Consider the following 257,704-nt stretch of genomic DNA (forward strand, 5'->3'; position numbering starts at 1 on the left):
ACGTGGTGAAATATGGAGGCAATTGTTGCCACTTCCATCAGTTGCAAGCTACGTACTGTCATTAGTTTTCTGCGAGCAGAAGTAACATCTGGAGTCGTGATCGAACTATGGGCTGTGTATAGTTTACAGTAATAATGTAACGAGAGATGATTCTGTGAGAAAATTGTACAGAGAAGTTGCCAAACTAATGTGCACAAGGAAAGAAGAGGGGGGCCACATTTCATTGTGAGTCTTAAACTTGTTGAAAAAGTTGAAATTGCTGTTCAGTATAAATGCTGCTTCACAATTACTGTACTTAATGAAAATTTTCATCAAATTTCAAGGTCCACTCTATAGAATTCTTACAGCGAGATTGGGTTTTCATAAGTACTGTGCACACTGGGTACTGAAACAACTTACAGATGCCCACAAAATGAAAGGTATGTGAGCAGTGTTGACTTTTCTTCAGCCGTACCAGAAAAAAGGAGTAAATTTCGTGACAGTATTGTTACTGAGACGAGACTTGGATTCAGTTCATCAATATTGAAACAGCAGAGTAGACCAACAGGAGTTGCACATATCTCTGAACAAGCTCAAAAAATCAATTCAAACAAAATAATTGTAGGTACTGTGTTTTTAGATCATAAAGGATTTATAAATATTTTTATAAATTTGTCATAATTTTTTTCCAGCGGATATACCAGCTACGCCATTTGGACTTGGTTCTTTAGGAGGCCTAGTTGGTTTAGAAAACCTTGGGCTAGGTTCAGCAAATTTTATGGAATTACAACAAAGGATGCAGCGTGAATTGCTTACCAATCCTGAAATGTTACGACAAGTTATGGAGAATCCATTAGTTCAACAGTTAATGAACGATCCTAATAATATGAGACAGTTGATTTTGGCTAATCCACAGATGCAAGAGTTAATTGAGGTATTGTTTAAAGTGTATATTGTTTTATTAAATTTTTATATTAGGAAATATAACAAACATTTTTTGCATGTCTGCCAAATAGTAATTATGAAACTGCATAAAATACTCTTTTTTTTAATGTGATGATCAGATACACATTGTATTTTAGTATGATACTATGATTATCTGCACAGTATTTGAAATATTAAAATTATTAGTTCAGTATTATTTTTTAATTTATTGTGCTTATTCTGTGAATTTAAAATTCATGCCGGTGTGTATGTGGGCTACAAAATATAGTTGTAATAAATTTTTTTAAATACAATTAAGTGTTCGAACAGTGATAAAACTGGTCAGGCTTTTCAATGATGTACATGTGAATTTGCATGATGCAGTACGATATAGATTTGTGATGATCTATTTGATGCATGTTGTTGAACAATGGTCACAATTTCATCCCTTTCTTTATTTTTTTCAATATATTCTCATATATTTTCAATGAGCTTGTAATGGAGGACCATGTCATAAATGTTAGCCAGGTTAAAAGTCTTATCTTGTTCATCCTTGTTTTATTTGCTGAGCCAAGTTCAGTATTTTCCATTCTTAAAGTTTCCTTTGGTATAAGATCTTCACTGATATTTAAACTTTTACTTTTATAGCCACGTGCATTTGAGTAATAGTATCAAAACTACATTTCTGATCTTAAAATTCTAAGAAGTATAATTGACTGATAAAAATTTTTTTCATGTTAAGAGAAGTTAAAATGAATGGAATCATTGAAAATGAGTGTAAACTGCTCAATTTGTAAATTGGTTAAAAAGTATTTGTGTTTTTCTTTTTGTATATCATCAATTTGTAGTAAATAATCAATTATAGTTGTGCAATTTTAGAAAACATATTGACATTAATAACTAGAGTTTACTATGAGTGTTTCAGCAATGTTTCCTAATATTATTCTTTACTGAGTTCTCGACACTAAATTTTGCAGTGTGTAAGTCTATCTAGATTTGGGAGATTTTTAAAATAGTTATAACAGTAATAGTGCATTAAAGTTTTTTTTTAGTTATTGTATTCCACGGTGTATAAATTTTTTTAGGCTTTCGTAAAAGAAGTTTTTCAAGTATACTGAATATTACTTGCCTGTAATTTGTATTGTATTTGTTTTCAGCGACATCCAGAAATTAATCACATGTTAAATAATCCGGATTTATTACGCCAGACTATGGAAGTTGCTAGAAATCCATCCATGTTGCAAGAGTTAATGCGTTCACAGGATAGAGCTATGTCTAATTTGGAATCTATACCAGGTAACTAAGAGCTTTTCTTATATTTCATTGATTTATCTGTTGATTTGGTTGTGTATTAATGAGGCAAAACTACAAAAAAAACAGGGAACAAGAGCAAAGAAAGGGTGAGTTTTTTATATCTTTTACTGGTTAATTGCTATATAATGATAATGTGATTCAAGTAATAACATTTTTTATGATTTTTAGTTAATATAATTTGTATTGGTGGTGTGTTTGTGTATGTGTGTGTGTGTGTGTGTGTGTGTGTGTGTGTGTGTGTGTGTGTATACACGCGTGTGTGTAACACATTTTTTGTGAAAAAACATTCATTGTGACAAAAAATACTTGTCTGCATTGGGAGCAAATGACATGATGCTTAAAATTCTGCAACTACATTCCACAGCAACCTTATTTGTTGTGTACATGGTCTCCTGAAGTTAAATGTTTATTCGTAAAAATCAAGAAATAGAGCAATGTATGTAATAATTTCTGTATTTTTGGAATAGAGCTCTTGTGTGCAACCAGTTTACTAAGCCAGGGTGAAATTTTGTAAAACAGATTCTTATACTGCTGATGTCTATAATGAGTTTTAAATTTGTGAACTTGTATAGTGATTTCAAATTTAGTAAATATGTTACAATGAAAATTACATTGTTTTAAGTCATCAGATGTTATTGAAAATATTCAGGCTTTTTGGCTTAGTTGAAAAAATTAAGTTATTTATATTAAGAGATGTATTTATTTTTTCATCAGAGTTGTTGCCTTAGCACATGTGTAAAAATTTTGTTACTTAAACGTAAAATTAAACTTTGATGTCAGACAAAAATGTATGTTTGATTTAAAAGTGAAAATAAATATAATCGGTCGTAAATAAGTAAAAATCACATTAATTTAATTGTCCAAGAGTATTTTAATTTAGTTGTTTTAACTTTAAATAAATTCTTTAGTCTACCATTTTAGCAGTTGTGTGCCATTGATTTTTAGTTGAATTATGATTATTAAATATTTAATTAATTATTTCTGAATTATGTGTAACTGTTACAAGTACACATTTTTAATTAAAAAAAAAAAAAACTGATTATGTTACCAAATCTATATGTTATCTTATAGTTTTAATTTCCATATTTTCATCTTATTCCTCACAAACATGAATTTTTGTAATTATTCATCTTACTTCTTTTCTACTACTGGTGCTGCTCTTTAAAAAATTATTTTATTTCATGAAACAAATAGCAATAATTTATTTTCTTTCAGTATATACCATATTTTAATTACCTCCAGTCCTTATTGTTGTTCCTTGTTATTACCCTTCTGGGCGGCCTTCTCTTTTTAATTATTGCTTTGATCTTTTGCCAGTATAATAAAAAGAGCACAAATCTGATTATCTTGCAAACTTAATTTTATAATATTATGAATACCATGAATCCTGATGTTACAATTTGTACGGATGGCTCTAGAAATGTTAATTCTGTGGTTGGTAACAGAACATACATGTTTGGCCTTCCCACAATCAGTATGCCAATATTCACAAGGTGTAGAAATTGGGAGGTGGCATGGTAAAAGAGACTTAATGTATATCAACAGAATTTGAGAATAATCTTGCAGAAAAAAAAAATAGATCGGACAAAAATTAAACCAGTGCCTATTAGTAATTATAACAAGTATATGTTCAGTATTGATCACCAAAATCAATTGTTATCTTACTACCCATGTGCCAAACAATTGGCTAGTATAAAAAAGTAGCGTTTAATATGATTGGTATGATGATGCAAAATGCATTCAAACTTTACTGCAAAACAGGAAATTTGAAAATACCATATCATGATTTCCGATTGGTAGTTATAGGAGAACTCTTGCCATAGAATGCTAAAATCGGAAGTCCCAGCTGTTCAAGAAATGTACTAAATGGGCAGATAGGAAGCAAGTTAGAAAGGCCAAACTCTAACTTACTCCTTATCTTACTATTGCAAAAGATACTGCTTTTGTGCAAAAAAATAAAATAAACGTAAAGATATTATGTTCTATTGCAAGGCCTGTAAAGATTTTCCTGGATTGTGTTTTGAATGGTTCCTTGGATTTTGTTTTGAATGTTTCAAACCATATACAAACTTTTTACAAAATTAAAAATATACATATAAAAAACACATTTTCATATTAAGGCATTTCTGTTCACTTAGATTATTCTATTAGTTTTTCTTTGTGAGTTTAGTTTTTGATTCGTTACTTTCATAAGAACGGCTAAATTAATTTTTTATTTTTCTTTGTAATCTGTTTGTTATAAGGATATATATATGAATAAATAATAAAAGTAATTGTTTATGTATATATATATATATATATATATATATATATATATATATATATTTTATTTGTTTTGCATAACAGTATTCCATTGTTTGTTTCTGTAAAATAATTATACTAAAAATAAAAGTGTTTATTTTATGTGCAGATAGGTCATAGTAACAAATGAAAACGTAAATAAGCTTTGACTAGTCATAATGAAAATAATAATAAGCAGAAATGCGGTAATAATAAAAAATAAGTTGTATCGCCAACAGAATCTTCTAAACGACTGATTCCACATGTTTGACAACTGGCACTGTACATACACTTAGCAATCACCAGCCCGCAGACGTATCATATGTGTTATTTTGTTATTTTATTTTAAACAAAGTGAATATATATATTTTTTTTTTACATTAATATACTTACTACCCATAAATAAATTATATTAAAAAAATAACAGTTTGGATTTTTTAATGATTTCATATTATTCAAACCAGTACTGAAATTGTTAACTTTCTATAAATGCAAAAACATGGAAAAACTTCTGTTTAGTATAAACAGTATAAAAATTTCAGTAGATAATTATACACACATACACTGTAGAATAAAAAGTAAAAGATTATTATTATTCTTAAAATTAGTCAAATAATAATATAAAAAACACAATATATTTTCTTGAAGTATAAATCAGAAGATGTATAAATTAACGTGGTTTAGTTTTAAAACTTAAGTTAATGCTGAATTTGAAGCATCATATTCATAATTGAAAAGTCATAAAAATTGAATTTGTGGTCATTTTAAGTCATTTATTCACATACATGTGGATTGATATTGTAGCACGTGCAATTTACAAAGAAAAAAATTTACTTTGTAAGAGATATTTTGGCTTAAAAATTGTTTGAACAATATCACATTATATTAATGACAAAGGAAAGTTGGAGAACATTTAGTCATGCATTCTCAGGTCTTTTCACAATTGAATGAAGATGTCTTAATAATGAAATTATTTTTGTATGTGTAAAGCAGATTTTTATTTGTCTGTGCGAAGGAAATAACCACAAAATACAATCAGATTTAAAGGGCTCATACATGGTGCTGTATTTGATGTACATTATTACAGAAGCTGTAAATTTTTGTTTGTCTTTCTTGTGTCTTAATATTCGTATGTGAATTGATTATAAGATAATGGGGTTTTTCATCACATAAACTTGATTGAAGTTTATAAAAATGAATGTAGCATGAAAATTTTTTTTTTTGTATATGAAATATGCCTTGCCTTACAGGTATTCAAACCCAGAAGTACGTACATATAATTTAAACACAACCTAGGAGATTTGGTTATAATAATCATCGGATGATAGCTAAAGGAAGTAAGCCTATGAAAAATTTCTGATGAAATTTTCTAGCTGCTGAAAAAAATGATGTAGCTATCATTTGTCAGTATGTGCAATTGAGACTCCTGCTTAGTAGGGCCAGAAAAAACGAAGTCCACAAAGTTCACTATTAGGAGATGTATCTAGAAATTTTTATGGTTATTGACAGTGATAGATGACATCGGTCTAGAAGTCCACTAATACAAAGCCGAAAGAACATTTACCATTTATTTGTGATTGCTGACATTACTAACTTGAAAAATGAATGACTTAAAAATTTACAGCCATAAAGTCCCCTTTCATCATTAAATTACCGTCTGGTTGTTTCTTAACATGTAAAATAGGGACTATACTTAACAGGATAAGAACTGATGAGTTAGAATGTATCTTCTTATTCTGTCCTGAAACATGGTAGTCACATCATCTTGGTGTGATTTGTAAAGACAGTAGCTGGACCATCACTTACGTAATTCAGGAATCCATTCGTAGAACCTATAAAGAGAATCTCAATGACTCAACTTAGTCATAAGTTAAATATATATAACATTTTGGTAATAATTTTATTTGATATCTTAATATGTCCAGTTACATTCCTAACATGAAGGATACTTATAAATGTTTTCTGTTTAAATTATTTGTCAAATGAAATTATTATTATTTATTATTTTTAATTATTATTATTATTATTTTTGAAATTATTTGTATTGCTGTCTTTTGATATTCTGTATTTCTTGTGGTTTTTATTTTTATTGAACTTTTCACTTCGTTTTGGAAAGTCTGTATTAAGATGGTATTCGCTAAATAAATAACTAATAATGAAAGTGATGGGATGTTTTTTTATGCATTTATATTATTAAAAAAAAATCATAAATTAAGTTATGTTTTAATTTCAATATTTATAAAAGAATGTTTCCAAAAATTCCATTAAATTTTGCTCCATAATCCTGGTCTGAACAGTGTATTTTGTGATAATTATCTGAGCCTGTGTTTTGTCTGAAGTCTCAATGTGCATTCTGAAGTTATTGCTTTTTTTTTTTTTTTTTTTTTTTTTTTTTTTTTTTTTTTTTTTTTTAATAGTTAGAAATCATAATTCTTATCATCAGCTTGGTATTTGAATCATTATTGTCGGACATGTTACATTTGAGTGTGATAATTTAGGAGCTAAATGTTAATGTTGAAAGTTTGAAAGTAAACCATTGAACACCACATTACCTATTACCTATTTTAACTAAATCAAATTTGATTGCCTAAAATCAGAAAGCAATAATTTAAACTAAATTTTATCGTTTGAATTTAAAAAAAGATCACAGTTGAGAAAATTTAGTTCTGAAAAATTCTGATTTAAGGGAAAATTTGTAAACAAATAGCTGCCTGTACCGTGTTATCTTGGACTGAAATAAATGAGAAACTTATATCTGGAATTTGTTGCCCCCTTGTGCATTCCATATAAATCATATAATTATTTCAGTGTATGTTCAGTACATATGTATAAGGAAGCAGCCTTATTGTAGATAAGTTATTTTTAATGTGTGTGATAATAACTGTGTTATTTCAGTTGAAACTGTGCTTTTAAAATTATTTATATATCATGTAAAAAATTATATTTTCATTTTAAAAAGTATTAATTTAATTTAATGAACAGATTTTATAAGTCTTAATATATTTTCTTAAAAGAACATTTTGAATATCTACAGTCTCCTTTTTTAATCTCAAGGATTTGAACATCTTCCAAATAACTTTTCTTTTTTTTTTACTTATCCCTGATGATGAAGTTTATTTTGAAAGAAAAATGCTTCAAAAATTAAAATATTCCACTTATTCCCTTTAATTGGGAACGGGGTTCTACCTAGGACTAGGTAGAATACCATATAAATGCCTCTTGCTGATAACCTTCCTGTGCCTAAAAATTCAAGAGCTTCTTTTTAGTTGAACTATGATAAACTGCTTTTTCACTATTAGACTTTATAATCATATTATGGGTATCCCAAAGGGGGTAAAGTCAATTCAATGTATTGGTGGGATATTTACTAATTAGTGGTATATCACTCTAAAAGGAATAGGCATTTTAAACAGTGAAGGAATTTTTCTATTCTTTCATTAATGATTTTATTCTCTAATAATTTATTTTTGTTGATTCCAGGTAAATATTTTTATTTAAGGTATGGATTATTAAGTCACATCCCAAATGAGTTTGAATCAGAGATTGTAGGTGGGATTGACATAATTTTTATGTAGCCTTTGTCATAAAAACAAAATGTGAAGGAGTTTTCAGATCAGTTTGTTAGTTCCTGCTGGTACCACAGTTAGACTATCTTACCATTTACGCTATAATATGAATATTAAAAAATGTATATAAATTACTCGCACATGAAGAATAAATTCTCATTTATATTTTCCCCGTTATATAGCATATACTTTTATACTGATTACTATTATTATGTTTTTAATTTTAAATTGATTGAATGTGATATTTTTTAGGGGGTTATAATGCTTTGCAGAGGATGTACAGGGATATTCAAGAACCAATGTTTAATGCCGCTTCTGAACAGCTTGGACGGAATCCATATGCTGTTAATGAAAACAGCTCAGCAGGTGGTGTGTAAATTATTATCAGTCTAAAAATACTTACACATACTTGAGTATTCAGATCCCGTTCCAGTTCCAGGTACTCCCATACTTCCACGTACTTGAATGTTCAGATCTTGTTCCAGTTCCAGGTACTCCCAAGTCAAGGTTTATACTAGGCCTTTCAGTCTTCTATCCTCTTTCTGACTCCTTTTTAAATTATGCTTTTGTGTTCTGGTCTTTTTTTTGTTATATATAAATATTTCTTTCATCTTTCTATTAGGTGGAGGGTGGTGTCTTCTAAAATCACTGTTGGTAACCTTTCATTGATATGAACATAAATTGGCATTGCAAAGAACATTCAATATCTTTTATTTCTCACCTTTTCATTTTCAACTTCCTATTTGTTTAAATTACTTCTTATCATGTCTGTTTACATTTTTATTATTGCTCTGAGGATTCTCCCCTCCCTATAGTGTAAATTACTATTTATTTTTCTGATTATTATACACATACTGATATTGGATAATTTCTGATTATGTTTATTCTCATTTTTCTTATTGCTCTGAGGATCCCCCTCCCTACATTTTTCATTATCTTTAATTTGTCTGATTAATATATACATACTGGTATGCAAAATCTGTTTTTATAAACTATCATTTCTATTTAAAATGTGTGGATGCATAAACAAATTTCCTCTCATTTATACTTTCATTATCATTTCTCTGGCTATTTTCACAGATCTTACTCTGTATGTATGAAAATTAACCACATTTAGAGACTTCCCAACAAAAAAAAAAAGAGCCATGTTTACTTAACTATCAGTTCTCGAAAATATTACCTTTAAATAAGCTTTATTATAACCACATCCTTCATCATTATCCGAAGCATCAAGCTAAATCTGTACATCTTCTGCTTTCTTTCGATATCAGCCATAAAAATCATTGCATTCTCCTTCTTTCCTTTTACTTCTATTATATCTCCTTTCCTTATCTTTAATCTATCTGTCTTATCCTGGCCTATTCTGTATAAAAATGTGGAGTCCTCACTTAACATGTGTGCCCAAGTTGTTTTTGACATTATGAATTATCATTACTTATTTTACTTTTGTGTGTATATATATATATTCTTGGATTTTTTTTACCTGACAAAATTGTATCTACTTCAGTGGATAACATAATATTTGATTTGGATCTATAAATTTATAACTTTTTCCAATGACAATAATGTCTACTTCAGTTTTATCAGTATTAAATAATTGAATTTTCAATTGAATGCTAAGTAAAAAGAAATTATACTAATTTGATATTAGATTCTAATTTAAAGGGCCATGCTTGTTTCTTCATAAAAGATGGTATTTATCAAGAAAGCTTAAAAGAGGTTGAGTTAATAATAGTAAATATTGGCAATGAAATCAGACAAAAATATATGTTACATTATAGTTAATATATGTTAAGTATGATTGAAGCACGATGATAAAATCACATTATTATTAGTAAGTTTTGTTTGTATTATGCTGCAAGGTGTTGTTATCTATGGTATTAAATTCCATAATGTATTGACATTTTCTATATTCTTGTCCATGACAATCAGTGATAAAATTAATTTGAAATTGAACTTTTATAATGACACACCAATCCAAATCATGTATCAAAATGTTTTTATAAAAAAAATGTGTAGAGTTGTGCAACTTGCTTAATTGCAAGAGTTAGCGGGTGCTTTGCCTTCAAAAGACTACTACAACATGGTAAATTGTATCTTCCCAACAACTTGACCAATTGTAACCAAAATTAAATTGCATCGATGAGGGCCTGCACTGAGAAATCGTTATACAAGATTTAATAAAAATTCCTCTTAATCTGAAGATATAAAGTGGAACAATAACTATGAAAAAAGAAAAAAAAAACGTTAATCTTATTGTGCCCTAGCTTTGAATGAAATTACCCAAATATTTAACCAAAGTTACATATTAATGTGATTGAATCACCTAATTAATATAGAAATGTGGCTTTGAAACCAGAAACAAAAAAAAAAATAAATAAATAAAGATGTTTTTACCATTTATGATGGTTTGAGTAAGAAAGTTTCTTTAGCTGAGGGATATCTAAGATACTCTGTAATTTTCCACATAATTTATGTGAAAAATTTGAGTAAAATTTTAAAATTCGGACCCAAAGTTAAACAGTATCATTGACCTGTGTTCAGGAATTGCGGTGTTAAATTTCTTCCTAATCAGTCCCCAGTCTATGGACATCAAACATACAGGCATCCGACCAGGATTGTGAAATGTCAAGCTGTACAAAAACCCTGACATGTGAAATGTGAGCCTATAAGCATGTACTTTCCCTTATACAATATACTGGACACAGTATAACTATAAAGCTAGGAAAGTAAAACTTATTAAAAAATATTTTTAGCTATCTTTGTGACCACCTCAGGGACTAGCATCTTGTGATGTTGGTAGTGTTTTTTCAGACATGTATTAAATATATGATTGAAAAGTATGTGCGATTTGAATTGAAAATGTTCATTAGTAAAAACCATTACACCACTATACTAAATCTATAGACGTGGTTGAAATCATAAACACTCTTTATCTTATATTTAATATGTATGCTTGATAAAAAAATCACTGGCAGCAAAAGTTGATGTCAGTATGAAACAGAGAACTGACCGATGAGGATGGTCGCAAAGACAAATGAGAACTTTTTAAAGTAAGTTTTATTAAAAACATTTTACTATATAATTTTATTTGGTGTGTGGTTAAAAAAGTTTTTAATTAAAAAAAATCATGTTTTTATTTATCAGTACTACAAAAGTATTCAGTTTTCCAAAATAATTTTTTTTTTTTTTATTGAATACAATTATCTACCTTTCTTAGTCTGTCTTAACTAAATCACACGTTGACATATTTTGGATATATTTAATTTTCAAAACTCATACTTGCTCTTCTCCTTTGTAACACTTTATAGCGTTATGTCGCACCCTTTACTCCACTCAAATCATATATATTACCTGGCTAGTCTTTTTTCTTGTTCTTTGTTATCTATCGGTTACACTTCATCCATTTATTTTATAAATAATTTTCCTGTTCTGAGCAAATTAAGATTCTTAAATAAAATATCCACTTGATTATTAACTAATATGTTCATTTATAATCTTTTTCCACTATTTCTTAATTTAAAAATTTCTAAATTTTCTATAATATTCAGTCTTCTTCCTTTTATATAATTGTGAATCTGTTTCATCAAGTCCTACATTTCCAATGGGGTATGTCTAACTATACAACACATTTAATAAAGAAGGACATACATTGAAAATGGAAGACTCAAAACCAATTCAAAATTATACAAAAGAAAAAAAGATTTAATATTTTGGAAAATATAGAAGTTTCTAAATTACAAAATGGTGGGAAAAGGATTATAAATAAACGATTAATAATCACGTGGATTTTTTATTTAAGAATCTTAATTTGCTGAAAACAAGAAATAGATAATTATAAAATAAATGGATGGAGTGTAACCAATAGATAACAAAGAACAAGAAGAAAGACCAACCTGATAATGCATATGATTTGTGTAGGGTAAAGGGCCTGAGCTAACTTCTATAAAGCCTTACAAGAGAGAAGAAGTGAGAGTATGAGTTTTGAAAATGGAATATATCTGAAATGTGTGAACATGTGATGATTTAGTTATTATGAAGCTAAGAAAGGTAGATAAATATGTATTCTGTATAAAAATTATGACAATCTTAGCAGAAAATGTATATATTTTAACTTTAATTTGAATGTTGTTACTGTAATAGAAAATTTTGCTAAAACTTTCAGCAAAATACAAAAGGACATACTCATTCATATTAAACTTGTTTTGAATAAATTGTACTAAAAAATAGAGAAATTCTGCTGTATATTATGGACCATGACTCCTGACTGATCAGTAAGCACTACTCTGTACATGGTATAGGTAATCATCCTCTACTCCATCACAATTTTTACTACAGTGGCATCTATTGATGCTACTATAGAGCTATAAAGCCACAACATCCTGCTCACCCATTGTCATGTCGCACAGTGGAGCTGCTTTTTTCGCTGTTAATATTTTTATTCAAAATATGCTTAGTGTTTGTGGAAGTGTAATTTTTTTTGTAGCTAACATGTGGCTACAGTTGAACGTAATTGGGTTTCCTGTGTACCTCAGAAAATGACAGTCTTATTATTACGTTCAAAATTTGCATTGTTAAAACTCACTGGGAAGTGCTGGATTTAGAGATTGGGATTATATCTTATAATTATACTTCTGGTATATTTGTACACCTGACTTATAAATGCATACCAAAAACAAGATTTAAATATGTCGTGAAATATGAAAAATATGAAACATGTTTTTGAATTAAGGAGGCTGTTTGGATTAAAAACAAATTTTTTTGTTTTGCATTTTTTTAAACTTTTCTGCCATTGATTTAAATTAATTACTTTATGTTTCAGTTCATTGTTTTCAAACCTGTACAGTGCAAGCAATTGTTTTAAATGGAGAAAAAGTAATAACAGCTAGGTGCGAAATTTGGATAACTTGATGTAGTGTGCGTTTGAATCATTTTTGTTGCATTTAAAGTCTATTGTTGTGCAGAAACAAAACTCCACTGAACAACTTCTTTCTTTTATTCTCAATAGCGCATCAAAGTTTTTTTTAAAGAATTCACTGTAGCTTATCAAGATTAATACAGTACTTCCATAATCAAGCTTCTCAGTTAGCATGTCTTTATTGTCAAAAAAAAAAATCAGTGGTCAGAACATTTTCGCCTAAACCTTTTGGGCTTCTGAAATGATGAATGCAAACACTGCATCTATTGCTGCCGTGTTTAAATGTTACCATTTTTTTGTTGAAGTCTTATCACTGGTTACATGTGATTAACATATTCATTTGCTTCATTTTAAGTTAAGTGTTACAAATTCATTTGAGCTGTAGCAGGAAGTTTTTCATTATGCATCTATTAACATTTTTGCCATTGACCTAATGTACAACATTCTGTAACCCAGTTTTTCTTTTAAAACTTTGTAAATCGCTGACCACGAAACAGTTAGAAATTCATATGATAATTATGAAACAGTAAATCTTCTAAATTTACAAAAATTTTGTTTACTCGTTAAGTAAGCAGTTACCCAGCTGCATAATCTAAAACAATTACAGAAAACTAATGCTCTTTTTGCTAAGCATTCCATATGCCTTTTCAAAACAAATATCATTATTAAACTTCAAATTTACAATAACATTTGATCCATAATTATTGAAAATTTTTTTGTGGCTATCGGCTGCAGATTTTTTTTTTGTTACTGTCGAATTATACTTCACAAGAATGTTGATTTTAATGGTCAATTCAGTTAGGCTATGCAAGGGCTATCCGTTTCTAAAGTACAGTTCGTCTGAACTTTTAAAGTTTAACTGCTTAATTGAAATGATACTAAGAAATTTATACATTGAACCCCCCATTGTTGGTCTTAAGAACTTTAAAGTAGTGTGTAACAACTATTGATGATGGCAAAGTTATGCAGTTATCTTATTATACTGGCTTAACATGTTTTTGTCTGTTGTAAATGCTTAGAATTGCTGTAATAATTGGGAACTGTTACTTAAACATTATTTTTTATTGATAAACTTTATACAATTTTTTGTTATAAAATAAGTGCACTAACAAAATGTGATATCTTAAAAGTTCAGAGATAGTAGGATTCTAGGGTCATAAATATTACATTATATAATAAAGCCAAATATTAAAAAAAACATCAGTTCAAATTAGTCAACATTGTCCAAAAATTAACATATTACAATGGAACTTAATATTTAGAATAATGAATCAAACTTTTATAATAAAAGCTATTACAACTTTGTACAGGCATGCCCCCTTTGCTGGCAATTCACTGCTCCCAATGTGTTGTTTTTTTAATACATTTTTGAGGATGGAGTGCAGTTGTTGAATTGTATTTCCCTAATCTTGTTTATGGTTTGAAAACTACGCTCTTTCAATATTACCTTCAGTTTGAGAAAAAAATCTGCTGGGGCCAAGTCTGCAGAGTAGGATGGATGAGGTAAAATGGTTGTCTCATATTTTGCCAGATAATGGCTATTAAGGAGTGACATATGAGTTGGCATGTTGTTATGATAGAACATTCAACCCTGATTTTCCCATAGTATAGCTCTTCTTCTGCATATAGCATCCCTTAAATTCATGAAACTTCTATGTAGAACTCGTAATCATAACTCAATCATGTCATTACTCATTGCGTACAAATCTTAATCCTATTATTAACTCTTAATTCATAATCGACCAAACCTTAAGTCAAAAAATAAACAACTTCATGTTTGTTTGACTCATGCTGACTTTTATTTTGGTTAGGGTGATTCTTTCCTCACTCACCGCATCAATTTCATCTTTTTTCACATTGCTATCATAAATGTCTCATCTCCAGTTATAATGTCTTTCAAAGACTTTTCATTGGTATTAGCAATCTCAAGAAAGTCTTCACTAATGTTAATGAAATTCTCTTTCTGATCATCAGTCAACAAAGACAGCATAAACACAAATTTTATGTATGCAATGAATGATAAATTTTTCTGTTAAAATTTTACGGTATGATTCTACGTTTGTGCCTACTTCCTCTGCAAATTCTCAGTTTAAGTGGTGATCTTCACTTACAGCTTAAGTATTGTCACATTTCATTGAGGTGGAAGGTCGTCCAGGTTTGGAATCATTCATCCGTTGATGCTCTGCCCCCTTTAAAATGATAGAATATTCATACCATTCCGCATTCCAATCTGCTGATACAGTCTTTTCCAAACCCTTGCTAAACCAATTTAGTTTGAAGCAAAATTTAACACAAAAACATTATTTTCATGATTTTTTTTCTTGTTGCGACTAAGTGAATTCTTGAATTTCTGTATGTGTACTTTGAATGCTTTCTGTTAATTTTTTTTCTGATTTGAAATGTACTCTGCAGATGAAAAATAAGTATTCTACACATCGTAATAGATGAATAAAAACAAACTGTTGTAAAATAAATCTTGTTGATTATTAAATATTGAAAGTGTTAATTTCATCAATAAATTGTTATAATTTAAGCATTTTTTTACTAGTAATTTATTTACCTATTTTTACCAATAATCAATAGTATTTATTAAATTTTTTAGAGAATAATTCTAATATGTTACCTTGCTAATAAAGACATATTGTATATTATCCGTCTTATTTTCATTAAAATACATTTGTACTTTGCCTAATATTTAAAAAAAGAATTTTTTTGTTTGTTTTATGATTAAGGTTTGTTAATATTTATTTACAGATATTGCAAATCCTCAACAAGGGCAGGAAAATCGAGAACCATTACCTAATCCCTGGTCAGCATCTAACCCTAATCCAGCAGGCAGATCCGGTACTACTGATAGTGCTGCTACAAATGATACCTGCAACCGCACGGCTTCAACACCGGGTACTGGAGGCGGTCGTCCTCCCAGCGGCATATTCAGCTCACCGGCGATGCAAAGTTTGATGCAACAGATGGTTGAAAGTCCTCAACTAATTCAAAACATGTTACAAGCACCTTACACACAATCTATGATAAGAGCGATGGCTGCAGATCCTCAAATGGCTAATAATGTTTTGTCTACAAACCCTCTCCTTGCTGCTAATCCTGAATTACAGGTAAATTGTTTTTTACTTATTGAACTGTTAAAATCTAAATAAAGTTATTGATTATTTATAATTGTTCTAGATGTGTAGTTAGTTTCATGGTTCTTGCTAATTAATAATTGTTATCTCTCTTTTCATACATTTTTTAAGTTGTTAAACATTTGTTTGAAGTTCTTTAAAGGTTGGAGGAGCTCCTTCTCTCTAAAAAGATAATACCATTTTAAATTAAACTACATTATTTTCAATATAAAAATTTATACTTCTCATCTGATAGCGTGCTTAAGCCAGTAACCAGTGTCACAGGGTTAGCATTTCTCATTCAACATTGTAAACCACACCTTGATTTCAATGTACTTGTATCTATTAATTTCTCCTTATTGGTTCTTTTTTGCCTTAAAATTATAAATAAAATGTTTGCAAACATTATACTTATCTAGCTTTTTTAAATAAGTTACAAGTAGAGAGATAAATTCTTTTAACCGATTAGATCATGATAATGTATTAGTGTACGTACAAAACTATCTGTTTTACATTATCATTGTAAGTGTCAAAAAATTTTGCTCCTGTCAGTCCACTTTATTTCCTAAATAACCTCCCTCTAATAATTTGGATAATGTTTGTTTTAATCTAAAAATTAAATTCCTCAACTTTAGGGTGTCCTCTAAGGAATGCACGATTTGTATTGCAGTTTGTTGTCATGGAGTGTTACATAAAAAATGAGTCCATTACTATGAAAACATATTATAAGTAAAGAGAATGTGGTTGCTATGTGGAATTTTTGGATGATAAAGTTCATCCAGTTTATCATTAGTTCAATGACAGAATAAAAAACTTGCAGAAACAGGCTTGATTGTGGGTGTTGTCACCCATGAGTCCTTGTTACTTGCTTGTACAAAATAAAGGAAGTATTGTGGTCACAAAAATTTCGGTTTTCAAATTTCAGTGGAAATATCCATTTTGACTAGTTTCAGTGCGACTACTACATATGTATGTATGCATCTCATATAACTCGAAAATGATTAGCTGTAGGATGTTGAAATTTTGAGTTTAGGACTGTTGTAACATCTAGTTTTGCATCTCTCCTTCATTACAATCAACTGAACCAAAAGTGTCCAAAAAAATCTGGATTTTGGACTTTTTCTTAACTGTAGTAAGCCCTTATTGAGAACTTTACAACGATATATCGTAGTGGTACTTATTTTCATTGGTTCCAGAGTTATAGCCAAATAAAATTTTAATTAATGAAATATTTGGATCTTGGGGGGAAAGGCACATTGGTTCGAATCAGACTTTATCTCCTTGTTTTTTTTACTTTTTTTCTTTTAATTTAAATATATTGATTTATTACTAATTATTAACCTCTCATCGTAAAAATATTTTTACGATGAATAATAATTCAATAACAAAAAAAAATATGAAAAAATATCAGAATTTTTTAATAAAATAAAATTTTATACACTTTTCATTTAAAAAAAAAAGAGTAAATGTAATTTAATAGGCGTACAAGGAAGTCATGTTGTTGTCCACATCAGATTTTGTTAATTGATATTTTGAAAATATCATTATTGTTAAACAAAATATTGATGTGAATGTAGAGAAGGTTGTTTGCTCATAATTTTCCTATCTGAGAAACAGAACACAGACAATTCTCAAAAAAAGATTTAGATAGTTCAAACACCTCATATGGAGATCATTAAAAATTCAACTGTCACAAGATTCAAGACAACGGACTGTTTGAAGTACTGAGAATTTGATAAATGATAGATGATAATCAAGTGAATGGCAATTTTTCTAAGAAATTATCTTAAGCGACAGACACTGCATTATCTTCAATCATCGTTGTGATCAGTTGTAAATTGCTGGAGTTGTATCAACTTGTGTAGTCATTTGGATGCAGTCACTTGATTCAGCTAAGAGCAGGATAGACCCTGATCATAACCTTCTGTGAGCCCAGGACCTTTTAACGCAGACAAAACCATATTGTTTTCAATATTTGAAGCACAGATGGTTGATAGGTTTGATTTTTGCTCACAAATCAAACCTATCAAGTCCAATAATTTTGAGTGCAAGTCCAATAATGATTTACTACATACTTTAGAATATATAATATAGTGAAAAAAACCTGCGCGCTACAAATATAACTTCATTTAAGTGGGACATATGTATTGACAAATTACTCTGTCTGTCTTTAATGTAAGACAAACAACTTTAAGAATTAAATGAAATATTGAATAAGTTGGTTGTAATTGTTAATGTAGGCAACCATATATAATGTATAAGCTTTAAAATTATGAGAAATATAACAGCATTTTTATTGTTATGTATAATTAGATAATGGAGTATAGATTTTAATACTAGTAAATAAAAAATGATAAAGCTTATATATTAAAAAAAAATTCACTAGCTTGACAATTTTCTATTTCAAATAGTGATTTGTGTTTGTAATTATCTTCCAGCTATCTCTAGTATAAATCATGAAATTGCATTTGTTACTGTGGTGTTACTATTCAGTTTCCATATAATTGTAAAATAAAAAATTAAACCAAAATGTACTCTTTTATAGATTTTCCTAATGAAATAATTATAAAATGCAAATTTCATACCTGAAAATCAGAAACAAAAGTGTTTGAACATATAAATGATACAAAACTTACAAAAATAGCAAGATGTCTTTCTGTTGGAGAAGTAAATTGCTTTGTGGGCTGATGAAACATTTAAAAAGTATTAGTAAAAAATCATTTAAAAGAATATGCAATGAAATGTTATCAACTGAATATGATATGAATAAAACTTCGGCTGACTTCACTTTTATTCTCGCCTTGAATTAGGCTTAAAATTGCTTTAACAAATAGTCTTAGTATCTTTAATATTATATCCACTGACTAAAGTCGTAGTTCTGTGATGTTTTTTCTTGTAAAGCAAAGAATAAATTGTATTTCATGTTTATTATAGAATCTTTCATTATACTAGACCAGTCTGTATACTAACATGTAACATGTCTAATATTAATGAGTATTGCCATTCAGATATTTTATGAATTCAGTAATCCTGTCGTGAATTCTTTCTTAGCATTACTATTTTATTTTTTTTTTATTTTTATGCAGAACCAGTTCCAGACTATGTTGCCTCAGTTCCTTCAACAGATGCAAAATCCAGAAATTCAAAATATGATGACGAATCCTGAGGCTCTTGGTGCTCTTATGCAAATACAGCAGGGCTTGGAACAGTTGCAGAATTCTGCACCAGGGCTTGTTAATTCGTGAGTGTGATAAAATATGTTTTGTTATTAATTTATTGTGTTTTTATCATTTTTATTATATGAGGTATGATAAAAAAATAAAGAGAATTTTTTAATTCTGTGCACAATTTATTTTCGATTGAATTTAACTTTTTCTGGTGCAATACTAGTTCCGTCTGTAATGTGTATCTATATCTTCAGCGATATTAGACACAAAAACTACTGAGTAATAGGAAGTATTTTATTATGAATGGTGATGTATTTTGTTTGGCAGAAGAAAGGACTATATTAAGTTTTGGGTTCAAAATAGAATAAAGTATAGTGAAGCATTGAAGATGTTAGAAAAGGCTTTTATGAGTGATACAAATGGTTTCAAGAAGATTAAGACAGCAAAAGGGTTGGACATACTGACATATCAACACCAATGAAAATAAAGGATATTGTATTCAATAATTGTCAAATCAGTATTTGACTATTTTAGAGAAGCTGCTGAAGATATGGTAAATTTGTGTGGCTGTAAAATAGTTTTGGCTGACATTTTTGGTATGAAACAAGCAGCCGCAAAATTTCCTCCAAACTTGAGTTTTCAGTAAAAGCAACATCACAAAAACTTGCAGAACAATCATTAGCTGACATCGCTGATGATGGCTCAAAATTACTCAAATTCACCTGTCGTAATAGGTAACAAAATGTGGATGTACAGTTATGGTATTCAAACAAAGGGGCCAATCATCCTGATCGAAGCTTCCTGAAGAACAAAGTCAAAAAAATCATGTACATAGTTCAATTGAATATTAAGATCTTACTGCTTTTTTTTTACAATAGCAATGTAAATTATGAATTCTTATCAAAGGTTACACAGTCAACAAATGGGGTATTACTAAGCAGTTGTATGTCATTTATATGTTGGAATCCAAAGAAAATTGTCACAAATGTGGGCAAACAATTCCATGTTAATGCACCAGCTCACACTTCATTATTAATGGATCGTTATCTAGCTTAATTTAACATCATAATGATGATGTAACCTCCATATTCTCTATATGCAACACCCTTAGGTTTTTTGTTGTTCTCATTGATTAAGAGAACTTTAAAAAGACAATGTTTTGTGATAAATGAAATTATAAAAAAATAGTTTCATAAGTGAACATAAGGCTTTACCAAAAAACACTTCCCACTAATGTTTTAAAGATTGGAAGAGACTGGCATAAGTTTGTCATATCTCTGGGAGACTAGTTTGAAGGTGATGATACCAATATAAAAGATTAAGTAAGTAATAAATACTTTTTGATAAAAATAAAATTCTCATTGTTTTTTAATCATACCTCATATGTGATCAATTGTATATACATAATTGTAATGTTGAATCATGAATTAATCTTAATCGTTATAATTACACAATCTGTCTTTATGAAATATTGTAATAGTTTGACTTTGCTCTTTTTTTTTATTCTAAAATTTGTTATATGTGTTAAGTTAGTTATGCAGTTTCATTAAATTACTACTTTTATAAATTAAGGGATGAGCAGTACACAAAAATTTTAATTTTATCCCAGATAAAATGTTTTAAGCTCCCATCAGTAATTTTAATAGAAGGAGCTGTCTTCAAGAACAAACAATCAAATCTGTGTAGGTTTAAAAACTTATTTCATTACAGTCATACATACAGTAAGAGTCACATATTAATAGTGACAGGAAAATAAAAATGTTAATTCTGATTTTATTTATAACATCAATTTTCCAGTAGCATGGATGTATTTATTCAGTAGCAGTAGAATAAATTTATTCTGTGTGGACTTCTATTTTGCAGCAGCATTGAACAACAAATAGTGATGCTAAAAGCCTTTGTTAGTGATAAAAATAAATGAAATTGACAATAAAGAAATTTTAGTGAAAATAAAACCTGTCGAGATTTTTTTTGTGTGAATGAATTTTATTTTTATTGTTCTTTGTATACACTTTCATAATTTGCAAACAGAAAAAAATGTTTTTTTTCTTAATAAATAACTCTGATGATTAACCATTGTTTATTCAAGAAGCTCATTTTTTGTAATAAGATAACTATATTAAATAGTAAGTTTATTGCATGTTCATCAACAAAATATTATTTATAAGCATGTTAAATATTATTACGACAAATAATACTTAGAAAAAAGATTTTTGTGCTTGAATGAGTTAAAAAAAATTTTTGTTTGAAATTTATTGTTTCAGGAAGTTTCTGCAATACTTAATAGACATATTCCTCTCTTCAAAACAAAGAAAAAAGTTCATATGTAGTTTTTTAAACTCTTTGTTTTTGAGTCACAGTAATAAAAAATTTCATCCAGGTTTTTGTTTTAAAGGTCAACCTATATTAAATTCTGTACTAAAATTATATGGATACAAATTATTGAACAAAATTAATGGTTGAAAAATGACTTTCAGAAGTGTTAGTATATTTAACAGAACATTCTCTGACGAGACGTATCCAGATTCTGGGTCATAAGAAGCGATTTGTGATAACTAGTGATTTGTGTACTGAAACCTGGTAAAGGTAAATCTTGCCCATATCGCTGAGTCAATAGAAATTTTAACCTTGAAAAAATTTACTGCAGCCAATAAATTATTGGAATGGGTTTGGAAAAGTATGTAAAATAAAAGTGTGCTCTAGTGGACATGAGCAAATAACTATTTAATTTGTGTATTAACAAATTAAGGAAAAAGTTTTAATTTTTCACCAATAGCAGTTTTATTTTTTATCATATATAAAAATAAAAAGCATCAGTATATAGCTGAGGAAATTTTTCATAAAAAAACTCCTGGTTTTCTATGTGTAACTTTTTTCTATGAGCAAAACTGTATTCCTATTAGAGATAATTAAAAAATTCAAAAAGGTATGAATTCATAAGATCAAAGGCTGTATATTTTCTCTCAAGGCTATGAAATTTTTGAAGCATTTTTAATTTCTGATTGCCTGTTTATCCAGATCTACTGTGAAAATTTGCAAGTCGTTGATAAAACGCCTGTAACAATAAACAAATCACAAAAACTGGAAAAGTTGATAACAGCGTTATGTTCTTGAGCTTACTACGTACTTATTCCATAAGGGGTATCTCTGTATCTTAATCGCGTTGTTTTGAATTATCATGTCTGTTTTCTCAAGAGGATGGTTCATGATGAGTAGCAAAGTGAATGGAATACTACCATTAACAATAAATTTTGTCCAGTTTAAAATCACTGTGTCACCGTGGAGCTCCTTGTGTAGGAATAATCATCTAGAGGAGGTTATTGCTTGCCATTTGCATATAGGGCACACTAGGCTCTCTCTTGGATATCTGACAATTGCACCATTGGATATCTGACAGTTGCACCAGTTTGTACTTGCTGCAACTGCCAACCAACTGTACACCACATCCTTGTGGATTGTGTCTTTTATGTGGCATTGTGTCGCAAGTTTAAACTAGGGGCTAACATGCAAAATATACTAGGGAATAATGAAATGAATGTTATCTTACGTTTTACGATTTCTTAGGACCGTCCGTTTACATTCAATTATTTGAAATTTCTGTACTGTGTTTTAGCTGTTTGTAACCAATTTTAATTTTTAATATTTATTTGTTTAAAATATTAATATTGTGTCTAGGCACTGACAATGACACTTCATTATGCGACCAGAAAAAAGGATTGTAAAATCAGATAAAAGGTTTACCACAGTCTAATTTTGTTATTGTCAATAACCAAATTAAATTTAAAGACAACATTTTTGGAAAATTTAATTCTTATAATTCAGTGTTAAATAAAATTGAGGTCAATACAACCTTTAATTAATGATTTTTGTATACATAAATTATTGTTCTTACTGGTTCATTCTGTTAATGATTTAAACATTAACAAAAGAAAAATCCAGCATGAATTCTCAATGATTTCATCACTGAATTATTTCCAGTATGTAGAGTTATTTAAAGATACTCTTAGAAAACTGAGAGAAAGTGGGCCATTTTTAATAGTAACCATTAACAGATATTGTCTGTGATATAGAGAAGGTCTTTCAACAATTACACAAAGATTTCTACACATTGCAAATTCTCCACTTTAGGTATATAGAGAATATTACACTGTGAAGTTGTTCTCTCCCTATCTTACGTTACATGCATTTAGAAGATTGTAATTACAATCAGGAATAAATTTCATCAAATAGTTATTAGAAAACAGTGCATTAGCCGTGAAATTGTTCCACTATGTTGAAGTAACATTTATATGCATCTAATGATATTTACAAGTGAAGGCATTCCTTACAGAGTTTGAATGAAACTTGAAAAATCATTTTTCTCATAATTATTTTACATTTAATGTAAGGAGAACCTAATTTATATGAGTTCAGCACAAAGTGTTTAAAAAATTAACCTGTGACCTGTTTTGAAATGGAATACAGACCATTAATATTAGGTAAATTAATGTTCCTAGTGGTTAAAAATTGTACTAAAAATAATAATTAATTCAGTATAAAATAGAAGAAAGATTTTTTTATTAATTTGTAGTGCAACATTTCTTAGAATTTGTTATGTTTTTAGATGTTTTCAATAAAAATGGATTTTTTAGTGGTTTTTATTGACTTAAATCGCATCAATTCTCTCAGAATTAAATTTTCTGTAAATTTGTGTTAAACTTTAGTTTAATTAATTGAAATTTACAAAAATTATATTATGCCATAACTAAAAAGCATTTTGACTCCTATTTTTAGGTTTTACAACAATTTTCTAGAAACTACTAGAGATACAGTTCTCAGATTGAATATAGATCAAATAGTTTTGCTTAATAAATTGTATATGTTGAGCTTTAACATAAGCCTTATTTTACTTGTAGAGCGAGATCTGGATGAAGTCTACCACTTATTGTAACTTTAAAACAAAGCACTTTCAAAATTATGTTTGTATAAACCTTTTCTCTTTGTGTGAATATTTTTCATCGGTTATCTCATTTCTACATAAAAACTTTTAACAATTTTATTATTAAAAGTATTCCTTCAGATAAATTTGTGAAAGAAAATACATGTAATATGAGTGTTTGTTCCTCATAGAACATGTGTTCTTCAGTTATATAAGCAAATGTTTTATTATACAAGTATTTTCTAGGAAATAAATGTAAATAAGTAAAAAAAATAACATCTTAATTTATTATGTGTCATCCAGGTTTGGCTTGGGCCCAGTACCAAATTTGTCAGTTCCAACTGCTGGTGTAACACCGCCTACTACTACCAGTGCCCAAACGAACACTACTACAAACACAACTAACACATCCTCGACTACAACTCCTCCGCAACCCGGTTCAGGTGCAGCACAACCGGATCATTTTTCACAATTCTTGGCAAGACTGGTCAGTGAATTACCTACCTAAAAAAAATGTATTTAAAAGTTTGTCTCTCATTTCCATATTATTTGAAATTACTATGAAGGGGTTTGACTAAATGATTTTATTGTACACTTTATTTTCTTTTAGGTAATTGAAGAAATAGTTTTCTGAAGGAAATACAAAATGTCTACTGGTATTTTTAGGAGAAAGGCAGATAACAGATCAAATGATGTGTGTGTGTGTGTGTGTGTGTGTGTGTGTGTGTGTAACACTTGTCAGATATATAATTGATTGTAAAATAGAGTGAGCATATCATTCTACTAAATAGTAATGAGTGAAATTTAAGTTTTGAAGTTAAAAATTACTCCTGTGGAATTCAAGGAATTAAGACACTAACTAACAACACTCATACTTATTGTCAATTATTGAAGTATGAATTGTTTCATTTCAATGCTTGTTTATAACAGATAAACACCAGTGTGCTACTTTGTTCATACATATTTATATGGTAACCGATGTAAATACTCATAATGCAAACAGCTATCAGCCCTCTGGTCTGAAACATAGGAGCATTATTTAATAACAATTATTAGATTGATTTTATATGAGGAAGTTGGCTGCAGGAATGAAAAAAAAAATAACTGTATGAAGTATTAACTTCATGAAGTAGATGTGGTTCGGTCAATAAAAATAAAACATTCAATACGTACATACCACGTAGATTAAGTTCTATAAAAAAAATTAGAAACCTTTATATTTTTATCGTGATATTTAATGTTAAACATTTTTTTAATTTGTATTCTTTTAAAAGAAAACTCGCACTTGGGAAAGAAATTCTTTTAAAGATTATTTTTTAAATAATTTTTCATTATTGTAGATCAGTACATCCGATCAGAGAAGTTTTAATGGCAAGTATTATTGCTGATGGTGGTTGACAGAACTTCTTAAATAATAGTGGGCGAACTCTCCCAAACTTCCTTTTGTGATTTCTGGGCCACAACCAACTAGACAAAAGCTTGGGGTGGCTGTTGAAAATGTGAAATTATTGTACTTTATATGAAAGTTAATTTTTAGTAGGAATAGAAGAGAAATAAATGCCCAAACTTCCAGAAAAATTCCCGTTTTGGAAATATAATATGCTAGATTAAATTTTATTCTTATCGATAATCTAGAAACTCAGATCTTTTGCATCTAGGTTTACTTTTGGCTGACACTTCTGGTAATGACAAGTATTAAGTAAGTATTAATATTGATATGAAAATAAAAATATCCGTTACTAGTATTTTTAAGTTATTAAAGACAGTTTTTTATCGCTGTAAAATTTGAAAAAAAATTAAAATTCAGCTTAAGAGAAAGTTGAAGCATACCAAATTGGTCTTCAGTAAAAAATGGGTGATAAGAATTGATCCAATGTTTACTGAAATATTGAGGTTTCAAAATTTGAAAAATTAGAATAAAAATCAAACACAGAGGATTGTTTATAGATATATATAATCATATCACTTCGGAAAATTAAATGAATCTTTCTTCTTTTCTTCTCCAGTACAAAAATATTAAAATTCTAAAAATTTAATTGCACAGTGAGAGCGAGTACACAACCTTACAAGAAAGTGAAAAGTTGAGTTTTGAAAATCAGTCCATAGGTTGAGGAGTTATAAAAGCTTTAAACATTTTAATAGAAAAAAAGGACTGATATTGTACTTAATTTTTATTGTAATAGAAATAACGTTGACCTATATAATATTCCATTAAAGTTTAAAATATTGAAATAAAATTAAAACAGACGTTGAATTATAAAAAATAATAAAAGGGACGATCAGCCAGAATAAAAGATCTAAAAATAAATAAGATAAAATTATATCGGCATTTTTGTTGCACGCAAAACAGGAGTAGGAACTTTTAAAAATAAAATTCCTGTTTTCAAAACTTAAGAAAATTATTTATATATGTGATAATGTATGTATTCCTTTGTATTGTAATTTGAAAAATTTGTATCATTTAATTAATTCCTAGTAGAAATCTCAAAAATATCGTATGTTTTTAATAAACTTCAAAATTCTTACATTTGTATTTAGTTTCTGTGGACTTTATTCATACCATTATTTTACTCTGAATAAAATGTTCGACAAGTTTTGTTTAAAACTTATTAGTTTATTGCTATTTAAGAAATGACACCTAACATAATATAGTTGTTCTTCAACTTCAATCTTTTTGCCTTTTACCCCAGATTTCTGAAAAACTACTGAAAATACATTTATGCAACTATTCTTTCCATTTTCAGATCAGATTTCACATAAAACCACTTAATTTGGGCCCTAAGAATTAATCTGGCTTAATTTTACCAAAGGGGCAGAAATCTGTGCGAAATGTTTTGCCAGCTGACACTGTATTAAAGTTTTTCCAAACTTATGTTGATATGAACTTTCTTATTTATTTTCACCAATAGAATATGTCCTGAAATTATTACATTCTTTGTGGATCGCCATGTGTGTATAAGGGTGGGGTGAAAAAATCCAAGCCTCACACAAGATGGTGTTAGTGCACAACTTTCAATGGCATTGGATGATTCCATTCTTCATTAGCGTACTGTGAGTTTCAAGTTGCTGTGTTTTTAGTTTAGTATTTACAGTTCATCATCGAAAAAGTGTTTCAGTTCGTTTGGAACGTGGAAAAAGTGAAAATTTGTACAGTGAGTAAATAATTTTTTTCTGAAAGGCTTAAGTACAAAGGAAATGAAAGAAGAGCTTGATTCAATATTGGGAAACTTCTCCATCAAATACAACCGTTAAATACTGGGTCGCAGTTTAAAAAGGGTCGAACTCACACTAGCGATGAATTATGCAGTGAAGGCCCTTATGAAATGACGATTATGCCAGAAATTATAGAAAAAGTGTATAAAATCGTTTTGGCAGATTGGTGAACGACAGTGAATGAGTTAGCACAGTCTGTAGACATGTCAACAGTATGCGTGTGCAATATTTTGCTCGAACATTTGGCCATGAACAAGCTTTGTGCTAGAAGGGTGCCACATACGCTCATTCCCAACAAAAAACAATGCCGAAAAATATTTCAAGTGATTGTCTCAGGCTCTTTTGGCGCAATTCATAGGAGTTTTTACATCAATTTGTTATGTCTGATGAGACTTGAATTCAACACTACACTCTTGAGACAAAACAGTGAGTTGAAAAAGGTCAATCTGCTCCAAAAAAAAGCAAAAACAACTTTTTGCTCCAAAAAGTTATGGCAATTTGGCAATTGTTTTTTGGGATGCACATGGAATAATTTTTATTGATTATCTTAAAAAGGGTGAAACAATAAATGGTGAATATTACGCAACCTGACTGCAGGATCTCAGCAATGAGATTAAGAAGAAACTACCGCATTTGGAACAAAAAAAGTCCTTTTCCATTAAGACGATGCTCCAGCTCGCACTCCATCATTGCAACGGTAAACATCAACGAAGTGTGGTTCAAATTGCTTCAACAACATCCATATTTACCTGATCTGGCTTCCAGTGATTATCACTTGTTTCCTAATCTAAAAAAATTGCTTGGAGGGAAGAGATTTTTGTCCAATAATGAAATTATTGCCACCATAGATTGTAATTTTAAAGAGTTGGATAAATCGATGTACCAAACTGGTATAAGCACTCTTGTGGAACAGTGAGCTAAGGTATAAACCTTAATGGTGACTATTTTGAAAAATTAATCAACATTTTCCCAGAAAGATGTTATTTTCTTATTCAGCCCGGATATTTTTCACCCTGCCCTTGTATATAAATTGAAATTTTCCTGGCTCATGATGATACTTAGGGTGATGTTTTCATTGTTGCACACTGATTGCAACACTTTTTGGGTGTATATTCCTTAGCAGTATTTAATTCATGAGAATGTATGTATATTCTGAACAGACCTCATATGTGTGTGTGTGTGTGTGTGTGTGTGTGTTCCTTTAAATAGCCTGTTATAAAAAATTTACAATTTTGCATGTGATTTTGGTTCCAGCAAAGTTCTCTGTTCCTTTCAATTCAACAACTTGCTGTACTTTTAATAATTTCACTCTACATAATGTGTTAAATCCCTCTCCTAATTTTAAAATTACAAAATTTATCTAGATAATAGAAAATTATACATGTTGATTCATAACATCTAAATTGTTAATTGTCATAGTGTTGTTGAATACATGACAGACAAAATACCATCTGCATTAACAACTGCACAAACTAATCTCTTTTGACTGAAGATTTTTCTGTTCCAACACAATGGGATCATAATAAATAATACTGTACAATTGTGCCTACTTATCATACTGATGTAATTAAAAGTGAACTCAACTGATAACATTAATGAAGTTAAAAAAGGATTCATTTCATTTATCAGATTGTCTTTAAGAAATTGATGAACAACTAAGCTTTTTGTGAGGGGTCTTTCAAATTTAGCACAAAAAATTGACAGATTGTGGTGGTGACATTGATTTTCTTTTTTTTTAATTTTTCAAGCGCCATTTGTTTTCAGTAGTTTATGAAAAATCATTGTGGTGCACTTACTGCATGCCTCAACGACTTTGACAAATCATAAAAATTTATTATTGAAGTATGGAATCTGCTACAACTATGTATCATACACTTTGTGATATTTATGGTGTGCATAATTGACCAAACAAAAGCAATTCATTCGAAAAATTTTAAGAGAATTTTCTCTACTTGATGTTGAAACGCCAATTTAAAAGAAATGCATGGAGTCAAGAGAATACTGCTGCTGTAATTGCAAGTGTTTGTGAAAATCAAAATTTATCTATTTCACATTGTTCACAAGAATTGTTTTCTCCTAAAAATTTAAGCCATGGGACCATTCTATGCATAGACAATTTGCTGACTGGATTCTAGAGCAGCCCAAAATGGATCCAAATTTTCATCAAAAACAGTTTTCTTTTCAGATGTGGCTCATTTTTGGATTAGTAAACAAGCAACTTGCCATATTTTAGATGATTCCAATCCAAAAATGATTCGACAGCGACCATTGCATTCAAAATAAGTCACTGTTTGGTGTGAATTGTGGGTTGGTGGCATCATTGGGCCATTTGTTTTTTTCAAAAATGTGCAAGGAGATGCTGTTATTCTAAATGGTGAACACTATCAAGTTATGGTTTCTGATTTTTTGTTTGCAAATTTGGAAACTTTTTTTGTTTGAATGAGATTTTTTTTAACAGGATGGTGTTACATGCCACACAGCTCCTAAAACAATTCAGTTAATGCATCAAAAGTTTGGTGATTCAATAATTTCACAAAATTGTAATCGTCAGTTGGCCACCAAGATCATGTCCATTTGACTCCTTAGACGTTTTTCTCTTGGGGATTGTGTTAACTCACATTATGCTAAGTCTGTTGCAAAAAACCACTAACGATTGATTGGCGATTTAAAACAAATATTCAATGCGTTAATAGTAAAATTCAAGCTGATTTGTATAAAAAGAGTCACACAAAATTTTATTGATAATTTGGATCTGTCAAGCAAAGCTGTAGAAGCCATATGAATGATACTGTTTTTCGAACATAATGTAATGTTGAAAGCTTCAAAATAAAAAAAAAATTTGTGGTTGATATTACACATGCTATTTGTTTTATTGCAATTTTAGTTTTTGCACTAAAAATGAAAGACACTTTAGAAGTGCTAATGTTGTATATCTTTATAATTCTCTATGAAGATTTTGTTATACTGTTGTTAAGTACTCTTTTCTTCGATGATAATAACATAAATCACTTCAAGAGTGGTAAATATGCTTTACCATGAATATAAAACAAGGAAAATGGTACATAGTGTTGTAATACATTATATAGATAGTGTCAGAGATGGATAGGTACACTGCTCCACAGATAAAAAAAAGGAACTACTTCAGCATTTGCCTGAAAGGATCAAGGGAAACCATGGTAAAAACCTAGTTCATAACAGCATCACAAAATGTACAATTAATTGTAAAATAAAAAATGTCATCTGAATAAAATTCTCATTAATTATTTAAAATATAAACAATGAAGTAATGTTAAGATACAAGGGTTATTTTTTTTTCAAGGTCTGATTGGTCACGAAATTAAAACCACAGCGAAATAAAAAATTTTTTATTTGTAACAAGTACTTACATATTTACACTATTTCTCTACATGGTCGCCACTCCGATTTAGACATTTCTCGTATCCTGATACCAACTTTCCAATACCCTCGTCATAGAATGGAGCCGCCTGTGTTTACAGCCATGTTTATACGCTGGTCTGCAGGTCGATGTCTGTGCCAAAATATTGTCCTCCTAGCCAGCGTTTCATGTGAGCAAAGAGGTGAAAATCAGATGGAGCCAAGTCCAGGCTGTATGGTGGGTGATCAAACAATTTCCAACAAAAACGCTCCAGGAGCTTTTTTGTTATAGCTGCAGTATGCGGCCGAGCATTGTCATGTAGAAAGACAATGCGTGATGACAACATTCCTCTCAGCTTATTCTGAATTGACGTTGAAGAGTCACGCAGTATGAGGCTGCAGTGATGGTCGTGTAATGTTCCATGAATTCCACCAAAAGAACTCCATTTCGGTCTCTGAACACAGTAGCCATACACTTTCTGTTGGAGAAGGTTTGCTTGAACTTCTTTGGTTTACTGGGAGAATGAGAATGCATCCACTCTTTGGATTGTTCTTTTGTTTCTTCAGTTTCAAAAAGGACCCGCGTCTCGTCCTCTGTGACAATTTTGTTCAAAAAAATCTTCTCCTTCATTGTGGTAGCGCTGGAGAAACGTTAGGGAGGCGTCCATTCTCATTATTTTGTGATGGTCGGACAGCATCTTGGGAACCAATCTCGCACACAGTTTGCGGTACTGAAGTCTTTCACTCACAATGGTGTAGAGAGCTGACCTTGAAATTTCAGGAAACTAATCACTCGATACAGAAATTGTGAACCGACGATTTTCTCAAATTGCCTCATCCACTCGCTCAATGAGATCATTGGTTGACACTCGCTTCCTTCCTTGACTGCCTGCCTCATGAACATCTGTATGTTCTACAGAACTTTAAAGCATGTCCTGCGTCCTGCATCATTGTCACACTTTGCTGTCACTCATTGAAGTTTCACCGTACACATTACTTATTCGTCGATTAATTTCAGCCGCATTAACCCCTCAGCCTGAAGAAATCGAATTACCGCATGCACTTCACACTTGGCGGGAGATGCTATTGTTGTAGACATGTTTACGTGCTAGCTGCGTGTTCAGAACTAAACGAAGTGACGCGGCGTGATTGAAGGCCATCCTAGAGAAGCTGCGCAACACATATGCGCAAAGGTTCATCCGATTTTTGCGTGGGTTTCTATTTCGCGACCAATCAGACCTTGAAAAAAAATAACCCTCGTACATACATAATGCTAAATGTAAAAAAAATAATTACAAAATAATTTACAATCCAGATGTAACGAAAATTATTTAAGCACATATTTATATATACATTAAATAGAGATGCAGAAAATTCAGGGGATTTTTTTTAATTTTTGAAAATCATTGGCAGAATAATATTCTTTTTCATTTAAGAAAATTTTTTAATTTTATTTTAAATGAATTGGTGGGAAGATTTTTTTTAATATTATGATAAATTTAATAAAAATAGCAACCATTATTTTAGCCGAAGCATTTTCTGGAGTCACAGTTCTGTTATCCAGATTGATGAAGTAGATATTATGTTTTAAGAATAAGTAACTGTTCTTTTTATCAAAGATTTGCATATTCATAAATCTAAATAAGGGTCTACAAGACTCTTATGGGTATAGTATAGTTTTGTATGTTGAAAACTTGTTCTGTCATTTTTAGGGACCCCTAAAAAATATATTTTAGACATAAATATACAAAAGCATGATAAATATTTAATAATGATGACAAGTTTAGCATTTATTAAAATATGTTGAAGCACGTTACATGCCTACTGATATATTTTATCGGGCTACAGTCTTCAGGAAAATTCTTCACTTTTTAGTCACTCAAATAAATCATATTTTGTAAAGATGCTTTAATGCAAATTAAAAAAATTACAGGTTAATAATAAATACTTTTCCTTTATTTTTTTGTTTTTTATAAAACAGCTGATAAGCAAGCTGCTAGACAGCTGCAAACTTAGTCACAAAAATGAAAACATGACATACTAATGATCAAAACAGATAATTACAGGCAATTAATATTTGAAACTTGCGAGTTTTGTTTTGAAAGGTTACAGTTTTGTTCGTACGTACTTGTAGTTTTGCATTATGTTTTTTATGACTTGTACTCTAGTAAAATTTCAGCAAAATTTCTAGTAAAATCTTTAAATAAAGTATCTGGCCAATCAGAGGAGCGAATTTCTTTGCAATATATTACGTGTGACATATAGTAGAATAATATATATGAAAAATTAGTTAAGTAGTTTGGTATTAGCGGTTAGTCAACAGTTGGCATTTCTGTATGGAGTTAAGCAATATTTTGGGTTTTGTATTGCAGGATTTAAATTTATGTAGTTATAATTAAGGCACATTTTTATGATAATTATATTTATTTTTTCAGTTAGCAAATACTGGTAATCCAGCTGCAAATAATCAACCACCAGAAGAGAGATATAGGTCTCAGCTGGAACAGTTAACTGCCATGGGTTTCCTTAACAGAGAAGCTAATTTACAAGGTAAGGGTGAATGACGATAGAAGTAGAAAATTTCTTTTCATTTCTTCATTTTTCAAAGTTTGTCACTTTTTTAGTTTGTCAAATAAACGTTTTCATGAGAGGAGTGCTTATTTTAGTTTTTTTATTACATTAATTAATATTAATTTGATTTCCACTTTGAGAATTCTTATTAAAAAAATATTAAACTGATAAGCATTTACTTAAATATGTATATAAAAACCCATGTAGGCGGTGCAGCATTTTTGCAACACTACAAATTAATAATCTTTTGAAAATAAATAGAGGTTTTATTCATCAGTACATAATAATCAGTTTCTAAGTATCAGTCTACACAATTTATACTTATCGCCATCAGATAATAATCTAATAGCCCATTTTTGTATTAAAAACTCGTACAATTGTTTGATGGTACTTCAAGAGAGGACATTATTTTTTTAGATGGGACTAAACATAATAAATATTTATTAAGAAAGACAAGCTTAGCGTTTTATTATTAGGGTGCTTTAAAGCAAAACAGTACTGTTTGATTCTGTTAAAAACAAAATCCATGAGAATTTATCATCTAATAACACACCCTGAAATTTGGCTCTGTAGATAATAAAAATACTATTGTTGTTGTTAATGAGAATTCTATCCTCACGATCAGCATTGTTACGTCTACTTGAGAAGCAGAATGCAATGGTTTTATTCATAATTGATTTCAAACTATCCAGTGAATAATTTTTTGAATTGCAATAAAATTTTCAATTCATTTTAAATAATTACTTTCAGATATAGCTACAGTTGTCGTCTGAAAAAAGAGTTAAAATGAATGACTAGAATATTTTGAGTCATGTCATTAATAAACATTTCTTTGAGGCACTTGAAGTGAGGACCTAAATTTTACATGTATATTCTTTTCAAAAGATGCATATTCAACTACTTGTTTATCGGTCGGTAAGGTATGATTTTAACCAGTTGTAAGCAGTTTCAAAAAATGTGGAATAAATCGAATGCTTTAATGAGATCACAAAAAAATTTAAAGTTGAATCTTTTTGTTATTTATGCTATTTAAAATATTTTCCTAAAACTATGCTGAAAGTTTGTTAATATGTTAATTTTTTAAAGAAATGTTATTAAAAGTTTATTAGTCATAATTTTTTCAAATATTAAAAAAAAAATATTGACAGCAATGAAATCAGCCAGTAATTTTTTATCTTAAGTGTCAAATGTTTCTTAAGCAGAATAACAACAGAAGTCTTAATCCTAAGACAGATAGGAAATACTAAGTTGTTGAAAGATTCATTAATAGAATTTTCAAATAATAAATTTCTAGATAATAGCCTTTTAAAATACTGGCAGGAATTTCATCAATATCCACAGAATATTTATTCTTTATTTAAAATACAATTTTTATATCCTGCGAATCAACAAAGAATAAAAATATTGATTCATCAAGAAAACCATTTCAATCTTTGACATGGATTCAATAGTTTTTGAAATACTGGAATGGAAATTTATTAAATTTTACTACCTGAATAAGGGAGGAGGCATATCAGAAGAGTTGTTTAATATATTCTGGTGAAGTTAGTTCCAAATCTGCTTTTATTTTTGATAAGTGCCCACATAGATTTAGGTTTATTGTTTGAATTAGAATATTAAACTGTCATAATGTAAACATTTAGCAGTAGGAGTAACCATAATGGAGATAGATGTTGTGTGTCAAAATAATTTTGGAAGTTATCAGCCAAATTAATTTTACTTATTTCACAAGATTTCTTTGCAAGTTAGATTTTACAATTCTTTTAGTAATCCACTCACATTTTTTATTATGTTTAAATTGTTCCTGTTTTTTTTACTAAAGGACAAGCTAAAAAGGTCTTTTATAATTGCAGAAGTATAGATTCTGTGCTTCAGCTGTAACCGTTTTCTATTTCACTTCTGATCACACACAATCTATGCATGGTGCTTTACTTAAAGTGGCTATTGTTAGGATCTACAAAAGTACAAGATATAAAATAATCTGAAATGGGAACCACTCTTTTTATGCTTCCAAATAATCATACCAAATTGGTACTTTATAGTCTCAAAACACTGTTAGCATCACTTTATTGGCTGATGTAGATTTTGAATTTTTGCTTGGTGAGCAATCAAACATTTTTCTATTCCGTACTCTGATGATTGGATTCTGTCTCAAAATGATGAATTTAAGTTTTCTTTCAAGTTGCAGGCCATTCTAAATAAAAGCATTACCTTCTGTTAAAAACCATCATTTAAGTTCCATAAAAATCTGAATTTGGCTGCCTTGTTGATTATACAAGTAACCTCAGAAGTCAAGCTGTTGATTATACAAGTCAGCCACCTCAGAACCTACCTTGAAAATGGGTTTTGTGCTAATCCAGTTTTCATGGATAATGGAACAGACAGTGTATTTGGTAATTTTCACTGTATTTGATTTACACTATAAATTTCTCAAATTTTTATATGTCTTCCTTACAAATAGGATCATTTATGCAATTTTGAAAAGCGTCAGACAAAACTTTCTCTAGTCTTCACTACATTGAAAATCAAAAACACTTGTTTCGCCTGATTTAAATCTTTCAATCCACTTATAAAAATTTTCATGGTTAGTATAGAGTAGGGCCTCCCTTAATTGAGGTGACCGGCCGCCGTGGACAAGTAGCATATCGGCCTTTCATCTGATGGTTGTGGGTTAGAATCCTGTTCAGGCATAGCATCTTTTCACTGTGCTATAAATCATTCATTAAATCCATAATTAGAATTGGGTACAAAAAGTCTGAAGTACAGTAAAACTAAAAAAAAATTAACCTAAATGTTTACTCCATGTACTGTGCACTCCATGTCCATGAATTTTATTATTACTTATTACTGAAGATTATTCATTTGTTATGCTGAATTACTATTGCATAGTAACTAGTATTGCATATTTACAGTACGTGACAGTAAAGCAGAACAATAAGTTCTTTTTAGTTTCTGTTATCTACTATACACGTAAAGATTGGCCTGCATTTTGTGAGAATGTACCAGCTGTATTGTAATAAAGTGCAGTAGCTGTAGTGTTATGTTGTTTACTTAGTGTATTGTGGTTATGTTATAATGTTGTAATTGTTTTTAATACTATTGTGTTGTAATGGCTAGTTGTAGCGAAGATGTTACTAATACAAAATGTAAATGGATGGTAGTGTCAATGGACAAAAAATTAGAAGCAATTAAAAGATGAAATTCTGAAGAAGTGATTAAAAAAATTATAAGTTTGGTGTCCAGTATGTGGCCTTATTTTGCAAGAAAAGACTATTCAACTTAAAAAATTGAATGGTCCAGAAACATTTTTCGCCAATAAAGGCTGGCAGGAGAAATTTAGAAATTGTCACAGCATAAGATAATTAGCCATATCAGGGGGGAAATTATCTGCCGATACTGGTATTACTGCTAATTTTATTTGCTGCTCTTGTTCAATCAGAAATCTGCAGCCAGAACAAGTATATACACAAATCAAAAGTATTAAATTTTAGAATACTGCCATCGAAAACATTAGGATCAAGGGAAGAAGCTTCTGCACCCGGCTTTAAAATTAGTAAAGAGCGAATAACTGTTTTCTGACAACAAAGTAGCTCTTCTTGTGATCAGCAAATCTGCTAAGCCTAGGTCAATAAAAGATTTAAAATTAATTCATTGCCTGTTAACTACGCTAACCAAAAATTGGCATGGATGACTGCAGACATTTTTGAGAATTGGTGTAACCACAGTTTTGTCCAGCACGTGAAAAATTATCTACAAATAAAGAAATTATCACAAAAAGTAGTTCTGTTGTTGTACAATGTGCCCTGCTCTCCATCTGAAGATATTCTAATTTTGGGGAACATTAAAACAATTGTTTTTCTGCCAAATGTGACACCCATTTGTCAGCTATGGTATCACAGTGTCATAGCAGTAATAAAAATCCATTATAAATGAAATATCTCATATTCTAGCATCAGAGCTTCAAGTTATGCCTGCATTAAGGGCATTGACCACATAAAACATGTAATTTACATGTTGGCAGAATCATGGAATTCAATCGTGGGGGGGGGGGATCAAACAATAATCAATAAATCATTTACAAAAATGTGGCCAGAAATTTGACAGGTTAACAATCAGAAAGTTTTGTGTACTTTTCTCTCGAATAAGGAGTTTTGTGATTTATTAGAAAATATACCAGGATGTGAAAATGTCAAGAAGGAAAATGAAGTTCAAGACTGATTTGAATCTGATTCAAGGGAACAAACATTTAAAATTTATGATGATGATAAGATTGTGAAAGAGAGATTGTGACAGAGAGGTTAATAAAATCTCCAGTGATGAAGACAAACCAGTTGATGAAATGGAAAAAAAATTGGCCATAATGAAGGGAATATTTCTCACAAAATCGGTCCAATATTTAGAACAACGAAACAATGTTCTGTTCCTTGACCTAATGGTAGTACGAAACTGGCATGATTGCACTGCTATGGACTGTGTTACTCGGTTAAGACAAAAGAAGGTGACAGACTTTTTCATTAAAAAATCAAAGTTAAGTTTATTCGAGTGTGATTAGTGACTATTGATTTAATTATTTTTAATTTGTGGCCTATTCTGCTACCAATTCGATATTAATATGGTTTGTTTCCCGAATTCAAGAATGAAACTTAACATCTCTTATTAATTGCAGATTCTGTTATCTGAACTGGCAACACCCTCAATTACTTCGTTTAAGAGAGATCCTAATGTACTTTTTACCATCCTAAAGTGAATTTCAGCTGGTTTTCCTCTTGAAATAAAAATCAAAATCTTATCAGAGCTTACTGTTCTTCCACAGTCCGTGTTTCAAGCGGAGGCAATATTTTGAAATAAACAAAAGAGTTAATAATAATGAAAATTTCAAACTATTTTCTGTCATAGGAGCCAACTTGACCACAGTTTTAGTTTTAAATAGTATTTCCACTACTGCCATTTGTCTCTTTAATCATTCAATAATTATTACTGAATGACCCTTGTATCACCCCAGAAATGAAAAGTCCTTGGTTAGGCTTTGTTTTCTGTTTAATGTGATGGTTAATTTCTGGTTTAATACGATGGAAGCATAATGGTAATAATAGTACTTATATTTATTGGTTTCCATTCTGTAGTTTTGATAATTTTTCAATCTGTCCTTAAGGGATATAGCTCTGACCTTACTTGTAGGTAGTATATTATGTTTTAATTATAGGCATTAAGCAACTTTGTCATGAGATTGTTCAGTGTGCTAGTTGACTATTGCTAATTCACATGTACTATTGACAGTGTGCTAATTTTAATTTGTTATTTTTAGTTTTAGAATTGATACTAATAATTTTATTTATTATCAAATTATGGAACTGACTCCAGGTCCCTATTGCCCATAAACTAGCCAGAGCGATTGATGATCGATGTATGTAATTGATGTACAAGGTTTGTTTTAAAACTTTTTTTGGATAGGACAATAGTCTCCTATCCCCACTCACTCTAATGATAGCGCCTTGGTTTCCGCATTATAGTCATAAATTTTAGACTCATCTATTTTAATGTTTTTTCAAAATGTTTTCATTGGCATCTGTACAGTCAGAAAGGTTAACATGTTAACCCGAAGACCGTCACTAATGTTAACATGATCCTAATCATTGGTCGACAAATATGGGACAATTGTTGCGAAGATGCGACGGATGTTAAAAATTGTACTGCATGATTCTGTGGTTATGCCTGCGTCCTCAGCAGTCTTCAATTAAGCTGTTCATAGTGCTGCAACATGCTCATACCGTCTTCCCCAAGATCTTATTGAAGCATTTTATTGAAGTGTCTGAAAGTTTTACCAAATGCGATGCAAAATTTTAACACAGACATGTCGTTCTTCAAGAGCTTTTATTTTTACTGTGTTAAAAATTCAACGAGAGATCAGTAATGTGTTTACTCAAAACATTATAGCTCAAAAACTAACAACAGTTGCGTGACACAAACACATTATGTTTTCAGAAGTTGTCCCTAGTCAGCACCACTTGTTCGAACATGTTCTATGCACCAGTTGGCATTCAGTTATAAAATTTTGTAATTTTTTCAGTACACCTCATATGTATTCACCGCTTGAATACCCCATATAATGTAAATAAATGTAAAACTATCACACAACATTTCTAATGAAAGTTGTGTTTATTCTGTTTCAGCTTTGATTGCAACTTTTGGTGATATCAATGCGGCGGTAGAGAGGCTTCTTGCCAACGGACAGATGACTCAAAGCTAACATTCCCCCATTAGAATTATTTTCTCTTACTACTATTACTATTATTACTACTACTTTAATTCTGGACCCTGCAAAAAATGTCTCCACCACATAATCTGTTGTTCGATTAAATAATTACTGAGTATACATAACGTCTATGTATAACTATTTCCTACCTGCAACCCCTCAACTCGCTCTGACAAATGATAACTTCAGTTATGTTTGTAATATTTTTGTTAATAATATTTTCATTAAATAAATAATCTGTTTATCAGTTTAGAACGTTTCAATTTCTGTTTGAAACAAAATAAATAAAAAAACATGAAACGTTAAGCTTCTGTGTTTTAATAGTTCTCTAGTCTAGATTTAACCGGTGTTATAAATTTTATCTGTATGATGGCTCAACACTATAGTAAGAAGACAACTCTATATTAATCACAACTACAGTCTCTACACCGCTCAGAATTTATAATTTAATATTACTGTGCACCCATTTTTGTTTAACAAAATTATTACTCTTTATTATATTTTTTTAATATAAATTATAAATATATTAATTTAAACTTGTGCTTCTTTTGTATTGGTATTATAAGATTCATTTGTTAATATATAAATCATATATATTATAGCGAACAGTATGTTAATATATATAAATAATTCTATCAGTGTATAAAATTTTATTTTTCATTATTGTGGCGTTGTAGTATAAATGATGTTACAAAGAATAATATATTTGATAATATAATGGTAATAATTGAATGTATACATGGAATAAAAAAATATATAATATATATATATAAATATTTCTTTTCATTTTATCCGATGATGTGCTTTCATTATGAAAAGATGTTTAAAAATTGCAAAACTTTATGGATATTTAGTGATAATTTTTTCTTATTAGATTTGGGCATGGAGTTTTTAAGAATTTCACTGTAATAAATAAAAGAATAGGGCCAAATTTTATTTGTGTATTGTTTTTATTTTAAATGATTATCTAATTAATTGCGGTCTGATGTATAAGCAATTAATAAAGTGTTGAAATTGTAATATATAGTAATAATATAGCATATTATTTAATATATTTATATATGTTAAATAAAATTTCATTGTTATGTTTACTTATAGGATATTCAAATTACTGTTTCTTTTTTTGGTTTTTTTTTTTTTTGTTAAAAATGTATTATTTGTAATTGTATTTTGGAATGAGTAAATGGTTTATTGTATTTATGATTGTACAGATTCTTATTGCTAAAAAAAAAAAAATGTTACCATTCCCGGCCAGTTAGATTTTTGTGTACATAATATAAAAAATATATACCTGCTGTTCATAAAGTATAGTATGGCAGCCTTTATTAACATTCTGACATTAAACATAAAAAACTCATAACGACCTTTTTTCAGTATGAGAACGTTGCAGTCTAAGATCCCAGATTTCCCTGTGGAGAGTAAGTCAAAAATTTGAAAGAGTGGGGTTGTGACCCATAATTTAAAGAACATTGACAAAATAGTTTTGACGTAAAAAAAAAAATTCAGCTATAATAAAAATCCAACCAAAATGACAGTTATTTAATATTTTTCAAGTTTTCAAAAGCAGCCTATTTACTTCCAAAGAAGTGGCTTGTACCAAAAAATGATCATTTTTTGTTAGCATTTGTTGATTGTTATTTTTGTAATGTTTCATTGTGGAGTATTTATTTAAGAGATCCTTTAGACCAGTTTTTGAACTGGCTGTGAAAAAATTACGGTAAGCTTTAGCCTGAATATTCTTAAATCAAAATTTTTATATTTCACCGCCCTTTAAAATTATATCATAGTCTACTCTTTACGTTTAAAAGTTTTGAGTTAAGGTCATGAGTGTTTGGGATGCGGTAGATTCATACCAAAATAATAGATCATTTCAAGGTAGGAGCATTTGCTTAATTTAATTTTTCTCTTTAACATTGAAAAATTATTTAAGGGTTGCTACATGTTGCAAACACTGTGTATAAGTGATGCTCCTATACTGTTGCTCAGCAACAGTATATTATATATCATTCAGGACATTAATAGAAGCAAAAATGTTCCTATGAAGATATATCTAAAAACTCTCATTTTTAATTACAACATTCTAGCAAAAAAATATTCACTGTGATTTCTGCTTGATTGAAGCCTTATTGAGATTCTTGACCCAAACTGAAATCACGAATTGTATGGTTTTATTATTTTTTGACCCAAATAATGGAATAAAATATGTTCCAGAACTGCTTTATCTCTATTAATTTTTAAAAAATTGTTACTAATCACAAAAATATTTGAATTGAAAATTATTTTAAATATGCCATAAAATAACTTTATTTAAAGTATACATAAAACAAATATAAATTCAATCAAAATTTGTAAATTCTGAGAAAATTGTTATGAAGTTAACGTTAATGAATACAAGTTACAGGAATTCAATTTTAATTCAGATCAAAATGTGGCAAAAGTGTTAAAATTTTGCCAATAGTTAGTATTTATTAGGTAGATATTTTTGTTCTGTTTTAAATTATGTCTGCATTACAAACTGGTACTAAAATATCTTGTATACACATTATAATGATATAGGTAACAATTTGTTCATCATGTACTCATTTATGAAATGTTTAAATGATTACTTTCTGTTGCTTGCAGTTTGAGATTTTATATATATATAGCATTGTGTTTTTCTTCTATAATAGCATTTCTTACAAAACATTACAGACTGTTTCTAAAATGGTGTGCTAGGTATACTTTTTCAGATTCTAAAACAATAAAATTTAACATTACATAATATATAATTCAGTTTATATTAATTTTTCACTTTTGAATAATTTTACACAGCAACTATTCTGCTGATTATGTTAATGTAAAAATGAAGCTTCTTTCAACACGAATAGTGTTCAAAACTATCACAACCAGCATATCTGGAGCGATGAGAATCCTTATGGCACCTTCCAAAGTAGCCATTCCAAAGGGCAGGTATTTTTAATGACTATCTTTTGGGTTTTGTCATTCTACCAAATCATTTAAATAAAGAAAATTATCTTGCTCATTTGCCGAAAATCTTCCACATTTTTTGGAACCTCTACAATGAAGAGGAAATATGTGGTTTCACCACGATGGAGCTCCACCACATTTCACTCAGTTGGTATTAGATTTCCTGCATCAAACTTTGCATGAAAAAATTGATAGGCTGCGGCGGGCCAGTGCCCTGGCCTGCCCAATCACTTGACTTAAACCCTCTTGACTTCTATATGTGAGGCCATTTGAAGCATATTGTTTGTTCAACTCCAATACTCAATGTTGATGATTTTCAACAAAGGATCCAAAATGGATATCAAGAAATTAAGAATACTCTGTAAATTGTTCAACGTCTAAGACAGTCTCAGAAAAACACTGGAGACTTGTGTAATCTCTAATAGTGGACAGTTTGAACATCTCTTATAACTTTTAACAATTGTTAACTGTTTATTTAAAAAAAGTATACCTAATGTCTATAACAATTAGCTTAAGATTATCACAGGTAGTTTTATTTTTTTAATTATTAGGTTTATTATTGTGAGAAATTGTAACTTATATTTATGGAGATGTCTCTATATCTCCATAAATATAAGTTACTAGAAAAATAAAAATTGCCACAATTTTATAATCTGCGAAGGTACTGATTTTTTTGATAATTTTGTTACAAAGACGTTAACAAAATATTAATGTGATTCTGCTATCTGAACTTGAGATATAAATTTTTATATAAAAATAACAAAATGGCTGACAGGGGTAGAACAAAGGAGAAATTGCAGCTTTTTCTAAAGATATTTTTGGGTTCAGTTTTACAAGTAGAATACGAAAAAGTATAGCCAGCCCACCATTTTAGAAACACTATATAATATCAGTTTTGATTCCAGCATACTTTTCTTTACAGGTTCAAACATTTTACGATTTGATGTTCTTTCATCTGGATATTTTTAATTTTCTTTTTGAATTGTACTATTATTAATTTACTTATCATAAATTAACAACACATTCAACTCGCCAAATGTGTACATATTTGTGGTTTCTCCCACTATAAATCGTAGTAGATTAAACTGTTTTTTAAATTAATTTAACATAGCCACACAAACCATGCATCGAACTTAATTGTTGATCAGCAATTATTGTCTCAACTTATGAAATATAGAATTTCTCAGATTTTCTCAGAAACTTATATTTGTTTTCTATTGACTCATCACTTTTCTCAGAATTAAATTCTGTAATAAGATTTTGTTTATACAGTTAAACAAAGGTAACTTAGGACATCCTAAAAAAAAGGTATTTATTTTAAGTCCAGTTTCTTGGAAACTACTGGAGATAAAGTATAAAAAGTTTTATTCAATTTTTCAGGTTAAAGAACTTATAAAACCACCAAATTTGCCCCTTAGTTTTGGTCGCAAGAATATCAGTATGGCTTCATTTTATCCTTGAAACAAAAATCAGAATGAAATATTTCACTCTCTGTAACTTGAAAACAAAACATATCCTGATATATATTTTTAGGGAGAAATTTTTGTTCCTTTTACAATTCTTACATCAATTGATGAATTATATATAAGAGAAAGCTGAAATTTTCATGTAGCTTGGAAAAATATGTATCTATTTATGAAAATTGGACATGCTTTTTTTTTAAAGAAGATTGCTTTTGGTTAAAGACCAAAGTGTTTGAATAGAAATGAATTACACTTTATTGCAACTGTGATTTAGTTCCTTCTCTGAATTTTTAAAATAGTTTTATTAACTTTCTACACAAGAAGGATAGGCTGACAACTTGACAGCACAATCTTAACTCGTATATGGGGGCTACCTGTACTTACACTGGGGGGGGGGGACCCATATATGAATGTGACCAGCTATTTGTCTTCACATAGTTACATATAAATTGCAAGAGATGGCAGGAGATGTTCTTTCAATCATTTTGAGATGGGAATTCCTGATCAATGTGATTGGGAACCATTTTACTGGAGTTATCAGATGAGCTCAATGACTGTGCTTAAGTAATAAGATATGTGCATTATTTTTTTCATGATTTTTGCTCATTTTTAAGTAATTTGTTTAGAAACTGTTCCTTACAAAACTTTTCACAAAATTTTTGAGGCAAAAATTCAGAATGAAATGAATAAAAATATTTATTATTATTATAATAATAAAACCATATTATACTATTCCCTGCCTAGGTGCACTACTTCTTCAAAATTGCTATTGTTATAGTATCACCATCTATGTTACTACTTTTACTATTATTATTCAATGCCTTTTACATGAAAAGAACTTATGTAAAACAAACAAAATCGTTACCTATAGTTTGCAAATTCTAGTGCGCTCAGTGAGACTTGTGCCATCTTCATATAAGTTTTTTCTCATGAGATAATTTAACAGTGTTCTTAGCCAGATTAGGGACAGAATTCAGCAAAAAACACAAGGTATATGTTGCTTTTATGCATGAATGCCTAGTTACTTTAAATAGTTTTTGTATGAACTTTTTTTTTGAAATTATCTTCCGCCCACAGCCACGCGCGAAAGGATTAATCTATTGTTGGCCTAATTTAGGTTGTATAACAATCCCAGAAATGATGCATCTCATATTGTGCTATAGTTCTCATTGAGAAATTCTTCCCATTTTGTAACTTATGTATTTCAAATAGTCTATAGCTAAAAATACTGTACAGGTTTATTTATTTTACAGCATTGTCTTGTGACAAGGAATTATGCAGTGGTGGAGTACAACCTGACTTTCACTGATTAAGTTACTATTATTTTTTAACCTGTGATTCAGATACAGTGTAGTTAATGTACAGAGCATTTCATAATGTTCTTAGGAGTTACAAAAATTCAGTACAAAAAAAAGTATTTCACTTACTTAAATGAAAGTTGTAAGAGATGATGTAGGGACTCAAACAGTTTTGATTAAAATCTATAAGTGTTCAATATGTGCTCCTCTGGTGACACGGCACACATCAACACCAAAGTCTTGCTCTTGCCAAACTAGTTCTAACATGTAATTTTCAATAGGTTGATTGCATTGATTATGCGATCCTTTAGCTCAGCGATATTGTGCGGCATTGGTGGGATAAACACATCTTTCATGTAACCCCAGAGAAAGAAATCACATGACGTGAGGTCTGGTGATCTTGGTGGCCACAGCATAATGTGTTGATCTTCTTCAGACGTGCATGTCCTATCCAGCACCAAGGTAATGTTGTGTTATGGTACTGTCGAACCTCGTTATGAAAACGGGCAGGATAACCATCTTGCTGGAAAATGAAGTCGTTGAGTAGCTGAGGTATAAGCCATAATTGTAACATGTCCGGGTATATCATGCCGGTGTTGTTTCCATAAAAAAGAACGGCCCATACACTGCCTCATGAGAGATCACACAAAAACATTTGCTTTTGGAGAATCCCAAATGTGTTCCACATAAGTATGTGGGTTTTCAGTTCCCCAAACTTGCACGTTATGACGGTTTAGTTTGCCGCTAATATGGAAAGTAGCTTCATCGCTGAAAATTATCTTGTTTAGAAAACTTTCATCTAACAACACCTTTTCCTGTAACTGTAAACAAAAATCGAGCCTACGTGTTTTATCTCCATCAGAAAGACACTGGATTAATTGAAGATTGTACGGCTTGCATAATGAATGTTTACGGAGAACTCTCCACACTGTTGTTTTCGGAATTACAGTTAATTTTCGCTTGCACAAGCAACCAGTTTCACTGAATTTTTTATACCATGCACAAATTGAATTGTCACTTGGTGGCTCTTTATGAAATTTCAACCGAAACGCACGTTGCACAGAAATTACTAACTTTGACAAGTGAAATTCTAACACACAAAACGACTTCTCGCTTCCCGTGGCTGCCATTTTCTCTACTGTCGACGCCTAGCGAGCAAATGGTTTATTAACTGCCTAGTATATGTGGAAAAAACTATTTGAAGTACTCTTTCGTACATTACTTGTTTCATTCTTAATGAGTGAAATAGTTTTTTGTTAATGAATTTTCGAACTCCGAAGAACATTATGAAGCACCTGTATTTTGTGTATCACTGTAGTACAATATTTTATGGCTTGTAAATGTAAAATTTTTTCTGTTGAAGATAAAATTATTTGAGCATTAGAAGAGGGAAATATGCAAGTTGATATTTGCTAAAATCTTAATTTGGCTATCTCTGAAGTAGGAACGGTTCAAAATGGAGAAAAATGACTGAAGATTCACCCTGAGGGAGACAGCAATTTAAAAAAATTCTACTACTGTATTTATTGTTTACTATTGAAAAACTATTTTAATGGTTAAAAATAAATAAAATTATGCAAAATTTAAAAAAATGTAGAATGTAAACTTAGCAAGGATATTTCAAGAAATTACTGAACTGACAATAAGTATTTAAAACATACCAATATACATGCATTATTTTAAATGAGACATTAAGTTTAAATTGTTTAATTTAAGAGCATAATATAGTTAAAAATCACTATATTTAAACTGTCCTCTCTTATTTATTATACTTTTCAGTAATCATTACTTTTTTTTTAATGAACTGAAGTAACTTATAATTTTTGATTCCTTGATCAGTAATAATCAATCCTCTCCAGATGGATTTTTTATATTCATTACTTGCTACTGCAAGCTGTAGTCGGTACAATGGAATCTAAAATATGAGGTGGGATCAAAATATATTTGGTTCCACGACTTATCTCCTTCAAAGAAGATCTCTTCTGATGTAATACACTTATCCCAGCAATGTTTTCATTGTTGAAAGCATTTTTAGTGAACACCACTAAGTCTTGACACATTTCTTTTGATCTCTTCTTTGTCTTCAAATCTCCTTCCTTTAGATCTAATTTGTAATTTAAAGCTTCAGAAAGAGCCAAAAATTGCAGGGAGCTGTGTCTATAAGTAAGGAGACTGGTGAAGTTGTTCGATGTATTTTGCCAGGAATCTCCGGATGAGTTGATACATTGTCATGATAAAATTTTGTAGTTGTCATTTTCCCAAAGTTGGAGTCTGTTGTGTCAAACAGCATCTTTTCACTAACATAAAACAGCTATGTAATACTCTTTATTGATAGTTTTCGTTAAGGAGCATACTCATAATGAACCATACCTTGATCATCAAAAAACATAATTATGACCTTAACAATTGCCTGGTTTACTTCATTTTCATGCTCTGTAAATTGTTTATTCAGTGATCATTCATCACCAATCGTCAAACTTCCTTGATTTTTTAAGGAGTTTTGCTGGTTTAAGGTATGGCAAAGGAGTCATCAATTCCTACAGAAATTTGGTAATTTTGGGAACTGTGATACCATTCTAATTTCTGGCTGTTTCTTCAGTAACTGTTTTGAGCAAAGTAACACTGAAACATGTGTTTTATTGTTCATCTGTAATCAGATCCCAAGCTTTTTGAAGCATTCAAATGGCCCAGTACAGGTAAAATGTTATTTCATCACGAGATGAAGGTGCAATTTTTCCAATCATGGCAGCATCATTCCTAAACACCTGTAGTGCTGGCAGGTAAAAAGAAAACTTAATTTGTGTGAATTCTTGATTACCTAGATATGTTGTATAGTTATACTCTAGTAAAAGAATTTTTTTATTTCACTATAACATTATTGTATTTCTTCTTTGAAGATGATGATAACTGTTGTTATAAACAGCATATTGTTTTAATATTTACTTCACAAGTAATAACTTATTTACCTATTACTAATAACTACTATTGTTCAGTACCCATTGTAGTGGCACAAACTACAGTTACTATTTTTTTGGTAATTTTGCACCTTTATCATATTTAAACTTTATCTTTAATAATTTCTAATCTGGCAGCATTTAAAAAAGAACCCATTTCATTAACATTAAAAATGTGTTGCCTATTATATATTCTAGGTCACTTTTCAAGTATGTTACATGTTAAGGTAGCTGATGTAGATAAGCTTGAAAACTTTTTCAATAAAATTCAACCTTATTTCACAAATGACCTTGCATGATTATGGCTTAACCGTGACCTTGGCAATGAAAGACAAGAAAATGGTGAGAGTGAAGTCTATAAAACTAAATTCACCTACCGCAAGCACATGCAACTCCCTCCGGGGAAGGGAGTGCACTGCATCCTCCAATAACTAGGATCACATAGGCACTAGCTCCAACAGAGAGAAAGATGCAAATACATGTTAGTCTTCCACGGATAGCCTGAGTAATGATATTTCAAATCGATCTGTAAGGATCAGAATGCAATCCACAATTGTTTTAATCTACGGACAAAAATGCCTTATATTGCTTGCCATGCCTTTTATTTACATCTAAAACCAAGAAATTATTTTTTTTCTTGGATATAAAAACAAACATTTGAACCTAAATATTTATGTTCATGAGAATTCATTGTTAGACATAAACAACTCCACCATATGGAGACTATTAGAAAAGGTGGTTTAATTGATGATGCTTTTCAAATCGTATTAAATAACAAGATTAAAAAGTCAAGACATATTTATGTTGACCATTAATTTGAAATGCATTTTATCGTGGAATAGTTTTAAATCTCATACAGTTTGTGAGCAAATTTGATATCACCTTGAAAAAACTGCTGGATTCCCATAATAAACATCATAACTATTTATCACAGAAAATTCAAAATGAACTTAATCTTTTAGCTTCAAAGGTACTCGGTGAAATAAAAGGAATTCAGCAGGCAAAGTATTGTATATAATTTCAGATAGCACCCCAGATATTTCATACAAAGCTCAATTAACAGAAATTTTACAATATGTTAAGTATTCCAATGGGAAATAAACAGTGGAAGAAAGATTCGTAAATTTTATAAACACAATAAAGAACAATGGAAAAGGAATTGCAACTGAAATTAAGAAAAAACGGATCGAACATGAGATTCAAATCGAAACTATTTGTGGCCAGAGCTAAGACAATGAAATGTCTGGCAACTGTAAAGGAGTGCAAGCTGTAATAAAAAATAACTCGCTTGTGAAATATATCACATGTTGTTCATGCAGTATAAATTTTGTTGGTGTGCATTCGACAGATTGCAGAAGAGTTCTATTTTTCAACTGGGAAAGGCTTAATTTTATCACAGATAGAAGAAAAAGAAAATCCACTCTTGGCAGCATACCCAGAAATAGACAAAAATAAGTTCATAAATGAACTGAAATGTTTTAAATACCAAATAAAAATAAAATCCTTTTCATATGGAGTGCTATGAATGAATGGGATTTAGAAGAATCATATTCAAGTATAGTACAAGCTAACTCCTACTTCTAACAATGTCGAAGCAACAACTACGGCCAAAACAAGTTTTAGCAAATTAAGAATAATCAAAAATTATTTGAGATCTACAAGTAATCAAGATCATTCTTCAGCAGTTTTGGATTATAATCTGAACAAACAAGCTAAATATCGTTTAAAGTTGATTATGTACTGCAACTCTACTGGATATTTGGTCAGTTCCATCCCTTACACTAAGAAAGAAGTGGACAACCTAAAGCCATTTTTTTTTATGGAGAAGTTAGGTCAGAAACTATCCATGGCAGTAACAAAAATATTACAGTAGATAACTGGTTTAGCTCTGCACCACTTTTCAACGATATGCTCAGTAAATATAAGTTAACAATGGTTGGAACATTGTGAAAAAACTAACCTCAAATTCCAGCAGAAATGTTACAATCCAAACCACCCGAAACAACAATGTTTGCTTCTGATAGAGAACTGACTATGGTACCTTTTGCACTAAAGTAAAATGATAACGTAATCCTTCTGTCCCAAACATGTACCAGGGTTATTCCATGGAAAAGAATTCTAAACTAGAGGTCTCCACTATTACAATCAAATTAAAGGTGGAGTTGATTTATTGGACCAAATGTGCCTTTTTTATGGGATGCTGAACAGTTCTTGTCTGAATGCACACATAATCTACAAGAACAATATGTTTATGCCTGTACAAACTTCACAACCCAAAGTGGAATTTATTTTTACCCGCGCAGAAGATCTAATGAGACCTGATTTGTTCAATGATTAGAGATGCCTACATTCTGAAGAGGAATCCGCCTTGCCATAGTGGAACAACTCCAAGTGCCAATGCACCTAGAAGCAGATAATCAGAGGGCCGGAAGGTGCTTGATCTGTCTGCAATGCAAGGACACGAAAACACCTAAGTGTGCGTGTGGTGAGTGTAAGATGTTTCTATGCAAAAGCCATACCATATCAGTTTGTGCCGATTGTAGAGATGAAAATTGGTAAAATAACCATAAAAAGTAATACATTACAAAAGTTACAAAAATGTAAATTTTTAACATAAAAAAAAAATGTAAATTTTTCAATATTTTTTCTTTACTATAAGATTTTAAAGTGAACTGTAAAATAAATGTTAAATAACTTTAAGCTAACAAAACTAGTTTTTATATTTATTTCAATAAATATTGGTTTCTAATACATAAATCAATATTTAATTCTTGGGCATCCAGTAGCCCAGGGTACAGTTAGTGTAATAAGAAAATAAGTGTAGGATTCCAGGGTTAAACACACTTTCAGTAAAATTAGAAATTTTACGATGCCATATTGGTATTTTAGAAAGAACAGTCGGGAAGAGGCATATTTATGATAGAAACTAAGGCTGGCTACATTAAGACATCTAGATTTATTTAATTTGGTGGTAGAAGATGTACATAGTATAAAAACTCTAAATAAAGATATCTGGAATGTATTGGAGCCCAGAATATATGATGTAATATATTAGTATTAAACAGAATGGAATGGAGAACAGCAACAGACCTTCCAAATGACTGGAAACAAAAATAAAAGAGAGAAAACATATTTTATAGACGTATGAGTTTAAAAGTAAATATAAGTATGATTATAATTAATTATCAATTAAACTGAATAAGTTATAAAAGAACTATTTACAGCATGAACGAAACACATATAAGTCCTTTACAAATTTATGTGAAAAAGAAACAAACCAGTAGATTAATCATTTTTACCCATGTGGTGAGAAAATTAATAAAATTACAGGAATTTTGATCTCTGAAAAAAGTTAATTTAAAATAATTAAATTTACAGTTCCTCAATAAATTTATAAATATATGGCAATACTAATTGTAAAATAAATATATATTTAATATCTTGGAAGTAAATTAATAAAGTAAAAATGTTAAATAATTACATAGTTAAAACAAATAATATTTGAATTAATAAGTGCAAAAATAATCGCAGTAAAAATAAAAAAAAATATTATTAAAAAAAAGATATAGTGAGGCATTTTGAAGTTCACAGCATAACGCATCATAATTAAAAAATTTGGAACAGCTAAAAAATTAAATTCTGATTTGAAACTTGTATAAAATGGAAAATATCTTTTTATTTTATTAAAAAAAAATCTATTTTTAAGATGAGCCCAATTCATGTACATATGAAGATCATATACCAAATTAGTCACCCACTCTTTATTTGAAGACACCTTTTCTCAACATTTAGCAAAGAATTATTTTTATTATAATACATACAATGATTAGTAACCATTCTCAACTTTTTGAGAACAAAATGTTGAACAACATTTTCAATTTTTTGAGATATAAATTATTCTCTCTCTCTCTCACACACACACACTGGGTTAAAAAGTCACAACTCAAGAAACAGCTAAATATGTTCTGAATTTTAAAGCTTTTCAAGTAAAAGTTTTTGTTGATTGTAGTACGCTAAAATTCATGAATATTATTTAGAGAAAAAAGTGTTGATAATGAAAATCATAGGAAGAACTACTCTACAAATGCATAATGTAGTTCATTTCAGTAGTTTTCATAGAATACCTTAAATGAAAGTTTCAGAAAATAATCTGGTTAAAAAATGTTTTTATCTCTTGTTTGAACTGTTCAATTTTCAGTATGACTTGCGTCCATGCTTTTCATCCATAAGAACACCCTTAATGATTATCCTGTTATTTTGAATATAGCTCTATAGCTTCTTCAGCATTTTAAAATAAACTTCTGATAATATTATGGTTCTAGGTTTTTTAAATTCTGTCTCTAAATTCCCTTGTTGTCCCAAATCACTGTAACTATATCATTTTATTTATTTTTTTTCATGCCACTAATCTAAATTTATCTTGTCGTGTAATGAATGTCCACGACTTTAAAGATGTTGCTTGATCTCTTCTACACTCATTTGTTTCCTAGAAAAAAAATCCCTGAGAAAAAATAATTTTCAAAATTTGTATAGTTGTCAATTTAGTAACCATAACCAATATTTTGAAAGAATTTATCAGTCAGTGTTATATTTCTCTCTATTTATTTATGTATCCACCCGCTTGGAATTTTTGACACTGATCTTTCAGTGCTGTTATTCATAATTACTTTAAAAGCAATATAATCATTAATGGGTTTCTGTGTCCCTCTACATGCAAAAGTAATCGCATCGCATACTTCACAAGTCTGTAGTACAATGACTGTTTTTAATTTTCAGTGATCACTACTTATAACCAGTCAACAGAATGAATGACAGATAAGGGTGTATAGAAATTAAATATTGTTGATTACTGATTTATAGAGATTATTGATGATTACTGATATAAATGCAATATGTAATTATGGTAACCAGTTTATATTTAAAACAGCCAATTAAAAATATTGGAACAGCCAGTTTTGGAATAGCCTTAGTGTTTTTTCTCCAGTATTTCTATATGGTTAATAATAATTCTAAAAATTGTGTTTAATAAGTACTATGATAATATTTAATGAATAGAAATGATTTTCTCAAAATGAATGAGGTCCTAGCACGAATTCATGGTAATTAATTTCTTCATATTGCATCGTTCAACTACATTATTAATTGAAATATTACCTTTGTTTCTATTCACTTATTATCTGGTACTATTATTTTAGTAAGAGCACTTTGACTTATTGCAAAATTTTTTTATATTTTTTAACACTTCCATAAACTGTGAAAAAAAAACACCTTATTTAAGTATTCAATAAATATATGAATAAAACATATATAAAAACCTCATAATACACCATCTACATAATGAATAAAATTAATTAAATTTATTCATAAATGGAAATATACCATACCATATGAAAAATGGCTTAACACACTATTATATGTTAATCAAAATTTAAATAAAAAACATGAACACAATAATAGCATCACCTATTAATTAAATCATAAAATTGATAAAAAAAAGTTCTAAATTTAATAAAGAAAACAAAAAATCTCTGACAAAAAGCCTCATACAAATAACCAGAAGGATTACTTTTTCAAACAATTTGGAATCGAATAATAAAAAAATATAATTCTAAATCCCATTACCCCCTTGCCATCTAACTAAACTCTTTTGGCCACAAAGAAATAAATATTTCAAGTCATAATATAATAAGTGATAAAATTTTATTAACATTAATCTTAAAAGTCAATTCCTTCTTTTTTGACAAATCACAAGTCATATAAAATGGTTTCCCGTGCTCAGCTTATAGAGCTTCACCAACACTACATTACTGAGGCAAGTTCAGCAACATTTTATTATAATACTGAGGCAAGAATGAACAAAATTAAAAAATAATGTAATGAACACATATCAGTTAAAAATCAATTATTCAAATGAAAAAAATTCACCAACTTGAATCATAATTATGCCCTTCTGAACCTCACATTATAACTGAAAAAAAACAAACAAATGGCTATTATTCGTAATAAGCTTAAAAATGATCCAGTGATAGTGTTTTGAAAAATGTCCCAACAGATTTTTGTACATACTGAAGATGATTAGCAGAGGGCTAAAACTTCATTCCTTTTGTGTAAAATTACTACAGTAAAAGTGGTTTACTAACTCTAAAAAAAATAAATAATTTTATCAAACTCATAATTTAGAGAATTAATCTCAGTTCATACTAAACATAATATGGAAAAAAGGTGTAATATGTAAAGATCAAATAAATAAGTTTGGCTTAAGCAGGATTAGTTGTATATTAAATCATGTTTTATAATATGGAAGGGGTACTGTTTTAATGCAGTACTTGCGTTATCGTCTTTTTTTTGGTCCTATCAGAGTGGTTGCGTTAACACTTTCAGCGCCACAGTTGAAGCATATACAATAAATCATATCTAATAACTATGGAGTTTCTTAAAGAAAAAATGGAAAGGTAGAAGGTTAGTAGTGTAGAAATGGGGAATGACGTCACGAATTCAAGGTGGCTGCGGTCGCCCATCTTGAATTGTGACCGTAGTGAGGCCGTAGCCCGTTACTGGCATATTGGAATTTCCCTTTTTTCCCTGTGAGAATTTTCCTTTTCCCTTAGAGGGATATTTGAAAAACACACATATTCACACACACACAGTAATAGGGAAATGGAGATACTAGCGCCAAATCCAAGATGGCGGACGGTCGCCATCTTGAGATTGTGACGTCATTGGCTCCGTAGTCCGTCACCGCCATATTGGAATATCCCTGTGGAAATTTCCCTTTTCCCTTAGCGGGAAAAGGGAAGATTAGCTTAGGGATAGAGCGCTTCTCGGCCTCTGGCCCCGTGCTGTATAACTTGTGTTTTGCAACCGGTGCGTTAAACTTGATTTTGCAAGTACAGCGTTCTACGTTCTCGTCGTCGGGGCTGACAACGATCAGCAGCGGTTAGTCAACCTACGTTGCTGTGGAGTTCAGACGAAGCGGCGGCGTAGTGTGTTGCAGGAGTGCTGCTGTCGGCTAAACAAAGACGTTTCCTTTGATACAACGTGTCCCCGTATTCGTAGTTGGTGAGGCCAGAATATTTTTTTTGATCTCTGGCAGGTTCGAGAAGCGGTTTCCGCTCCCAGCTAGCCGGTGGAAGGAGCTCTTATCTTTTGACTCTTCGACTGGGCTGCCGAACAGACGGTCCGTCAGGGTGTGAGAGGTTTGACGCTCACCTTAGTTTCGTGGTAGGTGATAGGTTCGTGCAAGCTGTGTGTGTAGTGTCTGACGCCACAGCTGGTGTAGTACTATTCTTGTTCAGCGATGGAGCAACCCGGGGGAGGTTGTTTGGATGACTTGGTCGGAATGGCCAAGGACCTGGTCTCCGGTGACCCCTTCTTGCCTAGGAGGTCACTCGGCAGGTCGCCGCCGAGGCTCCGATCTTCCGAGAAGGAAGTCACGAAAGCCCCTTGGGTTGTGAAGCGTCCGAGTGCTGCGGTATTACAGAACACCCTGCTGGATACTGAGGTTGCGAGTTGTGCGGTGAAGGCGAAAGCCGGACCCGTGCAGCGAGGAACGGGCAATGAGGGGTGCGCCAAATCGGAAGCACGACGCCCTACGAAGTCAGGGAAGACGGAAAGCGGAGACGCTAATTCTGTTCCTGTGCCTAAGGCTCCAGAGGGGAAGCCTGTCGAAAGACAGGTGACCTCGGGGGCTGGAAGTATAGGACGGATTGAGGAGATGCGGGCCGAGTGGTCTAAAATCTCCTCTAAAAAGGAGTCACGAGTCGCTCTAGAGTTGTGCCAGTTGGTAGACTCCTATCTGAGCGAGTGTACATTAATGGCTTTTAAGTGCGAAGGCCTCCAGGGTGCAAACCTTGCATTGGACTCAGTCGTTAGTCGACTATCCGGCAAGGTAGACCAGGTTGTGGAGGGAGTTCGGAGCTTCAAACCCGTAACGGGTGAATCTTTGGGCGAACTCCACAAGTCTATTAAGAGAGTGGAGGAGAAGGTGAAAAAACCTATCTCCTTCGCCTCGGTAACTGCCGCGCCTGCGCCTAAGCGGGTAGGTCCGCCGCCGCCAGCACAGGCGCCGGCCAAAATTAAGCGGGCCACTGTAAAAGTGGTCCCGATAAAACCTGGTCAGGGGGCTTCGTCGGCTATGACGGAGCTAACCCTCAAAAAGATCCAGGACCCGCGGAAAGAAAAGTTCCAAATTTCCCAGGTCACGAAAACCAGGGATCACGGTGTAGTCCTGGAGGTCGTTAATGAGCGGCAGGCTAAACAACTGCTGGAGGCCGAAGTTCTTGTGAAGATCGGGCTGAAGGCTCAGCTGCTGGCCGAGCGAAAGCCTCAGATATTGGTGTATGATATGCCAAGGGCAACACAGGTAGAGGAGCCCGAAATCCTCAAAGCGATACACGGTCAAAATCCTACGTTGGATATGACTGTCGAGGACTTCCTCCGGGAAACCAAGATGATTCGGCAGTTGGGGAGAAAGGAATCCCCAAAGAGTCACTGGGTACTCGAGACCTCGCCAAAGATCCGGCAGGTCTTAGTGGCCAGTGGGAGATTGTTCTTTGGGTGGACGGCCTGTAGAGTTGTCGACCATGTTCAAGTAGCCCGATGTTTTAAATGTCAGGGATTTGGGCACACCGCTCTCCGATGCAGATCGCTGAAGGAAATGTGTGGCCACTGTGCCGCTCCGGGGCACAGGGCAACCAACTGCCCTGTCAAATCGTCGCCACCGAACTGTGCCGCCTGCTCCCAGGTGAAAGGCAGCAATGCTGGACACCGGGTAGGGGGTTGGCTATGTAAGACGTACGATAGAGCACGGGCTCGAGCTGTAAACAACACAGCTTATGGCGACGCTTGAATGGTCAGAAGCCCTTGGGGACATCTCTCACTTCGAACGCTTTCGCCTGGGGCAGATTAATCTGCATCATTCCCGGGCAGCCACGAGCGAGGCCATGAGGCTCCTTGAGGATTACTTGAGGATTTTACTCCTTGAGGATTAGGAGCCATGAGGCTCCTTGAGGTCCAGGAGCCGTAAACGGTCGCGGGTAGGGTGGTCGGCTTCCATGGGGTGAAGGTTATTCATTCTTGTGGGGGACGGCCGCTCTCTGCGGTCGTGGTAAGCTCTGATAATTTGGGTGTATTCTGGATGCCCCAGTGGTCTGATGAGCGATTCACCGTCATGCGAATCACGAGGGGTACGCTCGATGTCGTACTCGTGTCGGGATACATCCAGCTTGGATGGAGTATTGATGACTTGCTGGCGAAGTTGGGCGGGATTCTGGACGGTCTCCCGGGCACCAGAGTGATTGTGTAATCAGCTGAGTTCGAGTTCATAACTACCTAGGTGTTTTGTTTGATGAGGAGTTTCTGTTTAGCAACCACATTAGGCAAGTAGCGGCGGACGCCGTCTCTGTGATGCACAAGCTTAGGAGGATAGCTCGAAAGGATTACGGACTGTCGGGCCGTCATTTGTACATGGTGTACCGAGGTGTCTTCGAAAGTGTCTTACGCGGCGTCCGTTTGGACGCATAGGTTGGAAAGAAATCGAGCACTTATTAAAAATTTAAGGAGTGCCCAGCGCAGAGCCTTAATTATATGAACTGGTGTTTTTAAAACAACATCCTACGAGGCTACCACCGTATTGGGAAAGGCTCTCCTAATCGATTTAGTGGTGAAAGTTTTCGGGCAGCCATATGGAGATTGCGAAGAGGCCGGAAGGCCGAGGTATTTGGGATACGGTTTTAGGCCGGACCAGTACCGGAACGGAACGGTGATCTCAATGCACCGGATTTAAATTTCGTTGCCCATCTTCCGCCTGCGGATGAGGCTGCAAAGCCTCGCAATGGAAGCATAGCAGCTGGAATGGGACACCACGACTAAGGGAAGATCCCTGTACGGGATCTGGGGGATGGTAAACCTCGAGTTTGTTTTTAAGGGCAACGGGTGTCCAGGTGCTCACCAACCACGTTAATTTGAAACAATATCTCTTTCGGTTCCGCCTGGCAGCTGATAAGCTGTGCGTCTGCGGGGAGGTTCAGTCAAATGAACATCTAATGTTTGACTGCCCTGATCTTGGGAGGGCAAGAGACCGTGCCACCCTGGAACTTAGAGGTCAAGAGGAAAATTGGCGATTCACAAGCAGCAAGTCGGTGTAGCGAGAGCCGCATTGTCGGACCGTGTGAGAGTTCCTTGATGCGGTTACTACGTTCAACCGACATCAGTAGTTTACTTAAGGGAAATAATCCTACCGCATTGCTGTCGGAAGCTAACCTAGAGATATATATGGCTGACCACCAGCTAATTAAGGCTTCAAGCGCTTTAATATGGTGGACAGGTACTTGCTGGCATTCAGCGACCTAGGCGTGGCAGCGAATTGCTGTCTAGACGAAGTAAATTTTAATTTATGGATTTCATATGTATATTTTTAGTAGTAAACGGGGTGTGCCTACGCATTTTCGTAAATATATGACAAGTGAGCGGTAGGGACACGTAAGCCGGTGGTGTATACACCGCGCTTAGTCCGCTCACACTGTTGGATAAGTTCCTGGAGTTATCTATGACACTGGTCGCTAAACTAAACTCTTTCGTGGCTCAGTAGCCGTTTGTGGCACATGCATTCAGTTTTATGCTTTAGGGCGACCGAACGGGGTTGTGGCAGGGGAAATGCCAAGCAAACCAAAGGCTCTGAATGTCATTAATTCAAGTACCGAAATATTTGCAGTGATTCGTGTAGTGCTCTCTAAGCCTTAAACACTTTTATTCCAGACATCCTATCATCATCGAAATCTACTACGCAATCGCTGAGAGTTGAACCATTGCAACACACAGGTGAGTTTCTGCTAGATCCCTAGCCACAAGGTTATTCCGGGTAATGAACGTGCAGATTCCGCTGCTAAAGACGCATGTAGTCAACCATTCTTCACTACCCGTGTTACTACATCTGTTATGAATTGTGTAAAAATAACACTTCGTGCAAAGTGGAAAGATTGCCACTTTGCCACATGACTAGTTTGCCACAGTAGACAACAAACTTCGTCATATCATAGATACTGTGTTGCCATGGATTCCTTTTACAGGAAAATTCGCCGAGAGGAAATGGTCCCCTCTCGATTGCAGATAGGACATACGAGAGCTAGTCACGGTTCAGCGGAAAGTGCACCACTATGCATAAGATGCGACTGCCGTTTAGCTGTGCGCCACGTCCTTGTGGATTGCATGTGTTACGCGGTCTAACATTGTAAATTTAAATTCCCCAAGAACATTCGTCGAATCCTAGCAATGACAAAGAGGTTTAAAGCCGGGTGTCGTCATTTCTGCAACGGATCAGTTTAGTGCATAGAATTTGAGATTGTTTTTATTTTTATTTTTTTAATTTTGTTTTTCTTTAGTGTTCTGTTATCCGGGAAGGGGCTCATACACTCCTCTCGCATTTGTTGAATTTTGTTTTATTTGAATTTTAATTTCTCTTATTATTCATACTGTGATTTTAGCTGTAAATTTTTTGTGGTTTTTTGTTTTTTTATTAGTTGTAAGTTTTGGTTTTTGTTTTTAAATATTGCAGTTTTATAATATGTTTTAGTTTCTTTTTGTTGTTTTTTTTTAATGTTATTTTAGCTGTTTGTTTCCTTTTTTAGTTATCATGCAGTTATCTTTTTTTTGTTATCCGTTATTCCCTTTTTTCTCTTTTATTTATTTTACTCCCGGCTCTAATAACGCGAAAGCGTTTTCCTCTCCAAAAAAAAAAACATCGTTCCGTGACCCACCTCGCTCCCGGCCAGACACATCAGCCACCGCTCTCTCTGTGGAGGTCAATGAGCTCTTACTATCGGCCCGCAGCTTCTTCTCATTCTCTATTACCGTGGGAGAGAGCCGCATCCGCCGAAGGCTTCTAAAATGTTTTGAATTTAATTCAATAAACATTGATAATAAAGGATTATTCTGAATTACATATCAAAATCCTTAATTGTTACACTGATAAACATAATTTTTGTTTCCTAACATGCGATACATAATTTTAATCCGTTTTCTGATGCTGAAAACAAATATGAACTTAGAATCTTTCTATCGCCCACCATTTTTGAAAATTTTTAAATTTTAATTAAAGGATTTTCTTCATTTTTCAACGTGTAGTTAGCATTTTAAGCTCCTATATTGTATTTTGTTAGCTCTTTTTTTATTATTTAACTTTGTTAACGTAATTTGTAAGCTATAAATAAACAATACTAGACAAAGAATTAAATCATATCATACTTACATATTATGACATATCTAATACCGAAGAATGAGCCTTCATGGACAACATTAATCATGTCTGTGCAGGTCAAAACATGTAGCTGAAAACACAGCTGTTTTGTTTGTATTAAGAACTGGATTTAGGAATAAATTTATTTTGTTCAGTCTTACTGCTGACTTAAGTTTGTTAACAGTGCAGTGTCATAATGCCTTGAAATTGTTAAATGATGCGAATGCGTTTTGTTTTGTATGTGGTGACTACCATAAAATCAAATAGAAAAAACATTACACCTTTAAAAAAGCATATCATTTGTACTTTCAGTGTAAAATTGGTGATCAGGATAAGATGTGGGCTCCTCATATAGTATGCACTAATTATTCTGTATATTTAAGAGGACGGCTGAAAGGTACATGGAAGGCTTTGCCATTTGGTGTACCTGTGGTTTGGTGTGAACCAAAGGATCATGTAACCGATTGTTACTTTTTTTTAATAAGTGTGTGTGGAATTTCTAAAAAATCTAAACATACTGTAAAATATCCTTCATTGCAATCTGCAATGAGGCCTGTATCTCACAGTGAAATTATTTCAATTCCTGAGCCTCCTGAGAGTGTATGTTTCAAAAGTAGCGATGAAGAATAAGGCAGTACTGAAGAAGACAACAATGATTTTGATTATAAATTATCTTCCAATAAGCCACATCTTATATCACAAGGTGAATTAAATGACTTGGTTAGGGATTTAAATTTATCAAAAAATCAAGCTGAACTGTTGGGATCAAGACTGCAAGGTTGGAATTTACTTTAAAAAAATACAAAAATTTAGGGCTTTCAAAGATTACAAAAAGAATTTTCTCTCTACTTTATTGATGAAAATAATTTGTTTTATTCCACAAATATTGATGAGCTTATGTTGCACTTAGGACAAGTTCATAAACCTGAGGACTGGCACCTTTTCATAGATTCGTCCAAGTGTAGTTTAAAAGTGGTTCAACTACACAACGGTAACAAATATTCTTCGATACTAATCACTTATGATATTAATTTGAAAGAGACATATGATGTGATAAAAAACGTTATTGAAAAAATAAATTATAAAACACATAGCCTGAACATATGTGGTAATTTGAAAGTTATAGCTATTCTGATAGGCATGCAGTTACGCTATACTAAGTACATGTGTTTTCTTTGCAAATGGGACAGCTGAGCTAGGGATAAACATTATATTACCAAAGAGTGGAAGAAACGAGACAATTTAACTCCAAATGGTAAAATATTATTCATGAGCCCGTAGTTGAAGCCAAAAAAGTATTTCTATCCTCTCTCCATATCAATAATGACTAATGAAAAATGTTGTAAAAGCAATGAAAATGAGGATAGTCCCAGATTTTTGTATATCAGACAGAAATTTCTGAATGTAAGAGAAGGAAAAATTAAAGAAGGAATATTTGTTGGTCCTCAAATAAAAGAGTTGGTCAAAGATGATGTATTAAACTTAATGTTAAATAATATAGAAAGTGCAAGTTGGGCTTTACTTAAAGATGTTTGCAAAAAGTTTCTTGGCAAACAAAAATCCAACAATTACCACAATATTGTTAATCAACTTCTTACTTCATTCAGAGATGTGGGATGTAATATGTTTTTGAAAACACATTTCCTCCACTCACATCTGGATTTTTTCCCGGAAAACCTCAGAGACGTAAGTGACAAACATGATGAACGTTTCCACCAAGACATTTTGGTGATGGAAAGCCGCTAAAAAGGGAAATGGAATACTAACATGCTAGCTGATTACCCTTGGACATTAATTCAGGATGTGCCTGAGGCTTTTTATAAAAGAAAAGCATCAGCGAAATCATTCTAACACAGGTATGGCCATGCAAAATTATAAATTTTACAGATTTTAACTATATTTTTCCTTAATTTTTTTAGAAGCATAATTTATTTAAAACTAAGTGTGATAGGAAAATTTCAGTTACAGATTTATAATGTATGCAAAAAAGCAAATCAAGAAATGGTATCACATTTAGAGGAACATTAAACAATTTTTTTTTGTCTATTAGTGTTATTTAAAGTTTCAAATTCTACTTTAGTGATTATCTTAAATATTCCAGATTTCTGGTCTTTTGTGGAAAATTTATTTTCATGATTCATATTATGAAAAATATGTACAGAGAAAGATCACGATATATGATTTTGGGAATCATTCTACTGTAGTCCAATGTGTGATTTGAAGAATTTCTATAATGCTGAACAACAGCAAGGAGTACAACCACACTGTTACTTAATTACATTAATGTTCTCAAACAAACTATGTTATTAATTTTAACATTTTTAGAAATAATTCTGCAGTATAGAACCAGAGACATCACATGGACTTATGATGCCAAGATATCTGTCTGAATATTCATATCAGAAACAATGAATTCCTATTGTATTTACAAGGGTCATTAATTAAAAGAGAAATGAGTGTAGAAAAATTATTATTTACTCAATACCAGTGAAACTACTGCTACTTTTCAACATAATTTCCTGTCAAGGGACAGTTTCCCTTGATCCATCCAGGTAAATGCTGGGGCAGTTTCTTTGTTATTCAAGGAGTAAAATATCTACCCTTCATGACATGATCTATTAATGTGAACCAGTCAGAATAAAAAATGTATTTATTTTATTCATAAAATGTTACAAATGTAAATTGTAACATGTAAATTTAAATGAATTAAGTGATAATTTCTTTATTCTGTTATGCATCAAGAGAAATATGTCACTTGCTTGTAAAAATACAAAGTACACTTCAAAGCTAAACATTTCATAAGAACATTCTATTTCAAACTAATGCCAATTACACAATTTTCATTTATTAACATGACCAAAATTAACTAGTAATGTTATCAAAAAATATCCAAAAATAGAATCAATAATTATGATCTTTGAATTAATATCTCAGGCTAATACATTTTAATATTTTCATTAAAAATAAAAGCAATAAAAATAAAAATTATATTTAAATCTGACAGATAAAATTATATTAACAAAATATCCCCTAAATACTAAAACTACAAAAGTACAGAAACAAAACAGTGATATACATGCAGTGCATAGTGTTAAATACAATACCTGTTCAGCTTGTTATTGGAGGTGGAATGTGACATCTGGACCCCAGAGAACCTGGCTGAACCAGCCAGGACACACAGGTAGTCAAGTGTAAGCAGTTTGAGGTTTGCAATGCAGCCCTTTGATGGATTAAGTATAAGTAAACAAATTAATAAATAAAAGCTTCATACAGATTAGCTTAAATGTTAATCGCATGAAAAAATATACATGATTTTATGTATATATATATATATATATATATATACATAAAATGTCACAATGATTTTATGACTTTTTAAGTAATAAAAGTCTGTTATTTCTCTATATGAAACTTTTATTTTAATGAATAATGCGTAAAAGTTAAAAGAAGAGTTTTAATGAAATTAGAATTAACACTTACAGAGCTTAGGATATTAAAATTAAAAATAAAATAAAATCACTCCATAATTTATTAGAATTCATAAATGTAATGCTAATAAGATTTATAGAGATTCAGATATTTTTATCCACTAACAGGTAATGGTAGAAAATTCCTGGCAATGTTGCTGGAAGCAAAGTTCTTACTATTTTCACAACCTTTAATAGGTGTGATCATCACACATTAGAAAAACAAATGAAACATGTATTTTTCAGTTAAAAAAATGATACTGTTTTTTAAATAATTAATTGAACAAGTAGACTTCTCCATTTATTAGAAGTATTAACTGACAGACAATAGGTCTCATATTTTATTTCTGGTAAGAGACAAGAACCCTATTTTTATTTTATAACGTATTCTGTAATTATAACATATTCTCATTTTATAAAGTAATTCAAAAGTTTAAAAAAATAAGAGGATTTCCTTGAATTTAAGGATATGAAAATTATTACATTGAAATTATGCATACATAACCATTTGTAAGAATATTTTTCTTTCCATAATACTCTTAAATATTTAGAAAAATAAAAAATAATAAATCTTATTACTTCAATATATTTTACATATTATTGTCAATATTTTTAATTTTGAGTTTTTTGGTACTCTACTTTCGTAAATCACATATCTTAGTTTATAATAAAAATATTAAAACATTTTTAATATTAATTAACAATTCTATAATAGTATAATACTAAAAAAAATTAAGTTTTATATTAATTAACAATTCTATAATAGTATAATACTAAAAAAAAATTAAGTTTTATATTAATTTACCATAAATGTACACGCTCTTTTAAATAGGTAGAAAATAATGAAACTGTGTGTAGTAAATTCCTTGCTGAGGTGAATGTCTAAATCTTTCAACTGAATAAAACATTTATTTTCCTTATTATATATGTTATGAGGTCCAACCCAAAAGTTTCCAAAATATAATACTAAACACAATCACATCATTTTTGGAATTTATTTGTCATAGTTACCTTCAAAGTAGTTCTTTGGAAGCTCAGATTCCATTCGGCACTTCTACCACAAACATAATGAATCCTGAAAGTGTACAGCACTGCCTAAAATTCCCCTTGAATCTCCTCAATCATGTCAAATCTTTGCCCCTTCAACTTGATTTTTAATATAAAGAGAGAAAGCAGTTACACAGAGCCATCAGGTGGATGAGTAAGTAACATCCAGGTTGCTTATTGCTAAAAACTACTGTACAATAAAAGTGATATGTAGTATCATATTGTTGTGGTGAAGAACCCAATCACCAATTCTCTGGCCATTTCCTTGTCATATTCTCCTTTGTCCCTTTATGATAGCACAACAAAATTTTCTGTTAATCATTTAATGAAATAGTACAAACTCCTTCCTTATGGATAATACCATCAGTATCAAAGAAACAGATCAATAATAATTTGATGTTATTCTAGATTTGATGGCCTTAATTTGGATGAGATGAAATGTAATATTCCAATAAATGCTTAATTTGGGGTCATATCTTAAGTAGTTATTAACTTTCCTCCAGTTCAGAAGAGAAAGTAGGGGGTTGTTCTGCCTCATTAAGCAAGTAGGGGTTCCTGGTTTCAATGAACTGTGTGAGACCAGCACCACTGGGGTCAGTGAGTGATGAACCCCAGGTGGAAGACTTGGCGTTAGCGTCCAGAGCAACCAGCAGTATATATGTCATTTGGTGAACTACGCTGATAGAAGGTGTGCAGACAAGCACCTGGTGCATCTTGACGACAGTGCATCGACAGAGCGAGTTGAAGAAGGGTTGTGTCCCAGAGAGGAGGTTGGCGGGGCCGCCTACAGCAACTGTTGTTGTGAAGGCAGAGGAGGGAAAGTTCTATGCAGATCTCCTCCGGACGGTCAAGGATAATGTGTCACCGGGTGCGACTGGAATCCTATTGGCTCATAAGGGATGACCTCCACATTCAGGTGCCAGCTGAGGAGGAATCAGCAGGGGAGAAGAGAAGACTTAGTCCCGGTTGGGAATCCCTTTGAAGGTACCTCATTTGAGGGAACGCAATGCAATTGAAAACCATAGTTTCGGTGGGGGATTCCTCACTTGAGGCCAGGCATTGGAAGACCATAGTCAGGTAAGGGGGTCCCTTCTATGGTTCCCTTATTTGAGGCGTGACACAAAATCTGAGTCCTGGTTGCTTGAGTAGGGGTGTTGGGAATGGCTTCACTGGGCTCAGTGTTGCTGTCTGGGTGGCTTAAGGTGATGGCACTTCCTGGAGCTGTAGTTATGCTAAATGCAGGTTCGGCTCTGGGAAGCAGGGTAAAAAAGCTTCTTTTTTTTTTTCCCCTACTTCCCCGGGTTGGGTTCCATTCAAGTATGCGCAGCCCGGGAAAGTGTCCTTTAAACTCAAAGGAGGCCTCCCCACCCGCCGGCTGTACGTCCGGCACAGCAGGTCAGCCTCCCCGGTTGGATCTTTTGTTTTAATGTGCCTGCCTCAAGCCCCCCCGACAGAGAACCAGGCCCGACAAAGCCGTCCCTAGCCCCCGCGGAGGGAACCGGGTCTCGGTCTTTTCATTACCCAGTTGTTATGATCCCCAAACGAAGGAATGATCTTCTCCTCATAGCTGCTTGCCTTAACGAAAATATTAAACTACTAAGTTACCACGGGGCCTCAATGGCCTCTTAAAAGGGCTACATCATCTTTAGCCTTTAGCACTATCTTGGCAAACTACTCCATTTTGTTCCAGTTTTCAGTGGATCGCAGGAGAAAAAGAAGCAGATTCTCCGGATTTAATTCTTGCAGCCCTGCATGTCGTCTATGTATAGTTCATCTATTACAGTGGAACAGAGTATGTTCGGCAGTATCCGAATCCTGGCAGAACATGCAAATAGGTGCTGGTCTTCTACCGAATCGATGTAAATAATATTCGAAGCTACCATGCCCAGAAAGTAATTGAGTAAGATAATAACCAACCTCCCCATGTCCTCTATCAAGCCACAGCCCAAGTCGGGTATCAGTCTCCTGGTCCAGGTAGCTTTAGTGGAAAGATTCCATCTGTCCTGCCATATGCGCCTGATGTTGGCTTGGGCTTCTTGTTTTGGCATGCCACGATACCTAAGTGATCGCTTTTTAACTAAGAGGTCGATAGGGGGAACCGATGATAATACACAAGCCGCATCGTAAGAGATGGTGCGGTATGCAGAAGTGATGTTTATAACAGCTTGCCTATGCAGAGTTCTAAGTCTTACAACATTTCTTGCAACACAAAGTGCTATTTCCCATATAGCTGCAGCATACAATAATGCAGAGGTTAAAATTGAGGCAATGACCCGCCGCCTAGATGCACATGGAGCTTCATGTCCAGCCAACAATCTTGTTAAAGCCTTTGCGGTATTCTCGACCTCTTTACATTTCTGTGCGAGATGAGGTCTAAACTTTAGAGCTGGGTCTATAATGACACCAAGATATTTTGTTACTGCCACATGGTCTAGTCTGCGATCGCCCACGCGGAGATTTAGGTCTCTGAGTCGCCTTCTTCCACCCAGAAAAATATAGTGACATTTATCTAAAGACAAAGATGGTTCTCGGTCCGAGAGCCAGTTATTAACCAATATTAGCACTTTATTACCGGTAACTTCAAGGTCACGTTCAGTTTTGGCTTCAATTAATATAGCCAAATCATCGGCATAAGCAACTATTTCCGAGCCTTCAGGTAATCTCAGTCTGAGTATTCCATCAATTACTATTAGCCAAAGCAAGGGGCCTAACACAGACCCCTGCGGCACTCCTCCATGAAGCTGATATCTAAATTTACCTTCGAGCGCCTCGACCAAAGTCCACCTACCAGTCAGATATTCTCGTACTTGTCTTTTGATATAGGGATCTGTTTGTCCGTGAGAGCTGCCATAATCGTATCCCACCGGACCGATCCAAAGGCATTTTTGATATCTAATAGAATAATCAACGGGATTCTTCTGGTACGCCACATACCAGATCTGACAGACAATACCCAGTTGGTAATTTTATCCAGAGCTTGCAGCGTGGATCTATGTTTCCTGAACCCAAATTGGTTATCATGAAGCCCGTCTTTGGACTCTAATTCTTGGATAAGTCTGTTCGCTACCAAGCGCTCGGCAACCTTTCCCATATTATTGATGAGACTCAATGGCCGATAGCTAATGATTTCTTGATTGCCGGACTTCTTAGGCAGGAAAACAGTCCGTGACTCCTTCCAGCATGCGGGGAAAGTCTTGTTTTGTACTCCATAATTGGCCACGTCAGTGATTTCCCAGGGGATTATCTTCATTAATCCTTTGAGGAGGGCAGCCGGGATTCCATCCGGACCCGGACTTTTTTTATCCTTCAGACCAGAAACGGCAATAGCGACCTCGTTTTGTGTAAAGCGTTTAGCTTCACAGTCTATTATCTCCGTATGTCCCTCGTCTTGAACAGGGAAGAGGCTATGAAGATGCAGTCTGGCCGTTTCTGTAACTGGGACAGGCAAGCGGCGACCTAGTCTCTTCATTACTATTTTGTATGCCCGTCCCCACGGGTCTGAATCCAAGTCAGTACACAGCTGTTTCCAACAGTTTCTTTTACTAGTCTTTATTAGATGATTTAAAGTACGCCTAGCTTGGACAAATCTTTCCTTCGCCTGGTCATATGGCTCACCGCCAGCGGGCCGCAGCCTTTGCTTTTTCCTACGCCAAAATTGTAACACTCTTCGCTGATCTGCAATTTCAGACGTCCACCAGTATACTGGGTGACGACCCCCTCCAAACTGCGGGACTCTATACAGTTCTGTAATAATTGATTCTTGAAGGACTTGCGGCGTTACTATTCTTCCATCAAATAGGGTCCTGGCAATCTTGTTAACCACCACCTCAACTTGTCTTGGACTAAATCTAAATCGTGCAGTGGCTGATGTTGATGGTCTTGCGCCTTCCATAACAAGCAAAGTTGCTAGGTGATCGCTTCCGGTTTCAGATTCAAGAACGCTCCAACTAAAGACGGAAGGATTCCATCTGCCGTCCACCAGCGTAAAATCCAGCACTGATCTATAGCCTCTTGCCTCGTAGGTTTAAGTGCAATCATTCAGGTCATCATCATGTCAATGAAGATTCGTCCCCTTGCATTGGTATAAGAGCTGCCAGTTAAAATGGACTTACAATTAAAGTCGCCTAAGAGTATAGGTCTACTAGGTGCCCGCTGTATGACTCGCTGCAAATCGTTGATGTACTGCGCAAAGTCCCCGATATTAATGTTTGGACTTACGTAACCGGCTATAAGGACAAAGTCCGGGAGTGCTACTGCCAGAATTCCCTCACCTCTATGAAGTAGGTGCCAGCCAAGACGGCCGGAGACATTACTGATAGCAACATCCCCAACCGCATCAGCCCACCAATCACCTCTGGCCGCCGTCTCAGGTTGGGCTCTGTGGTGACTATAAAGTCAACCTCAAGATCGTTCGCAGTCTCCCCCACCAGATCGTGGGAAAGAATGCTCCTGTTGGCGTTAGATAGTATTATTTTAGCCACTATTTTAGGCCACATTGCACTCCTCCCGTGCAATGGTCCGTGCCGTTGCAGTCAAGGCATTTAGTGGCCTCCTTGCAGTCTCTTATCACATGGCCTTTCTGACCGCAGTTGTAACAAAGGGTTGACCTATCCGGGCCCTTACATACCGTACTCGTGTGATCAGCGGCCCAGCATCTTTGACACGTCATATTATCAGTCCTGATATAAGCCTGGCAGTGAACCCAGCTGACCTTAATTCTACTGGAAATTAACTTAGTTGCAGCCCTCTGATTGGTTATTACTGTCGCATTTCGAGTATTTCCATAAGCCTGCCATGATGAGGTAATTCTGAAAGACTCAAGTGTCTCCAATAACAGCCGTAATAGCCTCCCTTAATTTTTGCGCTGTGGTACTCTCTTCCATGTCTTTAACGTGTACCACTGCGCGTCGGTCGCCCTTAGTTCGAAAATCCACTTGAAGGTCAGAATCCCTGTCTCTCAATGTTGCGGTAAACTGAGCCGCATCTTTAGCATCTTTAATTCTGACTTCCAAGTCTTCATTTCTACCCTTGCGAAGGGACAGGATTTCCCCTGCCTCGTCTTTAAAGATCTTATCCTTTACAGTCCGGAGTAGATCAGCATACGACTTGCCCTGTGACCGGACAACCACCACTTTGCTGCCCTCCACAGTAGGTGTTGATCGCCGAGCAGAAGCAGATCTAGAACGCGTCCTACTCTCTTCAGTCTTTTTCGGCGCTACCATCAATGCAGGCGTCTCACTAGTCCTGAACAGATAGATAACCATCTTCTTAATCATGACACCAATAGGACCACTTGGCAGAACGAACGCCGCATTAGGGGCTTAGTAAGATCTTCTTGACCGCGCCTAGTATACACCCAGCAGCAGCCCTGTCGCCCTCTGTCGAGTCGTAGAAAACAGTATACTTATTGGTCTGAGTATCGTATTCGTCATCCATAATGACAGAAGTGTCTACAGCTATCATTCCAGGCTTCTTGCCCTCTGCCATTGCCCTTTTGGACTTGATGATATCAATAAATTGACAGGTATCTGTAACACCCTCTGCAGGCAAGGTAATTAATTTGGCTTTAGACATTGTCCAGGCAGACCATCTCTTAGCGGTCATATCCAGAAGTTCCTCATCAGTTAGTTCAAGACTTAATATGTCTTACTGATCTGCACCAGGGGGGCATATCAGTCTGTGTATATTGCGAACTGGTCTCTGGAGAAGTCGTAGTCTCCTGCAGATGTTTTAAAGCAGTGTATACTTCTCTTAATTCTTTACTATGGTCATACATATAATTTAACATGTTTTTTTCCAGATGTTGTTTGTAACGCATCATCGCTTGTCCTAGTCGATGAGTAACCTCCTTTAAGCCACCAGTATAGACCACTTCTTCAGAGGAGGGTTGTCTAATTCGTTTTTTTACCCTTGGGATCAGTCGGTTTCAGCGGCGGAAGGCCTGAGGATCCCTGTCCACCAGCATAACTTTGTTCTGTTTTATCCGCCATGGATGATAAATAAACTCAACATCTATGTAGCAGTTGTGTTCTCCAAGTAATTCCCTTTAATTTGATACCCCACACGTAGGGTAGCCAAAAATAAAGGGGGGTCAATGGTCCCCCAAAATCTAAAAAAAATTAGGGGGGTTAATCAATCGGGAATGACCCAATTCGTATAGATCCTGAACGGTTTTGATCCAGGACCAACAGGGCGGTCAAAAAAAAGGGGGGTCAAAACGGTCCCCCAAAATAAAAAAAAAATAAGGGGGGTCAATCGATAGGGAATGACCCAATTCGTATAGATTCTGAACAGTTTTGGTCTACGACCAACGGGTAACAAGATATGGACGTTTAAAGTTATATGAAGTTAAAAGTCTGTAAACGCTTAGAAAAAATTCAGTATACCTACTGTTATTAGTGAAAATTTTCCAAGTCCTTATTTACGTTAAATACCGTGACGTCACTCTCCTGTATTAATTTGCACAAAATGTCCACTATAAAAAACAGAAATAACTCAGTTGTCCGTTGTCTAATTTTCACAAAATTTTAAACACTTATTTGTATATCCATCCTCGATGTGAATCCAAAATTTACGTTTTAAAAAAATAAAAAACAAAAAAGTTTTTTAAAAAATTTAAAAAACTTAGTAATCCGTTAACCAAAAATTCTATTTTTTCTTTAGACTTGTCCAGTAGTCCAATCACAATGTTAAACAGCACTTTCCTGATAGATAAAGCCGAAAAAACCCGATCAAAAAGCAAAAAAACAGCAGAGCGAAAATAGCACGTCTTAACAGTCTGAGTTCTCCCACTCAACTAGGGTAAAAAAGCTGTTCAAAAACTCTCTATTATGACTTATTCTCTGGCGTGATTGTTGTAAATTTGTTCAGTATTACCAGGTTTCTTGAATGGTGTATGCAACAAAGGTGTAATAATATAACCACTGTCTTCCAGCAAGCAAACACTACCATCAAATTTTGAAATAGCATGTAATGTTTTGCTTTGCTGCATCTCCAAATTCTGCTAATAGGGGTGCTGCCTGGCCATGAACCATCTACACTAGTATTTCTTCCTTTTGCATTGTAAGTCATCTCAATGTTCATACTCACTCACTACTGTAGATTTATATAGCAGTCGCCAAACTGCACTGGTTTTTTTAATTTCAACATGGATGCAGTCTGCTGTACTAATGACACATGAAATCTTAAACTTGACACTCTCCTGTTGTTTAGCTGCATTAAACTGACTTTGAGTACATGGAAAAGTAAACCAGTCACATGCTTTCTCATTAATCCTGTCCAAAACAAAATAAAATGTTTTGTAGATCGACGCACTCCAAAATCTTCATTCACTCGTAATTGAAATCCTGGGTCGGACAGGTAACGCAAAAATATTTTCATTTTTTGTTGCAATATTAATGCACCTCCCCCTTTTCTTGTTGAATTCTGGTAAAAATGTTCTGCCCAGATTCTCAACTGATTCTTTTTCAAATCTAACAAGTTCTTTATTCCTATAAGAGCTTAACACCATCTCTCCTAGTATTTTTTTTTTTTCAGAACTTAGATTCTTAAAACAGTCATGACAAAAAAAAGTGCTGTTGTTTAAGGTTGATCAGATGCTGCAATACAAATGAACCAGCATTTACTTATAGATTTCAGTAAACAGTAATGTTTATTCACTCAATTTCAGTAATTACTTACATAAAATCAGTAACTGTGTGTGGTTCTCACAAATATTTATAAATATTTACAAGTAAAACAAATACTGAATATGTAAATAGAACACTAAATACTTGGAATTTATTCACCTACCTCAGCTATTTACTTGAAAAAGAGCAAGTAAAAGTAATTACTCATTTTTATTCACATTAGCCATTGTATGGATAGAAAATACTTTTCTAAAGAAGCAAAACCATTTTCTGATAATGGATATTTTCAATTCATTTTTTATTTATTTATTATTTAGGATATGTGAAGTAATTTTTTATTTTTTTTTAATTATTCTAACTGGGAAATTAAAATATAAAAATATATATTCTTCATCTGAGAAATATAAAAAAATCAAGCTTGTTGTAAAAGGGTCTCTTGTGTATTAAGAGAATCATTGTAACTCAAGCACTACTAATGCAAACAAACAAGCCAAACTAATATTAATTTCACTGTGGGATGTGGGGGCACAACGAGAGGCTTACTTTGTAGACATTCGCTGTTCTATGGTGGCAGTACACAGGGCCACACTTCATTATCATCTCTTGTTCTACTGACAGCAGTTTCCTTACAACAGTGCTTTCTCCATCTATTTCTGTCCTAAGCCTTCTTTTCTCTTTCGATCCCTTGAAGTACCAATCTTTATTTATAAACTTCATCCTTCTTCTTACTTGCTTTAATCTGTTTCCTACCCTGTTTCTTTTTCTTTTATGCATTTCCTGCACAGTTATTCTTTCTTCTTTAATCCTGTTCATTACTTTAATACTTCCTCATTCCTCACTTTATCCACCCATGTTACTTTCTTCTCTCCCTCTTCCTCATTATTCACTTCTATATAACAAGATATTCCATATTAATAGCATTTGGCTAACATCTTACTTAAACTTAAGTCCAGACTTTTACTACGCATTAATTTCCTCTTCTTACTGAGCGCTTACTTTGCCTTCTTTTGTTTCCATCATGCTCTTCCAGTCTTCTGTCACCATAAACCCCAAATATCTGTAACTTTTTTAACCTTTTCTGTTATTCCTTTACATGTCCTTACCACTAAATCCTCTTTATTGTCTACCTGCAATGCTTTAGTTTTTCCTATGTTTATTTTCATTCCTTTCTCCAGGAAGGATTGCTAACTATCTTTAAAAAGCATATATGACATTAGCTAAAGTTACGATATTAACAAACCTCATGCATCTTATTTTTTCCTCCTAGACTTATTCCTTCTTCTCTTTCTTTTAATATATTCCTTATCATATCTTCAATGTAAATATAGAAGTGTCTGTGAGAAGTAGAATCCTAGCCTAACACCTTGATCTAGACCTAACTTACCCAGTTGGTCATATTCTTACTTTCATTGCTGCTGTTTTTCTCATGTGAAATTCTTTTATTAACCTCTACCTTTCTATTTTTTCTTTAAGAAACTCCATAGTTATTAGATATGCTTCAACTGTAGCACTGAAAGTGTTAACGCAACCACTCTGATGGGACAAAAAAAAAGATAATAACACAAGTATTGCATTAAAACAGTACTCCCTCCATATTATAAAACACGATTTAATAACAAATCCTGCTTAATCCAAACTCATTTATTTGTTCTTTACATATTACACCTTTTTTTCCATATTATATTTAGTATGAAATGAGATTAATTCCCTAAATTATGAGTTTGATAAAATTATTTATTTTATTTAGAGTTAGTAAACCACTTTTACTGTAGTAATTTTACACAAAAGTAATGAAGTTTTAGCCCTCTGCTACTCATTTTCAGTATGTACAATAATCTTTTGGGACATTTTTCAAAACACTTTATTTTCAAGCTCATTACAAATTATAGCCATCTGTGTTTGTTTTTTTTTCAGTTATAATGTGAGGTTCAGAAGGAGCATAATTATGGTTCAGGTTGGTGAATTGTTTTTATTTGAATTATTAATTTTCAACTGACATGTGTTCATTACATTATTTTGATTTTGTTCATTCTTGCCTCAGTATTATAATAAAGTGTTGCTGAACTTGCCTCGTTTAGTCGCCTGTATTGTTTGTAAGTCGAAAAATGAAATAAAAATAATAATTACGTGCAAAAATAATAATGTTTTGGAAAACAATATTTCAAAAGATTTCAGTATGTGTTGTCACAACCTCGTAGATTCGTTGGGGTAAGTATACGAAAATTTGGAAAAAGATTAATAATTCAATTGGAGAGTTTATTACTGTTATTTAAATTTTTTCAGTGGACAAACTTTTACTCCATATCTAAAATGTACAACTGGTAATCCGATGATTTTCAATTTATACCAAACCGCTTTCGGATTTAACGCTGGCGCCACAAGTTTCTTTTGTCTATCATTGTCTATATTTGTGGATCCATCTCAAAATAATACAACAAATTATTTAATTTTAGGGGTGTAAATTCTTATACTGTTGAACCATTCGATCTCTTGATTATTATTACTCAACCATGTTATGGATATTATTTAGTTCTAATTTTTCGATTTTTTTTTTCAATGTATCAATAGGATGGTATAAAGTACGTGAACATATCCTAAATTTTGCTATAAGGCCGAGTTAAAGTTTACATTGCAATTATTATATTTTATTCAGGAAAAAATTGTGTTAGTCATTTGGTAGGTGGTGTTTGATAACAAGAAAAATAAAAAAGGAATTTTTTATTTCTGGTAATGCGTTGGTTAACCTGTAAAGAATTCAAAGATGGCAGAAGTGAATTTGTCGTAGCGTAGGATCGTGTGACGTTGTGGATTAGAAGTGTAGTTATTTGTTTACTGTTGTGTTTGAAATTATTAACATTTTGGTTATCGAGGGTAATTAATGATTCAAGACCATACTTATGAATGTTATCTAGTGAGTTGAATTTTTATAGATTTATATTATTATTATTGAAGTATTACGTATTTTACTTGGTTTATTACAGGTCAGATGCATTGGAAAGTCGAAATTTTGTCGAGTAGTCTTGTTGGTTAGAAAGCGTAATAGTTTTTTATCACATCACTGTAACTTTCTACAGGTACCATCATATCTTTTTTTTGTTTATTTATCATTAGTCTCTTTTTAATGTACAGAAATTTGTTAGTGTTTATTTTTAATTCAGCATTTTCATTTTTTTCAAATTAGAAGTAGCTTTTTAAAGTTACTTCCATCTTCATGGTTTATATCTAAGAGTATCTAATTTTTTGTATACATGTACATGATTATAATTATTTACCTAAATGTAATTTCAGTATTAAATATTGAAATTACATTTAACATTCTTTAATTTGTGTGCTTTCTAGTTTGTTTTGAAACGTATCAAGAAATTTGTTCATAGTTATGCATTTTATGTTTGTAATTAACTTTGTGTGCAAAATATACTTCTTTGTTAAACTTATACAAATTAAACAAGTCGCAGCTGTTTCTACAGTTTTTCATTGAAATTGTGAGAAATGTAGGCTTCAACCAAGTCCATATTACTGGTTGTTCCTTGTACTAAATTATACAGTTGGTGTATGCATTACAATGGAGAAATTTTAAATAAATAGGATTCTAGTTGTTACATGTGGAAGTAATACATAGTTAATAAATGTGTGCTTAATTTGATGTAATGCTTAAGCAGTGTATTAATTCATTAATTATTCTTTTACTTTTATGGTACCAATTCAATCACTTTATTCTATATTCTTATTTTTAGTTGATGCTTCCAAGATGTTCTACGTGTTGTAGAACTATCAGGATATAGTGTAATTGTTCACTTTTACTTTGCATTTGTAGAGCTTGGTCAGAGACTTTCTGTTCGTACCAAGCCCTAATAATTTTAAGTTATTTAAATTATGTACAGGTTTTTAACGCTGTGGTGTGTTCATTACGTTGCTATTTCATAATGTTTCAAAACTAAAACAATTTCAGTTTTCTTAACTATTATTTATTATAAAATTATTTGTTTACAAAATGTAAATCAATTCATGTACTTAATTTATTTATTTTATGACTTGTTTATACAACATCAGTTGTATTTTTATAATTTCATTTTTGAAAAACCTTACTTTAAAATAGATGTGAACTTGGAAAAGGAATATTGTCAATTGTCTTAATTGGGGATAATGTATTTATCCCAAATTAATACCAAAATCATAAATTCTTCGTAACAGTTTTCTTTTTACATGTTTTAGGTATGTTTATTAATTTTTGCATTTATAAATGTTTTTTATAGGTCCACAAAATATTTTATAAGGCACTTGTTGATATTGCATACTTTTTCTACCCTAAATGAATTGGTATAAGTGTTAATGAGTTGGCTGGCAGTTATAACTTTTGTTAAGTTATGCTAAGAAATGTAGTCATTTGTTCAGCAGGTGATTTAAAATTACTTTAGAGTTTGATATTTGTCTGTGCATGTTTATATGTCTCTTATTCTGCATATATATATATATATATATATATATACATTCAAATATAAAAAAACAGTATGATAGAATGAAACAAAAATCTGGAAGAAGGAATGGTTATATTCATGTCTGGTTCTCAGTTACTAGACGGAAAGCTTTCCAAATAGTTTGAGTGGTTACTTTTTCTTAGATCAGGGCCCACTGTAGCATACTGAGTTTCTGGTGCACATTAAAAATTAAACCCGTATTAAGATTTTTGTAGCTGACCCGACAGTTTAGTGCATAGTGGGTAGATTACATAAATAAATAATTTATTGGGATCTATGCGTAATTATATAATATACAGTTCATCTCAAGAGTGGTCTGGTTCCATTTGAATGAAAAGAGCTGTTTTGATGTTGTTTTGAAGGTTCAGCATAACACGCCATCCTTTGAAAAGCAACTTATTCATTAAAAAAAAAATTTATCTTGTTTTCTGATCGGTACATATTAATAAATTAAAAAATCATAAGATAAAATATGGAACTTTCTCAGCATTTTTCTGGATGGATTAAGGGAATTTTGGTAAAACCCTTGATTAAAGCATTTACAATTTATTGTAAAGTATAGATGTGATTGAAGTACATATTAATAATTTAAAATATAAACACGTGAATAATGTTAAAGTAAATAGATGAAAATATTAAATGTTCTTATGTGGAGTCGGTCATTCAAAGTCATTCACAGTCAGCCAGTCAGTAGCTCAGGTGGAGTTAAAAAATGCTCTAGCAAGGTTGCTCAGTGGAACCAAATGGGATCTCAGGGTTGATGTAGTTACAGTTGTAACTTTGGCAATTTGCCTATCTATGCATACAATTTTAGTAAACTAGTTATAATGTAGAAAGTATTTTCTTATATTATAATTATTAACCGACTTGAAAGGTGGTTCTAAAGTTGTATCATACTTGTATAGATGTATTTTCTTCTCGATAACATCTTAGCGTGCACCAAATTGAACGAACATTTTTTTAAATGTTAAAGGATGACTTCCCTGGTGGTCTCTTTCTATTGTTGAATGATTATTGGGCCGTAGAAAAAAGTACTGGTTAAAAACCACCTTTATGCCAGATGGCTAATGTATTTGCTCTTGAACTTACCAGTCTGCTGTCTATAAATATATATATATAAAGGTTGTGTAAGGAACAAGAATCATATTTGCACTATATAATTAAATAAGACAGTGTATAATATAACCCATAAAAATAATAGGTAAGTTGTATCTGCATGTTCCCAGAAGAACAGCACAGGTATATTTTTTTTTTAAAATGAGGTAAGATTAAGATTTACCTATTATGGGGGTGTTCGTTTACATGGCACTTTTAAATAGCACTTTTAAAGTAAAAGCAATGTTATACATGTCATAGGCGAATTGAAAAAATCAGGCTTATTGTAAAGATCCTATGACATTTTGCAATGCGCCTGGTAAATTGGAAAATTAAATAGCAATTTCTAAAAAGCCTGATATTTTTCAGGCGTATGGTATTGAGCCTACATAACTAGGCTAATTAGAAGATGTGCACTTGTTTGCTCATTAAAGAGAAATAGAGTCCAGTATAAGCATTATTGCTTATAATTATTAATATAATCTAATCAAACTTATGCTTGCTTCGCTTGCTAACCTTGACTAGCGAGTGTAGGTTAAGATTAGTTAGGTTATATTTATAATTTCTCTGCAAATACCACCAAATACCCACTAATTAAATAATGTGCAGACAATTGCACATTTTCTAATTAGCTTAATGTTGTATATATATATTTTTTAAAATCAATTCTTTTAAGAATCATATTCTTCTGTAGTATATACAGATTTATTTATTTTATTAGATCAACCGAAGTACAGAATAAATAAAGTAGGATGACTTATATCATGCATTTATTTATATTATTTAAAATTTAAAACCTTTAATCTTTTTATTTTAAGAATTTAAACTTTTATTCAGTTAAATTTAAAACAAAATTTAAAAATACAAAAAAAATAAATTAAAATTAACATTAAAAATCAAATAGTAACAATTTTTACATATGTAAAAATATGACGTTAAGGTAGGATGACTTACCTTTCCACTATATGTGCCGGAGTGTTTTCGTGATTTACTTGCATCATCACTGCATTACATATTCATCTCAAATTACATTACATGCTTCATAAAATACAATAACATATCATGCATTTTTTTAATCAAATTAAAATTAAAAATCAAAAATTCAAATTAAAATCAAATAAATATAATTTTAAGTAAAGCAATTATGCATGTTGTCAATTTAACTGAGCTTAGTCTTTTTTTTGTCTTGTCATTTGATGCAGCTCTCCAAGATTTCCTAGCTAGTGCCAGTCGTTTCACTTCAGATCCTACTTCCCTAACAATTTATTTTACATATTCCAAATGTTGTCTGCCTGCACAATTTTTCCCTTCTACCTGTCCCTCCAATATTAAAGCGACTATTCCAGGATGTCTTAATATGTGGCCTATAAGTCTGTCTCTTCTTTTAACTATAGTTTTCCAAATGCTTCTTTCTTCATCAGTTTATTGCAACAACTCTTCTTCTGTAATTTTATCCACCCATCTGATTTTTAACATTCTCCTATAGCACCTCATTTCAAAAGGTTCTAATCTTTTCTTCTCAGGTACTGCATTCGCTCAAGTTTCACTTCCATATAAAGCTACGCTCCAAACATATACTTTCAAAAATCTTTTCGTGATGTTTAAATTAAGTTTTGATGTATACAAATTATATTTCGGAATGAAGGCTCGTTTTGCCTGTGCTGTTCAGCATTTTATATCGCTCCTGCTACGTTCATCTTTAGTAATTCTACTTCGAGAATAACAAAATTCTTCTACCTCTGTAATATTCTCTCTTTCAATTTTTATATTCAGCAGTTCATCTACATTATTTCTACTACTACATTTCATTAGTTTTGTTTTGTTCTTGTTTATTTTCATGCAGTAGTTTTTGCGTAGGAGTTCCTCCATGCCGTTCATTGTTTCTTCTAAGTCTTTTTTACTCTCAAATAGAATTACTATATCATCAGCAAATAATAGCATCTAGTTGCTATATTGATTGTACTACTTATCTACTTTACTATATTGATTGAACTACTTATCTACTTTAGTATATTGATTGAAATATATTAATTATACATCACTATCAAAATAGGTGGTGGTGCCATCTACTGCAGCTTTCAAAATAATGTCATCCTCATATTCTGTCTGAAGGTTGATCATATTAAATTTATTTTTATGTATAAATAAATGCAGATGTGCAGTAAATAACATAAGTGCATGATATGTTATTGTATTTTATGAAGCTAGTAATGTAATTTGAGATGAATATGTAATGCAGTGATGATGCAAGTAAATCGCGAAAACCCTCCTGCATGGGATAAGGTAAGTAATCCTACTTTATTTATTCTGTGTTTTGGTTGATCTAATAAAATATATATATATAATATAGATAAAATTGTGTAATTGACATCAAAATAATAATTATAATTAATAATATAATTGTATATTTTGGTGCCGTTCTCCAATAAATTTTAATAGATTCTAAAACAGTTGGTAGGCATTTTAGTGGTTTGTTAAAGAATTAAATAAAGAATAAATAGAACATACCTTTTTATAATACATATTTTATTTCTGAAATAGTGGAATAGATTTTAATAAAATATATTTAATGATATAATATACTCTACAAACATTTGAATAATGCAATAGTACAAAAGTCAGTAAACTTCTTTTAAAATCAAAAGTACTGATTGATATATTGTTAATCGTGTGAGATTGCTTAATTGTGTTAAGAGTAATGGAAAAAAATGATCCTGTTTTGTGTCAAGAGAACATTGTTTTTTCATACAAGAAGTTTGCTTTGTAGGTCTGCCCTTTGATGAAGTTAAGAAACGAAAAAGAGTAAAATTTAAAAAGTGAACCTGTAAACAAAACTTTTTTAAAAAATTGTACGGAAAAGAAAAAAAAATTTCCACCATGTCCCCATCCCCAATACACTGTTAGAAACTTGTGAAACCAGTGCCAAATTCAAAAAAGTTTTGTAATCTATACCTTGTACAGTTGTACCATTTTTGTAACCATATCTTGTACAATTTTGTAATCTGTATCTGTTATACGCTTAATTCATTTAAAATTTGGTGCTGCCTTCCAAAAAATATCTTTCAGTGATTATTTTAAGAACATAGAAAAATTATTTTTTCCTGTAATTTTTTTAAATTTATTTTGTTGGAATCTTCAATTTCAAAAATAAATTGTTCAGTTACGTAAATATAATGGTTATTAATTACATAATAAAGGATTAAAAGTGTCAGAATTTGGATGATTTTTGTTAAGATTACATAGTCCATTTTAACATCAACGGGGTAATGTTTCTGCTAGCAGTTTCTATTTTATCTGTATTTACTTAATTTGTTCTTCTAATCACATACAGTTACAGAGTGATTTTTTAGTCCTGGTGTTACCCAATTTTAAATGTAATTTAAGAAAGGGAAATTTCGATGGAATTAAAATATGTATTTGTTACTTACAAAAGAGATTTAATAAAAAGCTATTACTTACATAATTGTTAAAGAATATGTTCAAAATGCCCACCCCTTGCGGTTATACACGCACGGACTCTTTTCAGCATATTAGCAGAAACCTTTTTAAAAGTTGCATTGGAAATATTCGTGATTAAGTCTGTAATATTTACTTTAAGTTCATCAATAGTGTGAGGATTGTTTTTGAAGGCCTCGGACTTAACATAGCCGCACAAAAAGTAGTCAGGAGATGTGAGTTCTGGGAGCCTTGGAGGTCATAAGCCCTTGCTTATTAGTCGATCATCAAAGAACTCTTGCAGAAAATCCACGGTTTCTCGAGACGTGTGGCATGTAGCGCCGTCTTGCTGAAACCAGAAATATAGTTCTTGAGGTTCCAGGAGGGACACAAATTGGTGCACAATATTCCTGTATTCTTCACCATTTACTATCTGTTCGAAGAATATGGGTCCGACTATACGATGACTAGATATATCGAACACCACACACCAATTTTTTCAGGATGCAAAGAGATGTCTTGTTAAGCGTTAGGGTTTTCAACCGCCCAAATTCGACAGTTTTGACTGTTCACATAACCATCGAGGTGGACCTAAGCTTCATCTCTAAAGAACACTGTTTAAAAATTTGATTCCGTTATCTTTTACGACAGACTTAAACCAACGGCAATATTGCAATCGCTTGCTTAAATATGGAGGCTGAAGCTCTTGGACTAATCGTACGCGATACGGATACAATTTCAATATTTTTGCAGCTTTCTGAACACTCGAATATGACAAACCGACTTTGCGTGGAAAGTTTTCGTAAAATTTTCCGTGGAGAATTGAACAATTTTGTTTTCACATTCTCTAAAACGTCATCTGTCAAGCGAGTCCGTCGACTACTACGTTTTCATTCGCAAACACTACTTGTCTCTCGAAATCGGTTTGCTAGCCTAGAAATTGACACTTTCTCTGGCGGAGGAACACCAACAAATTTAATTTGAAATGATTCTTTTACACTCGCGTACGATTTCGTAGCAAAATATTGTTCAAGAATGAAAACTCGTTCTATGGTAAAAGACATTCTGTTCGTAACACGACCGGAAACGGCACTAAAGTTTATACAGCTCAAGGAGAATCAACTCACACTGCCGTATCTATACCGGTTGAGTAGAGCTACCAAAACAAAATTTCCCTATCTTAAAAAAAAAAATTACCAGACATTAACAATTGGGTAACAGGGCTAAAAAATCACTCTGTATAATCCTTATGGAAGAGGTATACGATCATTGGGTGTATAAGCGGTGCCATGTACGTGTGTAGAAAAGAGAAGTGAACTAAGTTTCAATGCAAGGCAAAACGTCTTATATAAAAGGTTGTGTTTTTAAAGACATTCTTCTTTCTAAAGATTTATCGGGCGAATTTTGACGATTGTGTTCGATTACCTTTTATTATACCTTGTTAGAAATTCATAAAGTTGTTTTTCTAAGAAAACTCCTGGGAAAACTGGAAAAAATATTTTTAATAACTTAACCGTTAAGGATATTAAACCTTTTTTAATTGATGCCTTGTCATAGAAAATTCTACTTTTTTGTCAAAACTGGTTCCCCGTTATGAAATCCTTTCCTCTTCAAATCGGTAAAACTTATTAGTTTCAAAAAATACAACCTTACCTACCGTGAAAAATTTGATCAAATAGGTTGACATAAGGAATTAGATAATGTGTGTATCATAGAAATTCCATAAGTAGCTGGGCTCAGTGTTTGATTTGTACCGTTTAGTTTGTGTTGAGTATCGGCAGATCTCAACAATCTTCAGTGGTTTGTGTATGTCGAACAGATATCGGATGAACAAAATTTTTAATGCGATTAACCGTAAAAATGTTGATATCGGTTATGATTTCGTATGACATTGTAAGCACGCTATTTATCACACACTACGGTTATTCCTCGATCTATTTGATCATGAATAATCGGCATAAGCTATTACGGGTACAGTATGGAACCATAAATAGGTAACTTTTTTGTATTTCACCAAACTTCCGTTGGTTAACCAACTGAAATTTTTTTTTTTTTGTAAATTCATCCATCTTGATGACTTCAGTCGAACTTCTAATACTCATAGGAGATGCTAACAATTTAGCTGCGCTTCTTTTTTTTTATCGATCCAAAGATCGGCTAGGATCGCAAACCGATCGAGTCAATCGATGCGGAGTTCACCGCATCGAATGACTGCTTTCCATTTCATGTTTTCATAAAAGTTGCGATAACATCATTAATTATATGCTCTGTATATATTGGATTCTTGGTCTTCCTCTCGGTCGCTTCCCCTCGATGTAGACTTCTTCTATTTTAGTTTTTACGATTCACTTGTGGCACGCGTAGTACGACAAATAGATTCATCCGTTCCTTTCTTTCTGATAATTTTCCAATCGTTTCTTTCCTCTTCTATTCTGGTAAGAACTTCCGGGTCTTTTTTGTTTTTCCTCCACAATGTTTTTTTTTATTTTACTTAACCTATTAGGTATTAGTACGTAATTGCTTATATTATAATTATATGTTTATAAATATAATATAACCAAACTTAACCTATGCTTGCTTTGCTCGCTAACCTTGACTAGCAAGGGCAGGTTAAGTTTGTTTAGATTATATTTATAATTTCTCTGCAAATACCTCCAAATACCATATAGTTTTAATTATAACATGGGCAATTACTAATACGTAACGTAAAAAAAAAAACCATTGTGGGGATAAACAAAAAACACTCGAACCTCCTTATTTATGCTAACCCTGTTGATCCGTGGTACTTTCAAAACTTTCTGATAGCACTGCAACTCGAATGCGTGTAGCCTTCTGTGCTGTAACGTTCCTTTTGCCCAGGCCCCGCAGCTATTTAATGCTTATAGTCTATTATAATGCGTACATAGGTCTTGAGGTACCTTTAACTTGTTGCCAAATTAATTATTTAGCGGTCAGTACATTCCGCTTTCTTTCTTGAACGATGCTTCTTACATTATCTCCTATTTCTTTGTTTATTTTACTGCATATTCTTTGACTTGTAACCTCTCTCCATTTAGTAGTACTTTACATTACACTATCAAATTTTACTGCCCGTCATAACTTTAGTTTTGATCGCATTTATCTTTAGACTATATTCTTTGCTCAGAAATTCTTACATTGTTTGCATCGAATATCTTAACTCCCGGTTCGTTTCAATAATGATAGCGATGTTATCTGCAAATCGCGGCGTATTCTTTCTGCTACGGCTACTATAAATTTAACCGATCGATCGTAAACTTTGGCGAATATAATGAAGGGAAAGATCGGATCCCTGTTTTTCTGAACTTTTGTTTCTCCAAATCTAGATACACAAACCGTGCATAAACAGCCGTCCCGGTGTACAATCTCATTGCAATTGAAATCAAGTTTTCTTTAACAGAGTTTAATGGCTTTTCAATTCGAAGAAGCACATATATATAAATCTTGATCGTTATAAGCATGAATTTGAAAGAGATTCCACATCGACATAACATATGCGTTTAAACAATTTCTTTTTGAGTAATACAGCTTGTATAGATGTTTCCTTGGGGGGAATGATTAATGGATACAAGAAAAGTATCTTAAGATCCATAAAGTTTATCACAGACTTAAATTGCTCATGCCTGATTATTTTCCTTCTCCTTTATAAAATTAAATGCCCTTTAAATTGTACGCTTATATATTTTGCCTCGTCGATCAATCCCCATCGTTTCAGCCTAGGATTTCATAATTCTAGTTGAACTGAAGCCAGCTTACAATACATTCATTAGTCTTTCTTTTTACTTCTGGTAACAGAAATGTTTTCGCTGCAGTGATATGTAAGTCTAACCAGGGGGCTGCAGTTGGCGCTGGATTTCAGGTCAGCCACTATTTGTAGTTTTTCGCTTCGTGTTCGAAGTATATTTTCAGTGGTTTTTTCGGTATTAATTATAATAAAAATGGTGTTAAATTACGCGTGTGTGAGTGCTTAACACCTGTGCGAGTGCGTTTTTAAAAATAATTATCGGTAGTGAAGTTATAAGCAAAACTGTGAATATCTGTGAAAAACACGCGGTGAGCCGTAGTATTAACCTCTTTTAAATAGTATTCTAGTGTTTAATTTTAGGATAACTGCGAAGAAAACAGTTATTTACGTGAAAAATTAACGTTTGAAATAATATTAACCAGGGGGTTCCGTCCCCTGGACCCTCGACACGTTCGTATCCTCATGTTTTGTGAGAATATTAAATATTTTACAGATATTCATTAAAGAAAAAAAGATTAGTAATTTTACTTAATTATATTTCTGTTGACATAGTGACAGAAATGTAATGAAGTAAAAGGATTAATACATTTACATGTATGTCATTTACATTATATGTATGTCATGAGCATGGTGGTTCTATACTTTATTTTTATAAAATTTCAAAAAACTTATGTCTACAATAGTTTTTTAACAAAATATAAAAAATAATAAGTATAATAAATGTCAGTGTAAACAACGTACTGTTTATAGTACACAACACAATTTATTATACAGTTGTTAGTTCAGTTTTTTCTACTAGATGGTAGCGCTTCATTCAAAATAAAAATGTGACCACATGCAGCTAACAAACCAACGCACCGTGCTTAAGCTTTAAGACAATGCAAATCACTTCTTTTTAGAATGTTATTTTCTTAACTAAAGAAACGCAGTTTGCTAAAAAAATTTCAGATTTTTATACAAGGAATTCTTTCAATGTATGTGACTGATCAGTAAACAAAAAATAATAAAAAACCAACCCCCCCCCCCCAAAAGAAATTGTATAAAACTATGAGCCGTAAAATTTATAAACGCATTATACGGGATGTATGTCTCTTTTCTTGGAGGATTGTCATCCTGGAAATGCATTCGCATGCATTTTAAAGCAAAAAATTTGCGGACAACAGTTTCCTAGAGCCCTTCCTTTTTCATTCGATGTGCCACCGTTGAGATCTTGTAAATAAGGAAAGCTATGAAGAACTTTTCGGTGTGGAAATTACGCTCAATTTTTGAGTGCTTTTATAGTATCCTTTCGGCATGTTTTAAACGATCTGTCGTTTTCCAATATGGTGGCAAACTTCATTTTTTGAAATGGGAATCCCCAATTTTATAACATTTTCAGATATAGCACTTTATTCCAAAGATATTTTTATTTATAAACATTTTTCTTCAAACGCAACCGTTCACTAGTTTTATCTCATTTGCTATGGTATCCATATTATTAGTTTGATAAAATAGACAGATTATTTTCATAAATTGAAATAAAAACATAACTATTTTGTCGAATATTGTGTTTTATATTTGCATTTATTTACTAGAATAATGATATTACAGAATGCGGGCGCTGATTTAAAGTATTGTAAAACTATTAAACAAAAAAAGCGTACAGTTTTATTTAAAAGTTAGGCGAAATAATGAAATATAAAAATATAGCTGTATTTAAACTACAACAAAAGAATAAAATTACAACATTATGGACTTAAAACTTATATTGTTATATGGACTTAGATATTGTTAACTTATAGAGTACATATTGTCCAGAGTTCCCGTGGAGATGAGGTGTAGCTCCTGAATGATTATTTAGAGGACAAAGTACAAGATTAAAAATGTCAGAATTGTGTTTTAAATCAAAAATCTAAAAAAAATTTGAGTATCCATGAAAAAAAAAAGAAGAGTTTGGTATTATATTGGAAAAATGGGAGATTTAAAACACGGTGTATTTTTTAACAGTCAAAAATTGAGGAAGAATTCCCCGTTTAAAGTCCTTCGTAGCTTTGATTGTCTACAAAATCCTGACGGCGGCACACAAAATGAACACACTACATTTATAATATGATAGACGATTATATTATTATTTTTCAAAATTAAACTTTTTTAACTTATTCTTGATTCTATATTTATGAATGTACAGTCTTGGCTAAAAATATTAGAAATTTTTTGTAACTAAACGCAATATTTGGTTTACGAGAAAGTGCCTTTAATGTTATACTTCCGTTGCATTTTTAATAAATTAACGAAACATATAAATAATCGACCCAGCAATCTCTTTAAAATATAATTAAAAAGATTTTCTCTTATAGAAAAGTATTCTATCTGTGATTTTATAAATAATGCTAATTAAAACATCTTGAATTTTCTGCATTTCGTTCAACACGTTCATAATGTGTAAATATCTGGTCGAATAATTAAAATATCTTATTTTGTAATTTTTTTTTTCCCTAATATCTACATTGCAGTGTGCTCAACTAGTGAATAAGCAACCTCCCTCGAGGCCCAATAAAATAAGGATGACATGTAAACGACGTTATAGTCTTTTATAGACTTAGGCCAACCGTTCCTGAGACGTGGTTAATCGAACCCCGACCACCAAATTACACCGATATTCGCCGTCTAGTATTGAAATCCGTATAACTAACTTTCAATTTATTTTACAATTATTCTTTATATTTAGTATTTTACGTTAACATCGCTTCATAGGTTTATATTTTAAATAATTATTATGGTCTTTAATTACATTTATTTATTTCTTATATTTATATATATATATATATATATATATATATATATATATATATATATATATATTAATTGTTTACAAATAATTGGTACGTTAAAAGTTTTACTATGTTTTCCCTTGATCCATCAGGAAAGTGCTGTGGCATTTTTTTTATCCGTGAAATAACACATCTATCCATTCTTGATGTCTATATCATCTATATATGTCTATATCATCACCCTCTATAAAAAGGGATGGTACGTGGGTTTCTTTGTTTGTCGTATGTGCGCGCACTTTTATTTTAGCTACTATTGGCGCAGAGCGGATCAATGGTGGTGCGCCGGGCGGCTGCACACGGCGACTCTCCCGCTAGAAGCAGTCCGTTGTCAATTAATTTATAGATTGTTTAATTTAATTTCTAAGCGTAAATTAGTTTTATTTATATTTACTTATTATTATTTATTAATAAAAAAGGGATTGTTAATTAATATTTACCAATAAAAAAAGGATTTAGCGGGAGAGAATCTCCCGCTAACTAACCTCACTCGAACATACACAAGACTAAACGAAGAAGACGGCGTCCCTAAGCCAATTCGCTGCTATCAATTTGGCTAGCGTTAAACATTTTATTTCTATTAAAAATTATTAAATTCTCTATGTACTCACTCCTTAAGCCTATTTTATGTATAAAAACACCAAAATGTTCAGAAAAATATTCTTTACATACTAATATCTATTTTCTTAAAATATTTATGTAAAATACTTAATATTCTCACAAACCTGATGATACGAACGCGTTGAGGTTCTAGGGGGCAGAGTTTTTACTGGCTAGTACGTATAAAACGTTATTTGCTGATCAAAATAAAATATTTATTTTATGATTTTATTTTAAACAATATTGTTACGTTAAGATGTTATCTTATTAACGTGAAATTTATATTTTATAGTACTCAGATATCAAAGCTTATTACAAGTTTTGTTATAATGCATCTCAGGTAAAGTATGCACCTACAGTAACACAAAAACATGCTAAAGGTGGGAGTGAAGAGTAGAAAAAAATGTTTAATGCTTATCACCAGAAGAAAAGCCAGTGTCTATTAGTAATATTATGCTTTACTTATTTACAGAGGTTAAGCGAAGAACTATATATATTTTCAAAAATGATTTATTTTAAGAAATAAGAAAATATTAAAGTATCGATTTTCCGTCATAATAATGCAATCTATTACTGTCAAGAATGTCTCATTATAATTAATGTATTTGCTATAAACGATGACACTGATGTAGAGTCCTTATTTGAAACATCAACTTTCACAAAGCCTGGCTTTTGTACGTACGTAAAATTACGGTGTTAAGTATAAAACAACAATGCATTATACCCGTATTAATTATTCATTGCATACATTAATCGCTAGCTTATTATTCATGATTAACCGTAGATAGAAATACATTATGAATTTATTTATAAAAAGTAAAATGGTCATCCTAGGAGAGCCTAGGATATTGTACAACATACAAGAAGACTGTTTTGGTTGTTTGCTCTTTTGAATGAAAGCGATTACATTAACAGAAAATGTTGAACCTAAAAACTGTTTTTACAGCAGTCGCTTCAGAGTGATTTACCGCAAAATTTAAATTTTATATATTTGTTTGCGGTAGAAGGGACAAAACTAGAAAATGTTTCGTGAAAAGGAAAAGGTTTCAGGAAGTGTTCTGTAAGGTAAAATAATGAAAAGGTTCATATTAACGTATTTTGATGCAAGAGGAAATTCTTGGAACTTAAAGAGTAAATTAGGTAGTTTTATATTTAAAAGTTTTTGAGAACGGTTCTGTAAACACAAAAAAATTGGTGTCTCAAAAAACTATATTTTAGATTTGACGTACGATAATCTGGTTAAGTTGCCGGTAAACGAATAACTTTTGCGACAAAATGTGTAGGAAATTTAATTCTGAGCGATGTGTAATGAGAAAATCTACCGAACATGAAGAAAGTAAAAAAAAACTGGCTTTTATTAAAACCAAAACGTGTCAAAAAGTACTGTTTCTAATATTAAACCGAAACCAGATCGTCTCAGGAATGATAAATATCTAAAAACGAAATTAATTGTTAAAAATAAATAAATAAAATTATATTACATACTTAATACTGTATTACATACATAACTGTTCAAAATTTTCTCCTTCATTATGAACAGAAAACCAGGTCTGTTCAGAAAATAACCGAACTGCTATTTTTAATGTTTATTATTAATTTTACAGATTATTGGTCCTTGTCCTTTTCAAAGTATTTTCCTCTCCTACTCACACTTTTCCCAGCAGTACAGGGTTATCATAAAAGAATGGTGCGGTTTTGAACATGGTTTAAATTAAAACAGAATTACTTACAGTTTATGTTTTTTATTTTTCAAATTTGTCGTCTCAAACATTTTTTTACATAATAAATAAATTTCAATATGTGCGCCCATAGTCGCTCGACAAATGTCCAAACGGTACTCAACTTCTCTCCAAACATTAGTTAACATTTCTTCGTTAATGGTTGTCATTGTTTAATTATCCTGTATTTAAAGCGGTTTAGGTCGCGAATTTTTTGTGTATAAACAACGCTTTTGAGGTACCCCCACAAGAAAAAATCGCAAGGTGTCAGGTCTGGACTCCTTGGAGGCCAAAGTACGGGTCCTTGCCGGCCTATCCATCGATCTCCAAATTTTTCGTTCAAAGCCTCCGTGACCGATGCATTGAAGTGCGGGGGAGCACCATCTTGTTGGAAATGAAGTCTATGAATGTTTTCAAGTTCATCCAGATGAGGAAAGCAATAATCGGTTAACATGTTAAGATACACAACTCCATTAATTGTTTTTTCAGCAAAGAAGAAAGGCCCAATTACACGATTTTTCATCACACCACACCAAACATTAACTTTAGACGAATCGCGTTGTTTCTCGATAATTGTGTGTGGGTTTTCAGAGCCCCTTATTCGTGAATTGTGTCTGTTAACACATCCATTCACATGGAATGTAGCTTCGTCTGTAAAAATTATATCATCTAAAAATGATTCGTTTTCACTTATTCTGTCCGACATTTCAACAGCGAAATTGTAACGTTTTACACCATCATCGGGTTTCAATTCCTGCAGTATCTGGATTTTATAAGCGTGTAATTTCAGTTTTTTATATAAAATTTTGTGAACTGTTGATTTTGGAATACCTAATTCGACGCTTCGACGGGGGATGGACTTCCCAGAACTGTCTTCCCAGGACTTCCCAGAATTGTCGATCGTCTAATTAGTTCAACCGTTTCGTCTGGTACACTTGGTCTGCCGGTTGATTTCTGTTTCTTAACCGATCCAGTTTCTTCGAATTGTTTGAACCAACGTGTTATGTTATTTTTCTGTAGAGGATCTCTTCCGAATTCACGTCGGAACGCACGTTGAACTAAAATTACGGATTTTAATTCAGCCATCAATAAAACACACTTTGCTTTGTCTTTATCCGAGAACATAGTAACTCACTAAACTCACCGCAACAAATGGTTACAACTTCTGATAAACAAACTTTTGGGTTGGAGGCTTTCAGGGATACCAATATAACAACTAGAAATTTCCCTACAATCTTCCTATGAATTACTAAAACCGCACCATTCTTTTATGATAACCCTGTATTTCCACTTTGCAAAGCAGTTCTCGATAGCTTCATTTAAAATGGCTTTTAACGGTAGTGATGAATTTGCTTTAATGTTATCAATAGTCACAAAACGGCGTCCTTTCATCACCGATTTTAATTTCGGAAATAAGAAATAATTGCAAGGAGCCAGATATAGCGAGTAGAGAGGCTGAGGGACAGTTATCTGATTTTTGGTATAAAACTGACGAATTGACAAAGCCGAGTGTGCGGGCGCATCGTCGTGGTGAAGGAACTGTGAGTTGTCTCGCCACAACTCGCAGCTCTTTTTGCGAACCTTTTTACGTAACCGTTGTAAAACGCCTTGAGAGTACGCACGGTTCACTGTTTCACCTCGAGGTAAGAATTCAAAATGCACGATTCCATTAAAATCGAAAAAACAGAGAGCAATTTGACATCGGATCGAGACTGACGTGGTTTCGTGGGGCATGGCGATCCTTTGCCGATCCATTGTGATAATTGAACTTTTGTCTATGTCGTAGCCGAAAACCCAGCTTTCGTTTCTCGTTATGATCCTTTGCTTGAACGTTTCACGGTCATCGGCTTGTTCAGAAAGTCTCCGATAAACGTCCAATCGATGTTCCTTCTGCTGTTCGGTCAAAAAAAGGAACAAACTTTGCTGCGACTCGAAGCGTGTTTAATATTTCAGTCAAAATGTCACGGCACGATCCATAGCAATCGAGATGCTAACCTCTTCTGTAAATTCTGTGACAGTCGATCGGCGATTTGCACGCATTACATCGTCGATTTTCTCAATGCGGGTGTATTCAGTTGAAGTCGAAGGCCTTCCTCGTCGAGGGTCATCTTTGATTGACTGATGACCGCTGTTAAATCGCGAAAACCATTCGTAACATTGCGTGCGACCCAGCGCATAATCTTCGCACGTTCCCGGTTTCACGCAATATTTTACGTTGTTTGTTTGCTACTGAAAATAGCACATTACAAAAATCACTACTAACACTTAAACACGTTGCACTCAAATAATAATAATAATACGAAAACTTAACGAGATATCAACAATCTAAGAACATGTGGTTATAGAGGTTATGAGGAACACAGTGTTGCCAACCGCACTTCATTAAATATCTCTGTTGGCGCATAATTAAAAATGTTTGGTTATTTTCTGAACCGACCTCGTAATCTGCTCGGTTTAAAATTATTCGGTTGAGTCTTCCTAATTTGCCGGGATTATTCCGTATAATTTGATCTTCGTAGAAAATTGTTGTCGCTTATTTTTGTTTTGTAGGTACCTTTTCGTACGATTTCATACGGTCCCAGATAGTAGTAAACGTTCCTACCTCGGTACGATCAATTTTTCAGTTTGTGACAGTCACATGGGGTATACTTTTAACCGGTTATGAAAAAGGATGTTAAAAGATTGCTGTTTTTCCATTTTTTAGTTGTCCCCCATATTCGCGCGGGTTATGTCGGTTTCATATCGAAAAATAGATTATTTTGAGATAGGAGCGTTTATTAAATTTCTGTTTTTTTAAGTTTTACGGTTGAAAAGTTATTTAAGGGTTGTACTTAATAACATCTGTTTGTATTTATAATTATTACCACCGTTTACAATTCAAATTAATATTGAATTCAATGTAAACTTACCAATTAAGATAATTAGTATAAGCGGTTGATTAATTAATTATGAATAAAATTGATCTAGACATTAATAGTAAGAATATTACATATCTTACGTCTAAATAGAATTTTTATTGTGATGACAAAGATGATCCGATGAAAAATTTAATTGTAGGTACGGAATTTAATTAAAAAAATATAAATGACAAAATATAAAAAGATAAACGATAAGAAATGGAGCCTACACACCATTATTAAATCTGATAAAACAAACGCATCGATTAACAAAGGAAATTGTATTTATAAAATTAATGGTTGCATTAATAAGAATAATTTCCAAGAAATAGATTGTACAGATAAACGTTTTAAAATAGTTAAATCTATTAAAAAGTGACGACAGTGACTTTTAAGTTAAAATAATAATGTTAACAATATCATTCAAGATTATATCCGTTTTACCCTAAGGCACTGATGTTTAACGGTTTACTCTAAAATTTGTAAATTCTGATTGTCATTCAGATCACACATAAATTCAAAATACCATCGTCATATTTTACCAGTACTTTAAATGTAATTACTGAATGTTCCAAAAGTTCCTGCGTGATTTCAAAAGCCAATAGTTATAGAATTATCGGATTTTGATATAATCGCCTTTTTAAGAATTTTAATTTACAAAAACGGTTTGCACAGAAAGTTAGTATAATTTATAATGTTTTTTTTTTTTTTTTTTTTAATTAATTAGTTTCGTAAGACAACATTCCGAAAACGCCTACAGTTTTCAGCCTTGCACATTCTTGCTCTTTCTTAGATGTTTTCCGTTAGATGTTTAAAAATGTTCATTTAAATGCCTGATTTCAGTTCGGATTTTTTCTTTTAGCTGTTCACGGGATTTATCGATATAAATCCTCTCCTTAAGGTAAACCCGCAAGAAAAGTCGGGGCTGTCGTATCAGATGATCGTAGCGAAATATGAAACTTCCGAAATAAATGTTCCCTGAATATCTCTGTTAAGAGCTCCATTGTCGGTATGGTTGTGTGAGATGAGGCTTCACGTCCACCTAGAACCTTATTTTTGGCGTATTTTGTAACGCCGGGTGTAAAAAATTCTGGAGCACGGTTCTATATCGTTCACCGGTAACGGTTAAAGGATTTTCATCTTCGTCTTTGAAAAAAATGTATTCTCCCTCTAGCGGTGTACCACCAAACTGTACAGTTTATGAAATGAAATTGTTTTTCGTGGACGACTCTTGGATTTTCCATCTTTCAAAACCTACAATTCTGTTTATTTACGATTCCGTTCAGATGGAAGCGGATGAGACAATTGTTTTTTCTCTATAAAGTTGTTGAAAACGAACAGCATATTGAAACCGTTGAAGGTAATCTACAGGTTGAAACCGATGAACATGCTGAGTTAACATTTGACCGGGAAATCTCAGCGGAGCAGAACGCCGTCTGTTCGATGTTCCTGCGTTTTCTTTCTTGCTGACCTATGTGCATCGAATGAATATTCTGTTCTGTAGAGGCAGAATGCGATCTGCCTGTTCGAGGCGAGTCTATTACAGACCCCTTGTTGTCGCCAACGTTTAATAAGATTGTACAGTCATCGTGTACCGGTGCGTTTCTTATATTGAAATGTCTGTATCGGGCTCTTCGAGTCGCAGTAACGGATTTTTAGTTTTCAAAGTAAGGTTCCATAGCAGTGACTCTTTTGTTCAACGCTGAATCTCTCCGTATCAGCACTTTTAGTTTGTAGTTTTCATGTCTGAAAAACACAGGGAAAACTTATCAGTCAAAAGTTACAAATTTTTAAAATCACCTAGGAACTTTCGGGGCTCTAATCGATATGAATTTAAAATCTTAAATCCATATAGATTACTATAAATTCATATTTAAATTTAATCGATGCGATACACTATGTAGTTTAAAAATTTGTAATAGTACTAAAATGGGATGATATAAATATATGTATTCAGTCGTACCCGTAGTAACTATAAACATAATAAAAGCAACTTTTTACAAAACGACAAGAACGAATAATTTAATTACAATCATTCGTGATAAGTGTTAACCGAATTATTACATTCAGTTACAAGTTTTATTCGTGGAATAATAGTTTTCCGATGAACATACTCTCTATTATGTTTGAAAATGTTATATTACGGTTTGAGAAATATGTAGCATATGCTGTAACCAGTACGCAATAATATCATTTTACCGATAAGGTATGTAGAATACGTTATAATAATATTAAACCCTATTATAAAAAACGAACATTTAATCCTTTTAAATAAATTAAATTTATTCAGATGTAAGAATTAAATTTAATGTAAAAATACTTTTTAGAAAACCGACACATCGTAATACTGCGAGGGACGTTCAATAATTAACGAGAGATGTAGAAAAAAACGATTTATTCAATGACAGTGAAACTTTTAACATAGTCTCCAGCAACATTTAGACACTTATCCCACCGTTCTGTGAGCTTTCGGATTCGCTTAGCTTAGAAGTCTTTACCTTGCTGTTTGAACCATTCGTGTACCGCTTTGTTGACCGCTTCGTTGTCGAACTTCTTGCCGCGTAAAAGGTCTTTGAGCCGGCCGAACAAATGAAAATCGGACGGGACGATCTCTTATATAGAATAGAATAGTACTCGCTGTTCAGGAATCGTTGTTCTTCTAAATAGTCGCCAAAAATTTGGCCTTGCAAGTCCCAGAAAACCTGATCGAACAGCTGATTAAATGTGTTCCTAAGACCCTCAGAAAGTTTCATTGTCATTGAATGATCCATTTTTTCTCTACATCGATTTGTCTCGTTAATTATTATACGTCTCACGTACTATCCTCAGAGGATCAGATCATACAAAACACAAAATAAATACATATGACCAAATTTTACATAAAGTGCAACAAAATAGAAGTACACAATGAAATAAATCAGATTTTCGGAAAACCGAAATGGATATAAGCATATTTTAATAGAAAATATAAAAAATACAGTAAAAAGAATACAAAGAAAACTTAGAAACAAAAACATGTGAAATCTATTGTGTGTAACGTGTTAATAAAAATACAAATAAGATATTTAATGTCTACGATAGAGTAAATTGTAGTAGATCTCTTAGATCAGTAAGTGGTTTAACAAAATGTTTGAATCATACTAAATTTACATCACAAAATAAATGGAGTAATGACGACGTATTGAAAATTAATTATAATGAAGGGAAATAAATAGAAATTTGTAAAACTTTTCATCATTTGGTGATCTGCCTGGTGGGAGGTTTCTTATTGTATTGTTTTCTCAATCTATTCTGTACTAACCATTCTCCTTTGTTCCCTTTTTTTCTTCTTCCCCTACTACTGAGGTTGGACCTGCGTCAAATACATTGCACAACCCCAGCGGGCGCCTGACCTCAAACCCTTCGATATCCCTTCGAGTCATCTTTAACGTGGGGCACGTCAAAGTCGTGCCCCACGGAGGTCGCTCACCCGGTAGGTCGGGACTCGGTCTTTTCTTTGCCAGCCCTCAAACCAGGTCCCAGCCGGGACTGCGGTCTTTTATTTACCCACGAACACGAGGGATCCTCGGTGAGTCATCAAGGGCGGCCCACCTCAGCGAACCACCCTCTCATGAGCAGGGCTGCCCTCTGAAATCCCTATCTACAGATTACTTCCATCCCGTTCTCTAGCTTCCTTTGCTTTGGTACCTAGTATTCTTGTGACCGTTGTTGCATCCTGATCCAAATCACGTCTACTTTTCATCATAAATGGTACAGTCTCTTCTGGTGTTGTATTAGGAAGTCCCGTTTTTTGACGAATTTCGTCCCATCTGCTACAGATATAGACTGTATGGTCGGCCGTATCACTTTCATCATAGTACTTACATATCGGTGTAGCTCGCTTGCCAAACCGTTGCACATAGTCCGCAAACTCGCCGTTTCCGGTAAGCAGTTGGGAGAGATGAAAGCCCACCTCACCAAAAATTCTCTGCACCCATCTGTCGACCCGTGGGATCAAGCCAACTGCCACTTCTCCGGCATGATTCTGCGAGCCTCAGCCCTTGGCATACCACTGTATACCGTCTACAGCATTACTGTCCTTAACCGGAGTGATACCTCCTAAGCGTTCAGCGATGTAGTCTTGTAGGCAGAAACAATGTTTATTGCCGCTCTTCGCTGCAGTGCCGCTACTGTGTCTACATTCCTTTCTTATTAAAAGCATCTGCCCATGCTGGCACAGCATAATATACAATAGATGTCACCACTGTTAATATGAGCCCCCTCTTTGATGAGTGAGGCCCTTTGTGATTACTCATCAATCATCGTAGATTGTTGGTAGCCACTTCAGCACGTTCAATTACAGATCGTAGATGTTACCGAATAATCTTTCTTTTTTTTCCTGTTTAGCCTCCGGTAACTACCGTTTAGATAATTCTTCAGAGGATGAATGAGAATGATATGTATAAGTGTAAATGAAGTGTATTCTTGTACATTCTCAGTTCGACCTTGAGATGTGTGGTTAATTGAAACCCAACTACCAAAGAACACCGGTATCCAGGATCTAGTATTCAAATCCGTGTAAAAATAACTGGCTTTATTAGGACTTGAACGTTGGAACTCTCGACTTCCAAATCAGCTGATTTGGGAAGACGCGTTAACCACTAGACCAACCCGGTGGGTACCGAATAATCTATTACTTTGCACCGCACGCCCAGGTACTTCACACACCTGGACGCGGGTATAATAGTATCTCTGATACGGACTCGAATTTCCCCGATTCTTCTTCTACCAGTAAAAGCAAATGCAGAGCTCTTATTCGGTGCAAGAGAGAGACCTCTCTCCCCCAACCAGTCCATTATTTTACCAATGGCGACAGCCGCAGAGTCTTCAAAGATTTGTACTGTATTACCGGCGACCAGAAAAGCCAGGTCGTAGGCATACGCTATGAGTTCTGCATCCCCATCATATGTCAGTCGCAGCACTCCGTCGAACGCAAGGTTCCATAGGAGTGGCCCAAGAACCGATCCCTGCGGAACCCCACCAAATATCTTTACCTCGATGCCTCCATCCTTGGTGCTCACGCTGGTCTTCCTATCGTGTAAGTAATTATTCATCGCACACCACAGATATTCACTGACGTGTCTAGTAGCAAGTACGTTATTTATAACCTGCCAGGGCAGACTTCCGAATGCGTTCCTGACGTCTAAGAGAACTAGTAATGGAATCCTCCGATGCAAGGAACCGCCAGCCCTTTCACTAGCTCAGTTGATCATGTAATTCAGGGCATCCACTGTGGATCTCCCTCGAACGAACCCATATTGCCTGGGAGGAGAGCCCGCCGCTTGTCTCAACTTTAGACCATAGCCGATCGACCAGCATTCTTTCATATAACTTTCCAACCTTATTAATCTATGATATTGGTCTGTAAACTGTAACATCTTGCTTGAGTTCTGTCTTTTTTGGAATGAGCACAGTTCGTGATTCCTTCCAACAATTTGGAAATGGTGCACCCTCTAAAGCACGATTGAGTGCGTCTAATACCAACCACGGATGCCTTTTCACTGTCTTAACAATAACTCCAGAAACTGGGTCAGGTCCTGGACTGTTGCTCGGATGTACTTTCTGGATGGCAGTGTCCAGTTCATCAATAGAAAATCTAGTATTTTATACGGCCTCCTTTGTCTCCTTGTAATTTCCAATCATCCCATCTATATCTTCGTCGTTCTTCTTTTTAGCTTGCTTTCTCCTATCGGTTCTTCCGATGAAGTTGTCAATATTCCACTCCCTCTATCCGGTTTTCTTTCGTTTTTACACATGCTGGGTAAACGCTCTTTCTTCTTTAATCCTGTCAATTAGTTTTTCGTGTCTCACTTTATCTGCCGTTTTTGTTCCATCCTTCCCAGCATCCGTATTTCAGAAATTGGATCCATTTCTTCTCGCGCTTTTTCATTGTCCGCGCTTCAGTTTCATTCGACAAAACACTGCGTACATTGCGTTTGGTTAATCTTTTTCTTAATTTAAGCGTTTTATTTCTTTCTTAAATTAACCATTTTCTTAAGGCCGTCAACTAAAACTAACAAATTCTTTAAACAAATTTTTTTTAATAGAATTTGACGCCGTACTTTAGATTATTTTTTTATATATATATCTACAATCTATTTCCTTGAACGGTGAATAAATGTGATTGAACGTCTGTAATTGACTTGAAGGAGAGAAAGCCCGGCGTCGATAAACTGCTCTAGATTCAGTTTTATTCTTGCTGGTACCCTGAAATAGCTGTTAATGTACAATAATGAAATAACGGCTAACCGGAACTAGATTCCAAAAATCTCCGCGTGAAAGGCAGAAACTTAAACTTCCTTCATGGAGATCGGCACATAAATAAAAAGGAAACATTTTTGAAATGTTACTGACCGCCTCGTTACAAAAACATACGATAACAAAAAAGGAAATAATTTACAAATAACAATAAAAAAACTAAACGACATTACAAACATAAATTGCTTATACGCGAAGAAGTAAATTTTGAAACCGATGAATCGTTTAACTCGACACCTGTTTTGATAGTTTTTACCATTTTTAATTCGGTTGATCGTGACAACTGTTATTTTTGACTTACGGTAAAGATAGTAATGCATTATCTGATGTAGTATTTAAACATAACCGATGATAAATCAGTGTATTTGAAACGTACATATTATGCAAATCGGTAAGTTTATGTTGACCTTGCTATTAATTTTGTACTTATTGTATATTCGTGTATACAATACACGAGTATGCAATAGCTGTTTCAATCCTTGTTGCCATTTTAAATATAGGATGAATCATGTTTAGAATTCATATAAGTTAACGTATACCGTCTTCCAGATTCTTCAATCTTCATCTCCTGTGAAGATTCAAGTATTACCCTTGACTGAATCTGCCTTAGTTTTAGTGAGCCTGATGTCCTTCCCGCTAACAAGCGTATGAGCGCTTCACGTTTCTCTACTTATTCATATTTCATTTCCTCATTTTTTGCTGGCCGCACAACTGACCCGGCTCATTTTTTTTGGCCTAATGTCTATTTTTTCCGAACATATATATCATCAGTACAGTTAATCGGTCGTAAGACCGTAATTTGCCTAGAAAACAGTTAAACCCGATCTTATTTGTTTTACTCTTTCGCTTTTCTTATTCATCAACTATCCTATTCGGTAGAATTGAATGCACTCGGAAATCTTATTCATCACCAAATTTGTTATCCCCTGACCCCGTACGTTGTACATCAGATTTGCGTTACGGGATGTTATTTTAAGTACCATCTTTTCACGGTAGTCACAGAACTTACTTTAGATTTGATTTTTAGATTAATTAATAGTATTACATTCCTCATTTGTTATATTTGGCTGTAGCATTACATAATCAGAAAATTAAAGGTTCACCGTTCTCTTTAATTAATCTTTAATAAAGCATTAAGCTTGTCGTTATTACGAATTATTTATTATGAGTATTCCCGTCTAAAGTATAATATCATCCCTCGGGGCACCCTCAGAAAGAACAAATTTTCAAGATAACAAAATGAGCTGTCGGATCGTTTTTTGGCGGCTATGAATATGAATCGTGATATTTAAAACATTAAAGATATCAATTTATCTTATGTTTGAACTAAATTTAGGATATACATTTGTTATTAAAAAAAAAAAAAAACACCTATTCTTAACAAATATCATCTATCGTACCGGACAACAGAACTGTTTCGTGAAACTCAACACGGACTTATGAAAAAGAGCCTAATTTTTCTTCTGTTGGCATTTTTTATAAATTGCTGAACCGTTTACAAAAATCTTCCCTCCGATTTGTTAAAAATACAATTGATTTTTTCTATTACAGAAACATTTTACTCTGGTAATGAATTTTTAAATAATAGCGATTAAAAAAAAATAAACAGCAGTATATTTTATACATCTCCTTCATTAACGACTTCCGAATTTGTTTTTTATTTTGCAGTTATTTTTTATATTAGGTTTCTTTTTGTATTTTATTTTAATATTATGTAGTTTATTTATATTAAAATAATTAATGCGCTTAATTAATTTTGCCTTAAATCAGATCTATTTTTTATGATTAATTATATATTTTGTGCTGCTGGTCTGATCAAAATATTACTACAGTTTTTCTCGATCCACCCAGCCAAACGATGTTGGATTTTTTTTGTGAATTAGCATATCTACTTATTCGTGATGTATATAATGTATTATTATGTACCGATCAGAATGTAAGATATACTTATTTTTGATGGTGAATTTTATAACGATTTTATTTGGTTTAATTAACTTGTCTGGTATTGTTTTTTCTAAAGATGTAGAAAACAGTTTCGGCAATTTTGTTTTTCTCTGTTTAATATCTATTCGTATTTTTTTAGCGAGTTTGCGTGTTCCCGTTTCTACTATATGATTATAAAAGCCGAAAAGTATTATTAAAACCCTCACAAAAACAAAAAATGTAGTTGTTGCTAAAACGTTTGGTTTTTAGTTTTTCTAAGTATTGTCTGAACGTTAATTACGGTCGATGTAATTCATATAGCTTCTTTAATTTTTCTGTTTAGCCTCCGGGAATTACCGTTCAGGTATTACTTCAGAGGATGAATGAAGATGATATGTATGAGTGTAAATGAAGTGTGGTCTTGTACAGTCCGACCGTTCGTGAGATGTATGGTTAATTGAAATCCAACCGCCAAAGAACACCGGTATCCACGATCTAGTATTCAAATCCGTATAAAAGTAACTGCCTTTACTAGGACTTGAACGCTGGAACTCTCGTCTTCGAAATCAGCTGATTTTGGAAGACGCGTTTACCGCTAGACCAACCCGGTGGGTTTTAATTCATATAGCTTAAAATATAGAGATTTTACTTCAACGATTGAAGCTTCGAGACTTAAAAGCGTTCATGGATTCACAGTAAAAATTTCTATCGATAGAACGGTTGTGAAATAAATAAACATTTTCTATTTCTGTTTTCTGGCTGTTCTGGGAACGAAAGAATTTGTCACTTTAATGTCTTTTATTAATCTTTGGAAGGTCGATTTAAAAGAATATATCTTAATTGGTAAGTACCGAGTGGACACCTCAATAAAGCAGTGTGTTATCAGTTTTCAATTGAATGAGAGTGTTATTATATTTTTATATGATTAGTTATTAGAACTTTTCACTTGCCTCTCTCCCATATTAGTTGGTTCCCTTTGATGTAGCAGTCTCATACAAAAAATAGATCGTTTCAGGGTAAGAATGTTTGGTGAAATTTCATATTTCAGTGTTTTAACTGTTAACTTACTTAAGGGTGCCAATATCTTATTAATACACTATTGCCCCCCCCCTCTCTCTCTCTCTCTCTCTCTCTCTATATATATATATATATATATATATATATATATATATATATATATATATATATATATATATATATAGAGATAGAGAGAAAGAGAGAGAGAGAGAGAGAGTGAGAGAGAATGTGTACCACTTTACAGTTTCTCTTGTTTATTGTTTAATTTTTAAGTCATATTATATTAACTGTTTATTTGATTTAAAATCATAATAATTTATGTGCTTGAGGCACATTACGGGTTGCTAGTTTAAGAGTAGAACGTATAATATTTCTCTGTAACCTTGCGCTTATGCCGAACTGAGATATTTTGTTTGATAAATATAATGTCTTCTGTGCTAAAAAATTTTGGAAAGCGTTTATATACTTTTCTGTTTATTCACTTAGGTTTTCCCACCGATATAAATATTTTTGTTTGAAACAGGTATTCGACAAACTGAATTTCGTTTTGCGTCTGGAAGGTCATATAAAATGCAAAACTTGTTTTAAATAAAATTAGTTAACGGTTTACGAAGCGCGTGTTTTAGGAGCACAATGCGGGAGAAAGTATGAAAGAATAATTTTTTTTGTATAGTTATTTAAATTGTATACTTTACGACATTTCATTCATTATTAAAGGTTCCTTTGTGGCCTTTGATTAACAGTTTTATAATTTCCTTTGCATTTGTACGCGTGCACACTTGTGGGTGGTTGGTGAGGGGGATGAGGTGAATGATATTTGTTTATTATGTTTTGTCTTTTTGATGTTTTATAATTTTTTTTATAAACAAGTGTTGTGTTACACAGCAAACCTTTTGAACAATTAATTTTTATTAAATCTTTTACCTTTGTATGCAGAATATTAACAAAATACGGTAACCATTAAGTAACTTTTCATCAGTTAAACGTTAAAAAAGTTAAGCGAATGCTGCTAACTCGAAACGATTATTTTTCGGTAGAGACCACCACACCTCGAAGTGTGTGAAAAGCTACCGCCGAAACGTTCTGGTTCGAATCCCGGTTAGGTTTGGCATTTTTTTTACTCGCTACAAATTTCATTTCTTATCCGTAAAAAAAGGAATAGTGGTAATTATAATCGGGAATAGGGCTGTTGTTAATAGAGAGAGAATAAAATTGTCGAAGGAGGGCCGCTCTTTTTTATTCGGTGTTGTTTTTATTGTTCCACGACGCGCGTACATAAGTAAGGGTTCTCTCTGTGAAGTTGTTATTTCGCACCGTCTCAAGAAGCGTAGGAGAGGTATGTTTGTTGGTTATGGGGAGGATGGCAAGTTATTATTAAAAAGAGTGAACCAGCATCACAGACTGTGTATTTTATCCGTTGAAAGATCAACAGGTGAAGATCGACTTAAAAGAGAATTTTTGTAGCCCTCTAGTTGTTAATCGTTTATTTTTTTGCCGCTTTGATTTCTTAATTGAAGATTTTAGTAAAAAATGAACCGATGTAAAAAGTTTTAATCTGTGAATTTAGCGAATAGATAAAAAGCTTGTGCGTGGTAATGCGGATCGGTAATTGTAACGTTTAAAAAATTCTGTGCCTGACCGGGATTCGTGTTTAAGACCGAGACGGTATCGCTTGGCCATGAGTTTCTCGGATTAGCTGTTCTTATACAATATTCGTGTAATTACACATTATGGTCTGTGTCTATAGAATTTATTAATATTATCGGTTATTTACCGTATTTTTACAAAAACGTTCGAACTGAGCGCCCTGCGCAGCGATACACTTTTGTGCTCGATCATACCGAGAGTCACCTGATGCAAAACGTTGTTGTAAATGCCTTCGATTTCTTTTTGAATATTCGCTTTCAGTTAATCGGTAGTTTGGGTTTCTGATTCGTAAACGCTAACCTTTGAATAATTCCAAAGGAAAAGATTGTGACTAAACAAATCTGGGGGATCGCGGAGGCCACCGTCCTCTACTGACAATTCGTTCTTCTCTAAAAGCCGCGTGAACGGGTGTTAGCGACTATTTTATTGTGCGTCACATTGCTCAGTTTTATTAGAAGCCGTACATTTTTTCACGATCTGTTAACTGCGCGTAGAATTCTTCGGAAATTGTACGGTACACTTCTGTATTAGCAGTTCGATTATAACTGGCTCTGTTATACGATTACCAGAAGCCGCACACCGTACAGCGATTTTCTCATCGTGAATCGGACGCTCAAACATCCGGTTAGGATTTTCGGTCGTTCAGTAACTGATGGGCGAATTAACACGCCCAGGTAAACGAAACCGTCTTTCGGTTTGACATGAAATACAACATCGGGTCTTATCTGTCTATCGACAATGTTTTTAAGAAATCGGTCGCAATAATTACGACGTTTCGGTTCGTCTGTTATCTTGTTGTTACGAGATACGGTTTCAGATTTAAACCTTGAAGAATCTTACGCTAAGATGCTTATTTTACACCGCTGTTGTGATAACTTATCACGTGTTAACTTTTTGGACCGGCAGAATTTCTTTGAAATCGGCTATGGCCTCTAGGATCCTAACTGAAGGACTCCAGAGAAATCGATCGCGTTGTACGCCATTTTTTTAACCACAATTAATTATAAAATATAAAATAAATGCAATTTACGTAGCACGATTTACTTCAGATCGGAATGTACAAGCATAATAAATATTTAATAACTGGCAGACCCGACAATGCTTCGCTATTGCTAAATTTGAGTATTTATATGCGTAGATTAAATGACCACAATTCAAAGTTTGATAAAACATTAAAAAACTGAACATTACGGAACTTCACAAAATTAAACCTTTTCACTTTATCCCTTTTTCTCTTTTTCCTCTTTTCCATTTTTTCCTTTTCTGGTTTTCCCCTTTTATCTATTTCCCGCCTTTCCCCAATTTCCTTTTTTACTTTCTTAGTAGTAGTTTTTTTAGTAGTTTTCTATACTCACATACCAACATTGCATTTTATATATATATAGAAGAAGAAAGTCGGTATATTTGTTTCGTAATTATCTCGACACCGGCGCCACATACCGGGTATAATATTTGCAAAATTTTTTTGCACGTAACTAATATATATTCTGAATATGAGCCAAATCGGACCATAAATACAATTTTTCGAAATATTTTGACCGCAGCGCCACCTAGCGGGTTCAAACTAATTTAGAAACCTTCTCGGGCGTGCGCACAACTCATCAGTTTCATCGCAGTCTGATGAATGGTATAGGAACGCATACGGGACAAACAAACAACATTCATTTATATATATATATATATATATATATATATATATATATATATATATATATATATAAATATAAAACATATAATACTTTGTTTAAAAATGAGCAATATTTATAGCCTTTTTTCATTCCTTAATTTTCCCTTATCTTCAATATTTTTTAAATATGGCTTCTTACTGCGGAACATTTGTAAATGACGAAACGATCGCGTTCATTCCCGTGCCTTAATTCTTCCCGCCCTCTCCTCCAACAGATCTTTTTCTTTTGTAATTTTTAATATTTTCGGGGTATTTTTATTCAGTTGTTTTATGAGGTGCGGTTTTTTCATATCTAAAACTGTAGAAAAATTATGTCTAAGTTTACTTTCACCGTTCGTAATTAAGGAGAAAATAAAATGAAATTATTTTTCAACAAAAGTAAACTATTATTCTTGTCTTTGATGAAATCTTACTATAATTTTAATTAATGGCGTTCTTTTTTAAATTAAAAAAAAAAATTGTATTAATCTACCCGTAAACAAGTGAAAAAATAATATTTTAGATTTACGCACACAGAACGGTGTACCCTTGGTGTTTTGTATCGGGAGGTTAGATTATTTTGAAACGGATGCATTTAGGAAAATTTATGCGTTATTCATTAATAGTAGAGGGGGGAGGGTGGGTTGCATGGTCGTTATTTGCATCGTAGCTAGTAATGCACTGGTCTGCACAGGTGTGTGTTCGCATTCATACGCTTGTTTTATATAGTACGCACGTTACTATGATGTAGCTATTGACCATATCGCATGACCCGCGGTGGGCGTGTACGTGCCCGTTTTCACCGACCCCCACCCTTCTCACCCTTAAAGTCTGTATTCAGTTCTGCCACCATAATCTACTTACGAGTTACTTATCTCTTTTTTAAGTTTTTCACTAAAGTAGGCCTGATGTTTGGTGAACTGTAAGCTATTTAATTGTTTAGGGTTTATGCCTTTTATTTATTTAACGTCTGGGACCACCATTAGGTATTGCGTTAGAGGATGAGATAAACGACTTGTAGTGTGTGTGAAAATGCCATGCCTGACCGAGATTCGAACCCGGGACCTCCGGATGAAAGGCCGAGACGATACCACTTGGGCCACGGAGGCCGGCCGAAGTTCTTGCCTTACGGGGATTTAAGTTCACGCTTAATTAAAATAAGACTGTTTTATTTAATGTTAAACGAATTAGTTGTGCGTTATTAGGCTTTTTGTAAATACTATTCGAAATCACCGATTATTTATTTTCTAAATTATCGTAATTCCGTCAGTATTTTGCCTGTTAGTAATTTTCTCTTGTTTTAAGATTATTTATAAAAAAAAGGTGCGACTATTGAGGTGTTTTACGTCTGTAAATATAGTAGTGGTAGTGGATGGAGTCTTTCTCGCGCTATTTTAATTAAAAAAAAGCTTTCCCAAATTTTTTTTCACGGCAGAACATTTTACAAATCCTGAAATTTTAACGGTAACAGCTTCATTATTTTGTATGATCGATAGGTATAAATTTTAATGAAAACGAGTAAACCTAAGCGCTATGAAAAAACGAACATTTATTCTTGAACTAATAGGTATAAATCAAAATAGAAAAAATCTTAAATAAACTCCTGACAACAACCCATCAACATTCCATGTATGATGCGGAGTATCCCGTGAGGTGTTTGCTGAACTTACAGGACCGATAGCAAACAAAAAAATCTGATATGGACGCTACATGATTTCCTTGTACGCCTATTAAATTACATATACACATCTTTTGCTGCACTATTTTAATTTTGTTTCACGTGTCTCAAGTAGTTATGTGGTGTAAGTGAGAACGTGTCGGATCCGTAACTGAATACGACTTCATATACATATCTTTTCTTTTAACTTTTTTTTTAATTTAAATATATAGATATATTAATAATTATTAATCACTGTAAAAAATTTTGAATTAAAATGAAAAGCACATAAAATTTTATTTTGCTAATAACTTCTGATTTTTTTTCATATTTTTCATTTATTTTATTTTTATTGTTATTATTGAATTATTATTTATTGTAAAAATTTTTTACAATCACGGGTTAATAATTATTAATAAATAAATATATTTAAATTAAAAAAAATAAAAGGAATGAAGTGGATTTGAACCAATGTGCCTTTTTCTTGTTAGATCCAAATATGTCATTAATTAAAATTTCATTTGGTTATAACTCTGGAACCGATGAAAATAAGTACCATTTATATATATATCGTTGAAAAGCTCTCAACGAGTAGTGCAATTAAAGAAAAGTCCAAAATCCAAACTTTTTGGATTTTTTTATCCAGTTTTTTATCCAGTTCGTTTTTAATCCAGTCGATTGCAATCAAAAGGGGAGGTGCACAATTAGGTGTTACAGCAGTGCTAAATCCAAAAAAGTCAACACCCTACGGCTAATCGTTTTTGAGTTATGCGAGAAACATACGTCACGCCGAAACTAGTCAAAATGGATTCAGGGATGGTCAAAATGGATATTTCCGTTTAAATCTGAAAACCGAAATTTTTCGCGATCACAGTACTTTTATTTCGTACGAGGAAGTAAATTTTAATGTCTACAAATATCCTATCTCGCTTCATTTTCCCTCTGTCCGCCGTTTTGTGTAATTTTCTATCATTAGAATGTTGCAATAACACTGGGCTATTGCAATAAATTTGGTGGAGATGCGCCCAATATTTTCTATGAAGTAGAAACGTTTAAAAATTATACTTTTAAAAATCTAAAACTGTTCTTTTAATTGTTAATAGCTGTGTAAATATTTAGTTTTATCGAATTGCCGTCTGACAATTTAATGCCTGTTTTTACGCACATTATTGGGGATCCACTTTAACAATTTCACCTATATCACTACCGTGATCAAACGATTTTAACGAAGAAATAGGTGTTATATCGTTCAAAATAAAAGACTTGATATGTTATGTAATAAACATAATTCGGTAAAAGTTAAAAGTCTTTTATTTTGAACGATATAACACCTCCTCGTTCGTTGGAATTTACGGAGCAAGTATTGATTAAAGACTTTGAACTGTTTCATTTTATAATTTTCAATCTTTTTTATTCTTTAGATGTCGTCGGGTACATCAAATTTTAATTAAATATGCCGATTCATTCGTTCATACGTTATAAATTTCTATTGAAAAAAAAAAAACAAAATAGAGGCAGAGAGAAAATGAAAGGAGATACTGCATTGGTCGATATGAGCTATTTTATATATTTTTATGTCCTGAACAATTATTTTAAGTTTTTGTTACTCTTATTAGAGTATCCTTCCCGGGACGCTTGTACACGCAGAATGTTAAAAAAACAATCGGAAAGAATTTAGGACATTTACTAGTGAAAATGAAAAGTAAAGATGATAAAACGTAAACGTTTCGTTTTTTACTCTTACCTTGGAAAACATGCTAACATGTACAGGAACCAAACAGCAACAGTAGCAATTGAAGAACATAAGAAAGAAGCCATAATAAGAAAGGGAGTCCGACAAGGATGTTCCCTATCTCCGTTACTTTTTAATCTTTACATGGAACTAGCAGTTAATGATGTTAAAGAACAATTTAGATTCGGAGTAACAGTACAAGGTGAAAAGATAAAGATGCTACGATTTGCTGATGATATAGTAATTCTAGCCGAGAATAAAAAGGATTTAGAAGAAACAATGAACGGCATAGATGAAGTCCTACGCAAGCACTATCGCATGAAAATAAACAAGAACAAAACAAAAGTAATGAAATGTAGTAGAAATAACAAAGATGGACCACTGAATGTGAAAATAGGAGGAGAAAAGATTATGGAGGTAGAAGAATTTTGTTATTTGGGAAGTAGAATTACTAAAGATGGACGAAGCAGGAGCGATATAAAATGCCGAATAGCACAAGCTAAACGAGCCTTCAGTAAGAAATATAAGTTGTTTACATCAAAAATTAATTTAAATGTCAGGAAAAGATTTTTGAAAGTGTATGTTTGGAGTGTCGCTTTATATGGAAGTGAAACTTGGACAATCGGAGTATCTGAGAAGAAAAGGTTAGAAGCTTTTGAAATGTGGTGCTATAGGAGAATGTTAAAAATCAGATGGGTGGATAAAGTGACAAATGAGGAGGTATTGCGGCAAATAGATGAAGAAAGAAGCATTTGGAAAAATATACTTAAAAGAAGAGACAGACTTATAGGCCACATACTAAGGCATCCTGGAATAGTCGCTTTAATTTTGGAAGGACAGGTAGAAGGGAAAAATTGTGTAGGCAGGCCACGTTTGGAATATGTAAAACAAATTGTGTTAGGGATGTAGGATGTAGAGGGTATACTGAAATGAAACTACTAGCACTAGATAGGGAATCTTGGAGAGCTGCATCAAACCAGTCAAATGACTGAAGACAAAAAAAAAAACCTTGGAAAACATGACCTGATTTTTCCAAGACTAAAATGAAGCTGGTCTGAGGGTTTTGGAATTTTTAAGGAGTAAATTTGATAATTTCTTACTGTTTGTTGGTCTGAAAAATTGAATAAAACAGGTTCTATAACTGTATTTAGTAATTTTTTGGAAAAATTGTCAAATACATAGAATTGAGGTCTCAGAACAATCTTTTTTTACGTACTTACATACAGTATTTTTGCCTCATTTCGTCAGGTGACATTATTTACGTAGATTTCTCAGAATTCTCTACAAATTTTTTTTACAGGCTATTTAACCGAGTTACTGTACGACAATTAAATGTTTTGTCGGTGTCTTTTTTAATAAAATGATAAAGAGACTACTGATATTACATGTAATTGATAATTATATGTAATTTTTTTTAGCAAAAATTTTACTAATTATTGTAAGAATTGATTACTGTAGAGTGTATAATCTGCAGATCCAATTATCAAATAAACGGGAGTGTTTTCGATTTATTAATTTACATATCAATCTGTACGTTATCATGATGTTTTTTCCATAGATTCATATAATATGTTATTTCCTTTTTATAAATTTTGTGTGATCGGTTGTAAAATCAAGAATTAAATGTATCAAATTAATGAAGCGGTTCGTTTTGTTTAAACATTTGGTAATGCGCTTGTCGATAAAGGGCAGGGAAGAAACAACATTTAAATTAAACTACATTTTACTCTGATCTTTACATAAAACGTGTAACTCTAGTCTAGAATTGGGTGGATATGCTGCTACGTGCATAAAAACGTGCCTGACTGGATCGAAGGAAACCGTGATCAGAACAGCATCATAGAATGCATATTTAGTTAAAAATAAAAAAAAAATAGATGCGAATTAATTCCATATTAATTATAATATTTGGCACGTATAGGTGCGAAGCAGTGTGTCTTAATGTTCTTACCGGATAATGAAGCAAATTTTTGTCGTAGTGAAATTTTATTTATGACCGGGATCCGTCATCTTTCCTGACGTTAGAGGATCGTTGACTTTTTTTTTTTGTTTAATAAGACCATAGGTTTCCATTAATGTAATCTTAAAATACATTTTAATAATGTCGGAGTTAGTTTAATCGAGCACCACAAAGTCATAACTAAGATATATTGTACATTTTTTTTAGATTATTGATTCATAATCGGGTATCAATTAACGGAATGTTAGATGGTGTCTGCTTGCCCCCGAAAGTGGCTATTGTGGGCGACGCGGACGACCTTGCTGTGGTTGTGGAGGCTGATACCCGCAGGGAGGCCAAGGATAAAATACGCGAGTCTTATCGGGCGGTGGCTGACTGGATGAGCGAAGTAGGATTAAGTACGGCCCCGGAGAAAACGAAAATACTTGCAATTTCTAACGATAAACGGAGACCAAAGATCTTAGTGGAGTTGGAGAACGGTGTATGCGATTCAAACCCGCAGTTAAGTATTTAGGCATATGGGTTAAGTATTTAGGCACAGTTAAGTATTTGTGCATCAGTTAAGTATTTATGTAGCCGCAGTTAAGTATTTAGGCACGACTGCGGTTCGGCACCCGTGTCCTCGAGACATGCGGTCGGGCAGATAGGGCCGTGCGTCTCGTTGCCGGCATCCTGCCGAAATGTGGGGGGCCACGGCAGCAAAGGAGAAAGCTGTTGATTGCTGTCTATGCTGCGGTTCTTTACGGGGCGGATATATGGGCGTCTGTTAGGAAATATCGTAAGTATAGAGCGATTCTTTAGTCGCTACACAGAAGATGCTGTCTGCGGATGGCATCTGGTTATAGAACACCATTCAGAATGGCGCTCGAGGTCATCACGGGTATTTGGCCGGTGGATCTTGTGGTTGCATTACGGGCCAGAATGCGCGAATCTGCTGACTTGACCTCATGCGGATAGAAAGATAGTGAAGGCGGCGATTGAAGAGAACACTTTGAGGATATGGCAGGAGTGGTGAGAACAGGGGTCGAAGGGCAGGTGGACCCACAGGAGTGTTCGTGATATTAACAGATGGATTGCGAGACCCCACGGTTCGTTGGATTTTTACCTCGTTCAGATGCTGACGGTCCATAGGGGCTTCAGGGTGTATTTATATCGTTTTGGACTAGACTGCGAGGAAACCTGTCCTGATTGCGGAACGGAAGAAACGGCGCATCATGTTTTCTTTAAGTGCCCCCGCTTTGTTATGGAGAGAGGCGAAATGCTTGAACTCTGGGGTACGGCAGTTCTTTTCCCGCCTGATGGGCTTGTTGACTTCATGCTGGCCAAAGAAGAGCACCGACTTGCTGCGGCCAGTTATTCCAGAGCGGTCATGGAGAGGTTTCGGATGACGGAAGAAGCAAGGAAAGCAGACAAGACTCCTGAGAGCGCCGGTGCGGAGGAGGAAGACAAGCTCCGCTTTCTGGAGCTAATTAGAAAAAAAACTGAAGTATTCCTGGGTACGAAGGCTTTTTCCCCGCCCGAGAGACTTATGGATCTGAGGCAGAAAAAAAAGACGGTGTCTGCTAATCGATTATTTTTCGATGATAAATAGCGGATTAATTATAATCCATTTGTTTTACATCGTTTGTATTTCACTATTTTCATTAGCCTGATTTTTTTTTATATCGGTGGGCTTAATTATTTGCTGGAAATTATGGTTCTGTTCGCCGTTCTTGGCTGATGTGTGTACAGATTTTGTTTTTTTTTCTAAAGTGTTTTTGTCAGTAGTAAAAGACTTTTAAAGAAAGAGAACGATTCGACGTACATTCCATTCCTTTTTCCGAATACCTCTGCCGTATATAAGGGAGTACAGAAGACACTTGCATTGAGTCGAAACAGGTATTACTTAAATAAACCGCTTAATTTGAAGACGCATCGTTGAGCTGCTATTCGAGTGCCGGTTAAAGGCAATGCGGTTTCAATCTTTTCGGATGATATAGCTTTAATGAGGGGGACGCGAAAGAGTGATCGTCTTGTAGCTGGAGTTTGACGCAGAGGGGCGAAAATAAAAACAAATTTAAAAAAAGTAACGACGGGTGGATGTTTTAAAAAATAAATTCGTATTAATTATTTAGAAACAATATTGCAGTAAACGTGCAAATGGTACGTACGATTAATGACATCCATTAATCCTTGGTGTTACCAAGAAGCGCATTGAAATAAAGTAAAAAAAAAACTTTTTTTGTTATAAATTGGTGGCAAATGTTGTTGCTGTTATACAAAAACTGGAATCAAAACTTAGGTATATCTAAAGCTGGACAGTTTAAGCGAGAATAGAGAAAGGGTAAAAGGGAGTTTTTTAAGAATCATACGTCGTCAACGCAGTGAGAAGCGGAAGTTGGGTGTTTGATAGGTGTTCTCCGTATGGAAATTATTTGTAGTAGGGATAAACAGATATACCCCACGATTAACGGCAGAAAAAAAAAGGTAAAGAAAAATAAAATAAAAGGCAAAATGAGTGACCCCGCACACTCGGAAGGCAAAAAGCGAGGTAGAATCCGAGATTTTTTCTAGCGGCAGAACAAAGATAAATATGTTCGATGCGCGTGACATCGAACCAGGTAGGAGGACCCTAGACGATCCGTTATTTGTAGGATGTACGTTGTGATTAGACGGTCTGCATCGTTTTTATCGAGAGTCGTTACAGTCAGTCTTTCTATCGGTCCTAAATTCTACGATCAACATCTAGTAGAGCGGTTGTCTGGCGTAAAGGGTTTACGATAGCAGTCTATACACTTTATTGATGCATGATCCCGACCGTTAAATCCACCGCGTTGGTCTGTGGTGAACTTGTCTTCACGAATCAGCTGATTTCAAGTCGAGAGTTCTAAGGTTCAAATCCTAGCAACGGCACTTTATTTTAGACGGATTTGAATACTAGATTGTGATATCGGTTCTTTGGTGATGGGTTTCAATTAACCACACATCTCGGGAACGGTCGACCTTAGACTATACAAAATAATACTTAGTTTACATTCATACATGTCATCCTCATTCATCTTCTGAAGTAATACCTTACAGTGGTTCCGGATAATAAACAGAAAAAAGAGATCCTGACAGTTTAAAGATAAAAATCATTTTCGGCTCTCCGATAATTTGAGCGCAACGGTTTTGTTTTCTTCTCAGTTTCTTGGCGTTTAGCATCAGGTTTTATTATTCAATAACTGGCTAACAACAACTTATCTTACGCCAAATTTCTTTTGGTTTCTTCGTATCTTTGGCATCGTTATATTGTGTCCTTAGTTCGCTCACAAGTTTCATAGGGGTCGATGAATTCTTTTAACGCATCTGTTGTTTGTAACGATTCAACATTATCTGGTTTCTCGTTGTTTACAGAGATAATTTGTATTTCTGCATTTTTAACGACCGTATATATGACAAAAGAAGACTGAAGGAACGATCGCTTTAAAGGCCGATGGATTGACGCCAGTGTGATCAGAAAATTCGGATATTTACACCCGCTCGAAATTTAGTTTTTTCCTTGAAGCGGGTAGACGTAAGGGTTTCGATTTGTACTGATTTCAAGTAACGTAAAAAAAAAAAAATTTTTTCTAATTCCTTTACTGATGACATATAAGCCATACCATTGTGAGGTATATTAACGATGAACCCGTTTGTACAGTACTAGTGGGACGATAAGAAGTTGTAGCGATTTCAGACCGCAGGTAGTCCAGGTTTAGATGATTACCATAACCGGTTAGTAAAGTCAGGTTACAGATTGTTTTATTTTGTATTGAGTCCGTAGAGATTTTATTTTGCGACCTATGCGCCATAATTCGAAGAAGAGCGGTATCGGTCGAATAATCAAGACAGAAACCCCGGACAGCGATATCTATCTGCGTTACATTATGAAAATAATAAGTAACTGTAAAAGCAATGGAAAAAGACTGAACATGCGAAGGGTTTGAGATCCGTAGCCGGAATACACTTAAAATTAATCGTCGACTTACTAAAAGCGAGCAAAGACATTTCCGACGGTACGAATACATTTCGAGATATCGGACTAGAGGTGACCTTATCTTCCCACCTACTTGACCGTTGTAACCAAAATTAAATGACACGTCGATTAGCTTTATTCAAATGTCACGGTTTAAAATTTAGTTAAATTCGGTTAATCCATTCCGAAGATATGTCGAGCAAAACGATAACTCCAGGGAAAAAAGAAAACAAGGTTTGTTTTTCCCCCATTCCTGAATGAAATTTGACCCGATTAGCATACTTTTCTTCGTAATTGTAGTTTAATGTACTGCTGCGCTGTATAATTATATAGCGGGGGGAGATTCTACTGAACATAAAACTTTTTCACTTTTTCAGTATCGGTTATATTTTTAGAAATTAATACATTTTTGTTGTATTATAGGATTTCCTGTATTTTCTTTTGTATTGCCGGCTAATTATTGTTTTACGTAATCGTAAGGTTGGTTCATGCGAACAAACATTTATCGGATGGGGTTCGATTTAATATCATTTGGAAGGACGGCTTCAAGGTTTCTTTCTTTTGCGTTCGTTCATGTACAGAGGATAGGCCTTAACAATGTTTTATTAAAAAATATGAACTTTTTTGCGCTGCGTTTAAGTAACCGATTTTAATTAAGCTTAAAGAGATTTTATTTTCATTTTTCTTGCATTAAAAAACGTACCGGTACGCTTATTTACATTGAAATCGGTTCAATGTTATTAAGTTTCGCTAGTGAGTTTAGTTCTGTTACGTTTCACAGCAGTTGGTTTTAGTGCTTTGATGCGTACATTTTATTTTGTAGGCGCGAAGTTTTTTTACGAGGTAATATTATCGGCAATACGATATGTTTGTTTCGCAGTGTTGGCGCAATTGCTACTGTACTACGTTTCGTTGCTTCAGTATTAGCTGAGCCCGGTCCTGGCTTTGCGTATCGTGGAGCGTGTTTACTTTGTGAAGTGTTCATATGTGTGTGTGTGTATGTGAGGCGGGGGGAATTATTTTTACAATTGTGATTTTTAAATATTTCTGAATTGTATGATCACTGGTCCTTATTGTTGTAAAAGTTTACAAAAAAAAGTTGTGAGTTTATTCTATTATTTCTACCAATTTATGAAGATTTATTCTATTGCTAATATTTTCTTTTATATTTATTTTAGGTATAGTAAATTTCTAAGTATTTATAGTCATAGCTAGGAGTATCTTTATTCGGTTACCCTTGTGTTAGCTAAATTTATGTTCTAAATTTACACGTATATATATATATATATATATATTTTAGTGTTTGTTGTTTGTCGTCAGTCTAAACCGAATGAAAATAACTTAACGGTTAAGGATAAACAATAGGATTAAATGTTGACAGGTATGCCAAAAATTTTTTTGTAAATAATAATAATAACATAGCCTAATATGCCATAACATGCTAATAATAATAATAGTAATATAATATACATTTGGCATTAAATTTATTGTTTTTTTCTTGGAATTATTTTGTTAAAATGAATACTATTGTTTTACGTATTAGCGTTGTTCTATAAATAAATCGTTAATTAATAGAACACTATTTCATCATAAATATTTCTATTTAAAAAAATGAAATAAGTCTTTATATATTATTGTAATTATTGATTTATTTGAGACGTAATCGGTAAGTGATTATATTATATACTAAACAATCTGAAAATATATAAAAAAAGATTTTATAAAACATTGAAAGGGCTGAGTGTATGAACTTATTCCGAGTTGTTCATTTTTACTTTTAGTAATTTTTATTATTTTTTTTGTTATTATTATTATTATTTTAAATTACGGTGAATTTACGTGGTTAACTAGTCATCGCAAATCAGCTGATTTTGAAGTCGAGAGTTCCAAGTTCAGATCCCAGTAAAGGCAGTTACATTTATACAGATTTGAGTACCAGATCGTAGATATCGGTGTTCTTTGGTGGTCGGGTTTCAATTAACCACACATCTCAGGAATGGTCGACCGAGACTACTACACTTCATTTGCATTCTTACATATTCTCATTCATCCTCTGAAGTAATACATTACACGGTTGTTCCGGAGGCTAAACAGAAAAAAGAGAGAGAAGAATTAAATACTTTAATTAGCAGTCTTATAAAATTAATAATAAATCTCGATATCTAATGATTGACTGAACCGATCGAATTCCTATTTTGGTATTTAATCGTTGAATTAAAGAGGGTGTCTCAAGAAGATATGGAAATATTCAGGATGTATTCTACTAGTGAAAGTAAATAAAAAATTCATATAACATGAGTCCGGAGTCGTTTCGTTTTCCTGTTATAAAAGCGTGCGAAAACCTTTTCTGATCGTAATCGTGCGAAATCATGAAACCTAAATAAAGGAGTATATTTGACGGTTTCATATTGTTTTTGACCTGAAAAATTTAATAAAACAGGTCGTTGAACTCTATTAATTTTTGAGAAAATTAATAAAAATTCAAAAAATCGGTGTCGCGAATTTTTTTTTTTAGGGTTGATGTACAATAATGTTGTTAAATTGCCGTAATGGGATAAAATTTGTAGAATTTTAAATTTTTAGAAAAGCTATGTAACATTTAATATACGTGTAAACGATTTCACAATACTTTTTAGGGAAAATATTTTGCTAAAATTATTTTTTCTTCTTTCGGTAGTATTTTAATTATTTTTTTTTTACGCGGGTAGTAAGGCGGTACTTTTTCGGAATCCGACAGCAAGTTTTTTCAGTTTTTTTTTCCAAATCGGGGAGGTATTTGCAGATAAATCATAAATATAATTAAATAAACTTAACCTACGCTCTTTAGTCAAGATTAGCGAACGAAGCGAGTTTAGGTTAAGTTTGGTTAGTTTATATTTATAATTATTATCAATAATGCTTATATTGGACCGGACCTCTCTCAGGTACATTTGGAAGTCCATATTCGGTAAAATCGACGAGTAGAAATAAAAAAAAAAAATAGATTAGCGAGCGTAGGTTAAGTTTGATTAGATTATATTTATAATTTCTCTGCAAATACCCTCTGATTTGGAACAAAGAATTGAAAAAAAGTAGCTGTCGGATTCCGAAAAAGAACCAGTAAGACGTTTGTGGAATATAGGAGGAAGAGAGGTTTAGTTACATTTTGTCAGTTTTACAGAAGAAATATTTTTCTTGTAAAATCTATAACTGTTTAAAAAGATAATTGTAAACTAAACTGTAAAAAAATAATTGTTTGAAATTCATTTAACGGTAACCCGTTAATAAATGACTTTTTCTAAAATTAGCGATCCCAACAGAAATTTGTGTCAAATACGGAACAATATAAAAATATTTTCCTTAACGTTCACACGTTAATTTGCAGACATACCACCTTTTTTTTTCTTACTCGATAATTTAAATTTTGTATTTTTGACTAGCAGACCCGGCAGTGCGCTTCCCTATTGCTAGATTTGAGTAATATATATATATATATATATATATTTTTCTAAAATTAGCGATCCCAACAGAAATTTGTGTCAAATACGGAACAATATAAAAATATTTTCCTTAACGTTCACACGTTAATTTGCAGACATACCACCTTTTTTTTTCTTACTCGATAATTTAAATTTTGTATTTTTGACTAGCAGACCCGGCAGTGCGCTTCCCTATTGCTAGATTTGAGTAATATATATATATATATATATATATATATATATATATATATACTAAGTGAACACAATTGAAAGTTTGACAAAACATTAACAAAATGAACATTACGTAACTTCACAAAATTTAACCTTTCCCTTTTTCCATTTTATCCTTTCTCCCTTTCCCTCATTTTCCCTTTCTACCCGTTTTCCTTTCTTTCCCTTTTCTTTTCCATTTCCTTTTCCCCTTCTTCCCTTTTACCTTTTTCGATTTTTCCCCCTCTCCCTTTGTCCCCGCGCATAAATCGGTCCAGTAGTTTTTTAGTCTATACTGGACACACATCGGAAACATTGAAATGGAATCGTAAAATATTTAGTATAGCGTGTGTTGCTTTTACGTCCAACAGATAGCGCTGTTTAAAAAAAAACAAAAAAATGTTTCTACTTGTCACAGGTGTGACATCTTAGGTATATAAATAGTAGGTATATAAAAACGCGCGTATTCGAATGCAGCGTTGTGTAAAAATTTCAAAGCCTCAGTGATGAACTTTCGGAGTTAATCTCCGAAAGTTCTGAACAAACGAACATTTACATTTACATTTTGAACAAACGAACATTTACACAAACACTTACATTTACATTTACATTTTGAACAAATGAACATTTACATTTTTATTTATATAGGTAGCACTGAATGATATAATTAATAAACATAATTAATTTGTTATAATACATTTTTAGTAATACATAAATTAAAAATGAAGCTACAAATTGGGGAAATAAATAAGTTATATTTATTTATATATCAGTTAAGCGATTGCAGCCTATTTTTATATTTACCTCATCGGTGTTTATAAAATTATTTGGAAAATATAATGAATTACTTTTCGAGAATTCCAGTTTTATATTCCACGGCTAGGAATAAACATTTTTTTGTAGAGTATCTAACGGTTTTTGTTACTGTTAGATGTTGTTGTTTTGTAAATGTTAAATCTTATTTTACAACGAAAGTTTGTAAAATTTGCATTATTTTCGCATCGCCGATTATGTTTTCGCCGGACGACAGCAATATCTTACCATATAAATAAGATTCTGCTCGTCATTATTATTCATCTCATTAAAATGCTTAAGGATCTGTTTTTTTTTATATCGACTGGAACTGCGTCAAAACATTTAATTCGTTTGCATCGGCAATCGTCGCCGAACATAATTTACTCTTTTTATTGTCGCTTAATCTGATATAGCTCTACGTTTCTTAGATGGAATATTTCCGTCGTTTCTTTTACTGTCCCGCTTCTTATATTATTGATAATATAAAACAAACATTTCTTACAAAAAATGAAGCCAAAAACCAAACCGAATTGCAACAAAAACAGTATTAGACCGACAACGAATTAGGTTGTTGTAAGAGACAGATCTTCGTGAAAATAGGATGAATATTCAGAGCGCAGAAAATGACGCATGGACTTTGCTTCTTTGCGTGTTCAGTGCGATAATCTATTTCTTTCCTTGCAAGAGGTTTTACATTAAGTCTATTTGCAAATATGAGCTTATTTTTCGTTACAATGAATGAACAGGACGATGCGGATCAACATCAACTTTAGGATTCTCATGTTGCAATAGAATAAAAATCAGAAAAAAATAGACTAAAACCCCTTTTTCCTTCTGCACCCTTTATTTATTATATATACCTTATCTTATGTTTTGCTATCTCATCTTGGTATTTTTTAATTTTTATCTCTATAAACTATCTTCATTATAACGCATCACGCATTGATATCCTCTGTGTTTGCATGTGGGTTTGGACGCGCTTACATCTAAGACGTGCATATAATTTTTCTCTTAATAGTGCGTCATGTGCTTAAACTGTAATGCAAGTCAATTATTGCGACTGTGCAGTCGCTGTTCCACTTCGGTCGATTAGTGTAACGTAACGACAACCGACATTATACTATGCACAACACAGGAAATTAACAACTTAAATCGTATTATACTGATCTAGGCGTGGTGTGTGTGTGTGTGTGTGTGTGTGCGCGCGCGGCGCTCGTGGGTCTGTAAGTTCATTCTAATGTTTATAATTTGTTAGTATTTTTACTCGACGTCAATCTTTCAACTTCCTGTATTTACATTTGTTCTTTTTTCAGTGGTTGTATTTTTAATTTATTGTGACTGTGAAGGAAGAATTATTATGACTATTTTATAAGGGAATTTAAGAAATGTTTATTTATGTATTTTTTTCATACAGATTTGATTTTATTTAAGCATTGCATCTTTGTTTCTTAAAATTTTATGTCTGTATTTTTTTTTTACCGACTGATAAAGAAGAGGAATATTCTCAACTTTGTTTTGCTCAATTATAAATTCTCAACTTTGCCCAATTGTTTATAATTAAAAAAAAACAATAACGGCTTATTTTTATAATCTCTCCCTAACCAGAAATATACGATTTTAGGACTGAAAAATTTCGGAAGGATGTTCATATCTATATATACGGTCCTGTTTTTTGATCGATCTCCATACTAGATAGAGATTTGAATGAAATTTGGCATGATAATTTCTGATGATGATAATTTAATTTTGGTCTCAGTCGATCGAGGAGCAGGGAGATTTGCCCCTTTATGCTTCTTTTTTCTATTTAGCCTGCGGAACCACCGTAAGGTATTACTTCAGAGGATAAATGAGGATGATATTTATGAGTGTAAATGAATTTCTTGTACAGTTTCAGTTCGACCGTTCCTGAGATATGTGGTTAATTGAAACACAACCAGCAAAGAACAACGGTATCCACGATCTAGTATTCAAATACATATAAAACTAACTGTCTACTAGGATTTGAACCTTATAACACTCGATTCGAAATCGGCTGATTTGCGATGACAAGTTCACCACTAGACTAATCCGGTGGTTCCCTTTAATGTTATTACTACTCTGTTTTAAAATTTTATCCAAAAGAGTAGTTAATGCCCCTTACATAGCTAAGATACTTTCTGGTGGTGTTTATTTGTATTTCTGTTCAAACCTCCGTAAAGGGATAGGAGGAAAACACATGTTCTTTATTACCGTTTGACGTTATTAGTACTAGTTTATTGTACTATTTAAGTAATTCCATTACATTAGTACGTCGCTTTGATTGTTTATTTGAACCTTTTCATTCTGGGGTAGGGAATAGATAAACCAATTTTTCTTTCTTTTATTGGTCAGTTATACTTTTGCTTGATATCTTCAGACTCGATAATTCGATTTTTGTGAAATTTTATTCGATGACTTCGGAACTCTGGAAGTCTATGTCGTTAACATTTTGTTACAATCGGCAAAGGGCTGAGTAGATCTGTCGTCATGGGTCTCGAATCTCAAAATTTACTCAAAGAGTAGAATAATGTTTGTTTGACCATTTGCATATTTTGATTGTTCCACTTATTTTAACTCCCGATTAATAGTCTGCTGAAGGAAAGCCCTCAGTAGCCAGAGTTGGCGTGTTTTATTTTTCAATTTTTTTTTACTTCCTTGTACGAAGTAAAGTGAAAAATTTCGATTTTCAGATTTCAACGAAAATATCCATTTTGATCATCCCTGAATCCATTTTTACTAGTTTCGGCGTGACGTTTGTACGTACGTATTTATCTCTCGTAACTCAAAAAAAATTAGCCGATTAGCCGTAGGATATTGAAATTTTTAATTTAGTACCGTTGTAACATCTAGCTGTTAACCTCCCCTTTTGATTGCAATCGGCTGAACCAAAAGTGTACAAAAAAGCCCGAAATGCAAAAAAAAATGGGATTTTGGACTTTTTCGTAAGTGCAGTAATAAGCTTCATTGAGAGCTTTTCAACGATATATCTTAAGTAGTACTTTTCATTGGTTCCAGAGTTATAGACAAATAAAATTTTAATTAATTAAATATTTGGAACTTAGAAGGGGAAGGCACATCGATTCGATTTGGACTTCATCTCCTTTTTTTAAATTTAAATATATTGATTTACTAATAATTATTAACCTCTGATTGTAAAAAGAGTTTTACAATAAATAATAATCTAATAATAACATACAAAAAAGAAAAAATATCAGAAGTTATTAATGAAATAAAATTTTATGTACTTTTCATTTTTTTTAAAGGTGTAAATGTAATCTAATACGCGTACAAGGAAGTCATGTGTGTGATTTTATTGTTTGTATGTTTTTTAGTGTATTTTAATTGTTATAAATAAGATAATCGGCAAACAAATTTCATGGTAGCTTAACTTTAAAATCTGCCGGTGTAAAACTGAAGTTGAGTTGTCTTTTCGTAAGCCAATTTATTATCTTTCTTGTTTATCGTTGAATAATGACCGCTAAGGTCCATAATTATTAATTACGTCTGCACCTGTCTGCGCTCGTGTCGATAATGTAATTTGGTCATCGGAGGTCAGTTGTAAAAGGTTTTCTGGAGATCAATATTTAAAAGTGCTTGCAAATTCTAAGTAAGGGGTTAAAAAATTATCCACTGGATCGATTGTAACCGTCTAATTTTATATACAGATAAAAATACCCTTGAACGTTGTGCTTTCAGGTAGAGTAAAAGTGCCGGTCGAGCAGATAGCGTTACCGTTATCGATAAAGATGGTATTTCTGTCCCTGTAAAGGGAAATTGTGGAAGTATTTAATTAGATTATGAATTCGCTCGGGGTATTGAATCGATTTCGTTTGAAATACGATAAAACATGTGCTTTTTTTTCTCTGTTTAGCCTCCGGGAATCACCATCAGGTATTACTTCAGAGGATGAATGAGGATGATACGTACGAGTGTAAGGGAAATGTAGTCTTATACAGTCTCACGTTGACCATTTCTGAGATGTGTGATTAATTGAAAGCCAACCACCAAAGAACACTGGTATCCACAATTTAGTATTCAGATCCGTATAAAGGTAACTGACTTTACTACGAATTGAACGTAGGAACTCTCGACTTCGAAATCAGCTGATTTGCGAAGACGCGTTCACTATTAGACCAACCGGATGGGTGTTGTTTTGCTTTGATTCGCCTTAATAAAACGCTAAGCTCATCTTCATTATTACATATTTATTTTTTGCTTTCGTATGTTCCGTCTGAAGTATATCATCTCTTGGGGTTTCCTCAAAAGTTTTGTCTTGATTATATCACCGCATTAGCTTGAAACTTGTGCACGGGATATGGAAATGGAATTTTGTAGCGTGTGAAAAATTCCATGCCTGATCGGGATTCGAACCCGGGACCTCCGAATGAAAGGCCGAGACGCCGCTACAACTCCGCCACGGAGTTTTGAAGACAACCTCTCCCATTAATGATGATGATAATTGTTACCGATAAAGCGAACATTTCTGCATGTTTTATTAGATGAACCTGGAAAACCACAGCGCAGAGCGAAGCGAAGCCGGGCCGAGCGGCTAGTATTTAAAAAAATAAGAGTACGAAGTATTTTGTGTCGAAACACAAAATAAAAAATCATGAAAAGAAAAATCCGGAAGGAACTAAAAGGGACGGACGAGTCGGGTACTGGTTCTGCAGGCCAGGGGATATAATACTGCAAGGGACCAGCGGACAGTCAGTAGTTCTGCGAGGCGTGTAGTAACGAGTGAAGGGTACGTCACGAGCGTGGACAGTGGTTGAATACAGGAAATTGTTCGGCGAGTTGTATATTTGTAAACATTAGTGAAAGCGACAATATTCCATTCATTCATAAAGTATAGGGTAGTTTTTTTATAAACAGTAAAACTAATAATACTTGCAAAAATTGAATTGTATGAATATTGACAGTCAGCCAGTCAGTACCTCAGGTGGAGTTAAAAAATGCTCTAGCAAGGTTGCTCAGTGGAACCAAATGGGATCTCAGGATTGATGTAGTTACAGTTGTAACTCTGGCAATGTTGCCTATCTATGCGTACAATTTTAGTAAACTAGTCATATTGTAGAAAGTATTTTCTTATATTATAATTATTAACCGACTTGAAAGGCGGTTCTAAAGTTGTATCATACTTGAATAGATGTTGTATTTTCCTCTCGATAACATCTTAGCGGGTGCACCAAATTGAACGAACATTTTATTAAATGTTAAAGGATGACTCCCCTGGTGGTCCCTTTCTATTGTTGAATGATTATTGGGCAGTAGAAAAAAGTACTGGTTAAAAACCACTTTTATGCCAGATGGCTCATATACTTGCTCTTGTACTTACCAGTTTGCTGTCTATATATATATATATATATATATATATATATATATATATATATATATATAAAGGTTGTGTAAAGAACAAAAATCATCTTTGCACTATATAATTAATCTTATTGTCAACTCGAGAAAGGCAAACTAATTAGAAAAATATTGTCCTTAATCTAATAAACCTAGTTATTAAATTGCCTAAAATATTAAATTTAATTAAATAATTTTGTTGCTAAAGGTCAGAGAATGTTATAGAGGCGATTTGTATATCGACCTCGTGTGCGTTTGTATTTCGTAGGGTTGAGGGTTGCGTGCTGATATGACCTTTACTTAATGACAAGAAATGTCTTTTGAGAAATACTACAAGTTTTTATCCTCCTTTTTTATTGGATAAAGTATATTTTATTTATTTATATCATTACTTTATATTTATTTAAGGTCAAAATCTTTTTTGAATTTTATAAAAGTGTAGTTCGACATTTATTAATGTATTTTCTTTTCTTATAAATAACTATGCATTGTTCGCCCAAATTTAATTAGATTGAAAATGTTCAGATATATAAATAAGATTAATATATAGGGTCCGATATATAAACCTGACGATTTTTGAGGGATAATAATTAAACTGTGTTTCGTACTATTAAAAAATTTAATATATTAAATTAAGATCAATTTTTGCAATTTATAGTGAATTACTTACAAAGATCTTTTTTTATTTGAATATTATGTCGTCCTTTCCATTACTCCTTACACACTCATTTAACCTCATTCTAAAATTTGACATTGCTCGCTCAATCATCACTTGTGGAACCGCTTCAATTTCTCGTCGAATGGCCTCATTGAGTTCTGCAATTGACTGTGGTCGACTACTACTTTATGTTTGAGATAACCCCCACAGAAAAAAATCATAAACAGCCAGATCAGGTGAACGCGCTGGCCAAGGAATGTCGCCAAATCGGGAAATCAAACGTCCAGGAAAGGTTTCTCGCAGAACATTGCGATTCTCGCCGTATGGGCGGTGGCACCATCCTGTTGAAACCATATTTCATGTCCTTGAAAGACATTAGGTTTCGGTCGCAGAAATTCATTCGACATGTTTACGTATCGATGAGATGTTACTGTTACTCTGCGATTTAACTCCTCAAAAAAATACGGGCCAATTATGCCGAACTTTGAAACCGTGCACCACACTGTAACATATTGACTGTGAAGTGGTTTTTCAAGAATATGCCGTGGATTATGCGAAGCCCAATAACGGTAATTGTGTTTATTCACAAATCGTAACAGATGAAAATGCGCCTCGTCACTTAAAAAAATAATGGCATCCTGGTGGACATTTTCGAAGATGACCTCGCAAGCCGCTTTGCGAGACGCCCAATCATTTGCATTAAGTTGCTGCACTAACATCAACTTATACGGATGGAATTTCTGGTCGCATGAAGAATTTGTCGTACACTTCGATCGGAGATGGTTAGCGCAGCACCATGTCTGCTGAACGTCGTGGAGACCGCGTAACAGCTAACCTTACAGCGTTTTCAGGCGTTCTCACAGTCCGTTTTCGTCCTGTTGGTTTCATTTTTAAAGCAGACTATGTGTTCCTAAAATTCTTCACCCGCAACAATATCATATTCCTACTAGGAACAGACGCGTGTCGATTTAAATTGAAATGACTGCGAAATAAACGCTGAGTTACAATAACCGAGTCATTATTTTTAAAATAGGCTTCAATCACAAACGCTTGTTGTTCACCCGACCACGACATACTGGTTACTGAAATAGCATGAATAGACCTGTCGATGTACAACACTCCCGTCTTCTCATTGACAGTGGTGCCAACATAACAATTACTAAAAATCATCAGATTTATATGCCGTACCCTGTATATATATATTTTTTATTTTTTTATTTATTAAGTTAGTCATAAATGTGTGGGGCAGATTTCATCTTAGGTATTCAAGACGTTGAAGAGCCAGTATTGACTTAGTGTATTTATATAGGACATTTATTTTTAAAACCATCTCCTTCGACTGACTGAAAAGGCTGGGTGGACGCTTATTGTCTTTGACGAAAATGATTTCGGGTGGTGGATATGTTCAGTTCTGGGCGACTATGGTACCACCATTTTTAACTCTTCTTACCCGTCGGAATATTATTCGTTTTCCTAAATATAATTTGTCTTTTGAATAAACCGGCGGGAAGATTAAAAAAAAAAAATGTTTAAGTAATTTATTAAACGTATTTATTCGGTTTGATAGATGCGATATGCATATTGTTAATTTTTAATAACGTGACTGTTCTTTTAAGAAAATATTGCGCGTTCGTAAGTTTACACGTTTAATTTTCTAACGCGTAAATGTAAATAAAAAATGTGTAATTTCCACTCTAAAGTGAAATATGTAAAATTCTAAATAATACGTTATAAAATTATTGTTCAGTTTTTAAGTTACTGTACGAACGAATGATCGACCGATCGGCTCCTTGTTCTAGTCGATTTATACGTTTACGGAATACTAATAATAATTTTAAAAAAGGAAAAATCGTAGAAATAAAAAAAGAAATAAAATAAATAAAAATACATAAAAAAAATAAATAAATAAAAATAAAAAGTGTCTGATGCTACGGATTTGTTATTAGGTAATTATTATATATGATAATAATAGATCTATAGAAAAGTATTTTATGTTTCGTTCGTTTTGCAGCGTTAAATGTAGCGTTTGCCCTTGTCAGACGTCCGGTTTTAAAACTACGTTTATTTTAGTGTTCAGATAATCATATTTTTTTATTACTTCCTTCTCTTCTGCTTGTATTTAATAAATTATTCAAGGAAAGAAATATCCGTTTAATTTTTTGGCTTTCCATTATCAGTCCTTTTCTTTCTTTTTCCTGTTTAGCCTCCGATAACTACCGGAGAATAATTCTTCAGAGGATGAAAGAGGATGATATGTATGAGTGTAAATGAAGTGTAGTCTTGTACATTCTCAGTTTGACCATTCCTGAGATGTGTGATTAATTGAAACCCAACCACCAAAGAACACCGGTATCCACGATCTAGTATTCAAATCCATGTAAAAATAACTGGCTTTACTAGGGCTTGAACGCTGTAACTCTCGACTTCCAAATCTGGTTTACGGTTGCGACACATATAAGCGTCCGAATTAACAGAGACGCCCATCGTCGGCACGTTTCTCTAAGATTAATTATATTCTCTGTACGATAAATCAGAGTCGCGGAGAGCTGGATGTACATTCAAAATTTAAAGATTTTTGTGCCCAAGATGAAGTTTATGCTTCTCAAGGGTGCAGACAAATTATCATACAGTCGTAACCCCCATATTAAGTATAAAGGCTGTGTAGCCAGCCCAGTTCGAGTTCATAAGTACCTAGGTGTTTTGTTTGATGAGAAGTTGTTGTTTAGCAACCGTATTAGGCAAGTAACGGCGGACCCAGTTTCTGTGATGCCTATGCTTAGGAGGATTGCTCGAAATGATTACGGGCTGTTAGGCCTCATTTATACATGGTGTACCGAGGTGTCTTCGAAAGTATGACCTCTTACGCGGCGTCCGTTTGGGCGCACAGGTTGGAAAGAAATCGAGCATTTATTTAAAATTTAAGGAGTTCCCAGCGCAGAGTCTTAATTGTATGCGCTGGTGTTTTTAAAACAACCTCCTAAAAGGCTACCACTGTATTGGAAAAGCCTCCCACTGTATTGGAAAATCCTCTACTAATCGATTTAGTGGTGAAAGTTCGGGCGGCCAATGTGGAGATTGCGAAGAGGCAGGTAGGCCGAAATATTTAGGATGCGGTTTCGAGCCGGGTCTGTACCGGAGCGGCGATCTCAGTGCACCGGTTCTAAATTTCGAAGAGTTGCCCATATCCCGCCTTCGGAAGAGGCTGTAAAGCCTCGCGATTGAAGCATGGCAGCAAGAATGGCACGCCACGATTAAGGGAAGGTACTTGTATAGATTTATACAGGATCTGGGGGGATGGTATACCTCTCCTTCGTTTTTAAGGGCAACGGGAGAACGAGCGTTCTCCAGCCATGTAAATCTAAATCAATATTTGTTTCGGTTCCGCTTGGCAGCTGATGAGCTGTGCGTCTGCGGGGAGGTCCAGTCGAAAGAACATATGATGTTCGACTGCCCGGCTCTTGAGAGGGCCAGAACTCAGGCAACCCTCTAATTTAGAGGTCAAGGGGAAAATTGCCCACGTGGCGAGAGCCGCATTGTCGGATCTTGTGGGAGTTCCTTGATGCGGTTGCTTTGTTCAACGGACATCAGTAGTTTACCTACGGGAAAAGACTCCGATCGCGGTGCTGTAGAAAGCCAACCGAGAGGCATGGTTGGCCACCAGCCAGAGTTAGCGCTATAATGGTGGACGGGTACTTGCTGGCATTCAGCGGCCTAGGTATGGTAGCGAATTGCTGTCTTTGACGAGATAAATTTAATTATTGATAGTCATATATGTTTTAGTAGTTGATGGGGTGCGCCTACCTATTTTAGTGATATATGACAATCGGGCGATGGGACACGCAATCGTGTGGTGTATGGCACCACGCTTATTCCGCTCGTGCTTATAGGTTAGCTTTAGGAGCTAGATAGGACAGTGGTCGCTGAACCGTTTCGAGGCTCAACAGCCGTTTGTGGCCCAGATATTCGGTCTTATTATGCTTTAGGACGACCGAGTGGGGTGGTCGCGGGAGAAATGTCAAGAAAACCAGTGTTGGCCAACCCGGATGTTAAACTAATTATATTCTTTAACGACGAGAGTAATTTAATTGTACGATACAGGAAATTAAGCGGACTATATTTAAAATCTTTTTTTCTCTTACGTGTCACAGTAACTGTTCAGGATGTCCGTCTTGATCGTTGATACAGGAGTCGACTGGTTTTTTATTTTCAGTCCGACAGAGTTGTTTCGATAATATTAGAGATTCTTCGATATTTTCTTTTAATTTGTACAAAGGATGCGGGCTTATCTTGAAAATAGTTGCTTTCAGATGGCCGTTTATGTAAAAATTTGACTGCGACAGATCTCTGTACCGTGGAGACCAAATTCAGCGGGAAATTATCCGGTCGTAGAAAAATTCACGTAGTGTTTATTTAGTGGAGTCGTCAGTGGGGCGTTTACCAGTCTTGTGACTGGCAGTTTTGCTCTTCGGCTGAGGCTACGAAATTTGTAATAATTACTGGATAACGTTTTGGAGCTAATGTTTCCGTGAAAAAGTTGAATTCGATTACTCGTGATTTCTGTAACTATTCTTTACACCAAATTTTTGTGAAATGCCTTTGTCTTTCGTGATAAACTTAAGCGTTTTCAGAACGCCGTACTCTGGCTGTTAATTATACAGGTTGATGAAACCGCTTTTAACCCGAATAAAAAAACATTCAATGACACTTACGTCACCTCTTATGAAACTTTGAACCGCCTACAGTTCTGAAATCGTACGTTAGTCAGAATTTCCGGGTTTTTGCACTACTCGAATTCGATACGGCCGTAATTTGAGGGTTTTAACCTCGTCAACAACTCTGACCGAAAGACCAGTATTTCGGGAAAGTGTTTCCTGAAAAACATAAAAGCATCCGATGAATTTCTGGCTAACCGTCATAATTTAATACTATCTGACGATATGTTTACCCATATGTTTCGGTCGCATTAGAATCGCTTGGTATACAGAATTTATTTGCTGTAGATCTAGCCGAACGGTTTTTTGGTTCGGTGGCATATCTCACGCCTCGTACTTACAGTGAGTGACAAAGGTGTTCCTTTAAGGAAGCCCGGGTTTGATGGCTATTTTCAAGAGGAAAAACAGTTTTTGTTGCGTTTTATAAAGTCGTTTGTCGGCTATGCGCTGCGTAATATAGCGGGTGGTATAATAGACGCCCACTAGCCGGATGAGAGTATACCAATTTTACCGTACGCTAATTTTCCTTACCGTTTTCCCTTCTTTATCGAGTTCTTTGGGATCCTGTTGGGTTCGTGCTAAGTATTCCGCAACCCGTAGAGCCTTTGGCGTGATTTTCGTGGAAGCTGCTGACTTTCAACTTTTCAAGGAACGCCCGGTAAGCCTAACAACTGGTGCGTCTACCGTCTGAAATCTTCTACTTGACACGAAACGACAAGGTTTTGTGGAAAATAGTGGTGGACGAGGCCCACCACTTAGTTGTACCGTCGGCGGAACCGAACTACACCGTTTAATTGGAACTGCAAATTAAGGAAACTACATCTTTGATTGATTATAAACCCGCGGCTTGCGAATTCGTGTCGGTTCGGGTAATCGATTTTCGTACGATATTTTTTTCAGGTTTTCGTTTTTACAGAAGGAAAAGATGTGTATAATTATTTTTTTAATTTTAAAATTTCCTGGTGGTTTGTGGAGTCGTTGAACTGTAGTTAATTTAAGGATGGTATATAAATATTACTGTATCACTCGGCCGGGTCCGTTACGCAATTAATTTTGAATTTAATTAACGTTATGAGATCTAATTAATATACGTACACAATAGTATTATAATTAATACTATTTAATTTTTTAAGTAAATTTAATGGATCGTGTTTCTTATCGGATGATGTAGCGCGTTACAGTATTTAATTTACATTTTTATTTATTACATCGCATTAATACAAATTGGTCGTGTTCGTTGCGTTTCTGAATTATAACGGAAGCGCTAGCGACTGAAACTTCTACGTTAATTAAACCGGACTCGATGTGAAACCTACTATCAGTCTAATTAACTGTGTTGCGTACGAGTGTAACCGATCGTCTCGATTTACCCGACGTTCTTCAGATTATCGGAAGGGGAAATTTTCGGACCAAAATTTCGACAAAATATTTTTTTTGTTTTATTTTATGCCCTCCTGAAATATTTTAAAATGTATCCTGACAAGCATATCGGGATAAAATGTTTACGCTGAAGAAGGAAGGAGAGCCTTTATTTTTTTTTTTAAGTTCTCCTATGGAGATTATATTGCGTCGAATAAATTTGGAATGAGGAGTGGTAGAATTTTCGTTTTAAAAATAAAAAACATCCAAAAATTTCTTTTTTTTAAATAATTGTTTAAATATATCTTTGCTTAAATATACTTCAGATAAAAAAAGTTAAACTAAAAAGGGAGAAGTCCAACGTTTCAAATATCAAAAAATTTAAAACGATTGTTTCAAGTTATTTTCTAAATAGATCAGTTTTTTTTTCTTTTTGAAGTGTATCGACCAGAACTTATCTCCAGGGAGTAATTACCAAATCGCCAAAATGTTTTCGCTGGAAACTGTAATCCTTTCGAAATTTCAAAAAAGAAAAAAGTATAAGTAGAAACTTAATTGATTTTAATTCTTATTCCGTTTCTTTCTTTGGATTTATTATATTTTTTATACAGAGTATCCGGAAAGTCTGGAAAACGGCTTAATTATAGGAAACGGAGTGCGACTACATTACGAGAATAAATAGTCGATTACTGTATCAAAGAAACTACAAAGTTTGTTTGGAATTATTGTCGGCCATCTTGGATCCGCCATATTGAATTCAACTTTATTTTTTTAAATGGCGTGATGGTGGTCATATTACCGCACGATTTCAATATGGATTTAAACGGGAAAAACTGTAGTGAAAACTCTGCATCCGTAGTTTCATTCGTGTTTTAGATGTTGACCGTTAAAGTATCCAGATCGGGGTAAAACCACTGAAATATAGAAATACTGGAATGGGCACTGCCTATGTCCAACGTGAGCGGAAAATGAACGTGAGACAGATAGGTTTAGAGGTGTAGTTGTCACTGTCGCACAGTGCAGCGCATGCGCATTGTACCTAACGTACCGTCCCTTCAGAAAGTGATTCCATAAACTTTAATTGTATTGTTCACGATTTTAATAATTTTTATTTTTACAGTGAATGAAACATTTACTATCATAGCAACATGATTATGTATATGTAAATACAGCGTTTACTCATTGATTCTGTTTGTTTGTTTATGTTATAAAATAATCGTATTAAAAATATCCGTCAATAATTTTTATAAAATTTACTCTTAAATCACTATTTATTGGTTGCTTATTTAGAAGTTAATATTAAGTGATAAAATCTCATAATTCTATTTAATTAATAGAAAAATTTCAATGCTTATGAATATTAAATAAATGTTGAGTTAATTATTGTATCATATAAATGTTTTTATAAAAACTTTCTACAATAACTTGAATTATGCAAGATAACTTGTGATTTGTGGTGAGAGAGATCGTCACAAACTTTTTGAACGGACTGTAGACAAAGAGAGGTATACCCCTAAATCAGCTATCTTTGTTGGCACGGATTTCTAACGCTAGTGCCCATTCCAGTATTTCTATATTTCAGTGGGTAAAACGGCCGTCCCCAACCTCCATTCAAGATAAATATTTTCGGTAAAAAGGGGGTAATTACACATCATGTAATATTGCAATTTCATGCTGGAAACGAGTCTGCAAACCGTGTTCCAAAACCTTTTGTTTCTTAATTCGAAATTGGAGGATGAGTTTGATCGGCGTGTTGAATTTTATGAAATTATGATTAATAGGATTATCGAGAACTCAAATTTCATAACATATTTTTTTGTTTTCAGACGAGGCTATTTTTATGCTAATGGAAATGTCAATAGACATATTTACCATTATTGGAGTGATGAGAATCCACGCTGGTTACGCGAAGCAAACCTGTCGGTCGATAAATTTCGATTTCATAGTTTGATAGGTCTTTATACGTACAACCATACCTATATATCCCGATTTTATGATATCGTGGGGGTATGTAATGTTTATGCGAACATCGGTTACTTGTTGATCCGGTTTAATTTTATTAGCGTAGTGTTTTCATTTCCAGGATAACGATTTTGTACGGATTGTCATAAGTCGGACCGCAATGAAAATTTATATCCCGAAGGATCCAATTTATTTTATCTTTTCCGGTATAATGTGTTTTTAGTGTTGTCGTATCTTTGTATCTCGCTTTTCCTGTTATTTTGATTTACCGATCGCGCTCGGTACAACGCGTCTTTAGATATTGTATCGTTCTGAGATCGCTAACCGTTACGTTATAATTGCAGTTGTAAAAGGATCGATCCGACTAATTTTTGCAGATTCGTAGATCATTATTGTCAGATAATATAGGATAATTTACCTCAGGGAAAAAATTCGAACGCTTTTATCCTGTAGCTAGTGCATTTTTTAATAACTAATTTAATTCAGGCCGGAAGCGTGTTAAAATTTTAGTTTAATAACGGCAGACAGAAAAGGTCAGGGGGAAAATGCTGTCGTGCGGGTTCCTTTTATCGACAGTAAGATAGATTTATAGTTTTATCCTAAAAGAAAATCTAAAAACGAACCGTATTTTACAGATCACGACGTCTAGATCCTGAACTCGACCGAAATCTAAGACGGACCGGTGTGTCCGCTCATATTGTCTTGTTGTTTAGTGTAGGTCGGTCGTTAGTTAAAAAAAAATATTATTAACATGCTGTTATTAAGTTTGAAGTCACACGAAATTTACAGGATCATGAAGTCTGCCTGTGACCCTGAACCGACTAAAATATCTGCCGATCGGTTGTTTTTATGTCAATAATAAACGTACAAATAGCTTGTTATAAATAAATAAAAAAATCCGCTCAAAGCTTTACGAGTTTTTCATCTAGTTACACAGATAAATGTAATTTTTGTTTCCTAATACGCGATACATGATTTTAATATTTTTTTGCTGCTAAAAACGAATTTGAACTCAGAATTTTTCTACCACCCACCATTTTTGAAAAAGTTTTAAATTTTAATTGAAGAGTTTTTTTAATTTTTCAACGTATAGTTAGCATTTTAAGCTCGTATTTTGTTAGCTCATTTTTTATGTTATACACAATGTGCAAACTAAAAATAAACAGTACTAGACAAAGAATTAAATCATATCATAATCACATATTATGACATCATATCTAATACTGAAGAGTGTGTTTTCATGGACAAGATTAATCGTGTAGCTGAAAACACAGCTGTGCTGTTTGTATTTAGCACTGGATTTAGAAATGAATTAATTTTGTTCAGTCTTATTGCTGTCTTAGGTTTATTAACAGTGCAGTGTTATAATGCCTTGAAATTGTGTGCATGGATGTGGATGCCTTTTGTTACGTATGTGGTGAGTTTACCGTAAAATCAAATAGAAAAACTATTACACCTTTAATTAAAAAAACCATATCATTTGTATTTTCAATGTAAAATTGGTGATCAGGATAAGACGTGGGCTCCTCATACAGTATGCACTAGATGTTCTGTATATTTAAGAGGATGGCTGAAAGGTACACGGAAGGCTTTGCCATTTGGTATACCTATGATTTGGCGTGAACCAAAGGATCATGTAACCGACTGTTATTTTTGTTTAACAAGTGTGTCTGGAATTTCTAAAAAATCTAAATATACTGTAAAATATCCTTGATTGCAATCTGCAATCAGGCCTATATCTCACAGTGAAATTATTCCAGTTCCTGAGCCACCTGTGAATGTATGTTTCGAAAGCAACGATGAAGAATCAGGCAGTACTGAAGAAGACTACAGTGATTTTGATTTTGAATTATCTTCGATTAAGTCACATTTTATATCACAAGGTAAATTAAATGGATTGGTTAGCCATTGATTTAAATTTATCAAAAAAATCAAGCTGAACTGTTGGGATCAAGACTGCAAGGTTGGAATTTACTTTAAAAAAAATACAAAAATTTAGGCTTTCAAAGATTACAAAAAGAACTTTCTCTCTACTTTATTGATGAAAATAATTTGTTTTATTCCACAAATATTGATGAGCTTATGTTGCAGTTAGGACAAGTTCATAAACCTGAGGTTGGCGCCTTTTCTTAGTTTCTTCCAAGTATAGTTTAAAAGTGGTTCTACTACACAACGGTAACAAATATCCTTCGATACCAATCGCTTACGGTATTAATTTGAAAGAGACATACGATGTGATGAAAGACGTTCTTGAAAAAATAAATTGTAAAAACATAGCTGGATCATACATGGTGATTTGAAAGTTATGGTTATTTTCTTAGGCATGCAGTTAGGCTATACTAAGTACATGTGTTTTCTTTGCGAATGGGACAGCCGAGCTTGGGATAAACGTTATGTTACCAAAGAGTGGAAGAAACGAGACAACTTAACTCCAAACGGGAAAAAATATTGCTCATGAGCCCTTAGTTTAACACAAAAAAAATTACCTGTTCTCCATATCAAGCTAGGATTAATGAAAAATTTTGTAAAAGCAATGAAGAAGTAGAGTCCCTGATTTTGTACATCAGGCAGAAATTTTCGAATGTAAGTGAAGGTAAAGTTAAAGAAGGAATATTTGTTGGTCCTCAAATAAGAGTTTGTCAAAGATGATGTATTTAATTCAATGTTAAATAATGTAGAATGTGCAGCTGTCTTCATTTAAAGGCGTTTGAAAGATTTTCTCGGCAAAAAAAAAATCCGACAATTACCACGATATTGTTAATCAACTTCTTACTTCATACAAAGCTATAGGATATAATTATGTCTTAGAAAATACATTTCCTCCACTCACATCTGCATTTTCCCCCGGATAACCTCGGAGTTGTAAGTGACGAACACGGTGAACATTTCCACCAAGACATTTCGGTGATGGAAACCCACTAAAAAGGGAAATGGAACACTAACATGCTAGCTGATTATTGTTGGACATTAATTCGGGATGTGCCTGAGACTATTTATAAAAGAAAGGCATCGGTGAGATAATTCTAACACAGGTATGGTTATGCAAAATTATAAATTTTACAGATTTTAACTATATTTTCTCTAATTTTTTTCTTTGAAGCGTAATTTATTTAAAACTTAAGGGTGATAAAAAAATTGTATTTACAGATCTATAATGTACGCAAAAAAGCAATTCAAGAAATGATATCACAGTTAGAGAAACATTAAATTTTTTTTGTTTTATCAGTGTTATCGGTAAAAGCGACTGCTCACAGCTTTTTCCTGCTATTTCTGTCAGCCGTTTACTTAACTAAAAATTTATCACGTTTCCGGCCTGCTATAAGATAGTCATGCAAATGTGTGCTAGTTCCAGGATTAAATGTAGCGTAAGTTAGGTCAAGTTTTTATCTCGTCACGGTATTTTTACCGAAGTTCATTCATTGCTTTTCAAAAAAAAAAAAAAAATAAAATGGCCAATTTAAGGATCGTCATGCGTTCTTCTTAAACAGGGACGGACGAAGAGAAGTTTGCAGCTCGCATTTCGGGAAGGGGCTTAATTAAATGATTACCTTCAAAGTTAGCTCCTCGAATATTTTTTTAAAAGATTTCTTCTGTATAGTTATTTTTTTGATTAAGAAATGTTAATTACTTGCGTAAACATAAACAGTGAAAGTCTCTAATAGAAACCGTCAGTTAACTTCTTCTCTAATAGAAATCGAAGATTTCCGTACATTTTGTAGCAGAAGATTTTTGAATGAAGTTTTTTAACTTTTAAGCCATATTTTCAAAGTATTTTTTGAAAATATTACATTTTGGAAAATTTTTGTTGCAATATCTGGTTTTTTTAGATCACTCGAAAATCTCACGAATCCAATGTACAGCGTTCGAAACGGCGGATTCAGTATGGGTTATCAAAGTGTTAATATCATTCGTCATTTTTTCATCGCTACTTCTTCCATTTTCTAAGAATTGTCGATGGATACATTTTGATTTAAAAACAAAAAAAAAAACAGTTCATCCAAAAGAAAATGTTGAAAAAAATTAGCATTTTTTAGGAGTTGTGCATTTTAAAGAAAAGTAGTAATTTCTTTGTTTGGAATTTCGGTTCGAAAATCAATCCTATTGCATTAAATTCATTTGTTAATTATTCAACAGGAGTTGTTTTAATAAAATGGACAATAACTTAGTTCAAAGTGATTTTCCAAAATTTATTACGTAAATTAATCATCAGGAAGTGGAAAATTTAAAGAAAATTAAATTTTTTTTCTATTTCGGCTAAGCTAATCAATTGATATTTAGATTTTTGCGTAGCGCGCTCGTTCGATTTGGACTAGATGCCCTCGACTTGGCGGTTCAGAAGTATTTAATGGAAAAATTATTTATCTCTGTGACGTAAATTCGTAATGAAATTAATTAATTGTTTTTTAGGAAATTTTTTCGATCTTTGCACTTATCACATCATTCTATATTAAGATCTGTACTAGGCGAATAATTGTGACAGAAACAAATCGAAGAAAAAATTTAATTATGCCGTAAGAATAGTCAATATTTTTTGCGTAAAATCTGTAAAACAACACTTGCGAATCGTTTTCCATTTTCGTTTTATCGGGGTGATTAATAATAGAAAAAAAACACGGTTTTTCAGAAAATTTTCGGAAAAAAAAATTTAGGCGGGTATTTTATTTTTAAAAATGTAATCGATGACGTTAAAGATTTTTGTTTGTTTTAATGTTTATTTCACCATTTTTTATCGCTGCCGAAGTACAGTTTCGATTAAACTATTTTTAAAACGCCAGTGGGTTTTTTGTTAAAGAAATTACATTGCGAGTTTTAGGATAAAATTAATAAAAATTTGATGTCGAAATAAAATGAATGAGACTTACAATGAACATATTAGAAATAATTTTTTGAAGGGCAGTTCTCTTGTTCAGGTAAATACAGTTTCAGTTTAGCGTACGTCCTGCAGAAATTTCTTACTGCGTAGGGTTACCAAATATTTACTTAATGAAAATCCTTTTAATCGTAAATTTTTATTACAACATATCTATAACTATTATAGAATAAATAAACCTGAAAATCTCTTTATCGTTTATTCATAATACGGTTTATTCTAAGTTATGTAGGTCGCTGTAACAGATCCAGATTTTGAAACAAATCGTGTTTAAAAAAAGATATAAATATTATGCCAAGAAAAGTAAGGAAGGAACGTTGATATTAATCACTGTTACTACGTCGTAATCGAATTAATTACAGCATATAGCAATTATATAATTCATTGTGACCAGACTGTACTTGAATGTTCCACGCGCGGCTGTAAAAATTCGTAAATTATTTTCAATCTATATCCGTCACTCGTCTCCCAACAGTTGATATCGATTTCAAATATTTATAGTCTGACTTTAACGATACCTTTAACGATTATAATTTCAACGTTACCTTTGCGATATTTACCGCAAAATACTCGATAGATCTAATCTAATATTATGTTTCTTTTACAAAAAAAAAACTCAAAACAATGCTTCGGCTTATTAAATAGAAGCATCATTTCCTCCCCCAAGGTCACCCTCAATGTGTAGAGATTTCGCCTAATTACGGTCATATTTTTCTTAGGCGATTCTCTTAACGATTCAGAAATAGCAATATTTGAAAAAATAAATTTTTGTAAAATCGCACTCCCCGCTCTAAAAAATGCTGTTGTAGTCGTCAGCTATGCTTTGACAGTCACAGAAGAGCGGTAGAATTACACAAATGAATAATATTTAAGGTGTAAAAAAGTAACTAGGTCTGGCCGGGTCTCGAACTCGATCGCACGGTCAATTCGGTACCTGGTGCGTTAAGCCTCGTGGCTACACCGGCCTACCGAACGTACAAGTGAAATTTGTTGTATTAATTTGAAAATATTTCATTAGCTTAATTAGTGTCGACCGTCGCCATTAGTACCGTTATACCCGCGCGAGTTAAATACGGTTTGCGCGCCCGCTTTAGTTTTTTTTTCTGTTTAACCTGCGGGAATTACCGTCAGATATTACTTCAGAGGATGAATGAGGATGAAATGTATGAGTGTAAGTGAAGTGTAACCTTGTACAGTCTCAGGTCGGCCGTTTCTGAGGCGGGTGGTTAATTGAAACCCAACCGCCAAAGAACAACGGTATCCACGATATAGTATTCAAATCCGTATAAAAGTAACTGCTTTTACTAGGATTTGAACGTTGGAACTCTCGACTTGGAAATCAGTTGATTTGCGAAGACGCGTTCACCACTAGACCAACCAGGTGGTTTGCGCCTGCTTTAGTTAGATTCATTGAACCCACCGGGTTGGTCTAATGGTGAACGCGTCTTCGCAAATCAGCTAATTTCGGAGTCTATAGTTATGAGGTTTAAATCCTTTATACGGATTTGAATACTAGATTATGGATATCGGTGTTCTTTGATGGTTGGGTTTCAGTTAACTACACTTCTCAGGAATGGTCGACCTGAGACTATACGAGACTACACTTCATTTACATTCATATATATCAAACTCTGAAGAAATACCTTACGCTGATTTCCGGAGGCTGAACAGGAAATAAAAGTTAGAATCATTGAATTAAATAAACGAAAAAATATTATTTTTAAATAAAATGATAAATATTTTAAATTAAGTTGTGTGTGTAAGCCGTGCATCAGAAACAACTGTGTCGTCAGCTTTATTTTTTGTAAATTTTTAGTTAATCGTGTATTTTGTAATGATACTCTGATCGAGATTTTTACCACGGTCTCCCTTGACCGTCTAGGAAAATGTTGGGACATTTTTGTTTTATCCGTGGAAAAGAATATTTACTCGTTCGTGAAGCGATCTAGTAATTTATTATTATGTACCGTTCAAAATAAAAGATTTATTTATTTACGTCGGTTCGGAGTACACATGCTTCGGTTTCGTTTAGTAGTGTTCACCGGTATATAATTTCATTAAAAAATGATTGATGTTTCGTAACTATTTTTGGTGCTATAAATTGTGTAGCGGTGCTGCTCCGTTTGTGTCGCTCGTTTTAATTACCGTTCCTTATGTTATAAAGATAACGGTAGCGTCTGAAAACTGTGTGTGCGATCGAAGAGTCACAATTTTCCTGATTCACGCGACCTTTACGAAATGCCTATTTGTCTTGCCTCTCCCGCCATTATCGTTACGTTTTCCGCTTTCGGTTACGATCTGTTTTACGATATACATTTATCGCTTGAATTGTATTCTAATATTATTACTTTCAATAGTGTCCCAATTGATTTACACTTATTTTAAGTATAAATATACATTTTTTTACCATTTTTGTAAACGGCAGTATAAATAATTATGATTATTTTCGCGTGCGTGCCGACACACACACAACACACACACACACACACACACACACACACACACACACACACACACACACACACACACACACACACACACACATCAGTATTCCATGCTGACTTAGTTAACGCGGGATGGCGGACTTAAGACAATTTTTTATGCATTCCACTTGTATTTTATAAGACGTATTAAAAATAAAGTAGTATATATTCCTGCATTATAATACAGACCATATCTATATAATTCTCTAGCTGCCTCATCTCTGCGTTGCTTTACTTATTTTTGCCGAGATAAGTGCTTCATGTCTGCATTTTTTCGAACGGCTGTTTTCATAAGGCAGTGGTTTTTCAGTCTAATCCTTATTTAAAATTAAAATAAAACCGATTTAAAAAAGAAAAACACTTAAAAATAATTTGGCTTTAAATCTAATTATTTTGAACCAGATTAAAGTCAACGCCAGTTATATAAAAAAAAAGACTCAAAAAGTAATTAGACCCTGAATTCAACTATATACAAATCTCAGTTTTCATATTTCAACGAAAATAAAATCGGTTCGAATCGACTTAATCTCCTATTTTTTACCTTTTTTTTAAATTTAAGTATATTGATTTATTAATAATAATCATTAACCCGTGATTTAAAAAAAAATTAAAATAAATAATTATTCAATAATAACAATAAAAAAAATAAAAAATAAAAATAAATCAGAAGTTATTAGTGAAATAAAATTTTATATACTTCTAAAAATGTGTATGTGTTATTTAATAGGCATTATTACATACGTGCATATGTAATAGATTTGGGAAACATCTGATTATTTAATAATATTAATTGAAAATAATAATTTAGAATCGTATTATATTTGGATTTTCTAGTTTAATTTCTGATTAATTTTATTTAATTATTCTGGAATTTCTGTTTAATTGTGTCTACATTAAAGTTAACTAAAGAGTGACTGAAAAATAGACCCTCACAAGAACAACATACACCGAAGTATACATGCCCGATCTTCAACAAATTGCAAAAAAATCTTTTCATTTAGTTCACTCACTACTCCTTTGATATTGTCGAACAGTATTCTTCGTAAGTCGGAATTGATTCATTTCGTTTGTTTTTCGTTGTCAATCATTTAATTGCTCTTTGGTTTGACATAATTCTTCTGATTTTATTTTGTGTACACCTTCTGTAGTTTTCAGATTTTCTTTCTCTTTATATTAGTCATCCTCTCAATCTTTTTATTCTTTCCTAGGTCGTAACGTTTTCTTCCTCTTTTTATTCTTAACATTTTCTTCCACTTCATATTCATGTTGTCGTGTTTTTGAGATATATTTCTTTCATGTTATCTTTCTTTTTACTGTGCGATTGTTTCTGCATCATTTTTGATAATTCTCCAAATAATCCGATAATAAAAACTGAATATTTTACACCGTATGGTCGAAATTAACATTTGTAACCGGTATACAGGAGTTCACTAAACAGAATAGTTTAATTAATTTTAACTTTTATTTATACGGTCTACCAGAAATCTGGAATTGTTGTTAACCAGCAACTCACGAAAATACGAATAATACAGATCTAGCAATACGAGTAATAAAGGGACTTTTACTCTATTTTAGTATTTCATGTAAGATTGTTGAATTAATAATTGTATAAATGTTTGATATTAATAAAAAGTAAGATTTCAGCAATTGTGTAACTGTCCACTTTATTAAAGAATTGTAGAATCGTATCTCGCTTTCAAATGAAATAAGTTTAAATGAAGTGCAGCAAAAAATGCGTATAAGTAATTATAATGCGTACAAGGAAGTTACGTGGTTAAGTTAAGTTAATTAAAAAAAAAAAAATTATTTAGAGACCGATTTTATTTATTTTTTTTTTAGTTTTAACATTTATTTTATAGAGGACGGCAGTGAAATCAAATCAGTTCTCTTCGTAGTTGGATATAGATTACGATTGTATGAATAAACTCTGTGGGCGGACGACCGGATATATTGATTGATATATGTTTGACGGTCGTTAATTTTGATGAGAAGGAATGGAAATTTGGCCAAAAAACATCATTGAAATTTTTTGTAAAGGCTAGAATTACCGTTCGCTACACCGCGTTGATCTGATCCCTTAAGTGTATTTTCTTCTTTTTACCCCTACTTTCGTTTCCGTTTGTCAGTAGCAAAGACGGTTCTTATAAAAAAATTAAATTTTTAATAAATGTTTGATTTAAAGGTTACAGCGATGAGAAGTAAACTGTTGTCGTGTTTTATTATGTCAGTAGTATTTCTACATTAACCTGTTTAAAAATCAGGTTGCAGTTTTTAATCCAAGGCGATTGTCGTTACTATTTATTACAAGATAAACTGTAACGATACTGAACGTTAAGCGTTTTCCACTACGGATAGATCGTACGGTTGAAGTGCACGGGTCTTTTTTGACTCGAGTTGGTCCCGACTTAAGTAAATTCGTTCGAGAAATAAATTAAATCTTGTACTACAGAACTAGATTATACGATATTATAATTCTCTATTGAACTTATCCAGAGCTTGACCGTGTTTTCTTCACTGAAGATCAGTCAAAACGCTAGAATTTGGTCGACTGAAAATCCACTTGTGTTACATGAAAACCCCTTATACTCTCAAAAAATGAGAGTGTGGTGTGCCGTATCGCGTCGTTGAATAGCGGGCTCCGTTTTCTTTGAAACTACAGTGAACAGTGTCGTGTACAGAGACATCACTGCACAGTTTATTGCTCTTCTTGAAAATCATGAACGTAATTGTCGGTTTCAGCAAGACAGTGCCACTTGTCACCCGTCTCACGAAACCGTGCATTTCTTGGGCGAGTTTTTTGGCGAGCATATCATCTCTAAAGGATTACGGCCTCCGTGTTCACCCGACTTGACGTCCCCAAATTTGTGTCTGCGGGGTTCTCGTAAAGGAAAGGGTTATAAAAACAGGCCACACGCTGGAGGAACTACAGATGAACATAACGGAGATTCACATCATCAGTACACACGTGCTCCACAAAGTGGCCTCAAACACGGAAAAAAGTGTTCGTACATGCATTACTGAACGGGGCAACCCTTTTGATCTTAAGTTATGAAAATAATTTAATCTTTAATATTATTACTTAGTCTTATTATTTTTTTTATTACTTTGATTTGCGCGACATTTGGATCTCTGTGTATTTGTAATATTTTAAAATTAGTTTCTAAAAATAAAACATGTTTGTAACGTTACCATACAGTCTCGCTAATCCTAGACAATGTGGGCCTCAGGCCCTCATCGGATTACAGAACGACTCGGATTTATTGGAAATGTGTATTACTTAAGGTTGTTTTAATTAACATAGCACTAAATTACAAAAATAAAATAGTCCAATATATATATGCGCGCGCACACACACACACACACACACACACACACACACACACACACACACACACACACACACACACACACACACGCAACACACGCAACACAGTTTATTTACTGCAAGGTGACTCCATCTTTTAAAAAATATATCATTTGTCGTCACTCTGGGGTGCTATTCCACGTATCGTAGAGTAAGTTTTCCATAAACAAGAGCCAGTCACTTTTTATTGCCGACACCTTCGCTTATTGCCTGGTGGTCCGTCGTTCTTATTATTTCGTTAGCAGTAATTTTTTGTTTATCCTCTGAATTTAATTGTTCGTAATTTTTTCTTCGCCGCCTGGTATTTTTTGTTCTAAAGCGGCTATGTCATTACCCGTAGAATAGCGTTCACAAACAGTTACATCTGAGCTCTTCAAAAGAAATAATATTTCTGAGTAATTTTTGTAGTGTTTTTATTTTAATTTCAAACCCAGCATCCGCTCTCCAATAAATAACATCTTTTACGTTAATATTTTTTCGAAATTGTTAAATTTTCTGTCGTCTTTCGTTGTCAAAGGCAGCAAATTTAACTTAAAATTTAGTTTTTAGATCTTAAATACTATGGTGCTTTCCTTTAGTCGATAAATTGAAAAAGACTAGCGACTACTACACATTATTTACTCATCCGAGTGAGATGTAGCATCATCAGTAAAAATTTAATATATTTAGTAAAATTAAAAGGATAAATTATCGTGTACTGTAATTTTTAAGAATTTCAGTTCGGCATATTGAATCATCAAAGTTCGGATTATCGCGGCTTGCTGTAAATGACCATTTTTATTTAATTCTTTTTATCGTAATAATTTTTACTTCCTTGTACAAAGTAAAGGAAGTATTGTGATCGCGAAAAATTTCGGTTTCAGATTTCGACGGAGTTATCCATTTTGACTAATTTCGGTGTGACGTCTGTACGTATGTATCTCTCATAACTCAAAAACGATTAGCCGTAGGATGTTGAAATTTAGGATTTAGGACTGTTGTAACATGTAGTTGTGCACCTCCCCTTTTGATTGTAATTGACCGGACCAAAAGTGTCCAAAAAAGCCCAAAATCCAAACAATTTTTTTGTAACTGCAGTAATCAGTCGTCATCGAGAGCTTTTCAACGATATATCGTAAGTGGTACTTATTTTCATTGGTTCTAGAGTTATAGGCAAATAAAGGTTTAATTAATGAAATATTTGCATCTTATAAGGGGAAGGCACATCGGTTCGAATCAGACTTCATTTACTTTTTTTTTTTAATTCAAATATATTGATTTATTAATAACTATTAACCTTTCACTAAAAAAAATCCTACGATAAGTAATAATTCAATAATATCAATAAAAAAAATAAATATGAAAAAGTGTCAGAAGTTATTAATGAAAAAAACATTTATGCACTTTTAAAATTGTGTATATGTAATTTAATTTAATATGCATACAAGGAAGTCATGTGGTTTCCATATCAGATTTTTTTGTTTAATATACGTACGTGGTTTTTGTTTATTTCGCAAATGGATTCGTTAATTTATTAAATTTATTATTTTTATCAGTAAAGCTCTATCAAGTTTTATACATTATTATTTATGATAAAAGAATATAAAAATCAATAATTTTCAGTCCGAATTCCACGAAAGTTAATCGTGCATTAATCATCATTATCATCATCAGCGTATTTGCTTATTATAATAAGCACCGTTTACAGTTTTATGTTTATTTGAGTGAAAATAGAAAAACAAAAACGGATAACACGAGATTATCAAAATAAGTTAGATTTAGTGACCTAAAAAATAACTGAATAGTAATATTTTATGTTTATTTAACCCTTTATTTTATCACTGTTTAGTATCGGTTCAATTAACACAGTTTCATACGTCGTTCTGGAAATAGTAAAACGCCAAATTCTCCTTGTTACTAGTTGGTGTTATCAAATATATAATAATCCATTAAAATATTTTTATTTAATTGAAAAAAATATTAATAAATCTAATAACGTAAATAAACATCTAAATCTTTATCGCTTTATAAAAACATAAATTCAAAAAAATTGTCGATATATTAAATGGTAAAAAAATTAATAGGCGATTGCGGAGACTTAATGCGTTGTAACCAGGTTGTCTTGAACTAGAAAATTGCTTTCAATAATGCGTGCCTTTTTACATAAATAGTCTCAAATCTGCGACCCACCGGGTTGGTCTAGATGTTAACGCGTCTTCCCAGATCAGCTGATTTGGAAGTCGAGAGTTACAGCGTTCAAGTCCTAGTAAAGCCAGTTATTTTTACACGGATTTGAATACTAGATCGTGGATACCGGTGTTCTTTGGTGGTTGGGTTTCAATTAACCACACATCTCAGGAATGGTCGAACTGAGAATGTACAAGACTACACTTCATTTTACACTCATACATATCATCCTCTGAAGAATTATCCAAACGGTAGTTACCGGAGGCTAAACAGGAAAAAGAAAGAAAGAAAGAAGTTTAAAATCTGCGAGTCGTTTTTCTAAATTAAGGTCTGTTTTCTGATTAACACACTAATGAAAAATATGAACAAACGTTTTACTTACGCATATAAACTACATTTATTTACTTCTTTTCTACATAGTTTCCTTAGCGTTTGTATAGTTACTTCATTCCCTCTACAAGAAATTTCGGCGCCAGTTACTTAAAGTACTCGCTAACGCCATTTTTCAATACATCTTCATTTTTAAAACTTTGTGTTGCAATGCGCTGTTTAAGGTTAAGAAAAATAAAATAAACGCTGAAGTTGTCAGAGCTGTAGGGTGAATGATTGAAGATTTTCCGATAGCCTTACTGTCTGATATGCCGTGTTCGGCCAGGATCGTCATGCAAAAACAAAATCCCACGGGATAGCATCTTACGAAGTTTGGTTTTTTATAGCTCTTGTAAGAGGTTTTTAACGTTTCGCAATACGTATCGGCATTCATGGTAGTTTCGCGATCTAAATTCGACAAGCAAGCGCCCTTTTTGTCCCAAGAAAACAGTAGCCGTAAACTTTTCTTTACCGAACGTTTTTGTTTGAACTTCTTCGGTGTACGACATTGATTCTCAAACGTTTTCACCGACCGCCTCCACATAGAAAATTAAAAATTTTCTAGCGCCCCCAAAATGTTTAAACTTACTATCTGTAAAAAAAATTGCAATCGCTGTTTTTAAGATGCGCTCTTAAAAACAGCAATTGCAATTATTGTTTTTAAATTTGCCATATCCTACTCCTGAGTTGAAACTTAAATTTTAAATGAGAGCGATTAAAACGCATATTTAATCATATTTGGAAGAATTTTTATTAAAATTCTTTCAAAAAATTATAATTGTATCTATATAGATTTTTTTTTTAATTTGATGATTTTTGAAACCTGAAGTATACTGTCAAAAAGTAGAGTATTCAAGTTTAATTTCTTTTTATTCGTCTCTAAGCCTCTTGGTTGTATAGTTAAAGTAGTTAAGAGTACAATCATTTTTTATCATAAAACATAGGTGTCCCTTTAATTTTTTGTTCTAGTGCAGTAAGTATTTAATTTAAGTTAGGTCTTTTAGTTTAGGGATTTAATTCCGCTGCTAAAGACGCTTGGTAGTCATTCATCCTTCACTACCCTTGTTACTACATCCGACTTTATTAACTGTGTAAGACTCACTCTTCGCGCAAAAACTGGATGGCTACAGTAGATAACAAACTCCGGCACATTAAAGGTTCTGTGTTGCCATTGGATTTCTTGTACAGGAAAATTCGTCTTGACGAACTAGTCCTCTGCCGATTGCGGATAGGACATACTAGAGCTACTCACGGGTATCTGATGTCAGCAGTAAACGCACCAGCATGCATACGATGCAACTGCCGTATGACTGTGCGCCACATTCTTGTGGAATGCATATGTTATGCGGTCTTGCGTCATAAATTTAAATTGCCCAGGAATTTTCGTCAAATCCTGGGCAATAATAAAGAAGTTTTGGACCGGGTGTTTTTGTTTCTCCGGAGTGCTAATTTTTTACATACTTTTTAATAGTGCTGTTGGATTTTTTTACAGTAGTAGTTGTATGTTTTGTGTCTTAACATATTAGTTTAATTTTTCTGTTTTGTCTTTGTTTTTAATATTTTAGTTTGTTTTGATTTTGTTTTACAATTTCTACTTTGTTTTTATTTGGCTTTAATTTTTGTTATTCTATTAGGTTTTGTTTTTATACTTCATGTATTGTTTTCCGGGCGTTTTTGTTTAATTTTTAATTATGAATTTTTAAAATTTAGTTTTTTTGCAACACATACATCGTTTTCGGGCGATGATAACGCCGAAGCGTTTTTCGCCCATCCCAAACCCCGTAGGAGAAAACACCCGCCTTGTAACGATTCCGGTCGCCACATCCCGCCCCCCCGTTCCTAGTCCTGATGGGCTTTAACGTTGTTTTTTGCTCAGCAAAAAGTCAAATAAAAAAAAAATTGTAGTTTGAAATATCAAGAAAACGTAATTTTTTTTTTTTAGTCAGCTATCGCTTTTCTAGACCGCTTTAACCGCTCCTAGACGCTTCTAGACCGCTCCTATTATTATGTGAGCCTTCTACCGTCCCCTGAAGGCCTCCAGTGCCCACAAGGGGGCGTTATCAATCACTTTGAGTACGAATGGTGTAAGAGTTGATGAAGAAATCCAGGTTTCATTTCCGGTATCGAGGCGAAAATATAATTCATCACCTTCTTTTTTGTTGTACCGTAAAAATCCATGCGTCTGGAGCGAAACGCCTTTCTTGGTGTACCCACCAAGGAAAATCTTCGTCACCCGTCCGATAGCCCAATATTTCGGACGAAACTTCATAAATCAAAGATAATGAAACATCAGAAAACATCAGCGACAGCTGTGACACGGTGAACCCCGGTTTTCTCGAATTGTTTTCGTCAGATTTTTCAATCAAATCACCCAGTATACCGGCGGCCGGCCGCTACGTTCTTCATCGTGAACGTTCGTCTCCCTTATCGAAAAGAACGGTACCGCTGTCTTAACAGAAGCTACTGCAGCTGTAATTCTTTTTTCAACTCGTCCAAATCGGCAGGTAATGATGGAACGTAAACATTTTCTTTCATATATCTTGGGGACCAAGAGTGTAGTGAAAAGTCTTGGGTTCCTGTGCGTCGAGGCGATGTTTTGTTTAGAAACCGACAAACCCGTTTGTGTCGATGTTGTGGGACCCCCTCTTGCTGAAAAATGAATTCTTCAGAGTCTTCAGTTAGTTATGGAAAAAAACAGATCTTCACACCTTTTTGATGACGCTGTACTATGTGTAAAAGTATAAGGCTATTTATCGATTAGATTTTTCTTAAACGGCTTATAGATACTTTGCGTAATTTCGGTATTAATTAACATTATTCTGTGTTCAGCATTATCGTGAACAGTCGACAGAATCAAACATCTTTTAATTTTAATTTATAACTTGAAGTAAATTCACTTTGTTGTGCTCGATGTACGACTGTTATGTTTATTGCTTTTCTCTGTTACTCGGGGCTGTAGCACTCATTCACTTCTATCTGGGGTTAATAATGTACGAGGATCTTAAATAATTTTGGAACCGTTAAACATATAAACATACCACATCCGTGGTATCTTGTACAATAATAGCGGAATTTTGGACCGGATGTTTCTGTTTTTGCTAAGTACCAGGTTAGTGCAAAAAAATTTAATATCATCATATATATTTTTATGCTAGAAGAGTTGTTGATCATTTTTAACCTTTACTTCCAATTTTGATTTTTTTGATTCTACGTCTTTAATTTTATTATCCGGGAAGGGAGCCTTTTGCACAACCCATCGGAATTAGGTAAGTTTTATATAGTTTCTTTATTCGATTATTTTAATATTTGTGTTTTAAAGACTTCGTAGTTATATTTTACCTTCTTGGCAACCCTTGTTTTAATAAATTTTTATTATATGATTAATATTAATTTTATACCTTCTAAGTTTTATTATTTTGGAGTTATTTTACCCTTATATTAATAAAATTCCGGGCGATGATAACGCTCAGGCGTTTTTCGCTCACAAAAAAAAAAAAATTAACATATAAAAATGAAATTTAGCAAATGTCTCCAACTCCTGACATCTATTTTTTATATAGACCATCATACACCGTGCACTTGAATCAGTAATTTTAAATGTGAAGGGGTGGGTTGTGACGTTTCAATTAATCGGCATTATATAAACGAATTGTTTTGACGTAAAATTCTTCGGAGTACAACAACACTTTTATTTTTTGTACGGAGTACAGATAACTTTTATTTTTCCCCCTAATTATGATACTGATAGATTATCGGTTTGTATATTTTTTGAAAGAAGAAAAAAGGATATAAAATACAAAAATTAATCTCTTGGCTTCTTCGCCCCTTCCAGCATCGTAATCGTGGCTTTATCAGACAGCGTCAAATATTTTTACGTTATTGACTTCTTCCTGTGTGTATGTATTTTATTTAAACAAAAATAATTAGCGGTGTCGAGTGCCCAGCCGATGACATAATTATGAGAAAAATTATCTGGGTGGGGAAAAGTTATTTGTGGGGTGCGATTGTAAACCGACATTATGGCTAAATAGAAAAATTTAGGAAAATCTGTGGACAGCTTCCTTATTATTTGCGGTCGTGTTTTTGTAGGTTGTTACGTACGAGGCACATTTTTTAAGTAAGAGTTGTTTGTTATAAAAATTAAAATAAGCGAAATTGAAGAAACTTTATTATAACAAAATAAACTTATATATTGATGCCGAATGGCTTTGACGGCACATGGCACTTAATAACCTTGTAGTAGAAACCTTAGTAACTTTGTTATTGAAAAGGGCTTTGTCGTCGATTGGCTTCGACGGCTCGTTGTAATTAATCTCGGGGTAGTCCTGAAAAAAAGGGCCGTTTTTTGCGTTAGCTCTGAGAAGAGCTGTTGGGTCCGGAAGCTGGTCTCCGGCGAAGTCGGGGAGTTGCGACTCCTCTATTGAAATCAGACCGGGCTTCCCCTCGCGGTAGTTGGGACCCTCACTACAGTGTGGCAGTGGTGGCCCCCAGAGCTCTGCAGTGTCGGCACTGCGTCGATCGTCTTTCGCTGGTGCGGCCGAGACGGTACTTCTCGAGCGATCACAAGCTGGGCCAGCTCCTGCTTCTGAGCCCGCCGGCCAAGGCGATTGAATCCCGGCGAGCTGGAGCGGGAAGGTAGCCTGGCATGAGCGTCCATTGGCTCCCTCAGCGGGTCGGACAGGCCTGCTGCTCCGGCAGGGATGTTGGCGTCCTCCGGGAGGTCCCACGTTGAGGGGGGCCAGAGAACTTCTTCTTCTTGGTCTTCTCCAATTGGTGATAGACGATGAATTAAAAATTCACTCTCGTGCACGCTCTTTTATTGGAGCCTGAGAGTGGTGGAGCTGCAGCGCCACTATGGTGGGAGAACTGTGTGGCGGAAGTGACGCTGTACCAGCGCGTATGTATACTGTGCTCCCGCTGACATCTGAGCTGCTACCGTCGTCGTTCGCCGATATAAAATTAGGTTAATGCATAAATACAGTATGTATATAGTTTATAATTACAGCGGTTGTAGTGAAATATCGGTTATTACGACTTTCTACTGCAATATAACATTTTATCGCTTATAATGATAGACGGAAGTGACTCGTCAGTAACGTAGTATATCTACATTGTAGCTACAGAAATAGTTTTGACGGTTAAAATGAGTCACCTTTTCCTTTTTACCTGCGTATGTGCTGCAGTTGTTGTTTTTCTTATCTTCTTCCTGTACCAGATTATTGTAAACTGAAGCAGCTACACCCAGTTGTTATAATCTTTTCCTGTGAGCGTATCATATCGTGCGGGTACAGTATTTTATTTTACGTATCCTGGAATGGGGCAATAGTCTGCAAAACCGATTGTTGTCAAATGCATTGTTTGAAGATTATCAAGAGGTTGACAAAGATTTAGAAACGCATATAATTGTAATAGATGATGATGTAGTGGCTTCAGTACCGGCAGAAATAGACGCGGACGTAGGTAATGACAACGCAGATAACGATGAAGACATAACCCGCCAAATCTTCCAGAAGTTTTAGCGGCAAAGAAAACCGTTTGCTGGTTTCTCAGTTTTACAGAATTTGCTAATGAAGAAACAAAAAGTGTTTTTTTTTTTTTATTTGGAAAAGAACCTTCAAAAACTGTAACAACACGAAATGTTCGAAACAAATCAAAATAACCGACATTTTGCAGAAAAAAGCAATTTTTACATTTTTTCTCTATCTTCTTTTACACTACCGTATTTGTATTTATTATTGCATATTTTTTTAAGAATATTTTATTACGGAAATAAATTATTATTTTACTGCATTACAATACTCGTGTAATATGTATATATATATATATATATAGATGGGGTTGAATTACCGTACGATGCGTATCCTTTACAAAGGTATCAGTGAGGCACAGGTCGTTCGTTGCTTTGTCTCGACATTTGAATAAAATATCTGCGTTGCACCACCGGCCACTACGTATTTCCGTAAATCATCACCTTCATTTTCGTAGCGTCTAAAAACGTTCGAGCTGCAGCAAGACGTTTTTCTTTGTGTAGTTCTGTCTGTTTGGTACCCGTCTTGATCACAACTTTCTGTAACCCATTTTTCAGTTAAAATGTCGTAAGTTACTGGTCGCGAAACAAAAGAAAGTTCAATCGATAATTGAGAAACAGGAAACCTGTTTTCAAGGATTTTGCGTTCTTATTTTCAGTCGATTCATCTGTGATGACAGTCGGGCGACCGCTACTTTTTTCATCGTGAACATTCGTTCTTCCTCCGCCAAACAAACGCACCGTCGGCGAATTTTACCTTCACTTGTAACACTTGGTCTGTAAACATCGGCAATTTCTCAATTCGCAGCAGATTTGTTTTTCGCCAGTAGTACCGATCGCATTTCAGAATTCGCGGGATTATTTATTGTAGTACTCATTCAGCCGGGCTAAACACAGCAACCTTTTTTTTTCTGTTTAGCCTCCGGAACCACTGTAAGGTATTACTTCAGAGGATGATATGTATGATTGTAAATGAAGTCTTGTACATTCTCAGGTCGAAGATTCCTGAGATGTGAGGTTAATTGAAATCTAACCGCCATCTAGTATTCAAATCCCTATAAAAGTAACTTCCTTTACTAGGATTTGAACTTTAGAACTTTCGACTTCGTAATCAGCTGATTTGCGATGACTTGTTTACCACTAGACGAATCCGGTGGCTTATATAACTTTGCGCAGTGGCGATATCGTAACAAATAAAGTTGGTGTGAAGTGCGATTATTGCCATACACAGCAGCTAACTCTAATAACGTTAACCTATTGTTGCATCCAGATAATCGTTGACATAAATAAACATGCTACACTAGCCCCGTTAATTTCCACCGCATCTAATGGCAGCAAATTGAAAACGACCCTTACTTAAAAAAACACGCCTCGTAAATTGCTAAGATGAGTTGTTTTTTTATACGTTAATTTCACGGTTTTCTATGAGCGCTATATTTGATTTCGGATTTAGATTTTGTTTTGAGTTATTTGTTTTAAACAGAGCGGTTCTAGATAGTACTTTTAATGATTCGAGTCTTGAGGTCGATAACCGTTAAATCGCTTTAATTTATAAGTGTCATAAGGCCGTTTACAAAAACGTAAAATCGATAATGTAATTTAAGAGGTATTGTGGCTGATAATTAAGTGATTATAATGTAAACGTAATATATGTTTCAAATTGATATCGATTTATGTATGAATCTTCGCCGGCGTGTTAACGATTAGGAGTTTCAGTAACGTTAGCTTTGAATAATAATAACAATAATACAATTAAAAATGATTATTGATTTCTCATTAAATAGATTAATCGTTCGACTAGTCTGCTGCTCGCATTTAATTACTCAAAAATGTATAAGATTCAAATGGGTCAGAAATATTAAAAATAAAATAAATTCCATAAAAAAAATGTTGCACGGTATAATGCGAGCCGAATTCTTTAAACATTACAAAATGTACACTATTAACAAATTATAATTTTATGTGTTGTAAAATACATTTCCTAGGCCTGTCGTAGAAATAGATTTTGATTTCCAGTCTTTTCGCTGTGTAGGCCTGTCTAAAATTTAATTTTGTTGGAGGCTATCAGAACATCATCTCCTGTTGTTAAATATAATTTATCTTGCTGTCTGTCTGTACATTTAATCAGGAAATGAGTAAAAAATCTGACCCGATCGAATTTCTACGAAATCTTGTTACTACGGCATCCGATCAGCGACAATAGTAATGACGTATCTGAACCGGAGTTGCGCAACATAAGCAATTTGTTAAACGTATAGGGAACACGAACTATTTTACCGGGAGGTAATTTACGGAAAATTCCAGATAAAGCAAAACGTTTTGTTTAGCTTTATATCTTATCGGAATGTTTTAAAAAAGTGAAATTTTTTACTTCCAAAAAACAAAGATTTACTAAATTAGTATGAAGAATAAAAGAAATTTATTGTAATATATCAAAAAGAAAAAAGCGAACAAAAAAAAAATACTAAATCGGAAATAAATCGACTGACCCGTCATATCGGTACATAAATTTGGCTATGTTATATTCTTTACTGTTTTAATGACTGTATAAATAAATGGTATTCCATTTTTTTCTGGAAGCGGGTTTTAATTCTGGTTAAATTACAAATTTTGAAAATTCATGGAGTTAATTACTACAGAATCTCGATTTTTAATTCGCATTAACGCAGGTCTCTTCTGAATTAGTTTTCAAAGTATTCCGTTAGTTCGCCTAACTTACTTTGAAGCGGCTCGGAACGACATATTACATGCGAATTCGTATGTTGCAGTGCCCGTTTCGCAACCGTACGATAAAAAAAGTTAATAGTTGATTTGTCGCTTTCAGTTTATTTCGTTTAATTTACACCGCTTAATTCTTAATTAAATACGTCCGGCATATCCCGTCATTCCCGAAACGCTTACGATTTTGACAGCTGTACTTTTTCTTTATCGGACCTAGATCGCGTGTACTATATACTCAAGGCATCTGTATTGAGTAAAAAAAAAAATGTTGTGTAAAATATCTTGACAATTTTTTTCGCGTGCGGCATAGAGAAATTGACCCTTCGAAAAATAACATGGTTCCTCGTCGATCTGCCTTTAAGATCATATTATTTCTTTCTTTTATGATATCAGTCTTTCGGTCGATCGGATGTCTGTCTCTTTTTAGGGATTCCTTCGTCGAGTGACGATAAACCGTTTTAACGGCATCTAAAAATTCATTTTTTTTCTAATCTTTCTAGTTTCTTCGGTTTATTTATTCGTAATCGGTTTCGTTAACTAGTATAATTAGGTCGGTATTAATTTCGCCTACTTTTCTTACTTTTATTTAATAATTTTCCGGACTTTTTAATCGATCACCCGGTAGCTCAGGAGAGAATTCATTATTTATATTGACTGAGCAGGGTCAACCGAGTAAAATTAGTTCTTTTATCTTCTTGGACGTAAATGACGTTAAATAAACGATTTATTATAACGAAGTAAATATTAAGTCTTACATCGTTAGTACGACTAGAAGCGGCCGAGTACATGTAAAGTGCTATAAATCGGCTTTCGTCTCGTTAGAAACACATCGATTTTACTGCGTTGTACTAATTTTAGTGTGTACGTGAAAAAACTGTACGTGCTATTTTGTACCGATTTCTATATTCGTTGCAGAGCTTACCCTTATGGAGACTGCGACCGTACGAGCCGGCACGTGTCGTTCAAGGACGAATGCGATCTTACACGCCGGCGTATGTACGCGGGTACATAGTGGATTTTTATTTAACCTTTTCTCGGATTAGTTCTATCTTATGAGCTAATTTTATGACGTTTTACGGTTCGATCAAATGTTTATTACCGCATCTTCGGCGAATCGAATTCGCTTCGAACGAGCTTTATTTTTATCTCTGCGATAAGGAGAGATAATCTGCTGTCATTTTTTTAACTTCGGTGTTGTTTATGTCTTATTTTCGGATACTGGGAGTAATCTTGTAAATTATAACCTTCGTATTTTGTTTTGTAAGGTTTTGTAAGGCGAAAGTTTTGTATCGTACATTTTTTTTTAGGTTATGTTTGTTATTCGAACGGTTATAAACTTTTTATCCCCGATGTTTCCTAAAAAGTTAAAACTTATTTTGTGCAGGAAGATCAAGAAATCTGACGGTCCGACGTCTGGCGATTTAGGACGATTTTCGTTGTTGTTTTTCATGCATCTTTCGATCATCCGATAATCGATCTGTTAATTACTTACGATGCGGTTTTGGAATCGAATGATTATTTAAATTTGTTTAAAATTCAATTTGTTTGTTCTAGAATGACAATAAATTTTAATAATAAATCCATAAGATAATCAGTAATTCATAAAAAAAAAAAAAAATAATAATAATTTAACAAAACGCAGTGATATCCAAAAAAAATTACATTGAAATTGTAAATCGTAAGGTAAGAGTCTGCAGACATTTTTTCCTCTCAAAAAACAAATATTTCTGTAATATAAATAAAACTGTTTTTAACAAAACGATGCTGATATCAGAAAAGATAAAGACATTAGATTTCTATTATCAAAATCTGTTATTAATTAAAAATTTTGTTAGAAAAATACTTGTTAAATATTTGTAGTAGACGATAGATATACAATAATAGATAATAAACAATTTTTAAGCGTTCCATTTAAACAATATGTTCCATATTCATTTATATATATATATATATATATATATATATATATGTATATCACATTTACAGAAATAATACAATTTATGTGATTATTCGTTGTTTAATAAATGAAATCAGCCCGGTAAGCGTTTCGTAACAAATTTTTCTATTTTTTGCTTATTATATGGAGTGCTTAAACATTGTTTATTACCTATTGTCTATTACATATGTTTAACAAGCATATATATTTTTAAAACAAAATTCTTAATTAATAGGTGTCTTACCTTTTTTCATATCAGTATCGTTTTGTTAAAAAGTTTTGTTTATACAGTGAAACCTCTACAAAATAGAACCTCTACAAAACGGAACCTCCAAAAAACGGAAACCTCCTCAAAACGTACGGTTTCCCAAGTCCCGATGTATTTTTATAGAAATTAATCTCTTCAAGATGGAAAACTCCGTAATACGGAAACGGAAAGGAAACAGATTTTACTTATAATTGTATGTATTTATCTTGTCCCGTAAGACGGAAGGAAATTAAAAAAAAAGATTGTACATTCCTACGATTTGCAAATTATAAGTCCATTAGATGATTATTACTGCATTATAGTACAGTACTGTACTGTTGTTTACTAACTGTGCACCATCACATTCTTGGCTCCAAACTTTCTTTTTTCTGTTTAACCTCCGGTAATTACCGTTCAGATAATACTTCAGAGGATGATATGTATGGATGAATGAATGAAGTGTAGTCTTGTGCAGTCTCAGTTTGACCATTCCTGAGATGTGTGTGGTTAATTAAAACCCAACCACCAAAGAACACCGGTATCCACGATCTAGTATTCAAATCCGTGTAAAAATAACTGACTTTACTTGGACTTGATCGCAGGAATTCTCGACTTCCAAATCAGCTGATTTGGGAAGACGCGTTCACCATTGGACCAAACCCGATGGGTCTCTTGGCTCCAAACTGCCGGCATATAAGCCGACGGTCATTAATAAAATTTGATAGGAGCGGCAACTTATGTAAAGTATCCATGTACAGTTCTGAGAATAAATTTTATTCATTGCTTGAACATCTTGGTACGAATCAGTATAGTTATTTTGTCGTAGAAGTAAGTTGTTATAGTTTCGTGTTCTGTTTGTTGTGCTGAGTATTTAAATATAGTACATACGTGCCTTTATTTTTAGTTTAATGTACATTTTGAATTTTTTCATAATTTACGACAATTTAAAAAAAATAAAGATAAAATCGAGGAAGAATGGTTGAAAGGTGAAAGGAGTGGTAATTGTAGACGGCAGTTAAAATCAAAAATGAAAAAAATTAATTAAATTTTATTTAAACGGTTCACACATGCAAGATCAAAAATCTTCCTATTTCTTGGTCTATCCTGCTACAACAGACGAAAGAAATCTCAGTTAAGTTAGGAGTTACTACATTTAGTGTTTCTAATGGAAGCCTAGGAAAATTTCGTGAGACATTCTATTTCTTACAATAAAATTTCAGGTTAGGCTAGTTATAGATTGGATAAATAAAATTGAAGAGATAACCGCAGGTTACGAATTAAAAAATATCGGTAATCGAGATGAAACCGGTTTGTTTTTTCAAGCTTACCGAACTAAACGCTGTGCGGTTTTGCGAATAGCACGTTACTTAAACCGTTGGTGATAGGTAAATCTTGGAAGTCTCGCCGTTTCAGAAATGTCGTTCAATTACCACTGGAATGGTACGCAAATAAAAAATCGTGGATGATGTCTAACATAATTGAAAAATGGCTGTATAATTTAAATGAAAGAATTGTTAGTGAAAATAGAAATATTCTACTGTTTTTAGACAATGCGTCGTTCACCCTCATGGAAATTATTCTAACATAAAACTTGAGTTCTTTCTTCCAAACACAACTATCGTAACTCAACCAATGAATCAGGGGGTTATTAATAACATAAAAATTCATTTTCGAAAACACGTTCTGCAATCGCTAGTCGCCAATGTGGATTCATGTTCATCTGTGACGCATAAAATTACTGTTTTAGATGCACTAAGGTGGTTCTCTTCATCGTACAAACAAATTACAAATTATTGTGTTAAAAATGCTTTTAAAGAAGCATTGTAAGCGTAACACTACATTTTTATCGTTAGATTCGATTTTATCAATCTAGTTTTTTTCTGTTTTCTTTATTCCCTTTTTAATAAAACTAGTATAATCTCTTGTAAACTAATACTTTAATTTTTTTTTATAAAGTGATGGGATTTTAAAAAATGTTTCATCTTCAGTACTTTCATTTACATGAGAGCATTTATTATTAAAACAAGCTGTAGTACATATTTTCTTTTAAATATTATTATTTTAAGTACATTAAGAAGTTTTTTTACGCTACCTAGTACTATCAAGTACTGCTATCTAGCGGCGCAACTCGTAAAGGTACATTAAAAAAATGAATAAAATGACATTCGAGTCCCGCGGTTCATCAAATGGATAAGAAGGTTTGTTTAACAAAATTCGAAGTATTTTTTGAAACTATTCTTTATTACTAATCTCATTGAACTGAAATATAATATCTTCACGCTTATTTTTTTCCCATTTTCATTTCACTGTTTGTTAGGTCATTTTTAGAAATGTAAACGTAATTCGTTGACTTCGTCGCCTCTTACCGACGAAGTTCTAACGAATTCCGTGATAACATAGCACTTAAATTTAAATAATTTTGTTAAATCAGATTTTTTTTTAAGTCATGTGCTTTAAGGTTAGGATTATGAAAATGTAATTGCCGTAAATTCCCGTGAGTAAATCGAATTTAATTTGTTTTTGAAAATTTTTGTTTTTGTTATATTATTACTATTGAGCATTTTTGAAAGTTTGATCTTATATATTATATCAGTTAAATAAGTGTGCTCACGTGCGCGTGTATGCTTTACCTCGAAATAATCTAGTTTTCGATGTGAGGTTCCCCAAGCCCTCTTGTGGGATAATTCGAACCTTACCGTTCGAATTATCTCACAATTTTAAATGAAAAGGGTACGGTTGTAACATACCACTTTAAAGGACATTGAAAAACAAAAAGTTTGACGTTAAAGTAACGTCGGGCTACGATGACTCCAACCAAATTGATGACAGTTTGTTTTTTTATAGCTAGTTTCAAAATTTCCTTTACACATCCCCAAGTAATAAAAATAAAATCTTATTTCCTGATAGGTTCATAATAATAGATTACGTAGATCACGTCAGGAATGAGTAGATATGCTATTCCACGGATAAAACAAACTACCCAGCATTTTTCTTCGGCTAGATATGAAATGGCTTTTACCACGCGAAATCATTTTAAAACGTGGAACAGAGCAGCCAAATAGATACATAATAATCATAAAGTAAAAACCGCATAATTTAGTCGATGTTAGCTATTTCAGATATATGCATACGAGGGTTACTTTTTTTTTCAAGGTCCAATCGGTCACGAAATTAAAACCACAGTGAAAATAAAAAAAACATTATTTGTAACAAGTACTTACATAGTTACGCTATTTCTCTACAAAGTCGCCACTCCGATTTAGACATTTGTCGTAGCGTGGTACCAACTTTCCAATACGGAAAGTATTGGAAAGTTCGTACTTTCCAACTTTCCGTCATAGAACGGAGCCGCCTGTGTTTTCAGCCATGTTTCTACGCTGGTCTGCAGCTCGATGTCTGTGCCAAAATGTTGTCCTCCTAGCCAGCGTTTCTTGTGAGCGAAGAGGTGAAAATCGGATGGAGCCAAGTCCGAGCTATATTGTAGGTGATCAAACACTTCCCAACGAAAACGCTGCAGGAGCTTCTTTGTTACAGCTGCAGTGGTAGCCGAACATGGAGAAAGACAATGCCTGATGACAACATTCCTCTCCGCTTATTCTGAATTGTCCTTCGTAGACGTTGAAGAGTCACGCAGTATGAGGCCGCACTGATGGTCGTGCCACGTTCCATGAATTCCACCAAGAGAACTCCATTCCGGTCCCAGAACACAGTAGCCATACACTTTCTGTTGGAGAAGGTTCGTTTCAACTTCATTGCTTTACTGGGAGAATGAGAATGCGAATGCATCCGCTGCTTGGATTGTTCTTTTGTTTCTTCAGTTTCGAAATGGACCCATGTCTCGTCCCCTGTCCCCTCTCGTCCCCTGACAATTTTGTTAAAGGAATCTGCTCCTTCGTTATGGTAGCGCTGGAGAAACGTTAGGGAGGCGTCCATTCTCATTGTTTTGTGATGGTCGGACAGCATCTTGGGAACTCATCTCGCACACATTTTGCGGTACTGAAGTCTCTCACTCACAACGGTGTAGAGAGCTGACCTTGAAATTTCAGGAAACGAATAGCTCGATACAGAAATTGTGAACCGACGTTTTTCTCGAATCGCCTCATCCACTCGCTCAACGAGATCATCGGTTGACACTCGCTTCCTTCCCTGACCGCCTGCATCATGAACATCTGTACGTGCTGCTTTAAAGTTCCTGCACCATTGTCGCACTTTGCTGTCACTCACTGAAGTTTCACCGTACACATAACTTATTCGTCGATGAATTTCAGCTGCATTACACCCCTCAGCCTGAAGAAATCGAATTACCGCACGCACTTCACACTTGGCCGGAGATGCTATTGTTGTAGACATGTGATAGTTGCAACGTGTTATTTGCAACATGTTGCAACGTGCTAGTTGCGTGTTCAGAACTAAACGAAGTGACGCGGCGTGATTGAAGGCCATACTAGAGACGCTGCGCAGCACATATGCGCAAAGGTTCATCCGATTTTTGCGCGGGTTTTTATTTCGCGACCGATCGGACCTTGAAACAAAACCCTCGTGTGTGTGTGTGGGTGTGTGTGTGTGTGGGGGTGTGTGTGTGTATATATATATATATTTCGAGGATGAAGAAAATTCAGGGTTTAAAACATTTTTTTTCAGTTACTATTATTTAAAAATACGTCGACGGAATAATATTCTTTACAAAAGTAAAATTCAGAGTATTTTATTTTAAATAAATTGGTGGAAAGATTTTTTAAATAGTTGGTAAACGTAAAAAAAAATTACAAAATGAGTCGGATACTGATGTCTACAGTAAAATTATTTCCTGAAACAAATTTCATTATTTCTTATAAATTAAATACTTAAAAAAAAAAAATTAAATTTTTAAGTTGACGCCTAGCATGTTTACTTATCTCGGCGAGATATACATGAGATTGCATTCTCCAATATTTTCTTTTTTGTTAATGTGTGGATTACATACGTAATCTATATAGTGTAAGGTATTATAGCGTACCGTTCAAAATAAAAGATATTTTAACTTATTATTCTGGTGCAAATGCTGCAGGTAGCAATACTTTTTCTCTATCTAAAAAAAGCTTGCGTTTTTAATTAGTTTTTTTTGTATAAATACGTTCAGAATTAAATAATTTATAAAATTTGCTGAAAAAAAAAAGATAAAAACATTTATTTTTTCAAAGATAACATTCTTCGGCTAATTTTTTAATGATATTTCATTGGGATTTCTAAAACAGTATGAAAATTTTCAACATTGGTACCGAAACTTTTTAAATCTATGTAAAAATTACATCCGTAATCGTTAATTTAGCGTTACAAATTGCATTCACGTAAGTATAGTGTCGCTTTGTTTTACTTTATTAAAGTTACTAGAGTCTTTTATTTTTAATAAAGTTAAGTGTTTTACCGCATTGTTTTTTTTTGCGTCGAGACAATTTAAAGAGTAGGCATTTTTATCGGTCGTAACATCGAACCGTATTTTTATGAACTTCTTTATTTACTTTAATAGAAGTTTTTGTTAAAGATTTTATTTAATTTTAATTAGCTGTATCGCTACGCTTTCCCGGCGCTAATAGACCGAGCTGTATTTCGAAAACCGGTTTTTTGGACGATTTAAAAACTTTCTTGTAGGTGTTTCTATTTAAAGAAATCAAATAAAATATGTACTGCTAAAGCTCCGCGGGTTAGCGTTAGATTCTGGGTCTTTCATCCAGAGGTCCCGAGTTTGAATCCCGGTTAGGTAAGGAATTTTTTCATTCGCCAAAAAATTTCCACATATTAGTATTCCGTATTCCCGCGGTACATCCGGTTGGATATTATTTAGACAAAAGCAGTGCGATATCTATCCCGAAAACCGTTTGTATTTTAGGTTTTAATGGACTACTTAGGGTGTGAAACGTCGAGATTTTTTTAAAAAAAAACCCGGCAGGTAATTTTTTGACCGATCGCCACATGTATATGCGTATGCTTATATGTAATATAAAAAGAAAAAGGTTCAACGAAAAGAAACTAATCTGACACCGGATTCCCCTAATACTTTTGTCAATATCTTTGTTCCCCCTGTATTAACTGTAAATAAACAGGCAGTTTACAACGTTTATCTTAAAACGTACACCGATCTGTTTTAAAGCGACTGAAGAAGTGAGTTGTTATTACTTAATTTATCTTCTGTGCGAGACGTAGACCTAATCGACCGGCTTCAATATTCCCTTCTTCGTTTAATATTCGTTATTGACGACTTAACTACCGCTTACGAAACGTTTACGTGTAATTTCATAGTAATATCGCACGCTTCAACATAGCAGTAGTCGGTCGATAAACTCTGTGTGGAATTCAAATTAGATAATAAGACGACGGGGTACGCGTGCTTATGGATAAATGTGCTTCTCCTGATATTATATTATGGAATGGAATGCAAAGTTGGCAGGAGTCTATTACTCCCTACTCCATCGCAGAACCTGGACAGAGTCCCTTGCTGCTGGATCATTCTAATCGGGCTTGTTTTTAATTGGTTAATTTTATATAGCGGGTCTAATTTTTCAAGTTTTGTTTATCAATTTAGTGTTTTAAGGACGGATTTAATTGCATTCCAATTCCGTTGTTATACCAGCGTTATCGAACCCATTTTACGGGCCGACCGCGGAAGGCTAGGCTTATAAAGCCTGTCCTCCCGACGTAATTCCCCTTCAGACCGTCCACTGAAGTCCTTTCGGTGCTAACTCTTTAATAGGCTAGCAGGAATACGCCACAACGGGGCACTATCTGTAAGGAGGGAGCAATGCGTCCCCTTTTCCGGAGGAGTCGCAATTGCTGGGTTATTTTGTCTGATTGTAAGTTTGAATTAGGAGAGGTTGTAAAGAAGCTCTTCATCCGCTTCTGGTATGGCTGCCCTTCAGGACGCATCTCTGCTGGGCTCGTTCCGGACCCCAGTCCGTGATGTTGAGACGAGTGGCTGGTCTTCCTTCTTCTTCATCTTCTCCCTCTTCTTCTCCCGAAGACCTCTTCGTTCTTCTTTGGCCTGCAATATTATATTACGTAAACGTACCGCGACGTAAGCTCTTGATAAAATATATTTGACGGAAACTTAAGATATAATCGTAACTCATGTGATAAACCTACTTCATAATTTGGTAGTTCATAGAGGCCGATATACTAACGGTTTCGATTTCGACCTAAAGGTGTTTCATTCGTCGATCGTTCGGGGATCTACTGCTGACGGAAAAGAATTCCGCTCGGGATTTAGAAGTTTTTCTGTACGGTTCGTACGGCACGAAAATTTGAATTTTTTTCGGAACAGAAAGTTTTCGGGACAGATTATGTCGGAGGCGCGGATCGGTCAGATCGAAAACGGTGGAGGTGAGATGAATTTAAGGACTACATAGTGAATATTTACTTGCGGCTTTATTGTTTTTGTTCAGGAAGGACGCTAACAAAAAAAGAATTACTAAAAAATATTATTACCCGAGCTACAGCCACGATCCCGATGAGCTCCGTTAAGTAACCGCGTTCCTGAAGTCGCGAAACGAGCTGTGGTGCTCCTCCGGACGATCAAAAAATCGAGGGACGGGAAGAGAGTAACGAGTCTCTCTGAAAGTCTTAGGTTAAACGTCTTACGTCGGGGTAAAACTCGCCGGAGAGGGTAATTCCTCGATGCTTACCGGTAACGGGGTGCGATACGAATATGCGAATTAGATTCTAGTTTAAAAGCGTCTTTGTAGGTTATATCGTACCTAATCCACCGGGTTGGTCTAGTGGTGATCGCGTCTTCCCAGATCAGCTGATTTGGAAGTCGAGAGTTTCAGCGTTCAAGTCCTAGTAAAGTCAGTTATTTTTATACGGATTTGAATACTAGATCGTGAATACCGGTGTTTTTTGGTGGTTGGGTTTCAATTAACCATACATCTCAGACTGTACAACTGAGACTGTACAAGACTACACTTCATAAATATCATCCTTATTCATCCTCTGAAGTATTATCTGATAGATAATTATCGGAGGCTGAACAGGAAAAAGAGTTTATATCGTACCAGTCGTCTCCAGTAGAGAAAAAAAGTTCTTTTATTTAACGGCGAGGTCGATTTTCTTGCAGCACGTTATTGAGGGCACGAAAAAGGATCGGAAGAACGATTAAGAGTACGGACCTAACGGGTCGAGTAATGCGCTTAAAGATAATAAATTGAATCGTACTAAATAGAATTTGAAAGATCGGTAAGCCTAAAGACTAAAAAAATTAATGTTTTTTTTGCAAAATAATATTTTATTATAATAATGTAAATATTTATTTGTAATAGGTAAATAATAATATTATTGTATTAAGTAAATTCGCTTGACTCGGTCGAATCGCACTCTCCTGAGAAGAAAATAGATTTGTTTTAATAAATATTGTAATAACATCGCCGAAGTCAAATCAGTGAAAATGTCTACCGATCGTTTTAATGCAAGAGGACTGCAGAAAGCGAAACGAACAACTGTGAGTTAGCGAGTCGCTGTCGCTTGACGGCTCTTTTAAATACGCGGTGTACAAAGGTCGCTGCAATCAACAGACCGAAAAGTCCCTGTTCCGCTTATAATTATTACGACGCATACAGTCCTTTAAAACGATACACAAAACTGTTTGACTGCCATTCGTGTAACCGATATCAAGTAAGAATTTAGTAAGAATAAATGACTTGACTCGAAAGGAAATCTACCTTCCGGATTCAAAATTCAGTCGCGATCGTTTAATCGATTAAAATAATATTTAATGTAAATGTTTTCAAAAACAAAAATGAATTTTGAGAAAGTTAAAAAAAATTTTGGGAGAAAATAAACAATTGATTATTTATAAGCCCGTTACTCGAATCAGTCTCTCCTGATACACCTGGAATTGAATTTTTAACCGACTTCAAAAAAGGAGTACGGACTGTATTTTTTTTTAAATGTATTGACGTTAGTAAACCGATTTTGATAATTTTTTTTAATCAAAAGAGTATACTTTCGGAACGGTTTCATGTAAATTTTTAACCAAATCCGATGATAATCATAAAAAAGATACAAAAAAAAAACCGGACAGCTCGACACCCTTAGCCTAGCCGCTGCCCGCTCGCACTAAACGTTCGTGTATTAAACTGACATGATGAGCGTCAGTGTCGAGATGAGCTTGATTCTCTAGACTTTCCGTAAGAATGGACTGTTGTACGTTCTCATTTGTAATAGTGAACCATGTAGACTCTCACATCTAATGAAATTAGATCTGTTGTTACATGTATATCTTATTGATATCTTTTTTTCTTTCAAAATACTCAAGAAAGACTTAAGAAAAGATCACCTTTTTAGCTGTTGCCCGAAAAGTGTGATGATAGCTAAACATTTTAGGTGTTGGATTCTAGCAAATCTCGATTATCATGACAATACTCTAACCGAAAAACATAAAAAAAAGTCTGATCTGGACATCCCATGATTTCCTTGTACGCCTTTTAAATTATATATACACATTTTTTAAAAATAAGAAGTACATAAGTTTTTTTTTTTCATTAATAACTTACGATATTTGTTCATATTTTATTTTATTGTTATTGAATTATTTCTTATCGTAAATTTTTTTTACAATCAGAGGTTAACAGTTATTAATAAACCAATATATTAAAAAAAAAAAAAAGTTTAAAAAAACGTCTTGACTCGAACCGATATGTGTGCCTTGTAAAATACAAATATTTCATTAATAAAAATTTTATTTGGCTATACCTCGTACCAGTGAAAATAACTACCACTTATGACATATCGTTGAAAAGCTCACAATGAGGGCTTATTACCGTAGTTAAGGAAAAGTCCAAAATCCAAATTGTTCTGGATTTAGGGCTTTTTTGGAAAAAGTTTCTTTTTTTTATTTCGGTTCTTTTTGAAGAGGGGAGGTGCACAACTAGATATTACAACAGTTCCAAATCAAAAATTTCAACATCCTACGGCTAATCGTTTTTGAGTAATGCGTTATACGTACGTACAGACGTCACGCCGAAACTAGTCAAAATGGATATTTCCGTTGAAATCTGGAAATCGAAAGTTCTCGCGATCACAATACTTGCTTTACTTTCGTATAAGGAAGTAAAAACAACCGTGAAAGATTCAGGAAGGATGTATGTATATCGTTCTGTGTTTTTATATAAATATCTCCGGACTTTCTGATTATTAATACTTAAATTCGGCTCAAATATTTCTGTATTTCGGGCCGTCGATGCTATTAAATTTTTAATTACATTTCGTTTAAATTTATTGAACCGGCTAAAACATTAAATACCAAATTAGGTCAAAGTATTTCCGCTCGTGAAATGTTAATCTCATTAAGTTTCAAGCCCGTACAGATTACCGGGTAAGGTGTTAAACAGATTTTACATTTTATTAATTATATTATTAAATAAATTTTATATTAAAGCGTTTGGCAGAGGCTCCACATTAGTAAAAAAAAAAATCCTGCACTGAAGATCATTTCTCACGATTATTCCCAAAGAAGAGGTCTATTTTTTATGTTATGACGGAAAAGAATTCGATTCGACTTCATTTTATCGTTTCGAGTTATCGATGTTTATATTTTTCGTAAAATATTTTTAGCGAATATTTTGAAGTCGAAGGCCGAAACAATTTCTACGAGGTAAACATTGCTATATCCTAGGTCTTGTATCGATATCGCCAGAACAAGCTTGTTTACTGAATTTTTTATCTAAAATATATATATATATATATATATATATATATATATATATATGTATGCCATTTTGTATTTTATAACCGATTTGATCGATTTTAACTAATATTGTCGTTTAAATTTAAAATCCCTACGGCGTATTTGAAATACAAATCTGTCGAAGATGAAACCAGTTAAAGGGTGCATAACTAACTCGTTTTCGCGCCTTTTTTTAAATATTTTTTTATTCGATTGATTTTACGCACGTGTGAAAGGCGCAAAAAATAATTATAATAATAAAAACAATTATTAAAAAACTAACAAAAAAATAAAACAAAATAAATCGAAGTAAAAAAATGACAATAAATCGGAACTAAAAAACACAAGGATGGAAATAAAGGACCAAACATCGTTATGCAGTATTTAATTAAATAAAATATCTATTTAATATTAAAAATCTATATTTAATATTAATATATATATATATTTATATTTAATTAATTAAAATTAAAATTAATTTATCATATATATAATATTAAAATTTAATATCTATTTAATATTAAAATAATATATGATCGGGTCACCGATCAACTTTCAGACAGTTTTAATTTGTTTAAATTAAAAATATATTTTTATGTTGTAGAAATAGCAGGCATTTAAGAATGTCTAATGATTAAGTTCTCACCACGTCTTACGTAGACAAGAAAATTTTGTCCTTCAACGGAAATATTTAAATGCAGTCGGAGGATCTGAATAGTAATTGTCTTACAAAAGAGATGTGAATAGTAATTATTCTATATTAAAGAGCCCCCGGACTGCATTTAATTATTTTCGTTGAAGGACAAAATTTTCTTATCGATGTTAGACTTATCGTTACACAACCTTAAATGCCTACTATTTCTACGACATGAAAAATATATTTAAAGAAATTAGAACTGAAAGTTGATGGGTTACCCGTTATTTTATTTAATTAATACTGTATAACGATGTTTAGTTCTTTATTTCCATACCTTGTTTTCTTTTTTTTAGTTGTGATTTATTTGTCATTTTTTTAGTTCAGATTATTTTTTATTTTTGGCAGTAGTTTTTTTTTAATTTCTATAAATGGTTTTATTATTTAATACTTTGTAGTGGTCATCGAGAAAAATTCACGATTCGAAAAATGGATATAACGTATTTAGGAAACTAAAGATTTCAACATGTTTATTTAATTGGTTTATACCGATTTAAACTGACTACGTTTTCAAGCGATTGAGTTCCTCGAGAAACTTTTTATTGTGCGGATCATACAGCAATTTTCTGGGACCCGAACAATTCATGGGTAAACTCTCCAATTGTCTCGGTGCTACGTAGGCCTGTCCCTTGTCAAAGATGTGAGATTTCAGATCTACGACAGCTTTATCTACGGTACTCTCTTGTAGTTTATGCACCGCCACAGCCCAGCACAATATTAGTTGCAGCATACGCCGTTCTCCTTTGCCCTGTTCCCCCTAAAGCATCAAATTCGACAGTAGTGAGCTCGATCCTCAATCTGATGCCGACAGCATTACCTCTAATCGTACTGACATCAAGACCATTTTTGGGAGCTCGCCGGGCCCAAGCTGGTCACGGCGTAGCGCAGATCATCGACTTTTCTGAGTTTATCACTTAATTTTTGTTGTGGTTTGGTTCCACCGCGATTTTGTATTGTATTAGCAAATACCGTTTGAATTTTGAAAATCGGACGATTGTTTGCAGAGATATTATAAGAGCACCTCATTGCGCCTCATAAAACAGAGCCCCAGGGGCAGCCCGTTGTTACCAGTTGATGGTGATCAATTGGTCTAGCCTAGCATGAGATGCACGCATCATCTCACCACTCTAGCTTCACACGCAGTCCCCACGGAAAGCTCATTATTGAAGAGAATTTTTTAAAATTTAGTTAATATTATTTTATTTAACTTAAATTTAATTATACTATTTTTGTAATATTATTCATACGATTGATTTGAATTATTCATTTCAAATCCAGCTCACACAGTGATAAGAGATTCATAGTTCATTAATTCAATTCATTAAAGTTTGTGATTCAACCGGGAAATCTGCACTACTACATTAAAATTTACCTAAAACCTAAGGGTTTTAGGCAGATTTAATAAGAAAGCTACCTATTGCAATGGTACCATGATTCGACTTCCGGAGTATTTCGTCATATCTTCGTGTTTCACATCCCCCGGACCCCAAAACCACCGGCGATCCAAAAGTTTTATATTTCACTTTCTTGTGGAAATGATAACTGCTGTAATTTTGCGCTAATCAATTTCAAATCGATACATAAAATATAACAACCAAAATCTCGGTCGAGTTTGTTAATGGGCAAAATCAGACCATGATGGTGGAAATGCGGCCTTTTTCGAAAAAAAAAAAACAAAATATCGCTATAACTTTTTTATTAGGTAAAATATCGAATTCGTTCAAAGTTCGTACTATTCTTTCGATAAGGGCCTAAAACTTATCTAAGTAAAGTTTTTGGATATCACCAACCATTGGCCCAGGGGGTGGAGAAAATGGGGTTTTGAAGACAAAAAAAACATACCTCCCTTAATAGGCACAGTATCGAATCGGTTTAAAGTGTTAGTTAGTCCTCTAAACATTACCTAAAACTTTTGTCAAAAACAATTTTTGATGTGACCAACCTTTGTGGCAAGGGATGACCAAAATAAATAAAAAAATATCGGTATTACTTTCTTATTAAGTAAAATATCGAATTCGTTTAAAGCTCCTACTGTTCTTTGGGTAAGGGCCAAGGGGTGGAAAAAGATGGAGTTCCAAGGACCATAAAATCATAGCTTTTTTAAATAGGCACAGGATCGAATCCGTTTAAAGTGGTCGTTAGTCCTCTAAATATTACCTAAAAATTTTGTCTGAAACGATTTTTGATATGACCAACCCTTACGGTAAGGGATGACCAAAATATTGTTGGAATTTTAAGAAGAGGTTTCCCATATGCTAAACATGTGAAACTTTTTTACATATGAAACTATTGTCGTATTGAGTGAATTTGAAGTGAGCGCATTTAAACTGCCGTGACTTAGTACTGTATTTTAATTTTTGCTAGTGGCAATATTTTATGTAAGTAATGTAGGTCTATTGGACTTTAAAATCATATTCTCAACATCACTTACATTTTTACGTATTTTTAAATAAAACTTTCTGAAAACATTGTCTTTTTTTACAAAGAGACAAACCTAGAATCTCCCACTAATCCTCAAATAGGTGCGTTGTCAGGCAATTCAGGAAAAATCATAAGGAAGTCTTGATAAATTTAGCAATAGCTTGTAGTCTAATGAGAAAACGTAGTGTACGTAAAACACGAAAAGTAATGTTTGATACGCTCGTACAATCCGAGTTCGCCTACCCCTATTTTGGCCCGGTGAAATCTACCTCCACCTTCGGGCGTGCCGAAAGGAATTTTTGTTTAAACCGTCCGAATCGGGCGAGAGTAAGTCTATTACACAACTAATAGAGCATACAACTTTAGAGAACATTTAGGGTGTATACATGTATGTATTTGTTCCACCGTAGCAGCTCAACGGCCGAACCGATTTAGATCTATGTCACCTGACTGAGAACGTGAGGAGCGTTGATTTCGAAGGGAAAGAGACGACGACCAGCTATATAGATAAAATCAATCTGGAATAGAAAGCAAGGATCGCTCTGGTAACGAGTTAGGGGGTCCCAGGAACGGCCTAGCCGGGCCGGGTTCCCCCTACCAATGGGTAGATAAGAGGGAGCTATTACAGAGGCGGAAGTTAAGTACCACAAAAAAGAAATATGAAAAAAAAACTCCTAAAGATAGTTTCGGCTCCTGATATGGTTCCTGGGAACAGCATAACTGGGCTCAGTTCTATCATCTGGAGTTTGAGGCAAAGAGTAACGGAGAAAAGATCCGGAACCGGCGGGCCGACCTGTCATGCCGGACTTATAGCCGGTAGACGAGGAGGTCAGTTAGAGTCGGAGGGACACTCCCTGCGATTGAGTGTTAGTTGCTTAGATGCGGATCCTTCTCAGAGGGCAGAAGGGTGAAAAAAGAGATGTATGGACCCCGCGTTGGAATCCTACATCCGAAATATATTATGCGCCTTTTTGGGCAGTCGTGTAAAAATACACTTTGACTTGTAGTTTGAGCAGCAGCCCACAATGACAGTAAGTGTGATTTTGTTACATTTATTTGTTACATAGGTTTTCTTTTCTTCAGTTATTAACTGAATGGTTATTAACTTAGTAATGGTTATTTAAAAAAAATCTTTTCACTATTATCGCTTTCTTCTTGTAATTGTAACCGCGGGCTGATATATCTACTACAAAAAACCAAAAGCAAAACCGGAAAAATGTTGATCCAAAAACTGGCAATATTTTTTAGATAATTGAAACTTGAAATTTGTTGTACACGAAACACTATTTACAGTGTTTCGTGTTCTTTTACGTGTTTCACATCCACTTAAGACCGAGTCTGTTATAATGTAATTTTCAAAAAGAATACTTTTATTCGGCTTATTATTTTTTTTTTGAAAATTCATGAAATAAAATTGCATTAGTTAATAGAAGCGTTTAATAATTATTTTTAAAATTATACTGCCTTTAACTATTTACACTTTTTCTTCAAACTCATCAGTAATGATATATCGCGTAAAATGTGACGTGCGAATGGAAAAATTTGCGTAATTACACTGCATTTATTCTGTTTATATTTTATTTATGCATTTATATTTATAGTTATTTATTAAATTGCATTAAAAAAAATTCACGGAATGAAATGATCAACGGTAAATTCAAATATCAGTAACTTAAGATAGGATGAAGTTTTCATCCTATTTATTTCTGTTCGGTTAGTTTTTATAATTTTTTATTAAAAAATTGATTATAAGGGTGGACTACATTTTAAGTTAGACTGTGCCACGTTTAATAAAATAGAAAGTTGTAGAAATGTGTTAGCGAAGTTGTAATTAATTATATACAGTATTTTGACTATATTTTTATTAATCGTTTGAACAGTGCTGTTTAATGTATGTAATGGTAGCATTTTTCAGTTATTTTTAATGTTATATTTTGTTAAACTTTATCAGCCTGAATATTTGTTAGTAATGTATTGATGAAACTTAGTTGAATCTGTGTATAAAATTAATTTTTGAATATTATTTGTCATATAGATTCTAGAAGATTTTCTTTTACAGTAGATGCAATTATGTAAATTGAATAGTTTTGTTTGCCTGTTGCGTAAAATACGAAATACTATTTACCACAAGGTAGACAAATCTGTCTGTATTGTAATCGCGAAAAATTTCAGTTTTCAGATTTCAACGGAAATATCCATTTTGACCATCCCTGAATCCATTTTGATTAGTTTCGTCGTGACGTCTGTACGTACTTAGGTATGTATCTTGCACGACTTCAAAAACGATTACCCGTAGGATGTTGAAATTTTGGATTTAGGACTGTTGTAACATCTAGATGTGCACCTTCCCTTTTGATTGCAAACGACTAAACCAAAAGTTCCCAAAAAATCCCAAAAACCAGAAAAAAAGAATATTTTGATATTTTTCTTAACTGCAGTAGTTAGCCCTTATTGAGAACGTTTTAACGATATATCATAAGTGGTACTTATTTTCATTGGTTCCAGAGTTATAGCTAAATAAAATTTTAATTAATGAAATATTTGGATCTTACAATGGGAAGGCAATTCAGTTCGAATCAGACTTCATCTCTTTTTTTGTAATTTTTTTTTTAATTTAAATTTATTGATTTATTAATAGTTATTAACCTCCAATTGTAAAAAAAATTACAATAAATAATAATAACAGAAAAATGTAATAAAAAAAATATATGTAATTTAATAGGCGTACAAGGAAGTGATGTGGTGTCCACATCAGATTTTTTTTTTTTGTGTAACCCAAACCTTTAGTCTGGTTTACAACAAAGTGCCTTATTATGCCTCCTTTTTTTTTAATGTAGACATTATTCATCTATTTTTCAATTTATAAGTAATTGTATATATTGTGATGGAGCTATGAACAAGGTTTTACCACAATTTCCATTGTTTTATCCAAGTAAATGCTGTGGTAGTTCTTTTTTTATCTATGGAATAGTATGTATACCCATTCTCTTATATACTGATAAAAATGCAATATTTCTTTATTTTTGAATGAATTAATGAGCAATTTTAGTATAAAAACACAACAGAAATTGTCTACTAAACATAACTGAATTCTCTACTTTGAACATAAACATCTCTTCGATAAGACTGGTTGTCTGTATATATATATACACACACAGAGTGAGTCATAAGAATGGAAATCCCTCAACAACTTTAAAAATGTTTCAGATAAAATGCTGTAACTTTCAGGATAAGTTATCGGATGAGAAATAGACTTTCAACTCCATCTTGGAAGCTGGTCCAGGGGTTATATATAACTAAGATATTTTAAATGGAAACACCATTATGGTGGTACACCATTTTAAAGGTATCTTTAAGACAAGAAGAATGGTATAAATAAATTGGTACAGTAGTCTGTACTCAAAATGGTGGTGGGATAAAGTTTGGATTTTGAAAATTACTAAATTTTGTAAGTTCAAATAATAAAATTATATAAAAAGAAATTAAACCGAATTAAATAAAAATTTATTTTAAAAGTTGAATTTTGAAAAATTATGACTTTTTTATTTTTTAACAAAATATTGTTTGTTCCGATTTAATGAGTAAATAAATAAAAATATCATCTATTTATGCTGATCAGCTGATCATTGATTGTCTCTTACCATTGTTGCGAAAGTGAAGCTTAATTCATTGTTGTATAATATTCCATTTAGAGTTTCATTATTATACTGTTAATTTCTTAGGAAAATTTATTGTGATTGGTTGGCTAATTAATTTTGTTTACTTTTACCACAACTGTAAGCCGTTTTTGTTATTTACATCTTTTGTACCTTTTTTGTAAATTGATTTTTAACTGTATTAATTTTTTTTTGTGCTACCTGCTAACATTGCTATCAACATTTCACTTAGTGAACAGGAGAGGGTCACACTTGTAATGATGAGAGGGTTTGTTGATAGAGTTAGGTAATATAATGAAGATTGTGAATTGTTCAATGCAAAATTAAATAATAGTATCCCAATCCTAAAAGGTAATGTCAAAAACCATCAGACGATTTGAAGAAACAAGAACCATTAATAATAGGGAAAAACTATTGACACCTAAATCTGCAACAAAAAATAACAGATCATTAGAGATTGATGCAAGAATTTATTGAGAATCCAAATTCCTCAACTTGAACATCATCTCAAGAACATAACATTAGCCAAAGTTCAGTGATTCAAACATTAAAAAGTGAAAATTTTAAACCCTTCAAAATTCTTCTGGTGCAAGAACTTAATGAAACTGACCGCAATTGAAGATTTTGAGTTCTGTGAAAATATGATCAAGAATATTTGTGCAGATCCTAATTTATTAAACAACATAGTTTTTAGTGATAAGGCCACATTTTGTTTAAACAACAATGTTAATCGCCATAATTGTTGATGCTGGACTGGTAACAAACTGGTATCATTAGGCACAGTCAGTCAATGTATGGGCAACCCACCGGGTTGGTCTAGTGGTGAACGCGTCTTCCCAAATCAGCTGATTTGGAAGCCGAGAGTTCCGGCGTTCAAGTCCTAGTAAAGCCAGTTATTTTTACATGGATTTGAATGCTAGATCGTGGATACCGGTGTTCTTTGGTGGTTGGGTTTTCAATTAACCACACATCTCAGGATTGGTCGAACTGAGAATGTACAAGACTACACTCATACATATCATCCTCCTTCATCCTCTGAAGTATTACCTAAACGGTAGTTACCGGAGGCTAAACAGGAAAAAGAAAGAAAGAAAGTCAATGTATGGGCAGGTATTGTTGGTGGACGATTGATGGGCCTATATTTATCAGTGGAAATTTAAACACAGTGAAATATGAGGCTTTACTTCTCAACCATATTGTTTCAAATATTAAATGTTGTTAGCCTCCAACTTCCAAAACATTTGGTTTTAACAAGATGGTGCCCTGCCTCATTTTGGTCTTCCAGTATGTGAAATTTTAAATGCATTTTTCCTGAAAGATGGATGGGCTGAAGGGGGTCAAATAGAATGGCCAGCGAGATCACCCGACCTGTCACCATCTGTTACTTTCTATGGGACCGCTTAAAAAGTATTGTTTACCATAATAAGCCTAAAGATATTGATGTTCTCAAATTAGAATTTGAAAATCAGCACAAAATATCACTAAACCTGATGTTATAAATTATGTAATAAATTATATTAAGATAGTCTGCCATATTTTTTAAAATTTCAGTTTCAAGAAGTATTTTGATTTCTTTTTTCTTTTGTTATTTTAATATTTTTATTTGGATTATAGATTAATAAAATAAATGTATCTTTTATTTATTGTAATATAGTAAACTTTTACAAAAACATCTAAAATTTTTATTTTGAAAAACATTCAGCACAGTTTTGGGAAAAATTGTTTACTGACGTAGCCATTTCCCAGTTTTTACAAAATATTTTAACAATGTAATAACAATGACTGTTTTCAAATTTTTGTGATTCATTAAAACATTTGATTTAGTTCCACATTTTTTACTGATAAAAAAAGCTTAGTAGCTGTGGTAGCAGAGGAGCTGCTTACAATTAGTCATACCTTACCATCCCTAAACAGGTAGCCGACCTTTCTTTATTTTTTTTTTATTAATGATGTGCTTCAAACTCTTGAATTATTCTATTCATTGTTATTCATTTTTGCAGATGATACAGCTGTATCTGTATCTATAAGACAACTATTTAAAATGATTTTAATAAATCTACGTTAGCAATTCAAAAACTATTCAGTTTTTGAACTATCAAAAACTGTCAACGATCAGACAACGAAACTCAGATCAGACAACGAAACTCTTTCTTTTTCTGTTTAGCCTCTGGAACCATCGGAAAATATTACACTGGAAAAGGAATAAGGATGATAGGTATGAATGTAAACGAAGTATAGTCTTGGTACAGCATCAGGTCGACTATTCCTGAGATGTGTGGTTAATTGAAATCCAACCACCAAAGGACACCGGTATCCATGGTCTAATATTCAAACCCATATAAAATCCTGTCGTTACTAGGATTTGAACCTCAGAATTCTTGACTTTGAAATCAGCTGATTTGTGGTGATGAGTTCACCACAAGACCAACCGGGTGGGTAGACAACGAAACTGTTTTCTTGTAAGTCAACACAGTACTTCAGCGCTTATTATGCTTCTGTTGCATTTCTAATAAATTACTGAACCATTTAAAAACTTTTCATTTTAAATACTATTAAAAGATTTTCTTTTACAGAAACAAAATCACTGTCGATGAATTTTTAAATAATACTAATTTTTTTTTTAAATCTTGAATTTTTGCATCACATTCAATATTTTCATAAGTAATTCTCAATAACGTTTTCTGAATTGCAATCTATTTTTTTTTTTTTTTTTAGTTATATCTTATGTTAAGTATCTTCATGTATTTACTTTAATTTGTGGAGCAGCATATTTATCCATTCCTGATGTGATCTATATAATGTATTATTATGTACCGATAATAATAAAAGATTTATTTATTTACCTAATACTTTTAAGCTTGTAGGTTTTTCAAACTATTGCTTATTCAGTAATTTAACATTTTTTAATTTCTGTAATTCAGTAACTGCAGACTACATGTGAGTAATGTTATCAGTTACAGATTACGGAGATAACCATCATATGGGATATTATAATCTGATATGAGGAAATTATTTTTAATAAAATGCTTTGCTTTACCTATGCATTTTCAATTAAATTTCATCTTAATAATTAGAGATGAGTTGTGGCTTCTTAATGGTTGGTTGCCTTTAGGAAAAATGTCCAACAATTTTGTGTTATACATGAAAATCTTATAAAAATTGGTGAAGTTCTATTTAAAATAATGTAGTTGACCTCTATATTTGAAAAATTGTGGAAGTTTCAAATATAACTAAAGGATATTTTTATTGCACCCAAAAATCAAGGAAAAGTTCTTCATAATTTCCCCTGTGTATGAGTTCTGATGGAGGTAACACTTAAACAAATTCTGTTATTAGTATCAATTCTTTTAAACAAAGTTTTGTAATTTCTAGAATTGGTATATTAAAATCTCAGCATTGCATTACTATTAAATAAAAATTAATCGTTTTCTGCTGATTGTATAAATTTATTTTCTTTTTACTGTAAGCCTCTTTTTTTATAGTGATTTTTTATATTCATAAATATTATATTTTTATTTTTGGGTGGTGTTTATAGTTCATTTTTTTTTTTTTAATATTTGTTTCTGGTTTTAAAGCAATCATGAGTTTTTAATCCAATTATAGCGTTAGTAATGACTTTCGTTTATCAGTCAGATATGTATTAATAGTCTGATAAATTAAGTATTCTCTTTATTTTTGTTTTCATTAATGTTTATTTTTTGATGGCTCTTCTGCGTGCATCATTATTTATTTATATTTTGTTTGTTTTTCTGTGTTGTAGGTGCGATATGTTATTTAATAACTTGTACAACATGGATTGTAATAGTTTGTACAAGTTGTTGCCGCATTGTACATTAGTTACTTCCTTATCATCGAGAAATATAATTGCGGCATCTAAAAAGGCAGTGTTATTTGTGCAATCTGCAGCAGTAGTTCGGTCGATAGTGGGAATTGATTTTTATTGCGACTACTAAATAATGAGCCATAGTATTCAGAGTTCAGCACCATTAACACAGGTAATATACAGTCATATTTTAAGTCTTGTAATAACATAATTATTTGATGTACATCCTTAAAAACGTGAAATATTTTTCTATTTGAAAATACAATAAACAGTTATGCTGTTTATAACTTGTTTTATGAAAAGTCTTCTAATTTAAAATCTTAGTTACAAAATCTAATTTAAAATAATGGAATTGGGCCCATTCTTAATTGAATGGTCAAGCAAAAAGAAAAAAAAGCAAATAATGTTCAATTAAGTAACACAGAAATAATAAGAGAACCGTAATCTATTATTAAAAGTTATGTAGGCCTGGTATTATTTAATTACACAGCGTGCATGTTACAACAATAAATATTAAATTAAAGAAAAAAATAATTTGGCTGAAACAATTAACAGTTTTTCATTTTTCCGTGTCTTTGTTGGTAGTAGACCATGCAAGAATGTCTTTCAAAAACGTTGATGATCTTATGGAATATAAGGCAGCAGTTTTGACAAATCTTGTGGTTTTTCTGATTGATGGGCACTTTTCAGTGAACGTGCATATGTTGGGCAGGCTCACAGGTGTTTTAGCAGGTATTTTCAGCTTAAATGTATGACACAAAATTTCCGATGTACTTTGATGTACAAACTCGCCCTGGATGATTGTAATAATAACTGAACTCCATGAACTAATTAAGCTGCAGCATTATTTTCGCATTCCCCATGGTACTCTTTGTGTTCCACGTGAAAAACAGGTTTTATTTTATAAAATATTTGCCACCATTGGCTAACAATTAAAATATCCTGGTGGGATATAAGTTATAGTAAACCTATTGTTTTGCAGCAGCGTTTAGGATAGATAATCTTGATGTATTCCATTATAGAATATTTTTGGTCACATTTTCGAATAAATCTTTTGAAGGCCAAAGTCTTGGTCATTTGCATTAAACAAATTGCTGCTGACAGGGAAGAGAGATAAATTTTTTCAAATCATTTGGTCTTCACTAAGGCTGCGCATGTTCTAATCAGAGAATGATTTTTGTTTTATCCTACACATCCATCTTAGAAGAGGTGGAGTTGGGTCACCGTGTCAGGGACAGAATGTTCTATATAATCAAGAATGAAAGAACAAACTTCATTTACACCCTTTTTTCCTTCACTTTCTTGGTACACATACGTAATAGATTTTCCTGAACCTAGGTTATGTATGTTAAATACATAAACTCTCAGTTGTTAGAGATAAAATACATCATATACTGGGATCCGCGGCAGGGGCAGGTGTTGCATGAAGTCGAAACAGAGTGAAATAATCATATCATCTTTCTTACTTGTTTCTTTATTTTCTTTCAATAAAAAACTTTTTAGCACGGCACTTGTGAACCATGTATTCAGTTGCAGCGACTTGTTTGGCATGTTCATTCAATGTGGGCTTTTTATTTTTACTACAAGTTGCTCACATGTAACATATGTATCTATTTGGGCTGCCCGAAAGTAAGTTCAAAGTTATTATTGAAATATTTCAAGTAGAACTTGTATTTAACTTGACTGGTGAGGTGCTTTTCTTGACTTCATAAATTTTTTTAACGTTCATCCTTGCATCTAAATAATGATATTCTTGTGATGAATAATGGTCATTTCACAAGAAATTCAGAAATATGATCATAATTTACCACCAGATGTTAGTACATTTCGTTACAGAAAGGCCTTACCTCCTGGAGTTGAGTCACCTCTGAAATGAATGCAATATTCAAATGATTGTATCTTCAATGTGTACTGATGTGATCGAGCCGTTTCTTTACAGAATATGTACCTACCCTATAGAAACACATATTGTACAGAAATTGTCATCAAGCCCTTTGTTAAATGACTGATTTAATTATTAATTTCTCTTAAAAATGTTTTTGGTTTTTAAAATTGTATACTCTTAATTTTGACAAAGTATATTCACTTTATATTGCCTGCAGGTGAAATAATTTAAACCGGATTAGAATTTATCGAGCCAATTTAAATTGTAGTCTTAAATAAAAAAAGGTGACTGCTGCATAACCATCACTAAAGTTGCATTAGAGGTGGGCATAAAAGTCTTGGGAATTTTTATACAATTGTTGTTCAGACACTGTTGGATACAGCAAAGTTGCTACCCTGGATACAAGATTTGGTTATGAACTGTATCCAACAGAAAAGATACAACAAATTCTGACTAGTTGGGTACCATGTCTTGTCACTGAGACGCAGAGAAATGTCTGGAACTACATCTGTCAGTGGCTTCTGAATCGCTCTGAGGAAGGAGAGGCATTTATGACCGTACTGTGATTTGCAACGAAAGGTGGATCATCACTCAGGAAAGCAAGAGAACATGCATGGAATGGTGGAGAAGTGGTGATAGGGCACCAATCAAGGCCAAGAAATGCTAGTCAGCTGGAAAAGTTCTGGTAACTATGTTATGGAACCCAAAAGGTGTGCTTCTGATTGATTTCCTGCACGAACTAAGAATGGTAAATGCAGTATACTAATGCCTGGTGTTGGATGATATTAGGGCTGCTTATTGTAACAAATGATGCTAGCAACCTATTTACAACATTCTTGTTTTCAATGATGTTACACGGCTACATACAGCAGTTCAGACTGACAAAAATTCATTTGGAAGCTCTTGTACACCTACTGTACAGTCCAGACTTGTCACTATGTGATTTCCACATGTTTGGTATGCTGAAAGAAGATTTGGGAGGGAAAAGATTTGAAGACAATGCTGTAGTAAGCATTATGTGCGCTATCTTGCTTTTTTGATGGGGGATCAAGATCCCCTCATCAAAATGAGAAAATGGAAATCCACCGGGAAAAATGGAAATCCATTTTTAATGGAAATTCCCTAAATTCAAAGGAAATTCGAAAATGGATAGAAAAAGATCAAAATGAAAAAGAAAAAATCAAATGGATTTCCTTTGAAGGAAACTATTTAGAAAAATAAGGTAATTTATTTGTAATTTAATCAAATATCAATAAAGTTATGTAAACAGATTCAAATTTATACTTATATGGTGATTAGGAGAGAGGGGATTTGAGCTTAGTCCCACACAAAATGGCTACAGTCCTGATCGTTGGTAGATGACGCATCAGGGAGCTGTTAGTCAAGGTCGACAGTGTCACAGTGCGAGGTTCGAGATGTGCCAAGTATCTCGGTGTCTGGCTCAACAGGTCGGGCCTGCTCAACACACACGTAAGGGAGGTCACCAGTAAGGCAGAGTCCAATATGAACAACCTCGGAAGACTGATGACCAACACAGGGGACCCTGGGCAAGCAAGAGAAGAATGATCCTTTCTGTGGCTTCCTCTATTCTACTGTACGTGGTGCAAGCATGGGCTGGTGTGTTGGACAAGGAAGAAAAATGTCAAGATGCTGTCATCATTGCAATGATGGGCGGCCATCCGGATTACATCAGCATACAAGACTGTGTTGGGAGAAGCACTCACTCACACTCTCACTAACTCACTCTCACACACACACACACACACACACACACACACACACACACACACACACACACACACACACACACACACACATGCTCACTCACTCTCACACTCACTCACTCTCACTCGCTCGCTCATTCACTCTCGCTCGCTCGCTCACTCACTCACTCACTCACTCACTCACTCACGCACGCACGCACTCACTCACTCACTCACTCACTCACGCGCACGCACACACACACACACACACACACGCACGCTCACTCTCACTCTCACTCTCACTCTCACTCTCTCTCTCTCTCACTCACTCACTCACTCACTCACACTCACTCACTCTCACACTCACTCACTCACTCTCACACTCACTCACTCTCACACTCACTCACTCACTCACTCTCACACTCACTCACTCACTCACTCTCAGACTCACTCACTCTCACACTCACTCACTCACGCTCTCACACTCACTCACTCACGCTCTCACACTCACTCACTCTCACACTCACTCACTCACTCTCACTCGCTCACTCACTCTCACACGCTCACTCACTCTCACTCTCACTCGCTCGCTCATTCACTCACACACGCTCACTCACTCTCACTCTCACTCGCTCGCTCATTCACTCACACACTCACTCTCACACACACACACTCACTCACACACACTCTCACACTCACACTCACACTCACACTCACACTCACTCACTAACAAGGCGTAAATACTGATGCCTGGGGTCTAAGTGTGGCTTTGTGTAGGGCCAGGGAGGTTGTCTTTCTGCTGAGGATGTCTTGGCACAACCACATGCATTAATGCATTAAGGACCCTCATAGTATGATGGGAGGGCATGTGAGATGGGGAACAGGTGTGTATAACGCATGCTCGGACCCCTGTTAGGTTAGGGCCGGGAAGGGTAGCTCTCCTGGGGAGGGGAATCTCGGCCATCCAGAAGATGAGATCAGGATGCTCTTACAATCCAGGAGAGATCCAAACGGGTGGTTCCCATGTGGAACTTAGACAGGGAGTGGGTAGTGTACTGCCACGACACTCGAGTGCAACTAAAGTAACGCCTTACGGTGGATGCCTGTTGCTCCTGGGGTGTTTAATAAAGAACAAATAAACAAAGAAAAAAAAAGTTTATATTTGAATGACCCTTGTAACTTAGAAAATTGCATTCTGGTTAGATAAATATTCATATACGTACACACAGGTTGTTCATGAGCTATGTCAACCCTGTAAATAACTTCTCATCCATTGAAATTCAGCAAATGTCAAAATTTATTTTTTTTAACTATGCATAATAGTTCAGTTATAACGACAAAAACATTTACAGGATGTAACAAAAAGTATACTTAATACTCAGCTAGTTACTTGTGGACTATGTCGAATTATATATCAAATAAAGATATTCTAAAAAACCCAGCAATTTCTTCATTTTCCTTCTGTCCTCAGTTTTGTGTTTTGAAAGAAAAATGTATACATTAAAATTGAATTGAGAAATCATTATAATATTTATTTGCATTAACCTCTAATAAATAAAAAATTTGGTGTAAACATATTCACAAGTCAAAAATGAAGACTATCTCTACTTTTAATATTTAAATTTTTTTTAAATATTTATAAATAAATTTTACAAGCTATTACGTTAAATCTTTCATTGCAAAAAATTTAATTAATTTGAAAAAGTTTAAATCTGTTTCATACTTTCAAAGGTAAATAATAGCTAATTAAACTTATTGTAAATAAATTGATATGTTAAACATTATCTTGGTTTCCCTTTTATGCATCTAAAAATTAGCAAATAATTAAACCTTTTATTATTATTAACATACAGTTGTTATGGTTATACTAAAAAATTATTTACTTTCAATTCTTCAGTGATGTTCTTATCTTGGTTCAGCTACTCAGCTATTGTAGTAATCTTTAATCAAATAATTTATGTATAATTCAATATTAATCAATTTTTTTCTCTGAAAGAATTAATAAAAACTAGGTTAAAAATATGTATAGAATTTGAATGTAGATTGAACATTTTTGAACATTCACTTATTTGAAATTATGCTATTCTGATTGCAATAATAAAATGGTGTTAATATTTCAGTCAATAAAAGAATTTTATAGTCTGCGATTAATGATTATGATTTTAATTTAATTTTCGGTAATTAATGATTATAAAGATTGTACAATAAATTGACAAAGAGTTGCATAAATTTTCTTCCCTTTCCAAGGACTTTTCCTCAACAAACTACTATTTAGGAGATAGATTCACAGGCAACAAAAGTTGATTCCCTCACTCTTTTAATTTAGGGTACAATTTGATGTAGCATGAACCAAAAGTATGATGCTGACCTCATCTCCCCACAGCCTTGGCGGATTGTAATTAAAATTAAATGGCATCCAGAAATCATCATACAAAATTTCATAAAAATCAGTTTATCCAATCTTAAGATATTAGGCAAAACAATAACTACAAAAAAATTATTTTTATAAACCCCTGCCCTTGAAAGGAGTTGCCTAAATATCAATGTGACATATACGAGGGTGGTCCAGAAAGTAACTTAGGTTTTTTTTTTTAGCGTGGAGATGGGTGGGGATAGAGCCGCCATCTTGGCGTCAAAATGTTTCTACACTCAGTACGTATCAAGATGTTGTAGCGTGTGGACTGTGATTTTTTACTTTGTTCACTGTGAATTATTGAAATGTGCTTATTAATAGAAAAACCCATGAGTTGTGAGGTGTGTTCAGCGACTAGGTTTTTACTGGCAAAAAACCTCAAACCAATTGAAATTTATTGGCAGCTTTGTGAGGTGTAAATAGATGGAATAGTGAGTGAAGGTGGAGCGAGGCAGTGGTGCATTCAGTTTAAAAATGGCTGCACCACTGTTCATGATGAGGACTGCAGTGGTCCGCCTAGCCTTGTGGCTGATGAACTGATGATGAAAATTCAATGTTAAAATTTGTGAAAATTGCCGGGTTACGTTTATGGAACTCTCGATTCATTTCCCCCAAATTTTCTGCATGAAATTGTATTGGGGAAGTTTGGTTATCATAAGTTTTGTGCAAGATAGGTGCCAAACATCTAAGGCGGCAGATTTCTACAGGGAAGGAATTGAAAAGCTTGTGCATCATTATGATACGTGCCTCAATTTAAACACTGACTATGTAGAAAAATAGTTTTAAGATTGTCCCTTTCAATATATATAATAAAATCTATTTTTTTTATTTGGTTGGCTTTTTATTTCAAAATGTAAGTTACTTTTTGGACAGTCCTCATACATTACTAATGTAATGGAATCATCTAATCGGTAGAAAAATATAACTTTTAATTCAAAAATGAAAAAAGAAAAATCTTTTTGCCTCCATTCCTTTACGGGGGTTTGAATAAAGCCAAACACCATCAGAAAGTATCTTAAATAACTATGGAAAATTTACATATCCTTTGAGTAAAATGTTGAAATATGGGGGCGATAAGATGTGTCTCCCTGTTCCCTTGACCAGTTATGACCAAAATTAAATGACATTAACAATATGATGGTAAAAAAATGTTTACTGTCTTAAATGTTTAATGACAGTATGCAGAAATCATTGTGTAAAATTTCACCCTAATCAGTCCATCCAGTCAGGAGATAACAAGCAAAAAACAGACCAACATACGTACATATAAACATTTATTGATATATCCTTCTGGAATCTTTCAATGCTAAATTTAGAGGAGGTGAAACTTTAGATCTGACAAACCTTTACATACAAAATTTTATCAGTTTTCTTTCCCTTAAATTGTATATGGTATAACTATATATATAGGAAAGTAAAAAATAATGGGTCTGTTTATTTTTGAATTTAAAAACATAATTACCATTTTTATTTATTAATTATGGAATGTTGGTTGAAAAATATATTTACTAATTATTGTTAAGGTGACTTAAGCCATTCTTGTGTTAAAAAGTTTTTTTTTTTGTTAAGATAAATAGAATTGTTTAACCCGAAACCATTTATTTCACTGTATTTTAGGTAATTATGATTTAACTTGAAAACTTTACAAGTGGGTAACATTTATGAATAACAATTGGTTAATTACTATAATTACTGAAGAAAACTTTAGAAGTAACTATTTTCTCTGCTGCTGGCTGCACTTTTCCCTACTTCCTTTCCTTTTTTTATTTTTGAGTGGTCTCTATATGTGTTGCCAGTTACTTGTATGCGTATTCCATGCACATATAAGAACATACTTGTATAGCTCATGCACACACACACACTCTCTCTCTCTCTCTCTCTCTCTTGCAATCTGCAACCACACCATAAATACTGTTGTTTGTGTTTACTGTATGACTCATGTAGCCCTCATGGAGTGTCACGTTACTAATATGTTTTAATTCAAGGTCAGAATTCACTTATATTTATATTAACAAGTAATGTTTTTTCTGTATTATTCTGCATATCATTAATATTGTTTCATGTGAACTCTTATATTATTATTATTATTATTACACAATTATACTATGGGAGGATTTTTTTTTATAATAGTTTCTATTGTTATATTACATTTGAGTTTAAAATTTATAAAGCGCATTATATAATAACGTCCTTGAATTTAAAAGTATATTTTTGTTTGTAGCTTTTAAACAGATGATATGTATTCTTGTAGCAGAACATTTTACTGATTTAAATAAAAAAATTGTAATTATATTTTTTTAGAATATTTATTTTATTTTGTTAAATTTACTTATATAATTTATCTGCTAACAAATAATATTTCATTAAGTATAACTAATCACTATTAAATTTAAGTTTACATTTTAATTATTTATTACCTATCATCTAATGTAGTATTTGTTTTGGGTATTTTAATTAAGCTGAAAAAAATGTTCCTTTTGAAGTTTAAGAAGTCAGCACTGTACCAGATTAGAATCATTAAGAATTAGAAAAAAGATGAACTTTAACCACAAATTTTTATTTAAATTATTATTTAATTTTAATTTAATATTCTTGTTTCGGTTTTATTTCTAATTTTACTTTATTTAGAGTTTTAAAATACTCATTTATTATATGAGCCTGGTTCTTTTTTTTATGATAGGTTGTTAACTTGCACAATGTTTCATTTTGATCTATATTAAATGTTTTACTTGTGTTTTTGCTATTCATTACATTATAGTCTTATATCATTATCTTTTTATTCTATTTATTTTAAATAAGGGATATAGAAGATGAGATTACTGCATTAAATAAAATTTTTATAAGAAAACTATCCTTAAATAAAAAAAGAGTACTTCTACATTCCTAGCTATATATTTACACCATATAGCTGTACAATAAACTTCATAAGGGAAAGTGTGCTATTAGAGTCAAATTTTTCATGTGAGGGTGTATGCAGATCTCTAAATTTCATGATCCCCTCCAAAAAAAATCTTTTTAAAAATTCTGGAAGGATGTACGCATGTCAGCCTGATTTTTATTTGATATCTTCATATGGATGGATCAGTTTTGATTAAATTTGAGATGATCATATCTGTATATGGGGCATCGATGCCATATTTAATTCTGGTTACAATTTATCAAGAGGGCAGAGAATATGGACCTTATGGGTGCCCTGTATTTCAGAATTTCATTCATATGGCAGGTACATTTTTTTTTTTACATAATTTTAATGCTCCTTGGTTAGCTAAGATACTTTCTGATGGTGTTTGGTTTTATTCAGACCCCCCCTCCCACCGTAAAAGGTGGAGAAAAAGCTTTTTTTTGTTGTGGCGTTTCTTTTCTTGAAGTTACATTTTTAGTAATTTGATGATTCCATTGCTTTAATATTGCTTAGTTATTATTTAAGCTATGTCATTCAGAGGTGAGGAATAATAATTTTTTTTTTGGCAGTTATTGTTTTACTTTATATCTTTAGACTGGATTAACCAGTTTTTATTAAATTTTGTATGATAACTTCTGAATATGGGTTGTGTCATTAATACCATTTAACTTTTGTCACCAGGAGTTCACCATTTCAAAATTTTACATAGAGTAGAATAATATTTTTTACATAATTCAGTTTGTGTAGAAGGCTTATAAATTTTGGCCTTTTTGTGTACCATCAAATGGGACACAGAAATGTATGCATAAACATTTAGAAAAAAACCCCTGAATAACAAATCAATCAAAGGGCGGCTGTAAAAATAAGCTTAAATGCCTGATTGGTGGCATTATGAATCAAAATTTGTATTAAGACATTTTAGAACTGAAATTATCATATACAGTTAATATGCTGTTGGAGGAGATGGTTATTATTTTTTAACTGTGTCGAGACCCAAATCATACAGTGGAAGGACATGAATTTTATGAATAATTACAAATTTAGCATTTTAAATTAGCAACCATAAAGCCTGGATCTTAATCCCATAAAAAAATTGTAGTATAAAAAAAAATGATACTGCTTATGTGGAGCCAATTGACATTATTTGTAAACAAATCTGCAAGAAAATAGATTACATAAGCAAGAATGTGTAATAAAATTAGTTGAAAGGATGCTGAAGGAAAACTACAAAGATATTAAATGTTAATTTATTAATAACTTTCCTTTTAAATAGTAGCTTGCTGAAAGTGAAGTCCTTATTAGCCAGAATTGCATACATTTTCTTGGCTTAGTCTAGCAAGTTATGCAACTTTTTGTTGGCTTTTTAAAATCTTTCTTCATTTTTTATTGTGTTTTTGAAACTGGCTTTATGTTTTAAGTTTATCTTAATATTTTTTTAGTTTTATTTTTATTTGATATGAATAGGCGTACAAAAAAATCTGCTACCCAAGATGTGTCCTTTGATAAAAACAGAAAATGAAAACAGAGAAAATGACATAGTGACTGCTGTAATCTTCTTGGGTTTTTATACAAAAAAATCTGATGTGAATACCACATGACTTCCTTGTACACCTATTAAATTACATATACACATATTTTAAAAATGAAAAGTACATAAAATTTTATTTCATTAATAACTTCTGATATTTTTTCACTTTATTTTTTTTTGTTATTATTGAATTATTATTATTTATAGTAATTTTTTTTTTACAATCGGAGCTTAATAATTATTAATAAATCAATATATTTAAATTAAAAAAAAGGAGGTGAAGTTGGATTCGACCCAATATTGCTTCTCCTTGATCTAAATATTTCATTAATTAAAATTTTATTCGGCTATAACTCTGGAACCAATGAAAATAAGTACCACTTATGATATATCATTGAAAAGCTGTCAATGAGGCCTTATTATTGCAGTTACGAAAAAGTCCAAAATCAATATGTTTTTGATTTTGGGCTGTTTGGACACTTCTGGTCCAGTCAATTGCAATCAAAAAGGGGAGGTGCCCAACTAGATGTTACAACAGTCCCAAATACAAAATTTCAACATCCTACGACTAATTGTTTTTGAGTTATGTGAGGTACATATGTACTCTGTACATACAGACGTCACTCTGAAACTAGACAAAATGGATTCAGTATAGTCAAAGTGGATATGTCTGTTGAAATCTGAAAACCGAAATTTTTCACGATGACAGTACTTCCTCCACTTCATACAAGGAAGTAAAAATTGATTTAAAAAAGTATTGTTGAAATATATTGAAAAAAATAAGGTATAATTTTTTTGAGAGCAATGAAAAAATTTTCTTTTAATTTTGGGTCTGGAATAAAATATATAGATGCCAAAGCTACTTTTATTTTAATAGCCCTTTAATTGATGAAGAAAAATATTTAAAAACAAATTTAATAATAAAAATGAAAGAGTTAGAGCTAAAAAAAAACAGAATATACAGAGTCATTCAGTTTCAGCGCTAAAAGTAAAATTGCAATAAAACAAAAAGTATGTGTAATATCAACTAGTTTTTTTTATTTTATTTTCATGCTTATAACATTACAATATGTTTGAAAAACATCATTCATATGGCCTCCACGGCTTTACTTGATATACACGGGTAACCAAGTCTGTCAATAAAATTTTGCGCGACACACAAATCATTTGAATTCCACTAATAAAGTGTTGAATATTTACTTTCAATTCAATAATCATTAATGGTTAATAGTTTGTTACTATAGACTTGTGAATTAACATAACCCAGAGAAAAAAAATCTTTAAGGGAATCAAATCTCACAATCTCGGTGGCCAATTGATATTACTATTTCGTGAAATTATCGAATCACCTAACCTTTGATGTAATAACTGAATTGTTTCAACGGCTATGTAGCATGTGGTACTTTTTTTTTTTTTCCCTGTTTAGCCTCCGGTAACTACCGTTTAGATAATACTTCAGAGGATGAATGAGGATGATATGTATGAGTGTGAATGAAGTGTAGTCTTGTACATTCTCAGTTCGACCATACCTGAGATGTGTGGTTAATTGAAACCCAACCACCAAAGAACACCGTTATCCACGATCTAGTATTCAAGTCCGTGTAAAAATTAGCTGGCTTTACTAGGGCTTGAACGTTGGAACTCTCGACTTCCAAATCAGCTGATTTGGGAAGACGCGTTCACCACTAGACCAACCCGGTGGGTTAGCATGTGGTACTATCCTGTTGAAATCACACTTCATTCAAATCAAAATTTTCCAAATTTTCTAATAAAATATCTTGAATCATATCTCGATAGCATTCACCATTTACTGTAACATCATCCCCTTGCTAATTTTTGATAAAAAAATGTCCCATTGATGCCACCAGCTCATAATCCACAACAAACAACGCGTGTTTTTTGGCTTAATGGTCACTGTTGAATAATTTATGCATTGGAATCATCCCAAACACCTCAACTTTGCATACTTACAAAGCGATTAAATCAAAGATGAGCCTTATCAAAAATTGATAAGGCAAAGAATGGTCCCGTGGCTTTAATTCTTGAGTTTGTTGAATCTTATATGGTTACAGACCAATATCTTGACGCAAAATTCGGCTTATTGTTGAATAAAGGTCCAATTCTTGTGAACAATGTGAAACTGATAAATTTCGATTTTTACAAACAAGCACACTTTCAGAAGCAGTATCTTTTGACTCCTTGCATTTCTTCTGTGGATTGGTGTTTCCTCATGCAGTGAAAAATTTTTTTTGAATTTTTTAACCTGACAATGAATTGTGGTTTTGTTGCTGATTATGCACACCATAAATATCACGAAATGCGCGATACTTAACTGTAACCAATTCCATATTTTGATAATAAATTTTCATGATTTGGAAACGTTGAGGTATGTAGTGTTTAATGAAGATTTGTCATAAACTAATGAAAACAAATGGCAGTTGAAAATTTAGAAAAAAAATCATTTATGCCACAACAATCTGTCAATTTTTTGCGCTCAATTTGAAAGACCCTTATATTTTATGAGATGGGCATTAAAATTTCAAGAAAAGCTTTTCTAAAAATATTCATATATGTTAACAAATTTGCTAATAAGTTTAACAAATAGGTTAACAAGCTTAACAGATTAATAAACAAATAGGTTAATAAGGTTAACAAATTTGCTTCAGTAATGTTTTCTTTAGATTAACACCTCCCTTAATAAAGGTTAAAATAAGAAAAGAAAATTTTCAAAAATCTTTTTGAAAAGAAAAGAAAATTTTGAAGCAGCCTACTGGGTGCCATGCCAATATCATTTCTTTTATGCTTTTTAATTCTTTTCCATATTTCCTTCATTTTCTCGGAGTGCACCTTTGAATGGATTTTGGACTGTCTGCCTTTTTAAGCATAAAAAAGATATATAAAGGTAAAAAAGAATTACAAACACCTTCAAAATATGGTATGAGGTGTTAATTTTCAGTGGGAAAATTTTTTTTAGAAAACCAACATTGTGAGAGTTTTTTGTATTGTGAATGTTTTAAGTTACATTGCTTTAGGTCACGCTTAATTGGTTGTATTAATTAATCAGTTTTTTACTGTTATTCTAATTATAAAAATATGTTTTCAGAGGTTTCAGCCTATGACGATTGTAGGCTTGGGGCCAGATTGGCTCCAGCAAACTCCACATGTCATGGAGAAGGATAAACTTTCCCCTACACCCTCCTTAACAGATAATAAAAAACTTGAAGTGAAGCTGTCTGCTATGCCGTGAGTATTTTGCACATTTTTTTTTATGTTAACATAGCTTTTATTTATATGTTAAATACTTAACTTATAATGGTTTAACATTAGTTTATTCAATTTTAAATTTGTTGTTAAACTAAGTTAAAAAGGCTGATTTTTAATTATTAATTTTGTACTATTTGTTTATTTAAACTTGTTAGCAAATCGTATTTTTATGTGTAGTTAGATTACTTTAATTACAGTAGCATGCAAATTAATCCGAACACAGATGTTATTTAATAAAAAAATCTCTTTTGGCATGCTGGAAGGCAGAGGTAGATTTCACCGGTGCTAAGTAGGGGATAAAAACGATTTCCACCTTAAAGTTAAGAAAAACTTCAAATTTACTCAATATGACAATGGTTGCATATGAAAAAATGTTACACATGTGTACCGTACGACAAGCCCAATCTTCTTACAATTCCAGCAAGATTTTAGTCATTCTTTGCCGTAAGGGTTGGTCATATCAATAGTTTTAGGTAATATTTAGAGGACTTACGACCACTTTAAACCATTTCAATACTGTGTCTATTAAGGGGGGTAGGTATGAATTTTTTTTCTTTGAAACCCCATTTTTTCCACTCCCTGGGCCGCTGGTTGGTGATATCAAAAAACTTTACTTAGATAAGTTTTAGATCCTTATCCAAAGAACAGTAAGAACTTTAAACGAATTCGATATTTTACTTAATAAGAAAGTTATAGCAATATTTTGTTTTTTTCAAAAAAGCCCCCCCCCATTTCGACCTCCATGGTCCGATTTTTCCCATTAACAAACTCAACTGAGATATTGGGTCGTTGTATTTTATGTATCAATTTGAAAGTGATTGGTGCAAAATTACAACAGTTATGTCCACAAGAATGTTAAATACATATTATATATATATATATATATATATATATATATATATATATATATATAATTGTATGTATAAACTTTTGAACTGATGTTGGTTTTGGGATTTGGGAGATGTCAAACGTGAAGAAATGTCAAAATTTTCTGTAAGTTGAATCATGATTCAACTTGTAGTGGGGTACCATGGTTGGTACCCCATTACAATAAGTAGCTTTCTTATGAAATGTACCTAAAATAACTATCATTTAGGAAAAAATCATACCTGTACAATTTGTGAATATCTAGTATTTTAGATATTCATATTCACAAATATGTGAGTATATCCTCCTTTATTTGTAATCACTCCATTTGACACGATTTACAATGAGTACTACTTTTTTGATTTCTTCTTCATGAGACCATACCGTTATCATTGCTTTAATGAGGTCAATTTTTGTGGTATAATTCATTTTTGAGAGTCGTTTGTTTACTATTGTTTAAAGATTTTCAATTGGATTTAAATTTAGGGAGTTGCTTGGCCACAGAAGCTTCTTAATGTTTCAGTCTTCAAAAACGTTTTCCACTTTTTTGGTGGTATGGGATGACATTAAATCTTGTTGGAAAGTTCCTTTGCCTGTGGGAGAATGTTTTGAAGTTGTTTCACTACCCTTTCCTTCAGAATTTTTGTTATATCCATCACTTTTCTATGTACCATTTACTGGAAGTAATGAACAATGACCTTCAAATGTGAAACAACTCCCAAACATTTTTGTTAGGGATGTTAACTGATTGTTGGATATGGGCCAGTGATGTGTCTTAATCTGATGCTTTCTAACATATTCAACCTTTGCTCCTGATTGAGGTGAAAAGGAACCAGTTTCTTTAAATTGTTTTAAAATAGCATTTACTGTCTCTAGTCCAACACCACACTTGGAAGCTATTTGTCATATTATCTGGTGTGCCCAGAAAGAGAAACATTTTCAAATGTTTTCTTCGAGTTTTGTCCATTATTCAATTTTCAAGACATAAAAGACAGAAAAATTTTAAATTATGGTTTTGTAATAAATGAAGTAAACTTTAAAAAAACACTATATTTAGCATGAAAATTTCTAAATAACCAAAGAACAATAACTTCACATTATATAGACAACTTAAAGAATAGGTGTGGTCAAACAGTGTAGCCACAACATAGAAATAAACAAAAACTTCTGTGTGTTTGGATTAATTTGCACACTACTGTACATGTTTTAGGAATAATGTTACACTTGTCAAACCTAATTAACATGCAGGTCTTTTTACAAAATATTAATTTCAAGTTTTTTTGTCTGGTTCAGGTTATTTTGTTACTTAAAATGTTTTAGTTGTAAGACAAGATTGCTTTATATTGATTACTAAATGTCAATTGATATGTTTAGAGTAATTATTATTATTCTTCATACATTTTAATTGTTAATTTATAGGAAAAACAAAGTGGTCTGTTAATTATGTATACTGGAAGTGGTAGTCAGTTTTAGGAAAAAAAAAATTTTATAACTGTACTAAAAAACAAATTCTTGTTTTTAATATTTTAATTAAGAGTAAAAAAATATAATTTAAAAATTATAAAGTAGGAACAAAACCAACAAACAATTTCTGTGTGTATGATAATGATATTATAGGGTAGCAGTGTTGCAACAGATGGACAAAGCCATCAGGAAAAATAAGTTGATTCTTATAAGCACGGTGGAGTTTACTCAAATCTTTATGAGAGTAGATTAAAGTACCTACAAGCTCCATACAGCTTGGCGGGTGACTCTGCTGTGTTATTGTGATGAAAAAAAATTGTAGAAAATTAGTTAATTATATAATTAGAATCGTACATTTTTTCAGTGTAAAGTATATAAAATAACAATTGTGCATTACTTTCAGTTTTCATTCTATTGTTATGAAAACACTTTTTTAGGAAAGCAAAATTTAGACAGCTATAAAAAATTGGCAAAAGTGATAAAAGGTAGATATTAATCATGAGGTTCATCCAACTATTTATTATTATGTCGAGTAAGTTAGTATTTGAGATATCTCTTCAGATAACATTTTGTAGTGACATTATTATTTAGTTAAAATTTTGTTTTAATCTTGTTTCAGTTTCAGTATTGTGCCGAGTACTCATGTCTGTCTCGTCACTAATAATATTTTTAGTTTTTTAAAAAGTGCTGTTGGACCAATCCCACAGCTCCTGCCCGACAGGCAGCAATGCGTCTTAGTTGCTGTTTCTTGGTCAGCAAGCAGACATTGAAAGTTTTATCAGCCTAGCTCAAAGGATATGAATTATCAAATTTCCATTGCCTTTGGTACTTTGTAGACACTTGGCTGATAATTTTCTTGATTTGACCTGAATTTCTCAATGTTATTGCTGTCAGTTAACTTAGACCTTTCATTTGATTGATTTTTCTGATTTGAATGATTTTTAAAGTTAGTTTTCAAAAAATTTATTTTTTTAATTTCTCTCTCATCGGCTTCTTTATGAACAGGCTTTGTACACATTTTTATGTTCATAGATAACTAAATTCTCATTTGTTTATTAAATTATGTTGCTAATTTCTCGTGTTTTCTATTTGTGTTAAAAATCTCTTAATTTTAAACCTTATCAGAAATTTTTATTGCATTAAACTGTTGTAATCTCATTCAAAGCCCAAACATATCTTTGTTATTAGATCCCAAAACAACAATCTCTGTTAAAAAGAGCTTAACTCATTCATTTTTTCTTTTCTTTTTTACTTATTCCACTTTGAATATTACATTCTACATAAAAACAACATAAATTTTTGTTTATATAAAAATTTTCTTTGTTTTTTGGTTATTTTATTTAATGATATACATAAAAGAATATTGTCATTTGTCAAGTTTTTTGCTCTTTAATTCATGTTTATTGTAAATTGTGAGTTGTTTGATAAAATTATGTGACATTCTTTTTATAATGACTTGGTTAAAGTATGTATTCATTTTTTTTCTTCAGAAAGGTAGGTTAATTTGTTATGTTTTACATTGTGTGGTGTAGTTTTTCCTATGGCTACAATATAAACATCTTAAAAGTAGCATTTTCTGAAAAAATTTCTTTTATATGTGTAGTAATGAAATTCATTTTATTGTCGATCCCAGTGTGTAGGTGCATTTTCACTTGCTGATATCCTACATTATATTTGCGAGTAAATGGGAGACTACTTCTCTCATTTTTCCGTGGTTAGGGTTCCTGGTGTGGTTGTTTACTGAAATGGTTACACCATTTTTGGGAGTAACTTGTGTCTTGAGTCAGTTTTAAAACAGATTGTGAGGCTGTTTGTTATACTCTCTGCCCTAAATAAATTGCATTTGATCTTTTGTATCTGAGATTCTTCAATTAAGAAAATAACTTTATTTGTATTGAAACATAGAAATTTTATTTTTTAATTATTGTGTTTAATATCCAAAACTGAAACAGTTTTATTATTTTTGTTTTTATTTTTATTTTTATTTTTATTTTGATTTTGTACTTAAACCCATTTCTTCAAAGCATGAAATAGCATCTTCACTTTCAGTTATCTTTCCTTGCGAATTTTAATATGTACTAGCTGGGAGTGCCTATGGCAAGCCTCCGCAGCTAGGCCCTCTAGGCGGATTGCCCTGGCCGTGTCTTGGAATGGGATTATTAGGTCGCCAGAATTTATTACCTCTTGTATAAAAATATTTTTTTTTTTAATGATGAAAACTGATATAACGAAAATTAAATTAGAAATTTAACTCTAGAACTTGTGATATTAACAAATATCATTTTCTGCCAGTGATCAGTACATTCCGGTGCTTACTTTCTGGTTATAGGTCATTATTTTATGAAGAGAAACAATCACATAAATAAATCAAAAATATGTGAAAAAAATTTTTAAATACTGCTCTTAAATTAATGCACTAAAAAATAAAAAAATAATTTTAGGATGGTATCGCAGAATAGATTTGACAAGCTTTGATGATATGTAAGATTATGTGAAAGCATAGTTTCAAATTAAAAATTTGTCGTTTTTGCCAATTTTTTTTATGGGTGTTTGCACTCCACTCTAGGTCATTCATCACGCATAAGAAAATATTGGCAAAAACATGAAATTTTTAATTTGAAGCTATGACTTTCACATAATCTTATATATCACCATCAACAAAGCTTCTTGTCAAATCCATTCTGAGATACCATCCTAAAATTATTTTTTACATTTTATTGTGTTTGAGTGGCAATTTAAAAACTTTTTTTACATATTTTTTACTTTCTATTTTTAGTGCATTTAACATGAGTGGTTTTTAAAAAGTTTTTATTTATATTTTTTAATATCTACTTTTAGTCTTCATAAGTTTATACTTAACAGCTGCACTAGCACACAGGTTTGAGCATATTTAGCAAAAGATCAGATTGGTACGTTTTACGGTGATGAGTGCAATCAAAATATAGGGCTAAACGATTTAGTTTCCAGATAACCAAGATCAAGAGTGTATCCGATGCGTTAACAGTTAGCGCTTGACCTGCTGATATGTACACTGTTTGAATTGTGAAAATTGGATGAGCAGTTGCCGAGATATTATGGTGGCATCCGAGCGCACCCCCTCCTCAATTTCTGAACGGCGCCCCGGGGCACCTGAAAATATTATCATCCGACGGGTACCAATGAGAGGGGATGGGCTGTCGTATAGGGGTTGAACAAATTTTGCATAGCGCTAGGACCAACCGTTGTCAAGATATTTGCGGTTTTCGTCCAAATTTTAGATAAAAAATTCAAATTCGGTTAAAAAGTACTAAATTTTCCCAAAACTTATCGATATACATATACAGTATATATCGATTTATAATAATATAACAAGTATATACCTGACCACCACGAGACATGTACTAATGAATTGGGGTTTTCTGTTAATGATTGATACATTCTGGTGCTAAGCTAAGGGGGACGCACACACAGACACACATAATAATATGTTTAGTAGGGTAAGGTAAAAATAATATAAAGTTTTTAGGTACTTAATTTTTCAAATTAATAATTTTCTTTTATTTTGTGTTGTCATCCACACAAATCCTGTCATAATCATTTATTCTTACATTTAATTTTCCCCCTTCAAGTCATTTTTTACTGTGTATTTTTTTCCAGTTTTATCTCTACTGGAGTATTAAAAATGCAATGAACCAGGTAAATCAGACTGATTTTTTTCCCCACTGTAAATACAAACACATGCTTCTGTGAAACAAAGCTGATTTTTTGGAATTAGAATCAAAACGTCCTTATCAGTAAATCTAAATGTTGATCTGCAACTTATTCCATAAATTCAAGCATATTAGTTATAACTTATTTAATTTTTTATTTACAGACTTGCTAGATGTGCACATATTATTATAACATAAAGGCTCTTTTATGTGCGGGACACTAATGCATTGTTCATGATATGAAATAGATAATATTATCTAATTAATATTACAGTAATTCAACATAAATAAAAAAAAATCTTAAAAGACACCGGACAATCAAAACTGTATTGACTCTGAAAAATAAATTATTTTTAGTGCTCTTTATTTTGACTCCTTTATAACTAGAGAGATTTATGGTGTATACGAAATAAGTTTAATTTAAACCACAAGATTTATTTTTAACACATTTATTCATACTATTTTATTGCAGATGTATTGTGTTATAAGTCAATTAGTTGACCATAAACAGTTATGGTGAGTCAACAAATGTATAAATTTTTTTCTACAAAGTCATTAAATTATTTGAAAGAAATTTTATCTCTTTTATAACAGCATAAATCTGATTATAATGCTTTTCTTAAATCTTCTCTATTGAATAACAATAAATATGTAATCTAAAACTTGCAATAAGCATTGGTAATTAAGGAAAGTGTACTAATAGTAACAAGGACTTGCATAATTGTAAAGAAGTTAAACAAACAAATAAATAAAATAATATTATAAAAGACTGCTTTTCTGAAAATAGTGTGACATTTTAAAGAAAACTTGTACAGCAGTATTTCTTTTGCCTTTATCTTGCTTATCAAATTCCTACAGCATTTGGAATACAAAGCATTCATTTATGAAAAAAACTGTAGTTTTATTGGAACTACTAGTTTGCAAGAAAAAATGATGTTGATGTGCGACTTATTCCATAAAGTCGTATTATAATTATAATAAATTCGTATATAGCGTATTATAATTTATTTACAGACTTGCTAGATGTGCACATATTATAACATAAAGACACTTTTATATGTGGGACACTAATGTATTGTTTATGATATGAAATAGAAAATAATACCTAACAAATATTACAGTAATTCAGCGTAAATAAAACAAACATTAATATATTACTATTGAAGTGAAACTGAGGGACGGTCAAAACAATGAGTTACAGTTGAGGAATGTACTTGAAAGAAGGTGAAAATCATACCATCAGCAGGAAAAGTGACTGCCACTATCATTTAGACTGCTTGTAGCATAATCTTCATTGACTTTCTGGAAAAGGACTGATGCACCAACTCACTTTTCTTAATTATGGTAGCAATATTGTAGAATAATCTTTGTCTTTTTGAAGAAGGGAAAACTGGTAACGACAATATTAACGTCTCTAAATGACAAAATAAAATAAATCAATTATTTAGGTTTTTTTTTAATATGTAAAATATGGTTTGAAATTTCTGCTTTAAAGTGATTCCTAAAATACATCCTTGTAGCCACTATTTTTTTTTTTGTGAAGTACATAATCACTGCATGCAACTCTATCCAGATTTTAGTTCCAGTTCAATCGAGCCTTATTACTCTTAAGGAGTTATAATTGTGATGTGATGAGTATTTTACTTGCCTGATATTGTTACAAAAGAAAAAAATATATTTTTAAAGATTTATCAGACCCATAATTTCTTGGGAAAATACTTGACCGGTTGATATCAAAGCCTCCCAACAAAAATTTGAATGATGAGATTCAGCTAATTCTGTAGAAAAAAAAACTTTGGTTGGAATCAGTAACCTGCATTATGGTGTGTTTATGAAATGATTTGTAAATTTAACCCAGGGAATTGAAATGAGCTTAAATCCTGGCTAATATATAATAGCAGTATTGAAAAAAAATAGATGAAGAATGAGTAACAAAAAGCGAGGAAACTATATGGACTTGCAAAAAAAAATTTGATTGCTGTGAAGAAGAAGAAGACCCAAAATTTCTCATACAGTGCTGGCCATTATTAAAATTAGGTACCTACATTTGCTCATACATTTGGTTTTCCATATTCATGTAATTTTCTCCTTTGAAGCTAGTTATATATATATATATTTTTTTATACTCCATCTACGTAATTGTAGCAATTGATTGTTTGGCTTTAAAAAAAATATATAATAGTTATAGAAAAAAAGATTGTTTTGCATAATTTTAGGACTCTCATATTCTCATATTAAAACAAAAATCAATCAAATGGTATTTTTTCTGAAACTTCTGTCAAACAGATCTTTAAAGAAAAGTAAGTCTGTTACTAACGGTTCCTAAGAAAAAGGTACAAACATTAAATTAATATCAAGTTAGGATACATGTATTTTATATGAATATTTACATATGTGAAAACGTCACAAGATAGGTGCCACGTTTCTCGCAATATATCATTAGTGTGAATGAAGGAAACATTTTTAAGGTCAGTTTGGAGCTATTTAAATAGCAAAGGAAAGGGATTTTTATACCGCTTCAGAACAGTTGATCAAACATTAATATATTACTATTGAAGTGAAACTGAGGAACGGTCAAAACAATGGTACAGTTGAGGAATGTACTTGAAAGAAGGTGAAACTCATTCCTTCAGCAGGAAAAGTGATTGCCACTGTCATTTGGGCTGCTTATAGCATAACCTTTGTCTTTTTGTAGAAGGAAAAACTGGTAACGGCAATATTAACGTCTCTAAATGACAAAATAAAAAAAAAGGATGACCGCATTTAATGAAAAAGAAAGTTCTTTATCACCAGGACAATACATTAGCTCTTAAGTCTTGTGTGATTGAGACAGTAAAATTGTTAAATTACTCAAGAAACCTCTTCAGCATACCCTCTACTTGTCACACTTAGCACCTTTTGATGACTACCGGTTTGCAAATATTAACTATATCATTGACTTGCTGGAAAGAGGTTTATGCAAAATGAAGGTATTATTACTGAGACATCTATTTATTTTGAAAATTTGGATAAATCATACCATATGGGATGAAAAGACTTTAGCATAATTTGGCTTAATTATATGTACTTGGAAGGAGATTATGTTGAGAAATAAAAAGATTTTCCCCAGAAAAATAACCCCTCCCTTGCTTTTCACAGACTTAACAAATATTCATTGCCATGTTTATTTTATTGTGTTAAGAAATTGTTCTAAAAATTTATATATTGAAAAGTAAATTTACGATTAAGGAAAAGTTTATATGAGCATAGATCCAAAAATGCTTTGTTTTAGTTTTGTGACTGTTAAAAGTTTTTTTTTTTTAAACATTTAAATACCATAAAAATATTTATTGTTTGAGATAATGATAAAATAAGGAAAAAGGTTAGAAGTAAAAAGGTAATAAGACTAAATAAAATGAAGAGAGCTGTTCATTTATTCAGATGAAATAATTTGCCAAAATTTGTGATTTTACATATTAAAATTGTAAAAAAAAACTTAAGATTCGTAGAAAATTTATCTTTTTTTATGTAAATAAAGTCTAAACAAATTCATTTTTATTATAAACTTAACAATCTGTTATCTAAATTAGCAAAGGATTGCATCATTTCATAACATTTTTATTATTAATTTGTAGATTAAATTCAGTATCCACAATTTTTTATATTTTACTTACATGATTTTTTATGCTGTAAAATTTTGATAGTATTAAATACGCCTATCTTTGTATTTTATCATCTCTTTCATTATTTATCATAGATTGAATTGTCCAATCTCTAGATTGTGCTGTAGATAATTTTTTCCTTTATGTCTTGCAGCCCTTTGTGTTTTTCAGAGCTTCCTCATTTCTCTCTTTTATATGGCTGATTAATTTAGAGTTGAGATTGCTTGAGTTTCCTGAACAATCTATTAAACAGATCTCTTTTTTTTTTGCTTTTGAAGAATTTCAGAGTGAGGTCTTGAATACTCAATTTTTGATTTCCACAAAAGGCAGACCTATTTTTCAAAGTCTCTGTACTTTTGTATTCATCATTCTTTTAATAGGGACAAGACTACGAGATCCTTCAACAGCAAAACATTTTTTACATGATGTTTCCTCGTTTGAATTATTTATTTGGAAGAAACAGATTCTCCATCAAACTTTTGAACAAACTGTAGACTTTTCCTTTCTGAAATGCATTTCATCAGAGAAAAACACTTTTTGCTGATCTTCAAAAGTTCAATTTATTTATTTCTTAATCCATTATAGCATCTTCATATTTTCTCTTTTTCAACAGACGTCCGACAACTTTTGTTTCACAGTTGAATTGTTTGAACACCAAAGCCAGCCATTTCCCTTTGAAGGTCATAACTTAATTTTAAAGGAGCAACTTTAGATAACTTAGCTGCTAAGGTGTCATCTCTTTTAATAATGTTTCTTTTCCAGTTTCCCTTTCTTTGTGACTTGTCAAAACCATTCTAATTTAGGCAGATAATAGAATCGATAGTTTTTAAATTCACCCCTTTTTCTACGTGCAATTAGACGTTGAGAAATTGAAGAATATTTGTGGATAGTTCTGAGTTTAATTATGTCTATAGATATGCAAAACCTGTCTAACAAGTTAAATCAAATGATAAAATTAAAAAATTACGAAATATGTAAAAAACTAAACCACTGACTATAAAAGTTTACAAACCTTTAAAAAACATTGCATCACATTAAATGATAACTGATAACTACAGACTCAGTTATTTACAAAATAATGAATGAAGATGGCTTTGGATAGAACAGTGTGACCATCTCAACTGAAACTTCCCTCTACAGTACAGCATTTTGGTTTATCTGTGTAACACTATTAAAAATCAATCTTGTTTATTAATCTGCTAATACTATTTTCTGTAAAATTTATGTATCTGTATTGTGTAATTTAATTATTAGGTTTTTTAATTTAATAATTTTTTTCCAGATGGTTTCACGGCAAGATCTCAAGAGAATGTGCAGAACAGCTGTTAAGCCCTAAGCGAGATGGGTTATTTCTAGTCCGGGAGTCAACAAACTTCCCCGGAGATTATACACTTTGTGTTTGCTTTCAGAACAAAGTTGAACATTATAGAGTTAAATATAAAGATAATAAGCTGACTATCGATGATGAGGAGTTTTTTGATAATCTTGCACAACTTGTTGAGGTAATTATCAAATCAAAATAGTAGCGATGTAAATGATTAACTAAATATACTTTGGTTAATCAAAAGTTGATGAAGTCACTCATTAATTAATATTCTTTAATTTTATTTCTTAATCAGTAAGCGTTAAGATAAGCAAGGATATATTTTAATGATAAATTAAATTTATGTTTTCGGATAACATTTTTTTCCAGATTTGATTATATTCCAAGGGCATCTTCTGCATCCATATATTTAATGAATTTTATCAATTCTTTTCAGTTTTTATTATCTATTTTGTAAAATTGTGTTTTAAGATTGTTACCAAAAAAATAAACTGTTACCTGAAAAATTTTTATTTTAAAAACTATTCAAGAAATTTTCATGCAACTAGAGTAAAAGATAAGAGTAGGTTAGAGTTCCAATTAATGCTGATCACCCATGATTTTTTTAAGGTGTATATCTCATATATACATCATTCTTATTACTTGAAATTTTTAAATTTCTTTTATTGAAATTTTAAGAAATGAAAATCAAAAAGTAAATAGAACAAAATGCAGGAAGGTAAGTTGCTAGCATATTTTCGTTATTTCTGATTGTATTGATCCTTATGTAAATAAAAATGATGGGATGAGACTTCTAAAATACAAAATATTTTATACAAACAACATTTTTATTTCGTGTGTATAGTTGACACTGAGAATTTATAGGCTTGTCATTGAGCTTTACTTGTTCTATTATTAGGTGACTTTTGTTTATTCAAATTCACTGACATTATATTTTCTTGGTTATGAGATAACATAGGAATCGCCTTCAATCTCATTAAAGTGATTAGAAATGTTTATCACTTTTAACTTTTTTAACCATATCTGTAGAAATGGGATCCCTGAGACACTGTCTCTATAGAATTGCTTGAAGTCTATTTAGTGTGTCCTGTTGGCATCATCATTTATTTAATAATAACAATAATTTGTTAATAATGAAATGGTTCTATAAAAAAAAATAGTAACTGGTGCTTATTCATAAATTAGTGAGATGATTTCAAGGCTGATGTGATACAGACCATATTAGTTTATGATTTAAGCATGAATCATGTATAATGTTTTTTTCTGTAATTATAGTTTATAAAATTTTTAATGTAATTTTTCCTAAAAAAAAAAAAAAAAATTGAAAGTCACATGGAAATATTAAATAGACTGGATATTATTATATATGAATTAATTACTTATTAATATATATTAAATATTAACAACTGGTAATACTTTATACAGTAGAGCAGTAGAGATCAATTTATGTTAGGACTCAGAGGCCGTAACTAATATTCAAGTAAGAATTTCTGTCCATCCAAAAAAATCTGTATGCAAGTTATCACAACAAGCCATAAGATTTTCATGATTAAATTATGAAAACATTTAGTTTGATAATTTTACAACAACTTTAGAAAACCAAATTGAAATGTCTTAATTGTTGCAACTGGCTTCTCAAAAATATTGTCGACAGACAGATTGACGCAATGCTGTATTTCATGTCAGATGAGATATGTTTTAATTTATCTGTGTATGTTAATTTGCACCGTACCAGATATTAAATTACTGAAAATCATCACTGAATGTTTTGAGTGTCCATTTGATGATGAGAAAATTACTGTATGATGTGCTGTTTTTGGTAATTGTTTAGTGACAATTACCAAAGTAATTTTTGACCAGACTGTCAATACAGATGTCAACCAGACATTTTTTTTTAGAATTCTTTGCTCAGTTAACAGATTATGAAAAAAGAGTATGGCTTCTTACAACAAGATGGACCAAAGTGTCACATATTAAACAATGCACTAGCATGCGTTAATGCAACTATTACCAAAGAATAAAATGTCAGCAGAGGGTGGTGGCATCTGCATTCCTCTGATTTTTCTAGTTGTAATTTTTTCCTCCTAGTATATGTGAGGATAGAGTCTATAAATCAAATCCCTCCACACTGCGATGAACTGAAGGTAAACATTCAACAAGAAATAGTTTCACTGTACATTAAATGACAGTAATGAAATGCACTGTCTGATAATTATCTGTTATAACATACTTTGCTGATGCTTTACAATTAAAATTAATAGTGCAATTATATCTTAGCCATAAGGAAGATTCTTTTATTAAAATTTTCTAATAGTGTTTCATTAGTAAGTGTTACCAGATATTTTTCAGTTTGGATCGTGATAGGGAACCATAAATGCCATAAATTTTATTTATGTCATTAAAAATGCGGCTATTCTAATCTAGACTCCTGTTGTACAAAATCTTTTAATTATATTATTTAATATTTTTGACACAAATGTAATTGCAAAAAAATTCCTCAAACTTAACACTAAAATTGATTTTTATTTTTTTTTTTTGTCTTCAGTCATTTGACTGGTTTGATGCAGCTCTCCAAGATTCCCTATCTAGTGCTAGTCGTTTCATTTCAGTATACCCTCTACATCCTACATCCCTAACAATTTGTTTTACATATTCCAAACGTGGCCTGCCTACACAATTTTTTCCTTGTACCTGTCCTTCCAATATTAAAGCGACTATTCCAGGATGCCTTAGTATATGTATATTTTTATTAAAGAATTGAAATTACTGTGCATATATAAACAGTAGATTTCATTTTTGAATGGGAATCTGTATGAAAACTGTTTGGATTTGTCTGTAGCATTAACAATAACTTAAAAATATTGAGCAAAAAAGTATTTTTAAGAACATAAACTTTTAAAGAAAATGCACTTAATAATAAAATTTCTCAATATTTTTTCTCATTATTGAATGGATCAGTTTCCACTTTAACTGATTAATATGAAACATGTTCGGTTTCCAGTAAACCACTGTATAACACCTTTGGCACATCCCTGAAAATGTAAGAAAAATTTTTCAAATATTTATGAGATAAATCTTTAATACAGAGCCTATAATATTATAAAAAATAAATGTTTTATTAAATTTGATTAACCATTATTATTTGTCCAAAGCATGATATTTCATAGATTTTCATCAATATGGATAATTTAAAGAAATCTTTATGAAACTTTACGGGTTTAAAATAAAATATACTTGGTTTTTCATGTAAAAACCATAAATTCCAAAAGTGTGTTTATCTGGTTGTTTTCTGGTAACAGGTATCTGTAAGTTTGTAGTGACCTCTACTATCTAAAACATTATTGACAATTAATTCTGAAATTTGTTAGAATCTGAAAAACTATAATTTAGAGCAAGTATCCTAACACATGTATGTATATTTAGACAGTCAAGAAATCGATTGGTGTCAAGACCAAAACTGTAAAACCAACTCTTGAGGGTTAAAATACATAAAGGGATTGAAAAATAGCTTAATAGCTCCATTTGTTTACAGTGAAGTCGGGTTCAAATTCTGTCTACATACATTTTTCTACATGAATTTTTTTTAAAACCAATGTGCTGATTACATTTTGCAATTTCAGTAGAAGAAATTTATTTTTCAATAAAGTCTTGTCGTGGTTGCGAAGACGTCTGACATTGCTTTTTAATATTTGCCGAGCAGTCTGAACTGGTACTTCCATCAAGTAACTAGTTTTATTGCGCAAGGTATTCTAATATAAAGATAAAAAGAAAAACCAATCTTGCTGTTTTGACATAAGTAATGCAAATTTTTAACTATGTTCAAAGTCCATCAGACCACATCCTTGACTGGCAAAATGTCTGGCAGTGCTTAATAATAAAATATTATTAGGTAAAGTTCAATAAAAATTAGCCTTTTGACTGTGATACAAATACATTTTTGATTTTACAAAAGTAATTGCATTATTGAAGGTTGTTCTATTGGATAGCTGCAGGGCAGTGGATTTCATGAACATCATTTAGAGTACAAGGGAATATAGAATTTTCTTGTAAAAATGACAGGTAAAATGTTCACAGACTCTTATACTAAAGATTGATTTTCCAGATAAGTAAGTGAGTGGATAACCATTATCTACTTCTGGGAAAGAGGATTACCTTTATGTTACGAAGTAAACTATCTAATCAGGAGCTCAAACACAACTGATTGCATAGGATGTGTACCCTTATTTATTTGTTGTACCAAAACTAAAAAAAAATTGAGTAAATTTATTTTTTTCCAGCATTATGAACAAGATGCTGACGGCCTGTGTACTCAGCTAACTAAATGTTTACCAAAGAAAGGTAAACAGGACTTTTGTATCGATACAAAGAAGTTTGTGGAAGCTGGTTGGGTTATACATGAATCAGAATTAGAGGTATCTATCAGAAAATTTTTCTATACAGTATTTTGCATGTATGGTGTTTGGTATGTATGCTTTCAAATCAGTTGACAATTTTTGTTTTAATTTTCCTCTATATTTTTATTTCAACATTATTCCTGGTTTTAAGAATGTAATTGTTATTTTGTTGTCATGACTTGCTTGTTTTATTATATCTCCCATTATTCTGAGTGTGTTTTTGATATTTTTTATGTTTTGTGATAGTGAACAAAATCCTTTACTGATTTGCTTATATTAAGCTTTACAAGTTGAATTGAGTGTATATATATATTGTTCCATTCCACATCGAGCTGTCGGGTGCTGCAATCTAGTGGGTGCTAGCGCTCAATGGAGAGTTAAGCTGGTACTAGCATTCTACGTCAGAATCCGATCCGGAGCGGTTGTATGCACTTTCAGTCCAGATGGACATGTTCGGATGAACGATTAGTTTATTAGTATAAGTTATATGTTATTTAATTTAATAATATATGTAAAGATATGTATCAAGTTCAATTATACATTTCATTAACTGTCAAGATAAACCGTAATAAAATAATTCATTAAACTGTTATTCAACAAGCAACAAGGCGTCTTCATTCATCACCTATGAACATACAGTCCAGCCTCGCTCTAAAATCTACCATATATATATATATATATATATTAGAAGCATCATGAGATTTTTGAAATTGAATTAGTAATGAATGTGTAAAAAAAATTATGTTTATAATTTTCAGGTGGTTATACATATTTAGTAACCCTGAAACTAACTACCCAATTTTCACCATAACATTACTAAGAAAATAGTAACAAATTTTTAGTTCTTTGTTGCAGGATTAAAATTTTTTGTAACAAAAATGTATGGAAATTTGAGTTTACAGACTACTATTCTTGAAAGCTTGTTGCCTTTCCCACATATATACAATAAATAGTTTCTGATTAATCTTGATTTTGCCTCCATTCTATCACTAACTGCTGTTTGTCATTTCTTGCTGAAAATAATTTTGTGATAAGAATATTTCCTCGATCTGTATCATGGAAGATCATCTTTGTTCCTATTTTTTTTTCTTTTTAAGTATAAAATAGTTTTGGGGAAAGTTTTATATATTAATAATCAACAAAAAAAGAATGATTAATTTTGAAAGATGTGGAGTTCACCCTCTGAGATTCCTGGGCCTGTGAGAAGACTAGTTGGAAAAAACAATTACTTATAAATTATGATATTTTATTTATTCTTTAATTATTAATTAATTTTTTTTTATGTAAAAAAGAAATTTACTTAAAAAATATATTATCCTTTTAAATAACTTAGATATGTTCTTTAAATAAACATATACATAAATAATTTATTCTGTCATATAGATTGTAGACTAAGAAGTGCCCTGTGGGCTGATGTTATTTTCAGGCTGTTTTTTAGTTTTAAAAACATTTAATTTCTTTGCCATACACATTTAAAGAGACAATATTTCCTATTTTTTTACTTGAGTATAAAGCCATTTATTACCTTAATATTTATAGCATCTCTCAATGTTATACATTTAGAGAAATGTCTATTATTTATAATATGATCAGAAAATCTTCTATTATCACCTGAGTTTTGTTTTGAATTTCAGCTACTGTTGACACAACTTCCAAGTTGTGTCAACAAAAGCTCATTGAATGTGGATTCAACGAGCTGTTTTCAATTTCATTGTCCACTGTGAAATTCCCAACAATCCTTATTCTGTTATGCTGATGAAAATATCTTGATTGTCTTTCTTGCCGGTTTGTATTGTTGCAACTGTAGCATTCTAAGTGTCACAATTGGTTACATTTGAAACATCTCATTGAAATATCTGAATTATTATGTGTACTCATTTTGTCAAAAATGAACATCCCTTTGAATTTATTTTTTATTTTTTTTTTTGATCTTGATTAATACGTTTAGTATTTGATACTGAAGAATTAAATGGTTGGATATTATTTTTAATATGACTATTATTGTTTTGGCATTTCTTGAATTCGAATGCTAATTTAGATTTTACATACTCAGTTGATTTCTCTAACTGTGGTAACACATCAATAATATCAACTATATGAGAAAAACTTGAACGTAAAAAGTAAAAAAGTTAGTAAAAAGTAATTTAATTACTTTTTACAGACTTAACATTTTTCCACCATTTTTGAACTTGTTTATTATTAATTTTTCAAAAATAGCAAAAAATTCAGTGGGATCTTCATTCTCGTTCATTTTTAGATCTAATAATTTTCTTTTACACAGTAATTTGGCTGCACTACTAATGTGGTTACTACTAACCGAATAGATTTCATCCTATTTATCGAGCGTCTTTTTAGTAGTTGTTTCTGAAATAATTCAAGTTGAGTATTCATGATTCTATTAATGATAAAATTTTTAGTTTTAATGTCCTTTTTTAGCCAAATAGCTTTCATAATATTATTTTTGATGTTCTTCATTGCAGTCTTTTTTCCAAGAACAAGTTTACAATAATGTTCATTTATCATAATGCATATCTTCAAATATTTTTAATTAAAAATCATCCTTTGTAGTGGTTGCCATTTTTTTCATTTTTAAGTTATCTTTCACTTTTGATATTAACACTTGATACTTTTTCAAACTTTTCCAACAACACACAGACCTGTACTACCATGTTAAAATAAAATAATTCATCACATAAATAAAGAGATTATGTTTTTATTATATTATTACTTTATGTGTAATCATTCAGTATAAGCAGTAGTATAAAGAACCATGAATTTTATACTCTTTCATCTGGTAATGTTTTGCATATTTCAACAGTATATATCATTAGCAACTAGCATTGTTAAACTGATACTTGAAACAGCTGAGACCAATAAATCCATATGATATCTAAATCAGTACAAATAAAATCATATTTCTAACAAATCTTTGATTTGTTGAAACAAATAATTTTAGCACATTTTGTGCTGGTGGCATTTGACTCAAAAGTAGTTCATATTTTTTAAAAACATTTAGGAGCAGGAACATTTTTAGGATTGTATACTGAGCAGTATATTGTCTGTATCAGGACCAAGGTTGCATGATGTAATGTAACCATATACACTTGTTTCTTTGTGTTCCAATTTAAAAAGAGAGCTTTGTGCTTGAATGGAAATTGCAGCAAGTTTCTAAGCTTGGGAGAGACACAGGTGCGGTGTATTGTTGCATAGGATTGTTACAACATATATACCTAATTTAATATCAGCGGGCAAACCTGGTAGCAATGATGTGAGCTGGTGCAAAGTATACGGATATGCTGATACAAAGCATCGCTACCTCCGCGCAGTTCTCCCACCATAGCGGCACTGCGGCACTCTCAGGCTCCAAAAAAAGAGCGTGCACGAGAGTGAATTTTTCAGTTCATAGTCGACCACCACCTGGAGAAGAAGACAGAAGTTTCCTGGCCGCCTCAACTGCTCAGGGAGAACCATCTTTACTACACCTGCAAAGGACAACCGACACCGACCCGACACTGCGGGGCTCTGGGCCACCACTGCCACGCTGTAGTGGGGACTTAACTGCTGCTGAGAGAAAGCCTGGTTGGACTTCAATGGACAAGCTGCAACTCTCCCAACTTCGCCGGAGACCAGCTTCCGGACCCAACAGCTCTTCTTCTCAGAGCTACCTTAAAAAATGACCCTTTTCAGGGCTACCACAAGGTTATGAATTACAAGCCATTGAAGCCATTCGACAACAGCCCTTCTCAGTGTTACCATAAGGTTAGTAATTACAACGAGGTGTCGAAGCCAATCCACAACAAAAATAACCCTTTTCAGGGCTACCATAAGGTTTGTAAGGGCCACATGCTGTTAAGCCATTCGGCAACAGGATAAATACCAAATGAGCAATTTAAAACCAAACTGAGCCAGCTCAAATTGCAGTTATTTGAATGTAACTTTCAATGCTGCTTCTACTAGCACCACTATTGGTTGTGTATGTTATTATTCTCATTTATTGTTTTCAGTTTTAAATTGTTCATGCTTCAGTACAGTGTAGTTTTGTTTTTTGTAATTGTGTTTTCCTAAAATTCCTTTTTCGATTGCGGAAAGGGTAGCTGTAGTAGAATCTTATGTGCATTTTGGATCCTTTCAAGAAACGTGTCAAATATTTTCAGAAAAATTTCCAATTTCAGTATCCCAGAAAAAATTAGTTTACATAACTTGGTTAAAAAAATATATATATATATACAACAGGATTGGTTCAAATGCAAAACGAAAGAGGCAACTTTCTGTTAGGACAGTGGCCGTAGATGTTATTCAAGAAGAAATTCTGCTGGTCTGAAAAAATCTATAAGTAAATAATCATTAGTGTGAAGTAGACATCTTGGCATAAGATTCTTCAAGATTTAAATATGAAATTGTATTGTGTAATAACTGTGCAACAATTTAAGAGAACTTTGTTATTGAACATCAAATTCTGTTTCAAACTCTGGAAAGTGGTACTGAAAATACTTAAATTTTTTGACCAGTCATTATGGAAATAAGTAAAGCGTTAGTAAGATGTTTTGTTTGATGTTTGCATTATTTTGGTAGAACATCACTGTAGAGTAGTAAATCAAGTTTATTACATTGATGTTTTGTTATTTTTTCTTAATTTTACACTAAATTTATTTTTTAATGGTCACCATTATTATTGTCAATGGCAACTTTTACTGTAGTGTTCTTAAGTGTTGAGGGAATACTTTTCAGAGCAAAAGATCAGAGTAATTTGTTGTTCTACCATGAATGAGATTGCACCCACCTATAATGGATCTAGAACTTATATGTTTCTAGTTTCACGACATGATTACCTTTATCATTTGCTACAGTTTGCCAGATTTGGAGTCTCTATGAAATCTGTTTTTCCTTGATGTAAATTTTTACTGCTAAAGGATTGACATTTTGAGATAACATTCAGGATTTGTTTATGCACAGCTCATAAATGAGATTTGAGATGTTTCCATAGAATGATGGTAGTTGAACAAGACTTGCAATTTTTCAAGCTCGATCAAAACACTATGGGGAGTTATCATTGGAGGGGAAATTATTGCAAATGTGTTGATTATTAAATTGAAGTATGCCTTTTCTCAGAATCTTTGATGGTACTGTACCTCATGTTTTTACTTTTGTTTGAATAATTTTTGTCTGTAAAGCAGACATCAAAACTTAATGTCTTTTTGCCCGTAATGTTTTCATATCAGCAAAATTAATGAAACCCAATCAGTTTTATGGGAAATCAGAATTATTGGGAATTACTAACATCAGCCAAGTTAAATATGAAAACGTTTTCCAGGAAAGTCAAATTAACTGAGGGTTTCAAAATCTTAATCTGGAAGTATAAATTGTTCCAAATCTCTTAGCTTTACTGTCTGTGTTAAGTTTATAAAATTCTGGAATACATCTAATAATGTAGGGAAAAAATGGTAAAACTTCAAACAGTGGCACTTAAAAATATATGTAAATATATTGTAAAATATTTCTTAACTTGATCCATTTTCAGGTTTCAGGCTTTTTTTATTTAAAAGGGTCATTCAAATATAAACCAGGATTTGTTTAGCTTTATTGATATTAAATAAAATTATGAATAAATTACCTCATTTTTCTACATGATTTCCTTCTTCAGAAATACATTTTCTCCACCAGATAGGTAGCTTCCTGAACCTTTCATGAAAAAAAACAAGATGACTGCACCAACAACCAGTTCCACACGTAATGTTCAATTGCAGCATTTTCTTTGAATCTTTCTCCTCCTAAAACTTCTTTAAGCAAACCAAACATAGAGAAGTCACAAGGTGTCAAGTCTGGACGTATGGTGGGTTTCAATAAGTGTCCAATGAATTTTAGCGAGTTTATTGCAAGCCTGAGATGCTGTATGCGGCCATGCTGCATTATTGTGGAAAAGGAGGATGCTGCAAACCGGTTGCCAGCATCATTTATTTTTGAATCCAAAAACACAGTTGCCAGAACTTTCCCAGCTTACAAACATTTCTTGACTTTGATCAGTGCTCCCTTCCCACTTTTCCTCCTCAGTATACCTGTTTTCTTGCTTTCCAGTGTGTAGTGATGGACCTACGTTTCGTTGCAGGTCATAATATTGTACAAAAATGCCTCTCGTTTCTCAAAACGATTCAGAAGCTGCTGATAGATGTTTTTCATTGAGAAGATGTGGATCCCACCTTGCCAACACGGCTGTATCCAAGAGTATATGACAATATTTGTGTGCACATTCCCAATACTTATACCCACCTCTGATGCAATTTTCAGTGGTGGTATGAGATGTGACAGTGACCTTCTACAAAGTGACAAACTGGCTGAATGTTGTCATCATTGACGCTGGTCCGGCTGAGTGTTGTCATCATTGTTGCTGGTTCATGGATGACGCTTATGAGTTTTGTTGTCCACTGAATCACAACCCACTCAAATACTTGAGTGATGACAGGGTAGCATCTCTGAACTATGCTTGGAGTTGAGTCAAAATTTTAGAGGATTTGCACCTTCATTGATGAGAAATTGGATTATAATTCGTTGCGCAATGGATGGTAGTATATGCTGCTCAGACATTCTGCTACTGACATGGGAACGTACGTGACCTATGGGCGTGGCTGGCTGGTTGCTCCCCTCCACACATATTAAATTAACTACCCGCAATGGCCCTCCACATTCACTGTCTTCTGGTTTATATTTGAATGACCCTTGCATTCTAAAAACTATGCAATTTTCTGATTAAAAATAAATTCAAAACTAGAGCTGGATTTATAAAAAAACAGTAAGATTGGTGTGTAAAATGCTGTTAAACTTTGACAAGAATTAAAAAACTGAAATTCATGTCATCTAGCAACATACAGCAAATTTTTGAATTCTCATATTAATGTTATTGTTCTTGCTGTGTAATTCTTAAAATCTGTCAGTATTTTCCATACTTAAGATAATTTTTTTTTTTTTTTTTGATATTGGGATTATGTTTAGTGATCTTCAACAAGTTAAACTTCTTGAAAATTGAAAGGGAAGAAATTCATATTTCCAGGATCATAAAAAGCTAAAAGACCAGTCTTTATGTTGAGAATGTTCTTAATTCTGATAAATTTCAGAAATTTAAAATAAATCTTTCAGATGTTTCCTATGTTGCTGAGAGCTGTTGTTCAAGATATTATCTTTTAATATTTTATCGGGCACCTTTCTGTTTTTTTTTTTTTTTTTTTTTTTCTACGAAAGGTATTCAGGAAATGATTGTATCACAAGCCAATCTAAAGAAGCTCTTGAACTACACTGTTGTCACAAAGTTACAATGGATAATACTATAGGTAATTTTCAGTATTGGTGAAAAGTGGAAATATAGGTTTTAAAAACCGAGTTATATTTGATCTACTAATCCATGAATTGAGTTAACATCAGTATTTCATTAATAAAACATTTGTTAGAACTGAGAAAAAATCTAACCAGAAATGGAAATGTATTCCTTGTTTTATTTTGAAAAATCTAGTTATATTTATTGTTCTTTGTTTCATTTTGTTAATTGTTGGATTTTTTTCACCAGCTTAGGGAATCTATAGGAAAAGGTGAATTTGGTGATGTTATGTTGGGAATTTTACGCGGGGAGAAAGTTGCTGTTAAAATGTTAAAAGATTCCAGTGAGGCGGCTCAGAAATTTCTTACAGAAGCGTCTCTTATGACGTAAGTGTAGTTTGAATAAAATTAAATTGTAGTTGTAGCCCTGTTTATTTTTATTTAATTGTTAGATTATATTTTATGAATCTTCATTAGGTCGGTAAAGTCATTGCACTTTGTTTTTGTTGTAATTAAAATTTAAGTACAGAAAATAATGAAGTTTTCTATTAAAAAGTTAGATTCTGATTAATAAGTTATAAAAGTAAGAAATCGCACAAGTGGAGTTTCTTTTGTTTGTAGATTTGTATGTGCGCATGCGCACATACAAATCTACAAATGTGCGTGTGTTGTTTAGATTAAATTTTTTATGGTCCATTTTTTCCCTTTGTACGTAAAATTACTATTTATAATAATATTTTTTCAGCCCCTGCAAAGTACACAATTAGAAAATATTCTTACCTTTACATATTAATGTTCATCAAAACATTTTTGGGCCCAAGCCCATCTTCAGTGATATTTTTTATTTTAATAAATTCTACATAGTTTACATTTCCACATTAATTTTAGCTTTTTACATTTTATTTTGAAAAAAAATATTTGTTAATAAAATATAAAACATTTAAAAAATTTCAGAACAAATATTTGTTCAGTCAAGGGAATGAATTAGTATTGCAGTAACTATTAATTTATCAATATCTTATCATTGTTTGCCAACTTAAGTAATTTTAATAAGAATGTCCCTATAAAATTCTGTTTGCAGATTTATAAGACTGAATTTACATTTATATCTATGTATATTCAATTTTTCTAAAATTTCTAATTTTTTATTACTATTTTCATGTTCAATATTTACTTTTTTAATTATTTCTAAACTAGTTTTATTGTGATTATTATTTAATAAACGGTCAGTTACATTTGAGAAATCTATTTTTCTGTTTTTAAATGATCTAAAATGTCCATTAAATCTATCTTTAAAGGACATATTTGTTTTACCAATGTATACCTTTTTGCAGCAGTTGTTGCATTTTATTTTATAAATACCGGAAGAATCATATTTATTTTTTACCTTTTTATTATTATAATATTTTAAATGTTTTATTATGTGTTTATCAGGACTATAATCAGGTTTATATTTATTATTATTATATACATCAATCAAGTTTTCTATAATTTTATTTGTGTAGGAGTATTTTATATAAATATTTCCACTATTTTTATTTTTATTTATTTATGGGTGAGTGATATTTGTGATATTTTGTTGAAAAATCCTGAACTATATTTTTTACATATATATCATCAATTAATGATGCTTTATATCTATTTTTTATACCATTTATTTCATTATACAATTCGTGTTTCATTTTTGTAATTTATCATACTTTTAAAAATATTAATTTTTTGGGACCAAGGATGGTTAGAATTTTTGTTTATAATGATTTCATTTGAGTTAGGTTTTTTATATACTCTAGTTATTATTTGATTATTTTTATTTATTTTAATATTTATGTCTAAATAATTTATTTTTCTGTAACGTTCTATTTAATATCTAAATTTTAATGCTTTATGATATGAATTTAATTTATTTATAATTACTTCATGTTTGTTATTTATAAGTGGTTTGTATATAACTAAAAATTTTATGTATGTGATTTATGTCATAAACTATTCTACTTTCAAATTCCTGCAGATAAATTTCTGATATTACAGCAGATAAGGGAAATCTCATGGTTAAAATATTTTCTTGTATATAACAGGTTCCATCAAATTCATAATAATTTTGTTTACATTCTAATTATTATTACAATACTATTTAAAAATTTTTGGTCTTCACCTGTTTTTATTAATTTGTTTTTTATTATTGAAATTGTATAATCAGTGGGAATACTTGGGTACATATTAGTTATATCAAAGCTAATCATTTTATTTTTATTATTCTTTAATTTATCAATCAATTTGTATCTGTTTTTTATATTATATTTATATTCTAAATTAATCTTTGATCTAATTATAATTACTTAATCAATAATTTTTATAATTATATAACTTGGGGCGGTTGTGTAAATTTAAACAAAGAAGAATTTATTAAAATAAAAAATATAATATTAAGCTGGGCTTGGGCCTGAAAATGGTTTGATGAACATAAAAAAGTAAAGGTAAGAGTGTTATCTAATTCTTTACTTTGCGGAGGCTGAGAAAATATAATATATGTATATATTATTAACTGTTTTCTTAAACATATGCTAAATGTGAATTAAATTGTCAAAAAATTGTGAGTTATGAAGAAAGTGCTGAAAAGAATTGTAAACAAAATTAAAAAAAAAAATTACATAGAAAGTAATAAAAAAATACCCGTACTTCTAAAATTTAAAAAAAAAATGAAAACTATAATGCGACTTCAATGAGAGTTCAAGCTTGCCTTACCTCATAAATCAAATGAAGAGCTTGTCTCATAATTCTTAATATCTCCATCTGGTATGATAAGTTTGGATATTGTACACCAGTGGTCTCCAAACTGGGGTATGCAGAGTGATAATTGGGGGATACGCCAAAGAAGTAGGCTCACGATCACTTGCAAGTATGATCATGTATCACGTGAGTGTGAGGTTCTCTCGTTAGTCACTGTGTCTGTTTACACTAACATCTGGGGAGTTCAACATCATAAATGCACTGGCTTTAAAGCACATGCGCACGAAGACTTCTATGGGAAGCAAAGCACTCTGTCTTTGAAGGGAAGCTACCTCTGAATGTTCAACAAGAAACTGCTACTTTTGTGCACATGCACTAAGTCTGTGCATTTGTGATGTTGAGCTCCCCAGATGCTAGTATCTAGATATTTACTCCCAGCTGTTCAGAGCGCCTTTGTGCAAGTGGCTGGTAGGTCATGTATTGGTATCATCATCGAAAGAATTTTATGACCTTTATGTAACTAATATAGATAGTTCTGTTCTGTGTATTATAATAACTGATTAGTTGATTCTTAAATGCTATTGATTTTAAACCCCCTCTTAAAATTGAAAAACTGTTAAAAATGTTGCCTGCAAGGAATCTGCAGGTTGAAGATTATTCTAATAGTGCTTCTACTGCTGGTACGCAACAAGTTACTGGTAATTGTTCAAGTTCATTAGCAATCATGTCAGTAGATAAAAATATTAACCGTATGGCGTTTACAAAAAAAAAATTATATTAGAAAGTTCAAAATTATCAAGCCGACTACTTAAAATTTGGGTTTGGATCAAATTTAATCACCAATGAATGTCATTCTACATATGTATTATGGTACAAGATGCCTGTCTAATCCTTGTATGAAGCCATCAATGTTAATAAGGCATTTAAAGACATGCTATACGTAAGCTAGTCATTAAAAGAAATTGTTACACTTTATGAATGTTTAGAAACCTCTTTTGAGATTTCTTGCTTGATAGCAAAAGATAAAAAGTCACACACCATTGGCAAAACACTTGTTCTTCCTGCCGCAATAAAAATTGTGAAAATAATACATGTAGAGTGCTACGGAGACAAAATGTATATCAAGTTAGGCATGGCAGCACATGATAACTAAAATCCCCCTCTACAAACCTGCAATAATGTGTTGAAATCATATACTAGTTTGTTTTCAGTAGTAGTTAAAATGGAATTGAGTACGGCTAATATATCACCACAGTTAAAACAGTGTGCAGTGATTGAATTTTTAACAGCAGAAAACTCTCTGATGGCTCTTCGCAAACTGAAGTTTGAGCATTTTCTGCATTTGCCATACTCACTGGATTTGGCTCCATGCGACTTATACTTCTTCCCTCATCTCAAGAGAGATCTCAAAGGTAATCATTACACCACTGATGATGAGGTGAAGGAAGCTGTAGCCACTTGGAGACCACCAGAATTTTTCAGTGACAAAATGCAAAAACTTCTCACACATTGGGAAAAGTGTAACAGTGTAAACTGGGATTATATTGAAAAATAAATACTACATTTTGTAGCTAAGGTATTGTACTTTTATTCATTTTTTATTTCATTCCAATATCTCTTTTCATTCCCCATGCTATGCATATATGAGGTGCGACAATAAAGTAATGAGACTGATTTTTCTTTGCAAGATGTGGCAACCCTGCAGCTTGCGTAGGCACACCATCTTTGACCTTGGTCTATAAGCTACTTAGTCCAAGCGGCACATTGATGTAACTGCTCAGTCGTGAGTTCTGCTGTAATAAGTGAACACATGTGTTTGTGTCTCTCATCACAGAAATGAAACCGCAAAATATTGCGCAACGGTATGCCATTTCTTTTTGCATTAAATTGGGTGAAAACGCGACGAAAACTTATGGTAAGCTTCAGAAGGCTTTTGGAGAGGAGGTTATGTCAAGAGCTCAAGTTTTTCAGCGGCATAAAATTTTTAGTGTAGGCTTAACAAATGTTGAAGATGAAGACCGCAATGGACGACCATCAACCTCACGGACAGATGTCAACTTGACCAGGGTGCGTGAAATCGTACGATCTGATCGAAGATTATCCGTGAAAATGATTGCAGAAGAACTCAACATCAATCGAGAAACTGTTCATCTAATATTAACTGAAGATCTTTGTATGAGAATGATTTGTGCAAAACTGGTCCCCAAAAATCTCGCACAACAACAGCGAGAAACACGGAAAAATGTGGCAGCTGATCTGTTAGAGCAAACGAAAAACAATCCAGATTTGTTGAGCCGTGTTATCACTGGTGATAAAGGTTGGTTTTTTCAATATGATCCAGAGACAAAGTTCGCAATGGTGCTCAAAGGAATCACCCAGACCAAAAAAAGCTCGCATGTCAAAGTGAAATGCATGCTTGTGTGCTTCTTCGATTCCAAGGGAATTGATCATAAAGAGTGGGTGCCTCCTGGACAAACAGTTAACCAATATTTTTACAAAGAAATTTTAGAAAGACTTCGTAAACGAGTTCTGCGTGTCTGTGCCAACATTGCTGATAATTGGATTCTGCATCACCATAATGCGCCATCCCATACTGCTCTGTCAGTACAGAAATTTTTAACCTCAAAACAAATTTCAGTTAACAATTATTCACCAGATATTGCTCCGAGTGACTTTTTACTATTTTCAAGAGTCAAAATGGCGGTCAAGGGACACCATTTTCAAACAACACAAGATGTCCAAAAAGCTGTGTCAAGGATCTTGGAGAATATTACAGAAGATGAGCTCCAGAAATGTTACCATCAATGGCAAAAGCGCTGGAATAAGTATGTACAATCAGAAGGGAACTACTTTGAAGGAGACAACACTAAACATGACTAAAACGGTAAGCAACATTTTTTTTCACATCAGTCTCATTACTTTATTGTCGCACCTCGTATGTGCAAAATTTAACAGCTGAGCCTCGTATGTTACTTAGGTGATATTTTTGAAACAGTAAACATACTCACTTTGACTCTTCAAGGTAAAAGATAACATTTTAACAATGTCTGATAAAGTAACTGTATTTCAAAAGAAAATCGTGATGTGGAGGGAGAATTTAGAGAAGGGATTTTAGAAATGTTCCCATCATTGTTTGATTTTGTTTTTGAAAATAGTAAATGTGGAATAAATTAATTAATTTTTGTAATTTCATACTATTAAAACACAGTTTTAACAGGCCATGAACTCATTTGCTGAAAATGTAAAAATAGATCATCTTTTGATTCCGGCTCAAGAACAGTTAATCTACATGAGAGAAAGAACGTTACAGTCCGAATTTAAAGGAATATCTCTTCATAATTAGTGGATGGGATTGAAAACAGAATATCCAAATTTAGTAAGCACAGCAACAAATGCAATCTTACATTTGGTTCTATATACCTGTATGAAGTAGACTTTTCTGCAATGACAATAATTAAACCTAATACAGAGATAAATTAGAGTTAGAACCAGATCTTTGAATTGCATTAACAGAGAGCATCAAACCAAATTTTTCCGATATTACTAAACAAGTACAATCACATTGCTCACATTAAATTCTAATTCAAAATGTAAATTTGTAATTTAATTTAAATGTATGTATATTGTTTAAAATAAATACATAATCTGATTTTTTGGTGCGCGTGTGTGAACACACACACATATACACATTAGTACATTATACATTGTATATAATATACACATTAGTATATTATATAATGTGGGGTACAACTTATAATTATTTTCATCTTAGGGGTACGTGATCAAAAACATTTGGAGATCGCTGGTGTAATACCTATTGTAAGGTAATTTTTCTGAAGCTTTTAGTTTTTTTTTTTCATGCTGAAAACTTTCTTCCTCTTTAGCACAATATATCTCATATTGGACTTCAAAATGAAATTTCTCATATTTTTTGAGATAAACTATTTATTTTTATGAAGAAAATAACAATTGAACTAACATATTTTAACAGAATTTTTAATTAATTCCATTAACAATTGTCTATTAATAATATTAACACATACATACTGTAAGTGTATGGTTTGTCAAAATGTGCACAGTGGGTTAAAAGAGAATAAAAATTAAATATAAAAATTTCATTAGTAAATGTGTAAGTTTATTAAAAGAAAGGACGTTAATGTATCATTTCCTGTGATATGGTGAGTCACTTTTTGATAGTTACAAAAATCTATACTTGACACTATTTTTGAAAATTACTTCCTTTTATTTATACATATTTATTAAAAATTGATTCATCACTTTTAATTCCTCATAATTCTGTTGTAAAATATATTTTTATAGTGACCAGGGTGCAGAAACGTTCAAGATGCAGCAGAAAATTAGCACCATTTACTCAGATTTATTATTTATCTAAAAGAGATATTTCATTGAAAACTGAAGGATTTGATTAGTTGTAGTAATCCTTTGCATGCAAAAGAAATTGCTAGTTCATTATTAGGTATAAACATGTCCCATTAGTTGCAAGTAGTGCTTGTTGGAAATTCAAATTTGAAGATTATGCCCTAAATACATTCATCAATCGTCAGTTGCAATAGGAAAATCACAGTTAATGAACTGGATATTTTCATGGAAGTGTGCTAATCTTCTCTTGTGTCAGAACTAGCAAAAAAAAATTTGTAATTATAGGCTCTCATACTGATAGAAGAACTCAGCCAGAAGCTTTTTCAAACAGTTCTGATATTTTTGGATTATCAATAGAAGAAAATAATGTCTTTATGGGAGAAAATTATGATCAAAAATGAGAGTAGAGCCCATCACTTTTTAACTAAAATGAAACTGAGTTTACTGAAGTGGAAATATCCTCATTCTTCACCTCTAAGAAGTGGTTTTAGGTTTCATCCGCCAATATTATGATTCTGACTTTTTTTTTTGACAAAGTGTTTTGTATGCTGAATTTGTGTCAAAGGGCTCTTCAGTTAATGCATAATCACATTATGAAATCTTGAAGCGACTGAGAAAGGCAACTAAAGATTGACAACCCTAAAATCTTATAGAAGGCATGAGAAGGACACACCTCATTCAATGTGGGTCAAAAAGGGCTTATAAAAATTCAAGCGTGAGAGAAACACTGACTTTGTGCCATTTGAATTCTATGTATTCAGTTCTATATAAGAGGAGACCCTTGCAAAGTGGCAATATTACTAATAAAGAAGTTCAAAATGTAACATGGGAATGGTTATCAGATATGGGATGGGAATTTTTCTTTAAATGCATAGAAAGACATCTGTTCTGTTAAGAAAAATATTTAAATAATATAGTAAAGAAAAACCATTTATTGTACTTCAGATAAATAAAAAGAGTTTATGTAATATTCCATACAAGTTATTTTTGTATGCTAGTGTAACTAACGTTTGTCCTCCGTGTATAAAATAACTAATAGGTCTTTTTTTTCTGATATTATTTTTCGTGTGTTTTAGGTCATTGAGGCATGAAAATTTAGTACAGCTGTTGGGTCTTGTTTTCAATAACAAGCATATATATCTAGTCACTGAATATATGAGTAAGGGCAGCTTAGTTGATTATTTAAGATCAAGAGGACGGTTGCATGTTACAAAACGAGATCAAATCAACTTTGCTGTGTAAGTTTTTTTATCACCATTTGTTTATATAACTTAATCTGTTCTATATTATTATAGATAAGTAATTATATTTTATTTACATTATCATTTTGTTATATCTGATGAATTATGTTGGTATGAACATTGTAAATGCAACCTCCATGGCAGAGTGATAATATCTCACACCTTTCACATAGATTACTACTGTGATTGAATGCATTCGTTTCAAAATTTGTCTGTTGATAGGAAATTGTAATCGAGTGTCAGTACATTGTTTTTGAACAAAATAGATTATTTTGTATAAACCAGTGTAAAAGTCCAATTTCATTTTGAAGATCCTTTTTGTTTAAAACTCAAAAAGGTGCTTTGGATACTTGTTAAGAGAATTATAGAGAGATCCGCTATACAAAGTCACTTTTAGATTATTTTATTGATAAATGATAAATGTACATCATTGAAGTTTATGTTATCAAATAGCATATGTCAAGGCTGACCAGTTGTTACATCAGAAAGAAACTTTACCCTCTGCACAGATTCCTCAGAGTATATACGAGATAACTATTAAAAAATGAGACTCATGTTTTTATCTCTTAGAGAAAGCAGTGAAAACTGATTGTGAGCTGGCAATGACCTTAGATGTTTCTGAAACTGCATGATAAATAATAACACTAATTGCCGTTTCATATATTGTGAGTCATTGTTTAGTGCAGTTGTGTACCAGAATAAAGCAAAATTTAAAAGTTCAGCAGTTTTTAAGTAAAACTGGATGAAGTACAATCAGAATGTTTTCAAATGCTTATTGAGGTTAACGTGAAAGATGCATATCTTATACATATGAGTTTGAGTGGTACAAAATATTCAGTGAAGGACATTAGTGTGTGAAAGTCGGTGAATGTTCTTGATGACCTTCTTCCACTTAAAGAACCAAAGAAAATTTAGAAAAAATTAGCTAGCTTTTTAGAGAAGAGCACTGACTGTCTGAATGATAGCTGAAGCCATGAATATTGACAAATATACTGAGTGGAAAATTTTGTGTGAGGATCTCAACATTGAAAAACATTTGCGCTGAGGTGGCCCCTAGGGTTCTCACACGAGAAGAAAAAGAATGCTGCAAGGAAATTTGCGCTGACATGCTGTAGCAATTTGATGCCAACCACAATCTTTTTTAAAAAAATTATCACTTTTCACAAAACCCAGATCTCCAGTATAATGAGACAGAACGACAGTCAATGTGCTTGCAAACATATTCATCACAAAGATTGAAAAATGCTTATGCAAGTCCAAGTTCAGTGTTATTTTGTTGAGGTTGTTATAGATCAAAAGGTTTTACATCCCTTTGAAATGATACTGACAGACCTGCTCTTTCTATTTGTAATTTTTGAGTTTCTGATGTGATAGCCCTGGATGCTTAAAGGGTGGTTTAATCTATAAGTTAATAAAAACACCTTTCTTTTTTCTCAGAGTTCATATAAAGTCTTGTGAATTTTACTGCAGATCTTTTTGTTAGAAATATTTTTTATGAGTTCTTTTCACTGATTAGTGCTTTTAACCGTCATTATTTAAATCACTATCTTTTCATGTAATTAATAATTTTTAACATTTTGAGATGATTTAATTAAGTTCATGTGTTTTTTATCTATTTATTTTTTTGAGGCTGGGTTTTGCATATGAATGTGGGTTTGCCTTAATTTTGGTGACTGAAGTTCAATTTCTACCTGTAAGACTGACAGCACATTTTCAGTACATATTACATACTTTTTTTTTTGCTTAGCCTATCACTATAAGGTATTATATCAGAGGATGCATGAGGATGATATATATGAATATAAATGAAGTGTAATCTTGTGCGGTCTCAGGTCGATCGTTCCTGAGATGTGTGTTTAATTGAAACCCAACGTGGATACTGGTTATTCATACAACAGTATCCACAGTATTCTCTGGTGGTTGGGTTTCTACACTTCATTTACATTCATACATATCATCCTCTGACATAATACCTTACAGTGATTCCAAAGGATAAACAAAAAACAAAGTACATACTCCATTACAATTTTTCCATTTCAGATCTCTCTCCTCAATAAAATCATTTAAAATTTTATAAATTTCATTACTGCATAGATAATTTAGAAACACTTAAAATGTCTTCTTTCATGTCACTTTCATAATTTTCAATATGAAGGCTGTTCACCAACTTCAATTTGATACATTTAGGTCAACGACTTTACAACTTTTTAATATACTTGGTATAATGTGATTAGTCCAACTCCACAAATTAAGTGGTTGTCTCAGTTTTGACCTCTCATTTTAAGTGAATTTTTGTCCAGCGAGCCATTTCTTCATGTTTTGGGAAGAGGAGTAATCGCTGGGAACCAAATCTGGCATAGGCATATGGAAGTACTTGAAAGAATAGGTCATGTTGATTTGCAGTGACAACCTGAGATGTGTGTGCAGGTACATTAGAAAGAGAGCACTTTCTTTTATGCCATTGTATGGATATTTAACCTTAATAGCACTCTTTAATTGATCCAATAGTGGAGCATAATTTTCCATGGTGTGGTCGTACCTTTTCCAGGTAGTCTATGAGCCACACATGATGATAACTGTCCGATAGGGACAACTGATATTGTGATGATATATCAAGCGAGAGGTAGTCTATGAGCACCATACCACAAGAATCCCAAAAAACCTGAAGCCATGAATTTAACTGCAGATGGAACCGTATTTGCTTTTTGGCACTCTTTTACCTACTTCCACTTACTGTTTGGATTGGCTTCTCTGACATTTGGTGTTTGGCTTATAATGGTGAATTCATATTTAAACATTCCTATGAAAGTAGTTCAATCAAATTTGTTCTCTGTCAGTTGTTGAGAAATGTGGCATCCATTAAGCAAAATACTTTCTTATATCCAAAATTTCATATAAAATGTAGTGTCAAGATGTTTACAATGCCAGCAAGCTGGCTTACGTAGTCCGTGATCATTTAATATGGGATTGTGGATTTTTGTAACAATTTCATTGTTCTTAGCAGTTTTTGGCTATCCTAGTGTTATCTTGAATGGATTTACAATCACATGTAAACTCAGTAGTCTATTTTTTAACCATCAAAAGTAAAGGGGAAGAATCCTTTAAATATGAATGTCCATCAGGATTAAACCTTTTAAAACAAAGTGCTCTATAAACAGTTTAAGCTTCAATTTCATCCATTTCTCTGAAAATGTTATAACTTGGTTTGGTTTACTTGATTGTCACTAACAATCAACTAAATACATATGACTGAAACTTTGTAGCATGCCATCTAAAGGATTATACTTAACAAATATCATAGTCATTTAGTCATACTTGCGGCATCATTCTAAAAACTTTCCAATGACCCTACCACATTGTATAAATGCTGTTATTCAGAATTCCTGTTTATTGTAACAAACAGACATGTCCTTTCAATTATATCATTTATTTGGGAAATATCTTATGAAAAAATTTTTGCTTTCTAAGTTACTAATTATCTCAATCAGTAGAAAGAATCGTTAATAGAAGAAAGTAGGGAGCAGGAAAAGCTTTCAACTGATAATTCAAGGAAGCAATAAGAGATAATTCAAGGACTTAAGAGATTATCTGATCGTAGATTATAGTAGAAAGCAACTATAAGAAGATGTACTTAATGATAAAACATTAATAAATGCTCATTGATTGTAATTATACATTTTTTTCTTAGTGATACATGTAGTGGCATGGAATATTTGGAGTCAAGAAAGGTAGTGCACAGAGATTTGGCAGCTAGAAATGTTCTTATTGCTGAATCAGGTGTCGCTAAAGTTGCCGATTTTGGTCTTGCACATGATGAAAATTTTACGCTTGATGGTGGTAAGCTGCCGATTAAATGGACTGCCCCTGAGGCATTAAAATTGGGAGTGAGTATAAGTATTTAAGATTTTATTTTTTTATACAATGTACAAGTTTGTATACCTGATTTTATTCACAATAATGTTTTACATGTATTATGTTATAAACCTACCATCCAGATGAAACAACATTATTGGTTCTGTTTATGTGAATGAAAGATTTTTTTAAGTGGTGGTTACTTTTACATCTTGTATATTTTTATTTTTTGCCTTAATCCATTATTATGTAACATTACCAAACTTATCTCCCATAAATAAAATAATAATTTATCATCTAAAATCAATTTTTTTATATTTGAGATATTTTTTATTTTATTGAATTGATTAATAAATAGTTGTTACCAGTATAAAATAATGGCAAGTTAAATACGTGTTACATGTAACATAATGATATTAAAACCATAGTAATTATAAATTAATTGAATTAGAAATAGACCGTTATTAATGTTAAGTAATGTTAAGGTACATTGGTTCACCCTTTTTTGTGGTTGTGATGCATGTAAATTAGCTGAGGTAGAAGAGGTGTCACTTGTAGGGATGAACATCACTTTCATTTCAATGGGCTCAGCGTATTGATAGGAAATTGTATATCTGGTTCAATAAAGAAAGCAACAGAAAAACTCTTCATTTTGCTTATGCAGTTTGACATGCAATTTTTGCTATTCTTTAGAATGGCTCGTGTAATTTTTAGGACTATCTTGAGATTTACATTCTGTCAAAAAAATGCTGGGAATTTGTATTTTAAAAGGGTCGCACTAATGATTATTTAAAAATATTTTTTAAAAATATTTTAAAGTAATATTTTAAAGTACTAATTAAAGTACTTTAAAGTACTATTTAAAGTAATATTTTAAGTACTACCATGGTAGTACTGTACTTAATTGTATGCCGAAAATGAACACAATATGTTTACCAGTTTGTTTACAGCAGTTGGTTGAATTAGTCCACTTCAGTAGTGCATAATGATTTTTACATTGAACAAAGTGTGCCTTTAATTTTAGTGTTGTGAACGGAATTTGATGTGCTGACTTGCTAAAAATGTAAGAAAAGGCTTATGGTGAATTTTTTTTTTGTCTTCAGTCATTTGACTGGTTTGATGCAGCTCTCCAAGATTCCCTATCTAGTGCTAGTCGTTTCATTTCAGTATACCCTCTACATCCTACATCCCTAACAATTTGTTTTAGATATTCCAAACGTGACCTGCCTACACAATTTTTTCCTTCTACCTGTCCTTCTAATATTAAAGCGACTATTCCAGGATGCCTTAGTATGTGGCCTATAAGTCTGTCTCTTCTTTTAACTATATTTTTCCAAATGCTTCTTTCTTCATCTATTTGCCGCAATACCTCTTCAAAATAAAATTAGTTTTATCAAAAATATGTGCTTATGAGTAGTACAGAAGAATGTTCAAGGAGGGCCGAGAGATCATTGAAGACATGCCTCATTTTGTGTGACCTTTGATCTCTTCAACTGATGAAAACATCAATAAAATTGAACGAAATTGTGCATGATAATTGTCATTTCAGCTTAAGAGAGATAGCTTGTGACCTTATCATCTCTCACAAGTCTGTTCATTTGATTTTGGTAGATATTTTAGGCATGAGGCCTAAAATATTTTCTTCAAATTTCTTCAATTTTCTTCAAAAACAGTACCATGAGCAAGTCTGTTTAGACATGCTGAATCATGCCAGTTCTGATCCCACATTCATGGAATGCATCGTAAATGGTGATGAGACATGATGAGACATGAGTTTGACAATCAAACAATTCAACAGTCATCAGAATGGAGTACAAAAAATGAGCTGGATCTGAAAAATTCATGTCAAAGTCGCTCAAAAGTCAAGGTGATGCTCATTGTTTTCTTTGATATTTGTGGTTTGGTGCATCATGAATTCATTCCAGATGGACAGACTGTCAATAAAGAATACTGCTTGGCCGTATTGAAGCATTTGTGTGAGAAATTCTGTCAGAAATGGCCAGATTTGTGGAATAAAGGTTCGTGGATTTTACACGACAATAATGTGCCATCGTATAGAGTGACAATTGTGGCCAAATTTAAGGTGAAAAATGCAATAAATACCATCGATCAACCACTGTATTTACCAGATCGAGCCCTGTGTCAGTTCTGCCTGTTTCCAAAGGTAAAATTGCCACTCCGAGGTACCTGTTTTGATTCGATTGAAGCCGTAAAGAAAAATTCTGGAAGGAGCTGAAGGCCATACCGATAAGCACCTATAAAAAAAGTGTTTTGAAGACTGGAAAAAACACTGGCATATGTGTGTTGAATCAAATGATGCCTACTTTGGAGGCGAAAAAATAAATATCAACAAAATTTTTTAATAATATCAAAAATAATTAAATGTTTTATAAAAAAAGTGTTTTTTAACAATTCCTGGCCCTTTTTTGACAGTGCTGTATATCAAGCGTTTGCAGCCATTAAGATTTTGGGGCTTAACATTCTTAGAATATTTATTAAAATAGATTAAATCAAATTTAGTTATATATTTAATAAATGCTGTTTATTAAAATAATAATAAATGTTGGTAGTAAATAATTAAGTTTAAAATAATTGAATAATGTTGAAAGAAATCATATCAAAATAGTTCTGTGATTGTAATGAAAAGTTACCATTCTAGTATTGCCAAATTCATATAATCAGCGACCAACCATTCGCACGACCATTGATGTTTCACTTGGCTTGCCATATAATATTACTTTTCAAGAAATGTTAAAATTTTACTTTTTAAATTTTTTTCAATTTTTTAAAAAAAATATGGACAATTATGAAGTTGCATATAAATTTAGAAATTAATTGGAAAATATTTCTTGATATCCATTTGCAGGAGGAACAATAATTGCATGTGTGAATTCTTTTAAAATATTGATAGGAATTGCAGTATGATGTTTACTTTTTAAAATGTCATCTGTAAAATATAAGTTGTAACGTCCTGGATGACAATGGGGAAAAAAACAATTTATCAATGAAACCTTTCATGATAAATGGCTTTATTTAAGTTACTGGAAAAGAATTTATTAAATTAATTGCTACAAGAATGTGGATGAGATGTACTAAAAACTGACTATAGTTACAAATAGTTTTTTGTATTAAAGAAAGGAGGAAAGCCAAATTGTATCAAAACTTTGAAACTTTGAATTCTACAAGAAATCTGGAAGAAATAGAAATTCCAGCCAATTGGAAAACATCTCTAATACATCTGCTGTACAAAAAAAGGTTATAAAAACAGACTCAAATAACAAGGGCTGTTATGAACAACTCTTGTAGGTTTCATTATGCTCAAGATATATAATTGCAGTGTAGTGAAATGCAATTCAGGCTGTAACAGCTCAAATAGGGTATGAATATGCTGTGAATAAATATTTCAAAATTTGATGGCTAGTTAGTTGGTTTTCGTGATGCATTTTTTTTTCATCAACTTAAAAAACAAAAAAGGGTCAAAGAAAAAAAAACTTTAACATAAACTGTTTGCCATTAATCTTTCCGTTATAAAATTTTGGTAACATTTTCTGTAAGTCGATTATAAAGCCAGAGTAACTCCATTCAGGATTAAATCATTTGACTTTTAAATCTTTAAAAGTCTTTATTATCTTCTTTATTGTTATTATTGCTGATTAATTTAATTTTTTTTTTTTTGGTGATTATTCAGTCATTAACTTTTTTTTACAGAAATTTTCTAATAAATCAGACATGTGGAGTTTTGGAATTCTCCTGTGGGAGATATACTCATTTGGAAGAGTGCCTTATCCTAGAATTGTAAGTATAACATACTATGTTTTTTATGGTAAATAATAATTATTGTTTAAATGATAGTTTTTTTATTGTTTAATTATTGTATAAATGTTATGCCGAAATATCCAAATATACAACATTAAGCCACAATAACATAACAGACATAACTAAATATTAAATTAAGTAAAACCTATTCTTTAACAGACTCTATATCAACATATTGTGAAATTTAAATTATTTGCAAACAGAAAAAAAATAGAACATTACTTTTTTCTAATTGGAAAAACTGACATATTTCTATTTTTTTGGTGGCTGCTCAGTTATAAGGGCACTTAGCTTAGTGCCACCTATTCTCCAGGCTTAACAACATTCTTTTCAAAATTTCTTGTTTTTCTGAGATAATCTGTATAAAAAATAACTGATTCAATTTAAACAAATTAGGATACGTTTCATCCAGGTATATTATACATATTTTTTTTGTGTTCTTGAATCAATCCGTATATATTGTTTAACGTGTTTATTTTTATTTGTAAAATGATGGAAATTATAAAATTATAATTCATGAAATTGGATTCATTAATGATGGGCAGTCCTGAACTTAGTGTCCTTTGTTTAGTTTTGTATTTTTAGAACTGTGAAGTTTCTTAAGAATTCTTTTTGGGGTTTTTTATACATATATCTACATTTCTTTATTTTACGCCTATGGTAGAATGCAAATTAATTCTAACTTTTTATTTATGTTATCTAATAAAAAATATTTATGTTAATTAAAAATAAAGTCATACCTGTACAATTTGTAAATATCTAGTATTTAATATGTCCTCCTTTATTCTTATTCATTTCATGTACATGATTTGGGATCAATTCAGCCAGTGTATTACATATTTTTTTTAATATCGTGAAACCATACCAGTATTAATAAGCTGAATTTTTATGGTACAATTCATTTTTGTTAGTCATTTTTTGACTATTGTCTAAAGATTTTCAATTGGGTTTAAATCTGCACATTTGCCTTTTTTTTTGTTGTTAAAAGCTGCTTTTAGCTGACAGACAAGCTTTTCATCCAGCTGCAAGAAGTCGGTGTCTTAACAGGTGTCACTTGTAAAGCTCTCTTCTACTGGCTGCCAATTCATAATTTAAGTCCATAGCAAATAATTTTGGATCAAGTTAACTTTTTCCCACAATAAAATATCCTGTGTTGGTGTAGTTTTTCTTTCATGGCCAGATTTGCCTTTGTTTTGAGTTAAAAAGGAACCAGGTTTTAAAAAATTTTTTTAAAATACCTTTCATTCACTGCATCTTTAGCATTGAATTAGCAAAACAGCCTGCATCAGTACTTTTATGCATAAAGGTTAATAATATTTTGATAACATAAATCATCCACTGTTACTAAACAAAGTAAAATTTGACAGCATTAAGTATTATTGTATTACTGTTTTACCAGCCATACTCAGAAAACAGGTGAAAAGATTTTAAATAAGTCTAATATAACCTATATAAGCCTTCTAACATATTTTATAACTAGAGTGCATCATACTGTTTTGGATCCAGCTCTTTTTTTTATATTTATAAACAATTTTGCTCCAATCACATTAAGCAAAATTTGGTAATACTTGTGTCTTATTGAATGAGGATAAGCTAATTGAATATTAGAAAACATTTATACTACTGACGATCCAAAACAAAAATTGTAAAATTATCATGTTGTTTGTTATAGCCTCTTGCTGATGTCGTTAAACATGTCGAGAAAGGGTACAAAATGGAAGCTCCTGAGGGATGTTTGCCTGAAGTTTATGAAATAATGAGACAGGTAAATTAATTTGTTGTTATAGTTTAACGTTAATTTTAAGAGTTATATATATTCAAATTAACTGCAAAAACTTAATATAACATAATTTTCATTGGAATTTCGAAGAAAGTGTAGAGCAATACAAAATGTTTAATGAACATTGAAAAAAAAAAAAGATAAAAATGCCAAAAAAACCTTAAGAAGGTAGAGAGGTCTTCATTGTCTCTTATTTCACAAACTTTGTTTCCATCAATGCTATTTAATATGCAGCATTTCTTGAATCCCTTCCCAACCACATTATTTGGAGCAAAGTCCCATGCAGCCAAAATCCAGTCGCATGTGGATTGAAGTTGTAGTTCATGTAAGGGTTTCATGAATTTTAGTTGCCATCCATTGTGAATAAAAATATTCAAAATGATCTTTAAAGGGCCAGTTAATTCAAACATCAAGGCAGAATAAAGATGTCAAACCCTTTGCTGGTAACTGTTTTTATTGTTAAAGGACAGGTGGTGTAATATATGTAGGAACTTCTTTACGATGGCTAATGCCCTCAGTGTAATGTGATTTGTCCAACTCTACAAGGTAAGTGATTGTCTCACCTTCGACCTAATCATTTAAAGTGAATCTTCATCCACCAAGCTTTTTCTTCAAGTTTGGGAAGAGAAAGCAATCTTTTGGAGCCAACACATCATATATGGAAGCTCTATGGCACTTTATCCTGTGAAAGAATACTTTATTTTTGGCCAGATGTAGACATTTAGCCTGAATAGCAAATTTCAGTTAGTCTAGCAATGAAGCGGAGAACTCCCTGGTCGTAATCCTGCCTTTTTTCAGTTAGTTTGAGCACCACACCAAGAGAATCTCAAAAAATTATAGCATGACGTTTTCTACAATTAGAACCATTTTTGCTTTCTGGTGTGTTTCACTTACTGTCTGGTCTCTGGCATGTAATAGTGTATCTATGTTTCATCTATTATTATAAAACATCAAGGAGACTCGGTTGAATCACCACTTTGAATGGATGTAAACATGTTTAAATTCAGCAACCCAGTTTTTTCGCCTTTGTTCAAAAACAAAGGGGAAGAATCCTTTTAAGTGAAATCAACTCGGTTTGCATACCCTTAAGATTAAACCTTTTAAAACAAACTAGTTTGTTTTAAAAACTCAAAACTTCATTTTAATCCATTTTTCAGAAAATATCAAAACTTATTTGCCTTACTTGACCACCATAAACAACCATCTAAACTCGCGTGCATTTAGAGGAATATCTGCAGTATACCATCTAAAGAATTATACTTGAAAATTTCTTAGTCATTTGGTTATACAGGGAGCGGCAGAAATAACTCCCCAGTTTGAAGGGCTAATAAAAAAATACGTAATAGATTTTAGTCAAACTTTTATTATACGATAATAAGAATTATCATTGCCATTTATTGTATATCTAAATGATTAAAGTTTCAGTTACTTAAAAATATCATTTAAATGGCGACCGTCATTGTCTATACACGACTGAAGCCTCACTCGGAAATTGTGTATTACTCTCGTCGTCATCTCTTGTGGAATTTCCGCAATTTCATGTCGGATAGCAGCTTTGAGTTTGTCGGTTGTCCTCGGTTTGTTTTGGTAGACTTTACTCTTTAAGTAGCCCCATAGAAAGAAGTCACAAGCAGCACATACTTGATCGTTTACTGTTCTCAATTCTTGGAAGGATGTCGGTTCACATACGTTGATTAACAGTAATAGCAAGTGAAAGCATTCTGCATTGTTTGGGTGAACTGTGTACAGACAGCCTAACGCGTCGGTCAAGAAGATGGCCATCAACTACTTTACCTTGTTTGGGACGTTGAAACTTTTTTGCTGATGCATTGCATGTGTAGTATGTTGGCACTTCCAGAGTAAAGTAGTGTCCTCGCAAACATATCCCTGTACAATGAGAAAAATGCAATTAACGTTGGTGGTGGTGGTGGTGGTGGTGGTGACAATGCTTGCACATGCATTTTCTTTTGTGAAGTACTTGTGTTGTCCATTTTCAAGGTGCACTGCCAAACGAACAACTGTTGGATGTCATTCATGGATTGGAAGTAATGAAATGCGCCCTATTTCTTCATTGCTACTAATGTAGCATCCCAGTTCATATTGGTCAATTTCATTGATAGATGCAGTTGCATTTCCTACTCCAAAAACTGCTATATCGCTTTATTTGTTGACATATTTTCAAATGTACTTGATCGATTTCACCAAATTGCAATACTCAACATTGGTATGTGCTTTGTATGTTTTCAAGAGTAATGGCGAATACGGTACACCCAACGATTACAGACTTCAACATCATTGTTTTGTCCTTTTAAAGTGATGGATTTGCCACCATCCGTAGTTGATTGTCGACGATAGAGTGGATATCTCCGTCATTGCCAGTGATAGTTTCAGCAAGTAAGTCTCTTGGGTATAGTTTCATGCATTTCCCATCAGACATCTATGGTGAACTGTTGAGTAAGCCACGTGGACCATGAATCATGTTTTTGGTGACGACTTCAAATAAGTTGTGATCAATGTTAAAATCTGGTATTGCTGTTGAAATGGCTTCATCAATGTGATCTGGTGTGATTTTTTTGATCAATCAAATCAAAATGTGTGCATATGGCATTCCTCTTTTTTGCCATTCAATGGAATAGATCCATCAGCATGTCTCTCCAAAAATATGATGCTTAAAAATTAAGTCCATTAAAGACTTCAATTTTTGTTTGAACACAAGTGCGGAAATATCATGACAATCCAGTGGTGATTGTTCAGTTAACAGAAGTTCTTTTATTTCATCTCACATAGGATTGCATGTGAATGTAATAAATTTGGCCAGCCGTATGCACAAATATACATCATTGCATCATGTGCGTATTCATACATGTGCCGTGGACTACCTGTAAATATGGCTGATAGTATGACCATTTTTCCCAATTCATTGGGATTCACATTGCCATTATTAAAATTGCATCATGTAAATGAATGTAATCTTTGGAACGCAACTTGGTTTAATGTAATCAAATGTAGAGGAGTCACTTGGTTTTGATTTTCGCATGCATATTGACAATGTATTGATGGAATAATTGTTGACATTTCAAGATATGATTTTCAGCATTTTCACAAATCATCAATCTGTAGGAGTAGAGTGATTTATGGTACTAACTTTCGTTTCCTCATCTGTTTGTGGATTTCTCAGTTTGATGTTGAAATGATATCCATCTTCTCCTTGCCAAAATAAAATTGGATATTGTAATGTGTCATATGAGCGATGAGTTTCGGAGACTTGCTGAATATCACCATTTCTGCAATGAAGAATCATATCACAAGAGTTAAATTTTTCGCCAACTATAACGATCGCTGTTTCATCAATCGTTGGTGCACTGTATCGTCTTTTTTGTTGGCTGACAGGTGTTTTGTCTGCTCTAACTAAAACTTTGTAGTTATCAGGTAGTATTTCTTCAAGGGCAATTTTGAACAATCAAATTAATTGGTTGCGTTGATCAAATAAAGTTTATAATGCGGCGACAATTTCTTGTTTAGTGTCCATGTTGAATCAACAATGTTGATCGATTTGTTCATCTGTGTTTCACATGAAATAAATTTGTAATCTGCATTAAGCAGTGTTAGTAGTGATCCTGCACTATGATAAATTTGCCCTTGCACATTGAATGTTGTTATGTAATTCTCGCGCACGATATTTGTTGCACCGAATGATGTCATTTGGAAACATGAATTGTACTTGTGTACGTTTGCCAAAAAATGTTTTCCAATGCCAAAAATTCGGGCAATTTCGCTTTTCCACCCGTGCAGCACATTCCTGATGTTTCATTATTAAATTTGAGGGCAATGCATACACACGTAATTATCCATTTTTCCAATAAACACGCTTGGATGAGACTGTAATTATAATTAGCATTGTAATGGAATGCACTAAGATTTAAATCAGCGTGCAGTGTTTGTCTGGATTGAGCAGTGCGTACGCAAACTGTTTCTACTCTTTCTTCCTGTTGCTCATCTGTTTCAGACGAATGGGCTTCAGCAGTGCATACTCTATCGGTTTCCAGTCTTGGTTTCCTTTGCTCATCTGTTTCAGACAAACAGGCTTGAGCAGTGTGTACTCGAATGGTGGCCAGTGTTGTTTCCTGTTGCTCATCTGTTTGTGAAGCTCATAATGCCTTTTCCTTTTGTGCTTGAGGTGTAGATCGACCAATCGCTTGTAGTTTGGGTGGCATAATTGTTTCACAGTGAAAGTAATGCTTTGTGACTACTACAACCGTACACAAATTTGTTAAACACTTTTATTTTTTACACTTTATTCACTAAAAATGTTATTCACTTTTTAGTATCTTTGATCTTGTAATTCATATATGAAACATTTATTGCATTAATTAATTATATATTCATAATAAGCACATGTAGAGTCTTTGAAGGATGGAGCAAAGCTGACCCAAAATAGCGCATTAAATATATTTAATAATAAGAGTAATAAAAAAAGTGAGAATTTATAAAGAGTAACAAAAAAAGTGAGAACTTTTATTTTAATATTTAAAAGTCCTCCTTTTAATAAAAAAGGAGCAAATGAAACCTGAATCTTGACTCTTTTTCTGACCACTTAATGTACAAATTTGTCAAACACTTTATTTATTTTTTACACTTTATTCACTAATGCACTTTTACATTCCTTTTTCTGACTAAAGGAAAGTGTCAGAACTTAGATATTTTTGCCTGTGAGATCTTAAGGTTTTTTCTTTTTGCTTAGGTACTTTTTTGTTTAAGAGATCTTTCGAATTTAAAAAACTTTTAATTTTGTAATATGTATCTTGTCTGCACAGGTAATCTTTTATCTTCTATATATAAATATATAAAGAAAAAAATCTGTATCTTTGTTTGTTTTGTAAGTATCCAAATCGGACCAAAAATGCAATCTTTCAAAATATCACGACCCCAGCACCACCTTGTGGGTCCAAACTAATTCAGAAACCATCGCAGGCATACGCACAAGTCACCAAAGTTTCATCGCAATTGGATGAATGTGATGATATTTCTCTATTTTATTTTTTCCCTTTTTCCCCGTTCTCTCTTCTCGAATGTAAATTGGTCCAGTAGTTTTTCAGTCTATAGCAGACGCACATACAAACATTGCCCCTTTTTTTATATATATATATAAAGGCAAATTTTTTCTTGTGTGTGTATATATATATATATATATATATATATATATATATATACACACAAGAAAAAAGTGTATATTTGTTTGTTCGATTTGGGCAGTCATTTTTTCACCCACTTAGAAAACTGTTAGAAAACTGTTTGGCAGTATTCACCACTATATATTTCTTGGTAAATATGTCAACCATTCATTGTATTCAGAACAGCTGGGTATTGATTCTATTATCAATTTGATAAATGTTTTGATCAAAACAGCCTAAGTGTGTCAGAAGCCTAAGGTGGATGCTATCATTTTACTCTTTAACATAGATGCAACTTAAGTGAGTCACCTAGGAAGAGTGAATAAACTGCTGCTATAGTTATAATTATGAATGAATTAGCTTTTGAAATTTGAAAATTAATACTGAAAATTTTGATGATTAAAACTGTAAATGAATTATTCTGATTTCAGGCGTGGGATTTGCAGCCCGAAAAGAGGCCAAATTTTAAGGACGTTAAAGCTAAATTGGTACAATTAAAGATGTCGACAGTGTGACATACCTTACTTTTTCAATATTAGATAATATGATGTCATCCATTAGTTAGTGTTTTAACAACGTGACATGGACAATATGTACTATAAAAATTGTACTTATGCGCGTTGAAAACGTTTGTCTGACATGTGTAAACGTATGAGTATGTATGTGTGTGTGTATGTAGGTACATCTGCAGATATATAGTGCATGTGTGTATGAAAAATAATGTGATATGATTATAAGCTGATATAAATGCTGTTACAATTTGGTATATGCTCTATGGTTGTAATGGTTTCGGTGGACTGATTTGTAATTTGAAAATTTCCATGGTGGATAAAACTGAACATTTGTCGACGTTTAAAAAATTGTTTTTATTCTATTCATGTTTTTACATTAAAACTTATTTTAAACTTCATTAAATTATATTTTAATTTTTTGTTTATAAAATATTCATTAAATTTTTAAAAGATGTTATTTATCATTTGTAACGATTAATTTCTTTTTGTTTGTTTGTTTTCAAGTTTATATGTATAGTATAATATATTTTTCGTAAATCTGTAATATTGTATTTTTAATATATGAAAATTTTGTTTTTAATATTTAAAATATTAAATTATCACATATTATTTACAGTTTAAAATGTTATACAGAAGTCCTGTTTTTCTATAATTTCATTTTCCTTTATATTTAAAAAGGTTTGTAGAAATATAGAAAGAAGAGTGTTTGATAAGTGGATACATGAGTGTGTGGTATATTGTTGAGGTCATTTTAACTTTCCACATATCTGCAAGCAGCAAATGCCAAGTTTCAATCAGATACATTCAGAATTGTTTTCGGCAGTCATTTGAGTTTATTGGTTATTATGACTCAGTGAAAAGTAAATGAAAGAGAATTTCAAATGGTGATCAAAGATTATTTTTTGAAAGACAAAACTATACAGGAAACTAAAGCCAGGCTGGTTGAATAATATTGTGAGTGAGCGCCATCTGTTAGAACAGTTTGCAAATGATTAGTTATTTTTGAGCATTCATATGAGTACAAACAATGCTGAATATTCTGGTTTTCTGGAAGGCTTGTGCATGTTACAACCACATTATGCACATTGAAAATATCCATAATATGGTGATGGAGAATAGAAGATATAAAAGTGCTTAAGATTGCTAAGATGATAAGCATTTTCTCAAATGAACGAGTGCATTAATTTTTACATGAATATTACATTGTGAGAATTGTTAGCAACATGGGTGCTACATTTCCTCACAGTCTACAAAAACATGAACAAGTAAAAATTTGTAAGCGCAGTTTAGGGCTGTTTCAATGTAGTAGAGGAAATTTTACACTATTTCAAAAAAGTTGATGAAGCGTAGATACATATATATTACTGACCTGAAACCAAGAAACAGTTGATTGCACTGTTTTAGAAAACTTGTTCCAAAGGAGATGAAAACAGTTCATCATGAGGAGGTAAAATTATGATTGGACAATATTATATATGTTTGGTGGGTGGTCTAAGTAAAGAAAACATGACCACATTATATGGAAAAGAAAAGGTTCCGTTTCATTGAGACAATGTATCAGCACACTCTTCTGCAATTACAACCACAAAATTGTTTAAATTATGATACAAAATTCTTCAGCATGGCTCCCTCCTCACCAGACTGCACCTTAGAGTATTATCTTTTCAAAGAGTATTTTCCAAATATGAAGAAATGGCTCGCTGGAAAAGATTTACATAAAATAATGAAATTATTGCCAAAATATTTGGCTCTTTTTTGAAGATGAATAAATTGTACTATGAGGATGAGTTGAAAAAATTTAATATCATTGGAAAATAACCTTTTTTTTATAGAAATTTTGCCTTTCTTGTTAATGCAACTTAACAAGCTTGAATATCTGATTATTTAATTGTTCTTAGAGCTGCATTATTTATTCAGCCCCTATTAGTAATTTTAACCCTCATTAATATTAATTTTAATTAATTAATTATTTTAATCCCTATTAGTAGTTTAGGAACTGGTTTTTTTGGTTCATAAATGGATTTTTAAGATGACTTTTAAAATTTTTATTTTGCTGGTGAGTGACTTAATAAGGCATCGGAGTGTGGTTTTACATGTTACCAATTAAGCCATCAGTTTCCTTTTTTTCATTGCATTGTAACATCACCATATTATAATAATAAATTAACCGCTCATATAAAAGCGTTGTCTAAAATAAAACAATAGTAAATTTGGTTGGATAATACATGGGAATGTGGTTGTGGGATTAGCTTCTCAATTCTCTGAATGAGAACCATTCTTAATAATAATAAGATTATACTTCAGTTCTTATAAAAAATCTGTAGTTTTTTTTTTGTAAATGATTCTTTAATATAATTATTGCCATTGAATTCCATAGTGGCAGGGTATATCTCTGCATTTTGACTAGAAGATTCTGGGTTTGATTTCAATTAGTCCCAGTTTTTACATGCTACAAAATTCATTACTTATGAATTTGAAGATTAATAAAAAGAGAGGAAGATGCTTTCTGTAATCAGGAGCATTAAACTGTATCTGGCTAAGAGATTATATAAATTATAAAGTTTTTATTAAGCACATTTTTACATGTGCAAGACTTAGCTGCCCGACTGTTTAGTATTAATTTATTTGCTGATGAGCACAGCCTGTTTCGTTTCAGTCACCTAGTTTGACAATTTTTATACAGGGCGTTTCATAATGTTCTTCGGAGTTTCGAAAATTCATTAACAAAAAACTATTTCACTCATAAGAATAAAAAAAGTACTGTATGAAAGAGTACTTAATTATATTATAATATCTATCTATCTATTATAATATCAATTATATTAAGATAGAGATATAATAAGTAAATGAATTAATTTTGCAATTTTAAAAATTTCTGACATTTTTGTCTTGTTTTTTATTTTTTTACTCTGTTAAAAGAGTAACGTACATTTTTATTCATCTAAAATATTTTTCAATCATGGTGTAAATTTATGTCATTTATATGGGTGTGGAATTAATTTACCTTCCTCTTGAACTACTTTTCAAAAAGTAATGTCAAGCTGATAATGAAAACAAATAGTCCATTAGCTTTAACAGTGTTATTTTTTAACATGCTGCAAAGTTTCTTGGTTGGGTTTGATATTCAAATAGGAATAAGTAATGTGTGTTTTTCATAAAACTGTTTTAACATAGGAGGCAACAATGTCTTCATTAGACACTATTATACATTTCTGTCAGGAATCTGATTCAAGGTAAGCCAATAGCTTTTTACAGTTACTTTGTTTTTTAGGAATATAGCATTCGTAAATCAAAACAGTCTGTGTTTTACAGGCTTCTGCTTGCATCATGCCTTAAAATTAACTTTTTTCTGTATTTTAATTGGTGTGGTGAATAAATCGACCTAAGAGTGTGATAGGTCACCAAAATACAGATAGAGTAATGTATATTACATCCCTTGTAAGTAATAATTTAATTAAAGCAATTCAGTCTCTATAAAATATCAAAAATGTAGACAGACTTTGGCAGAATGGGTCAAGTATAGTATAACAAGGAAGTAGCCACTTAGCAAATTACATTATTGCTTAAGTTAAAGTTAGTTTCAAGCATCAGCAGTAAGGTTATAGTTGGCTGTTTCAGATATTACTTCACCACCAATGCAATGGCCGATACGAGCACTTCAATTCATTTGGATTAAAGAATTTCATATGGATTATCTATAATTTCATGTGAATTAAATAATTCAAAATTATGAATTTTTCATTTAATGTTTTCTAATTCACAGACCATAATTGAATAACTCGTTGTAAGAGCGGTGTTAGAACTTGTGTGACTACTGTATTGTTAAGTCGGCAGTTTTAAAAGTTACTGTACTAGGGTACATTGATATGAGTGTAACCTCACTGATGCCATAACATTCTGATCGTATCATACTGTATGACCAGATTATTATGACTTGTCTGGTTACCGTACAATTCCTTATATTGCTTAATAAGGCCTGGAAATAAACCCGTAAAAACAAACCTGTCTCCAATCACTGTAAACGATCTGCAACGTATATTGTTATTGTTTTATGAGGACCTAAAATATATAATAATAGAGTTATTTATCATCATTCAGATTGTTGTAGCAGTAAAACTTTTTATATTGATTTCATACATCTCCAAGGGATTTAAAATTTTGTAATTATAGATATTTATTGTACAGCTTACACTGGCCAACAGAACTGTGTGTTATACCTTATCTTTCATGTTAAATCAGAATATGAATTCCAAAATACTCTTGTCATGACAAATTTTCAAGTTATTGCCATCCAAAGTTGAGTGTTGTATCATTATAATTTGTATATGCAAAAGAGATACAAATAAACTTGTTAATTTTGTTTTAGTACACACATTTAAAATTTGATGCGTGTTTTATTTTTTTATAACTAATGTTAAATTAAAATTAAAGATTTACTGTGGATGACTTTAATTTGTTCCTGCTGTGACATTAATGGTGATTGTATTTGAACTAGGTATTACATTTATTGTTAGCAATCAAAATGTTTGTTTATACTCATAAAAAAAAAATTAAGCCATTTAATGGAATTGTTGGCTTTACAACAGATTGGTTGCTGTTTTGTATGCTTATGGGATAGCCTTGCTAGTGATTGAGATTACTTAGTTAAAGACCGGCCGGAAAGAGAATTTCATTCCAGGACAGCAAACCTTTAAGAATACTATTTTTGTTTAGCTTTGAAGAGTTATTTTACCATTTTTATTTATAAAACTGGTATCTATAACGAATTTTATAAAAACATTAAATAAAGATTGAGAACACTTTAAATAAAACTCAGAATTAATCACTTCTGTGATTAATTGATAAATTTGATAGAGGGAATATTCATTGGGCCTGAGATCAGAAAATTAATGTGCAACAATAGATAGTTAATTGAATCCAAGGCAGTAGCATGGAAATCATTGAAAATAGTTGTTTAAGTTTTTTTGAAAACAAAAAATCTGATGCTATAATGATCTGTTAACCCATTAACTGCCGGACATCAACAAATGCAATTTTTTTCTAAATAAACCCTTTATTTCATCTATTATTAATATTATAAAGTTAGAAATATTTTCATATTGACAATTCAATTATTGCGTAGGAATAAAACTTTTTTTTTCACACATTTGGCAAAAATCATTTAAAAAATGTCACTTTCTGAAGAATATAAGAAGACATATAAGCAAATTATGCGTATATTACAATTTAATTAACTGAAAGTAATACAGTTAGAAATAAACTACTTTAATTTTGTTTTTTTATAAAAAAATTATTTTGCTGTGAATGAAATTCTTGAAAAGATTTTACTTGTATGTGTACTTTACATAAGTACCTTAATTAGGGTTGAAATACAGAGATAGAAGAACAATTGCTAACATGTACAGGAACCTAACAGCAACAGTAACAATTGAAGAACATAAGAAAGAAGCCGTAATAAGAAAGGGAGTCCGACAAGGATGTTTCCTATCTCGGTTACTTTTTAATCTTTACATGGAACTAGCAGTTAATGATGTTAAAGAACAATTTAGATTCGGAGTATCAGTACAAGGTGAAAAGATAAAGATGCTACGATTTGCTGATGGTATAGTAATTCTAGCCGAGAGTAAAAAGGATTTAGAAGAAACATTGAACGGCATAGATGGAAGTCCTACACAAGAACTATCGCATGAAAATAAACAAGAACAAAACAAAAGTAATGAAATGCAGTAGAAATAACAAAGATGGACAAATATTTTCACAAATAACAAATGTGAAAATAGGAGGAGAAAAGATTATGGAGGTAGAAGAGTTTTGTTATTTGGGAAGTAGAATTACTAGATGGACGAAGCAGGAGCGATATAAAATGCCGAATAGCACAAGCTAAACGAGCCTTCAGTAAGAAATATAATTTGTTTACATCAAAGATTAATTTAAATGTCAGGAAAAGATTTTTGAAAGTGTATGTTTGGAGTGTCCCTTTATATGGAAGTGAAACTTGGACAATCGGAGTATCTGAGAAGAAAAGATTAGAAGCTTTTGAAATGTGGTGCTATAGGTGAATGTTAAAAATCAGATGGGTGGATAAAGTGACAAATGAAGAGGTATTGCGGCAAATAGATGAAGAAAGAAGCATTTGGAAAAATATAGTTAAAAGAAGAGACAGACTTATAGGCCACATACTAAGGCATCCTGGAATAGTCGCTTTAATATTGGAAGGACAGGTAGAAGGGAAAAATTGTGTAGGCAGGCCACGTTTGGAATATGTAAAACAAATTGTTAGGGATGTAGGATGTAGAGGGTATACTGAAATGAAACGACTAGCTCTAGATGAGGAATCTTTGAGAGCTGCATCAAACCAGTCAATTGACTGAAGACAAAAAAAAGTACTTTACATTTTATTCACGAACAAATTGTGTGGTTTTTGCATAGCTTACAGCTTTGTCCAGCTTTTTTCACATGCTGTGAAATAACATGTGCCCTATTTGATCTTAATGAACATCACCTGGCAAACTGTTTTTTAATGGACAATGCTTAGTTTCCATTGGTGGTGAAAGAAAATTATCTTTACTTTTTTCTTCATGTTCAGCAGTGCTTTGTGGTATTTTTATTTCTTCACTCTCTATCATTGATAATACAAGAGACCTAAAACCAATTTACTGTATTTGCAAGTCCATAAATTTACTATAATAGAATCGATAGCATTTATAAACAATGACCTGCACCATTTTTTTCCAAACTCAAATTCTATAATATCCAATACCATTGTCATAGGAGTTAACACCACCCGTATTTTTAATATATTCTGCTATCATTAATGGATGAATAAGTATGCTGTTTTTTCTTTCTTTTTGGCTGTTTCTTTTCATATTTGATATTGGAAATGTGCAATTGTGATTACTGGCAACTGTCACCACTATATTATCATTTCACCTCTTAGCAATGCGAAATTTGTTATTTCAATGGGCAATTAGGAAGCTTATTTTCTCTGACAGTAACAGTCACAAAATATGTATTTCTGTTCTGTAAATTAAACAGATTATGTAGAAAAGAAATTGTCAAAAAATTGTCTGAAATTGTCTCAGAGTTCAATGTTCTAGAACTGTCAAATCTCCTCAGACAGATTCCATTGTCTTTGTTAGGAGAATTCAATGTTTGCCATATTTCTTGGGGCTCACCTTTCTGCTCCTCTCGAGGACATATGATAAACAGAGTGAGACAAGACTTGGGCCTTTGTCTGTTGAATGATAGGTTACCCACATTCATGCCCTTAATATCTAGTACATTGTCCAACATCGACCTCTCCATATGCTCGCCGAGTTTACTACCTCTTCTTAATTGGTCTGTTTGTGATGACTTTCATGGCAGTGATCGGAGGCCGATTATTTTTGCTTTTGGTGTCGACCGCGAGATGACCAAAAGGCAGGGACATGGATTGTTGAAAGGGCGGATTGGAACGGTTACCATAAAGCCTTCCCATCTTAATATGACGGTGGCGCGGGCGTCCTTGATCGACTTTCCTCTTCACCATGACATGAGAACGCTAATAGTTATATCCCAAAAACATCGTGAAACCCTAGACGTCCTTCCGTTCCTTGGTGGAATGATGATTGCCAAAACGCTAGTAGCGGGCGTTCCGTAAATTTAACCGCAGGCCTACAAATGAACATCTAGATTTGTACTAAGGCTAAAGCGGTACATCGTCGGGTATTCTTGCACGCTAGGAGTAAGTCATGGAGGAAATTCGTGAACACTATCTCATGCACTACTCCCACGTCTACTGTGTGGGAAAAGATCCGTGCAATTTGCGGATCACCAAAACAATCTATTCTCGGGTTTATTCATGAAGGAGAAGTCGTTTCATCATCTGCAGTGGCAACTACCTTAGAAAATTCTTTCCACTTGGTGTCTCTCACTTTATCATATAGTAACGAATTTCAGAGGTACAAGATAAAGTTGGAAGTATTATCGTTGTACATTGGTGGATTAAATGCTACATTCACATTCAAGTTGTCACACACTCCCATGACACCTCCCTTGAACCTGACACCATTCGTCTCGGTATGCTGTCGCACCTTCCTCATTCGGCGTTATAACTCTGTTGAACGTTTATAATGAATTATTCTCTGCACAAGTCTTCCCACCCGTCTGGTCAGAAACCGTTGTCGTACCAGTACTTAAACCTGGTAAAGACAAAGCAAGCCCCTCAGACTTCCGCCCTATCTCCTTGACAGGGGTCTTATGCAAATAATGGAGAGAATGGTGAACCGCAGGCTTACTTGGTACGTGGAGAGACATGACCTTTTATCTCCAGAAGAGTGTGGTTTTCGACAGGGACGATCCTCCACTGACCATTTATTGTCATTGGAGACAGCTATTTAAAACGCTTTTCCCTACGCCAGCGCCTCGTCGCTATTTTCTTTGATATCGGCAAGGCGTTCGACACAGCCTGGCGACGTGGTATTCTACATACCCTCAAAGAATGGGGAATATGCTTGTTTTTATTAGGGGTTTCTTAAATGACCGAACTTCCCGTGTCTGTATTCGGGATTCTCTCTCGGGTGGCGTCATCTTGGAAAATGTAGTACCTCAAGGGAGTGAATTAAGTGCCACCTTATTTTCTATAGCCATCAACAGTATTACTAAATGTGTGCAGCCACCTATCTCATGTTCTTTATTTGTTGATGATTTTGCTATACATATTGCGTCCCGTTCAACAGCCACAGCAGAGAGATTACTACAGAACATTATATCTCGTCTTGAAGCTTAGTCCAAGGTTACCTGCTTCACATTTTCATATGAGAAAACAAAATGTGTAGTCTTTTCTCGTTTGCGAGATCCCATTATTCTGCACGTCTTTCTCATTGGAGAGCTAATTGCTATCTCTCCTGATGACAAATTTTGAGGGTTATGTTTTGATAGCCGCCTTACGTGAGTCAAACAGATTAAAGAATTAAAAACAAAATGTTTCAAACTTTTAGATATGCTACGAGTTCTTAGCAATACCAATTGGGGTGCCGATCGGTCATGTATGTTGCGTTTTTACTGTTCCTTAGTTTGTTCCCGTTTACATTATGGTTGTGTCGCCTACTCTTCAGCGCGCAATACCGTGCTTAAAATGCTGGATGTTGTACATCACGCTTTCCTTCGGCTTGCTACAGGTGCCTTTAGATCAAGCCCTGTCGTAAGCATTCTTGTTGACTGCGTTGAGACATCACTTTGGAATAGACGGGACCAGGTTTTAGCATCTTAAAGAACAGCCAAGTCACCTGGCTTTTGATGCAATCGTTGGAAATCCTTATTTTCGAATATATGAGGACCATCCACGTTATATTGCATCTGCAGGTATTCGTACCCGGCGTTTACTACACCTTATAAATATTGACGCACCTTCCATTTTTCCGATTTATCGTGAACGTATCCTCCGTGGAGAATCAACCTTATTAATTTTATGTTTGACCTCACGATATACAATAAAGAATCAACGCTACCTATTTCCTTTCAGTAAATGATTTTTTATATTCTCTCTAAGACAAACCCAGACACAGTAGTATATACAGATGGATCGAAACAGTACGATACCGTTGGATGCGCACTTATTGTTAATGACCGAACCCCTACAGCTGTTTGGTCAGCCCGGTCTTACGATTGTCTTTACTGGTGAACTGTACGCTATAAATAAGGCTTTGAATATCAGTAATCTTATGTACCGTTATATCCTTATTTGTAGCGACTCGTAAAGTGCTCTCCAAGCCTTAGAAAAGTTTTATTCCAGACATCCTATCGTCACTGACATCTACAATGCAATCGCCGAGTTAAACCATCGCAACACCCGAGTGAGTTTCAGCTGCGGATCCCTAGTCACGTGGGGATTCCGGGTAATGAGCGTGTAGATTCCGCTGCTAAAGTCGCATGTAGTCAACCTTCCTTCACTACCCGTGTTACTATCCGACTTTATTAAAATGTCAAACACGCACTTCGCGTGAGGTGGCGAGACAAACAAACTTCGCTATATCAAAGATACTGTGTTGCCAAGGGATTCCTCCCACAGGAAAACTCGCGGAGAGGAAATGGTCCTCTGCCGTTTGCGGATAGGACATACGAGAACTACTCACGGGTACCTGATGTCAGCAGAAAAAGCACCGATGTGCGTACAATGCAAGTGCCGCTTGACTGTGCCCCACATTCTTGTGGATTGCATACGTTATGCGGCCTTGCGTCGTAAATTTAAATTGTCCAGAAATTTTCTTCAAATCCTGGGCAATAATAAAGAAGTTTTTGACCGGGTATTTTTATTTCTCCGAAGTATGCTCTTAAAATTTCCTTTTTTGTACGGTTGTTATATATTTTTGTATCTAACATTTTAGTTTAAGTTTTTTATTTTGTCTTTGTTTTTAGTATTTTAGTTTGAGGTTAAATTTTGTTTTTAAAGTTCTACTTCAAGTTTCTATTTTGTTGTTGTCTTATTAGGTTTTATATTTTATTTTTGTTTTCCGGGCGACGATAACACGACACTGTTTTTCGCCCAGAAAAAACCCCAAAAAACCTTGACGGAAGTTGAAATAAAGTAATCCCATTCGGAAAGTTGTGTTTAAATTAGACTCATGTTTCACACATGATTTGAATTTGATAAGAGGCACCAGACGGAATGAATGAGAGACACAATAATTTTTCTATATAATCGTAATGTTCAGCTTCATCTCATACAACGATTAATAAACAAAAAAAGATTCATTAATCAACCTTTTTACAAAAAACGTTAACCTTTAACGTTTTTTGCTGAACCATTTTTTTTTTGTTCTTGCAAGTCCGCTCTTCAAATTAATCGGCTTTGATTTTAGGTAGATTGCATAAGAAAGATACCTATTGTAATGGATACCCTTGATTCGACTTCCGAAAAATTTCGACATATTTTCGCGTTTTATATCCCCCAACCTCAAAACCATCGTCAGCTGAAAAGTTTATATATATATATTTCACTTTCTTGTGGACACGATAACTGCCGTAATTTTGCGCCAATCATTTTCAAATTGTTTCCTAAAAATAACTCCACCCAAAATCTCGGTCGACTTCGTTAACGGCCAAAATAGGTTCATGGGGGTGGAAATGAGGTGGCTTTTTCGAAAAAATAAAATATTGCTATAACTTTTTTATTAAGTAAAATATCGAATTCGTATAAAGTTCCTACTATACTTTCGATAAGGGTCTCTAAATCTTATCTAAGTAAGGTTTGTTGATATCAGCAACCATTGGCCTAGGGGGTGGGAAAAATGGGGTTTTGAAGACAAAAAAAAATCATACCTCCCTTAATAGGCACAGTATCAAATCGATTTAAAGTGGTCGTTAGTCCTTTAAACAATACCTAAAACTTTTATCTGAAACAATTTTTGATATGATCAACCCTTACGGCAAGGAATGACCAAAATTTTGCTGGAATTGTAAGATGGGGCTTGTCGTATGCTAAACATGTGAAACTTTCTTCACATGCAACTATTGCATAGAGTAAATTTGAAGCTTTTCTTAAGTAATAAAACCGATAAAATCGGTTTTATCCTCTAGTTAGCACCGGTGAAATCTTCCTCTGCCTTCCGGTGTGCCAAAAGGGATTTTTTATATTACATTGTTTGTATCATAAATTAACACGTAAAAATAATTACATGTTATTTATCATTAAAAATAAACAACACCAGAGCAAGGAGTAGCACACTTCAAACTCACCACATCTCAAAAAAGCAAAAATGAGCAAACCAAAAATCACAAAACTATGCTAATTTGTTTCTTCAAGAGTAATGGGCATTGTCTGTAAGGAGTTTTTGCCAATAGGACAGACTGTAAATCAATTTGTTTACTGAGAAATTCTTGAAAGCCTGCGGAAAAGAGTTGACTGCGTAAGACCATCCATCAAGTCAAGGGATGCTGCACCTTGTCACACTGCACTCTCAATTAATTTTTTTTTGGCAAAGAAAAACATTCCTGTAGTTTCTCAACCACCATATTTACTTGACTTGAGTCTCTGTGATGTTTTCATGTTCCTAACTTAAAAAAAAAAAATGTAACCGACCATCTGAAGGATATTCTGGTTTCCGAGTTCCAACACTACTATGAAGAGTGGGAAAACCATTTGAAGTATTGCATGGCTTCCCAAGGAAACTATTTCGAAGATGACAGAGTACATGTATAACTGGATTGTAAATAAAAAGTTTTTCTGAACCAGTCTCATTACTTTATTTACAGACCTCGTATTGTTTTTGTCAAATTTATTGTATTTGTTAGACATCAGCTTGTTTAATTGTGATTTATAAAACTTGATTCAATTATAAAAAAGTATCCGTATATATTCCGTGTTCTTGTATTTATGATTGAATGTGCATCCAGTACCTCCAATGTACAGTGCAACCAATTAAGTTTGATTCATGTATTTTGCAGATGTTATGCAAGGGTGTGTTTTGTTAATCTGGATTTATTTTGTTAATTTTGAATTTGTATGATTTTATGTTTCTTGTTTTCAAGGTGGTACACAAAAAAGATCATAAAGCAGATAACAAAACACTCACTGACAAACACTGCAATATACAAAATAAAATGCAATGTTTTCACTATCTGCTGTGTTGGACAAACTAGAGCACACTCACCAACAGGTGCAAGTCAGGAACTATGCACAATAAAATCAAATTTTGCTATCACCATGTAAAACCAGAATGTTTATACATAAGATATTAATAAAAAAATTTAATTTTACACATAACACATTAAAGCTCAGATCTTAGCCCATTCAAAAGTATGAATTTTTCAAAAACAAAGCATGTCGAATATATCATCCAATAACATCTTAAGGATTCTCATATTCGTTTAAAGCTACGTGTCATTAACAAGAGTGCTTCTGGTTACCGGAAAAGTGCTGCTTTTGCATAAAACGTTATGCAAATTTCAAAAATCATTTCACTGAACTGGTATCCGCAGAGTGATAAGTAAGATTAGATGAACAATTTACAATATCAAATTTTTCACCATCAGCTATTTTTTTTTATAACATTGGCAATTTTTCTTAATTTTAATTTTCTGAAATAAGATTTATTTTTTTCTATTTTCATACCATTAAAAAGAAAATTAAAGTGACACACAAATTTTTGAATGAATGTTTGAAAGCAAATGTGTGGAATAATTAAAAGTAATCATTATTAAAACGGGAACAAAATTATATTTAAAAAAGTTTATTTTAAAGAATGATTACAGTTACAGTTGCCGAGAGGAATTCATCAGTTAGTTAATATTGATAATGACAAACCAACAGAATTGTCTGATGGTATGGTGGTAGAAATTAAGTATATTATATTATATTTCATTTTAGAAAGCTGTCAAGTTTTATACAGAATACTTAAAAAGACTAACAGAGGGGCAAAGTTATGTAATATCACAATCTACAAGTGACTCAAATATAATCTGGGAAAACAAATAATAACAATAATTGATCATTATAGGAATGGTCAAGATGTGTTAATGGTAAGATGTGATAATTTATTTGAATGTTAAGTAGTCATATTTATATATAAACTGTATTGTTTTATGTATCAATTGGAGCTTTAGGAAATCTGATTTATCTTAGATTGGGTTAAAGCATTATTTACCCTGCATAAGTTAACTCCAGCTTTTAAACTGACCACTGTAAATTTGGTGTAGTTCCATAAATGATGCCCATACTTTTTAATTATCCTATTTTATCTCTCGGAAAATGTTTCATTTTTGGGACATAATTGAAGGAAAGTACCCTTAGCATTTTATATTTAAAGATCCAGGCATCTGCTGCCATAATCATTTATATCTAAATACCACTAAAAGTGAATAGTATTAAAAAGTAAAGTAAAATAATAACTGCCTGCAAGGTATAAACCAAATGAGATTGATTAGTATATTTTACTCTCTTGAAAATGATAGTGTTGTAAAATATAAGTTTTCTGAAATGTATGTTGTAAATATTACAACTAGATCAGTGACATAGTGAATATTTACAGATCACAAATTTAGTAAATAATGATGTAGAAAGATGTATGACTACCAGAAGTTCATATCTACATATTATGAAGTATTAATGAAGTAGTTAAGAAGATTGGTATTTCTGCAAATCAGACCTTAAGGGAAATTAGAATGAAGATGCTCTACAATGTATTTTTACCTTCAATATTCCCAAGATTGGGTGTTGATTTAGACAAATTAGGGCATAAAACAGCCAATTGCTAGATTAAAACTTTTATACCATAATCCATATTAGCTGTCAGTGATCAAAACACTTAATTTTTTTCATGTTATAATGTAATAAACATGTTACCTTAAATAATATGTATATCATGAATCGTGGTTTTTATTTACTTACAAGTAATTACAGTTGAAGGTAACAAATATCAGCCCACTTGTACCTCCTTAACATTAAAGAAATATTATTTCTCTTTAAAGTATCCACAAAAAAAATAATGTATAAAATCAAATATAAAAAACAGAAATGAATTAAGATAACAAATGAAAATATTAAAAAAACCAAAAAAAAAAAACAATAAAAATGTCAGGATGGTCCACTTAAAAAAAAAATAAATGAATAAAAAAAAGCAACATCAATGCTTCTAAACACCCCCATGTCTACACCCGGAGAGCTATCATTAAACACATGTATAGATTCCTACATAAAATCTACATAGATTCCTATCAATTAAGTCCACAAATTGAAGAGTTTAAGAGCAGAATTTAATGTGGAATTAGCTCAGTGCAAGGAACAGGATTTAAGAATAAAAAAAAAAATCTACTTCTCGTTAACCTAGGCACATAATTTACTGGGTTGGTCTAGTGGTGAACCCATCGCAAATCAGCTGATTTTGAAGTTGAGAGTTCTAAGGTTCAAATTCTAGCAAAGGCAACTTTTATTTGGATTTGAATACTAAATTGTGGATACTGGTGTTTTTTGGTGGTTGGGTTTCAATTAATCACACATCTCAGGAACAGTCGACTTGAGACTGTACAAGACTACACTTCATTTACATTCACATATATCATCCTCTGTAATACCTTATGGTGGTTCCAGAGGCTAAACAGAAAAATAAAAGAACCTAGGCACATAAAATACTAATGTTTCCAAAATACACTGACAATTGATTAAATTATTATATTCTTGCATGGCATTAATCATTGCTGTAACTTGTATCTAAATTTAAGAGGACTGATGTCTATAAAATTTTGTATGTTTCTATTACATTGCAAGTAATTGTGTCACAAAAAATTATAGGGACAGAATTCATTATTTACCTTAAAAATCAAATGCGTTCAAAACCTGGTTTGAATTATCTCTAACTGCTGTATCCAATAATAACTGGAGAACACAGTCCATATCTATCTATACAGCATACTCAAGGCGACTTCTCATGTATCCATAATAGAGTATTTTATTTGCTTTAATAATCTGAAAATATTTAGTGAGTCTTATTATAAATGCCAGTTATCTATTAGCATCATTTAAAATAAACTAAAGATGCTTATTAAAATTAAAACTTCTATCAAATATAATTCCCAGATCTCTAACAAGACCCACCACAGGTAACATGTAATCACCAATGAAATAAGAAGCTACAGGTATTAAAGAGCTATGGCTAGATAACCAAAATTTTACATTTTTTCAGATTTAAATAAAATTTATTTGTATACAACAGACCAAAAAATCATTGAAATCAACTTAAATAAATTTGTAATCCGAATCGTTTCACACAATATGAAGAATTTTAACATCATTGGCATAAATAGAACATTTACATACATCAGGCAAGTAATTGACAAACAATAGAAATAAACAGTGGTCCCAAATTAGACCCTGGGGAACCCCACAGTTAACATAATGTTATGATGTTTGAGTAACTTATATAATGTCTACTGTTCATTAAATATGATCCAATCAACTACAATACTCATGACCCCAAATAATTTTAAGTTTTTTTTTATTAATACAGCATAATCAACAGTATCAAACGATTTAATAAAACAGTATAAATAACTCCCACCCTTCCCAATTATCTAGGACTTGCATAACATCTTTGTGAACAGTAAGTTAGTAACTATTGAATGAATTGGTTAACATAAATTTGAAGTTTGACCATACATTTTTGTACACTAGTTTTTGAAAAAAAATTAGTAAAAGTATTAATAACCAAAATGGAACAATAACACTGATAAACATCATTTTTGTTTCCTAACATGTGATACATGATTTTAATCTGTTTTTTGATGCTAAAAACGAATATGAACTCAGAATTTTTCTCTCACCCACCATTTTTGAAAAATTTTTAAATTTTAATTAAAGGAGTTTTTCATTTTTCAACGTAGTTAGCATTTTAAGCTCCTATACTGTATTTTGTTAGCTCATTTTTTATTTTTTAACTTGTCAACATAATTTATCAGCTATAAATAAACAATACTAGACAAAGAGTTAAATCATATCATAGTCACATATTATGCCATCACATCTAATACTGAGGAATGAACCTTCATGGACAAAATTAATTGTGACTGTGCAGGTCAAAACATGCAGCTGAAAACACAGATGTGTTGTTTGCATTAAGCACTGGATTTAGGAATGAATTAATTTTGTTCAATCTTACTGCCGTCTTAAGTTTGTTAACAGTGCAGTCATAATCCCTCAAAATTGTGTAAATGATGTGGATGCCTTTTGTTATGTATGTGGTGAGTTTACTGTAAAATCAAACAGAAAAAACATTACACCTTTAATTAAAAAAGCATATCATTTGTACTTTCAGTATAAAATTGGTGGTCAGGATAAGATGTGGGCTATTCATATAGTATGCACTAATTTTTCTCTATATTTAAGAGGATGGCTGAAAGGTATACGGAAGTCTTTGCCATTTGGTGTATTTATGGTTTGGCGTGAACCAAAGGATCATGTAACTGATTGTTACTTTTGTTTAAAAGTGTGTTAGGAATTTCTAAAAAATCTAAACATACCGTAAAATATCCTTGATTGCAATCTGCAGTCAGCCCTGTACCTCACAGTGAAATTATTCCAATTCCTGAGTCACCTGTAATGTATGTTTCAAAAGCAGCAATAAAGAATCAGGCAGTCCTGAAGAAGATAACAATGATTTTGATTTTGAATTATCTTACAATAAGCCACATCTTATATCACAAGGAAAATTGTGACTTGGTTTAAGTTTATCAAAAAAAAAGCTGAACTGTTAGGATCAAGACTGCATGGTTGGAATTTACTTCAAAATAATACAAAAATTTCAGGCTTTTGAAGCCAAAAAAGGAACTTTCTCAGTATTTTATTGATGAAAATAATTTGGTTTATTGCACAAATATTGAAGAGCTTATGTTGCACTTAGGACAAGTTCATAAACCTGAGGACTGGCGCCTTTTCATAGATTTGTCCAAGTATAGTTTAAATTGGTTCCACTACACAATGATAACAAATATCCTTTGATACCAATTGCTTATGGTATTAATTTGAAAGATACATACAATGTGATGAAAGATGTTCTTGAAAAAATAAATTATAAAACACATAGCTGGAGCATATGTGGTGATTTGAAAGTTATAACTATTTTGTTAGGCATGTAGTTAGGTTATACTAAGTACACATGTTTTCTTTGTGAATGGGACAGCCGAGCTAGGGATAAACATTATGTTACCAAAGGGTAGAAGAAATGAGACAATTTAGCTCCAAATGGGAACAATATTATTCAAGAGCCCTTAGTTGAAGCCAAAAAAATATTTTTACCCCCACGCAATATCAAGCTAGGAGTATTGAAAAATTTTGTAATAGCAATGAAGAAGGATAGTCCCAAATTTTTGTACATCAAGCAGAAATTTCTGAATGTAAGTGAAGGAAAAATTAAAGAAGCAATATTTGTTGGTTCTCAAATAGGAGGGTGGGTCATAGATGATGTATTAAACTCGACGTTAAATAATGTAGAAAGTGCAGCTTAGGCTTCATTTATAGAAGTTTGCAAAACTTTTTTCGGAAAACAAAAATCCGACAATTACCACGATATTGTTAATCAACTTCTTACCTCATACAGAGCTATGGGATGATTGTCTTAGAAAATACATTTCCTCCACTCACATCTGAATTTTTCCTGGACAAACACGGAGACATAAGTGATGAACACGGTGAATGTTTTCACCAAGACATTTCGGTGATGGAAAGCTGCTATAAAGGGAAATGGAATACTAACATGCTAGCCGATTACTGTTGGACATCAATTCGGGATGTGCCTGAGGCTATTTATAAAAGAAAAGCTTCAGCGAAATCATTTCAACACAGGTATGGCCATGCAAAATGATAAATTTTACAGATTTTAACTATATTTTCCCTTAATTTTTTTTTTTAAGCATAATTTATTTAAAACTAAGGGTGATAGAAAAATTGTATTTACAGATCTGTAATGAACGCAAAAAAGCAATTCAAGAAATGGTATCTTACTAAGAGAAACATTAAACAATTTATTTTTTGTCTATTACTGTTATTATTATAACACCGGTTTGTTTGATAACGTGGTTTATTGTATTTATGGTTTATTGTAATAACATCTCATATCTAATAATGTGAAATAATCTAAAGACTATTTAACATTATAACATCTTCAGTTTTTTATTTATCATATTTTTTACTATGATAAATTTTTCTTTTGATTTAAGTAAATTGTCCCACATTATTTTTTCTTACGTATAAAACTAATTTGATAATACTATCCATTTGAGTATATGGAAAGAGCGATATGGAATTATTTTCTAGTAGATTATGATTATAAATTAATGAATTATAATAGCTCTGACCACAGTTCATCATAGCAGTAGAATTTTCACAAGAAGGTTTTCAAAATAATTTTATTCTTACATATATATTCACAAGTCATATAATAGGCCTACAATATTCAATGACTGTCATAGGAGGAAACTGAAAGGGAGCTTTACACCCTGTAGTTCCAGGTATGGTAGAATAGGATTACAGTTTCTCCCCTGCCTGTCATGGGAGGCTCACCCCTAGTAAG

General features: G+C 32.6%; 2 protein-coding genes and 1 pseudogene across 8 annotated transcripts in view; all 3 read left to right on the plus strand.

Annotated features, from left to right (window-relative positions):
* The window catches only part of Ubqn (ubiquilin), a 67,720-nt gene extending 26,927 nt beyond the window's left edge, over nt 1–40,793 (plus strand). For 2 of the 4 annotated variants that reach the window (XM_075382509.1, XM_075382511.1), the window contains exons 3-10: nt 672–913; nt 2,061–2,199; nt 8,316–8,432; nt 15,736–16,094; nt 19,187–19,341; nt 24,489–24,672; nt 33,209–33,323; nt 39,515–40,793. In XM_075382509.1, the coding sequence (XP_075238624.1) occupies nt 672–913; nt 2,061–2,199; nt 8,316–8,432; nt 15,736–16,094; nt 19,187–19,341; nt 24,489–24,672; nt 33,209–33,323; nt 39,515–39,591 (1,388 nt within the window). In that variant the 3' untranslated portion in view covers nt 39,592–40,793. The remainder of the gene's footprint in view (nt 1–671; nt 914–2,060; nt 2,200–8,315; nt 8,433–15,735; nt 16,095–19,186; nt 19,342–24,488; nt 24,673–33,208; nt 33,324–39,514) is intronic. The other 2 variants (XM_075382510.1, XM_075382512.1) reach the window with 2 other exon arrangements.
* A 7,274-nt stretch (nt 40,794–48,067) lies between these two features.
* Nucleotides 48,068–50,838, plus strand: LOC142317913 (uncharacterized; annotated as a pseudogene).
* A 24,571-nt stretch (nt 50,839–75,409) lies between these two features.
* Csk (C-terminal Src kinase) lies at nt 75,410–239,290 on the plus strand. Of its 4 annotated transcripts, none has more exons than XM_075382513.1 (11): nt 75,410–75,564; nt 178,750–178,984; nt 192,347–192,486; nt 203,451–203,670; nt 207,770–207,904; nt 215,439–215,575; nt 223,372–223,533; nt 227,225–227,420; nt 231,097–231,183; nt 232,877–232,969; nt 238,587–239,290. In XM_075382513.1, the coding sequence occupies exons 2-11, from the start codon at nt 178,946–178,948 to the stop codon at nt 238,668–238,670; spliced, it is 1,293 nt and encodes a 430-aa protein (XP_075238628.1). In that variant the 5' UTR covers nt 75,410–75,564; nt 178,750–178,945; the 3' UTR covers nt 238,671–239,290. The 4 variants fall into 4 exon arrangements, with proteins under 4 accessions (XP_075238628.1, XP_075238632.1, XP_075238629.1 ...); XM_075382517.1 differs by lacking the exon at nt 75,410–75,564 and adding an exon at nt 75,633–75,727; XM_075382514.1 differs by lacking the exon at nt 75,410–75,564 and adding an exon at nt 116,236–116,419.
* The last annotated feature ends 18,414 nt before the right edge of the window (nt 239,291–257,704 follow it).

Source organism: Lycorma delicatula, chromosome 1 (assembly GCF_047948215.1).
Source record: "Lycorma delicatula isolate Av1 chromosome 1, ASM4794821v1, whole genome shotgun sequence".
Lineage (NCBI taxonomy): Eukaryota > Metazoa > Arthropoda > Insecta > Hemiptera > Fulgoridae > Lycorma > Lycorma delicatula.

Coding starts and splice junctions, on each gene's coding strand:
- Csk (XM_075382513.1), top strand. CDS start 178,946: ATGAGCCATAGTATTCAGAGTTCAGCACCATTAACACAG. Junction 203,671..207,769: donor ATCTTGCACAACTTGTTGAG/GTAATTATCAAA, acceptor ATTTTTTTCCAG/CATTATGAACAAGATGCTGA. Junction 215,576..223,371: donor ACAGAAGCGTCTCTTATGAC/GTAAGTGTAGTT, acceptor CGTGTGTTTTAG/GTCATTGAGGCATGAAAATT.